The following is a 288,358-nucleotide window of genomic DNA, read 5'->3' on the forward strand; positions in this document are numbered from 1 at the left end:
CTTGTTGATTTGACATGGTCTTCATCATCCTGATCCTGGGTCTCAGCTGTCCCATGTGGCAGTGCCGAGAGCTCACTACTACTCTTTGTGGCCTAGAAATCCACTTTTGCTGCCCTATTATGAGACGTTTGTTCTGCTGGTTGCTGACGGACAAATCCCTACAGTGAACTCTTCCTAAGTCTCTACTCTTTCCGGCTACTGGGAACACTCAGAACTCATTAGTTCATTCAGTCTTCAAGCCACCCTTAAGGGATTGTTATCCTTCTTTTCTGGGTGAGGAAAATGAGCTATGAGCAATTAAGTGACTTGTCAAAGTTCATGCAGGGAGTCAAACCCAGAGCCCCCAAACACCAAAGTCAGCGCAACCCCTGTGTTATTTGTAACCAAACAGAAGAAGAGTCGAGGCCTGGTATATTGTGGATTTGTCTGTATTTGCTGAGGTAGAAGTGGTGAAATATTACCTTAATCTAACTCTAAAAACTTTCCATTTCAAGAAGTATGATGTATGTTACATATATTTCTGGATGCTTAGACATTTGAGTAGAGCTGTTTGTGGAATGTCCTCTCTTGATGGGATGACATACAGGACACACATTAAAGTGAAATGCTATGAAATGATTCCTCTGTTATTGAAAAATAAATTGCCCTGACTAAACGAACTGTGGAATATTTATGTGGTGGAACACTATTCGGCAATGAACAGGAAGAAAGCACTGATTTGTGTGCAACCCAGATGAATACAAAAACCCTTATGCTGGACAAAATAAACCAGAACATTCAACAAAACATACAGCATATGATTTTCACTATATTGCCCCACAACAAGATACCACAGCTTAGGTTTCTTAAAGAATAGGAATTTATTTCCTCACCATTCTGGAAAGTCCGATTTTCAGGTGTTGGCAGGGTGTGACTGTTCATTTCTCTCTCCTTAGCTCGCAGATGGCAAACTTCTTATTGTGTCCTCACACAGTCTTCCCTCTGTGTGAATGTGTCCTAACCTCTTCCTCCTATAAGAACATGGTCATAATGACTTCGTTTTAACTTAATGACCTCGTGAGAGAACTTATTTCTAAATACAATCACATTCTGAAGTACTGCAGGTTAGAACCTTGACATATGAAGTTTAGGAGAACACAATTCATTCCATAACAGCAAATCTATGATGAAAATTACCAGTACAGTAGCAGTCCATAGAAGGAGGGGGGGTTGGAAGGGACAAGGAAGGGACACGGCGAATATTCTGGGATTGATGGCAAATTGCAACGTGATAGGATTCCCTAGGCTGTCTGTATTTGTTAGATTTACTGGAATAGTACACTTAAAACTTTTGCATTCCTCAAAGAATACTGACCTCTGATTAATGACATGCAAACCCAGTGTTTAGGGGTGAAGTGTTATGATATCTGCAAATTGCATTGAATTAATTGATGAATGAATTGATAGACCGATACAGCAGTATATCAACAACTGTAGAATCTAGGTGGTAGGTTTATGTGGGTGCTCATTGAATAATCCTTTCAACTTTTCTGTATGTTTGAAATTACTCAACATAATATGTTGAGGGGGAAATATTACTTAAAATAAAATATTCATTTGAAAATGTTAGCCAGACAGTTCTTGAAAAGCCTCTTCAGTGCTAGATTACATTTCCCTGGTAAAACCACCATGACCCCATGCAAAGTCGCTGTGGTCAATGTTTCCCCCAGTGTTTTAGCCCCAGTTCACCAGTGTCCGGCTCAAAGAGCTGATTAGGGAGAGGCCTAAGGAAGTCGGGGAATTCCGGGGGCTAGCTAAGCTATGCAGGCTAGGTGTCCAAGGAAACTGGTGTGCAGAGTTGTTCAAACATCCCTGTATCAAATCCAGAACAGTCTGCAATGCCTTTTGTAAGCCAGGATAGTGTAATTAGGCTCAGGAGGGGGGTGTTGGGGTGGGCATGTGAATGATATGGAGTTGGCAGCACATAGTAGGTGCTCAAGTGCTGAATAAATATTTGAATGAAACTGGAGAGGAGCCTTCAAGGACGTCATCCTCAGGAGAGAGTAAAGTTGTTTGTGTGGTGGGTGGGAAGTGGGGGGAGGGCCGGGGGGGTTGTCCCTGCCTCTGCCCAAGCTTACCCCTAGCCTGGCCAGAGATACCTCCAGAAATGGGCCCAGGAGAGGCTGCCTGGTCTCTGGGTTCCTGGACAGCCAGGGTGAGGGCACCTTGCCACATTCTTAGGCGAGAGCACATCCAAAACAATTTCTTTTTCTAAAAACTCAGTGCTAACGGATTCCAGATGGCCGTTTGTTATATAATGGGGTTTGTTTTAATAGCGTCCGTCAACTTCCAGATGTGCAGCCTGGAATCAAGAAGCCCATTGGCCCCCTGAGAACACCGAGAGCCAAGCTGAGCGCTGCCCGGGGGAGAGAGGCAGATGTACGTGCAGAACCAGGCACGGGAGCGGAGCTGGCAGTGCCTTCCCGCTGCCCACCGGGCCACTCACCTGCCAGCAGCTGGCTCTGCATGTGTGTGTGGCAGGGAGGGTTTTCCAGCCTCCTGTGGGTGAGTCCTGACTCTGAGCAGAGGGTCCCAGGGGGCAGTGACAGAAAGGTGGCTTGAAGGCACACGCTGGTGAATCCTACTTGCACAGGTGCCGTAGGCGACCTTGGTGAGGTCTCTCAGCCTGGTGGAGCCTTACTGCCCTCAGCTGCCGTGCGGATCAGCCCCACATGTGGATCTAAGGAGCCTGGTGACGAGTGAATCGAGGTGACAGCAGAAGTGGCATTGGGAAGCCGTGGCTTTGTCCTTGGCCAGAGTGGAAGGAGGAGGCCCTGGGAACCTGGGGCCCCCCACTCCCCCACCAAGGTGGGACGGTCCTGGGCAGCCAGGGCGACATTTCCCGCGGGACACTGGAAATGCGTGGGTGGTGGAACCTGAGCCCTACCTCTCCCAGCGGCTGTTCCACAGCCCTGTGCACCAACAGATAGCACCTCCTGTCTGCCCGGTCAAAGGGGGCAACTGGGTGACCCTTGGCTGGTCTGAGTTCCACTGTTTGGAGCCCTGCTGAGCAGGCCCACTCCCTCTTCTGCCTGATAACCCGGCGGGACAGGAAGACGGAGATCTGACTCCTCCCCCTCCCCCCCCCACCCCCTGCAGGTGGCTGCAGATATAACACCTGAGGGGATAAGGTTGAGGTGCCCTGAGGAGGGATGTTCAAGATCCCAAAGGAGAAAAGTCCCAGAACCTAAATGTAGTCATAGGAGACAGGCACACCCTTATCTACAGTGGGAACCTCACGACCACAGGAGATAGCTACCCCCATGTTAATCATAAATGTAGTGCAATTCCAACAAAATTCCAGTCTAACTGAGAAGGTAGCCATATAATGTTGACATGGAAAATAAGTGGAGAATAGTTTATCGTTATGGACGGAGAATGAGCCCATCATTCTATGGAAAGGCTAAGCCCCTACAAAGTGGTAATAGGAGGTGATAGGAAGTAATAGGCGGCTTTTGGGAGGTAATTAGGTCAGAGATGAGGTACTCAAGGATTGAATTGGGGTCCTCATGGGAGACACCCCAGAAAGATCCCTTACCTCCTTTTGGCCACATGAGGACACAGTGAGAAATTGGCAGGATGCAATCCAGAAGAGGACTCTCAGCAACCTGACCACGCTGCCATCTTGGTCTCAGACTTCCAGTCTCCGAGACTGTGAGATACTTGTTTTCTGTTTAAGTGGCTCAGTCGATGGCAGTTTGTGACAGCAGCCCAGACAGGTTAAGTCTGGCATGTTTTCTGCAAACGAAGAACATGAAGGCAGGACTTACCCTCCTGGATGGTAGGACACATGGTAAAACTCTAATACTTTAAACAGCATGGTACTGTGCCACCATTAGCAGAGAGGTAAAGGGCACAGAAAATGGAAAGTCCAGAAATAGAACCCACCTACAGAGTCAAACTGAGAATATGGTAAAGAAATGCCTTTCAAACTAAAACAAACTAAGGTTAGCTGGTTACCTTTCGGGAGAGAGACTTGGTGTGGAAGAGTAGTATAGGAGAGAGAAGTGTTTTCATTTTGTGTCTTCAAGATTGTTGGATTTTTCCAAGTTTATATATGTATTACTTTTAAAAAATATCAATGTATTTTTTGGTCAATGTATGTTATCTAGAGACTTTTATCCCTTTTGGGCTTTCTCCTCTGTACAGCTCTGTATTTAAGAGAAACCTCAAAGGTATTATATCAATAACAATACAAGAATATATTACAAACTGTTAATGGCTGTTATGTTGTGGAGGTGGCTCAGGGGACGGCTTTCTCCCCCTAAGCCATGTATTTCCATCACTCTTGGATGACTATATGGTCTCCCCCTGAGTTTTTTAAGAGTTTGCAAGTATAACTTTAAGAATCGAGAAGAGGGGGTAATGAATCTTGAACAAAATAAACAAACCAGTGCAGAAATGATAAATTACTCAGTAAATGAACACTGGCTAACAATTTGGAAAAAGTAAAGTTAGATTTCTACCTTATACCAAAATAAACTTCAGATTTAAATGTTAGCAGTTAAACCACAAAATAACCCCAATACTGATACAATTTTAGGATAAACAATTTTCTAAGACATCAAATAAATAGGTTGATGGATTTGACAGCATGTATATAAACTTTTGTTCCCCTTCAGAACAAAATAAAGGGAAAACTGCAAAAAAATACAAGACAGATAGATATGTAACAAAGAATCAAGAATTGCAAGATAATAGTTCATACAAAGGGCCTCCCCTGGTGGCGCAACGGTTGAGCGCTGGGCTGCGAAGCTGCCCGCAGCCTCTGCAGCGCTGGCTCGATCCCCGGCTGCTGCCGGCGAGGGTCCCACATGGCGCGCAGACCTCTCCTGTCACGCCCGCTGCTCCCCTCAGCAGTGTATTTCGGTCCTTCTGCCTGTTCTGTTCCCAGCTCTGGCTCTGGTGAATTCTCTCACCCTCCTGAGCTTCTGACTGTACCCAGTGCTTGTATAAATAAATAAATAATCTTAAAAAAAAAAAGTTCATACAAAAATTCCTGCATACCATTTTTTTCTAAGCCAACAATGGAGAGGAATTTGATTACAATGAAATGTGAGTTTCCAAAAACAGGCTGAAGGTGGGAGGGTGGGGCTGCGCCCGGGGGTTCTCAATGGGAGTGGAAAGCTCACCAGGGCAGCTCCAGTGTTGGGCACCTGCCATGTGGCAGGGGTTCCCCAGTCTTCCTGGCATCCACGGTCCTACTGGTGCCAGTTTCTCCAGTGGTGCCTGACACACCCCACCTGGGCACGCCTCCCACCTCCCCGTTCCTTCCCACACAGTGGGCACTTGCCAATTCCAAGTCTTTTGCAAAAGCTGGTCCCTTCACCTGGTTTACCTTCTCTATCTCTACCAGAAAAAGGTCCAACTGTTTCTTCAAGGCTTGGGTCAAATGTCCCTGTTCTGCAAAACTGTCTTCCGTCGAACCAGCCCCATCAGGAGCTCCCCGCCGGCTCCCACAGCGCCTGCCCATCATTCTAGCCACCCATAGCATTTTTGGGCTTACCTGTCCTGGTCCCCCTGCTAGCCCGTGGTCCTCTCTAGTTAGGGGTCTCCATGGGCTCCTCCCTCCCCCATCTCCAGGTGCGCCAGCGGCAGGTGTAGCTAATACCACAGGAACCAACAAGTTGTAACATGGGGGACAGAGCAGTGTTTGAACGGAGACTCCCCATTCTTGGCTACTTGGACTTCAGAATGAATCAAGTTATTTCCTAAAACAGTCCAATTTTATCAACAATAAGGATGGTTATCTAACTTACATGATTGAGAAAGACACTAAAAGGAAGGCATTAAGTTACGATAAGAGCAAAAGAAAAAACACACTGGGCTCAGTGGCAGCTTAATGCTCTTGCACTACCCAGAGTTGACTGGCATGGACACATGCCAGGCTCTGTTGCCAGGATGGCCCTGGCCTTGAGATGGCCATAGTCTTCGGGTGGGGCATTCCCAGGTTTCGTGGTGACACAAAGCAGGAAGAAGTGCTATGTCTGTAGCAAGGTGAGAGCTCCCCTGTGGCTGTTGTGCCAGCAAGGCGTGGGGCAGGCTCACAATCCTTCCGGGCAGACGGAGAGCGAATCTGGAGCCCTCAGTGGATTTTACAGGCTTTAATGCTCTCAGGGAACCAGGAGGCAACCAGGCAGGGAGGTGGGCACGGGCCAGGCAGGGGGCGCTGGGAGGCAGGCAGGCAACCGAGCCTCCCAGTCCCCCATGAATTTTTACACTATCCCTCTGGGCTCTCTCTGGCACGCTCTCGTGGTCTCACTCTTCTGTAGTCGCGTGTCCTCCCGTAGCCACCTGTATAGCCCTGGCCTCTGAGCGCAGGTGTGCACACTTGCGCATGCCCACACCCATGCTCCAGGTGTCCACAATCAGGCACACGTGCCCCACGCTCCCACGCGCCTCCTGCATCGTCACAGTCAAGTGATGTGATTGTGTTATCACCTATGGCCACAGGTGATAGCCGCGGCCGAGGCTAGTGGCATTAAAAAGCCTGATAGAGTCACTTACCCTACAGATGCTGAAGGCCCCCAAACAGCACGTGGCGTGGCACTGGGACGTGGAACTGTCCGGCAGAGGCTTTTGTCCATCTGATCACTGCTGAATGTCCAGTCTCCAGTACTATGTCAAGCGCATAGTAGGCCTTCAGGAAGTATTTGTTGGCTGAATGGCTAGAAAGAGTCCTGGAACACGTCTGGAAATGGCACTTCAGTTACCCCTGGATTCTGTTCTCACTGAAGATTGGACCTGCTGGGGCCCCCAAAATGAGGGAGCAGAGGTCAGGCTGGGGCAGGGAGGGAGGGGGGCACCTGTGGGCAGAGGCAAGGACTACAAGGGGGATGGAGAGCCCCAGAGATGGCAACCCAGCCCTGGGCCAGAGAGCGGGAGGCAGTGGGTCTCTCCACCAGCTAGGCAAGGGCTGAGCTTAGGTGTGCACAGAGGTCATGGCCCAGCAGGCTGTGATCGCTGGAACGGGGCTCAGCACTTTGATTCAGGGTTCAGAGGGGGTGAAGTCTGATCTCAAGGTCGCCCAGCTTGCGAGTGACACAGCCAGGACTCAATTTCACATCTTTTGAATTCCAGAGTCTGATCTTTCTTCACTCTGCTAAAAAAACAATCCAGCCACAGACACAGGCAGGAGTGGGACCTGGGGCCAGAGCCTCAGTCTGGGTCAGTGTAGTGTCAGCGTGGGGGATCAGAACCACGGGTGTTCTGCAGCAGAGCCAGACAAGCGCCAGGGGTCAGGGTGGCCAGGACGGGAGAACTGTCTTTCCAGGCTCTGTGCAGCCAGCCAGAGACAGTGTCCTGGGGCTGGTGGCAGGGCATGCTGGAGACCCTGCTCCCTCACCTCCATCCCTGACCCTGACTGACCTTCCTCCGGGGGCTGAGAAACTGGCTTGGCCCTTGTCCAGGAGGAGGCTGCAGCTGCTCTGCAGCCCTGGGCCCAGCATACAATGGCGCTTTCTGTCCCAGCGCGAGGTCTTGATTGCGTGTTGCCCTGGATCCAAGCGCTCCTGTGGAGGAAGCGTCTCTCTCCCGGCGGGCGTGTGTTCCAGGAGCTGGATGTTTCATGTGATCAAGCCCTCTCCCTGCCTCGTGCATTTGGCCTGGCATTTATTTCCTTTGTATAGGTGTCTAGGTGTGTATGCATGTGCACACTTGTTTGTGTGCATCTGCATGTGTGAGCGTGTTTGAGCATGTATAGGTCTGCAGCTTTCTGGATACCTGTGCATATTTCCGTAGAAACCAGCTTGCACCTATACATGTTTGCATGCTTGTGTCTCCAGAACTGCGTCTGGACTCTGCTTGGGGGCGTGAGGTGGGGGGATTGAAGCTACATGAGACACCTAGCACCAGGCCCCCACCTCTGTTGCCTCTGGCGGTGCCTCCCCAGCCGACCCCCCCAGGCGGCCCCTACTGCTGCTTAGCCGCTCTGCCGTGTGCCCAGCCTCCTAAAGTCACCCCCTTCCTCCTTCCACACCCCGCACCCCCCCCCAACTCCCGCCTCTGCATTTGTCTGGGAACAACCTGGCCCTGTTCAGCTCTGGGAGGAAGACAGGTTTGTACAGCTTGGTTTGGCCCATACACTTTCCAAAAGTTCCCTGGTTTCTAGCCAAACTCTTTGTAAAAGGCTCTTGGGGACTCGCCTAACAGGAAGGTGGGAACTCTGCCTAGGGGGTTCAGGACCCCCGCTCCAAGCCCCAAGATGAAGTGGGAGGCTCAGTTCATGGAGCTTCAGCCAGAGAGGAAGCCCTGTGTCCTGAGGCTAAGCTTAGTGGGAACACCCTTCACCCTCAGAGAAGGGGGCACAGCATCTCGGGGGTCTCAAGTCCAGGGTGGCAGAGCTAGGATGGATCCCCAAGATAGGCAGCTTGGGGTCACCCCTGGCCCCCTCTGTCCCACTGAGCACAGGGGACAGTGAAGCCCGGAGAGGCCTGGCCACACGTTCTGCTGCTCCTGGCGGCCTGTCCACGGAGAGCAGGTCCTGCCCCGCTGCTTCAGGGAGGAGCCAGCCTCAGCCTCACCGGGAGGTCCTTGCTCTTGGCCTGCAGAGTCCAAGGGACACGCCGTGAAGCACAGCGTGGGGCTTTCTGCACAGCCTCCCACTGATAGTGGGGCCCCACCCTGTCATGGACACCTCTGGCGGTGTCCTGGGGTGTCGCAAAGAGGATCTCTGATGGGCTGGACCCCGATGGGCTGAGATCTGATCCCAGGGGCGCGCTGGCATGTGGGTCTGTCTGGGGGCGTGGAGGCTGCTGCTGAGGGACGACCGGGGGCACCCAGTGAAGAGGCGCCCAGACAGTGGCTCCTTCATCCAGTCCCTCTGCCCTGCCCCACCCTCCTAGGCGAGTCCTTTCTAGACAGGTGCCAGGAAGCTTCCTCTCACCTATTCCCAGCTGCTCTGAGACTCTTCCCCTCTTGCCCCTGAGGACGGAGCACAGGCCAGGGGTGGCTCAGCGCTAGGGGCACAGGCCTGGCCAGCCCTACAATACAGGCTCAGGAGCTCAAGGACCTGGGGCCTTTTACATACGATGCTGTTTCATCTCTTTGAGCTCTGCTCCTGGCGGCGGTGGGGCGCAGGAATGGCAGGGTCCCCAGGAGCGGTTGTGCGCTGATGACGCTGTCGGAGGGGCTCCAAATTCTCCACCCTCCTAGGGGAGCTTCCGTGGGATGCTAATGGTCTCCAAATCATCTGGGGAATGAAGGTGTTTGTAAGGGGATAGCCGGCAGGCCTCCGTGCTCCCCTCCGGCTGTCCTCCGGCTGTCTCAGAGCCACATGCACACCCACACTGAGCACCCGCCCGGCCCCGGGTCCTTGTACCCATATGGCCTGTTCTTGATGGGGAATTTGACAAGGGACTGGGGTGGAGGAGGGCCCAACCCATGGGTCCCAGGAGCTGGGTTGGGGGCTTTCCTCAGGCCCCTGCGGCCCACCAGGCAGCCTGCTCCTCCCCCCACCCTCGCAGAAGGTATTCACACGGGCCTTGGCAGCCCCTCTGGCTCTCTGCCGGCCTGGAAAGCTTGGAGCCTGTGAATGGAAAAGCCCGGATCAGAGCTGGAGTAGGGTGGGGGTGGTGGGCGGGGGGGAGCTGTGTCTAGAGTTTTCCTGGTGAGGCCTCCCCTTCCTCAGAGCCAGACATGAGGCTTTAACACCTCGGCAGTCCTGAGTCATTGCCGGGACCCCTCCCTCCCCGGCCCCGCTCTCCTGGCCCCACTCACACCTGGAGGTGGCCGTAGGTGCTATTGCTAACGCTTTGGGAAGGTCTGAGGATTCTCAGGGACCCTAATGTGCTGGGGACGGAGAAGAGTGTCATGCTGGACGGTGGCACATTCGCCCAGCAAGGCCCAGAGAGGCAAGGGGCCTGACGACTGGACTATGCAGACTGCAAAGCAGCGTCACGTCAGTCAATCCCGCCTCCTATTTGATGCTGGCAAGAGCCCAGCCTCTCCTCCGTGAGGCCCCGCAGCCCCAACTGGCGGGGCCCGGGGGCTCATCCCTCCAGGGGCCTGCCAGCTGCCAGCACTTCACTGAACAAACACCTGAGTCCTTCCTGGCGTGCAGCTTCTGGGTCAGCTGAACACCCCCATGGGGGCCAGATCGTCTCTTCTTTTCACGTGCACCCCGACTCTGTTCTCACGTCACCGCCGATATGCCCGTGGCTCTGCCAGGTTTCGAGAGCAGACCTGTGCTCTGTGCACCGGCTCTGCCTGGTGCACTAAAAGCAGTGAATTTACTGCACACATGTGGCCCTCAGGAGACTACGTATATATCCTATGTGAATATCCTGAAAAGTATCAAGGCCTCCCCACATGTGGCCACACTCCTGTGTGACATCTATTTAGCTGGTGACAGCTGCCCCTTCAGTCAGGGCAAGAGGTCTCCAGTTTCCACGGCCCCCACCACTTATTGCCTGAGATCTGGCCCAAAGCACTCAGGCACGTCACCTGCCACCAGGTAGGCCTGTGAGTTCACAGACACTGCTGGAGATGACGATGGTTCCGTGAGCCGCTGTGCTCACTCCAGATGGACAGAGGCCTGTTTCTTAGCTCCCTCGGGGCACGGCTGGCCATTCAGGTGGGTCAGATTCCCACAGCTCCCCATTTCATCCATTTCTATGAAGAGCGCCCAGAGGGGCTGTCCCCATCCCGCAGCCATTCCAAAAGGGAAGGGAGTAGGAGAGTCTTAACACGGTCTTGGTTTAACGCACACATTTTAAAAGGTCCACGGTTTGGCCCATGAGGGGTGATGTGATGTCAAGATGTCAAGAGGCTGTGATGAGCTGAATCGCTCCCCATGTCCTTTGTAGCGCCGCCTCCCTCCTGGCCATCACACCTCTGCGCACATCAGATGGCACACCTCTGCCATCACTCAGATGCTTGGAGGGGACTCCGAGCCCCTCTCCGCAGGGTGGTGTCCAGTGCCCTCCGGGAGCAGTCTAGCTTGGCGCATCTTGGAAGAGACAGGAGTCCCCAGGCAGTGTGAGGGCCGGAGATTTGGGGAGGCAAGCCCACCAGTTCTCTGTCCGAGGAGGGCCCTGCTGCCACTGAGGTGTGCCTGCTGCCCTGGGCCACAGGTGTGAGGGTGAGATGGGCGCTCACCTTTCCCCATAGACTAGGTCCCAGCGGCGCTTTTCTGTCTTCCTCCCAACTCTGCTTCCGGGTCAGTGGCTGCTGGTCTGTCTGGCTCAGGGCACCCTCCACGGGCTCCCAGCTTCCTCTCCTCTGACCTTCCTGTTGCCCGAGCTCCAGGAGGGAACAGGGCCATCCCCTGTGTCGGCTCATCTTCCTGTAGGCTGTCTCTGCACTCGCAGGCAGCCCACTCAGCTGCCACAGGACGATCCCAGTAGCCACGGGCGAGGGTGCCTCTCCCTCTGCCGGCGTCATCCAACTCTCTTCTTTCTGCCCTTTTGGGTTGGCTCTAAAATGCCTTTTCTTCTCATCTGCATCTTCACATCAGTCCTCCTGGCCCTGGTCTTCTGCCTGGAACAGGGTGCTGTGTCAGGAAGACAGGCCTGGCCGGCAGGGCAGCTCCCCCCACCAAGATGAGTGTGTGTGCTCTGGGGGTTTGGCAGCAGGCCCTCAAGAACACCCCAAATCCAGTGCTTCTCTGCAGTCTGCTTTATCCTGGAAGTAGAGTCCCGCTCACATACGCGCGCATGATTGCTACTTATATAAAACCATGTTTGAGGTAATATAAAAAATACTGTAAATGATCGTTTTTGCACTGAAACAGTGACTAAAATTCATGCTCTAGGATAGGGCTCAACAAGTTTTCCTGGAAGGGTCAGAGAGTAGATATATTCGGCTGTGGGGCCAGTGGCTCTGGGACAAACACTGGCTTGGCCTGAGAGCAGCCAGACAGACGGTGCAGGAGGGGACCAGTGTGGCTGGGTGCCAGCCACACTTCTTGGTCTCAGTTCCGAATCTGGTGTGATTTTCATGTCATGCAGACATTTCCATCATCTAAAAACATAATGGCCACTCTTAGCCTATGGGCTGCGTGTAAACAGGTGACAGATGGTGGCCCCATCACCCTGGAAGACAGATGTGTCAGGCCTGTGGTTTTGGAGCCAGACCCACCTCTATGCTCGTTCGTCTCTCACTAGCTGTGCTACAAAAGACAGGTGTCACCTGTGCCTCATTCTCCTCTGGAGAACATACTTTGGGTTGAATTCATGCATGTCAAGGCCTGCACCAGTGACCAGCCAAAGAGGCCCCTGCAGGCACTGCCAGGGCCAGCTTTCGAGGTGCAGGTGGGTGGCGGAAGGTCATGGCCAGGTCCTGGTGGGTGAGATGTGGCACCTCTCCCTTCCCGATAGCTCCTGCAACACCAATGCAACAGTGGTGGGCAATCCATTGAATACCCCAGGGTGAGAGGTGAGCATACATGGGTACAGGGGGGCGTGGTGGCCCAGCCCCATTCTCTGTGACAGCTTCATGGTCTTGTCAGCTTCCACTAGGCATACTGAACACCCGCAGCTCTCCACCCAGTAACCAAGATGCCCCGAGGACAAAATGTTTTATGGCAAACTCACAAAACATCAGCTCAACATGCTGGACGAACTCTGCTTTTCTGCCCTCTTAGAATCTACTGGGCAGGGTTATGATGCCAAAGCGTAAAATCAAGATTCTAGCACTTTGCGTAAATTGTTCCCATACCTAGAAGGGCTCCCCAAGTCTTGACTAGAGGCCTAAGAAGCTGCTATACAACCTTGAGAATTGGAGCAGAAAGACTCCAAGACTTAGTAGAGCAATGCTCTTTCCATGCCCCAGGCTGTCACTCCACTCATCTATGGTGAGGCTGGGTTTCCTGTCAGTCTCACCGAGTCATGAGTACTTTCCTGCCAGCCTCCTCAGTAACTCCTGGCACAGCCCTTCTGGGGCTTGCGAGGTGATGTTTTCCAAAGCTCAGGATCATCATGTTTGCAATAAGCCTCTAAAACTTCAGCTTCTGAGGCATTCCTGTTTTTTTAGGGGCTGTCTCACCCCGCAGAGGTCTAGTATCCCCTGCTCTGTCTGTACGTGCCACTGCTGTTGTATTCAGCCTTTGAGCCTGTGGGGTGCACTGAGCCCTCTTTTACAGTTCTGTTTCAATTCAGATGTTCTGGCAGGTCGAAACAGGTCAAGCCAAGCCTTGTTTAACAAGTCCCCGACAGGGTGCCCAGCACCAATTGGGCACCTAGAAGGAGTGAATTCCTGTGTGCACAGGATATAATCATAAAATGCCCAGGCAGCAAAAGACATTCAAGTGCCACTGAATTTCTGAAATACAAATTTGACTTTTAAACTTTTCTTTTTTTAAATCCAGGATCAAGAACACAGACAATTTATTATGTTAGACATGGGGTGAAGAATGGCTGAGGACAGTTATGGCTGTGAGTGACATTGAATTAGATGAAAAGGCTCAAGTTTGTTGAAGAGAGTTTAGATTTGGCTTTTGCTCTTGGAAACGCCAAAATAATCATAAGAAGCACTTATGCCTTACAGAGCAAATAATCCAGAGTGTCATTTTCATTTTGCAAACAGGGACACAATAGCAGTCAAATATAAGCCTAAACACCCAGAAAGCTAACATATAGGTTCAATAAGATATAACAAGGGATTTAGCATGCTGGTGGGTTTTTAAATCAAATCCATATTGAACCCTGTAACCTACTGGAGATTCTAAGTGGAACCTGGGGAAAGCAGCCTTTCCATACAAAACAACGACGACACAACAAAGGAAACCCAGGCTCTGCTGGATGTCTATAATACTCATTTGCAGTAAGGCTTTCAAGATACATGAATTTTTATAGCATTTGTATTTTAAGGATTTAGGGCAAATACATTTTTTTTCTACTTGATAAAAAGAAAATTAGTACTTAAAAGGTTCAAAAATATATTGATTGAGTGATTTTTTTACATAAATAAATTATATTGATTTTTAGGATTTAACAGCTGAAAAAACCCTTTCTGCTTCCACTGGAGGCAAAACTGAACAAAATGTTAGTTAAATAGAGAAAGCAGCATTTCTAAGAAATCTGTTGTCAGCATTACAGAACATCTATGCTACAAAGATGTCATTATATAGGATCTGTTCAATTACTGGACTCTTTCTCCTTATATGATCAGCAATACAGTTTCTGATTTATAGCTCTGATTCATAAAACTGGGGCTCCACTTTTTTAAAATACACCTGAATGATTTCTCAGTCACGATTTAACAGACTTCTTTGAGATGCTTGTTTTAACATTTACATAATTTATAATCCCAAATGTATAAAAGACAATGACAAAAAGCATCATAAATAAATAATGCAAACTGAAATAGTTATGTCAAACTTTTGGACCTTCTGATAAATTAGCAAAACTGTAACAGAAAAAGTAAAAAATACAGTAAATTGTGACAACAAAAGTGAAACTGGTACTAGTAACACTTCCAACATTTCCCACGGCCCTGCAGCCCTGTGCCCCCGGAGGACTGAACCACAAGCTTATTTCAAGTCTCAGAGTGTGAACTGTCAATAAAGAGTAAGACTCTCAAAAAGGAGGGAAAGAGGGTGGGGGGAAGCACTGCTCAGGCAGTTCTCCTCAGCAGGGAAGCCGGGAAGGAGGGAAAATAATGTGGATCTGCAACACAGTCTCGACTAACTTGATCATCTGGAAATCGGGTCCAACTGTATATAACAGAAAAGAAGAAATATGGAGAAGGAAAGACATTTCACAGTCGTATTAAAAGAGGTGGTACACACGTTGGACAACCTCGAGTAACTGACAAAAGGACCTAGCAAGTGTAAAAGTGTTGAGTGACAATTTTCTTGCAGGCTCTGGGAAGAGCCTTATTCTTGGTGAAGTAAAGCACAAAATAAAAACCCATCAGGCCCTGGTAGTGGCGAGAGCAATTCCCAAGAGAATGCAGTGGGCCGGGCGCCAGCCGTGTGCTCGCGAGCAGCGCAGCTCCGCGGAGGGCTCACCCTCCTCTGCCATCAGCAAGAACTCCAGGTACGTAAAGCTTCCTCATACTGAGAACATTCTTTTAACTGGGGGGATTGGGGGGGCATAACACACGCGTATAAAATAATGCCTAGTCAGTATTTCTTCTTGCTGCAGGTGTCTGGAAAACCATAAAGGGGAAATTATGCTACTACCAGTAAGGTTTCTGCTTTATAAAGAAATGAATATATGCATTTTCAACCATTAGTTATATACTTCTGTCTATGCTACGCATTTAGTAATCATGATAAAATAGGGAGATATTTTAACTAAAAAATATGCACCAGCACTTCCTTTTTCTGTGCTTTTTGGTTTCCCTATTACATTCTTCCCATGTAACACAGCTCACGGAAAAAAAGCTGCTCCTCGTGTCTGCTCTTCGGCCCTGCAAATGGTAAATCCCTCGACAGCTTTCTTTTGCCATTTTTCCTCCTCAAATAAGTGGGAAACTTGGACAAGAAGGGGGTAGGGCGTGTCACCAAGTACTGTATTAACTACAATTGCTGGAATGAACAACTGGATAACAGAATGAGAATTCTGTGCCTCCTAGACTAGGTCGACGACACTTATCTAATGAAGTGGCAAGACCCTGCGACTATTAACATCTGTTACCATAGTTCTCAGACAGGAAATTAGGTAGGTAATAATTACTGATGGAAACACAGGTTCTTATGAAGGTGAAGTGAGGGAAGTAACAAACTGTTATGGGATAAGAAACTTACAAGTCACAATAATTTCTTAAATGAAAAAGTTCTAATTGGTGTCACTGTTAGAGTCCTTGAAGGCCCCGTCCCCAGCTGGGGATGCATGTTCTCTATCTGGGGGCACAGGGGCCCTGGATTCCGGGCAGTTCTGATCACTGCTTGGCTCCTGTTCGGACCCAGGAGCAGGCTCTGGGGTGGGGTTGTCCCCTTTTGTTTTCTTCTTCTTCCTCTTCTGGCTCTCCAGACCCACTATTTCAGAGTGTCTGGCCTGCTGCATGGCTGGGAGAGTCATGCCCATGCCAGGGGAGAGGAACATGGACGGGTAAATGAGTCCAGGAGATACTCCTGGGATGAGAAACGGGTTAAAAGCCACAGGACTACTTGTAGTTATTGCAGGTTCAGACTGATCAGAAAATGCACTAGGACCAGGCTTGTCTTCAGCTAAAGTGTCCGTTTTCCCGTCATGGCTACCTGGCTTGTCTTCTGCAGTCTTTTCAGTCGCCGACGTACCACTTTTTGTTGTGCTTGACAGAGGAGCTGGAGGGGTGGAAGGGCAGGTAGTAGCCATGGGTGCACTGAGGAGCCCCCCCACACCAAACATCTGGGGCACCGCGGCCATTCCCGGCAGCATCATGGGCAGCATGCTCAAGGTGCTTTTGACCTCTTCACCTGTGGGCATCGTGGCAAAGCTGGTCGGGAATCCCACCAGCCCCGTGAGGGGGATGCCTGGCATGTTCCTCATGTTCTGTAGTCCTACCAGGTCCATCCCAGCAATCAGCCCATTCATGAACAATGGCCCCATTCCCGAGGGAGAGTCCGCCACAATGGCAGGCGCTTTCAGCAGCTCACTCCGAGGCCGCCTCCCCCTCCTGCGGGGGCCTGCATCTCGAAGAACAGGCTCAGCCAGAGTGTGATTGAACTTGTTTTCTGGAAGAAATCCCTGAAAAAGGACAAAGAAACACAAGATGCTCCAAGTTACTGGATGGTGGGCGACTGACTGGGGCGCTGACCAGGGTTCTGCCCTAGCCTAGCCCAGCCCAGCCCAGCCCAGCCCAGCTCCGTGAAGACTCAGAGAGAGAGCTCTCCCGCCTGTCCGGCCAAGGTCGGACCACTCTCTCGCCTCATTGCAACTCAACAGTTTCTCCCTCAGGCCAACAGCCTGTCGCCACCAAGCAGTGCTTCCAACAGGCTCACCATACAGAAGCAGCATCCACCTGATGGAGCAGCGCTAGGAGCTAGAGACCAGCTAACAAGGCTCAGTCACAGCAATGTTCGTGGATGGCTGTGACCCCTGGACCAGATCCCAACCTTTGCTTCCTCATATGGCAGGAAGGTTTTTAACTGAAGCAACAAACTGAGTAGGTAAGATAGGGTTTTGCGGCGGACAGACCTGAGTTCCAATTCAAACTCTTAACCCCCGAGCTGTAGGACTCCACCAACTCCATTAACCTCTCAGAGCTTGGGAAGAAAGGACAATGATACCTGTTCTGTGGGGTCACCACAGAAGTACTGACGAAAGGGACATGATCATCGGAGGCAGAGACAGGGTCCTGTTCCCGCTAGGTCAGGAGCACCTGGAGGGGACTGACTCTGATACGAAACAGGATGCCCATGATTGTTGAGGAAGTGAAGGCATCTTTGAGCATCTTGGGGAACTGCATCAAAACAAGCAATGCTCTAGTTTCCCTTAAGGGCTATTTTCTGATGGGAAAGAGGTGATTTCTTTCAGAGCAGAGAGCTCAGAGTTAAGCATTCCTGCTCTGTGAGGACTGGGCTGTGCCTGCGCACGTCCCCCAGCACACCCACGGGGCGCCAAGGCTCCTGAGCAGCACAGGGCGCTCCTGCTCGAGCAGCAGCAGGGCACCAGGGACAGTGCGGTAGGAAGCACCAGCCAGGGGCAGCTGTGGCGGCTGCAAACGCTCCTTCCTCTGTGACTTGGCCCAGGGGACAGAACACAGCCAGGACCACAAGGTCTGGCTGCAGACAGAATCAAACAAACTAGTGCTATTATGATGCTAATAACCCTGAATTTGTTTCAAAACCTGTGAACAGAGGCGGTTTCCCACAGAAAGGGAGAAATTTCCTTCAGGACCCCTCTGAACACACCCCCTGGGAGCCGATACCCCTTTCCTCCACCAACCCCTCCTCCTCTCATTTAGTTTCTCAAGCTGCTGCATGGCGACAGCACTTACAGTGGATTGTGTTTTGCTGCTGAGCAGTCTCACTCTCCTTTGCATGATGAGGCACAGAGAAAAGGCCCTTTCCTGTGGGCCCCTGGGCTGTCATCTCCCCCCGAGCCACACGGAAGCGGCCCTAACTACCCTATTAGGGCCAGGAATTCCAGAGAACATGGAGAAAAAATTGGGGAGATGAAGGTTTATAAGGGCTGACACTGCGACCAGGACTGAGAGCCGTCAAGTTGTTCCAGCCTTCCCAAGGACACTGCAGGTCAGTAGCTCTGGTGTTTCCATTTGGTTCACTGCCTCGCACCTCCCTTAACTGCTAAAGAAGCAGAACTCTGAGGAGACGCAATGGACCCCTGCATGAGGGGCTGCAGCAGACACAGCGATTAGCTGGTGGCACAGTTTAGGTTCTCAGTGAGCAGAAGTGCACAGGTATGTGGTGGGCTCCAAAATGAGGAACTGCCAGGACCACTGATTCCATGGCAGTGAGCGGCATCAGCAGCTCGGGAAACTAGCGCCCAGCAGCAGTGATAAAGGGGGCATGGTGACAGGAAGCCGTGTGAGTGACAACAATGCCGCAACAAGCACTCACTGTGTTGGCAGGTACTATGTTGAAGGTGCGGTGGGCATTACTCAATGAACCTTCACACCCACCCTGTGGAGTGAGGACTATCATAGCCACCTTACAGGAGATCACACTGGAGCCAGATTGAAAGCATAATTTCTTACCAGTCTATCTTGAGCCTATTTAACGCAAATTGCCTCATCCTGGAGTCTCTGCAAAGTCTTGGGGCCTGACTGGTCACACCTCCTCAGCCCAGGGCCCTGGCCAGGCTAACTACTCAACCACCCACAGCCAAGAGCCAGGGAAAAGTGCTGGGGCGTGTCTACAACCTCATTACTCTCCCCATAACTCCCTAGTGGAAGGACATGTTCACTTTTATAAGACTTTCTGGTTGGGGGGAAAAAACCCAAATGAAAAAGGCCTTGATTTTATTTTTTAAAAATTTGCTATAGGGCCTCCCCTGGTGGCACAGCGGTTGAGCACTGAGCTGTGAGGCTGCCCGCAGTCTCTGCAGCACCGGTTCGTTCCCCGGCCACCAATGAGGGTCCCACAAAAAAAAAAAAAAAAAAAAAAAAAAAAACGCTATAAATCAGACATTCTTGAACGTATTTTTCTTTGAGCTCCTCAGGGTATTTAAGACCAGCCTGCATCCTACAGGATCTTTTATCTCCCTTGATCCTAATCATTAAGTGCAAGTTGCATTCTCAGGCATGAAGATGCCCCAAAACTTCAGTGTACAGAACCACTGATGCTGGGTCCTTTCAGAACTGGGAACTTGCCAAGGAGGCACAAGCTGGCTGCCTTCTCCCCTTAAGAATGGGAGAGCAGGGGTAGAAAGGCCCCAGGGGCAAAGCAAACAACAGCTCTTCATATATGGCAAAGGAAGAGGCGTGCTGGCAAAGGAGGTGGGCTCTCGCCACTTCCTGTGGGAGGGAGAGTCATGCTAGCCAGCCAGAGGCTGCCCACCCTAATCAGGTGCCCCTCCCAGCAGCTCCACGACCACACACAGCGGCCAAGTCGGGTTTTGGCAGCTCTCCCTCCTAGTAATTATACCCTGAGAGCAAACCCACTTCCTCTTCCAGGGAGCCTGGGGAGAGGGCAAGGAGAGATAGGAAAAGACAGTCAGATACTCCAGCAAACCTGGAGGCAAATGTGCATTTCCAAAGGAATGCATGGGTACCAAGAACACTGTCACCTATCCAGGAGACATTTATTCCAAAGCCTGAGTATCCCAATGCAAGCTTAACTCCTGGGTATGAATAGAGAAGGTGGTGACTAACACTTACTCCTCCCAGGAAAGTTAGTAGGTTTGGCCAACATACACCGAGGGAAAAGAGACCTTACTACCACGCACACATTATGTGGATTTTAATTTGAAAATTCTAAAAACAAAACAAAACACTAGCTCTAAAAGACATTTTTTGTGACCAATGGGGAAATGTGAATATGGACTAGATATTATTCATATTTACATGTGATAATGGTAACAATTACATAGGAAAGTGTTCTTGGGAGACACACATTGAAATATTTAAGGGTGACGTGTCATGCCTGCAATTTACTCTCGAATGCCTAAGCAAGAAACACAAAACTATACACACATACATGAAACAAATGTAATTTGCATATACAAAATATATGATGTGCGCGTGCACCTATGTGCACACTTGCATTTGACGAGCAACCACTGAGCACCCATATTCTGAAAGCTGAACCCCATGGCAGTCTGCCGATGCTAATTCTGTGAAGCCAGGCCACCTCTCTGTGGGGTTTACATTTGTCTCTAAGAGGAGGGGGTAGGGTCTCTATGGAAAATCCAGCAGGCAGTGATCCCAGGAGTAGTCGTGGAAGACAAGGTTGGGGGGGGGGGAAGGGCCCTCATGGGCCCAGCAGAGTGTCACTTCCTATTGGGAAGGCTGAGCATTCCTGCAGACTAGGTGGACAAGTGCTTCCTGTTCTTGCCTTACTGCAGGAAAAGGGCCTCCGAGGCAGGGACTGTGTTTATTTAACAAAGGAGAGAAAGTGTGTGTTTGGTAAGAGGCGGGCTTGCAAGAACAGCGAAGAAATGGGTTTTCTGGCAAGGGGCTGGTGTCTGTAGGGGAGTGATGAACACTAATTTCCAGAGAACATGAGGAAAACTGTTACACATTACAGAAAGAAATGAAAAAGCCAAGAGGGTAACCACATGGTTTTTCTGATGTGTCTCTAAGGGACTACAGCAAAACAAGAACTAGCAGAAGAAATAGCGATCTCTCCTGGACAATGTGAGTGAGACTCAATCTGAGTCGAAAGGGGGGAGGCAGCATGAAGGGGATGAGAAAGACAGATGGGCTAGATAGAAACTACAGCTGAATCAGCCTGTACAGGACAAGGAGGTCTAAGAAGAGGGGTGTTAGGAAAATTCCCTGAGAATAAAAGCACTAGAGGAGAAAAGAGGATAGCTTTTCCAATGCAAAAAACTTTGATAAATGCCTCCCCCATCCCCGCCCGGAATGGGCCAAGCTCCCTGCCCCCAGTGACTCTGCTAAAGGATGGTGACACTCGGGAGCATTACTCTCTGGAGCTGCAGGAGAAGTAATCACCCTGGTGACAAAATCAGTAACAAGCTCCCTGAGAACACTGAGTAACGATTCTTTTCTGCACAAGGAGGAGGAAATGACTATGGTGGGTGGTCTTTTGGAGCTAAAATAAGAAATCACATCCAGGCAATTCCACTGAGAAGGGAACTTGTACCCAAGGAAAGCCGTAGCTAGCAGAGCAGTGAAGAGAAGGCCTTCAGAAGAGCCTGTGAGTTTAGGGGACAACCTGCGAAGAGCAGTATCTTCAGAAGTCCCCTGTCTGGGCAGAATGCACTTTTATGAGGTTAAATTTGCCCACATTGAACACATTTTCCAATTGAAATGTTATTACTGCCCCCTAGAGGTTATGAATTTTCTAGCCCAAATTGATACTCCTCTGTAAACTATAATTAACTCAGACTTGTTACACTACAAGCATCTTGCAGATGTCTTTGAAGTCTCTTCCAGGCTCATGATTCTGTAACAGGAAAAGGGCCGTACTTGGACTCAGCTGTTTTTCTTTGTCACTGAGGATGGAATAGGAGGAAGTGTCTTAAATGGTAGCCACAAAAACTGAGATTAGAAAATGAAGCTTTCCAATGCTGAAGTTTGTTAAAACACTGGAAACTCCTGACAAGAACTAAGGTGTCTTTTCCCTTGGGGGTGAGGGAGGAACAAGCTTTGGGAAGGATTTAAATACAGTTTTGGAGGTAAAGGTCGAAAACAAATGACCACGGGAAGTCCTACTGCGGAGGTCGGCAGCACTGACCCCTTATCAGTTTCCCGTGCTGGCCTCTGGTCTTCTTGGAAAATGTCACCCAGTTACCCAATTCCCAGAGGAGCTTGCTCTTTGTGTTTTCAAGATCTGGCACCGCAGAGTGCTCCTTTCTCTTACCCTTAGTCCTGGCTCCTTGGGGACAGCAGGGACTCTCTCTTCCCCACTCAGGGAGTTGACATCTAATTTTCCAGGTTCCTTACAGCGTGGCCGCCTCTGCTTTGGTTTGTCTGAAAAATTCTAGGAGGCAAATGGAAACCAACGTCATAAAAACAGTGTCACAAATTTTTCTGACGAGGGTGTATTTTAGCTAGTTTTGCTATTTCTAGTTGATGGCACTCTACACAGGACCCCTCAGGTTAGCCTGAAGGAAACTGCCACCAGGCCCTCATTTAGGATCTCTCATTGAAGGAAAACTTCCTCTAACAAGATGAGAAAAAGGCTGTGTGGGCCTCGTGGCCCTCCAGACTAAATACCTGGGCTGAAACCCCGGTTTACTCCCTAGCCTTTCCCTTATTTTCTTGGATTCTCTTTCCATCCTGCCTACCTGGCTTTGTCTTTGGAGAGAACGCATCCGCAGATGCACTCTACCTTTGTATCTCATTAATGATACGTGCCAGGACCAAGACAGTGACAGAGCACATGGAAAAGTGAGAAAAGAAAAATCTAGAAAAGCCATCAGCCCCAGAGGGCTCTCCCACAGATTTCTAATCTGAAGGATTTAGGACAAAGGCAGTAAAAGTCTATGTAGAGGAAAAGTCCCAAGCAAAAACAGTAAAATGAAGAGAAACTTCAAAGCTTAAAGTACTAACATGAAAAGAACACACAGTAATGCTTCACTAAGTGGCAACATTTATCTACACTAACAATTACTCTATGAGTTTATGACACTGTGTGGTAATTTTCTAAGAGAAAGGAGGGCTGAGCTTAGGCAAGTTCTGTCCTCATTAAAATTTTGCATGTCTACTCTACTTCTTGGTACGGCAATCTGACATTAGCTGTAATTTCTGTTATGGGAAACTTCACCAAAACGTAAAACTTTTTTTTTTTTTTTTTTTTACTTTAAAATGACATTATCAGTTGATACAGACTTTTCTCAAACTTCTTGGTCTTCTTCATTTTCCTCAGCACATCCCTTATCAAAAATGGCAGCAAGCCAGCAGGGAAAAAATAGCAGTTGTAGGCAACACCAACTTACTGTTCCGAAGCCAGGAACTTCTAAGGAGTAGTCAGCCTGCTGCCTCAGCCAGTCAAGCAGGCTCTTGCTGGGAATGGCTTTCTCGGCCTGGCTGCTGGCTGCAGGGGCTGGCTCAGGGGTTGAGGTGGCAGGCACTGGCCCTTCAGGGTGTGAGGTGTTCAGTGGAGCTTGCCCTGGGTCTTCATGGACTTCCTAGATGAAGGAAAAACAAGTATATGCAATTAATCATGACAGAATGAAATCTAGTTTCTATGAAGAAAACACATAGGTTACTCTTGAATCTTGCCATCTACTTCTGCCCTGATTATTGCCCTGTTGGGGTAAAAATCCTACACATAGCACTGAGCCGCCCATAAGCTCTTGCTCGTGCTGGTTGTCCCCCCCCCCCCACCTAAAAGCTCCTCTTACCACACAAAGTCTACCTGGTAAACACTGACTCCACCCTATCCTGTCCTCGCAGGTTCAGTGTTCCCTCCTTTACCACGAGACTTGACAGGCCCTGGCAATGTTGTTCTCCACTTCCTGTCCCCCTCAGCACTCTGGTCCCCACAGCACTCTTACATGTAACAGAAAATGCCACCCTGCAATTTACTTACTTTCTCTCTTTAGAGTCTGATTGTGTTTTACTCTATCCCCAGTGCCTAGGATGGGCCCACTGATAAAGTGTGTCAGTGCTACCTAAGTGTTTACATAATATAATTTAAATAATATTCTAAGGTCAAGGGAAAAAATGTATCAGTCATGTCACTGAAATTCTACAATCATTACAAAGAAACTAATTTATGCTTCTAAAAACTGAGACCTTTTTAGAAGCTTGCAGGGTTGGCAGGGAAAGAACCTGCTACTTTAACTTTCCAAATTATACATACAGCCTAGGAGGAAAACCTATACCAAACACTATGGCTCAGCAATAAAGATCTTAGGCTCCAGAGAACAAAGTCCTTGGTTTGGTTCCCTGCCCCGCCACTTACTAGCTGGATAATCTTCAGCAAATTATTTGAAGTTTTTAAGCCTCACTTTTCTGTATCGATAAAATGGGGGTAATAATACCAGCTATCTTCACAGGGTTGTGAGGATCAAGTAGGACAATCATGTCAAACCCTCAACACATAGTAAGTGTGCCTGACTCACAGTAAGCACTCAAAGAATACTGTTTATTATTTCTTTTAAAATTAGAAAATGTGTGGCCTCCCCGGTGGCGCAGCGGGTTGAGCGCTGCACTTGTGAAGCTGTCCACAGCCTCTGCAGCGCGGGTTCGATCCCGGCAGGCCAGCGAGAATACCACATGGTGTGACAGACCTCTCCTGTCGTGCCTGCTGCTCCCCTCAGCAGTGTTATTTCTGTCGTCTGTCTGTTCTGCTCCCTGCTCTGCCTCTGGTGAATCCTCTCACCCTCCTGTGCCTCTGGCCTGTACCCCAGCTCTTGTATAAAAATAAATCAATCTTTTAAAAAATGAAATAAAATAAAATTAGAAAATGTGGAACGTGATTCCTGTTTTGGAGTTCAAAATGCAGAACATAGGAAGAACCAAAATGCAAAGAGAAGTCAGTGGTCTCTGATGTGTGAAGCCAAGTCCAAGGGGCGCTCTCCTGGCCAGGTGTGCAATCTGACCTCTCCTGTGGTTTACAGTGTGATCTCCATGCATCCTCACAGCAACCTATGACAAATGCTGCTCCCCCACTTGACAGGGGAGCTGAGTGAGGCTTGGTGGAGTGCCCAGTGTCGCCTAGTAAGTCAAACAGGAGAGCCAGGATCAACATTCGACAAGTCCTGACTCCTGTTTGTTTCCTCAAATCCCAGCTCCTGGAAAGCCTGCTAACTGGGAGCAATGCTGCCACAAATTCTACCTGCTGTCTTGCATTAACTTTGCTCACACACTAGTGGCTCTTTTGGAGCCTTGAAGGATTTGGATTGTTTCCATCTGAAATGTAAGAAGCCCCGCTGGTTCATTTCTCCAGGTTGCATGCAGATTATGGGCCTTTCATAGGATTAACACTTATTTACTCTAGAAAGACTGAAGGCAAGTTTTAACAGGAGAAAGTAAGTAAGACAACTAAAATAGGGACAAAAATCTCACAGACCAAACACCACGTGTCTGAAGAAGGGTTCACTGCTGCATGTAGAATGGTCAAAGTTATCACCTAGTGGCCACATATACCCACCAAGATTCCTGCCTGAAGTGTTTGCTCCTTCAAAAATATGAGGTCCATCCCTCCATCAACATGTTTCCGCCTCCCTCTCCGTCTCCTGGTGGCAGCATCATCTCTTCTGAGGCTTCCGTTGACAATCTGTCCAGTCACTGGATGGATCAGACCAGCTTGTAGAATCCCAGACAAGTCCATGCCAAGGGCTCCTTGAAGTGAACCAATAGCTCCAATCTTAGGGGTGCTGGCACTCACTGGGAAAGGTGATGTGGCTCCTGGGGATCCCTCTGATGTGCAGGAGAGGTCTATTGCTGACTCTCCATGCCAGCCGTTGAGGACGATGGGGGGGTGCCCGTGGGTGGCAGAGAACTGTTCCAGGCTCCGGGCCTTTGCATCCCTCTCCACCTCAAACTCATAAGGACGTCTGTGCTTTTGTTCATCCTTTGCGAATACTGGAGTTAAGAAGCTCTCCTGCAAACACACACACAGCAAGAGGTTTGACACTACTGACTTCCTTATAAGTTCTTCTAAATCAAGTCTTCTCAAATCACCTGGATAGATTGTTAAAATGCATATTGTATGTCAATGGGCCTGATATTCTGCATTTCTCACAGGTTTTTGATGTTGCTGAAACTGCTAGTGCTTGAAATACACTTGGAATTGCAAAACTGTGATTTAGCGAATCTCAACTTTACCTGTACATAGCAATCAATAGAGAAGTTAAAAAATGCAGTACTCAGTCCACAACCAAGACCTATTAAATCAGAATGAGTAGTTTTTTAAGGTATCCAGCAGATTCCAATGTGTAGTTGGGAGTGAGAACCAATGTGTTAACACTGTATCTCAAACTTGAGTTTTGAGTGTGTAAAACTCAAAACTCTTTCCTCTTTGATTTCCCTAATTTCTATCAGCTGCCATTGCTCTCGCAGCCCTTGAAGTGCTGAACACACGGATCCATTCATGCCTTCCTTGCTTTCCTTACATATATATTAGCCATCAATTCATGCTTACTAATTGCCTCTTTATTTATTTATTTATTTATTTATTTATTTTTTTAAAGAAAGCAATCTTTTTTTTTTTTTAAGATTTATTTATTTATACAAGCACTGGGTACAGTCAGAAGCGCGGGAGGGTGAGAGAATTCACCAGAGCCAGAGCAGGGAGCAGAGCAGGCAGAAGGACCGAAGTACACTGCTGCGGGGAGCAGCGGGCGGCAGGAGAGGTCTGCGCACCATGTGGGACTCTCCTCTGGTGGCCGGGGAGCAGCCGGGGATCGAACCGGTGCTTCAGAGGCTGCGGGCAGCTTCGCAACCCAGCGCTCAACTGCTGCGCCACCGGGGAGGCCCCTGCCTCTCTTTTTTTAATCCAACAGTGACACTAACTTAGTCTAGGGCTGTATCTCTTCCTCAGGTTCCCACGTGGCTCCCAAATGAAGGCACCCCTCTTTCTTGACCCTTGTCGCTCATACACTTAATACCACTCCAGATGAGCTGCAAAAGCCTGCTTCCATCATGCATTTCCCTGCTCCAGAACTCTTAACAGCTCCCCACTCTCAATAGGATAAAATCTAGATTCCTCAATTAATGCTAATGGCTTAAAAGAGAAACCTATCCATCCAGTAAATATTTGTTGAATGAATAGAGAAATGCAAAGTGTCCCTCATTCTTTGTTTCTGGCTGTCTCACCTTCTGGATCTGGGCCAATGCTGTACCGCTGCCGAAGTTGTGTTCCGTCGCCTCTGGCTCTGAGATGCTGCTTCGAGAACCAGCACTGCTGGTTAGCACGGGGGTGGGCAGGGTGCTCGAAGGCTCATACTGCTGGCCAGAGGGCCACTTCCCCTTTAACACCACATGGCAGATGTTATCTAGGCGGTTGATTATCACGCGATCCTAAGAAAAGCATGAAAGCATTAAGGAATAATAAGCACAAAGTGACCAAATTCACAAAGTCTCTTATATCAAGGGTCAAACAGAAGGAGCTGGTTAGCAAAGTGTACGGCCAAATGCACTCACTTTATAAGGCTTAAAGTAAATGTCACAGTCTGGACAACAGAAATGAAAGCCACAGTGCTGTAAACACAAGGACTACTCGACACTGTTCTTTTTTGGTTTAATTAGTCAAGTGCACACATGTATTGTTAATGTTCAAGTGCTATATATAATGGATATACTTTATAGATATGAACTATTTCTGAGCCCACAACTCAGAAACTCTCAAAGGTCTAAATTAAAGGATTCCATTTTCAAAGCTGAGCATGCTTTGTGGAGAAGGCAAGTTCTGGGAGGCACCTTGGGCCACTCGGAGAAGGAATAGAGGGTTTTCTCCTGGAGCAGCTGAGCGATGGTGGGCGCCCGGGCCTCCTGCAGGTCATCCCCAACGTCTCCTGCAATGCCTGATGCTGAGCTCTTGCTCTCCTCTTCGGAGAATTTCCCTGGGTAATCTGGTGAGAAAAGTCAAAAAAAACTTATCAGGTATTTGGGAGACAGAGTGATGTGAGAAAGCATGGAACTATTTCTGTGTCTCCACGAGTGAGAGCAAAGGAACGACCATCAAGAACTTCCCTGTTTGGTACAGTGGACAAGAAGAAATTGAGCACTGCAATATTCCTGATACATTTGAAGGGACAGTCTATGAAATATAACACAGCCAGAGGCTGATGTTAATGAGGAAGGAGGAAAACACATGAAACCACCAACAAAAGTAAAACAGACACAAATAAAATAAGACCATGAACATTAAGTTACTAATGGTGGCGCGAGGTGCTCGCTAAAGCGCATCAGGCTCCTACCGTGTCCACCAGCTCTGCAAGGCGGCAGGGCCACGAAGGACACTGGTGTAGGGGCATGCCTTTTCTGAACCACACTCTTCTTACTCTGTGCTCATGTGGTTGGATTTCTAAGGACTGATTATCTGGTGATTTTTCCCCACAAAAATGGACTTAAAAATCAGTATGTTTTTGTTTTTTGAAGGGGCTCCCTTTCTGGGGGCCTCAGTTCTATAGTTCCACATGAGCTTTGCAATTCAATCTATGGCAGCAACCCTTGGTGGCCTGGGGCGAGGAAGACAGGTATTATCACAGACTGGCTCCTTCTGGGTCAGTAGGTGCTACAAGTTGACCTACTTGCAATTCAGCTTCTCTGTGCTTACTTTAGTCAGGGTGCAAATTTTAATATGGGTTCCCAGGCCTTCCCAAGATAGTCACTAATCACTATGATTAAACCCAAAAGGTGGGGGCTCCCCGGTGGTGCAGCGGTTGAGCGCTGGGTTGTGAAGCTGCCCGCAGCCTCTGAAGCACCGGTTCGATTCCCGGCCACCAGAGAGGGTCCCACATAATGCGCAGACCTCTCCTGCCGCCCACTGCTCCCCTCAGCAGTGTACTTCATTGGTCTGCCTGTTCTGTTCCCTGCTCTGGCTCTGCTGAATTCTCTTACCCTGCCACGCTTCTGATTGTACCCAGTGCTTGCATAAATAAATAAATCAATCTTAAAAAAAAAAAACAAAAACCAAAAGGTGGAGGAGTTTAAAAACAAGAAGAAGGCAAGTAACGCCAGGGAGCTTATTTTAGCTCCTCTCTCTTCCCCTCTCTTTCCCACTGTCTCAGAAGGGAGAGGTATGCCGGTTTAAATCCCCGAATCCTATGCCCACCAAGCACTGGGTCAAGCGCCAACAGGGGTTTATGGCTTTTTGGGTATTTTTTTGATGAAGGATAAATGAACTATTTCTTGTTCACCCTAATATGATTCTGTTGTGTCTGAAGAAGAGGACAGTTAAAAAGGTTAAATTTCACCTGTTATAGCTCAGGATCTGTAAATCATTATATTTAAATCTCTACAAAGCACACACACAGAAATCTCAGGGTTACTTAGATTCTCAACATTTAAAAATTCCTTCTAACTTGAAGCTTTATCTAACATTCTCCTATTTAAAAAGATCCAATCTGTATTTTTGTTGAGTTTGCTGTAACTTTGCTTTTACTTCTGTAGTGGTACTAAGAAGAATCTGAAGTACAGGCACCAATACTGTCAAAGGATTTTGACAAAGACATGTATAAATGGTGCTTCCCTTGCTCGCCTCACTAAGACCAAATTCATCTGTATTTGTGTGGGGTTTCTGGAATTAACTGCACCTGTATTCAATTACAGGTTCATGGTGTTCCCAGCCTGTTCTACTTGACCAATTTGAAGCACCTTATCTAGCAGAACCAGAACTTATGTCCCCTGATGCCACAGCCAGCATCTATCGGGCGAAGCACACAGGCCCGGGCCAAATCACCTGGCTGGTGCTGCAAAGGTGCTGTGATTATCTGTAATCAGACACCTGACTCATTTTCAGACTGAGGCCTGCAACCTCACAAATGGTGAGGTGTTTCAGAAGCCATGGAACTCTTAACATCTCCACTCCCCTCCCTGTCATGTGAGAACTGGCTTATGCAAAATGCCACAAGATCCTATGTACAGTACCTTGGTTATGGCAGCTTCCCTCTCTATCATAGTCATCTTTACTCTCAAAATCCATGTCTTCTGATTTGAGCTCACTTCCTTCAGGAGGATATGGAAGGAAACCTTTCTTCCCTTCTGCACTGTCTTTCCAAGGTTCTTTTAAAAGTTCGTGCTTTACTTTAAATAGCTCTGATGGAATAGCAGTGGGTTCAGCCTCCACTGTGATATTATTGACTTTGTTTTTGTAGATATCTGGGCTATAGCCCTTGGGTTTATCTAATTCAAACCCATTGTTCTCGAGGCCCCGTGTCCACCTTTCCATGTGCTTGCAGTGACACTGACAAGACGCTTGAGGAAAAGCCCTCTGCACTGCAGGACCTGGGCTTGCAACCTCCAGGCTTCCTTTTGTGGCTTCATCTACATGGAAGCCTCGGCTCTTCTCCCTGTGCATATTAGTGCTGGGTTCCATAGGAGGCAGGATCTCTGGCCTTTCCCTCAGGCCTCCTGCATTGCCTGAGTTTTCCTCCTCGTTTTCTTCCTCTTCCTCCTCCTCATCGCTGTGGTTCTGACTCAACATCAATTTACTTTCTAAACTTTTGTTTTCCAATAAATCAATTAACTGCTGATCTGATGACAGGTTTCTTTTGGAGTCACAGACACTAAGATTGCACATATCTACAAACCCACTCTCACTGCCTTGATCCAAGGAAGGGGTGGCTAAGCATTTGGCCTCCAGCTGTCCAAGGCTTTCAGGTCTCTGCCTCGACTCACTGCAGCACAGTTCCCCTTCCTTTGAAAGAGACATCAACAAATGTTTTCCATTCTTAAGGTTCATCTGAGCTACTCCTGCTTCTAAACTACTCATAAGAGAGGGTCCTGAAACCATTTCTGTCTCATGGCCACCAGGATGGCATTTCCCATCTTTGCTTGCTGAGATGGCAGCAGCATCTTTTCTGGGTTCTATAAGGGTACTTGGGCTCTCAGGAAAAGAACCTGGCTCTCGGCCTATGGCCTTCTTACTGTACATCACGCTCTCCAGGGACTCAGGCAGCAGGCTTTCATCATGGGTGATGGAAATGACATCCTGGACTTTAGAAATAAAGTTTTCACAAGTCATGTCAGATAAGCTGCCCCCAGGTGGACCGAGATCATCTCTACCTTCTATTTTCACTAGGTTCTCAGGTTCATTTTCAAGGGACTCCGAAGTCCTGCTCAACTGAGTATATGTAAGAGATTCATACAGTTTGGAATTGGTCTGGTAAAGGCAACAGACACTTTCTGGTGCCTGGATGTCAGTTCTTTTATGCTGGGCATAGTTTCTGTAGGCGTCTAGGAAGGACAGCTGGGGGTCAGTCATGATGTAGTAGTCAGTGCGGTTCAGCCCATGTTTGGCAGTGCCGATGAGCAGGTCCCGGTCATGCTTCCCACACTCCCACCAGACTGGGAGGTAGAGGCTGGGCCTACAAAGCTGAAGGCGTTCATGCAGTTGAGGACACTTCAACACTTGCTCGCGAACCTTCCGTAACAGTTCAATGCGATATAGAGTCCTTGCAGCCCGTTCCTCGGTGATGGGTTCAACGTAGATGGTGGGGTCTGGGGGAACTGGAAAGATAAATACAGAGCTTATCATTTAAGGCATCTTTTATCTGCTTAATTCCCTGGTTCCTTAGCATGGCAACCTTAAGGCAGATGTTTCCCCTGATAAAAATGGAAAGCCAGACAATGGAAGGTTTTTATGAAACAAGGGCAGCTATAATGTAACTATTCCTTGAAAACAAGCATGTTCTTTCCTTATCTCATCTGGGACATACTGACAGGAGAGCTTTCTCACCACCATCTTTCCATGCGGGTAGGCGACAGACATTGCGGCACATGGCCACAAAGCTGTAAAAATAGTGTTCCAGGCTCTCATCTGACTTCTTATCCAAACGGGAAATGATGCGAAACTGTGTCCAGTCAAAGGTTTTCTTTTCTTGATCATAAACAACACCAAAGGATGACACTGCTCTGTAGAAGTCTGCTTGCTCTCTTCTGGTCCACCTGAGATTCAATCAGAAAGGCAAAGTGAGCTGTCTTCCTGCTTTAAAAAATAAGCCAACAACTACTTGTTGAGCACCTACTGGAGAGCCCATGAAGTCAAGAATGCAAGTAGAGCTGGTCTGCCTATTTATCATTTATTGTTTTTATTTACATTAAAATGGGCTGAGAGGCTTATAACAAAAATACCCCATCAGTCTACCATTTTCAAATCTTTCAGTTCTTTCTTCTGGTATTTACCTCTCTATTTCAAATGTGTACACACTTGCTAACTCATGATTTTTCAATTTTAGAAATTACCTAATTTCCTCTTGTGGGAGATAAAGATTTAAAAAATACTATATAATTAAATATTATGCCTTATTTTTCCCAGTATAAGAACATAAAATCATAGTGCCCTGGAGGGGCCTTTCAAATCATTAAATTCACCGCCTTCATTTTACAGAAGAGGAGAGAAGTGGCTCCCTCAGCTGCACATTCTCCCTGAACCACTCTCTCAACTTTGCTTTCCTCCTGGTTTCATGTAGGTTGGTCAGGGTACAAAAGCTCTAGTCTTTACATCATGTAGGGTTAAGACAGTGACTTAAGGGAAACATAATATAAAGCACCAGTCTTCCTGAGGGGCTCTTGGGCATGCTTCTTTCCACCCGAGGAAGTCAGGCCAGGGATGTGCAAGGGGTCAACGGAAAAATGAAAAGCAGGGAAGAGGGGGTTCTGGTTCTTCCCTCTGGAGCTGTAACAGATGGGAAGTATTTTCCTGAACGGTCAAATCTCACAAAGCCAAAACAAGTACGTAGAGATAATTAAATTCATTATATGAAGTTTTTTTTTTTTTAATTCACTGGATATTACATCAAAGGGATGGGGAGATACAAAGACTGAAGGAACTGCAGATTTGTTATATTTTCTGGTGGCCATCATGCCTCGTCTGCCCTGACATTCTGTAGCTACTTTTAGCTTAATTCTCAGATGGGCAAGTAGCTCCTTTATTCCTTTCCTCTCAGCATGTTATGGTACTTATTGCTCTCAGAGGCTTGACAAGGGTTGGTAGTTACATTAAGATAGTTTCAAACCATACTATTCACTCTGCTGCTAAAAAAGCAAATATATGCCAGTGTGGTGTCTTTAAACTTCATTCCCAGAGTCCAGGATCCAAAGTAGGAAAGAGGGTCAAGTTAGAAAATCCTAAAAGTGGGCCTCCCCTGGTGGCACAGCAGTTGAGCGCTGGGCTGCAAAGCTGCCCAAAGCCTCTGCAGCGCCGGTTCGATCCCTGGCCACCGGCGAGGGTCCCACATGGTGCGCAGACCTCTCCTGCCACTCGCTGCTCCCCTCAGCAGTGTACCTCAGTCCTTCTGCCTGTTCTGCTCCCCGCTCTGACTCTGGTGAATTCTCTCACCCTCCCACGCTTCTGACTGTACCCAGTGCTTGTATAAACAAATAAATAAATCTTAAAAAAAAAAAAAAAGGAAAATCCTAAAAGTCTGGGAAGTGTAACCAGAAGGTGTCCTAGAACTCATTAACTGCCCCAGTCAGCATCACTCGGATGTTGGATTTAATTACACTGCATATGAGAACACTTCCTTCCAGCTATCAGCTTGACTTTTTATTTGAGGGCAGTTCGACATGCCCTTTTAGACACTGGCTTTTACCTCTTTTGGGCTTCCTTGTTGATGAGATCCATTTCTGAGGTTCTCCTGAACATCTCGTCCTGGACCCAGTATCCTTGGTTACTTGGTCCCAGAATTTCAGGTCGGCAGAGCTCCTTGCGGTTGCAGCGCTGGTATACAGTGACCAGACGTCTGAGACGAGCTGTGAGAGCAGATGAAACTGGCCAGGGCGATTTGTCTGGGTCGGAGCCATCCTGGGCTTCAAACATCAGAGAGGATATTAGTATTTACAAACAGAACCAAAACAAAGGTGATGTTGCTATTGTTGCTGTTTTGTTTTTAATAAAAACAAAGCTGATTCAATAACCTAGTAGCTGCTGTCTCATAACTAGCACAGGAGTTAGGCAGAGCTGCCAGGGCTGCAATCTTGCTTTAGAGAATGTTTCAGGCTGTGGCCGGCTCTGTCAGCTCACACAAACAAATGTGCCTAGTTCTGTGGAGGCAGAACTGATTGGAGGACGTTGTGGTAAGGAATCTGAACAAGTAGACTGGTGGCCTTCTCTGTATACAACTATAAGCTTTTGTGTAGCTGGGGCTTCCAAATGCCAAAGCATTCATTAAATTTGAATTCAGAAAGATAAACAAAATAAAGCAAAGCAAACCAAACCAACCCCCCTAACTTTTTCCAAAAAGGAAAAAAGAAAAACAAACAAACCAAAAAAACCCCCAAAAATCAAATCAAGGAAACCACGATTCCTTTTTTATCTCTCAGACTTCAGTCTGATCTCAGGTATCATCATTTTCTTCACTTCTGACTTTCAATGGCAGGTGGAGGGAGGTTGTCAGAGCCACTTTAAAGTTTGTGTGACTCCCACAGTGTGAGATGGTCAACTTACTTGGCTTTTTATAAAAGAGCCTCTTTAAAAAACATTAATTTTATTACATTTGAACTCCAGGATAACTACAAACTGGGACCTTACTTTTCTTTGCCTTCAGAAGGACACAGTCTCACCTGCCCGGCTGTCATCCTTCTTATCACCAAAAATGCCATCACCTCCATCACTGGAACTCTCCTAGGGGTAAATGAAGCCATCCCATCAGTAAAACTGCAGCACAGAAGAGACTACCTCAGAAGCCCCTACCACAGAAGGAGCCATCTTTTGCCCATGAACAAAGGCCAAGACAGTCCTTGATAAAGCTTACAGTTTTAAAAGTCATAAAGCAGTTAATGTAAAATAAGCATTACTTCCTGGAATTATGAAATGATTCCACCTGTAAAGAATTAGTTTAAGAAATGATGAACTGGGACCCTCTCCTAGACAATTACATTTTACCAGCACTATTTTAGCTGTGAATTTAAATATTTGTTTTACCATCATCACTTGCAATTTAATACTGCCATTTCACAAAGGCTGTGCCTACATTTTTTTTTTTTTTTGCTTTGAAGAAGTACCATGTTCATGCTCATTATAGTTAGCTTACTTCACAGCAACAGACGCTATTTTCCTAAAACATGACTGCTCCAGACATGAGACCTGATGGCGCAAAGCCCTAGAAATTCAAATTTAAAATCATGATTTGAGGCTTCAAGCAAATCTGGAGTAATATCACAGGCACAGAGCTTATCCAAGTTGGACCATTTGACAAACTGGCTCTAATGTAATCCTTGACCCACCCTTTCCTTGTCTCAGGAATGGAACTTTAAAAGTTCCTTCTGGAACCTATAGAGCAGCTATGTAAACAAATGTTACCTCAATAAAGAACACACCATTAGGATATCTACTATCAAAACAAACAAAAACCTGAAAGATAACAAGGTGGGCGAGGATATGGAGAAAGTACAACTCTGTGTACTGTTGGTTGAACTGTTAAATGGAACAAGTAGCTATGGAAAACAGCATGGGGACTCCACAAAAATTAAAAATTGTATTACCTTTGGAGTTTAACAATCCACTTTGAGTATATACCCAGAAGAACCAAAAGCAAGGTCTCAAAGAGATGTGTGCACCCATTTAGGAGCTCGTGGGCGGGAGTAGAGACAGTACTATTTCTCAAAGGGACACCAATTTTTAGAAGAAAACATCACTTTTTGACTCTTATTTTTTGTTTGACCTAATGAAGGGAGGAAACTACCTAGCATCCAAGCCATGGCAGAGCAGAGGAGAGGCAGAGGCAGAGAGCAAGGGCCAGCTAATCATGGTCTGCAGAACATTTTTGTGTGGGCCTCAAGCTAGAAATGGTTTTTTACATTTTTAATGGTTTGGGGGGAAAAGGAGGAAACTATGCACCAAGACTAGCTGTGGTCCCCAAGTCTAAGATATTTTCTATCTGGTCATTTGTAGAATAAAACTGCTGCCTTCAGGATTCGTACTCACTACAGTGAGTAGGAAGCTAAAACAGGAGGAACTGATGGGCACCACAGCCTCAATAAAGTTCACAGAAACACTCTCTTGAGCCTAATACCATGGAAGAACCTGAAAGTAAAAACTATGAAAAGGTACACGGGGCCAGCGGTGCATTTTCTGAATGCATCTCTCTCCCCAGGAGTGCTAGAACAGCTAACTCACTGAGAACCAAGTTACTCGGGCACTGTGGAGGACCCTCTCCATGGCTTAGTTCAGTGACCAGAGCTGCCTCCCCAGGGAGAAGTGACTACTATCCTCATTTTACAGACACAGAAAACAAGCCCTAGAGAGGCTCTGTAGCTGCCCAAGGTCAGATGGCTGGCTGGCTGCAGAGCTGGCTTTCAAACTCAGGCAGTCTGATCCGAAAAGCCTGTACTTTCAACCATTAACTGATGGGGGAAGAGGCAAGTAAAAAGAGCTGCTGAAGAGCTGTCTTGGGGAATGAAACGTAAATTGAGAATTGGAGAATACCAGCTTAATCTCCCTTCCTCGGCCCAAACCGCTTCCCGCCCTCTAATGACAGAGAAGATGCAGAACCCCAGGTAGATCTCTTATGCTATTTTGAAGCAGATGCCATGTTTTTCTACTATTTAGGTTAATTAAAAAAAAAAAAACAAAAAACTGGCATGCTTTATAGCCTTTCCTGCCACAGCTAACATTTTTTACTATTGTCACAGTATCCATGAAGATCCTTTGAAAGCTGAAATTTGTAAACACAGCCACCTTTAGACTGAGAAATGTCCTAAAGCCTATCAAATGTGGGAGTTGGGTCCTGAAGCTACAATTCTCCTTCTTGTGAGTATGAGGAGCTGATGTTGGCATCACTATGCCCCACATCTGCAGGGGTAGCTGCAAACTGGTGTGAGGTGGACACACACGTACTCAGGGGTCCCTTCCAGTCCATCTAACAATTTCTGCTGGTGTATAGCTAGTAAACCTGAGTGACACTAGGTAAACCCAAGTAAGGAAAGATTCCATACCAACAAATGCCTTGTTCCGGATCCTGCCCTCTCTTGGAGGTGCTTCCTCTCTTTAGAGATAACAGAATGGAGAAACCCTGGTTTACTAGTAGCCTGAGGGAGAGATGCCTTAACCTGAGAAAGCAGCCCGCTTACTGTGAGTGCGTGATGCGCTAAGGCCGTGACAGACTCGGATCAAAAGGAGACCAGAGAGCCCAGCCCCTGAAGTAGCAGTCTAATATTTAGTATCTTATCTTCTGCCTATATGCATGAACTGGAAGAAAGGTTCACCTTAGAAGAGATATGAATCAATCTTTGCAGAGTGAAGAGTCCCAGAGAGTGCTGACAACAACATCAAAACAAAGGCAAGTGGCTATAAAACCCAATTTCTCCATCTTGAGGACACACAGGGTGAGTCCAACAGTCCACCGCACTCTCTAGTAAGCCCATTTGCAAAATAGAGATTATAATACCCTATAGGGTGATAGTGGGGCACAAGTAAATCAACTATGTAAATGTGTAACCAAACCCTAGCACAAAGCAAATGCTCAACAAATGGCAGCTGGGATGAGGAAATACTAATAAACTATGCCAACCACTAAATAATCACTCAACATTTCCACCTTTCAACTATAATATGTACTCTAAGGAAGTCTTTATAATTAAACAGCAAAGACAACAAAGGTCTGTTGAAACCCAGGTAAGTAAACTACCAGATACTGTGCCAGATACTGTACTGAGTACTTTATAAGCATTTACACAGGAGGAAATTGCCAAAGGGGAGGCTGATAATATCTAGGACCACACAGTTATTAAGTGGTGAAGATGGAACTAAAACCCAGGTCTGACTCCAGAGGGTGAGCTCTAATCAGGGCACAGTATTGCCACTGGTGGGGGGAATTCACACTGGGGAAAATCAAAACCACTGTCAGTAACCAATAGCAATGCAAGTCGACTCTGGTTACTTTTCCATGGAGTTACAGAGCTGTTTCCTTATCTGAATACAGACAGTCCAGTCTGCCTTGCATGTGGCTGGCTGCTCCTTTAGTCCTGACTGCCTCTCCCTTCTGGAAGTGATGGCAGAGGTAACACAGACCTGCTGGACCTTCAGATTTAAGGAATCTCCTCTGCTCTGACAAAATCCTAGGGCCAATGCAACAGGTGATGAGCTGTCTTCTTACACTTAGGAAACACTGTCCCGTTTGTCAGGAATTCGCTAGGCTCAGTAGTTTCAACAGTGGAAGAGACACAACCACCAACCTGGTGGTTATGAGAGACATAAATAAATACTGGCCACACAGAGTGATTGATAAGTGTTCCTCAACATAGTGGGAAAACAAAAAATTTCCCAACTCTGGCAGGCCTAAACTGAGTAGAGGAAGGACAACTAACAGGTGACTTTTGAGCTTCATATTGAAGCCTCATATTGCTGTTTTCCTCTTCTCTGGGTTGTGGCTCCTCCCGACACTCGCAAAGATGCAGCTCAGACCCATGGAGATTGACCCCAAGATACTGAGCAAAGTGCTGGCCCGGGGCCCTTCACTGACAAGAGGTCAATCCTAAAGTGTATGTCATGAAGCAGACCACTGGGCACACCTGTAGTACCACAGGACTTAAACACACAGTGGCCAATAACAAAGACAAAGTAGAATGTGAGGATGGGTCAGTTCTGAAACAGTTTCTCTCTGAAACAGGGCTGTTCTCTGAAGACAGAGCAAAATGCTTTGAAAAGAATGAGGCCATTCAGGCAGCTCATGATGCCGTGGCACAAGAAGGCCAGTGTCGGGTAGATGACAATGTGAACTTTCATTTTATTCTGTTTAACAATGTGGATGGCCACCTCTATGGACTTGATGGAGAATGCCTTTTCCCGTGAACCACGGCACAAGTTCGGAGGACACACTGTTAGAGGATGCTGCCAAGGTCTGCAGGGAATTCACTGAGCTGTGTAGCACACAGCTGTCCTCCTTCGGTTCTACAGCTATACCATGCCACTAGCAGTGCTCACCTGCCAATAGAGCAGAGTTTGGTGTAAGCTTCAAATGGTGAAGCCTCCCACCACAGCACATATGTCCTATACCTCAATATCCAATGCTTTAAATGGCTATTTAGGTTTAAGTTAAGACCATGAATGTGGTTGGTTTGTCCTTACAAGGAGTAAAACTTTTCTGCTGATAAGAAAAAAAAAAAAAAAACATACTGAAAGAGTTCTCTATAACACATCTCTGTGTAGAGGCAACAGGATGGACAAAAGCAGAATTTAAAAGATCCCTTGACAGTTTTCATTTCACAGGAAAATCAAGTATTCCTGCATAAGCTTCATGCAGAAAATAGAGGCACATCAAATGTCATTCACATAAAATTCAAGGACTTTATTATGGAAAGGGCACAAGATTTAGATTAAGATAGGAGCACGGGAGACACTGCCCTTGCGTGCTCTAGCTGTGGGACTGTTTCTGGAGCTGACTAAAACTAGATTTCCTCCTCGTTACAATGGGGATAAGGATATTTCCTAACTGAAGGCAAAATGTGTTTTGTCAGCTTGGAAGTACTCAAGTTTAAATATTACTACTATTTGGGATCAGAGACCCCTTAAACACTTAACTCACGAGAAATGTGCACCTGTTCAGTTCCTAACTGAATTTTTCTTACAGCTGGATTTGACCATTTAAGGCTTTAAATTTCCCTGCAAGAGTTTTTTGTGAGCTTGCCCTGGAAATGATGACATCACCCTTCATTTGAAGACCTCCTGTTTTGGAGATTGCCTATTGTTGGAACTACTGCAGAACAGGGGCGGGATGTGCTAATTACATGTTAATGGAAGCTGTGCCACTACTTATTATTACCATTTCTGTTACAAGAGACGTAATCTCCCTCCATACTAGGTCTGATAGATAAAGATTTATCATTCTAGGTTCCGGATCATTCCAAATACAAATAAACTTTTAAACTACCTGCTTTAGAAGGTCTCTGTAGATTCACTGACTGCAATACATCTGAAATCTGTAACTCTTTACCAATCAAAAGTTCTGTTGGTATTATAACAGAGAGGGTGGGGAAGAGGGAATAGATGCTCCCAAATGTCCCTTCTAGCTTACATTTTATGATTCTCTGAATGCCACATTTTGACATGAGATAAAGAACAGCAGAGGAACTTAGGATATGTCACCTGAAGAGAATTAAAGAGATTAAGGTAGCTAGCTTGCTTAAAGAATTAAAAATCCTATTAGAGAGGAAAGAACAATTTTGTTCACTGCAGTACCAGAAAGAAGAGTAGATAGAGACTAACAGGAAGCTGGATTTCTGAGTCAGATAAGTATCACCCAACAATTAAAGAGGCTTCCCTGGGAGTGAGCACTTTTCTCTTTATCCCATGGATCCTGGAGGTACCTACACCTACTGGAATGACCCTGACAGTAATGCTGTTATGGAAACGGCATTGTGAGAGACTACTAGGAGACGTGTTAGGGCTCCTTGCAATGCTGAGTCTGCTGACCTGCTAACTATTCCCCTTTCTATGCCCAAGTCTGACAAATTCTGTAACTACCTGGTCTCCCTGTGAGCAGGAGGTTACTGGTGTGTGTGTGCGCATATGCGCACACACACGCAACAGGTCTCATTGAGATGTTGGTAGTTCTCTATCTTTGTTATTTTAGCATGTGCATTGGAAGTCAAGCTTAATCAATTTATATGTCTACTTTGAAACTGGGAGCAGCCACTCCCCATCCCATCTGCTTTTCATTATTTTCTATAGCCCGTATTTCAGGGTTTTGAAGAGCAAAATAAATAATACAGCATTAATTCTGTAATGAATAATAAAGTAGTTCCAGAGGCTACTTTTAAAGCAGTTCCAGAGGCTGTTTAACCCTATAAAGAAAAATAATTCCTATATGATAACTTAAAGTTATTTTTATTGATTCCGTCACAATCCTCTCAGTGCCCAAATCGCTCCCAAATCGAAGACTGACTGACTAACAAGCCTATAAAGTTTAATGTGAACAGCTTCACAAGCCTGCCCTGTTGATGGTCTGGTGGCTGCCTTCTCACAGAAGCTGCTGCTGGGAAGAAGGATCATCTATGTGTTGTTGAAACACTTTCTACTATCTTGACTATGGAAAGAATACTTGATTAGGAAAAACAATACCAAATATCTAGGGAATATTTAACTCAATTCTGTCAGTGGTGAAATTTTTGCAAAATCTTTTAATTTCCTAGACCTAAGTTTCCTCAGCTCACAGTGAGGGCAATGACAACCGAAGTGCTTACTTCACATAGTTGAGTGCAAGATCAAATTAAACAAGTGGAAAGTGCTGGAAAGAGTAAAGTTCCTTATAAGGTTATCACTGTCATTTCTTTGCTACTTGAGTTGTCTCTATCAGAAAACACAGCCCAAATTCCAAACAATAAGCTAGGGTCTGGAATGGTGAGACCTGAATTTTAGTTGTTCAGACCAGGATCTGAAGCTTCATGCTGATTTGGTTCATTCCGCTGCTTCTTAAGCCTTAGGGAGATATGAAAACATATCTTTGAAAATAATTATTTCCTACTTTGGGAAACTGATGTCACTGCTACAGGAAATCAAAGATAATGGAAGCTGAAGTAACTGGAAGGAAAAAAAAAAAGAATCATCACTCCTGGGTGGTGATAAGGAGAGGAGAGATTATCCTGGGATGGAGTCAGTTGCCACAATAACCTCTGGGGCTCAAAACCCATGAAATTCGAACAGGCTCATTGACTCCACTACTCAAAGCCAGAGAATATGTGGTAAATGGTTCTGGGACTGTAATAAGGTTTGCCTTATACGCAAAGTTCCAGAAGCTATTTTATAAAGTGCAATGCAGACTTCTGAGGAACAAGGAAAATACACATTTCCTTATTCCTCAAAGTGCAACTAAAACCCCTAGACATATATAAAACAATTATAAGCATACTCTGGAAGGGGAAGAAAAGACAGCAAACTTGGGACCTTGGGACCCAAGGAATGATATGGTGGTAAGTTCCATATTTTGTTTTGGCCTTACAACTCTAGATTTGAAGCCAAAGAAGTTGGCTACCTGGAAATGTCAAAGGGTACAGACAAAACAAAAAGCACCAACACAAGCGTGTTATCTCTAGCAAGGATCAGGAAAGGGATAGGTTAATAACACATAAAATGTTAATACAATACCCATCATACTTCAGTCCAATGACACAGATAACTGTGGCTCACCACTTGCATTCCAGTGAACCAAGTGGGGAGCCTTTGTCAGGCTGTAACAAAACACCCATTCCCCTGCTAGGGTGGTGAGAAAAAGTCAAGTGGGGAACCAGGATTGTCATCCCTGACAGGTAATAAAAATAAGGCTCCCCACCTGTGGTGTCAGCTAAGGCAGTATGGGAGCAGAACTTCTGTTTCTGCCAACAATAATGAGAAACAACTGCTTGGTATCAATGAAGGCAGAGTGTGAACATGAACTTCTACTCCCATCTGGTAGTACCAAGTTTCAACTATAAGTGGGGTGTCAGAGGTAGTCAGATGAACAGAAAGTTTAAGTGAGCTCTAGATTTTCACAATACCCTAAATGTCCAGGTTTCAATAAAAAGAAATCACTTATAATACCAACAACCAGGAATATCTCAAACTAAGTGAAAAAGACAATTAACAGATGTCAACACTGAGATGACAAGAGATTTTAGAATTATCTGACACAAGAATTTAAAGCAGTGATCAGTGAGCAAGTCTAGACATGTTTACATAAAAGAAAAAGAAAGTTTCAGCAAAGGAATTATGATCCAAAGAAGAACCAAAAGGAAATTTTAGATTTTAAAAAAATGTAATAACCAAAAAACGAAACAAAAGAACAGCAAAAAAACTTTCATGGACAAACTCAAGAGCAGAATGGAGGACAAAGAGAAAATAATCAATGAACCTGAAAATAGAAAAGAAGGAATGAGCCAATGTGAACAACAGAGAGAAACAGCACACAGCAGGTGGTGTCTTGACATCATGTGCTCCGGACCTGCACCTCTCCTGGCCCTTTGTTGGAGACAACACGCCTCAGCGGACTACACCAAAAGAACAAACCTAGAGATTCAAGACACTGAGCAAACTACAAAAAGGCTGACTTCAAAGAAATCCACAGAAAAGATATCATAGTTAAAATTCTGAAAACTGAAGACAATGAAAAAAAATCTTGAAAGCACCAAGAAAGAAAAGATACCTTAAGACGAAGAACAATAGTAAACAAGACTACGTGCTGTTGGCAGAGGGATAGACAACAGACAATGGAACAGAAGAGAGATACAGAAATAGAGTCACACAAATATGCTCAACTAATTTTCAACAAAGATGCAAAAGCAATTCAGAAGAGGAAAGATAACATCAAAGAAACAAATGGTTCTAGAGTAACTAGGTTAAAAAAATGATACACGATCTAATTCTTCCCAAGTGTATGAAAATTAACTTAAAATAAACCTTAAGACTTAAATGTAAAACTATAAAACTTTAAAAACAAAACAAAATCTTTCAAAATACATCTAGACAGAGATAATCAATAAATTTATCAAATATCCATAAAAGGAACAATTGATTCATCAAAATGAAAAACTTGTTCTATAAAAGACAATGTGAATAGGATAAAAAATACAAACTAGAGGGTGGTAGAGAATGTGCAAACCACTTATCTGACAAAAGACTAGTATCGGGACAAGTAAAGAACTCAAAAATCAATAGTAAAAAAAGAAAACAATACAATTATAAAATGGGCAAAAGACATGAAGAAACATTTCACTGAAGAAGACAGACAGGCAACTAAGCACACAGTAAGACGCTCAACAGTTTTAGGCGTCAGGACAAGGCAAAGATATCACTACCTACCCATCAGATTGGCTCAATAATAAAAAATAGTGCCAACACCAAAAGAAGTGAGGATGATGAGAGTGTGAAATCACTCATATACTGCTGGCAAGAATATAAAGTAGTAGAGCCACTCTGGAAAACAGCTTTCAGTTTCTGAAAAAAGCTAGCCATGTAGCTACCATATGAATCAGCAGCTACATGCCAGGACATTTATCCCAGAGAAGTGAAATCGTATATTCACACAAAATCTTTATGCAAATGTTAACAGAGGTATTTGTAAAAAACAAAAAGTGGAAACAACCCAGATGTTCCTCAACAGATAAATGGTGAGACACACTCTGGCTCCATACCATGGCCCACTACTCAGGGATAAAAAGGGTTGGATTATTGTTACAGTAACTCCCTGGATCAAGCCCCAGCAAAACCAATTCCCAAAGGTTACGCATCGCAGGATTCTATTTATATAAGTCTTAAAATAATAACATTATAGAAATGAATGGGTTAGTGTTTGCTAAGTATTAAATAGTAGGTGAAGGCAGGAAGGAGGAGAGAACGTGGCTGTAAAACTCTGAGGGCTCTTTGTGGTCAAGGAAGAAAATGGGGCCTCCCTGGTGGCACAAGGGGTTAAGCACCTCACTATGGGGCAATCCGCAGCCTCTGCAGCACCAGTCCGATCCCTGGCAGGCCAGGGAGCAAATGTGGCGCAGCAGATCTCTCCTGACTCGCTTGCTGCTCCCTTCAGCAGTGTATTTCAGTCAGTCTACCTGTTATGTTACTCTGGTGAATCCTCTCACCACCCGCATCTCTGGCCTGTACCCCAGCTCTTGTATGCAAAAATAAACAAATTTTTTTTTTAAAAAAAGGAAGAAAATGTATCTTGTATCTTGACTCTATCAATGTCAGTATCATAATATTGTAGATTATTTTTCAAAATGTTCATAGGGTGGGAAATTGGGTAAAAGGTACATGGGAACATTCTGTATTATATCTTATAATTGCCTTCAAAATTTACGGTTATTTTATTTATTTATTTTTAAAGATTTATTTATTTTTATACAAGAGCTGGGGTACATGCCAGAAGTGTGGGACGGTGAGAGGATTCACCAGAGACAGAGCGGGGAGCAGAGCAGGCACACTGACCAAAGACACTGCTGAGGGCAGCAGTGGGCGCGTCAGCAGAGGTCTGCCACACCATGTGGGATTCTCGTCAGTCGGCAGGGATTGAACCTGTACTGCAGAGGCTGCGGAGAGCTTCACAGCATGGTGCTCAACTTGCTGTGCCACCGGGGAGGCCCTATGGCTATTTTAAAATCAAAAGTTTCATTAGAATAAAAGTGCAATGCAGTCTGTTATGCTGACAACATAATAAACTGTTAGGGAAAATGTAATCGCAGTAATGCAATCAAGTTCCCCAAGATGAGGATTTCTTTCTTGATATCAAAGACCTTGTGGATTACCAATACAGTAAATCTGGCTCACCATTTGTTTCTGGAGGCCATCTAATTTGTCTTCAGCATTGTCTTCTTTATCGATGTTGACTCTAGAAGTAAAAAAAAAAAAAAAAAAGCAAAAGCATTACACCACCTAAGAGCTACTTTGGAAACAGGATGGAAATCCCCAAACTCAAAGGTAACATTAAAAGATCCTTTTCTCCAAGTTCTCAACATCTTGGTTTTGCCAAGGTTATCACCTGTGTGGGCAGGTACCTCCTTCCACTGAGATGTAAGCATGAAACTCATGATCTATTCAGACAAGTTTAGAGGCTCATCACCAATGACACTGCCAGAAAAAAGTTAACTACTAGCCATCAAGAGTTACCTGAATATGTAGTTTTGATGGAAGAATAGACTTGAGAGACTGAAGGTTGTGCAAACCAAGCCAGTCCTCAGAATCACTTACATTTGGTAACAGTCACTTCTTGGAAGGGAACTCTAGAGTGACTGCTCAGAAGGAAGGGGGGTCTCCCTTTACCACCAGATACTACCCTAGCGTTAGTTGCCTTATGCCTTATAGTGAGCTTGCCTGTTGCTGATGCCAATCTAATTTTCATGATTCTATTTAAGACTGACTGAAATATTCCTATTTCAAAGTCAATTTCATCCTTGCTGCTCAGATCCTGGACACAGGAGAACCTACCTTCACTGCTTAACCACACGGAGGAACCCATCCCACAAAAATACAAGCTCTATACACAATACATTCTGCTACCTCAGCCAGGTAGGGTTTTACCTGACCCAGTGAATATATTAGTATCACCAGTCACATGGGCATTTGTTAACATCTCCTTGAAGACATCTTTACTATGTACATACACAAAACACCTCTGAGGCAGAGAACATTATGGTAACTCAAGTGTTCACTAGGGGTTAAGAATAGGTGGAAGAGGCATTTTACCCTTTTCTCGGTTTTGGCAAATAGTTGGGAGCTTCTGGCAGTGCCATGCCCTCATGTCCAACCCTGGCCACAGTCCCAGACAATGGAAAGCAGTATCTGCTACTTTTGGGGAGAAGACTGAGCCAAAAGCTTACCAAACATAAGCTAAGGGATGCAGGTTGTATTTTCCAAATATATATATTTTGGGGAATCACAGCTTTTGACTCTTTGCTTAGCTTTCCACATTTGGGTTGATGAGAACAGTAAATAAAACTCAAAGGATATTCTTCTATTCTTTTTTGTAAACTGCCCATGGATAAAGTCTAATTGCCATAAAGCAATGGCTCCTAAATCCACCTTACTCATGGGTCATGCAATCCTTAAATAATGTTGGAATTTCATCTGAGGAATTTCAAGGTCAGGAATTCTGTACTTGCTATGTGTTGTTCTAACTTTTTGTCAAGTGGGAGAGGTCTGATTTTTCCTTGAGAATCCTCTGACCAGACAAGAGAGAATCCTGGCTGAGGAGTAGGGCAGGATGGTGGGCACTGTGGGGAACCCATGAAGGACAGAAACCGGTATTTGGTACAAAGTGCTCTGAAGTTAAAGAAAAGGTTTGAGGCACATCAGGATGTAACGAAAGCAGCAATCTGGGAAGGTAATTCCAGCAGGACATGGCTTAAAAGGGATGTCAGACTGTGAGGAAGAGATCATCGAGAGCTGCATCTTGTGGAAGGGGACAACAGCTTCATGGCACAGAATGTCCACCTCATGGGGTGGGCCCATGCAGCTCCTCACCTTTCAGGAACTTCTGAGGCCCCATCCGTAGTGCCCTGTTCTGCAGAAAGGGACTTCTCATCTGGCATCCCGACTTTCTCCAGGAAGCAAAGTGCTGGGTCTGCTCGCATGGCATTGTACCTCTCATACCCTGATCGGGGTAATGAGAAGTGTCAGAAGTCATGTCAGAAGTCACAAAATCTGCCTTGGGCCCAATAGTCATTTTGCTTCCCTTATTGAGTAAGAAACAAAAGAAACCAAACAAAAATACTTAAGATTAATCAGATCCTGTAAGATTTCCTATCAGGGGAAGATCCTTGAGCTAAAGTGGACACCGCTAGGCAGTTCTTAATGCAAAATGAAAGCTTGTGCCAATACTCTGTGTCCTCAGAGAGACACAGATATAGCAACAATCCTCACTCTTTCATTTCTTTTGGACAGTAAAGACAACCAGAAATGTTGAATTCAACACTTCTTTACCCTACATCCCAGCTCTGGACACCTTGTTACTTCCTGAATGGGTCTTGCTTTTTTAATGTTTTCTTTCATCCCAGGTATTAGAAATGTGTACAAATGTGTATTTTTTCATTGTTATTGTTGAATCAAATGTAATCTTACAAGACAGGATCATAGAAAACATCCAAATCTATTGTTATGGCATACTACCTTGGGGCAAACTCCTTCATAATCGTGAAAACCCTTTCCATGTTGCTACCATTAAATAAAGTCAATTTCCTGCCCTGTAGTATGTACAGAGACACCCCATCACCAGTGATGGAGGATGCAGCAGGAGAAGCAGTCTGGTTGCTAGTAACCAACTTGACTTGACTTTGTTGGGTATTTTATTGCTATATTGGTTTTTATTCTAATATCATGTTGATGCAGTTCAATCCCTTCACTCTGTTGGCAGCATGCGGTATTTCTGTCTGGGGAGCTACAGGTATGTCATCTTTTAATTCAAAGTGATTTTCTTATCATCTCCGTGACCGGTGCTGCATGCATGGGGCACATGGCAAGAGAAACTGTAGTGCCTTATGTTTTTCTTTATTCACTTATTCCTTAGGGCGATTATTTGATAACTGCAATGAGGCTATGGGCTCCCTAGGAATAGAATCTGTGTCTGCTTTTACTAATAATTTCATGGTCGGTACCTGGCACAGGCTGGACACCATACAGATTTGACAGCTGACTGGATGTCAGTTCTGCCCACTTCTTCCAATAATCACCGTAGGAAGAAGTACTCTCGTTCTCTCCCCATGCTCTGCCTCAGCTCACATCAAATCAGAAATTTTCTCAATGTTCCTGCTGTCTTGAGAACATTTTTGCTGTTGTTTCCACCTGTCCCTCCTCATAAAAAGAGGGCTGCTTTGCCTGAAAGCTGAAGTTTCTTCGATGGACCCATTACTACTAGGGAGGTTACCTACCCATGAGTGACCTGCCCTCGTTTGCTCTGTGTCTGACAGGGCATGGATCAAGTTGGGTTGCTCCACGTGCCTACTACCTCGGTACATTTCTACTCTTCAGCTTACTCCTGCCATGTGTGGGTCTGAAGTCTAGACAGATTTGTCTTTCTCACTCAGCTGTGGATCTGGAGGTGAGGAAGAGTGATTGATTTGGTTCCCTAGAAAGCCCTAACAACTGTCCTGAAAAGAGGGCAGTAGGAACTGTGATAGCACTGTGAAGAAATAAGCAGTAAAATGACAGGCCTTCGCGGGGGTGTAGGCTGCTTGCCTCTTCATTTAGTGCAAATGTTCCTCTCTGAGAATAAGAATAGAAATACTGAAATTCATATCTTCATGAAAATTTCATAACTCCAAGTTGCCCTATAGGGGTGACAGTCATTTAGTGCAATTGAGAGCTGTCAAGAGCATTATTCAGAACAGGTTTGCTACAGGCCGTTCTTGCTACAAGTTGAAGCCCCCAAGATGAAGCTAATTCTTCCAAGTCAGCCCAGAGGTGGAAGCACTGCTGTATTTTTTTGATCTAAGCAGCTTTGTGACAGACTATGTTTGAGGTGGACAAGAAGATTCACAAAACCTCAATGAAAAGTTGTGCATCTCATAACCAAGAAAATGGTTGCAGCACTACAGCGCTTAATAATGTCTCTAAGCATGGAAAAGAGAGAGGGGGCTTCCTGATAGATTCAGGCAGGATCTAATTTGGACTCTGGAAGACTCCAAGGAAGACAGATTCAAGAGGTCAACTACAGGCATCTGTCCAATCTAGTCCTAAGTTGACAACGTTACTACCCAACTAGGCTAATACGACATTATCCAAGAGTGAGCCAGTCTGCAGGTGTAGCTTCATTCGTAACAGCAGAATCCAAGATTTGAGGGGATTCTGTAAAATATGTATAGCATGGTTGTTCAAGAATTGCTATTTGCAGAGCATGTGTTAAAGTTAACCTTCCAAAAGCAGAGCAATAAGTCAAAGTAGAACAGACGGTGAATAGCATCAAACATCTATTCAGCACCAAGCACAATTCTAAGCAGTTTACATATGGTATCTCGATTAATTTTCAAACAACCTTCCAGGCAGGTTGTTTTTATACTATTCTCCCCCATGGAGCCGGTGAGGAAAACTGTAAGTTCATGATGTGAGTAAGTTCATGATGTAAGTTCATGATGTGAGCTGACAGCAAAAGACAGATATTCCTAATTTTTCTTTAAACCTTGATCTCCAATTGAGAACTGGAGGAAAGATGTGCATCAGCCACACTACAATGACTGTCATCTGGCCCTTTGCTATTAATTGTAATAGGTGGCTGAAAGCAAGGGCAGGGGTTTAGAACAGAAATAGATGTGAAGAAAATGGGCACTTATTTCCCGCTACTCAAGAAGCTCTAAGTTCCCTTTAGTTCTTGACTCCCATAATTTAAAAAAAAAAAAAAAAAAAAAAAAAAAGGTGAGAAAATTGTTGTTCTTTTATCCTTAAATTTTTATAACAATTGGACAAAAGATGCACACTAAAATAACCTTAGAGTCAAATATACATGAAATGTTAAAACCCTTATTTACTTATTTCTTTACTCAAGAAACACTGGTGCCTACTATGCGTAGGCACTACGACAACACAGGGCCTATAGAGTGCAGCAGACCCAGGTCCCACTCCCAGACAGGCCAGCGAGGAAGATACACAATGAACAAGTTCTTTGCAGCCACAGTCACCCTCCCTTTTGAAGTTCTTCAATGACATTAGCTTTTATCACATTCATGGCTACCATATTCATCTGGTCAAAATTCTAAGAGGGCAGAGGTAAGGCTCTACTTTTTAACAGAGACATGCAACAGAATTATGGAGATTTTCAGGAAAGGAAAAAGCACAAGGAATTACACACCATGTTTGAACACACCAATCAGAAGGGATTTATCGGCCTCAGCATCCCACCAATCCACTGGGATCTCCACATAGTCGATGTCGGGCAGAGGCACTTCCAGGTCCCTGTGGGAAAAAGGGCATTAACTCAATTTCTTCAACACAGCAGACACACAGAGCTACTGCTCAAACCCTGGCACTAAGCTACATCCCTCACTGCATACTTAGATGCTGAAATAACGGAAGGATTCAGAAGACTGGGGCCACAGGTCCTTAACCAGAGCTTTGCAGCACCCAGAAAGCTATTTCCTCATATGTACTTGACTCCAGGCTGCCCCCCAGATTGACTGGCACAGACTTTCGAAGCACCTCTTGGAGAACTCACTGACAGTCAGTCTGAAGGGGTCTTGGGATCTACTGTATAAAGTAGCTCTGATATGCATCTTCAGTTAAGAATTCAGAAAAAAAAAAAAAATCATCATTTGAAGTTGAAATACCTCCCAAATGGTTGAATTAATACTTAATCAAATGTTGAACAGTGCCCAAATTACCTTGGATCAACATGTAGAGATCTCAGGCACTGAGAACAAGACTGCCCGCCATGGCACATGTGGGGCTCTGAAGAGAGCCTTGTGGAGGACAGGAGGCACCTCCCGCCAGTGGTCTGCTAATGGTGTGCTGGGTCAAAACTGACACAACTTGTGTTACTCCTGGCCAAAGAGTGAGTATCATTTGCCATGGGGAGTGAGCATGCAGGGATTGGCAGGCTTGTGCCAGCAGCCCCAGTATGAGTTTCTGGTCAAGTTCTGAGAGCTGACATCGATCCTTAACAAGTGTGTGAAGTCTGACCACAATCCTTACTCTTTGAAGGCTTTGGGGGAAAACATCGACCTGGAAGGCCCTTCTCTCCCACCACCCAGCTGCCTGGGGTGATTTCTCTGCAGCATTTGAACTTTCTTCTTTGATTAGGCTCTTCTTCTTGTGACACAGAGCTAACGGCCGTTTGCCAGGCCCAGCTACCTCTGTGAAGATGGAGTTGCCGGGCAGCACTCCCTATCTCGCTTCACTGCGGGGCTCACTGCAGTGACTTTTCTTGGATGAATTGTTATTCATTCCTCACGGCAGCTTCTCCACAATTAAGCGTTAAACCCGAACAGGACTGGTGAGAGCCAGGACTGAGGAAAAGAAGGAAGAAGGCGGGCAATGGACTAACCCTCTCCAAGTTCTACCTAGCTTTCATCCATCTACAGATCTAAGAAAACACATGACAGGGGAATGATTAAGTTCAGGTAGATTACTTCTACCAGGTAACAGGTTGAATTCAAAACAGTATTTCAGATTTTAAGTAGTGCAGCATTTGGACTTGCAGTTATACAACTTGAACCAAAACACCCAACCTCTCGATCCCTTGTAGAAATGACCACATTAACCACAGAAAGTACATCAATAGTAGTCACTGGGATGACTGATCATTACAAACTGCTGTCAGTGCCCTTCACCTCTCTTCTCTTTCAGGGCTCCTATGCCTCTAAAGCCATTAGCATCTTCCAACAGAAAGAGAAGAAACCATGTTTCCGGGAAATCTCAAACCAAAGTTCAAATGCTAACACTTTTGGTGTCCTCTGCAAATGACAGACACTGTACAGGGACAGAGCAAACTATAGATCTGGGGAAGATGAAAGAGGCTGTCCGGCAATCCCATCTATAAACAGTTACTACCCAACAGCCTGATCAGTGGTTGCTCATTTCTATAGCATTGGAAACATTAACTTACAAAACTTTGATGAAACCAGTCAAACAGGTCACGTGTATTACATATTAATAAACAGGTTAATAAATAAGGGAGGACCATTCAAATGTAAAAGAGCACCAGGACCAAGAACAGGATTCTGAGTAATACTTTCAGTCTATGCCTGTCAGCTCAAGTGCATCAAAGTAATTAACACTCATCTCACAATGACTAGTGGAGTAGAGAAAAAAACTAATCAAAAAAACCTTATCAAAAGCTGTGTTTCTACAACCGTTTTCTTCTTTGTTGCACTAGTGGGAGAAATAGCCTCACTGAAATAGGCTAAAATAGCCTCACTCTATCATCTACGATCCTGGGTGGGATCATGGGCCTCTTGAAGTGCCCGCAGGTTTTCCATTTCTATACACAGTACTTTATGGCAAGGCTCGATGACTGAGAGCTGAGGTTTTACCTTGCAGGAGTTCCCTCAAATGCTTTATCAGCTGCTTCTCCCAGTATTTCAGCTTTTAAGTAGTACAGCATTCGGACTCGCAAAAGCACCCTATGAAAAGTAGACGCATTAATGAAAACACATTAGAACCCATGAGCTGGTCTATGAACTGCCACCCCCAAGCTGATATGGGGAAATTCTGGGCATTACCATGTCCTTAGTTATATGAAGCAATATATGAGAAAACACTAGACAAACAAGGAATTAGGTATCAATGGCAGACGCTATAGTGGTCATCCCAGTTTTATACTAGGAGTGCATCTCATCAGTCATTTGCTGGCTACCTGTGAGTTCCAGGGGCCAGCAGAAACAGACAGCACTCCTCCTGATCCTTGAAAAAGTACTCACCCCTTTCATTTGGCCACAGTGACCTCCTAGGCTTCCAAGAGGCCGGGTAGCAACTCACTAGTTTATTGACAGTGAGCTGAAATTGTGCTGCTTTCACACAGTTTCACTTGTACATAGTAAATGATTATTATAAAAAAAAATACTTTTTCTGGCATTACTGTCAGAGTAATCTTATTTTCTCTCCTGAGGTGCTAAAGTTACTGTCGTTCTGCATGGAACACACTCAGGTTAGCTTGGGAAGCACCAGACATGCCCACAGCACCCGTCACTGTGCATAAGAGTTTTTAATCACAATATTGGGCATGAGACTTATCTTCAAATATTTGAAGGGATCAAGGGTAAGGGTTAGACTTCATCTGTAAAGGAAAAAAACAACCCAACAACCATAGAACCAGTAGGCTGATAGGCGGGGAAAACCTTTAAAGTATTGTAAGTTAGAAGGATAAACTCTCATCAGAGGTGTGCAGAGGACTTCCTTCTGCCTGTCAGGAATGCTGGGGAGGGAAGTCTGCACAGCCTAGGAAGCTGGATTAGATGGTTTCCAAGAGTCTTTTAAATTATGATCAATTCAAAGCACAATGATACAAATATCCACGTGCAAATATGGCACTTTTGTGGCTAAGTGCTCTAACTCCCTGAAACTAAACTTTTACTTTCTAGCACTTTTTTCCTTTGTCTCCACCTGGTTCCTCAATTGCTAACTGACAGATAGAAAGAATATTACTTCAAAGGCATGCCTATCAAATATCCAGAGGCCAGAATGAGAAGAGAAAGCTAAAAAAGGAAGCAACATGGGCAGTGGTGGGAAGGCCAGTCTTCTCTCTTTGCTAATGTAATGTGACCTCACGGGCAAAGAAAGGGAAAGAAAAGGAGTGAACAGTGAAATCACCAGTGTCCTCACTGGATTCTGAGAGTCGGCTCAGAAGAAAGCTCTGGGTACAGACTGCCTTGGTAGAGAGAGCAGATTCTGGGGGAGGAAGAGATGTTATTAAAGAAGTCAGAGAGATGGTGCCTCCTGGTGGCACAAGGGGTTAAAAAGTCTCAGCACTAGCAAGCTATCTCCAGCCACTGGTGGCATGAGTTTGATCCCCAGCCAGGGAGCTGACCCACATGGTGCAGCAGACCTCTCCTGTCTCGCCCGCTGCTCCCCTCAGTAGTGTACTTCTGTCAATTCACCTGTTCTGCTCCCCATTCTGTCTCTGGTGAATCCTCTCACCCCCCATCTCTGGCCTACACCCCAGTTCTTATATGCATAAATAAACAAACATGAATCTTAAAAAAAAAAATAAGAGAAGTCACAGAGGTTTCAATGTGAATGAATGCTGACCCAGTTTAGGCCACGTATCCTTTCTTTCCAGGTCTTGCATGGTAGTACAGCAGTATCAAGTGATCTCCCACAGCTATGGGGGGTCACAGGGTCTGGACAGACTGAGAGGAGCTGCCACCAGGGATGGGGAAGGGAAACACTTACTTGTTGCAGTGCTGTTTGAGGTGTTTCTTGTAGCCGTCATCATGCAAGACTACCTCAGGGTTGCAGGTGGCCAGCCAGTCAGCATTCTTTAACTCAGGGAGCAGCAGCTGGTTCTTTGTCTTCTTCCCCTTCCTCCCTCTGGGGACTGGAGCAGACAATCCTGACACAGAAAGGCATTTTGGGACAGGTGGATAAGCCCACTGGTAAGCCCACTCTGCTGAGACAGAGCTGGCTCGGGGCTGCAAAGACACAGCTAGGCTTTGGTGATGGTGAGATGTGCCTAGTACCCTGCGCAGGACCATTCAGGACCATTCAGTCAGGGAGTAGCAATTTACACTGTGAGGGGCAAGAAAGGTATACCTGTATCTTTCAGGAACTTAGATCTCACCCAGGGAAAAAGGAAAACTTGGTCTGAAATCTGAAGGTGGACCACTGCCAAGCACAAGGAAGGAGAGGCACAGTACACACACATACGAAAAGGCCCAGAGAGGTAGAACTGGGACAGAATGGAGAAAAGCAAAATATGAACCACAGAGCCCATGGTTTGAGCCTCCAATTCAGAGTAGGACCCTCTGTGATGCTGAGGTTAGTAGGGAGGATAGGAATGTGGGAAACCTCAAAAGGGCCCAACTGTACTTAAAATACTACACATAACACTGGATGATTCTGAGGGAGAACTACAAGTATCGCCATCCTTTCCCACAGGGAACACTATGAAATATATCTGAGAAATGGAAGTTCTCCAAAGCATAGCAACATGGACCAACACAGGAAAAGGGATGCAAATGCACAGAACTTTGTGCTTCTCAGACATGGGCTCACCTGAGTGGTTCTGGAGGGTCTGGGCCTGCCCATCCTTGGTAGGTGTGATCAATTCCCAAATGAAACTCTTGATCTTCTCATCCCCCTTGTAATGTTTGACACAGTACACCAGCAGGGCACGGCAAATCATCTCCATGTCCTTCTCATTCAGATGCCACTTGAATCGTCCATGAGTCAGGATGTCCTTCCAGCGGCCCCAGCTGACAGTGGAAACAGAGAAAGGCTTTAAAAGTGGAAGGACTATGCATGCCCTCAACACTGCTGGACAAGAAGCCACAAGTCCTTTTCATTCCCTGTTGGGTCTATTAATCTCTCTCAGGACTTTGTTCTGAAGGACCTTTGAAGACAGCATGCTAGAGCATGCTGAATGTCACTAAGGTGACACGGACAGTAAAATGTTAAGAAGGGAGGGCTGAAAATATCTGGAGCAGGGAATACATTTGGAAGTAAAACAAAGTCCAGCCGCAGTATTCAAAAGCAATGGTGAACTCCCAGAAGCTAAGCCTTCTATTTCTACCACAGCCAGAGCCCTACACAAATCATGCCTTAACTTTAACATCTGTTGCATATCCTTGGGGGACAAATGCAGGAAATCAGTACCAGGCAGCAAATTAGTAACAGAGATTTGCTATGACAAGCATATGAGAAAACCACAGCGCATCTATAACATGGCAGCAGAGTGCACACTGACTGTGGGGGAGGGGTTGTGGGTAGACAGCACAGTTCTCTCCTGCTCTAACAGATCCTCCATCACTCCGGGGGGATCAGAGAGACAGACTGAACCAATCTCAGGGCTGAAAAGAAGAGGGGAAAAACAACAAATAGGCAAAGCCAATACCCACCCAAAGATGAGTAGGTTCTTTTCTACCCGGAAACATTCAGCTCGGAGGTAGCGCCTGGTTTTGTCATTGAGGCGCCTGGACCTCGTGGGCCTTTCATCAGAGTCGCTGTCTAACTCTGAAAACTCCATGAGCTCATCTTCCTCAAAGGAGTTGTAATGTTTGGTCTGCTTTCGCACGCGAGGCCGGTCGATCACTAAGCTTTCCTAGAAATAAAGAGAACTGTTGGGGAGAAAGCCAGTCTTCTCTCCACCCCCATCCAATGCACAAGACTATCCTCCTGGTATTTCTCAGGGTAGATTTGGGAAATAACTGCACCCTGGTCTCATTCTCCAGCAGGAAAGGTTCTCCTAGCACACCTGCTGTGTCCACACAACCAGAGGGAATTCTCTGGGACTTGCTGTAGCTGGCATGCTCCCCAGCCCCCAGTGCTGTCGGCTACCATATGCTGTTTCTGCAGTCATTCGAACGCGTATGGGCAGGCAAGGCCCCCCAGTGCTGAGTGGCAGTCTGCTCTTGCCAAGAAAGACTGGTGTGGTCGTCCCAGCTGCTCTGCCAGCATGCAGAGGCAGTCTGCGTGCTGGAGACAGGATGAGCTACACAATTCCATCTGCTCAGCAACTTTCTGAAGGCAAACACACATTCCTGCTGCTTCATTTTTTGCTTTCCACTGGCACTAGCTACTAATCTTTTGTCTTTCACTGAAAACATCATCCCCAGCTTAGGAACCTATTGGTGACTCCCCTGGCTACACACATCACTGCTTTTCTAGTCTCCATCATTTCATGCTCCCTTCCCCTTATACCTCTTCCCAAAGCTCAGCTAAGCTTCTGAATTCTCTCTGAAACCCAGATAAATTTCTAGAGTCATCCCTGCCTCAACTACCTTGCTACCCCATTTCTTCTTACTGTCTACAAGGCAAGAGCTCTCCCTTCTCTTCATCACTGACCCTCTCCTCCCCCATAACGCCTTGATTGTGACACTAAAACACTTAAGGCAGGTTATTAGAGGGGCTGCAGGAGCTTCCTATTTGGAGAAAAGAGGCTGGATTAAGCAATCTGAGGGTCCTACAGAAGAATAATCATGACTGGGTGCTGGTTACTGAATCTGCTAGATGTAAGCCTGAATTATCGCCTAGGTTTTTGCATACAGGAGAGTTCAACACTCACCCAAGAAGACAGGAAGAGTGATGTGTACTCATTGTGTAGTGAGGTGATAGGATCAGAGATAGAAGGGAGGGAAACCAACATTTCAGAGGCACCTCACAATGGGTGAAGCACTTAAATTCACAAATGTTATCTCCAACTCTGTGACGTGGGCACCACCATCTCTGTTTCTCACATGTCTGTGAGGTTTAAGTACCTTGCCCAAAGGCAGAGGGCCAGGCAGTGGCAGGCCCAGTATCAAACTCTGGTTTCACTCTGAGGCTCTAACTCATGTTCAGAAATAGCAAAATTAAAGATACGGCAAGAATGGAGGTAAAACCAACAAACGATTCTTCCTCATGCTGTTTTCCTCTTCCTGGTACTCAATAGAAATGAAGTTTCTTTCATAGGAAGTATTGAAACAGAGGTAAAATAGTCACATACCAACGATGGATGGTGGCCTGGAACAGAAGGCTGAATTTGACCTGTTGTCTTAATTGCCTCTGTCTAATTTTCTGAATGCCCAGCACACTGGTCATTTTAAAATCATTAGTTAACACTGTCATGTTCGATGTGCCGGGCATGGTTTAAGCCTGTTTTATATGGAGCATCTCATTTAAGAAATAAGGCTCAGAAGCAAATAATGACTTGAGCTGTGTGGGGATTTATCGCCCTATTAAGATGTCTGAAATGTTCAGTGGAATAAATTATTAACTTCGTACCTTTTCATTCTTTGCTTCAGTGTCCAATTCAGCTATTTTAGCCCATTTCTGCCAAAAGTTTGGATCATCTAAGGAAATATCTGTTCTGTTTCCTGAAGCCACAAAGCTAGCCTGTGAAGACAAGAGTCAATACACTGCTTAAACATAGTACATACTAGTAAAACACTTGTGTTATTTCAAATGCATAAGAAACGCAAGGATATTCTCCATTGAAATTAAAACCAAAACTCCAAATAGACTACAAAATGAATGTGAAAATTGCAAAGCTAATTTTTTAAAAATTCTATTCAAAGACCGGGTGAGGAAATTACAATTTCAACCTATAGAATCATTTTTTTGGAACTTAGAAGCAGGAAGACAACCCGTGGAAGACAATAATGATGTTATTTGATGTCTAGTTTCCTAGGAAAGGTTCCTTCTTAAAACTTATCTAGATTTAATTTTTCTTTCAGTTCAGGAGATACCAAATGCTGGCTCTGGGAAGGGGCTGGTTTGGGTAGTATGAGGTGTACAGAGAAGAGTGATGCCTATAAAACACGAAATGCCCTGTGCCACAGTCCTACAGAATCAAGTAGCTTCTGGAGCTCCCTGAGCCTGTGGCCAGGGAAACCCAAGAGGGATCTGATAAGTGCTCTGAGCCACTGAATTCTAAATAGTGACACAGAGAGCAAAGGAAAAAGCCTCTACTAGAAGCTAAGAATCTTGAGACTCATTATCTTTTCTTACAAAGTGGACAGAATACCTGCTTGCATTTGAGTAATGGAGTATTCATTGGAATTTCAACTCTCTGACGTACATCATGGGCATCAAGATGACCATTCAGGGGTTTCAGAGCAGTCCTTGTAAACAGTGAACAGTGCAAACTGTAAATTAAAGTCTACTGCCTGCTGAAGCTCAGCAACTAATGGTTAGAATGATATGTTCTTTCTACAGCTCTGACTCATTACTCAGACTTACTGTAGCTTCAGGGTATCGTGCAGAATAGATGTATAGCAGATAATCTCAATGACATGTATTTAGAGACATGTATTACACACACAATGGTGTGTATCAGAGAAAAGAAGCCTGGCTAATGAGGGACAAAAAATAAACCATTTTCTCCTCACTCCCACTCCGACAAGTACACAGGAGAGAAGGTTCTATACCTTGGCAAAGGTGGACCCTTTCCCTTCAGACTGGATGGTGATGGTGTGGGTTCTCCTCTGCAGAATCTGATCTATGTCTTCTTCACAGAACTTGGAGCCTTCATCTTCCTCATCCATTAAGGCTCCATAAGCACCTTTCCGGAGCAAGTCCTCTACCTCCATTTTTGAGAGCTGCTGTACCTGGACAGGTCACCAAAGGCTAATCACAAAGTAGAAAATGCACAGGAGAAAAACAGCCTCAAGTCTGACCTTTATAACTCACTAACTGCACATGTCAGAAAAACAGACATGGACAAAAAGCTTTAGATAATGAAAACCCAGGTAAAGATGAAGTCAAAGAGAACTATGGGGAGGGCAGGCAGACAATTGCTATTTGAGCTCCGAAATAAAACCCAGCACATGACCCAATGGCCCCAACATTCTTCAGGACATTGGTTATTATCAAAAGTCACAAGTCATTAAAACTATGTACCACTGAAGAGGATATGCTTAATGTTTATTCTATGTTTTAGTTTGAGTTTGCATCTTTAAAAGCCTGCATATGTACCAAATGAGTTAAAGAGTAATGATTTATTCATTATTAAATAAGTACATTAGTATTGGAAATGATGTCATTGCTTAACTTAAAAAAAAAAAAAAGATCCCATGCCAAGTGTGATCTTCTCAATTGCTTGCTGAAAACAGGAAATGGAAGTTCAAAACACCCTTTCCTGGTTCTAATTTCTCTTTACAACAATCACAAGAGGGAATTTCATGAGTCCCAGCACTGCTCATTTGAAATATTATTCTCAGCAACATATGCACAGTGAAGGGGATACAGAACATCTGGACTAAAGACAACTCCTTTGGAAGTCTGTAATTTCCAATCTTTGATGCCCTGAGCCCAGAGATTATGGAGATACTCCATTTTATCTGCCTATACTTTAAAACAATTTAAGGATTTTAGCTGCAACTTTTCTCCCCCTGGGAGAGTATTTTAGCTACTCATTTATTCATTCATTTACTCACTAACCATCAGTTGGATATCTTTAATACACCAAACATGGTTAGAGACCTTGGAGGATACATCTGACAAACTAGGTTCCATTACGCCTTCAGGAACTGCCAAGTCTGATGATAGCAGGTATCTAGAGGTAAGAGTGGTAAGATCTACTAACTTCTTTTTTTTTTTTTTTTATACAGGCATGTTTTATTTATTTATTTATTTATTTTGTTTGTTTGTTTGTTTATACAAGCACTGGGTACAGTCAGAAGCGCGGGAGGGTGAGAGAATTCACCAGAGCCAGAGCGGGGAGCAGAGCAGGCAGAGGGACCGAAGTACACTGCTGAGGAGAGCAGCGGGCGGCAGGAGAGGGCTGCGCGCCATGTGGGACCCTCCTCCAGTGGCCGGGGAGCAGCCGGGGATCGAACCGGCGCCGCGGAGGCCGCGGGCAGCTTCGCAACCCAGCGCTCAACCGCTGCGCCACCAGGGAGGCCCAAGATCTACTAACTTCTAATGGGCACTGTTAAGAACTGCTGACTGAAATGTTACTGCATCTGGGGCATTCCTATATAACTGCTTCTACAGATTCCTTTATCCACCTATAAAATGCAGAGACCTAGCCCTGAATTATCCTCCTACTCAATTACCCAACAAAGCTGTGTAGGCTGACTCAGTGTAGTGAAAGTGAATCTTAAAATAGCTGAAGAGTGGGCCTCCCTGGTGGCGCAGCGGTTGAGCGCTGGGTTGCGAAGCTGCCCGCAGCCTCTGCAGCGCAGGTTCAATCCCCGGCTGCTCCCCGGCCACCGGAGGAGGGTCCCACATGGTGTGCAGACCTCTCCTGCCGCCCACTGCTCCCCTCAGCAGTGTACTTCGGTCCTTCTGCCTGCTCTGCTCCCCGCTCTAGCTCTGGTGAATTCTCTCACCATCCCACGCTTCTGACTGTACCCAGTGCTTGTATAAATAAATAAATCTTGAAAAATAAAATAAAATAAAATAGCTGAAGACTCCAGACCACCCAGGCTGTGTGACAAATGCTTCTTAAGGCTCCAGAGCAGGTACTGTCATACTCACCCCGTTAGTGCCGCCTTTTCGGTTGATGTCCTGAAGAACAGCTTTGTCCAGACCCAGCTTCAGGCTGGCCTTGTCAAACATTTCCCGCTCATAGGAGTTCCGAGTAATGAGCCGGTACACCTTGACAGCTTTGCTCTGGCCTATTCGGTGGCATCGCGCCTGAGCCTGGGAAGGAAGGAGGGTCATACACGTAATGTCACCAGATATAGTGGCAGCAGCCAAAGGAATAGGAAGATGCTGAAATTCCATGTGGGGTGAGCGAATAGCTCTCAGTTGAGTCATGGGACTGATTTTATAGAATTGACCCAAATGAAGGCTGCTCCTTCAAGGTCACTGATTTCCTCACTCATTATTTATTGAGTGACTACTGTGTGATGGGATACAGTGATGAGAAGCACCTGGCTTCCTGCCCTCCCCTCCCCAGCTTGTGGTCTGAGCACACACACATTCCCACAATGCTGTCCTGCTCTCTGGGGCAATGTCTCAGAGCTGGAAGCTCCAGATTTTGTAATTTTTTCATTTTACTATAGAAATTTTCACCTACAGACAAAAGTATAAGTATATGACCTGGTATGAACAATTTCATTTCATCTGTACTACACCCCTACTCTCTAATGCTATGAGGCAAATCCTAGACACCATGTTTGATCTGTACAAATTTCAATATGTATTTTTAAAGAGAAGGACTCCTGTAAAACATTATTGCCACAACTCAAAAAGCTAATTCTTAGTACCAACTCATCAGTCAATGCTCCAGTTTCCCCGCTTATCTTATTCATAAATCTACAACTATATGTGTGTGTGAGTGTATTTATATTAGGATTCAAATAAGTCCCATACACTGTAATTGTCTGATAAGTCTCAAGTCTCTCTTATAACACTGCCAGACTCTGATCTCTCCTTTTATCAAATGTAATTTATTTGCTGACATGACCAGGTTTATCTGTCCCATAGTTTCTCACGGTCAGATTTTGCCACCTGTATTCTGGCTGTCTTACTGAATAGGTTCCTGTTTCCTGTATTTCCTCTAAAGTAGGATTTAATCAAGTAAAGATAGCACAAAAGGTTTGTTTGTCTTAGTTTTAAATGGATGACCATTGCCTAGACCAAGTTATTTTTGTTAGCTGATGTACAATTCATACAGGAGAAACAAGGTCTGTGTTTTAGTTCTTTCTCTTTACTTAGTTTCCAAAATAACATCCTCCAAAAGTGACCAACAAAGATTTTTATGATCAGATTTTAAGGAATAGAATTACATTATGCATTTAAATAAATGAACCTATGGTTTACTGCACTGTCAACATTACTTTTATTGCTGTTCAAATATGGCTTATGGGAGTCCTTCTGAAAATTCAGTCAAATATAGAAAGGAGGAGGATAAAATAAACTCTGGTGGCAGAATAGATGTGGAGGCATCAGCAAGAACTCACAGCTGGGGGAGGGGGTTGTGTGTACCTGCACATACACTTATACATACACGTGCAGATAAGAATTAGATGTAACGTGTCTGTATGTTTTATCAACGACCAGGACTCTTGGATAGCTCCCTTGCTTTCTGATATGAAGTTCTTAAGATATATTTCTTGCCCAGGCCTGGACTCAGACATTTTTCTTTCAAGGAGGCCTAGTTTCTTTTAGTGGGAAATGGTAGTCAGAGTCAATAATTTGGATACTCTAGTGGTATTCACTGCTACTAACTTGGTCTTTGTTTCTAGGTTTATTTAGTAGGCAAAAATAGAAGTATTTGTGGGCGTATAGTACATACAACTATGTATAAATATAAGACAAAATGCACCATGAGGTCATGCTGACATACATTTATTTTTAAAAGAAGTACCATTGTTTTACATCCTTGTTAATATTTTTACAGTATAGGATTTCTCCATAGTGATATTTTAAATTCAAATTTAGGACTACGGGATTTTTACTTTATTATTACAACATCTGTACCTATTTTTAACTATGCTGAAAAGCTCTGTTGTCAACCACCAGTATCATTGCTCATTTGATTTATCCCACGATACATACATCAGTCTCAGAAAAACAATACCATTACAGTCTCCCGCTAACATAATTACTGAAAACAATGCAATAAGATTTTGTTTTCCCCTCTCAGGGTTATACCCCTCTATGTACAGTCAAATTACAGAGCTTTAAATACAAACTTGTAGGTAGGTTTCTTTTTTGCAGCCGTAGGGTTAGTAACCACAGAACGCTTCTGTGTAATATGGGGTTGAGTGAATGAGTAAATGTACCAGGGTCAGGGTTTTTACTTTTGAAGACGGAAGGTACAAATATGGAAAGAAGGAAACCTAGAATAATTCTGTGGCATTAGAAAGGATTTGGAGATATCAGTATTAACGGATGGTTAGGTGTGTGCATGTGTGTATACAAACATATATACAGATATAGAACTTGACTTAAACATGGTTATTTCTGTGTATATGTTTATGTATATACATATGTACATACACATACACGTATAAAACATGTTTTATGCACACACACTGTGTGTGTATTCTTGTCATGTCCACTGAGAGGGCCTAGAAGCAAACGGCATCCCTGTAGCAAGGACTGTTAACTCTCAACTCTTGGTTTCAAAATACCATTCTCCCTAAGACAGAACCAAGGTTAGAGAAATTAGGTTAATTCTAGGACCAGGGAGACAAAGCAGAGGATGAACCTGAAACACATTGTGCCAGAATATAAGGAAATACGCAAAGGATGATGGAAACATACTAAAAAGAACACTTGAAGCTTGAAGAGGCATCTATTGGCTAAGTGTAGGACTGCCTGAACATGAAAATATAGTAATGGAATATGACCCACTGAATAAAAAAAAATAACCCACAAGTCCATACTAACATAAATAAATGGGAGAGAGGAAAAACTTTCCTTATTGCATAATATAACTATAAATACAGAGTGACAGAGAATCATCACTTTGTAGCCATCACAGTGATGAATGATTCAGGCAAAAATAAAATCAGTGGCTGAGGCTCTGATGAGAAACAGAATATTTTACGGCCTCAAAGTATTTCTCTAAAATTACTTATTAATTCCAAAGGGAAAAAGAGCAACTTTTCAGTTGATAAGTCTGGCAGACATCACTGATGAAGATCAAGGTCCACATTATCAGATAAGGACATATGCTTCTCCTGATGTGATATATCAAGAAGGGACATAACACTAAAGGGGTATTGCTAAGTCTGAGTCCAATACATATAAGCACAAATTGAGTGACAGTCTATAAATAATTGGCCTGTATTCTTCAAAAACATCTAACTATGAGAGAAAAAGAAACACTGAAGAACTGATCGGGATTAAGAAGACTAAAGAGATATGAGAAACACAGGTAATGAATGATCCTGGAATGACTCTTAGACTAGGGATCATATCTATAAAGGACATTGAAAGAAATTAAAAAATTTGAATATGGACGATGGGTGGAGACTGTGTTCTAATTTCCTGCTTCTGACAACTGAATTAGTTCTATAAAAGAATGTCCTGGCACTTGGGAAATACACAGTACTCTGAGGACAACTTACCCTCAAATGGTTCAGACCCAAAAATGGTACTTATATTCTCAGAGAGACAGAAGATACAGTTAGGGCAAAAAAAGGCACACTGGGCAAAATGTAAACAGTTCATAAATATGGGTAAAGGGGAATATGGAACTACAAAGTGAAATTATATCAGAATGAAAAAGTAAAAACTATTATATACAGACATGTAAAATAATTTCTCTCTTGGAGTTATGCCATCCATTTGATATATAGCTAGATTTTATAATATCATCCTGTGTTTGAATTTTAGGGATTAATTCTCCCTGCCATTCTCTTCCTGCTCCCCTCCCCACCAATTTAACCATAATGGAGGGGGTGGGAAGAAAGAAAACTAAACCAAGTAACTTTGGAAAATAGTATTTTGATTATATTGTAACACTAATGATAAAAAAAACCCACTATAATCCTGCATATATGCTGATAAATTTATTTTTCACAGAATATGAGTTGGCAGTTCTGAAATTACTGTGTATCAAGGATTAAACAAATGAATAAATACACTATTATGATAATGAGAATCAAGTCCTCTCACAGCCAGAAAAAGGAGTTACAGATAAGGAAAAGGAGAAGACTTTGTGATGTTGGGCTGGCATCAGAAATCTCACTATGGGTGGATACACATGGAATAAATACAGATGTGTGGTATGAGTGTTTACTAGTGTACATACATGTATACTCTGGTTTTGTCTGCTCAGAGACTCTAGAAGCAATAATAAATAACTGGCAGCAATGGACACATAGTCAGACCTTGCTTTCTAAACACCATTCTGAAAATAAAAGAACCAGAGATCTTTGGGGAAATTTGTCAATTCCATGGCTATTGCAGGAAAAATGTAAAATTAACCTGACAATCTGTTGGTACTTTTAAAAAGCAAGCAACTGTTCAAAAGTTGATATGAGATACCAAAAGGATAGAGGAGTAGGCCTGAAGGAACTCCCAATAAGCACATCTGAACAACAAATATGGAGAGCAGTTGATTACAACTCATAAAAATAAAATAAAAATTCATGACCCCATCCCCATACTGACATAAACAAATGGGGGACAAAGGACAGCTGCTCTTTATAACAGAATTTCAATTAATAAATGCAGAAGGAGTGAATGTAATAGAAAGTTACCATAGCCAAATACTGTGGTAATAATTACTGAAGGCAAGAAGCACTGATGGATGTTAAAATTAATGAGCAAAAGTATGATGAGAAACAGTGTATTTACAGAGTCTCAAAACATCTTCTTCCAAAATAGTGATTAATTTTAAGGTAAAAATAGTTGTTTTACAGTGGAGAAGCCCAGCAGACACCATCTCAGCCAAATATTCAAGGTTAATATCCCAACTAAGAAGATGTATCAACACCATGAACCCCCGATATGAGAGGCTAGAACATCACTGTTATATCTTTGCCAAAAATGCATGACCTCACATTTGATCATGACAAAACACGCAAACTGAGGAGTATTCTATAAAACTGCTGGTCAGCACCTTTCAAAGTGTCAAGGTCATAAAGGATAAGACAGGAGCTGTCACAGCTGGAGGAAGCTAAGGAGTCATGACATCTAAAAGAAATGTGAGATCCTGCATGGGCTCCCAGACCAGAAAAAGAACATTTATAGGAAACAAATATAGTTTCTATAACTACACTATGGTTATATAAAATGCTAACATTAAGGAAAGCTGGGTGAAAAGGCCTAGCACTACACTGTTCCATAATTTTTTTTTTAAGTTTAAAATGATTTTAAAATAAATTTTTGAAAATGAATTTTGTTTTATAAATCTATAAAACACTTAGGATAGTTCCAAAGCAAAATATGCAAAAAGGCGTATTTGGAAAAACTAGTTTCTATCCCTGTCCTGTTCCCTTACTCCTCCTGCCCCAGGCAATGGTTTAAAAATAAAGTTTTTAAGTTTTTACCCCCCTTTGTCCCACCCCCTAATCTTTTCATGGAGTTGGAAAAGGAAAAGAGAAAAACAGACACACACCTTTTTATAGCATACTATACATACTTTCCCACTTTTTTTTAACTCAATAATACATTCCCGAGATGATTCCAAATGGAGATATTTCTCATTTTAAAAGCAAAGCTGAATAGACTGTGGCTTAATTAATCATTCTTCTACTGCTGGACAACTGAATTGTTTAATCCTTGGCTATTACAAGGATTACAGCTGTCCCTCTTTCTTAGCATCTGTAGTGGCAATAAATCTTTATTACGAGAAGAGTTGATAGATAACTGGTAAAGGAAGTGATGGAGGTAAGTAATTATGTTTTATGAAACCTATAATCTAGGAATATTTGCTTCTAAGTACTGACACCGATTTTTTTGTTCTGATTCATACAATTAGAGGGATTTTAAGAAATGTTCTGAGCCAAATTCCAACAATGTGTCCACATTTCCTTTCTTTACTACCAGAACCCTGATGCTTGTAGAGGGCAGCAATGTGTTCAATTGAAACCATGTCCAGCTTCTGTGGGATGGCGAGGTACTGGACAATGAGATGTAGAAGTTGTCTGCTGGGGGCATCTGGAGGAGTTCCTCTTTCCTGAAAAGCATCTTCCTTCCTTCTTTTTCCTGTCAGGGTCTAAAGTATCCATTTTGGATTCAAGAGGATATAAACCACACTCACTGAGGATGGTGGGACACAGACAGAAGGAGCCTTCAAGGCTATCACACATTCCCAGATTACCCATCTCCAGATTTCTTACTATCACAAGCAACTACGTGGTGCCAGGAGACAAACACACCGCATCATCACTTACCTGGAAGATAACAGAATGAATGCTGTCACATTTAAGAGATTCATCACTTTACAGTCAACTCGCAAACAGATCTTACACACACATTAAGATAAAGAAAAAAACATTCAGAATGAATGTTCTATGAGGCTGTCCGCAGCCTCTGCAGTGCAGGTTTGATTCCCCACCGGCCAGGGAGATTCCCACATGGTGCAGCAAGCGAGATGCAGCCCAAACAAGCTGCATCAGCAAAGGTACAAATACAGAACCCTCCTGAGCAGACCACAAGCAGGGGGCAGTGGTGCTACTACCCCCAACCAGTACACAGCACAAGAGCGCTAATGCTCTTCCTAGCACAAAGTAGTAAGCAGTACTGACTCCTCATGTGGCTCTTATACTACTTTTCTAAATCACTACTTTATTACATTTTAAAAATATATTTTAATTCTTTAAAATACGCATAATCAGAGAAGTTAAAAAAAAAAAAACAACCTATAGTCCCACCAGAACTCAATAACGTTTAGCACACTGATAGGTTCCCCAGTCCATTTTGTATGCACAAGTGTTTTATTTCAACTCAGCAATTTAACATTTCTCCTGGCACTCTAAAAGTCTGTATCTTAGCTGTCTACTCATGCAGAAGAGGAATCAGACACTATCTATGGAGCTGCTCTCCCTCAATGATGTCCTCCACAGGCTTATGTTTGGAATCCGAAATTTCCGGCCAGGTTTATTCCTTGGGGTAAGGTTTCGTTCCCTCTTAAAATGTAAATATCACTGGGCCTCCCCTGCAGCGCAGCGGGTTGAGCGCTGCCCTATGAGGCTGTCCGTTGCTGCAGCGCAGGTTTGATTCCCCGCCGGTCAGGGAGATTCCCACATGGTGCAGCAGACCTTTCCTGTCTCGCCCGCTGCTCCACTCAGCAGTGTGTTTCAGTCAGTCTGCCTGTTCTGCTCCCCGCTCTGTCTCTGGTGGATCCTCTCACCCTCCCGTGCCTCTGACCTGTACCCCAGTTCTTGTATAAATATATCTTTAAAAAAAAAGTAAATGTCACTTAAGAATTGGCACAGGTATCTGCCCCCCTTACAACTCTATTTCTGCTATTATTCACATGATCATCCCAAATCAAAGCCTTAAGTACATCTGTTTTCCCATAGTGTGGCCTAGTGTCTGGGGCTCAATATATCTGCCAGTCAGTCAAGACCAGGCTGACAACAGGCAGGAGAGAGGAGCTGATAGGAGGGAAAAGGGTGTTTTGTGGTAGCAGAAAAAAGGAACAGAGAGTGAAAAAGAGAGGCTGTTGAAGAGAGACAAGAGAGTACTCAAAAGAAATTCACTCACTTTATGTGGTTGTAAGTACCTGTCCCATCTATTTCAGTTGTGCTGCCTATGCTCATCTGGAACACTCTTCCTTTTGATCTCATAATTTAAGATTCTTCCTCTCATGCACATCTCCGTCCAAATGTGGTCGTCTTAAAGAAGCTTTCCTACACCACTCTCTAAATCAGGGCACCCACCCCTCAGCATTCTTAGCCTCTTTTATTTCTTTGTAGTAAGTACTGCTATCTATATCTTATTTTTTTTACTTTTTGTTTACTGTCTGCCCACCCACAAAAACAAAAGCTTTCTGACAGCATAAGCTTATCAGTCTCAGTAGTAAATAAAAGTGCCTTCAAAAGAGTCTAGTCCTCCAAGCTCCAGGCACATATTGTCAACAAACAGGTGATACCTGCAATCTGGTGGCAGTAAAGGAAGTAATAAAGGGGCAGTCTCCTTTCTCAGAGCAATGTGTCAGGCCCCTATGAGCTTGCTTCCAGGGATCCTGGAAGGGGCTCTGGCTGGATTCCTTCCTCCATTACAAAATTCTCTGGACAGGCAGCAGCTGCATAACCCCGGGGCTTTGCCCTCTGCCACTACACCTGTTCCCACACTCTCTGAATTCTCCCTTCAGGAATCTTACTGGCAGAAAGGATACAGTACTATAAGGCCCCACCACTGCTACCCTGAGCCCTGTTCAACCCCAAGGAGCTCTTGCCTTAAAGAACAAAGTCTCCCTCGAGAAGAATGGAGGTGTCATGGAGACATGCAAAAGTGCAGTGTGTGCAGTCTCTGTGAGGTGAGGTGTGGTGCCTGGCTACCCCCAACAGGCCTGTCTCTGCCCTCAGAGCTTGTAGCTGGTTTCCTCAAATGAAAAGAAACCAGTTTTTCACTGTTCTTCTTCCCTCTCAGGCTATTGTGCCATTTCTTAACCTTGAGTATTGCTGGGAATCTAAGGCAAAAGCTGCTGCAGCTGACAAACCAAGACTGGATCACAGCTGTGTCTCCTGGATGAAGGTGCATAAAGGTGAATTTACACTCTCGCTTTTTTACACACACTGATGCTGACACATATAGTCAAGATTTGAGAGCAGATGTACATTTACCTGATACTGCTAGATGAGATTTGTTAAAGGGACATAAAAACTGATTTACCCAGAAAACCCAGGAAAAACGCTAATATTGAGGTATTTCGTACTACTATATTCTCTTTCCCCTAAGTAGGGCCCAGTTTCTATCCCGGATCCTAATGTATTTGTGCCTTCACTTTCATGGAAAGGGGGAGAAGGATTTGGGAAGGGAATGGTGCTGCTAGGTCTACCTACATCAGTCAGAAACAGTGTCCTGGCGCTGCTACAACCGCATGCTGTCCTGACTGGGGATAATGACAGACTGCAGCTGTTTGAGACTAGTGAACAGCACCATTTTCTGTAACCTGAACTTGGACATCTGGAGCTAAGCTAAAATCCCATTAGCAGAGAGGATGAGACTCTGATCATATTGGGATTTTCTTTTCCATGGCCCTGATATTTCGATCAGAAGTATGTACCTCAATTTACCCTCAGGATAAATGTTCTATGTCTAAGCCCATCTTCCAAAGGAAATACAATCATCTTTTCGGAGATAGGGATTGCAGTTCTTCAGTGAGCTTAAATAATATAGATGACTGAAAGCTTTTACACATCCATGAAAAATATTAGAGTTTGTGTGTGTGAATGGAGTGTGTCTAAGTTACATAACCACCTAGCAGGAACAGTCCAGGGAATGGTCTGGTTAAGGTTTCTGCTTGGTTGGGGTTATGAATGCATTTCACTGATTTTCACAGCTGATTCAGCTGTAGCCCTGTGAACCACATGATAATCTCAGGGTTGCAGTCTCCAGATCCTTTCCTCCACATCACATTTATAGCACATGGGCTCAAGAGCAAAGACAGGGTGTGCTGAGTGTGCATATCCTGTGGGTAGTCTCCAGTCCTCCTGATCTACACTCCCATGCCAACCAAGCACAGAACCTTGCTCCATCTCTGTGTACACTGCAGAACTTGGACTTTCCTTACTCTTGTCATACCTGTCTTCACAGTACATCCCAATGATATCCCTCCCCAATCACCACTGATCTTCTTCCCTGCCCTAAGATTATTCTTCTCTTCCAATTCCCTCATTTCTACCCAATCTGGTCTGATATTTCAAAAGTAAAGGATAGCTTAACATATGAAACGTTAAAAATAACCCAAGAAGCAGAGACCAATGGATCCAGAACAGTGAAGCAGTCACCAGTCTAAAAGATGGCAAGGGTCTTCCCGGCGGCACAGTGGGTTGAGCGCAGCACTGTGAAGCTACCCGCAGCCTCTGCTGCGTGGATTCAATTCCTGGCCGGCCAGGGAGATACCCACATGGTGGGGCAGACCTTTCCTGCCTCGCCCGCTGCTCCCCTCAGCAGTGCTTTTGGGCCGTCTGCCCGTTCTGCTCCCCAATCTGTCTCTGGTGAATCCTCTCACCCTCCCATGCCTCTGGCTGTACCCCAGCTCTTGTAAAAAAAACATAAATCTTTAAAAAAAAAAATAAAAGATGGCAAACTAGGGAATTCCAACTTTAACTTGGATTAGGGGCTGTCATCATAAGATGGATGGTCTCATACATTTACCTTCCGCTACATTCTGGGTACAAGAAGAGCACCCGTAGTGCTGGTAGTTGTTTCTTCAATAAGGTTGAACATTAGAGGAAGTCCACAAATGGTATCGGCACACTAAAATACTTTACACTATACTATTTCAGTTTTCTTTATTCATTTCTTGCTGGTTCTTCAGCAGTAGATATTAAAAAGCAGCTATTCTTAAACTCCCTTTTCCCCAAACCCTAATCCAGAACGGCCCACCCATTCCTTCTGGTTGCTACACATATAAATCAAATATAAATGATATCACCCTCTCCACCAGGTCTCAATATTCACATTCTTGCTCTTTCCATTCTTGGCACTGTGCCTATTCAATCAGTAATGTCCAGATTTCACCTAAGTGAAGCCAATATTCCAAAAGCTTTGTCTCTGGCCATACCCTGCCTCCAAATGCCAGCCTTATGCTTCCAATTTCCCTCCTGGAAATTCCTTCAGGCTTGTTCAGCTAACCTAGCCTCAACTCAGCCACCCAGTTTTGGTTTCTTATATCATCATTCTCCCAGGTACCAAGCCTCACAGTTGGGTGAGTACTGAAAAGGAGTACAGAATTTTACAGCTGCCAAAAATTTAAGAAATCATCTGTCTTGCAGTGGGCAAACTTCTATAACAGGAAATATCTTAGATGTGGCCTATGAAGTCTCTGGTGTGGTATTCACTCTATCACCATAAAGTGACAGCAAGCAGAGAGAACTGGAATACAAATTTGATTGTACTCAAAAAAACAAACAAACTTAGAATACAGGTGGCTAATCTACGGGTAGTACTTTCCCATTCCTTCGTCTCTATCTCTATCCTAATTAGGTTCTTGCTAGCAACCTGATCAATTGCAGTTTTGATTATTTTAATGTTGAGGATGTTACGCCTTTAAAAATTGGCTATTCATTGTATCTAGCAACTCTTCTTTGGCCCAAATATCCTTTCACGAGTAGAAAGACCCGACAGGTGAGCTAATCATATCCACAGGTTTTTCTCTGAAAGAATTATAGATGATTGAAAGCTTTCACTCATTTACAAAATATTTGAATATTGTGCCCCATTATTTGTCATGATATTTTTTACTCTGGGTTTTAGCCATGGTTACCAATATAATAATCTAAAGCACTGGTTTTTCAACTAACACACTAATAGGAAGAGTTAAATAAAACTTCACTTAGAAACTTATGAAAAAGACAAAGCAGAATGGCTTTGTGAGAAGTGGCAAGTGCAGAGGAAACCCCAATGGCCGTCAGTGTAGCTTGTTTTCCCAGGAGTATTCCCTAGGTTACCTCTTCAGTTTGTGAAATAGCTGGCCCAAATTTCTTTTATCAATTATCTGTATCATGAAAAAAGACTTTGAGCCACCCACTACCCTCCCGCCATACTCTCCAAGTATTAGCAAATATCCCACGATAGATGTTCATTATTATTAATGATGGATGTAAAACCTATATTCACAATTGCTGTCTTGCAACTTACAATCTTTTTGACCGACTTACTGTCCAATCTGGCTATACTGTCATTATTTTTACTTTGAAACAAGGCTGATGAAGACCTCTGAAGTAGGAGAAGTATTAGCTCTGCTATTTTTCTTGTTTTATGATTGCTTTTTTAGATGTATTAACTCCCACTCTGGCAATGATTTTTAAAGCCACCTGTTAGTTTGTTTAAAACTAGTAAATATCATCTGAGAATTCACAGAATTAGACACAAATAAACTCTAATATGCACTAAATGAACTAATATGGGTGACTTCCAGGCATGCAACTTTCCCACCCCTTTGGGACACATCATTTATGGCACTTGACATATGGTATCTAACATACACCCCAAGTGAAAATGACAGAATCAATCTATGCATCAAGAATTAGAAAATTAGTCAAGCTTAGTATCTTTCTTTATATCTGATAAGAATAATGGTAGTTTTATTTTCTATTTGGATGTTACCACTATAAAATACCATTTGATTTAAAATAAAAGTAAAGACCCACTCTCCAACTAGTGGGAAGGGGTAATACCCACTTTTCATTCAGTTGTGTTCCCTCACTGAGGCCCTAAGTCGGTAACGTGGCCGACACCGTAGCAAGCAGCACGGTAGACACTCTAAAGCCAAGGCAGACCCTGTCATGATGCTCTTGATTCAGGGGCAGCTAAAGCAAACAGCAATCATCCTAATGGTTACCTGCAAGTCATTTTGTGGGTTCCAGTCTGAATCAAATATGATGCAGGTATCAGCAGCTGTGAGATTGATCCCCAGGCCTCCCGCTCTGGTGCACAGAAGAAAGACAAAGCGGTCTGAGTCTGGCTTACAGAACCGGTCGATGGCTGCCTGGCGCAGGTTTCCCCGTACTCGCCCATCAATTCGCTCATAGGTGTATCTGAGGGGACCCAAACGAACGAAAGCCCAGGCGTTAATCATGACTTCAAAGGAGAACAGCACACAACAAAGGAAGCTGTTGACCGACAGCCTTAAATTCCTTACTTCTAAATTTGGACCAAATGTCAGCAGTCTAGCATGAGTCCACCCCTCCACATATGTAGCAGGGCAGACACCTAAAACTGCATTGTGAAATGTCCCCCTTTCAGAACAAGCAAAAACCAAGCTAAACCAATACACCAGCCACAAACTAACTAGAAGAAATGTAAATGTGAAGTATCAATCCCCACGGCCCAAGCAAGTTATTCTCAGGTATTTCCCAGTTTTCACTTGCACTGAGTCTAATGATAAGACCAGGAGACAAACAGAAGCCTCAACCATTTCCTTTCAGTAATGCTCATAACAAGAAATCAGAGTTCAAAGCAGTCTTCAGTTGCTTCTGGGTAAGCTGAATGTGAGAAGATTATACTGACAGGCAGCTCTTTTATCTGGGCTAGTCATTTCTATCCTAACAGTTCCTCAAAGCTTTAGAAGCACAGCAAACCTCCAAGTTTATGGCTGAAATCAAGATCTTCTGGGTAGTATACTGCCAAGCAAGTAGGGATAAATCACAGGAAAGGTTTTTGAGCCATGTTAGGGAAATTGAAGAATTTTGAGAGGAAAACAAAATCAGGAAGTAAAGCTGAATATCATGAAAAGGCACATATCATTGTGGAAAGTTAAGAAACAAGCTAATGAAAGTTAAGGTAAAAGGAAAGAGAGTAAGAAATAAAATTGCTATAGGAACACAATATATGTTCCTCCAAATAGAAAAAAACAGGTACCTTCTGTTTTTCACAGATAGAGAACATGGAATTAACACAAAATTAAAATGTAGTAGCAATCGATGACAGCTAAGAGCCTTATTTTTTTCTTATTCACCCCTTGACAACAAACAAATTAATAAGAGAACTATTAGCCAGGGCCCAATTTTGACCAATAAGCAAGAACAGGTAGGTATAGTATAAGTTATTGAAAAGGATCTAACCCAATAATAACCAAGAACACAAATCCTGGCAAAAATCATACTGGTAGCCCCAAATTTGAGGAATCAGATCTTTAAAATTTCAGATAACACACTGGAAAGAGAGTAAAGACAGATACTCTAATGGCAGGTGACTGTGTGAAGCTCTAGAAAACGAAATTTGGTCATATATTCCCAACTACCTTAAGGAAAAGGAAAAGCCACGTAAAGAAACCAGACTACCCAGGAGACATAAGGGACACACGTGAAGCAATACTGGCATGGATGATTTATTTCTCTTTTAAAAACTGTAATAAACTTAAGAATAGTGGGACTACATTAGTAAGTAAAATAGGTGGAAGTAAGAGGACTGTCATGATGGCAGACTAAAAAGATCTTGTGCTATTAAAATAAAAGATAGACTGTATGTTAGAATTCTATCAAAACACACACAATTAGATATATTTATTATTACTAATAACAACCACAGCAATAATATCAGAGCAAGCTCTTAAGTGTTAAGCTCATAGTGCCAGGGTACTGTGTTTATAAGCTTGTATGAATCTTCACACTTACTTCTCTATCATCCCCATTTTATATTTGAGGAAACTTCAAAAACATACCAAAAAAACCCCACACAAGCAAATTAACTTGCTTTGCAACCCAGCAGTTAAGCGACCTGAACTCAGACCCATTTGACTCAGAGGCCACACTCTTAACCAGTTTGTTGTATGGTCTTCATATTGTACTTTCCATTAAAATGCAAGAGGACATAAAGATTTCCCTAAAAACTTAAAAAGAGAAAATTTAAGATAAATAAGAGACACTGGGAAACTTTGGAAACTTGTAACTCAATAGAAGGTGATGGCAGAAACTACAAGGATCGGTGATTTTGCTAAACCAATGAACCGGGGATCTGCACTGGGTTGCTCCCAGAAGTCTGACCATGCATGTGATACAGTGGAGGAAGCATATGATTTGGAGTAAGGAGGCAGAACTGAGATTCCATTAAACAAATGCTGCCACCTCCTCTACCACCACACATGTGAATTATTAATGCTGCAGGCACAGAGGACTCAGTGTTCTTTGGTAAGAGACCCCTAACCATCAGCAAGGAGCTGTATGCCACGGATCTGAGTGAGGCTGATCTTGCCCTGGCCTCGAGGAAGAGAAACCAGTGAACAATGGTGATATAGGTTAGCTATCCCCTAGGGGAAAAATTCCCATAAAATTAGATCGTATTTTGCCAGCTATGGTTTAACATGTTTTAGAAACTCTGCAGGATGACTGGAACATTAATTCTCATTTCTATCATTTAGTTCAGCCAAGGGAGGACTCTTGAAGAACACAAAGCTAAAATAAAACTCTAACTATTTGAGTTATTTTAAATTGTTCCTTGCACAGGGGAGGGAGGAGCAAAAGGAACTACGGTGATGGTTCACAAGTGATGTGTTGGTGGGAGATTTATGGGGACTACACTTGAGGAGAGAATTCAAATATTATACAAAAATGAACAACAAAGTAAGGAAGTTAAAAAGTTCAATAAAAAAATAAATAGTTCCTTGCCACCCTCCATTTCCCAACTTCTGAGCCAGATCTCTTGGCTGTGCCATGACCTCTGTGTGAAAGGATACCATGAAATTCAATGGGAACAAAATCAAACTGATACCAGGAGAGGCAACAAGCCTCAAGTACAGAAAACACCTTATGGGCTAGTAAATTTGAAGAAATCAGACGTCATAAATTTTAACATACCGGCCATCGGTTCGTCAATTAACCCTGTGCATCAACTATATTTTGAACAAAATTCATAGGAGTTGATGAAGTTCATCAAACTGTAATCCTGATCACTGTCAAATATCAACAAGAAGCTGGTGGCACTCTGGAAAGCCTCATTGCTCTTGGGGTGGTTAGGCAGGGAGAGGTGGAGTGAAACACTTTGGTCATGAGAGAAAATTTTGACCTCAAAAGGCCTGAAGGGAAATAAAATAACTTTTTCATCTCCCAGCAATATACAGCTGGAAAACATAAAAAATGGGGGGAAAATCCCATTTACAATGGCCATAAAAATCAGTGAAAGAAGAAAAACATGTAAAACACTAAAGAGCAAACCAATAAGAAATATATAGGACTTAGCAACATGATACTAGGGGCCATGTTGTTTTGTTCACTGTGTCCCTAACACATATAGAAGTTCTAGCACAAAGTACATACTTTATAAATATTTATCAAATCAACGGTTTATATATAAAAGACATGAATAAGTGCAGGGAATACCAAATATTTTAAATTTGCAAATATTATCAATCCTGCCCTACTTAATGAGTAAAAGTCAATCAAAATTCAAACAGATGGATATATATACACATAAGTAAATACAGACATGTAAACGTATACATATACATACAAATTTTTTAGGTAGTGAGGGACTCAAATAGTCAGGGGTAGTTCATCAACAACAACATATGAGCAAGAACAGAAGTACTGATCAAAAGAAAGGGTAGAACACACCCAACATATATAGCATATCTATACTTAATAGACAGTTTTCTATGAATGGGGAAAATCAACTATTTAATAAATAGAAAATTAGACGTATGTGAAAATAATTTAAAATAGAATCCAATTAAGCCATTTATCGAAATTATATGACTGAAGACTGAAATGTTAAAAAAAAAAAAAGAAATCCAGTTAAAGACTATGAATTAATATACATGTTTAGTTCTTTAATCTCCACAACCTCTAGTAAAATAGTAAAATAATTTTTTAAAAGGCATGGTTAATTCCTTCCCCCCAAATAAACAGAAGAAATAATTGAATTCAATTCTGCAGAATATTTAAAGGAAGCAGGCACCGGTGGCACCAGTACTCTAGAAAGGAAGACTGTACAGTCTAAATAAAGGAACTGGTGGAATATCTGTTCAAATATCAGGGAGCTTATAGATCACCCATGCCAGGTAGAGTTTCTATACTAACAAAAGGGAAGAGGGACAGAGACATTGAGCCCTCCCTACCACTCCTTACATCTTCCTCACAATCAACTCTTATTACAATCAAGTTCCCATCTTGGCAGGAGAAAGGAAAAGAGACACTCCCAAAATACTGACACTTGAGGTTCCCCAATGAAATGGCCCAGTTAGATGGATGGGGCCCATATAGGTGTCAAGAAACCAGGGCCACATATGCAGAGCTTCTAATTAGCTCAGAAGAGCCCACCATCTGAAGGCCTTAAACCAGCTATGGGAGGAAAGCCTCTGTTCTGAAACACAGATATCTACTTCTAGAATGGAGGGAGAGATTGAAAATATCAAACCTCTAACAAACAAAACCACAAAATCCAGACAAAATACAAAAACAACAACAACCCACCAAAATACACACACATCCCCCAAAACGAATGAGCAGGCAAACCTAGGAGGGCAAGTGAAGACTTAAGAAAAACTGGCAGACTTTAGAAAGGAATAGAAACTGTGGTTTTGGTCAGAGGGAGGCTGTGATCTAAGTGGCAAAAGTGTAGGGCAGCTCCAAATATGATAAAAAGCCACTGTCTTTCCTATCAGAGGCACCAAGGGAAGGAGTCACAGGAAACCAGGACTGACAGAGGGTGAGGGGAGTTCATGAGGAACCCCAAACTCTACCTAAGTCTATCACTGAGAGACCTTCTTGTACCTTCTTCTTGTACCTTCTTGGAGCAGATTGAAAGAAATTAGAGCTGGGACTGGAGCGATTACCTATATCAACAGAATTTGCATTTTCACTCTCACTGTAATATTAAGAAACAGAAAGCAATGTGGCACATTCTCAAGGGGAAAAAGTCATCAAACGATGCCAAGCTGAAGCTGTTATAATCACCAGACAAGAACTTTAAAACAGCTTTTATAATTATGCTCAATGAGATAATGTACATAATGAATGAAGAGAAAGGAAATAACAATAGAAAAACAAAACCTCAAAGGAAAAATCAAAAGCATATCTTAAAACTAAAATGTAATCTCTAAAATAAAACACTAGGTGGACTTTGTGAGCATAATGGAAATGACTGAAGACGGCACTTGAAGACAGATCTAAACAGAACAGAGGAAAAAAAGGATTGGGGGGCGGTGAAGAACAGAGCCTATGGATCTATGGGACGCTATTAAAAAGGAAAACACACAGGTAATTGGATTCCCACAAAGAGAAAGGAGAATTGAGTTAAAAAGAAAAGAATTTGTCCAAAAGAGCCCCAGATTTGATGAAAGACATACATTTACAAATTCAAGATGGTCAATTAACTCCATGCAGGAGTAATTAATCAAACTGCTAAAAATCAAAAATTGAAAGAGAATCTTAGTGGTAGAGTAAAATAACACATCACATATAGGGAACAATGATGCATAAATGAAGAACTTCTCATCAAAAACCCTGGGGCCAGAACACAGTGAAACAACCCTTCAAAGTGCTGGAAGAAAAAAAACAAAGCCAACCAACAATTCTAATATGAAAGACAAGAAATAGGAACAGACAAAAATCTGTGGCAAATGATTTTTAACCCTGAATCTCAAACCCAGCCAAATGATTACTCAAGAGTGAGAGTAAATTAAAAACATTTCAGACATGTCTCAAAATTTACTTATAATGTACCTCTTCTCAGTAGATCCCAGGAGAGGTACAAGGGATCCACTAACAAAGAGACTTAATCCAGAAGACTGGAAAGAAAACTTGTCAGAGTGATGGAAGAAGGGAGATGCCGTATGACAACTGTGAACTAGGCAGGAAGAGCAAAGGGGTAGAAAGGAAGAGATGAGAAGAACTAAGAGAAATGGCTCTGAGAAGATGAAACTTACGTGTTTGACATAACAAAAGCAGAGTTAGACAATAAGGGTAAATTGTGGAGCTGAATTATAACAAGTATGCAGAAAAAGAAGCAATCCAATCAAAAGATCATTTTTACTACAGGGGGAAAAAATCATGCAAGAAAGAAGCTGTAAACTACATACTACATGGCTGACTTGTAATTCAGAATTTACATAAGTTATAATAAACACTGAATATTAATCTAACCAAATTTACATGGCATATTGGATGATGGGAGGATAGGAAGTTGCTTATGAGGGGCAGTGAGAGAAGAGACTCAGCTTCCTTATGAGAACATATAACAATCTCCAAAAAATCAAGAAATTATGACCGTTAACATTATTTAGAGATAGAGCCATAAATACCAAGAGAAACTGCACTAAAAGTTTAAATTAACTGTTTTGGGGCATAGGAGAATTGCACTGGGGGGAGGGATGGATTAAGGAATGCAAATTTTCATAAAGCTAATAGAATAATTTCACTCTTTAAATTATGAGCATGTCTAACTGATGAAATAAAAACTAAAGTAAAAAAGAGAAAAGTAATAATGATAAGGGCAGAAGAACCTTGCCAGAGGTAGATGAGATGAAGAAATCATAAAAGAATGACAAGAAATTACTTAAGTTCATAAGAATCCATAGTTAAGAATAGGGGAAGTCTTCCTAAGCATATTAATTTAAACTTAAATTCAAACAAAATTAACCATTTAAGTTTATTTAAAATTGTTTTAAGACCAAGTATCTGATTGCTAAAAATTTAGAATTTCTAAAAATAAAATTAACGAACAAAAACCCATACTCACAAACAACATTAAAAGTCAAAAACAATGGGGAAGTAATTGCACTATGTTCTTATGTAAATGAGTCTTAAAAATTAATAATCAAAGGGCAAAAGAGCAACAGAAAATGGAGAAAGAATATGAATGAACACTCCACAAAAACCAAAATACAGTTAATATATATGACAAAATACTCATTTATAATCAGAAATACAATTAAAAGAAGGGCCCATAATTTTGGCTTATTGACTTAGCAAAGATTAAGGAGCAAAAACAGTATTGATCAGATTATGTGAGTAAAAGCATTACCATAGACTGTTATAAAGGCATGTTAAGTAAAACCACCTTTCTAGACTGTTTCTGAAAATATGTATAGGGTACTTTTAAAAAATGTATATCAGAATTTAACCTAAGGAAATAACTGGAAGCATTCTCAATCAAAATAAAAGGATATCCATAGCATTCCTTGAAATGCTGAAAAAGACAGATTATCATGCAGATGACCAAAAATGTTATAGAAAATAACAAAAGAAAAAAGTTTCACAATGTAGTGAACAAAAATGCTGAGTTACAAAGTAGAATGTACAATATGACCCCAATTTAAACAAATGAACAACAAAACTAAACATATGTGCACACAAAGAAAGAAGACTACTAAGATAAACTCCAAAGTAGAATAAGGATTCTAAGCAGGTGGTGGTGTGATGCAAGTCCATATTCTCCAGAGAAACTACAGTGCATTAAGTAACTTGAAAGCAAAATGAGCAGTAAATGATAAGAAAAAATAGCATAGAAGGTCTAAATAAAGACATCTGTAAAGTCTGTTAATTAGTTTCTCATTCTGGAGGTGTTCATTAAAAAAACTGCAAATTAGTAATGTATGTATTTTGAAGAGTAAGGTAATTTATTCATAAGCAGCAAGTGCTCTGGCAATGGGGCTCCTAATATATAGTGATTTTATAAAACATAAAGCTGCTTTATTAGTTTTGCTTTATTCAGATCTATCTATCTATCTATCTATGTCTTGAGAATTATTTACATAAAAATCTCCACTAGCAGGCTGAGAATTCTTTATTGCCTAATATGATTTAGAAGATTTATGTGACATTAAATGTCAACATATCCCATAGTTAAATTTGCTATTTCTGTTAATATTTTCAGAGTCTTCAAGGAAAAGAATATAAGACAATTGAGATGTGCTGCAATTTTACTATATGAAAATACAGATCTTGAACTTATCAATGGGTAAGGCTAATGGTTTTTATGACCTGGAAGAGTCTTTCATCATTAAAAGTTAATTTTTAAAAATCCATTTATCATCTTCCCATCACTGATTTATCCCAATGACTAGAAATGTAAGGTACAATGTAGTATTACGTAAAGTAAAATGTATTAACAAATGTAACTCATATAGAATCCAAACAAGTATTAACCACATTAACACCTGCATGAGTAATGGAATTTAGGTGCAAGGAATTAAAGGAATATGAAGAAAATAAGGGATGCCACAGCTAGTGTACCTTAAAACCAAAAAGGTTTGCTGAGAAATAAAATATCCCCAAACTCTTTTGAATTTGACAATTTTGCTGAGTTGTCAACTTACAGTTTTTTAGAAACCTTATACAACGGTACTGTATTTCTGCTATCATTATTTAATTACACCCTGCCCTGCCCAAGAAAGTAAACACATTATTTTCTTTCCTTAACCTTCTCTAATGATATCTGAATTGTTTCTTCAAGCTAAAGAAAACATAAACAAACATTTAGCATTTCTTTTTTAAGCAAAACAAAGACTCCACATTCACTAGATAGGTAAACATGGACGTACTTGGTCCACAAGACTTAATTCTGAATTTTAGTCAATTGTTAAAAGCTTCCTTTTCTCCATCTTTGAATGCTGTTATTAAAGCACAATTTTTGAATGGATCAAAAAGGTCTCAGAGAAAGGGAACTGCCCACATGCAGTTCTGAAACAGCTCTCACCTTCTCTGGATGAGATAATCTTCCAGGATATCGAGACAGCGCACCATCTGGGAGAAAATGAGGACTTTATGGCCACCGGCAATCAGCTTAGGGAGCAGTTTATCAATCAGTACCAACTTCCCTGCTGCCTGAATCATGGCCTGTAGCTGAAAGTCGGAGGCATCAGGGCTGTGGGTTTTTCGGAAATCTTCCAGAATTTTCTCCTCTGCCCCTGAAAAGGAATGGGACAAAACTATTCCTTGGACAAACTGTAAGGATAAAAGCCACTCTCTATAGATCCTAGAAAAAAGAAGTAAATTCTTAGGTCTTGGACTGACATTCCAGTAAGATGGTGCTGCTTGTATATCCTGGGTCTATGTCCCCAGCTGAAGGCTCTGCAAGCAGCAAACTCAGCAAGCAGAGAATACAGGTGATTTGATTTGTAAGTCCCACCAAGTAGAGAAAGGACTGAGACACCAGGTCCTAAGCTGATTCATACAATAAAGAAACCTTCACAGAAAGTTGACAAAGAAGCCCCTCTTGACATACCTCCTGAGGTCAGAGACAAGTGATATGCAAATCCAAGCCACATTTTTAATTTAAAAATTCATCAAAAACTTTCACTGTACAAAAAGTTCCTGACATCTTCTCTAATTAGGACAATTAACTGCTAACTTGTCTGTAGTTTTTCTTTCATTTCGTTATGATTATTCAACTAAATAACAGCTCCCTGTGCCAAAGTGGAAAGTGTGGGCTAGACTGCCATTAAGAAAAGGACAACAAACTAATGGGTGATAGCCAACTTTTGTAGGGCAGAGTGTTGGCAGAAGTAGGGTCAAAATTTAGCTGTGTACTCACTAACTAGATTACTGTAGGGTAAGGTAAAAAGTATCAGGCTTTTCTGCCTTCCTGCCATTAGGATAGATGACGGAACCCTGTGGTCCCGAAAGCATGCCTGATGGCGCGGGCACCTGGAGTAGGGCGTGGGCATATGTAAACGGGATTCACCTGGGCTAAGCCTGGGCTTTTAAGGGCGGCATCACAGGGACGCCAGCAGAAGAGAAGCAGAGAAGCATGAAGAACCACGAGAGCAGCGGAGATCACCGGGGAGCCTAGGCAGAGTGAAGACTTGCTGGGGACTGGGAGGCCTGCCAGCCTCATGGCCCTCTGGCACCCCTGCCTGCTGTGTACCTGGTAAATCCCAATAAAAACCTGAAAAGCCGCTGAGGGATCCAGGACTCCTCCTTTACCCTGTCTGCATAGAATCATAGAAAACCTGCTCAGTGCCCTTCCTGTCCTTACAATTACTTAGGCAAATTCATCAACTTCTTTAAAAATAAAACTGTTTAGTGGCCCATTAAAAAAAGTGAGCATGCATACACCCAGGATTTAATGGGAACTCACTATATAAGATTACTGACAATCATCAGTTTTTGTTAGAGGACCATGCCAGGCCTGAGTGGCTCCCTGCTTCCCCCACTCACCATTGATCAGATAGGGATGGTTACAGCACTTTCTCAGCTCCATCATGGTATTGATGAGATTGGGCATGTTGTGCTGATTTGCCCCCTTGGTCAGGAAGGAAAAGTTCTTCTCCAGGATGGCACGGTAGTACTTTTTTTGGATATTGGTCAGCTCTACTTCAATGATCGTCTCTTGTTTGGGAGCAAGGTTCTTTTCCACATCATCTTTCAGCCGCCGAAGCATCATTGGTTTTAGGATAGACTGCAGTTTCTTCACCTGTTCAGGGAAATGAGACCTGTTCACCTGGACCTACCCTGATGTAATGATTACTGGGGTACTTGAACCTTCACTAGGATCTCTTGAGCATCTAGTGATAGTACTGTGGTAGTAGATTAAATGATGATCATGACTGATCCCTGATCGTGGGAAGTTTATGATAGAACAGAAAGGAAAAAAGGGATCTGGTTTTAATTCACACATAATTATGCAGAACCTATGTAGTAAAATGACAAGATATAAAAGAAAGACATGAAAGACAGTACCTATTCTTCAGGGTGAAGAAAACAAACCTCTCTTTCTAACACATACACATGCAACAATTACCTGAGGATTATTTTAAACCATGTAAGGAGGTACAAGATATATTACACAAAGGAAAAACTGAGATGTTGAAAGAACAAAATAAAAAGAAGAGGCATTCTGGGGGTGAGTGAAATGGGTGAAGGTAACCAAAAGGTACAAACTTCTAATTATTAAAAAAAAAAAACAAAAACAAGCCCTGTATAGTATTGTGACTACAGTTAGTAATACTGTATTTGTATATTTCAAAGTTGCTAAGAGAATAAATCTTAGAAATTATCATCACTGGGGGGGAAAGTATGTGTAGTGATGGATATTAACTAGATTGTGAATACCACATATCTATCGCAAATCATTATCTTGTATATCTGAGACTTACACAAGGTTTTGTGTCAATTCGAACTCAACAACAAAAAGAATTCAAAGCAGTCTAGATATGGTTTTTTTGCACATCTTCTAAGTGACAATAGCGGCAGACATGTCTGAGGATAGCAGCAAGTAGAGAGTTAACGTCAGGTGACACCTCCCATCCCATCATGCAGATCGTCACCTCAGGGGCCCTTAAAGTGTAATCACACTCTTTGCTGTGATGTGCCTGTTCTTCATTTAACAGTCCAGGCCTGGACAGCAGATTTCTATTCACTTAATGGCACCAGCAAGGTGACTTACTCCCTTTTTCAAGAAGATGGTGGCAGAGAAGGGAGTCAAAGTCAAGGTACCCAAGATAACTCTGAGCTAAATATGCTATCAATAAGATTAATCCCACAGGGAAAATAAAGTAAGGGGAAATGCAAGTGCAAAGGATCAAGGTTCAAGTCAAAAAAACTTTAAGTGGACAGGGTCTGCATAAATAAGCTGTGTGCTGTGCCAATGTTTTCCGAAGAAATATAAAGTGACTTACAGAGTGATTTTGAGGAGTTATGGAGCAGGTTTTAAACCATGATCAATATACTTTACTTTGGAAACAGATGCTTCCTAAAAGTTTTATGTACTGTGATTTAAAATACAGACATTTGATATATTTTTGTGGTTTTCTCTTAACCCCAATCTTTAATCTACTTATGACACCCTGATTTTACCAACCATGGAATAAGGCATCTAATTCCCCAGATGGAATAAGGAATTACAAGATAAGAACCCAAAGAGAAAAGACACAGCTTGATAACTATTAAAGACAGGGACAAATGCCAATCTGCCACATGCCGGGCTCAGCTTTTGCCCTTCACTTGGTTCATACCTTGAATCATTTAGAGTATACTATATGCCAGACACTGTGCTGGTCAATACAACAAACACAACTTTGAAGAAGATGTGGGCCTTGTCCTCAAGGAGGTCCTTGTCTAGGAAGAAGAAAAAATGCATACCACAAAATAAGTGCAACGGGAGAAGAGGATGCATTTCTAATGGTCCAAAAATGGAGAGAGGGCTGGAGCTGGTTTTTGAAGGATTGGTAAGATACTGCAAATGTAGAGAAGTGGGATTAAGTTTGATTATTCACTGCTCTAAAAGTCTGAGTTGCCACAGAAGTAGAAACAGATTGGAACCACAGAGTGTACTTTTGAAATCTGTTAGCAAAATTTCCAAGTCTTCTCAGCCCCAAATTCTCTGTCCCAACCCACTCACACTATTGCTAGATTAATTTGGCAGAACTAATCATGTCATTCTTGCAATCAAAACCTTGCATTCCTTTTCGAATACCCACCAAGTTCTTCTACCTGTCTTTCAAGATCTTCCCAAAATATAACCCTAAACCCTTCTGGTTTCATGCACAAGTCATCTTCCTGTGTCAAGCTCAGCCAGATGATTCCCTACTACCCAATAAACTGCATTTTCTCCTCTATATAAAGTAGTCTCCATCTTTCTTCTCTCTTCACCTGTTGAAAACTTATGCATCTTCCAAAGTGTATCTTCAAATTGTATTTTCTCCATGAAGTCTTTCCCGATTACTGAACAGATGTCACCTTTCTCTCCTTTAAAGCCTCCAATCCTATGATTTGTTTTTGTGCATTTTAACTTGTCTGGCTTATTTCTATAATCCCTATTATAGATAGATATTATAGATATTTCTTAATATTAGTTGTTTTGAATCAGACTTGAGTAGAAAAGCTGACTTAGATATTTGAAAACTGAAGAAATTTAGTTGATTTGGACAAATCTGGCTACTACTTTAGGTGTATGACTCCCTTCTTTTCCTCACGACCTATGTTTTGCTGTACTCAAGAACATGTGTCAAATTGTGTAGGAGAAAGGATGAAGGATGTGGGAGGCAGAAGAAAGTACTATGTTTCCTGAGGCCAGAGCTGTGAGCATAATCCTTGAACTCACAGACTATGCATATGTGAGATCAGTGAAGCCAAAAGGACTGATATGCTAATGTATGATATTTTGGAATTTGATTCATTTATCCTTCGGAATAGTAAGAACTGCCAATAATCAGCTTACCCTCCTCCTCCTCAATATAACCAACAAAGAAGATAACACTCATTTTACCAGGGATGTGAGAACTTACTAATTTCTTTTCCTACAGAGACTTGTTCTTTCCTAGATGGTGAAGTTAACTATCATGTTGCTTCCTCAATCCTTCAGGCCCCCATTTACCTGTTCTTCTGTTTTCAGATCTCCAAACTCTTCCAAGAAAGCAGTCTCAGAAGGAAACTGTGATGGCTCCAGAAAATTTAACAAACTGAAGAGCTCCTCCACAGAGTTCTGCAAGGGTGTCCCAGTGAGCAGCACTTTGTGTTCCTGCACAAATTAATAGTACAAGATGAACACTGTCTGAACCACTAAAACATACTTGCTTTAGTGGGCAAATGAAGCAAGGGCATTCTGTGCTCAATTTGGGACAACCGTGTTTTGCTTTTATGAAAGGACAGAATGCCAGCATTTCATGGGTGCACAGTCAATACAGATCACCCTTTCTTTCACATCGCTGATCCCAGTCCCAATTTCATGTTAATTAAAGCAACCATTCATTTATTCATTCAATATTATTGAGTGCCTACCCACCACATACTGGGCACTGTGCCAAGACAGTAATGTTAAAAAGACCATCATTTTTGGTACCAGATCATTCAGGGACCTGAAAACAAGCCAAACACCTGACATTTCCAGGTCACAAATTTCACTGTATTTAAGAAACCCTACCTAGGTCCCTCTGGGAATCAGTATGTGGCAAAGGTCAAATTGTTGACCCAGTTCAAAATAAAAAAACCCATTCAGTTCCTATACTATCATAGCTATATGGAGCAGAAAGACAATCTAGAGCAGAGAGACTATGCACAAGTAAGCTATATGCAGAATAGTTACACAATGTTTTCCCCATAATGACTAGAAGGAATCTGTGTTTACATAAAGAGTTTGCTAATTCTCACCAAGGCCATGAGCTTTAGACCCTCCAGAAGTTTGCAGTTCCTATTCTTCAATCTGTGGGCTTCATCGATTATCACACAGCTCCAGTGAATCTTCTTCAGCTCTGGGCAGTCTGCCAGGATCATCTCAAATGTTGTTATGACTACATGGAACTTGAAGACTCCTGAAAGAGGGTTTCCCTGAGGAGGAGACAACAGAAGGCAAAGTTTTATGCCATACCTATTAAATTCTGCTAGTGGGGTACCACCAGCTGATCAAAGGAGGAGCAATGTAAATGCTATGGCCTTAGGTGAGAAGACAATAAGCACTACTCTTCCTTATTTCAGAAAGGGGAGAATATAAGAATGAAGTAGCTCCTCAGCGGAGAGAGACCTCATTACATTAACAAAACAGAAACAAGACAGTATGTGCCCTCACAACAGTAAGATGAACAGCATGGAAGGTACTACAAGAAAGCTTTTTAATTATTAACTGTCATGGTAAGGAAAGCAGATGGGTATTGATTCACACATTGCCAGCCAGAAATTGGTCTAAACCATGAACAACTTTCAAGCCCAAGGAAACTTCCTCTTCTGCTACATTTTAGATGTGATTTCACCTTGTAACTTGGATTCTAGAAAAGGTTCAAAGTGATGATCCTGAGCCACCATGGTGAGTGCTGCTAGGAAGGACAGATAGCTGTCATCTAGCCCTTTTTAGTATGGCCAACACATTTCAAGAGCAGAGCTGCATCATGTTAGAGCGCATCTTAAATTTCTTCCAAGTATCTCCTTCTGCTGTCTAGGAAAAACCTGGGAGAACACAGGCTTTCCTCTGAATGGATTCATTCAATTTTCCCCTTGCTTAATTTTAAACACCAGTGCCCAGGTCAACCACACAAGCATACTCAGCGAAGAGATTATATATATATTTTTTAATTTAAATTTTATTTTTATATGCCCCATACAATTACAACCCCCTTATTTTGACCCCAAGCCCTCCTTTCCCCGCCCCCCAAGCCCCCATAGAGTGTCTCTGGTTCATAGTTGTTTGTTGATTTTGATATTTTCTTTCTTATAGTTATTCTTTTTCCTGGTCCCTTATTTAAGTTTTCTAGATTCCTGCTTATGAGTGAGACCATCCAGTATTTTTCTTTTTCTTTCTGGCTTATTTCGCTGATCATGATCCCATCCAGCGCCATCCATGTTGCTGCAAATTGCATGTGTTTATCTTTTTTGAATGCTGAGTAATTCCATGGTGTATATGTACCATATCTTCTTGATCCAGTCATCTATTTTTGGGCATTTGGGTTGTTTCCAAAGCTTAGCTATTGTGAACAGTGCTGCTATAAACATAGGGGTGCAGGTGCTCTTTGGAATTACTGTTTCTGTGTCCTTTGGGTAAATACCTAGGAGTGGAATTGCTGGAGCATATGGAAGCTCTATGTTTTAGTAGGGCAAGAAATCTCCACACAGCTCTCCATAGTGGTTGGACCAGTTTGTACTCCCACCAACAGTGCAGGAGAGTTCCTTTTTCTCCACAACCTCGCCAGCATTTGTTGTTGCTAGTTTTTTTAATATGTGCCATTCTCACTGGTGTGAGATGGTATCTCATTGTAGTTTTGATTTGCATTTCCACGAAGAGATTATATTTAAATACTTTTTAAAAAATTCTGTTGTGCTTTTAACACAACAAAAGCCTGTTTTCTTTTTATCCTTCCCTGTCAAATCTGTTCATCTCCTCTCCAAACTTCCTGGCTGGGAACCATCCTTTGTAAACTAATTCTTCTATTTACTTTCTTCACTGAGCATTGACAAGTCAGATAAAATCTCCTACATATAAAAAACAGTTTATAAGGCAACCAAAAAGCAAGTTTTTGGTGTCCCCAAAGAGCCTCTGGTATACCTGATAGTGGAAAGTATGTATTAATTACACTTCTGTTTTTTCCTCATAAATTAAAATAATCTGAGGAACAAGAAGTGTGCCTCAATAAACAACTAAGTTACAGCCCCAGGGTATAGGACATTAAAATTCCTGAAGACAAGAGACATCAGGGTGCCCCTGGGTTAGACTCACCTGTGCATCTCTGTACACCATTTCATACTGCTGGATCATCTGCCTGCTGATCTGGCTGCCGTGGTACACAATGGCATTCATCTCTGTCCAGGTCCGGAACTCCCGCTCCCAGTTAGTGATGGTGGAGAGAGGGGCAATGATGAGGAAAGGGCCATGGATTCCCCTGAGGAATATTTCTGAAAGGAATGTGATGGACTGGATGGTTTTCCCTAGGCCCATTTCATCAGCCAAAATACAGTTTTTTCTGCAAAAGTAAGAGATGTGATAATTCAATGTAAGAAAGAGTTTGAGATTGGCTTTAACTAAAAAAATACTTCAGAAGCACCCTTTACTTATAAGGTCATCAGTGAAAGGGAGACCTTATTGGCGTTTTCCAGAGATGTGACTGAGATGAATTTTATTGTTATTTACACCATGCCTACTTCCAAAAAGAACTATGGCAATTTTCGAGAAAATACATTAAATAGATCTATTTAAATATAAACTGAAAAACAATAAAAATTAAATAGAGACAATGAAAAAAGAAAATGTCTCAAACCTATGCTACTTTCTGTATTTGACAAGTTTCACAGAAGCCAAGGCCAAAGTAAAAAGATGATAGGTTACATGATCTTCATTGCCTATTATTTATGTTACTAAAGAACAAACTTTTAACCCACATGATAAATTCCTTATCAGAGTAAAAAGGCTGGTTGCTTTTGGTGATCCAGAATTATAGATTTCAGAGTAAAGAGGGCTGAAGGGGTGTGGTCCGTCAGGTCTTGTTCTCACCACAGATGGGCAACCAGACCTGACAGGTTGAGTGAGTGTTGCTCTGGGTCCCACTGTGAATAAATGGCAGAGACTACACTTGAGTCCAATCCCCAAGTGTTTTCATTACAACATGCTGTCTTCAAAATTAATACTTGGAGGAGAGGGCGTACATTCTAGAATGTGAGGAATATCCATCTTTCTCAAATTCATCTAGATTCTGACAGGAAATGAAGCATGAAGAGCACAAAACTGAGCATTCAAGTACAAGTCCAGAGATTCCATGGCTCAAAAACAAGTAACAGAACAGGGCTAGAATTCAGATCCATTTCCTTTTAGAACCACTGTTAGCGAAAGACTTAGAAAAAACAGTTCTAAAGCATCTTCTGGGTTTTGGTACATCTAGATATCTAGACTGAGCCTAAGGTTTTGGTTAGACTGGCCAAAAAAAAAAAAGAACAAGTTCAAAGGTGTCTAAACACCATTCCTTTTGTTTGTGAAACATGATGTAAAAATAAAGTCTTGTCATGACTACTGGGCCAAGATTACCACCTTCAGTAAACAACTATGCCATACTCTCCCACCAGCTACTACTCTAAGCAGAGTATGGCAACAATTAAGCTCCAGCTATAAACATTTGGGAGAAAAAACATTCAAGAAGACCAGAGTGGTACTGGTCCCTACCTGTTATACCAGTTAAAAAGAAGCCAGTTCATCCCCTCCAGCTGGTACTCCCGGAGCTGATTACTGTTTTTATACTCGCGAGACTTCTCAAGTTTCTGCCAGGAGTCAGAAGCAGGCCGCTCCTAGTGAAGGAAAGCAGAGAGCACAGCATACAGAGAAGGATGTTTCAGCAGTGTAACATGGACAGAGACAGGATAATAAAGAAGGTGATAAACCTCAAAATACTTCCTTAAAGCTTACTTCGATCTGTGTATGATTTTCTAACTAACATGCAGACGCTGTATTTTTTAAGATTTCACCAGATTAAATTAAAAACACCTTTATATAATTTTCAAGTAATTAATGAAGAAGAGAAAAAGGTCCACCTAAAATTTGGCATCAGATTGTTTTATTTAGATTCTTACATTTGACCCCCATTTACACTTTAATTTCTATGCAAGCCAGTATTAGGTCTTTTTTTTTTTTTTTGGTGGGACCCTCGCCGGTGGCTGGGGAACGAACTGGCGCTCAACCGCTGTGCCACCAGGGGAGGCCCTAGGTCTTTTGGTTTCTATAGACAACTTTCCTTTTGCTATTTTTTGTGCCTGTGGTATTAGCTTAGGAAAGTGAAGTAGGTCAGATGTTTTGTTGATTAGCTTCGAGAGTCAGTACATAACACAAATCCCTGTAATAATCAAAATTGCAAATTCCTTAAATTCCCTATAAATATAATAAAATTAGTTTTATTAATTTGTTGTTCCATATGAAACATCAATTTCTAAATACAACTGATCTTTTTTTCTACTGATGTGAAATGACATATTTGTCATACACCAAATTCTAAAATATTCATGGAACTATAGCCACATTCTTCTTTCTTTTCTTTTTTTTTTTTTTTTTTAATAGAGGCATGTTTTATTTATTTGTTTCTTTGTTTGTTTTGGTTGGTTATACAAGCACTGGGTACAGTCAGAAGCGCGGGAGGGCGAGAGAACTCACCAGAGCCAGAGCGGGGAGCAGAGCAGGCAGAAAGACGGAAGTACACTGCTGAGGGGAGCAGCGGGCGGCAGGAGAGGTCTGCGCGCCATGTGGGACCCTCCTCCGGTGGCCGGGGAGCAGCCGGGGATCGAACCTGCGTCGCAGAGGCCGTGGGCAGCTTCGCAACCCAGCGCTCAACCGCTGTGCCACCGTGGAGGCCCTCTTCTTTCTTTTCTACTGAACTATCTTTAACTCTAATAAAACCACACTTTTAAATTATTAGCGCTGTCTATATAATGGAAAATTACTTTTCAAATCTGTTTGGCTATTCTATCCCATTTACTGATCTGTATTAACCTTTTTTTTAAAGATTTATTTTATTTATGCATATAAGAACTGGGGTTAGGCCAGAGGTGCGAGGGGTGAGAGGATTCACTAGAGACAGAGTGGGGAGCAGAACAGGCAGATTTACTGAAATACACTGCTGAGGGGAGCAGCGGGAGAGACAGGAGAGGTCTGCTGCGCCATGTGGGTTAGCTCCCTTGCCAGGGATTGACTCATGCTGCAGTAGCTGGTGATAGCTTGATAGTGCTGACACTAATTCCTGCACCACCAGGGAGGCCCCGGTTCTGGACAGCTTTTGAATCAATTTGTCAAGTTCTCTTAAAATCCCACTGCAATTTTAATTAATCTGGGGTAAATTTAAATATTTACATATTGAGAGACTTCCCATCCAAAAATTTGTTTTAGATTTACATTACTTGCACGTAAACTTGGTTATTTTGTTTATAGATAAAACTGACCCCCTGAACTGATACTTTTTCTTTAAAAATAAAAATTTTTTAGCTGTTCCTGCAGTTACATATAAGAATTTTGAGAGGGCCTCCCTGGTGGCGCAAGGGGTTAAACACTGCACTATGAAGCAATCCACAGCCTCTGCAGCACAAATTCCATCCCCAGCTGGCCAGGGAGAAACCCGCATGGTGAAGCAGACCTCTGCTGGCTCGCCCACTGCTCCCTCAGCAGTGTGTTTCGGTCAGTCTGCCTGTTCTGCTCCCCACTCTGTCTCTGGTGAGTCCTCTCACTCCCTGCATCTCTGGCCTGTACCCCAGCTCTTGTATGCATAAATAAATAAATCTTTAAAAAAAAAAAGAATTTTGTGATTGCAACTTTTCTAAACGGTACTTTTAGCTTTACATAGTTCTATTTTGGGGGTACTGTCAATAGAATAAAGTACACCTGAAATGTGTTACTAAATAAACTAAGCCATGCAAAGTTTGCATGCAAAGTTTAATTTAATACTCCAACTGTATCACTGAAATTTGGAGAAAAATGTAATCTGTCCACTGTTTTTCAGGAAAATATCACAACTTACCTTCAAAATTACTACAGCTGTAGTCAGGCTAAGCCCTTTGAAATAGAGGACTCTGCTGAATATTATTAAGTATAGGTGTTTTCAGAAATAAACAAGAAAGTAATTTATGTCCAAAAAGATTTATTTTACAGAAAAAGTTTTTAAGCAAAGATATTCCTATTAAACTCTCCCACTCAGTTCCCTTTAGGAAATTATACTCCTCTTAACCTACACAAGCCATTTATTTTATTTTTTTTAAAGATTTATTTATTTATGCATACAAGAGCTGGGGTACAGGCCAGAGATGCGGGGGGGTAAGAGGATTCACCAGAGACAGAGTGGGAAACAGAATAAGCAGATTGACCGAAGTACACTGCTGAGGGGAGCAGGCGAGCCAGGAGAGGTCTGCTGTGCCATGTGGGTTTCTCCCTGGCTGGCCGGGTATTGAACTCGTGCTGCAGTGGCTGTGGATTGCTTCATAGTGTGGTGCTTAACCCCTTGAGCCACCAGGGAGGCCTTACATGAGCCCTGTAACCTGGCTCCCTCAAGTCTATGCCACCTATTTAACTAGGCTTTCATTCCTATTCAACTAGATATTATGGGGGAGACTTTCTGAAATGTTTCTGCTGTCTAGTGATTTAAGTGGCTAATCTCAGCATCACAGATATTGTAAGACAGAATTTCACTGCAGAGTTCTACTTTACTGCCTTGACGGTACTCGAACTGTAGAGGCATCCCTCTAATCCAGTCACTCCAGAGTTTGCCCTCTTCCCCAGGGATGAGGACTTTAGTTTAACACCACCTGCTAGTCAGAAATTTCAGTCAAGAGAACATAAGACCTGAAATCAACTAGAAGTTTCTGCTACCTAGACTGATTAGCCTTTTTTTTTTAGCCTGGTCAGCTCTTAATTGGTACAGACTACAGGAAACAATTTACCCCACAACCTCCAGTGATTACTTAAATTCAAAAGAGAAATGATTCTTGGAGTCTCCAGAGTGGGTCTGCCTATTAAAAGACTGCTCCTCTCTTTGCATAATCATTAATGACATTCTTATTTCTTGCTTTCTCAAATTGTTTTTTACCTATAAGTAACCAAATTTTACCAAAATGCTTTCAAGAATAGAATGTTGTTCATGAAGACTGGTGCCCTCCCCGGTGGCGCAGCGGTTGAGCGCTGGGTTGCGAAGCTGCCCGCGGCCTCTGCAGCGCCGGTTCGATCCCCGGCTGCTCCCCGGCCACCAGAGGAGGGTCCCGCGTGGCGCTCAGACCTCTCCTGCCGCCCGCTGCTCCCCTCAGCAGTGTACTTCGGTCCTTCTGCCTGCTCTGCTCCCTGCTCTGGCTCTGGTGAATTCTCTCACCCTCCCGCGCTTCTGACTGTACCCAGTGCTTGTATAAATAAATAAATAAAAATAAAATAAAATAAGTCTTGGAAAAAAAAGAGTTTTCAAAAAAAAAAAAAAAAAAAAAAAAAGACTGGTGGGGGGCCATATGTAAACTTCAAAGCCCAGAATAAGATCCCTTAAAAAAATATTCAGGTAACATACTAGTTAGAACCAGTTCTTAAGATTAGAGAGCTTTAATTATATTTTCAGTTACCATTCCAATTTAGAATTTTTTTTTAAAGATTTATTTATTTATGCATACAAGAGCTGGGGTACAGGCCAGAGATGAGGGGGGTGAGAGGATCCATCAGAGACAGAGCGGGGAACAGAACAGACAGACAGTGAAATACACTGCTGAGGGGAGCAGCGGGTGAGACAGGAGAGGTCTGCTGAGCCATGTCGGTTTCTCCCTGGCCAGGCGGGGATTGAACTTGTGCTGCAGAGGCTGCGGATTGCTTCATAGTGCGGTGCTTAACCCCTTGCACCACCAGGGAGGCCCCCAATTTAGAATTTTTGCAATAAAATTTCAAAATGTGCATTTTAAAGGAGAACAAATAAGTTATAAACAAAAAGAGAAATGCGAAAGGATACCATGGATCACTGAGAGATGAGGACAGCAGCATCACAACAGCCCAACCATAAAGGAAAAGTGATACTGTCTGAAAACACTTGAGAACCCACATGCTGCCAAGTGCATGTAGTCAGTTTGAGAAAATAAGGCTGAGTGAGTAAGACTCCTGATTACTTCTAGATTACAACTTACTATTAGCTTCACAGTGAAATTCTCTCTATTCTGCTTCCACACTGGTTTGTCTCGCACTGTCACCCATCCCAAATAGACTGGTGCCATATTTGTCCATGTACACAAGTGTCTCTTCCATTAGACTGAGAGCTCCTGGGGGCAGGACCTGTACCATCTTTCCTATAGCTCATACAAAACTCAACCTACAGCAGATGCGTGATAAATGACTAACAAATTGAGTTTAAAAAAAAAAAAAGACAACAGTTAAAGGAGAGGGTTAAAAGGAAAATCAATCATATAGACAAAGTACTATTAATGATGTAAATATCCAGTTACAGTCTACATGTCAAGACATACTTTATATGCCAAACAAAAAACCAAAATAGTCCTTTTAAATGGACTTTTACAGGGATCTAAGGTCAATGTTGAGCTCTGTCTTCTGATTCCTAACATTCCAGTGATGTAAAAAGTAACAAGTAATACTAATAAGAGTTTTTACATAAAAATGGTGATTTTTTTTAAAAACAGAAACTGATCATTCCAGCAGATAGCCATGCTTTTTTTTTTTTTTAGAGGCATGTTTGTTTATTTATTTATTTGTTTGTTTGTTTTTGTTTATACATGCTCTGGGTACAGTCAGAAGCGCGGGAGGGTGAGAGAATTCACCAGAGCCAGAGCGGGGAGCAGAGCAGGCAGAAGGACCGAAGTACACTGCTGAGGGGAGCAGCGGGCGGCAGGAGCCATGTGGGACCCTCCTCCGGTGGCCGGGGAGCAGCCGGGGATCGAACCGGCGCCGCAGAGGCTGCGGGCAGCTTCGCAACCCAGCGCTCAACCGCTGCGCCACCAGGGAGGCCCAGCCATGCTCTTTTAACAACCGACTCTTTTCCCACATAAGTTACATCTTACTCATTCTTTATTCCAAATATACCTTCTTTTCATTGATACTCTATGTACAACTACATGACAGATACCATGGGAAATTTTTGTAGGCTGGTGGTAATAATCCTACGTTCTTTCTGAGAAGCCTATAAATATAAAGCACAGCTTTTTGCTTAAACAACATTCCAGTTGAGTAAAGGCGAGAGATCAGTGACAGAGCAAGAAATATAAATAAGAAACAAGAAAAGATACTAAGAATTTATTGAGCTTCTATGCCATGGCAGGCATTCTCACACCTTCTATCTTACTGACCTGAGCACTAGCAAAGTTTGATTTTGGTAGAAAAACACCCTGAACTACAGGTTCAATGGGGAGCAGCCAGAGGTAAGATACCAAAGAAACCACTCAGGTGCAACACCCAGGATTGCCAAGTTCCTAAAAATGCTCAAAAGAATATGACACATTACCACATTTTTAATTTCAGGGAGAACTTGAAGAGATTCGAATTCTTTAACTTTTGCAGGATCCACATCTTCTTCCAGCTCCCACGTGCTTTCCTCATAAGGCAGCGAGCACCACTTCACCAGGTAATGAGTCACCTCCTGGGGGAAAACAGGAGATACATGTATATTTTTTCTTTAGATTAAATGAACCATATTCTGGTTACTGTCTGAAAACCCACCCTACAATACAACATGTGAATGCCATTAAAATAAAAACCAAATGATAACAAAACAAGGAAAATATGAGGTAAGAAGGGAAAGTATGAGTTAAGAATCAAATGCCCACCTCTCCTGTTTCTGCATCCTTGGTGTGGGCCACTTCCAAGATGCGATCAACTTCTACGTAGTCTGGGTTGAACAAGTCTTCATCAGGCTAATGTAAACAGAGAAGAGTTAAGAAGTGTCCCCCGTTCATCTCTCAAATCCAAAATCCAATGATGAAACTTTCAGCGATCCCTCCACTCTGAGCCCCATCAGGTAACAAGGAATGAAAGGGTTCACTTGAGAAATAAAAGTCGCACACAGACATTTCTTCACTGTCCCCGAATCCTGCTCTCCATGACTAAATTTAAAGGCATCAACCACACCACCATGTGTTTCAAAGAACACCCTCGGAAACTTGGAATTCTGATTTTTCTTAATACCAGCTATAATAGCTACCATGGAGGAGGCATGAGGAGCTTCCAGTGTACTAATTGTGATCTAGTTCCTCATCTAGGTAGTGCTTACACAGGTGTGTTCATCGAGCTGTACACTTATGGTTTATTTATCTTTATGTACATTATACTTCAAAAAATGTACTTATAAAACTGTGGTAAGTAACATTTAGAAATATTTAATGCATGTCTGGAGATATGCTAAGTACTTTCATTTAAGTCTCAAAACTGCTTTATAGAGTAGGTGCTATAATTACTTTACAAATCAGGAAACTGACAAGGAGAGGATAAATAAGTAATGTGACCAAGGCCACAGAGCTGTGTGAACTGGAACATTCATCCAGGTCATAAGCTCTCCTCCTAGACTGCTAGAATGGTCTTGCTGGTCCCTAGGCTAGAAGGAACTTTAGGGGCATTTAGTCAACACAGGAATACTTTTTATAGCACCCCCGGCCAATCCACCTCAGATTCCATTATCCTCATATTCAGGAGTTTACTGTCCTCTAAGACCTGACCCACTGCCAAGATGGCTTCACTTCTGCCTGCTCAGTAGAAGCACCATGTTCTTAGTCATTACTGTTAAATTAGCTTACTTTCCTTCTGTAACTGTGACTCATTGCTGTGAACTGCTTCCTCTGCAGCAATAACTAAGCTGATTTTCTTTTCTCTGTGTTAGTTCTTCAACATCTCCCTATCTGGGTTACAAACCCCAGGTGTTCAACAGTTTTTCAGGTGCTATGTTCCCAGATCCCTCAATGATGGAGAGAGCTAACATTTATGGAATAGTGACTGTCAGCCAGGGTGCATGCTAAATACTTCCATAAACACTGAGCCAATGAATCCTCACAGGTATTCTTTAAGGTTAACAGCACCAGGAGTTCCCCTTTACACAGATGAGGATACTGAATCTAAGGCCTTGCAAGTGACCCAAGGCCACCTAACAGTATAAGGAGGTATGGTTAGAGCCTGCACCCTGGTAGTTAGGGCTGGAGCTGGGGCTCCTAGTACTATATAATGAAAAGAGTCAGGCACAGGACTATTCTATTGCTACAGATTAGTGTTACATTTTAAGCAACCACACAGTACTCTTGGCTCACAATAAACTTGTAATTAAACTGAAAATATCTTTTTTCCCCTGCAACTGCTAACTAGTCATTTTCTGCACTCGTAAGTTGTAAAGATTTTAAAAATATAAATGGCATTACATTCATTTATTGCCATTATATTCCATTCATCTTAGCCCTGTTCAGGTAAACCTGAACTGTCTGGTTTTCAGAAGGGGTCAGGATTTAGTCAGAAGGCCGCATGCCTGTGGCATGTGGAATACGCAGCCTCTCAAAGCTAAGTTTCCCTAACATGTGCCCTGGCTACCTCCAAAAGCAGTTAGGAATAATGGCTATGAAGAAAGTCTACTCAAAATGAAGCTATTGTTTATTTTACAAGAATATTATTTAGCCAGCTTGTCAACAGAAACGTTGAACAGATCAAGACCGAAAACACTATTACAGAACCTGCTCACTATTATGCCAACTCACCTGATGGTGTCCTCCAATCTTTGTTCCAGAAGCCTTTCCTTCCCACAAGAGTATGAACTCCTGTTACGTTATTTTTATATACCCTAACAGTTTCCTCTCTCTAGTCCCAACCAAAGAAATCCACTTCCTTGGGAATAAATTAGAAAACAGATACTCGGGGCTATATGAAGGGGTTTGGAATTTATTCCAAGAAAATGGGGAGTGCTGAAGGGTCTGAAGTAGGGGAACAGTATCAGGCAAAGCCTCCTCCCTTACCTGAGGACAGCCAAATAATTACTGAGCACTGACCCTTTGCTTCGTACTAGGGATAGAAATATGAGGAAGACATGGGCCCTCTCTGTCTCGCAGGGCTTAAAATGGAAGAAACAGACATGTAAACAAGTTACTACACTGCAAATACTTGCTAAAATAGAGGTGCGAACAAAATGTTCCAAGAATAGAGGGAGAATATCCAACAGGCCTTCAAGATGGTTTTTCTAATTCTAGTTGTCACCTTTCTTTCCTTAGTTCTCTATTAGAGGAATAATGCCATGATGAACAATTCTCACAGGCATTAAAACAATCACAGAACGTGCTAGGATCAAACATTAAGGCTAAAAAGTCCATACTGGAACACAAGTAGAATGCTTATTGACATTATCCTAAAATAATTTTTTTGTCACTTGAGGAAAAGGAGTACAACATGAATAATGAATTGCTAAGCATGTGTCCCAATTTACTATAATTTAATGGTATCTGAGTGCACTCTTAAGGTCTAGTACTTGTGACTACATTTTAAGAATAATTTTTATTGCTCCTTTTTCTTACAACTTATTCAGATAAAATGGAAAAATTACATATTTAAAAAAATAAGATAAAAATCACCATATTCACATCAACTGGAGAAAATGTCAACATTTTCCTATATATTCAAGATATTTTCTATTCATTTCTATGGTGGCTTCTTTTTTTTTTTTATTTTTAAATTTTTTTTTTTAATAGAGGCATGCTTTATTTATTTGTTTGTTTGTTTGTTTGTTTTGTTTATACATGCACTGGGTACAGTCAGAAGCGTGGGAGGGTGAGAGAATTCACCAGAGCCAGAGCGGGGAGCACAGCAGGCAGAAGGACCGAAGCACACTGCTGAGGGGAGCAGCGGGCGGCAGGAGAGGTCTGCGTGCCATGTGGGACCCTCCTCCGGTGGCCGGGGAGCAGCTGGGGATCGAACCGGCGCCGCAGAGGCTGCGGGCAGCATCGCAACCCAGCGCTCAACCACTACGCCATATGGTGGCTTCTTTTCTCCTGCATGCATCTCCCTCACCCCACAAATGGAACTGTCCCATATACTGCAAGAGCCCCACATTTTCAACTAATAATAGTTTACAACATTAAACTTCTATATCATTAGTAATTATTTTCCAATATCATTTTTACTAGTTGCACAGCATTCTTTTCTATGAGATGTACTGTATTTAACAAATGCCTATGATCTAACATTTTGTCTGTCTTCAATTCTTCACCAATATAAATGACTGCATCGTAGCTAAGTCTTTGCAGAAAGACTTGATAGTTTCCTTAAAATAAATGACAGAATTGCTGGGACAAAAGAGGAAAATTTCTGGACTTTTAATGTCTATTTCCATACTGCGCTTCTGACTGGTCCTACTAAGTCATGCTCCCATATAGGGATATATGAGAGGGTATCTTTCCTACACTCTGATCAGCAATAGACAGCAGACATTTTAAAGTCTTCAAATAATAAGCTTTGATAAGTAATAACTAGACAACTTCCATTTCAACTTGCATTTCTGTGACTACCAGTATAACTGATGACATTTCTGTAGTTAATGACCACATTTTCCCCCCTTTCTGAATTTCCTATTCATTTATTTAATTTTTTTTTTTTTTTGTATTTGGAATTTTGTGTTCTTCTTACTGAGTTATAAGAGCATCTCTTATGAGTTATTAGAGCTATCTGTCATATGTATCTGTGTATATGTAACATTGTGTGTATGTAAATATATAGGAAGGTCCCATAATGGATAAGAAAATGTATGCTGTGTGTGTGTGAAAGTATATAATCAGAAAAAATTCCATGTACATAATGTATACATACTTTTCCTAATAATTTACTTTCAAATTGACCTGAAGTATTTTTTCAAGTATAAGACACAACAGATTGGTTCAGTATCTAAATCTATGCATCCTTCCTCGTGCTGTAAATACCATACCTAGAAATCCCCAAGTTTATATAAACTAATTTATTTTCAACAACTGTGAGCTTTGCTTTTACTTTTACATTCAAACTTCTAAGTCTTTCTGGATTTGCTCTTTTAAGGAGAGGAGAAGAGAAAAAAAATTCTGATGGGTTGTTAATCTAGGTTGACTCACCCCCAGTGAGTAACCTGCTTTCCTTGGCTGAAATGTGACCCATTTGATTAGAAATCAGCGACCACTTGGCAATCTGACTTGAGCAACAGATCGATACTAGACTTCAAGAAACTTAAACCCCATGTTAACAAGGAAAGCAGCGGCCAAAGCAGCGAACGCGCCTTACCTCGGTGAAGAGGTGCTTGGTCTGGGCCTGCTTGTTGCGGAAGCGCTTGATCTTCTGTGCAATCCGGGGGTCCTTCTCCAGTTCCTCCATGGTTGCCCACTTGCAGTGCAGGTAGGAGCTGCCCAGAGACACACGAGCCATGAGAATACACACCACCAGCAGCGATCAGCGCTTTCAGGTGTTTCAAATAACACGGTGACCGTCTAATGAAGACGCAAATGAGCAGTTTTTTGTGAAGCTGCTTAAGACTGGGCTTTAAAAGGCCTTCTCTCCCATAAGAGCAAAAACAGAAAACAAAATGATGCAGCAGTTCCAAGCAACCTATCACTGCAGCTTCTACGGAGAGAGGCTCAGAACAGAGGGAAGACAGACATAAGTAGCCATCAGTCATCAACACACATTAGCAAAGTAGGCTGGGAGCAGAGGAAGGGAGTTTTTAAGAAATATCTACCCTTGGACCCTAATCCCAAAGTCTGAGTCAACTGGAGCAAAGGCTCCAGGAGGGCTCCTGCTGACTGTGCAGCCAATATTGAGTACTACCACCTACAATGAGCTTGACTCAGCCAAGATCTATGGTTTTGCATTAAGGGCCACTCTTAAAAGATATAGGAGATAACATGACACGGGAAAAGAAGTTTCAGTAATATATAAAATAAAAATACAAATAATGCACAAAATAGACGTACAAATTTCTATACTTAACGTAGAACAGCTCCAAGTCAAATGGGGGTTCTCCTGGGTGAACCTGTAACCAACGACAGTTAACAACTCAGATCCCCACAGGTCACCATGACATACCAAAGTAAACAGGTAAATCAACACCACTGACTAGTTTTAGTTGGATTTCTTGAGGCTTTTTATTTTCCAAAGTCTTTTCTGATAGCTATTGACCAGGTATTTCAATGGCTATCAGGTAAAAAGATTGCTCCACATGGTATCATTCCAAGGTCCAGGCAGGGAGAGCATTCAGCTGATAAAACCTAGTGGAACCAGGGCTCTGAGAGGTGTCAGGTTGAGCGCCTGGTGTGGCAGCCAAGAAATGTATCTCTGGCATCTCCCCCCACTGTCACCCTGAAACATTAGCAGTGTTCACTCTCAAAAGAAGAAAGTTTACTCTCATGGATACATGAAGTAAAGGTAAAACTATTCTTTCAGCAGCAACAACATACCCTTTCACTCCAGAAATTTTCTCGAGGGGATCCCCACAATGGTTCTGATGTCTAAATAACCACACCCCCCTCTACTCATCTCTCTCTCACACACACACACATACATACATACACCAAGTTTTCATTAGAACTCTCTGTCCACTGCCTTTCCTGGTCCTCTGGTGATTACGAATGGTCTACAGCAATAAAGGGTTAAGCACCTTACATGGGGATCACAATGAAGAAAAAATTCAGTTTGGGCCAGACCCAAACATTTAAAAATTTTATGCCTCAAATTTTCCATGGAAGTAAAAATAACTGTTGACTAGCCAGGAGATATTCCTGTCTAGCTAGCACTCCAGCAAAGAGAACAATTCCAGGTCTCTAGTCCAACAACTCTTCAAAGAGACTGTAATCTGTGCTAGTGATATACAAGCAAGAAACACAAGCCACCAACCTCCTGGACAGTCTTAGATGCCAGGATCTTCTCAATGATGTTTGCATCATCTTCTGGAGGCTCCTGAAGATAGAGGTTAGAAAGAAAGAAAATTAGTAACGCCACAGAACCCAAGAAATAATTCTCTTAGAACAGGCACTACTTCATCCACTTGTCCACAAGTGAGTACCAAGTTCTTCCTCAAATCAGCCCAGAGTGATCAAAGATCACAAACACCCCACTCTGTGGGTACAACCACCTTTCCTACTCACATGAGTAGTGAATTAATTCTGCTTTTCAGACTCTTGATTTCAGACCTGCCTTTAGTACCACTAAAATTGGTCTAAAGACAACCCTTCTCTGCCAAAACTGACTACATGTTGCTACATAAAATCTTCATAGAGGCAGAACATAAAAGCCTGGGAGCCTTCGAATCACAAGGCCCCAACCCTAATGCCTACTAATGTGGGTAATGTCAACACCTCTTAGATTCCAAATCTATTAAAACAAGAGTTAAAAATACATAGATCACTAGGTCACTGTGAAGATAAAAAGGTATAGAAAAACAATTTTTTAACAGTAAGCACTATACAAATGCAAGGTATAATTATTCTCTATAGAATTGTCCCATCTTTCCCCTTTGTACCAGGAAATGAATTGTTTTTACTCATCATCCTTCCAATACAAATTCCAAATGAAAAAAATTAACTTACTCCCTCCTAACCCCAATACACACTGACATTTTTAGGTTCCTAATCTCTACAAAATCTCTTTCTACAGAGTATATGCTTTTTTTAAAAAAAATCTGCATCAAAACAACAAACTTTAAAAGAGATGCTTAAGTCAGAGTACTCTGTGCACTCTTTCTAGGACAACATTTGAACAATTTTATTTCAATGGTTTCATTTGCACTATTTCGCTTTTCCAGATCTAGGATTTATCACACTATGAGACTTTTGAAAAGACATTCATCACCACAACCCTAAGTCAAATTCACTATTCTGGGTTTCTTCTCCCTTTGGAAAGGATGATTTATGTTGCAAATCACTGTCTTCAGTCTACCCATTCTGGGCTTCAATTGTCCCAAGTTATACCACAACAGAACACATTACATTTTCTAAGATCTTAAACCAAGCTTTCCCTAGAAAATGATCGCTTAGGAAACAAACAAAAAAACACAAAACATGATGACAAATGGTAGAAAAGATGTATGGAAATCAGCAGGCACTGACTGACGCTCCCAGAGGTTACAAATATGTATTACGCTCCTCCAGACACAAAGTGCTCCACTAGGTGCCATGCTGAAGTTAATCCAAAATGACAGGTTTTTTCCATGGCTCAAGAAGGCAAGTGAACTGTCTCTACTGTACAACAGAGAGAAGGGGTGGGTAAGCAAACTGAGCCTTTGTTTTTCTGTTTAAGTGTTTGTTCTGACTGATTCTTAGGCACAAGTAGGAAAAGGAAAAGAGGAAGTTTACAGCTGACTGACAGTCTTCTCCAATGACAGTGTAAACCTTTTGAGGGCAGGGGTCCCTATTTGTTTTAGTTGCTGATGTAGCCACTTACCTACTAGCTATGTAACTATTTGTTGAATGCTAAATATCATGGAAGAGGAAAAACTAGATAGAAGGAAATGCATGAGGAAATAAAGCCATCAAGGCCCTAAATCTGGAGACAGCTATTACTATCAATCTCTATCATTTAATAAAGTCTCCCTCTCTGTCATACACTCAAACCATCACATACTAGACCACCATATACTGTCAGGATAGTTAACAGAAAAGGGCTAAAGTTAGATGTGCTCTGTTGAGTTCAAAGATCACTACCCCTAACCTTGAGATCAAAAGAATTATGACTACAGCAAATGGGCAGACAATAGAAATGGGGCTGGATTAAGAAATATTAGATTAATCAAACAACTAATCAAAACTAACTTCCTAATCTATTGTTTTCCGAAATTTCTTTTCTATGTATTGATGACCTTTTATGTTTATGTACCTGGTCTTACAAAAACAAATGAACTATAATCATCACCATCAAGGAACAACCAGACATGTTAACATGATGCTTTACAAGTGTGCAAGGTATGGCACACATACAGTATGCAGAGATCTCCCATATAGCTCCATGGGCACACTTGTACTCATCACATGAGTACATAGACGAGTACCATCCTGACCAAGTAATAAAACATTTCCAGCATTCTGGAATACCCTCGTGTCCTTTAAGAAGCAGCTACTATTCAGATATCTACCAGAGTAGATTACTTTTGCTATTAAACTTCATGTAAATGGAATCATACAGTATGTGGTTCACTCTTCTGTATTACTGTGTAGTATTTTATTGTATAAACACACCACCATTTATTTAACCTTTCTACTATTATTTGGGTTGCTTCCAATATTCACATAAACTGTATGTCTTTCGGGGGACAAACACATTCATTTATCTTGGCTATAAACCTAGGAGTGAAATTACTTATTAGATTATGAGGTATATTACTCATTTAGTTTTAATAAATATTGTCAATTTTCTTCCGAAAGTGATTGTAATAATTTTCACACCCAGCAGTAATGCGTAGGAGTTGTTCCAGGTGATTTGATATTGTCAGTCTTTGAAACCTTAGTCATTCTAGCATATCTGCAGTATTATTTCTTTAATTCACATATCCTTGTAACTAAGGATACTGAGCACTTTTTCATATACTATCCCCTTTGTGAAGTTCCTATTCAAGTCACTCACACTCTCTCTCTTTTTTTTTTTTTTAACAGGTTTAATATATAAAAAAGGAGACATCTGCATGGGCACAGGTGGGCAGGAGAGCTGCCATCATTTGCTTACTCTCAAAACTGTCCTTTTACCGACCTATGATTTGCCTTTTCAATCTGTAAAAGTGTCTTTTGATGAATAGAGCACTATATACTCCACTTTACAAACCTTTTATGTATTTTTGTGTCCTGTTTTAGGAATCTTTGCTTCCACCAGGGTTATTCATTAAGCCATATATGTAGTTCTAAAATTTCTAGAAGTCTTGTTAAAGCAGTCAAAACAAACATAAAATTGACTTTAATATTTCATTTAAACCTATATTAAAATATTACCTTTTCGGTACATAAACAATGTAAAATTATTAATGAAATATTATACACATATTTTTCATACTAAATCTTTTTAAAATCCAGTGTCTATACTTACAACACATCTCAATTTGGATTAGCCACATACCGAGTGCTTAATAGCCACATGTGGCTAGTAGCAGCTATACTGGGCAGTGTAGCTCTATTTTGTTCCATTGGTCTATCTGATCTCATGGCTACACTACCCTGTCACTTTATTACTGAAGCCTGATTATAAAGTCTGGATTGCAGCAAGGCTTCCAACTTCATTATTCTTTTACAAGATTGCATTTGCAAGTTTTTATGTGTATCTGTATAAATTTCCATTAAAAAAAAGCTGCTTAGATTTTGAGTAGGACTGAATTATAAAAATGTTTAACAATATTGAATGCATGTATGTCATAAATATTTCCATTTATTTAGCTTTTACTTAAATTTTTCCAGAAATGTTTTCCATATAGAAAACTTAAGATATCTTTTGAGAGGTATTCCAGTATTCTGATACTTTGATGCTATTATAAATGACATTTAAAAATTTTACAATTTTCCTTTCTGATTTCATGTTAAGTTTAAAGAAACAAAACAGATATTTTTGGTATAGTGTCTTCATACAAAAAATTTAAATCTAATCATTCAATATTAATTTATTATTAATAATTCTGTTAATTCTAATGATATTTAGAATCTGTTGAATTTTCTATATCCACAGTAATAGTAATGTCTGCCAATAATGAGTCTTATCTCTTCTTTTCTAAACTTTAAACTTTTTTTTTTTCCTTATTGGAGTAGCTAGGACCTCCAATATATTTCTGAATATAAGTAATAGTGAAATATTTTTCTTACTCCCAAGTTTAGAGGAAAAACATTAAATATTGCACCATTCAATATAATATTAGCTGTTAGTTTTTATCTAGTGGCTTTTAAGATATTCTTTCAATCTGGTTTTCTACAGCTTAAGATATGGCTACATATGGTTTTCTTTTTCATATTTTATTTGCTTATGAGTTACCTGACTTTGAACCTAATTCCTGATATCTTCCATCAGTTTATGGGGATTTATTGTCATTAATTATAACTTCAAATGTTCCTCTGCTCCAATTCTTCTAGGACTCCAATCAGATAAAGGTTAGATCTTCTAACTACACCCCAAATGTCTCTATGCTTTGCTCTGTTCTCTCCATCCTTTTTTCTCTCTACGCTCTAGCATTGAAAATTTTCTTTTACTCTTTTTTCAAGTCACTGATCTCATCTTTGCTGTATCCAATCTGTTTTTTAAAATTTATCCACTGTGTTGTGAATTTTAGAAAGTGAACAGTTCTAAACTGTGGATGTCATTCTCTTTATAGATCCCATTCTCTCTTGGAATCCTTCACTTTAAAATGTCTTTAACTCATATTTTCCTCAGCATCAATTTTCTAGAACTTCTCTTTGCTAACTTCCCATATCTGGACCATCTGGAGTCTGCTTCTATTATATGTTTAGTCTTTTTATCTTTAGTCACATTTTCAAATCTCTCCAAATGTCTAGTAATTTTCTTACTATATATTGTATATTATAGATGAAAGAACATTAGCAGCTTCACTCAGCAGCTTCAACATTAGTATCTTCTACCACATATATTTCCTACCAAAGTCCAAGAGTATTTCCTCTTGGGCAAAGAATCAGAGTGGGTGATTGATCCCTTTGTTCCAACAGGGATTGAGTTGGATCAGGACTGCTGGGTTATTGTTCTAGAAAGAGTCAGTCCAACTCATACTTTGAAGTGTACCTTAAGCTTGAGTGTCCAAGGTCAATGACTGAGAATCTGGAGTTCAGCAGTTTCCTCTCCCAAGCAGGTTAAAATATTCACTAAAATGACTCATCCCTTTAGTGATATTTTTGTCTCCTAAGTACTGTGAGACATATCTTCTAGCCTGTCTTTTGGTTGAGCCACTAACTTCTTAAGCTACCCCAGAATTCAGCAAGTCTCTGGAGACAAGCTCCTTGCTTTGGGATTCCTTTAGTTTCCAAACATTTCACCATCTTGGCATAACCAATCACCAGCAGGGTCAGACGATTTCTATTAAACCTGTCTGGGCTGAGCCTGATCCTCAGTCCACACCCAGAACTGCAGAATGGCACCAGAGAATAAAACAGTCAACAACTGTCAGCTCATTTAGGACTAGCTCTTCACTGTCTGGAATTTTAGTTCATCTAATTCTTGTTGCTTCCACAGCCATCTAATGTCTTTAAAAATACATTCTATGAAATTTGTACTATCCATCATTCTTTTTTTCTTTGCAATGGGTATTGGACAGCCATGATCTATTACAACTTACTTTGAAGTAGAAATACTACATAAGAAATCCTCTAATATCGGGAGTTTCCCAGGGCCTATGTTTAGGGTTTTCTTCTCTATCTACACTTAATTCTCTTAATGATCTTGTCCAGTCTCGTGGTTTTAAATAATAGCTATGCTGTAATGATTAAAATTTACATATTGAGCTCAGAGCCTCTCCATTCATTAAGTACTCATATATCTGTTACTTGCTATCTTTACTTGACTATCTCAGATTTTTCATACCGAAAATGTTCAAAATCTACACTTCTAGTCTTCCAGCCAATCCTCTACATTTACCCCCTGTAGCTACTGTCTTCCCATATCTGAGTTAAAAGGAACTCAAACTTTCTAGGTTTTGGTGTAATTCTTAGTTCTTTCTTTCTATACACCTTAACTATTTACTTAAGAAATATGCTTGGCTTTACCTTCAAAATATGTCCAGAATCCAGTGATTTCTCACCACCTCGACTGCTTCTACCAAAGTTCAAACCACCTTCATTTCTCACCCAGATTACTCCCAACAGCCTCCCTCCCCAGTCTCCCTGCTTCCACTCTTGTCCCACTCCCTATTCTCAATACACTCAGAATGGTCCTTTGTATTATGTCACTTTTTTTGCTTAAACTGTTAAAAGGCTTCTCTTCTTTTTTATTTTTTTTAAATAGAGCCATGTTTTATTTATTTGTTTGTTTGTTTATACATGCACTGGGTACAGTCAGAAGCGCGGGAGGGTGAGTGAATTCACCAGAGCCAGAGCGGGGAGCACAGCAGGCAGAAGGACCGAAGTACACTGCTGAGGGGAGCAGCGGGCGGCAGGAGAGGTCTGCGCACCATGTGGGACCCTCCTCCGGTGGCCGGGGAGCAGCCGGGGATCAAACCGGCACCGCAGAGGTGGGCAGCTTCGCAACTCAGCGCTCAACCGCTGCGTCACCGGGGAGGCCCAAAAGGCTTCTCTTCTAACAGAGTACAGCCAAAGATCTTTTGGAAGTCTACGAAGACCCCTCTAGGATCTATACCAGGTCTCCCATCTCATCTGCCACCTTCCAGTTATCCTTGTCTGCTCCACATACATAGCAGGCATGCGTCTACCTCATGTTTTACCTAGTATAGGCCTATTCCCTCTGCCTGAAATGTACTCCCTGTACGATTGCCTCCCTCCTCTACGTCCTGTAATACTTGACTCAAACTGTACTTTTATAGTGAGGTTAACTCTAACTGCCCAATTATCTTTCTTACGTCTGATATTTTTCCCCCTGCTCTTATCACCATGACATAATACATAATTTTCTTATTTTCAGGTTTGTTGCCAGACTCTCTCAGTGACTTATTGCCAGTCTCTCCCTACCCTTTGCAGTTTTGAGCTTAGCATGTTGGCCTGTCATCCAGAGATTGTGCATTTGTTACAGGCCTCCTTCCCACTGGTTGTAGTTTCTCTCCACGAGGACAGAGTTTTTACTGCCTGTTTCTTGATGTTATCTCTAGTATTCCGAACAGTCCCTGGCGTGTAGTAGGTGCTCATAAATATATATATTTTTTAAAGATTTGTTTATTTATGCATACGAGAGCTGGGGTACAGGCCAGAGATGTGGGGGGTGAGAGGATTCACCAGAGACAGAATGGGGAACAGAACAGGCAGACTGACGAAAGTACATTGCTGAGGGGAGCAGCGGGTGAGTCAGGAGAGGTCTGCTACGCCATGTGGGTTGCTCCCTGGCTGGCTGGGGATTAAACTTGTGCACAGAGGCTGCGGACTGCTTCATAGTGCAGTGCTTAACCCTCTGAGCCTCCAGGGAGGCCCCGCTCATAAATATTTTTGAATAAATAATATTAAGAGATTTTGCAATACAGCACATTAAAAGTAGTATAAACCAAGTGCTATAGGAACACAGAAGCCAGAGCACTTGGGCAAATTAGAGGCGGCTTTAAAAATGAAGTGACATTTGAGCTAAATCTGTTAGCCAGCATTAATCTTTCATAATTGCTAACTATCTTTTTTACCTACTCCCAGAGTAGTAAGCAAGCATTCATACATGTGTGTGCACCCACACACATAGCAAATGTCCTCTCTCACTACCAGACTGCTTCAAATAGTTTCTCATTCTTACCTACCAAAAAAAAAATAATAATAATAGAAAAAGATGATTTCTGACTATAGAATTTTGATTGCTATTCAGAGAATTTAACTAGGACTGAATCTAAGGAAATGCTAATACCCGGATGAGAAATGCATAGGGCTTTAAAGGGACGATAGACTTAAAACAGTCTTTACTGTAGACAATTTTGAAATAAAAATGAAGAAATTTGAAATAAATTTTCATTTTGGCGAGGAGACTGGTTAAAGAAGAGGGATAAACATGTTAAAAAAATCAATGGTTATCAAAATACTAAAAGTAGGTTTTTATTCTATCCTAATAAAAGGAAAAGAATGGTATTTCCAAAACATACAACAAAGTAGGGAGGAAACTGGAAAATCAGGATCTTTTTTTCTAAACAGAGATTGTGCATAAGCAGGATCGTGTGTGTATAAACACTCAGTGTATACAGATATACACAGTATAAACTAAATCTGCTTGCCAAACACCCTTCTACAACAGCCATCTGTTCTTAACTACTTGGAATTTTCTCAAATTATCCTTCTAAGAAGACCATTTTAATTCAGTTACTTTCATGTCAGATTCATATAATTAAAAATAAATTTTAAGAAAAAATTTAAACCCAACTTACCCAAACCTTAACAAATCACTTGATGTACCTCTTTTTAATTAATCATAAGGTGAGGTTCTAGCAAGAAGCAAATCACTTTTCAAGTCACCAAGTAGTGACCAAGTGCCAGAGAGGGAACAGAAGTGGCATTAAACAAGATGCCCAGCCTCAGAGGGCTTACACTCATTTGGGGAAGAGACAATACACATATTTTTCTTAGAAACACCCCAGGGTAAAAGTTAGTTGGTGAGACAGAAACCCTATGTCCAATGAGAGTGCAGAAGACAAAGAGCTTGGGTTTCATAGAACAGGTAAAGTTTATAGGAAGGCCCTAAAGAATGGTAGTTCATAAAAAAGGATGGCAAAGAGAAAGGAAGGCTGAAATGAACACAAAGGATGAAGGAATGAAGCTATGGGAAGTAGGATGCCGGTCTGGGGAACTAAGTACAAGTCTATTAGATCTAAAACATTATACAGGATGAAGGGTCAAAAGAAATGAGGGTTAACAGAACTGGCCACATTTTTAAAAAAATGAGTTTTGATCTAATGTAAGAGTTAAGAAACAAGCACCTTAGAATCACCAGCAGGAGACTGAGAAATATCAGAAATTTCCCAAGATTATGAGAAAAATAGTCTGAGAATGGATTGTAGCAGGGAACAATGCAAGTACATATTGCAATAATTTGAAAATTGGCCTCAGATAATGGGTGGCAGCAGAAACCAAGAAGAAACAAATACGAGGGACAATATGAAGGAAAATGCAGCATGGGGAATGGCTTCTGCCAATGAAAACATGGGAAGAACCAATACCATCCACCAAGTGGACAGGACCTAAGTACTAAGTCATGCGAGCTTATACAAAGGTCCACCTGCAGGTTCAAGAGCCTTAGAGAGCGAGGTAAACGAATACCACAGTGGGTTTGAGGGGAGAGGGTGGGAATAGTAATATACTTTTTACTGGTATAAAGTAGAGAAAATAAGAGCCTAAAAAGAAAAAAAAAGTCTCAATCTTATCTTTCTAATCCTGGAGCGAAAATATCAAATGAAGATATGATAAGCACAACTAAGTGCAAGTGTTTATGTTAGCTACTACCTAGTATGAAGTACTTGGTATGTAAGGTGAAAATTATGATAATTAAAAAATGACACTTGTTTTACAAGTTACAGTCTGATGAAGGGAGTAATATTCAGAACAGGACGGCAGAAGCATTGACAAATTAGAATACGGGCATACCTCATTTTATTTCATTACACTTTGCAGACACTGCACTTTTTATAAATTGAAGGTTTACAACTGAAGATAATGAGCAAATCTATTGATTTGCACCAAATTTTTCAACAGCATGTTTTCACTCATGTCTCCGTGTCATATTTGGTGATCCCTGCAAAAGTTGACATTTTTCATCACTATTCTATCTGTTATAATGATCAGTGACCAGTGATCTTTGATACCACCAATGTAACTGTTTGGGGGCACCACAAACTATGCTCATGTAAGACTGAACTTAATAAATGTGTGTTCTGACAGCATTAGTCACCTGCCGTTCCCCCATCTCTCTCCCTTTCTTCAGATCTCCTTGTTTTTTGAGACACAACAATAATGAAACTATGACAGAAAGTCCTCACTTTAAATCAAAAGCTAAAGATGATTAGTGAGGAAGGCTTATCATAAGTTGAGAGAGGTCAAAGCCAGGGCTCTTGTGTCAAACAGTAAGCCAAATTGTGAATGTAAATGAAAAATTCTTGAAGGAAATTAAAAGTGCTACTCCAGTGAACACATGAATGATAAGAATGCAAAGCATACTATTGATAAGGAGAAAGTGTTAGTGATCTAAACAGAAGATCAAACCATTCACAATATTCCCAGAAGCCAAAGACTAATCAGAGCAAGGCTCCAATTCTCTTCAGTTCTATGAAGGCTGACAGAGGTAAGGAACTAGAAGTAAAATGTGAAGCTAGCAGAGACTGGTTTATGAGGTTTAAGGAAAGAAGCAGTCCCCAACACATAAAAAGTGCAAGGTGAAATGGAAGGTGCTGATTTGAAGCTACAGCAAGTTATGCTGAAGATCTAGCTGAGATCACTAATGAGGTAGCTACACTAAGTACATTTCCAATGTAGATAAAAGAGCCTTATAGAAGAAGATGCCATGGAGGGCTTTCATAGCTAGAAGAAATCAATGCCTGGCTTCAAAGCTTTAAAGGACAGGCTGACTCTCTTGGTAGGGGTTAATGCAACTGGTGACTTTAAGTTCAAGCAACCATGCTCATTTACCATTCCAAAAGTCCTTAGGTCCTTAAGAACGATGTTACCAAAGCTACTCTGTGCTCTACAAGCAGAACAACGAAGACTGAATGATAGTACATCTGTTTACAACATGGTTTACTAAATATTTTAAGCCCTCTGTTGAGACCTGTTACTCAGAAAAAAAAAAGATTCTTTTCTAAGTATTTACTGCTCATTGACATCGGACCTGGTCACCCAAGAGCTGTGATGGAGATGTACAAGGGGATTGTTATTTTCATGACTGATAACACAACATTCATTCTGCAGCCTATGCATCAAGAAATAACTTCAACTTTCCAATCTTATTATATAGACAGTGATTGATTCCCCTGGTGGATCTGGGCAAATTATACTGAAAACTTCCTGAAAAGAATCCACCATTCTAGATGCCATTAAGGACATTCTTGACTCATAGAAAGATGTGAAAAAAATAAACATTAACAAAAGTTTAGAAGTAGATTCCAACCCTGAAGAATGACTTTGAGAGGTTGAAGACCTCACGGAAAGAAGTAACTGCAGATGTGGTGCAAACAGCAAGAGAATTAGAATTTAAAATGTGACTGAATTCTTGGAATCTCAAGATAAAACTTTAATGGATGAAGAGTTGATTCTTTTTTTTTTTTTTTTTAAGATTTATTTATTTATTTATACAAGCACTGGGTACAGTCAGAAGCGCGGGAGGGTGAGAGGATTCACCAGAGCCAGAGCGAGGAGCAGCACAGGCAGAAGGACCGAAGTACACTGCTGAGGGGAGCAGCGGGCGGCAGGAGAGGTCTGCACGCCATGTGGGACCCTTGCCGGCAACCAGGGATGGAACCAGCGCTGCAGAGGCTGCGGGCAGCTACGCAGCCCAGCACTCAACCGCTGCGCCACCAGGGGAGGCCCGAAGAGATGATTCTTATGAATGAGCAAAGAATGAGGTTTTGTAAGATGGAGTCTAGTGGTGAAGATGCTGTATACATTATTGAGGTGACAACAAAGGATTTTGAATATTACACCTGGATAAAGTAGTGGCCGGGTTTGAAAGGATTGACTCCAATTTTGAAGAGGTCTACTGTTTGTAAATTGTTACCAAACAGTATTGCAGGGTACAAAGACATCTTCTGTGAAGGGAAGAGTGGACAGAGGTAGCAAACTTCAGAGCTGTCTTATTTGAAGAGGTAGCCATAGCTGCTCTTCAGCAACCACCACCCTACCCTGACCATCAACAATAGAGCCAAGACTCCCCACCAGCAACAAGACTGCCAACTCACTGAAGGCTCAGATCAGGGTTAACAATATTTGGAAATAAAGTATTTGTTAACTAAGGTATGCACATTGTTTGTACTAGATGAATGCTACAGCACACTTAACAGACTACCATATAGTGTAGACCTAACTTTTATATGCACTGGGAAACCAGAAAATTCATGTGACTCACTTTACTAAGACAGTCACTTTCTTGTGGTGGTCATGTACCAAACCTGGCAATATTTGTGAGGTTTGCCTGTAGTCACAAGTTATAAACAAATGGTGCAAGGGTTTCAGCTGACTCTAGACTTTGGGAATAATAAACACAACAGTTATAACACCAAATATAGAGGATGGAAAGTGCCACAAGTAATTCTCATCTGAATGCTTCCTGGGAATTAATGTAAATGCTACTTTATTGAAATTCTTTCATGCCTAAGATACAGAAGAAAAAAAAAAGGTAGAATTGAGTTCAGCTTCTCAGGCACAGAAGACAGATGAAGCAAAGAGTACTGTGTGCAAAGACACAGAGCAAGACACAGGCAAACACCATTCAAATTAAGTACTTTCATTCCAAAAGGCGAAATTACAAAATCATACAAACCACACAAATTATAAGAGACAAAATCTGTGCAAGTCCATTCACTGTAAATGTATTGCAACTTCAAAGTGTGTCTCATTTCCAGGACCAAAATTCACCAAGAAAGAATAAGAAATCAGAGTCACAGTTAGTATGGAAACTTACTTTCAGCTCCATATCTAAGTCAGGGGACTGTCCTCTAAACTCCAAACTAGTATGCCTTAATAATATGCCAGTCTTGAAGGATAATGATCATGTGTAAACATGTTTTCAACAACTCACCACTAGGTAACCACTGCTCAGGTTGCAGTCTGAGTTGGGAGAGGGGCCAGCAGCCACAGAACTGGACTAAGCATGCTGATAAGACACTGCACAGAAAGGCAGAGAGGTGGCAGCAGGGCCAGCACCACACCCCTCTGTTCCCAAACTAAAAGCAGACAAAGGCCTTCATAAAGGCCTCAGGAGAAGGATATAAGAAATCCTCATCTTCTTCAACTGATTATTCTGTGCGAATGGATGCCTTAAGGATTGTCTGGAAGCCCAGATGAAATCCATGGCTCTCCAACTTCACTTTAGCCTGGGAAAGAAATCTTTGTTCAAACCTCACCAGGAAAGCCCAACATATAAAACAGATGCAAATGGAGCTGTTTTGGTTCTGCAGCAGCCAGGGCTCTATAGAACAGTAATTCTGAAAGCTGCTCATCCCCCCACAGGCAGTGTAGTTTACCTGCATGCTGAGCCAGACCTGTGGTACAGAGGCCAGGTCCACACAGCTGCCTTTCTGAACATCAGCACCCAAACCACACACTATCAAGGCCTCTTTCTTGCTTAAATTTAGTAGCAATTTTTGTGGCATGGTAAGTGCAAATTCAGATTCTACCTTACATTACATTTCAACATATATGAACCCTCTCTGTTGTGCCCTTAAGAGAATAAAATGAGCATTGTTAAGTTACTTAAAATTTCCTGAATTATTTCTGTCAGATCAGCTAATGCTGCCCTTCAGGTACCAGGGGAGAAGTCATATAGCATCATGTGAAATATGGTTAATGACTTGGGCTAAATGACTAGTAAGAGAAAATAAAATCCCTTACAGTATTTTAACTACCAAACCAACCATAAAAGCTCCAAGAAAGGAAAACCGATTACAAAGCAATATAATCCCATCACCTCATGGCAGTCTTGCAAGAGCTATTCTTAACCATTTGCTTGAAAAGTACTATAATAGCAATAATCAAATTTTCATTCCTATTAAGTACTATATTCATCAGTTGGATAACCCTTAGCAAGTGACATGAAATCAACTCTTACAGGCTAATCACTGATCAACTGCTGCTAGACAACTCTGACATGGTCATTCTGTGCCTACTTCTTGTTAAAATAAGGACTATGACCTCTGTTCCTAGCTACTTCCCATGCAAACACAGAGAAAGAAATTGTGAAATTATGTGAAAATGCTTTACGCTGGTGGTAAGGTGGTTTAAATGGATAAAGTACTGTCAGCTTCAGTAAGCTAAAGCAGCGTCCTGGAGGAAGGGCAGGCATTTGTGCTGCTGTTGCACACGCAGAGCATGAATCTGCCAAGTCAGCGATGAAGGCTCCATAACAACAGACAGCCTGTGTTCCAGAATGTGCTGTTGGCAAAGATGCCCTCCTACAAGCTCAGCCTGCTTCTTCTTTTGCTTCTAATTTCTTCTCTGTAAGCTCCTTAGAATAGACCCCATTCCTTTCAACACTTACCCCTCCTCTTCCTCTCTAGCTGGGTATCAGATCCTAATGCTACCCTCTTCCTCCATGATACTGGTGCCGAAGGAAATTCCTAAAATGTAAATATAACCATCCTGCTTCTCTGCTTGAACCCATCAATAGTTCCTACGTCTCATTCCATTTACAGTGTGAAGGGTCTACCTCAGCTGACATCCAAGGCCCTGTGAATGAGGCTCCTTCTGATACTCAGGGCTCGTCTCCCACACTTTTCCAGTCAAGCGCATCTGTTATACAACAACCTGCAGCAACATTCAGATTCTGTGCTTTCCTTGATGGCAAAATGGCCCTCCTGAAATCCCCATTTCCTGCCCACGACTCCGGCAGTGCAGTCACTGTATCCAACACACATTTCCAAGGCCACACTTGCCACAGGATTAGTACAGCCCTGCGGCGCCCCGCCCCCCCCCCCCCAACCCCGATCCCTGACAGAGCTCCTTGGAGGTGGGAGTCATGTCTCAATACTCATCCTCGTATCCTAGGACCAGATCTCACAGGGAGGTCTCAATATGCATTTATCGAATCAAGTTTGAACTGTAATTACTAGCTCATATTTTTCATTCACTGAACACTTATTTACTATACATCAGATTTTTTTACATTCTAACGGGAGAGATAAAGAAATAAAATGAAACCAGAACACAATTACAAGTTGTGGTAAATGCTATGAAAAAAGCAAACAAGGAGTAAAATAGAGAGTCATTAGGATGAGAGGCAGGGAACTACTTTAAGAAAGAGTCAGAATCTCTGAAGAGATTCTATTTTAGGTAAAACTTAAAAGACAGTGAACCAGTCATGAAAAGCATGTAGTGAAGAGCATTCCTTCCAGAAGGAACAACATGGGGAAAGACCAGTATGTAGGAAAGACCTCTAAGTTCAAGGCCGTAAAGGATGGCAAGTCTTTTGGCTGGAGCAATGAGTAAGGAAAAGTCACTTATCTGAAAAAATAAGTTTGGTGAAATAGACTGTGAGCACAGAGCTGAGCACCGTAAGGATCTGAATCAATCTAATTTCAGTGGAAGCCATAAGCTGCAGGTTATAAGCTACAATTAGAATGATCTAACTTATGCTTTAGCAGAGTCACAGAACAAATCCATCAACTAAGCCAAATGACTGTTGAGCTAAAGCAAGCCACAAATACAAAGGCTATACCTCTGCCTGCCAAGCCAGTGTAGAAGCAGAGAGGGCAGATGTCCGGCCAGCTCCGAGAACAGCGATTGTTTCCCCATCATCATCCACCACCTTGAAGTCCAGGTCCTCGTTGTATTTTCTGCGTTTCACTTGCCGTCCTGAGCGTCGTTTCTACCACGCAAACACATGGAGTCAGAAAAAAACTCTGTGAGCCAAAGGCAAACATTTGTACACAAACACTCTCCTCTACACTAACAGGCAAAGGAGTACTTTCATACTAATAAAAGGGATCTTTTTTTTTTTAAATTTTTTTTTTAAAGATTTATTTATTTATACAAGCACTGGGTACAGTCAGAAGCACAGGAGGGTGAGAGAATTCACCAGAGCCAGAGTAGGAAACAGAACAGGCAGAAGGACCGAGGTACACTGCTAAGGGGAGCAGCAGTAGAGGTCTGCGCGCCATGTGGGACCCTCCTCCGGTGGCCAGGAGCAGACGGGGATTGAACTGGCGCTGCAGAGGCTGCGGGCAGCTTCGCAACCTAACGCTCAACCGCTGCGCCACCGGGGAGGCCCTAAAAGGGATCTTTCATAAAAAATGCAAAGGAAGAACTAAATTCACTCAAAATGGGATCTGGATGAGGGAGGTGATCTAAACTGTCGCGTCCACTGAGAAGAAGGTAGTCGCAGAACCCAGAGAGAAGTGTCTGATACATTAACGTCAGTGATTATTTCCTTCTTTCTGAAATCAGTTTCTATTCCAGTAAAAGAAGGAAAGAAGGTAGACTCTATCTTTGAAGTTCCTTCCATCCTAGCTAGAGCTTTGATTTTAAAATAATGAATTTTTTTTTCATTGAAAATAGGTTGTTTCTTGTTGTTGGTCAAATTCACCATACTTACCAAAGCCTCCTAAAAAGCTAAATAATAACAACTAGATTAAGACTTAACTTATAGAATTTCATTAACATCCCTTGAAATGCAGGGAGACATCTTACGTGTGACCAAACAAGACTCAACTAAGGACTCATCTATAATTAAGTAGCTTGTGACCTTTTATAGAGACAACATTCTGTAACAAAACAGCCTAATGGCTTTCCTCAAACAAAAACACAGTCATCTCTAAGTACACGTCACAGCCAAGCAGTAGAGACACTTCTGGGAACCATTCATCAGATAGCTTGCTCTCGGATACCAAAACCTTAAAGACCAAAACAAAAGCAAATCCAACTTACCACTTCTCCAACCCCATCTTCTAAAAGATACCTCCTGAGTCTCTCTCTGTTCCCATCGTTTCTTCACTATGTCATTTCAATGTCACTTACATTGTTTGTAGGAGCAATTCCACATATAAACCTTTCGTCAAATCCCACATACAAATAACCACCCTAGAAACACTAACATCTATTCTCTTCAGCCAATCAGGATACCCAACAGTCACAAACCCCAGTTTATTGGCTGTGTGTGTGTGTATATAGAGTGTGTGTGTGTGGGGGGGGGTGTCTCTACACCCCCCCAGAGCTTATAACTTATTATTATGATGACATTAGGCACTAACACGACCCTACAACAAAGATCACCTAGCAATCTCTTAGGGTCCAGATGACACTTGAAAGTACAGTAAGTCAGTCTCATTCCAAACAGTACCCTTACAACAGCCCAACCCACATAAATTGCTGTAACTATCAAAGGAAACAGCACTTTTAAACATCAGCTCATGTCCAAGAGAAGCTGCCTAAACTTACGGAAAAAAATTTTGACCAATGTCATGGCATACTTTGGCCTATTTTTAGGACTCTCACCTAGGTGGACAACTTCTTATTTCCATGTTTGGCCAAACTTTCTGCATTGTTTTGGCATGATGAAAACAACCCTGACTTTTCTAGCACCAAGGTTCATGAAAATGTGCTTATGCAGATTGGCCCAGCACTCTGAGTCCTGAACTCATTGCCTCATAGCAAAACAGCCTTCCTCAGCCTTACCTTGCTTGGCTGAACTCCGCTTCTACTTTCACTCTCTCTGCAGTCTACTATCATGCTACTTTGCAAGAAAGCAAACACCACTAACAAATGGGGATTATTAGTATAAGGCTCAAGATACTAAGAGGAAATCCTATGGTCTTTCAATGTTCACCCACCAAAACAGCGAAGGTCAGCCCAAGTCATGCACAGGGATGTGGGTTAGTGGCAGGGACAGAGGAGCAATAAGACCAGCATCAATCAACTCCCATCTGTAGCCGTAAGCTCCACCATGGCTCCCAGTCACAGCCGTACCTGGCTGTCTGTAGACTCAGTGGATTCCTCAGGACTCCGCAGGGATGAGTTCGGCAGGCCCTGATCCAGTTCTAAACTCTCCACTGTGGTTTCACTTTTCCTTTTTCCTTTCTTCTTTTTCTCCACTGGGGTTGGTCCTTGCTCCTTGCTACAAGGAAAAATTCAGAATTAAAATTTCTGGGCAGTTTTTGAAACTTCTCAGTGATCAAAGTTATACTATGGCATGATTATTGTGATAAGAAATAATATCTCCAAAAATCTCACTTTCAGTTCATATGTATCTATTTCTCTAGGAAGTTTGCTCTGGTAATTGAAAATCACCAACTTTCAATCTCCCTTTAAGTTACATGGGAAGACAGTCCCCTAATCTGTCATCATCCCCTACTGAGTACGGTCTATGTATAAGACTCAGACTGAGTACTAGGAACCCAAAAATAAAGACAATGCTGTCTCTGCCTTGAGACACTGAGGAGCTTACCAACTGTGACAAGCCTATAGACCACCTAAATCCATCCTCCAGATGAATGCTTCCTGAGAGAAGTGGAGATGAGCAATATTCATGCACCCTGCAGGACCTGCTAAAATAGCAGCACAGCCTCCAAAAAGTTTTTCCTTACCCTCCTAGCTGGTGAAATCTCTTTCTTACACTCCCAAAGCACTTATGTGTGCTTTGCTTAAATTAAGGTAATCAGAATCTGATCTTACACCAAAGTTAGTTATTAACTATGACACTGGGCGCAGAATCATACAGTTCCTGGATCCTCTGCAGTTGCTTGATAAACATTTTGCTGAATGGGCAGATATTTTACATTTCCCTGATCTTTCTTAGCAGATTCTAAGTTTCTAGGCAACAGTTTGTACTTAAGTTTTGTATTCATCAAAATAACTAGTTTTTTGCCTTATAGAAAATAAATATTTGATGAATGCTTATTGGATAGGTGAATGCAATATACACATACCAATGGGTAAGATTACATGTTGTTAGAGATTTTGGAAAATGCATCTGAGTGGGGATATACCTGGACTTTTGATGGAAGATAGAAATAATAACAATAGGAATAGTTATTATGGTGAACACTTACATGATAGAACACTAAGGGTACATTAGGCTAGAGAGGTCAGACTTCATTCTGTGTGAAAAGGGCCATGATGGCAGGCCTAAGCAAGAAGGAATAAAGACCCTGGCTAGATATAATCAACGAAAGCTCAAAGATAAAAATGATCTGAAAGACTCAGAAGAAGTAGAACCAGTAAGTCTTGGCAAGTAACAGAATATACAGGGTGAGGAAGAAGCCACAATTACTGGTATCATAGATATAAAGCACACAAAGAGGGGAAGGAGAGGGATCCAGGGGCAGCGCATGGATTATGGTGGAGGTGTATGGGTGCTTTGGTGGTGAGAGAGCTACAGTGAACATACCTGAGGGAGAATTCCTATACTATCAAAATTTTAACAAGGATGTCAAATAATGGTACCTCATTAATAAAAATAAATTTTAAAAAATTTACTGGTATCATCCATCGTAGGTTATCGAAAGGTGTAGGGAGAGAGAAGCGAACAGTTTTTGTTTAGAGACAGGAGATCCAGCATGATGAACATGTGGCAGGAATACCAACCAGTGCTTATTGCTGAATAAGCTTGCCTCTGTTTTGAAGACTCTTCACCCCTCACAGATCCCCAACCAATTTAGCACAGAATTAACCTTCTTTAATTCCCCAAGACCTACCTGTCGCCTACTGGGAAAAGCTCCTTATATTTTGCTCCAATATGAGTAAGTTCAGCTCAAGGGGTCTGCCATTTTAAAGGATTATACATTTTTTACAAGAGAGAAGCAGGGTGAAAAAAGCAAAAGCAACAATTCAGGATAGTAAGGTAAAACAGTTTTAAAAGATATCATATTTTCACTGGAGCACTTACGTCACACTAAGTGACTTATCACTAAGAAAACTGTCAGTAATTTATATCCCACAAAACACTATGCGTCTGTGTCTCAATTAGTTGCTAAAACCACAAGTCCATGATAAAGTCAAGATAGAACATCCTCATATTTCAGATGAAGAAACAGGTTTAAAAGCAGCAAAGGTCCCAAAATCAGTAGCAGAGCAGAAGTCCACACTCAGCTCATCTGAATCTCAAGGCCTGTTGCTTATTACATCATTCCTGACTTAAAACTCAGTCCCTCTTTGGACGAAATGTAAAAACATCAAATCTCCTTCGTATTATTTGAATCACAAAATAATGGTCAACAGGATCAGTAACAAAACATTCCAATTACCCAAATACAGAATAAAAATCACAAATCAATAGTTTTTTTTTTTTTTTTTTTTTTTAAACAGATCTCTTAAACAAAGAAGACCTGTGCTTAATTTTTTGGACACAAATTTAGAGACAGCTAATTAATATATCAAAAGTCACCACCATAATTACATGGTGAAAGCTCCATTTAATCATCTACAAATTTTAAAATCAATTTAAAATCAATTTGATCTATCTACTAAATAGAACTTCATTATATTTTTAAAAAGTATATATTTAATCTTCATGTATAATTCTACACTCATATAGGTGTGTATGTGCTTATATGAACACACATATACTTATACATCTAAAACCTGGAAATGTGCCTCATTGTGTCACATGCTCAAAAACAAGCTCAAACCACAATTCAAAAGTAGAACCTGCTCAAAGTATGAAACTTTACTATAAGCCTTGTATACAATTGCCTTTTTTGTTTTCAGAAACATATTAAATAAGGAAACTAAGGAGGAGCTATGGTGAGACTGTTCTAAGTTAAGCCTGGGGCAATATTAGATTTTCCTAGAGCGGAGTTGAGAGAATATTATCTCAAATATATGTCAGTAAAATAGGAAAACACCTGGTGAGACTTGCTGACTTATTTGGGGGTAAAGAAGAAGATACTCTACCTGGGAAATCTTCAAAGTGCTTTTCTGGAGGTTACCTTTGGCAACAGCATCAATTGTGAGTTCCAAAAAAGCTTCCTGGAGCTCTTCTAATAAAGACAAATATCAGGAAGATTCCTTGTAAGCTTGTAAACGGAACTTCCAAATAGAACATCAAAAATATATCACCTGAATTCCTTCTCCAGGAAGACTAGAAGAAATATTTTTTGCCTACTTTGGAGTAGGTTTTGAAAACCTTATGGTTGAGAGTTTGGTCAAATAGGGACAACTGAACTTCCAAGTTCTATGCCTGTAAGTGGATTTGGTCTGTGAATGTTTGCTCCTTGAAGTTCCAGTTTTCAAAAATAGGGGTCAAATAATATGTAACAAAATTATGTATGCATATACTTTTAACTCAGCAATTCCATTTAAAGGAATATAGTTTCAAGACACATCTCCACACAACATTAAACTACATATGCCTGTGGCTACTCACTGCAGCATTACTTGGCAATTATAAAACAATGAAAACTACAAACACAAGTGACTGAATAAAGTAGTATACAAATAATGGAATACTATGCAACTATAAAAAGGATTAAGAAAAAATTCTATGGACTGATAAGAAATGATTTCTGATATATATTAAGTGAAAAAAGCAAAGGGAAAACAAGTGTAACAGGCCATGTTTTGTGACAGAACCAAGGGAAAAGAAAATATGTACAACGCTGTATTATAAAAAGAGATAGGAAGGATAAACCAAAAAACAATGACAATCACAAGGGCTAGGTGGAGGGAATGGAATGAAGGGATACAGGACAGGAGTGATACTTCCCTGCATACTTATTTTTTATATAGACTTGACTCTTACAAGCATATTAAAAAATAGTAAGCTAAAGATGAAAACAAGTTCAAACAAATGAATCCACTGTTTCAAAGAATAACATAAACACACTGAATGGTGAAAAAAAAATTCTCATTAATTCATTAGCACATCATTTGACTCAGCTTTTGGAGAAGTGGGGAGAGAACCAGCAACCAAATCCTGAACTCTTTTTGGTAAGTATATGCGTGAAGCAATTCTGAAGACATTTTTGACATGGTATAGGATTCAGCAAATGATTGTGTTTTTGTGTTGGGAGCTGGGATTCTAACTAAGAAAAAGGGAAGATGTGGGGTTTCCCTGGTGGCGCAGGTGGTTGAGCGCAGTGCTGTGAAGCTGTCTGTAGCCTCTGGGGTGCGGGTACAATCCCAGCCAGCTGTGGAGATGCCCACATGGCACAGCAGACCTCACCTGTCTCAACCGCTGCTCCCCTCAGCAGTGTATTTCAGTCAGTCTGCCTGTTCTGCTCCCTGCTCTGTCTCTGGTGAATCCTCTCACCCTCCCGCACGTCTGACCTGTACCCCGGTTCTTATATGCATAAATAAGTAAATCTTAAAAAAAAAAAGAAAAGAAAATGGGAAGATGCAAATATGAAAAGTTGGAAAGAAAGGAAGATACTATGGGATGAATCTGAATTGGAGATATCATTGTAAATGTATATTTTCTAAAGTGTATTACAAATATGTGAACGCATTCAGGGGGAGGGTGTGTGTGTGCGTGCGTGTGTGTGTGTGTGTGTGTACACACTTCCTTCCCCCAGTTATGACAAGTGAAAGAAGCAAAGATGCCCCATTAGCCACGGGCACACCTAGCACTCAGATCTTGGTTTCTCATGCCAAAGCACTTCAGAGAAGAAATTCAGCAACATATCTCATCTTTGAAGAATTTCCTCCCCTCTATTCTTTCTGCCATGGCATTAAGATTTGGTGAAGGAAAAATAAAAATATGCTTCAGCTACCATTTATTTCAATGCCTTTTGGTCTTTTTGCTATAAGCCTTTTCTCATTAATTCCTTTAATAACCAGGCTCAACACTCCCCTCCTCCTTCAAGGGTCTCCTTAGACCAGAAATAAAACACTCCTAATCCTCGAAATCCTTTCAGTTACTCTATGGACAGTTATACTGTGTTCTTTCATTTGTTTATATTTTCCTGTGTTTGAGCATTTGCAAGGTTTCTCAACAATAGGGCTCATGGATGATTTCTGTGACACCTTCCTTTCTCACTTTCCCACTCCCAAACGGAAGTACTCATATGAGGCACGCGGAAGGCACTAAAAATAGAGCGGATAAGTCTATCAAGCATTATTATTAGTTAGCAAGTGTTTCCTTGTAAATTAGGTAAAGGTCCACTCTCTAAGGGCTAACTTAGGAAGTCCTGGGTGTTACAAAGTATTATTACAGTTGCTTTCAACAAAACAGAAAGGGAGACTCAGTTCAGTCTTCAGAGGTGGGTCTCTGCCGTTATCATTTAGATTTCTTCCCTCTTCAACATAAAGTCCAGTGGTTTCCAAGCACAATAGTCTTTATATTTGCCTTTTTTCTTCTAATAAATTATCAGAATGTAAAAACATGTCTCCCAGCAGAAAGAACCCTGTCACTGAACACTTTAAGTCCAGACTCAATAATCTGCACTCTAAACAAAAACAGGTGATTGACCTTCAAATGCTGAGGCAGAGGCGAGATGACCAAATCTTACTACCCTTCCCACATCACAGCTAACAGCTGACTCAAGGCTCAAATAGTTACATAATCATAAGCTCTAGGGTAACCATCAAAAAAGAAAACCAGAAAAGGCAAACCCTTTATTCCAGGATGTTACTAAACTTACTGAATTTGGGAGAAAAACCTGCCTTAGTTGACAAACCCAAAACAAATGGTGGTGAAGAGTTGAAGCACAGGTACTAGGGCTACTCCTATTATTCATTTCTTTCTCTCTCTCTCTCTCTCTCTCTCTCTCTCTCTCTCTCTCTCTCTCTCTCTTTTTTTGGTGGTTTTTGGAGCAGATATAATACAAAATGCTCAGCTCCTGACTTGAGAAAGAGTAATCTAAAGGGCCAAGTCACAAAGCATGGTGGTCCTGATCTCCAGCACTTACCTTCTGTTGAGGAGGTAAGTCACACATACATGAAAACAATAGTTTATAATGAGAGATACCTTATAGCAGAGGGAAATGCACAAGACTCAGAATCAGGAGGTCTGAGTCTATGACACACCCTTGCAAACAAGGCACTGCTCTGTGAGTCTCCATTACCTTTGCTGCAGTGCAACATGTTGGACCTGCTCTCTTTCAGCCTTTCTAGGTATAAAAGTCTCTGATTTATAATGCAAAGTGTGACTCCAACAGCTATGGAAGTCAGAGGAGACACACTTTGGGGACACTCTCTGGAGAAACTGGGACTTGTACTCAGAACTGAAGAATGGAATGAACTGGATTCTGGGAGGACAAGGGAGAGAATGATTGGGAGAAACGCTACAGCAATCCAGAGGGGAAGTAAGTCAAGTACCTTTAGGGGCTAATGAGTTAATCTAGTTAGCTAATCTCTTTTCAGAAGGAGTGGGGAGGGGGGAGGAAAAATCCCAAAGGATTTGAGTAACAAAAAAAAACAGTCTGGATTTTGTTCTAGAGGCAAGTAGGAACAATCAGAAACGTCTAAGCAGGTATACATTGTTAGCGGGAATTCCTTTTTCCTTTCCCCATGTTTTCATGAGAAAAATCCTGTTTTATTCCCAAGGAAAGAACAGTATTAGAAACATATTTCTGGCTCTTCTTCAAGCTACTTTCACTTCTCTGCCTGGGACCTTCCAGACAGGTGAGACTGGGAAAAGGATTGGAGCACACCTTAGTGTCCTCCCTCTGCTTCAAGGAATTGCTTGCAGTTCTGATGGATACCCTCAACTGAGGGAGTAACAAGGAGTATATTCTGGCCCCAAGACAGCGGACTTCTTCAATCCAGTCTATCACTAAAAAACGCTGATAACTGCATCTCCATCCCTGATAACTATTTCCCAACGGATCTGGATTGAGAGGGTAAGAAGTTTGATTTATCAACAACTATGAACAATAACAACAGTGCTTCAGGAAGATTATCAGTTGGCAATTGACAAGATGACATAAAGGAGGAAAGACCAGAAGCCCTTACTTCTACAAAGCACTCCTACAAAAATGCAAGCATTTGAGGAACTGTGATCATCATGTATTACTCAAGGTCTAATGAACTGCTTATATCAAAACACATACTTGAGCCATTCGGTAGCAGAGTAAATCAAAGAGCACAAAAAACTGAGATTTAATTTAATTACTGCCATACATTTTTAAAATCAATGAATGACCTTTTATAACTAAAAATTGCTTCTGACCATTGGGATCATTAATTAAAGGAACCAAAGCCATTTATAATATAAAGGATAAGAAATGGAAGACTCACCAGTCACGTACCCTATCTGGTCTACAGAGAATTCTAATGTTACAAGTCTCTCATATAGTCCCAAAATGGAAAGTCTCATGCAACCTGCCCACATTTCTAAAGAGATAATCAGCCCTCTTTGTCAGCAACCTCATAGGGTACCGCTAGATTTCTAAACCTCAAGAGGTTCTGCTGCCCTCCAACTCAGCAGTCCTTGAAAATACTACTAAGCACTACTCCATCTCCTTTGTGCTTTATACAGAATGAGTTACATTATGATCACTAATTAGATAAAATCGCTACATATACATTTGATACCCAACTTGTTTTGTGAATTTCCTCATTGGCCCACAGTGTAATATATGGCAACATCTGCATCAACAACTGGTTTCACACCCCACACAAAGTAATTGTGAATTTATTTAAGTAGAAGTAGATAAAACTGCTAACATCAATGGCTAAAGTTGAGTTCTAACACCTATGGCTTTCTGCCACCTTCTACAGACACCAAGCTCCTTACCTGAGCTATGCAACTCTCCTCTACTTACCCTAATTTTAAAACACTATCCTCAAGGATTCTTCTTTATTTTCTGTAATAACCAAAGTCACCACAGTAGCTCATTTCTGATTCCCCTATCACACATGCTATTACCCTGAAGAACCAATTAGTTTCTCCAAAGTAATTTGGAGATGAAAGTTACTGGCAGAGACATAAATCCACCCCATACACCACGAGAGAGCAGATCACATACACTGGGTTCACTGAGAAACAAGCCTGTAAGTCTCACATAAGTCAGAATGCTGATTTTCTCTCTCTTAACCTTCTATAAAGTAGTTTGGAATCATTCTCTGCAAATTACATTCCTAGGTTCCCACCCTACTCTCTCTGATAGAGAAAAGACAAAATCCCCTGCCAAGCAGAAGGGAGTGGATAATGGATGGTCATTTTAACTTAGATTAAGAAATTATCCTTCTGGTCCCAACAAACTGTACTTATAAAAATGAACTCAACCAGGACCTCCCTGGTGGCGCAAAGGGATAAGGCACAGCCTGCGAAGCTGTCCGCAGCCACTGGAGCATGAGTTCAATCCCCGGCCAGGGGGCAGCCCACATGGCACAGCAGACCTCTCCTGCCTCACCCGCTGCTCCCCTCAGCAGTGTACTTCAGTCAATCTGCCTGTTCTGTTCCCCCCTGTCTCTCTGGTGAATTCTCTTACCCACCGCCCTCCCCACACCTCTGGCCTGTACCCCAGTTCTTGTATGCATAAATAAAATGCATCTTTTAAAAAAAAAGAACTCAATCATAAAAAAAAAGAACTGAACCATACAGAAAATTTCAAGTTACAGAACACACCACCTAAAATATTCTCTCTCTTCAAAACTTCCTTCCTCTATGTCTGATCCCATACAGGTCTGGCAGCCTCACCACTTCGCTGTTAGAGGAGTCAGATCCTCTTCATTTCTGTAAGTGCTCCCGGTCTCTAACCTGCCCCTGCACTTAAGATTTTAGAAACTTAAATTTTCTTCATAAGTTTGTAGAGTTTATGTATCGTTTTCTTTTGTATTTCCTCAACAGCCTAAATAGTCTGATCAAAAAAATTAGAGATGAAACAAAAAACATGGCATTTGCTCATGGGTGATACACACCGTATTTCCTGGGTCACTGCCTTTGGAGACTGACAGCACCTAGTGCCAGGGTCCCCGGGGTCGCTGTATCTGTGCCCTCTGATCTCTAAGATCACTATGGTTTCTTTTGGCCCCAGTTATCAACATCTCCTGAGCACCTGCTGATGTTAGCTATCGGATGAGATGCGGAGCAGGAGCGGTCCTGCACCAGAGAGCTCGTAGCCTAGGGAAGCTCAGCCATCCTTTTCTGTGTGGAACCCCACTCACACCCACGGCTCTCCCAGGCTGCGGGTACCACTAATTCCCAGGACTGCACACCCTCCTGCCAGTAGTCCCTCTGCCACTCTACTCTGTTGTTCCAAGAACTGTTGCCTCCCTGTAGCACACCAGTGAGGTCCCTTCTCCTGCACCCTGTGCCTGACCACACATTTTAATTCTTCTTAATCCAAAAGGAATAGCAAGAAACTGCAGAGCCAGGATTAAGGTTATCTTTCCTTAGGGGGTGAGGAAAGTGGTCCACCTGGCTGAAAGCAGTGAATTTACATGTAGGGGCGGAAGTAAGGCCACAGCAGGCCAAGCACTCAGAGAAAAGGGACGCACCTGGCCTTCTTGGACTTTGTCCGGGCCACGGAGTCAGCACCGCTTCTCCTGTCTTTGGCCTCCTTGGCACCCGAGGCCTCCCGGGGTTTCCGCACTTTCTTGGCTCCATCCTTCTGCTTCGGCTCCTTGGGTTCCCTGGGCTCCTTGGGCTCCCTGGACTCCTTGGGCTCCTTGGCCTTCCTGGGCTCCTTGGCCTTCCTGGGCTCCTTTGGCTCTCTGGGTTCTCGCTTCCTCTTTGGCTTGGGCTCCCTGTCCTTGCTTCCCTTCGCTGTCCCCTCTTGCTCTCCTGGATCCTTTTTCTTCCGTTTCTTCTTCACTCCAGTCCCTCCTCCTCCACTGTCCTCCAGCCCATTATGGGCTGTCACTTTCCTAGGAAACAGGGTCTCAGCTTCCTCTTCAGCGGCATACAGGTCCTTCTGGGGCAGACAATGACTGGCAGCATCTTCAATTTTCTCCTCCTGATCAGTGCTGTGGTCAAATGGGGAGGGGGATTTGTAGTCAAAATTGACAGAGGCATCAGACATTGGGGAGTGACTCACAACTTTTAAATTTGACAACTGTGAAAGAGAAAGAAACAAGCGTATTACTCCTTCAATGCGTGCTTCACACTAAGCGCATTATTGAGCGTGCGGGCATGGATGTAATCACAGCTTAGTTCTTACTCTGTGTTCCTATTGTCCTCAGGCCTTGAGGATATAGTGGCAAAGAAGACACACATTGTTTGTTTTTACCTTTGCTTTTGTGGATTTTTACCAAGTTGTATTTGCATATTATCTAAGAAATGAATATGCAGAAACCTGAAGAATTATGCACAGAAATCTCAATCACCTTTTAAGCTCCATGTTCACAGACAAGCACAAAAGTCTGCTACAAAACACCTCTAGATGTCACTCGCAAATGCAAAAGTCTCAGTACACTGTTCTGACCCAGAATGGCATTTATTATGCTAGTTCACAAAAGTTACCGTTCAAATGTGTTCCTGAAGAAAGGACGTGACAGGGTCACTTTCAGTGTGTTGCTTTATTCCGCCAAATCTTTGCTCTCACATATTATCAAGCAGTATCAACACCAAGTTCATCTGACTTTCCACAAGAAAAATCTGGATTGTTCAAAACTAGATCTTGTATTCTTATTAAATATGGCGCTCTTCCATATGACCATCTAACCTAGACTCAACAGCAGCTAATCTTTGGCCTCTCACAAAAATCATCATACAGGAGGAAATTTTATTGTGATAAATGCCATTGGAAAGACTGTGTCACGGGTGCAACAGGCAACCTGAAAAGGAGGTTTCAAGGTTGTTTTGGAGCACCATCAAATAAAGGCACAGCCTTCCCAGGTGATCACTTTTAAGGAAACAAGCCTTTTGGAAACAGAAGTTATATCTCATATTTTCATGTCTGATATTGCAAAGTACATCTGTCATTTCATAAACTAGGGTTGTGATAATTAGATAATAATGTGGGTGGCTAGCTTTATAGAATAGCACACTCTGCTGGGTCTGGAACAAAGAAATAACTGGAGAGACTGGAAGGGATAAGCAGGTTTTCCAGAAAGATGGTTCAAATCATCTTTGGGTGATGGCTTAGGAAAAGCACCATTTGTGAGTAGACTGCTCCCCTAACAAGAGGCCTAGCATGTGCTAAAGGACACAGATAACTAGCCCAGGTGGTGTGGTTTCCCTCCAGTGTTCTGATTCCCAATCTGCACTCAGACTTTCTGGCCTACCGTGGTTATAATGGAGAGTGCAAAATTCAGCTACATATTTCCTCTTCTGTTTTCTCTAGTTCCCATTCCTACTCTAATATTACCAAACTTAACACTGAGAATCTGAGGGGGAAAAAAGATAAAAGAAGGATTTTGGGGGATTCTTATAAAGTCTAGACTCATAAATGAGCCTAAATTAAGAGGGAATTGGTCGTTTTGGCAAGACTCACTACTTTAAAAAAAAAAACAATTCATTTGACTATCTCATTGCTGACTCAGTAAACATAAAAGGAATATAAAGTCAAATATAAAATAATAAATTGTATGTTATTTTACAATAAAAAGAAAATTCAAGTCAAGAAGACACCAACATTGGAGTAACAGGTATCCAGTTAAAGCTCGGACCTTGTGAGGATTCCTGATTTATTACTTAATTCTACTAAGGACACCTGGCCTTAAGGAACAAGTTTTTGTTTAGCATACAAGGGTGGATACAATGAAAGAGCAAGAGATAGATACAGGCTTGCATATAAGATACTTTCAAAGACAATAGAGAAAAGACCTAATTTTACCAAGACAGCACTCTGTAGGTCAAAGAGGGACCCTCTTTTCGATTACTACTGCTTCTCGAGGTCTCTTCTGAAGGGGCTGGGGCGGGTGGAGGTAAGTGGTGGTAACTAGGTATTCAACAACGGCAGCAGTTAACTTTTACTGGACACATGTCATATGGATATACTCAGAAGTACGCGAGGTTAAGTTTCATATCTATACTCTTTACAACATTCCTAAAATGCTTGGATACGAACGCCTGTTTTGTGATTGAAGGAGAAGGTTACTGATATTGAGTGATGTGCCCAAGGCATAGAGTGAGTAGAGGTGCTTGGATCTGAACCCTCTAGCAAAAGCTAATGCTCACCTCATTGGTGCATTATAAGACAGCCCAGGGAACTGCAACGATAGCTAAGTTACCAGACCAGGATGAATAGACTTGGTTAGAACTGTTAGATGTGATGGCGTATACAACCACTTTAGGAAAAGGTCTGTTGGAGTTCTTTAAAACACTGTAAACAAAATATCTACCTGATGTCCCAGCAATTCTACTTCCAGGAATCATAAATGGTCACTTCATTTTACAGATAAGATAATCAGTTCAAAAAGACAAAGCAATTTGTCCTGGTTTTATGCCTAGGGAGTAGAGGAGCAGGGACATCCTCCAGGGAGAAGAGAGACCAAAACAAGCAATAAATTGGTTAATGTTGAAAAGGGGGAATTATCCCAAAAGACAGATATTAGTAATAAAAAATAAAATTTTTTAATTAGAAAGTCAATAATCCACCAGCAATGTTTTTACTTTTAAGGTGCCTTATCAGGTGTTTGAAAAACATAACCAGTGAGGATTAAAAAGTATAAGACAAAAAATAAATTCTTCACTGTGTGTTAAGGTCAGTAGTGGGAAAAGGCAAAGAGCCTAAATAAAAGTCTTTGCTTCAGCTTCTACCAAGAAGGACAATAAATCACCACTCTGAAAATGATCCTAAGAGGAATGGATAGGAGATGATAGACCACAACATACCAACAATATTTTACATTGGCAACTTAAGTAGAGACAAACACCGAGGAACACAAAGACGAAATAGAGAGGGATAACTGATAAAAACACGTGACAATGCAAGCTCATAAACTGAATTGTTGGTAATAAAATCCGTTTCTTTGGCTCAAAATTATCAATCTATACCATTCCTGGGAAAAACACTTATTCAAGTCAATTGTTACGGATTTAAGATGCTGACAGAGAAGAGTCAGGAGGAGAGAGGGAAAATAATACTTAACATGTGTCAGTGTTTTCAGAACTATCAGCTTTACTTTATTGTGTTTTCAGAAACTGAGCTTTACTTCCAAGCAACTATGGCTTTGGGCAAACCAATACCTCAGAGTGATTCAAACTTCCTAATCTGCAAAAGGTAAAATGTTTGTTCTGGCCAATCCAGGCCAGAAGAGACTTCTAGAATTTTTCTGCAGTATTTTCTAGACCACATAAAGAATTTTTTCAACAGATACATGCAGAGTGAATAACTATTTTTTATCTCTTCATTATTAGCCCATCTGTAATTTTACTGTAATGTTGTAATGCACAGAGCTCCTGAAGCTGGCACTTAGGCCAACTCTGGCCCCCACTGCAATATGCAAAGGTCCAGGTAACACCAAAAGTTGGAGTTAGAAATATTGTATACATGGATATGGAATGGTTCTTTTTATATATCTCAACCTTTTAGTCACAACTATTGAGTATTCAAAACTGTTTTGATATTTTAAAGATAAAATACTTGTTAGTAATGATCATGATAGTTGGTTTTATTAAGGACTGAGTATTAGGCAGTGTACTGTTTCTTAAATGGATTATGTCATCTAAACAACTCTAAGAAGAGGCATAATATTTGTTCCAATTATGACTCCATTATGACTCTCAGAAGGTTAAACAATTTGGCCATAGTCACACTACTAGTAAGTAGTAGAGATTTGAATCCAAGTTTGACTCCTGGTTTCAAAAGTCAGTGCTCTTGACCACTTCACCACACTGCCTTGTGTTTTAGATACATTAAATTGAGAAATAAGAATTTTTAAAAATTTCTAACCACCTCTACTTTATTTTCCATCATTGATTTTCCAAACCACTGCATCTTCTCAACCTTTGCCTAGAAGACATCCAGCTCATTACCTTTTCTTTCCCATCCTGGTCACTTTACTCTGGCCTCTTGAGTTTTCTTTCAGAACACAAAATGAATTAGGACAACAAAAACACCTGTTGTGGTATATCAAAAAATAGGGGGAAATTTTAATACTCAGATTTCTTTTTTTGAGAAGGGAGGAGTGGGCTATTTTGAGTTTTTTTGAAACATGATTCCAGGGTGGGTCTGTTTAGAATCCTGGTCCTCCTGGGCCATTTACTAATTATCCCTCTGTATCATTGTTGAAAAAGCCCTTCCAGTGACTACCAAGGACAAGGTCTCACTGGGATTAACCTTCACCACACCCTTTGTAGGGTGAGGTGGAAAAGTCTTAGAAATAAATTATTTACTCATCCATATTATCAACTTTGCTATTCTTTCTCTTACACTTCTCTGAATTGTGGGTCATTATCTCATGATCTATATTGGTGGTAAATATGTTGAGTCCTCATCTCCCCCGGTAGAGCAGCATGGACCAAATCTTTTGGGAACTTAGTGGCCAGCTAAATCCACAATGTTTTATTATCCTAGTTCATCTTCCATCAACACCCAAAATTTTGCACCCTACTCCAACCCTTCTTCCCTCCCTTACTAATACCATAAGGGTATTATATTATATACCTCCCATACTCTACTTACTCTCCTCCCTCCGGAGCTTTCATCCTGGGCTCTAAGATGCAACATGACCGAAACCTGGCTCACCAAGAAAACACCACCTCTTTCAAAACACTCTCAAATTCTTTGGTGGCACTGACATTCTCTGGACCCCCAAACTCTCCAATTCTAGGGCATCAATGCTTCACCCACAATATAAAAACCCTGGCTCTTTTGAGGTATATGGTATTCCTTGCTTTATTAACTGCCTGTCTGTAACTAAACTACACTACACACTTCTTAAGAAAAATAAGTAACTTTCAGTTACTGTTGCTGGTCCCAACTAGACACTCAAGCATTTCTTGAAGAGTAAAAGCTAAAAAACAACAAGTATTTGTTTTGTGAATAAATTATATCCACATTCACACTAGGAAAGGGAACAGGGAGGGTCTAGTTATCGGGAGGCCTTTGAGATTTCCACAGCATAGCTTAAAAAAAAAAATTCTTCCTATCCCACCTTTTTAGTTACTAGAGGACCAAGAATGAAGGGCTCTTCTGACCTGATTAATTACTGCAAGTCTGAGTTTACCTTCTGGTCATAGCTCTAAGTTTTAATTTTACTTGTAAAATGACCTATATCTATTGTATTGCATTTATATTGCTCACTACTTTTCTCAACATTGGACATATGCACACAAAACCTTCTTACTGCGTAATATTACATAATATTACATATCATATTATGTATCACATAATATTTATCAGATTTTATACTTCTCTCAATACCTATTTTTCTATTTTTGATACACCACAACAGGTGTTTTTGTTGTCCTAAAGAGCTAGGATGAATAAACATCAATATTTCCATATCATGAGTCTGTCTTTGCTAACATTAAGATATGTGGCAGTACAAAGAAGTATTTTCAATAGTGCTATAAGGGCTTTCAATGATTAGAGTCCCCATTTTTAAATTTTTTTTCTGTCTAATGCTGCTTAGATATCTTAGGAATTAAAATATATTAGAATTTTGGACCTCCCTGGTAGCACAGGGGTTAAGTCTCGGCGCTATCATCTCTAAGGACTGAGTTTGATCCCCAGCCAGGGAGCTAACCCACATGGTGCAGGAGACCTCTACTGTCTTGCTCACTGCTCCCCTTAGGAGTATATTTCAGTAGATCCACCTGTTCCTGGCCCCCACGTGTCGCTTGTGGATCCTTTCTCTGCCCCCCTACACCCTTGGCCTACACCCCAGTTCTTCGGGACATAAATAAATTAAAAATATATATACATATAAATGTTTTAAAAAATTCTTAGAAGCAGTTTATTTTCTAATAAAAGACTATTGCGCCCTGAGTGGTACATTTTTAAACGTTTTCTTAAAGTCAATTTTTCTTGCAACACTTCTTTAGGTTATACAAAGGCAATCTCTAAAACCCTTTGTTCTTGGCACATTATTCTTGTGATGCCTGGCCATCTGGTTAATAAAAAGCATGATTATTTATTACTGAGTTTTGATCAACTTGTAAAATGTTAATCACAGTTTAAATTTACCTCAATAAAATTTCTGACAAGAAAATGAGGCATTTTCAAGATCAGAATGTATTTATATGTTACTTTTCTCCAGAGAAAAGAAAAATAGGTTTTTTAAAAATGTTTTGTTTGCTGCTCATTCTAACACCTTAAAATTATATTAAGACAAAGAACAAAATCTGATGGCTAATGTTATTGTAATGATGAAAAGCTCCATGCCACTGACATGCTAAATGGCAAGTACTTAGTCAATCCTTTAAATATTTAAATTAAGCAATTAATGTTCATCAAGATCTGGCGAGGCATAAGTGAGTACTCCCATTTAAGTGATAGAAAAATGAGACTGAACTTGTCTAAAGTCACCCAGCTAAGTGGCAGACTTAAAGTTTCAATCCTTTTCTACTGAAATCAAAGCTCAAATTTATTCCAGAACATGTCTTCCTCTATGCCAGGCTTGCTTACACAAGCTTGTGCATTACTTTAGCATGAACTTAATTTTCTATTTTCATGCTTTGCAACTTCTTGCATTTCAATCATCACTACAGCAGCCTATCACCAGTAACTGTAAGAGGAATAGGATCCTACTAAAAAAGGCTTCACTTAAGTAACTTGCTCTTCTACCAAACATAACATTAACTTTTAAATAAAAACCATACCCACTCATCAATATTATTATTGTGAGATCCAAAATGAAAATCCATCTAACTGAGGCTACATAAAAGTTGGCTGACATACCAACGGTTTTGATATGAACCCATAAAAATCTCAAAAGAAAAAAATTCCTAATTCATTTGGAGTAACTATAATAAAGAATGTTTTTATTGAAATGAAAGTTTGCCTTAAAGAATGTTTAAGAAATATAAAATGGGCCTCCCCGGTGGCGCAGCGGTTGAGCGCTGGGTTGCGAAGCTGCCCGCGGCCTCTGTGGCACCAGTTCGATCCCCGGCTGCTCCCCTTCCACCAGAGGAGGGTCCCACATGGCGTGCAGACCTCTCCTGCTGCCCACTGCTCCCCTCAGCAGTATACTTCGGTCCTTCTGCCTGCTCTGCTCCCCGCTCTGGCTCTGGTGAATTCTCTCACCCTCCCGCGCTTCTGACTGTACCCAGTGCATGTATAAACAAAACAAACAAACAAACAAATAAATAAATAAATAAATAAACATGCCTCAATTAAAAAAAAATATATAAAATGCAGATTGTTTTAAGAAATATAAACCTGCCCATGTAGCATAAATGACAATAATTTTGAGGAACTGGAGTTCTCTTCAGTAATGTGCTCTTTTTAATGGTTGCATAATATTCCACTGGGTGAATGTGTATGATTTAAATAGTCACCTTCTGGAGGAACATGTAGGGTCTTTTGCATTTTTGCTATTACAAACAAAGCCGCTATGAAAGTTCTTTCACAGCCAGTTTTGCACACCTGTCTAAGTATATCCACGGGATAAATACCTGCCAGATGGAATTGCTGCATTCTCTATAGTGTTTGTCCACCAACTGATAACTCCATAAGGGCCAGAACAGGAAGAAAACGGTATGTAGGCTGTATATAGTCACTGCTCTTCCTGTTAAGAATTGGCAGCAGATGAGTCAATTATTTCCCAAAACAAATTTTGGTTTCACAGGGACCTACCCACTAGGAACAAATCAGAGGCAGTCCATGTAACCATATTCCTAAGTCACCCTTTCTCTATCCTCCGTGCACTCCAGATGTGAACTGGAGAGGAAAGTGGTTAGTTCCACTAAAACCTTTTGCATAGGGTCCCAGTAAAAGGCAGGGATTCATATCTCCCCAATTACCAGATTGCCATTCAATTCTGCAAAAGGAAAACCAGCAATGGAGATAGCTTCTTTCCAAGAGTCAAAGGCAGGTCCCCTATCCCACCTCCCAGAGTCACACTGGGTGGAGTCCTTGGGCTCCCTTGAATATGCATTACAGTACCAGCTAAGTAAATGATCCTGGCTGGATGGGACACATAGGTCGAATGTTTTTTCTCAATTCCCCATTCCATCAAGAAACCAAATGTCCAAGAGTTGCTATCCACATCCTTCCTATTTGTTCACAATTTTCTCTAGGAAGGAAACTTCTGCAAAATTTTCTTATAAATGAGAAATTGATAAATGAGAATGTTTTCAATTTAGCCAAACATCAAAAATGAAAAATAATCTCTTTTATAAGAATTTGAAGCTCTTCCAAGGAAGGAAAAGTTTCTCATCTACATACATAATTTTGAATAATATTCTGATACACAGTTTTTGTTACATTTTTTCCTATCTGGAAATGATATAAGTAAAAATGCACATTAAGTCATTCAAAACAGTTCTCAGTTACCATATGGAAATGGGAAACAGGTAGCAGGGCAACTACCAAAGACTAAGAGGTGAGTCAAAATTGCCAGGATCTCTCTTGTTAACGAGATGCTGGATGCATTCACTTAAAAGATGTGACCACTTACTTGCTTCTCTTTCTTCTGTATTTTCATTATCATATATTGAAGGAAGATAATTACTTCTGTAAGACATAAAAACAAAAGCAAAAGATTATGGTAAAATCCAAAATAAAAACATTTTAAATTGTCTCAGGATTAACTGTGACACATGAGAAAAACGTGGAACAGTTGATTACTTAAACAGAACATTTACAACCAATAGTCTTCTGGCCCTGCTACCCCAGAACCCTAAGCGGAACCATAAACCTATCCAACCTTATCCCAAGCCCTAATCTATAGTCCAGATGGGGGTGGAGTCAAGAAGATATTGTCTCTGTAGATAAACTAAGTCATAGAAGATGCTGGCATAATATATTATAAAGGAAAGGAACAGGAACCAAAAATAGTGACAAGACTATACTTAGTAGAAGAGAAGGGGTGGAAATATGCTAAGTTAAGAAAACCAATAAATAATGTCTACAAATGATAAATCAAGAAACAGAAATAGACACAATAAAAAAAAAAGAGACCTGAAAGAGTTAAATGTAGTTCTCTTAAAAAAGTCGGAAGTTGGGATTGTTGGGGGGAAAGGATGTCCTGAGCAAACTCCATGCAGGCTTGTGGACGCCACCCCCACGGCACTGGGAACTACAAATCCCATCATCACCAGAGGGGAGGCAGCAAGGACCTGAGGGCGGAGTTAAGCAACTGGGCTCTCAGTTTGGGTATGTAACTGGCCATGTGGCCGGGGTCACCCTCTTGGCCATGCCGCGTGCTGGTTTTTCGCCAGCTCAGCCGGTCTTTGGGGTTCCAGGTCAGCGGAACGGGTAGGACGCATTTACGAACTCATCTCCCTCTTGTCTCCCTGAGTTATTCATTTCCCCATTTCCCCCCGCCCTTGTAAATAAACCTTTTATCAAGCTTTGTGCATGTCTGCAGTTTAGCATCATTAAGTGTCCCCTTAAGCGGGTGGGTGAGGACCCACAGTCAGGCAACCCCATTTTATATCGGGGTTTGCCCTGTAACAGTATGAGATACAACATGTCTTAATTTCATCCTATGCTCTCCTAAGTTATATCTGATGTTTTAAACCCTGTTCATATAATTACTCAACAAAATAAATTCCAGTAATTCATGTGATTTTGAAAAAATGTTTGATCTTATTGGACCCAGGGCTTAAGCCCTCATTCCTGTCCCAACACCTTAAGCCCTGAATGACACTGAACTTTTTCTCACAAATGACTTTAGAACACCATAGCAATGAGAGCCCAGCAACTGGCTTTAAAGGCCCACCAGTACATGAGGGCACCCTGGAGTGCTGAAAGAATACTAGTCTAGGAAGCCCAGAATTTGGAGCTAATGGAATCACTAACCAGCCATACTGCCTCAGGTCTGAAGCGCTGGTTTTGCTCATACACAAACAATGGAGGGATCACAGAATCTCAACTTCTGGTTCTAGGTAGGATGTAGGCACTGCCTCATGGTCACTTTGTACTTTGATTCACCGGATAGCCTACAGAGTTCCAGAGTAGCACTCCCAGAGGCACTTGGGGTCCTTATTTTCAGGATTATTTCTCATATGCAGATGAATGCAGTATGTAAGGCATAAAGTGATGTAGTTTCTAAGTCAGTTCATGGTGGATATGATGCAAACTGATAAAGATGAAGGATTTGTCATTCCAATCATCCTTGGGGTCACCATTACAGACTACCATCAGTTTAAGGTCTTATCATTGTAGGTTTTTTTTCCCCTCCAAGAGTCAGAGGCAGTTCCTATAAAAAGGACCATAAAATGTTACTAGGATATTGTTACTAGCAAGGAGCACAGCAGCCATGGAAGCAACAGCTGCAAAGTGGGTCTAGTGAGCCTAGACCAGGGGGAGGGCAGAGCAGAACTGCTGAAAGCAGGAAAAGGGAAAGTCACCTCAGTAAATGATGCTTCTTAGAATGGCTGTGAGGATTAACATTTGTTGGGACAATTATTCACCTCTGGAAAACCAAAAATTCCAGAGAAATGTTAAGTGCTCTGAATCAGAGCAGTTAAAAAATTTTACCCTAATCTTTATTATAGTGGAGTCAGTGCTAAGTACATTATGTTAGTCCAAGTTTACCTCCTTTATCACTCAAATTCAAATTATTAGACCCCAGAAACCTGGCATTCTTGACCATTTACAAACTGCTGCAAATTCTGACTCATCTACTAAAAAAAAAAAATTCTGTCCAACAAAATAAAATCAAACATTGAATAAAATAAATTCCTACAAATGCCAATAAAAATTATTTCTATTATAATGTATAAAGAACAAGTATAATGCACGAGAGACATCAAAAACACAATTTTAAATTAAGTAACACAAACTAGCATGCAAATAAGCAGGACCCCACACTGCCAGAAATGTGTGGTAAATAGGTCCAACTGATCACTGCTAATGGCACTTCTAATTGGTTCAAGCTTTCTGAAGAGTATCCAGGCAATATGCCACTAAATCTATAAACTGTTCCAATCCTTTTATCTGCCAATTCTACTTTAAGGAATACAAAGCAGGAAATAAACATGAACCTTAGAGAAAGCAGAGAGAGATGAGGTGGGGTGAAATATGAAAATGCCTCACAGCAGAGTCTGGGCACGGGAGAGGACCACAGCAATCAGGGGCCCCATCAACCCCTGGGCCTGTGTCATCAAAGGCCTGAGAAGATCAGAGATGGCAGATGTGCCCAAGCTGGAAAGGCCAGGAGTGCGGTTGGTCCAAACAGGGCTTGAATTTGATTACTCAGCAAAGAGAAAAGGCTTAGAGGTAAAGAGGTAGGTTAAAGATTCTAAACCAAATCGCCCCACCTCAGTTTCTTTACATGCAAGATACTGCCGTCAGCAATATTCATAATCCTATCCCTGATTGGGGGGGGGGGAGAGAAAGAGAAATCCAAGTGGGAGTGATGTTACTAGAATTAACTGCTCTAGTTCACTGAAAACAATCTTAGGCAAACCCCATGTCATCATTGTGCAATCAATCAACAACACCCTGACGGACTATCACAAACCAGTGTGCGGCCACACCACAAGATAACATGTCATCAACATCAACAGGTTTTCAATAATCATTATTGACTCTGATTCATCCGTAGCATCCCAGTTTATAATGCACTCTCTTAAGTCAATTCAACATTTTTTTTTAACTTTTTTCATGGCTTAAATGTTAAAAAAACATTTAAGGCTAAATTTTATGTTATCAGGAATAGATGATACAACTATTGGTTATTAAATGGATATTAGATAACGATCTAATATTAGATATTAGATGGATATTAGATTAGATATTAAATATTAGATGGATACATTTAAACCATGTACAACTACTGTACATGGTTTTACGGCTTCTGTTGCTACATTGCCATCACTCAAAAGTTGTGATTAGATCTTTTTGACTCAATAAAGAATAAGGTAAACAGTAATCTGAGGGCCCCACAACTCAATTAGAAACCTAATTACAGACATATTCTGAAACTCCTAACTTTATGGACAAACCAGAATATTTGTCAACAAGAGAAAAAGTAATGGTGCAACATCCGAATTAGATGAACATTGGTAAGACTACTGCTCTCCTCCTGCATTTCAAAGCTTATGTATTAATATAACATTTCACTATCTTCACGAGAAGATAAACTAATAATGCAAAAAGCAAACAATATGAAAATTTCCATTCCTTCTTATACTCACTCATCTAACAGTGCTTCTACTAAGAAAAATGGAAGCCAGGTTTCAATAAAAACATTTTGAAAGCCTTTTTTTTTTTTTTTAATTAACTTCCAAATTGAAAATTCTGCAACAGAATTTTTGGTCTGGGCCATTCCAAGTTCCTAGTGCTATGTTATAGACACTTAAAAATAATAAAACATCAGGTACACACTATTCTGCTGTCCATTCACAGAAATTATTTACATTTACTACACCTGGGAATTCTGCCATCCTAACCATCCCTGCTCTATCGAGGAGGCTGCTGCACTAAGAGAGTGTTTCTGCAAGTACACACACAGCAGACCACTACCAGCGTCTTTCATAATCAGAGACAATAGAAGACATAACTGACAGAGGTAAGGACGGAGAACTTTGATGTTAACGGGCCCCCATCTGTCCACCTTATTGGGCACTTTGGGATACAGTACATGGGAAGGAACTTCAAAAATCAGATAAACCTCAAATTTTCCACAATAACATGTATTTTTATCTATTTACACAGAACCTCAAGCCTGTGGTTGGCTCCTAAGAACACTAATAATAGCGGCACAAATAAGGCAATCCCACATTGTTGGGGAGGAGGATGTTTTGCAAGGAACAGGAACAGCACATGATGAGTTCATCAAGGAGGCAGAATGGTCTTGGAGAATGTCCCTTCCTTAAATCCCTGTAAAACCACCTCTTACCAAAGCTCACTACCCTCAACAAACTGGACAATTTTACCTAAATCTTTTGCGAGGCTTGAAGCACTCCCTAGAAGGATAACAGCCAGGGTCTGAAATACTAAAAAGCTGAGTGTGAATCCACGCTCTAATGAGGATTAGACAGGTAAAATCTCTTCCACACTTTATTTCCTCACTCCTACCTCAAAGGACCTTAAGGAGAATTAAAAGAGATGATCAGGAGCCATAAGGCAGCCTTTGGTGTTGCCTGTTCTTGTAAGAGCTTCCTTCCCTCCAAGTGTCAGGGAAAGGTGGCCTTCTCTCCTGAGGACAATTCACCCTTCCATCTATACTTGGGAACCATCCTCTCCCATTTCTCAGTCACTTCTGATTCTTGATTACTTGGTAGTTAGTCTTTTCTTCATTTCATGCAGGTCTCTCCTCAAATGCCAACTTACTAGTGTTGTCTTCCCTACCTGTGGGTACCATCAACCACCAGTGCCTAAGCACCCTCCAGGAAAGAACTCTGTTCTGCAGTACAGAGTTCAGTGTCTGGCACTTGGAATCTTCAATGATCATCTGTGGAATGACACAGTGAACAGATGGGAAAGATATATTTACAGAAAAGGCTTTGGGCTCCCACTTTCTTCATCATAACCGGTGGGCTCTCTTTTTCCTGGTTATTCTGTTCTTTTAGTCTAATCACATGTGTTACCATTCTTCATTCATGCTTTTTTCATAGCACTAAGTGTACTTAGCTTAAGGATTCAATGATATAATGCTTAAAACAAAAACTAATAGCCCCCTGACTCTACTCCCCACTCCTGATTCACTCTTTAGGGCCTCCCCGGTGGCGCAGTCGGTTGAGCACCACACTGTGAAGCTATCCACAGCCTCTGCAGTGCGGGTTCGATTCCCGGCCGGCCAGGGCAAGTCCCACGTGGCCCAGCGGACCTCTCCTGACTTGCCGGCTTTTTCCGTCTGCCTGTTCTGCTCCCGGCTCTGTCTCTGGTGAATTCTCTCAGCCTCCTGGGCTATTAAACTTTAACAAAAAAAAAATAAAGGTAATCATTTGGTTGTTAGATGTTCTTCTACTTTCCCTATTTCTAAAAAACATGCTAACAAAATGCTCTTAATTTCTCCCCAATTTCAGATATTACTCTATTGGCTTCTTCCTATGGAACAGGAGTTGGCAAATATCTTTTTTTTTTTAAATCTTCAAACTAAATAATAATGTCTTTATTTCTCTCATAATTTTTACGACGTGAACACCTGCATTTCAGCCACAGCCTCTACTTCCAGGTGACTTCATCATTGGGTCTCAGTTCCCTTTTAAATAACATACTGTTATTCCAGAAGGCAGTTAGCTTTTCATCATTCCTTCTGTCTAGGTAACATCCAAGGACGAACCCCCTAGGTACAAGTACATGTACCCAGTGGTCCCGTACCATCTGAAGTCAATTCTTTGTGGATGCTGCAACCTCCGCGCCGGCAACGACCCTGCGACAGACAAGGGCAGCGCGAGCCGGCCCTGGCCGCGCCGCTCGGGAGGGGATTGGCAAATATCTTTATATAGACAGATAACAAATATTTTAGACTCTATGGACCATACCATCTCCACTGCAGCTCCTTTATTCTGCCACTGCAGCACAAAAGCAGCCATAGATAATATACACATGAATGGGGTCTGGCTGTGTTCCAATAAAACTTTACTTACAAAACAGTAATGCCTTGTTATGGAAGATAAAGTATTAGTTCCCCAATATAGTTATTATCGTCATTATTTACTGAATCAGTGCTTAATTTAGTTAAGCTATAAACTCTATTGTTAAAATTTTCTTTTGCAATCTTTTCTCCTAAAGATAGTATCTCTTTATAAAACCTGCTTTGTTTTCTGTGGCCCACTAAACTCAAATGCTCTCCTACAATCCCTTAAATCTCTTCACAATTTAAATTGGATCCCCTACCTTGGGTTATTATATATGGAGTCCTCTACATTTTTTCCCATCTGTTTCAATGCTTCATAAGAATTCTCATCACTACACATACACCTAGAGTCCTTGTGTCCCTCTCAAGGGCGGACTCCTGTTTACACTCTCATGAGTGAATCACAACTTTCATTAATGCTCTAAGGAATACATGAATGAGAGATAAGTTTCTGACACCTTCAAGTCTGAATACGCTTCTCTTCTACCTTGATGGTTTTGGTGGATAGCAAGTCAGGCTGAAGATCAATTTCTCCTTGGAATTTTGAGCACTGTGTATTGCCCCTTTGTCCTGTTCCTTCTACCACCTTTATGTACTCTGAATCATTCTGATCCCTAATTATTTCTATGCACTTTCTCTTCCTTCTTGGAAAGCTTTTAGGATCATCTTTTCATAATGAATACCCCATGAGGCTAGGCACTGTGTGGCAAATTCTTTCGCAATACCAAACTCAGATCACAGTTCTGAGAAATTCTCCTGTATTATTTCTTCATAATTCCTGCCATTATTTTCTCTTAATGGAACTCCTCTTACTGTATTTGAAGGATAATGGGCTGTATCTTTACTTTTCTCTCTTCATTATAAAGCTTTTTTTTTTAATCTTCTTCATGTTTTGATTTTTGGGAGATTTACTACTGACTTCAACCAGTATCTTGTATTGCTATAATTCTTTTTTTTTTTAAAGATTTATTTATTTATACAAGAACTGGGGTACAGGTCAGAAGCATGGGAGGGTGACAGAATTCACCACAGACAGAGCAGGGAGCAGAACAGGCAGACAGACCTAAGATACTGCTGAGGGGAGCAGTGGGCGAGGCAGGAGAGGTCTGTCCCGTCATGTGGGTTTCTCCCTAGCCGGCGGGGAATCAAACCGGCTCTGCAGAAGCTATGGACAGCTTCACAGCGCGGCACTCAACCACTGCGCCAACGGGGAGGCCCCTATTGCTGTAATTCTTTACTATAACCTGTCGCACCTGAAACAGTGTAAAGATGTAAACTAAGGAAGCTGTCTCTTTATGGACTAGATCACAGAATCAGAACTGAATAGGATTTTTGAGATCACAGAGCCAAACACTTTTATTTTTAAAGATGACTGAGACACATCTGCATAATACAGAAGAAGAAATATCAATTCCAAATCCCAGTACATCTCTTCAGTCAGAGAAAATCATTTAAACCCCTAATCTGGTGATAAAAATCAACTTGCTTGATAAGAATCTCTATAAAGGGTAGCAGTGAGGCAAGTGGCCAGAGCTATCCAATATTTCCCGGTAAAGTAAAATCTTTGTCATTAGATCCTATGCCCTAATGTCAATTGACCCTGGTCAGGAATGATCATTTCTGCAAACACAGACCTGAAGAAACAAAACTCCCATCAGCCAAGTCCACTCAAGGTCCAGAGTCCTGAAAATTCAAGTTATATCCCTATATGGGCAGACAAAGGGTCTTATAAATGATACTCACTATTATGTCAAATATTCTCACCAGAAACACAAAATCATTCAACTCTTTACCCTTTAATGCCTTTTGTGGGGGCAGAGTAATATCTGTAGACTTGGGAGTGGAGGTATCTAGTTCCCGACACAAAGGTGATGTGATTTTGTATGATTTTTTCAATCTCCCTGCATCTCCCCCAGTCTCTCTATTTGTAGAACAGAGACCAGAACACTGAGTTCTACTTGAAACAGGCGAAATCTGGAAGAACAGTGAGAATGAACCATAGTGAAGGGAAAGAACTTAAAACTCAGACAATGCTTTTATCTAAGATAATGGAATTAAGGGTCAGAGTTGTCAAGTGGTTGCTTACAATTATTTAGAGCCACAAGAATTAGATTTTCTTATTTCTGACTCAGCCCTTAGCACTACATCAAGTTGCCTTGTCAATAAGGAAAATAGCAAAAGTGGGAGGTGAGGATTTGGAGATGTTCTATTCAGGACATTCAGAGTGGGCAGAGGTTAGAGCGATATTCTATACATAAAATACAACCATCTAGAAAAAGAAGAGAAGAGAGCCCATATACAGGGGATGGGGGGTGAAGGGGAGGAGCAGGCTGTAGTAGAGAAAAGCTTTGATCCATCCATGGGGTGAATAAGAAGCAATTTAAAAAGCTTGATAAAATTATCACTCAAGAATAACTTTTAAGCACATTGTAGACAAGCTGGAGGAATCCTTCTGATATTACAAACAAGTGAACAAAATAATTCATACGATGATAATAAAATGTGGAGGGACATAACTGCGAGCAATCCTGTTTAAATTCTTTGTACATTATAAAGCCAGCCATTTGAATTCTCAATTGTTAAACGAAATTGTTTTGGAGTGATTTATAGTAAGGAACAAAGTCTACCTGGATAACAATCCAATACAAAGTAAACAAATTAAAAGAATCATAAAGCAGACAACACTCACTAGAGTTTTTAAGTTGGGATAAATAATAAAATAATAAAAGAAAAACCACATATTTATGGTCATCCAGACTCGATACTCATTCTGTAGGAAACAGAGCTAGCCCACAGTCAGTTCAGTCTCCTAAAGGCTGTTCGACTCTGACACCTCCTGCACTTTCCTTGGAATCTACGAATTTTTGTTGACTAGAAATTGAGAAGCGATTTTTTTAAGCTCTGGATTTCTGAAAGATGATAGTTTTTAATTCTCTCCCGCCCTCAGTTCCCCCTTAACCCAAAACCAAAAAGGTAGAATGTACTGTTGTAAACGCAGAACCAGTCTGTGAGGGAATATACAGAGTAAGTTGCTGCATGATGTGACTGAGATATATGTAAAAAGTTCCTTCAAAAGCAAGTACAGACAGCAGTGGGTGATGGTGAGTCAGGTGGTTGACCACAGGAACCTCCTGCCAATAAAATGCCCTGAGCACTACAAATTTAGATGCACTACACTAAGAGCAGAAAGGACAGGTCAAAAGCAGAATATTCAAAAGGCAACCTTAAGCAAATTTAAGCCAATTAACTCAAATCTGTCAACACCATCTTTATCAAGTATGGCCCATCTAATTTACCTAACAAATTAGAGTAGGTCACCAATTTTAAATTAGTATTATATCAACAAATAACGTATTGTTAAAACTATGCCATCTAACCCCTAAATTAACTAAGACATTTTCAGATTGGCCAGTAGCACTACCTTAGGCGGACTGCCTGAAGAGATGGCAGAATTCACTCCAGAATGAGCAAGGAAAAAAGTACCTAAGAGTCTGTTGTAGTATCAATTCAGAGATCACAAACAATTTTGAAAGATAAACGTAATTTCTTAATTCCCATCACTTCCCACTTATATTACTTTATATTTATATTACCCATTCCAATGTTCCTTTCTTTCAGCATAAACTCAGAGACAGGCAGATGTGATAAAGATTTTTCTACATACACAGACAGCCAGTATAGTGGATAACATATTAACAAACTGCCACTCTAGAATATAAGTGCAGAATGAGATCCATACCTTCAATCACAGGCACCCACCCTTTCCTTAAAGATGCTACCTGCACATGTTGAAGCTCTTTATTGGTAGCACAGTGTAAGCCCAGTTTAATAATGGAATGAAGTAAATTCTCTCATTAGGCTGGACATGAAATCCAAGCACTGGTTCTTAAAGATTCAACAGAATCAGAAGTTTGTGACAAAGCTGGATATGACAGAGAAGTATAATAAAAGCAGCCCTCAAGCAGAGGAATATACAGTAACAGCCCTCCAGCAGTAGCGGGCCTGTGTCAGATTCACGTTTGGATCCCTAATACCCCGGACAGGAACTACAACATATTAAGTACACAACTAGGGGTTAGCTGAGTAAATGGATTGAACTGACAAATGAAAGACCTCCCAGGGCCTCTCCTGGTGGCACAGGTGGTTGATCAAGCACAGCGCTGTGAAGCTGTCCACAGCCTCTGCAGCGCCGGTTCGATCCCAGCCGGCTAGTGAGGGTCCCACATGGCGTGGCAGACCTCTCCTGTCTCACTGGCTGCTCCCCTCAGCAGTTTATTTCATCAGTCTGCCTGTTCTGTTCCCAGCTCTGTCTCTGGTGAATCCTCTCACCCTCCCACACATCTGGCCTGTACCCCGGTTCTTGTATAAAAAATAAATAAATCTTTAAAAAAAAATTTAAAAAAAAGAAAGCCCTCCCAGACTAGTTTCATCACTCACACTATTTTCTTTCCTCTACCCTCAAATGACCTAAGTGTCAAAAAATATATGGAAACCATTTTTGCAAGGGAATCATTCTAGGTTCTCAGCCTTCTCTGTTAAATGCTTGTGGTAACTTGCCCTGGCTGAAGTCTCTCTATAAAAGGATCACCAGTCATTCAAAGCACAAAAACATTCCTATCCCATATACATGGAGATACCCAGCTCTGTACACAAAAGTAAGCAATTCCAAGTCTGTCACTTCTGTTCACTTTAATCTGACTTAATGAATGGGCTTTAAACACCTTTCAAATTTACTCAAAGTTCTATTCTTCGTGTAATGCCAGAGTTTCTTAGCTAACTTTGTTTTCTACACACAGAACTTCTCTCTAGATCCCATAATCTCTTAGACCCAGTTCAAAGTTCAATTTGGCAGATTACTTTGATTCTGCACCCAGAGTTACCCACTCCTGAACAAAAAAGTACTTCTCCTTGCAGCTGTTAAAAGCCACACAGTCTCCTATCACCATCAATTCCTGAACCAAATACCTATGGTTCCTATCATCACTAAAAGCATGGAGTTACCATGGGGAGTTACATGGGAGTTACCACTGCAGGTTCCCAAATCTCTTAGCCAGGAAAAAAAAAAGAATCTGGTCATTTATCAGCTGCCACAAGAAGGGTATATCAATGACAAAGAAAAAGGCGAAGATAATGCTTACAGAGAGCAGCGATATTTTATTTAGACTAAGAGCTATTTGAAAGGCCTTAAAAAAAACCCACAACAACATAGAAGCTGCTTTGAACAACATTCAAAGACTTGGTAAGAATGATGGCAACAAAAAGAAGTGTAAGCTGCTCTACAGTGGGCCCTAAGGCCTTTAACAAATTGATCCCAAATAAAAAGGTTATCTGACAATATTTTTTAATTAGATACCTGTTTTTTGATATTAAGTTATACAATCCTCAAGCAGGTCTCCTATTCTGGACCGGATCCTATTTTTAAGTACATACTTTTGAAAGCAAGCTGTACAACATTTAACTTTTCAGATGTATAATAAACATTTTTATTTTTATTTTTATTTTTTTTTATAGAGGCATGTTATTTATTTGTTTTATTTGTTTGTTTGTTTATACATGCACTGGGTACAGTCAGAAGCGTGGGAGGGTGAGAGAATTCACCAGAGCCAGAGCGGGGAGCAGAGCAGGCAGAAGGACCAAAGTACACTGCTGAGGGGAGCAGTGGGCGGCAGGAGAGGTCTGCCCATGCGGGACCCTCCTCCGATGGCCGAGGAGCAGCCGGGGATGGAACCGGCGCCGCAGAGGCCGCGGGCAGCTTCGCAACCCAGCTCTCAACCGCTGCGCCATCAGGGAGGCCCTAATAAGCATTTTTAAAAGTATAGTTTTTCACAAACTGAACACACGTATGTAAGCAGCATCCGTGTACAATACCACAAAAGCCCATTCCTGCTCCTTTTTGGTCACTACTATCTTTCTTCAAAGAGCCTACCTTCTAACAGTAAAAATTCATTTTTGCTTACTTGTTTACCTTATAAAAGAATAATTATATATTATGAACTGATGTCTGGCTTCTGTACTAGTTACCAACTGATTGCCTCTCAACTCCAAATTCACCCTTCAGTACCTGCTCTGTGATAATTCACAGAGCATGATGTTAAGCTTCGTCAGCAGAGGGTGCTGGAGGGACATCACAGAAGAAAAGCAGTTTGTCTTTCAGGTTCAAGAGTGCAGTGTTTTTGTTATGGTTTGTTTATACCTCTGCTGGTGGTCAGCAGTGAGAGCACATAGGGACATCTAGGGGTGCTCTGTCCCAGGAACATGACTAAAGATGAGCTGGAAACTTTAATTTGCTGGCACAGGTCCCACCTACACTTGAGGATAATGAAATTATTCCATGGTTATTTTCTTCTCTAAGATAAACATACCCCGATATTTAATATTACTATTTGATCCCACATATTTTCTGTTTTTTCCTAAACCTTCTATATTCTATATCCTCCTTAATTTTGCAAAGTCAGAGATTGAACTAAGATACTTTATTTCGTTGAAGTACAATCAATCCTTATAAATATCAATCTAAAACCAAAAGTTAAATCTTACAGTGAAATGTTGAAGGCATTCCTACTATTAATAAGGCAGGAAAAAACAAGGATGCCACCTATTAATGTTACTCTGCGCTTTCTAGAGAATAAAGAGGGAAATAATGAGACGCATAAACTGGAAAGCAAGATATAAATGTATTACTTTTATATGTGACTGTTTTTCTTATAAGCCCATGAGAAGAAACTAGGAAAACAAAGAAAAAGAGTCTATAGGAAGGTCAGTTAAAAAGTATGTCTACAAACATTAATAACTGTAGAAAGAAATAGCAAGCTTTCCTCACGTATGCAGTGACTGCTATCCACACGATGCTTACCAAGTGAAGGCAGCTCTGCTGTTCTGGCTATGACTGGTGCTGAGGCAAAGGCCCACTTACATAAGCAGACCTGAAAAGGCAAGCCCCTGCTGCAAAGTTCCGCACCATAAATCGACCCAAAGAACAGAAGCCCACAGGGCAACTAGTGTTTACCTTGTTTTCATGACCATAATCACCACGATTCTGGGGAGAGCTGTTAGAAAATGCCAATGTAACATTCACCCTGCATTTCTAATACACCCAATTCAACCCCCTCTAAAATTCCTCCCTCTCCTTTCATGGTTTATCACATCTCTGAGGAGCTGCCACCTCACTCAGCACACAACAGCAGACAGGCAGGACAGTCACCAAGGAAACCAAAGAACTGACTTTTTCTTCTATTATGAAATGAGGGTGTCTGACCCATGATTTTAACGATCCAAGGGATCTGATGCCCTGAAATCCTGTAATTCTATAGCATCCCCCCTACACACACACACACACACACACACACACACACACACACACACACACACACACACGTAACTATGTACCAGGAAAAAGAGAAATTCATGGGAAATGAATGCTGCGAAAACATTAATATGGGTCCTGTTTCACTAAGTTCTTCAATCTCTAAAAGCATAAGAAAGCTGGGTTATTTTTTTAACATACAAGGAAAATAAATTCATTTTTTCCTTCAAGAAAAACTTACTAAAAAAGAAAGACTGCACAGAAGTCAGGAAGATGATTCATGAAATCTGTTTCTGTTAGAAGGCACAAACATCTTTGCTAAAAACATGTTACTTTAAGAAAGTCTCTAAATTTGGTAAGAATGAGCCATGAAATAATGATTTCCAAAATTAAATATAGCATCAATATCTAAAGCTGTAAATAGAATAAAAATAAGAGATGTTGTCTTTAAATCCATCCTCATTCCTATATACCTAAGGTATAACCCTGGAGATCTTACCATCGGCACACAACTGCTTGATGCGCCACAGATCAAAAGACACTAGGATAACTCCATCTCAGTCAGTGCCTGGCCTGAGGAAGCCTCCTCATTAGTTTTGTGTAACTCTTATCCCTATCAATCATATTCAACTGTTCAAACCATTAGATTGTTATTATAGTGTTCAGATTCTTGAGGATCTAGTTATTTTCTTATCCATGCAGATTCACCTCTTATACCACTACAAAGCAAGTACAATTCAAATACAAAAGCATAGAGAAAGGTAGAGACTTTTAGTGAAAGAATATGGCGATTCAAATTATTCATTTTTCTCATCTGAATTGACATTTGATAGAAATAATAAATTCACTTACAAAAGCAAAACTAGAATGATGGGTAGCAAAGGAGGGGAAGAGAACAGTCTGTTAAAATATAAGACACATTACCTCGATTTCAAAAAATTACTCAGCAAAGAGACAATAGAGATAAACTTGGAATCAGTCTATGGTGCCTCCGAGTCAGAGACTGATGGCTGCTATTTATTACGATTTGGGGAATTTGAAAAATTGTTTTTATGGTATCAGATACTAGTGACATGGCTCCAAAATAGTCATCTGCTCCAAAAATAACCTGAAATTGTGTAGCTAAGGTCTGGGTAGCTGTTTAAGAGGACATGTGAATTGAACTTCACACAAAAGGGTCCAAAGGCCAGGTACCCTGTGTGAATATATCTGACTGCGACCTCAAGCTGTCTGCTAAGTTTCCCTTGTGACTTTTACATCTATTCTGACCTCATAAATACCTCTACCCCAATGATACCAGCATCTGTTTCTGAAAAAGGCTGTTTCTGCATTCATCTAAAGTTTTAAATTAGATTCAAAAAACATTCTAGAGTAAGAAGGACGTTCCTAAATGGGAAACACTACATATTTGCTCCTAAATGGACATATTGTATATATTGTATATAAAAACACACAAGCAAGCAAAATACATGCATAGAAAACTATGCCCACAGATGTAGATATCTAAAGTGAGACATACATATTATTTATATGCAAATATCAACAGTTAGCTTCCTGAGGCTAGGAGGATAGCACAACAGAGAGATACTCTGTCCTTCTGCTAAGAGCACAGGTTCTGCAAGCAAGCAATCTGGGTCTAAATGTAACCTGTCTACTTTATTAGTTTACTACTTTATTAGTTGCGTGACCAGAACAAATCAATTAATCTCTTCTGCCTCAATTTCATCTCATGTAAAGCAGGAATAATAATCATGTGAGGATTAATTGGTACATGCAAATTACAAAATAGCACATAGAATATAATGTAAAATATTACTATTGATATTTATACAATAGCCATCTATGTACTACCTATCAATAAAAAATGTGACTGATGGGCCTCCCTGATGGCACAGGGGTTCAAGTTTCAGCACTATCAAGCTATCCCCAGCCACTGTAGCATGAGTTCAATTCCCAGCCAGGGACCTAACCCACATGGCACAGCAGACCTCTCCTGTCTTGCCTGCTGCTCCCCTCAGCAGTGTATTTCAGTAGATTTGCCTGTTCGGCTCCCCACTCTGTCTCTAGTGAATCCTTTCAACCCCTGCAATGCCGGCCTACACTCCAGTTCTTGCATGCATATATAAATCTTTAAAAAATAAATAAAATAGGAGGGCGGAGCAACATGGCGGCGAGGAGACGCTGCGAGTAAGATCTCCCATTAAAAAAAAGTTAATAGGGAGGAAAAGCGGCAGGTCCCAGTGAGAACTGGGACACGGAAGATAAACAGACGACTCCAGCAAACTGCCCGAAGAAGAAAGTTGCCATAAAAGAGGACGAGAAGGGAGGGAAGCGCAGAACCCCGCTCCCCTCCCCCGCCCACAAAGTCGGCACTCTCCGACCGGCAGAGAGGAGGGAATCAACAAACCAAAACGGCCAACAAGAAAAACGGACACAGCAAGCGGGACTGTGAGTGGAAAGGAACTATTGCAGCCACCACACCCCGTGAACGGGAGCTGAGGCGAACCCTGCAGGATCCGCCGTGGAGGTGAGCTCCAGGCGCCATTAAAGAGAGCCCCGCCCCCCAGGAGGAGACCAGCACCAGCACACAGCCCCCGCCGCCCGGTAAGCCTGCCCGGAAAGTGGCGCGGATCCAGACCGGATTGCAGCTGCCCAGGTCCCCGCGCCTGCGACCTAGGCTTGCAGGGAGACGGCAGAGGCCCTCCCTGAGTGAGCAGGAACAAGGCGCCCAGGCAGGGGAGCGGGATTCAAAAGGCGCCATTCCCGCGCCACTGATCTGGGCTACAGCCCGCGTCCTGGAACTGAGGGCTTTGGAACTGAGACCCGGGGCACGAAATTAGGGGCGTGGGTTCCCCACGACGGTGGGGCACAAGGCAGACATAGCACCCCAAAGCCGTTGAGGTGTACCCTACCATCCCCGCTCTGCTCCCTGTCCCACGGGGTGGAAAATCAGCTCCCCAAGGGCTCTAGGAGAGATCTCTGGCGCCACCTAGCGACTTGACCCCAGCACAGGCTACTGAAGGAGCTAGTGGCCAGCTGGGGAGTTAGCCCACACCTGGCTCCTTCCGAACAAGTAGTCTGAGCCCACAGGGAGAGCGAGCACCCACAGCAGGGGCAGACCAGGCGCGCAGAAGAGTGTGCCTGACACCGGACGCGCAGGGAGTGTGTCCCACATCACCATTTTAGAACAGGGACATTTCTTCAGTAAAGACTACCTGCAGAAGGCTTCCTCAGGAGCCAGAAGTGAGCGGGGGAAGTTCGCCCACGCCAGACCCCCTCTGGCCTGCAGTCCAAGCCCAGAGGGGAGCAGGAACCCACCGCTGGGGCAGACCAGGCGCACAGGGGAGTGTGTCCCCACATCGGCATTTTAGAACAGGGACCTTTCTCCATTAAAGGCTGCTTGAAACTGACAGATGACTCCTGGAAGAACCAGAGGGGAACAGAGAAGCCCACCCAAGATGCCGGCCAGTCCCAACAACACAGTGTCCCAACGCATACGGCAAATTAGAAAACAGACAGTAGGGAGGAGAAGAACCACACGCAACCTAGCAACTCTCCAGAGAAAAAGCACACCACAAAAAGAAAGCCAGCCCCCAGATTGCAAAGACAATAACTTGGAAGAATTTCTGAGCCTTCCAGAAAGAGAATTTAAAATTGCCGTGATTAAAAAACTGACAGAAGTCATAAAGGAAAACAATGATAAGGGAAAAATAATCAACGATCAGAAGAATGCAATTGAGTCCCTAGAGAGGGAAAACAATGGTCAGAAGAAAGAAATTGAGTCCCTAAAGAGGGAAGTAAAAGAAATGCAGGAGATCAAAGAATTAATGGAAGAACTAAAGAATTCTGGGAAAAGCAATGAAAGCAGAATAGATGAAATGGAAGAACGAATAAGTAATCTTGAAGACACAGAAATAAAAAGAACCAAAACAGAAAAGGAAAGAGAAGTACGAAGGAAAAAGAACGAAGAAAGACTTCGGGAACTATCTGACTCCATGAGGAAAGGAAATATAAGAGTTATAGGAATACCAGAAGGAGAGGAGAGAGATGTAGGAACAGAGAAAATATTCAAAGAGATAATTGAAGAGAACTTCCCAAATGTGAAGAAGGAGCTGAAAATTGATATACAAGAAGCAAGAAGAACACCAAACTTCCACGACGAAAGGAAAAATACAGCAAGACACATAATAGTAAAGCTCCCAAGAATCCAGGACAAGGAAAAAATAATGAAGCTGGCAAGAGGGAAGAAACAGATAACATTCAAAGGAAAACCAATCAGGCTGACATCAGACTTCTCCGAAGAAACACTACGGGCAAGGAGAGAGTGGAGGGACATAGTCAACAGACTCCAAGAAAACAGATGCCAACCAAGAATACTCTATCCCGCAAAGCTCTCCTTCCTCTTTGAAGAAAGAATATGGACCTTCCCAGACAAACAGAAACTCCGGAATTTCATTGCAACTAAACCCCCACTCCAAAAAATACTACAAGGAGTCCTAAAGCCAGAACCTCAGAGGGACGAATAACAATGAAAGAAGGCCAAAAAAAAAAAAAAAAAAGTTATTAAAAGAATAAATAAATAAAATCAAAGGAAAGACAAACACAATGGCAAATACAGATGTTAACATATCAATATTAACTCTAAATGTAAATGGACTAAACTCTTCAATAAAAAGACACAGAGTGGCAGCCTGGATTAAGAAACAAAACCCAACCTTTTGGGGCCTCCCTGGTGGCGCAGCGGTTGAGCGCTGGGTTGCGAAGCTGCCCGTGGCCTCTGCGACGCCGGTTCGATCCCCGGCTGCTCCCCGGCCACCAGAGGAGGGTCCCACATGGCGCGCAGACCTCTCCTGCCGCCCGCTGCTCCCCTCAGCAGTGTACTTCAGTCCTTCTGCCTGCTCTGCTCCCCGCTCTGGCTCTGGTGAATTCTCTCACCCTCCCACGCTTCTGACTGTACCCAGTGCATGTATAAACAAAACAAACAAACAAACAAATAAATAAAAACATGCCTCTATAAAAAAAAAAAAAAAAAAAAAAAACCCAACATTTTGCTGTCTCCAGGAAACACATTTAGCTACAAAAGATAAAAATAGGCTCAAAGTTAAAGGATGGAAAACAATCCTACAAGCAAATGGACCAAAAAAGAAAGCAGGAACAGCTATACTTATATCAGATAAAACAGATTTCAAACTCAAAAAGATAAAAAGAGACCCCAATGGTCACTACATTATGATCAAGGGGACAATACTTCAAGAAGAAATAACACTCATTAACATATACTCACCAAACGAAGGAGCACCAAAATATATCAGACAACTGTTGTCCTCTCTGAAAACAGACATCAGAGAAAACACATACGTAGTGGGAGACTTCAACACACCACTATCAACAATGGATAGATCAACAAGACAAAAAATAAGTAAAGAAACCAAAGCTCTAAATAAGGACCTAGAGCAATTGGGCTTAACAGACATCTATAGAACACTAAACCCCAAAAAAACGGAGTACACATTTTTCTCAAGCGCACACGGATCATTCTCCAGGATCGATCACATACTGGGGCACAAGACAAACATCAACAGATACACCAAGATTGAAATCATATCAACCATCTTTTCTGACCATGAAGGCGTCAAACTAGAAATAAACCATAAAAAGAAGGCAAGGAACTTTCCTACCTCATGGAGATTAAAAAACACACTACTGGAAGACCATTGGACTAATGAGGAGATCAAAGAAGAAATTAAAAAATTTTTTGAATTGAACGACAAGGAGGACACCAATATCCTAAATGTATGGGATGCAGCAAAAGCAGTAATAAGAGGAAAATATATAGCAATAGAAGCTCACATCAAGAAACAAGAAAGAACGCAAAGAAACAACCTCATCTCGAAGCTCAAAGATCTAGAAAAAGAACAACAAAAAAACCCCAAAACCAGTAGAAGAAAAGAAATAATAAAAACCAAAGCAGAAATAAATGAAATTGAAACTAAAAAAACAATCCAAAAGATCAATGAAACCAAGAGCTGGTTTTTTGAAAAAATCAATAAAATAGACAAACCCCTAGCCAGGCTCACAAAGGAAAAAAGGGAGAAAGCACAAATAAACAGGATCATCAATGAAAGAGGAGAAATCACAACGGACACAGCAGAAATCAAAAGAATAATCAGTAACTACTATGAACAGTTATATGGAAACAAGTTTAACAATCTAGAGGAGATGGACAAATTCCTACAACTCTACAATCACCCAAAGCTAGATAAAGAAGAAATAGAACACCTAAACAGACCAATTACAATTAGCGAAATTGAAATGGTAATCAAAAACCTCCCCAAAAACAAAAGCCCAGGACCTGATGGATTTACAAATGAATTCTACCAAACATTCAGAGACGAATTAGTGCCTATCCTTCACAAACTCTTCCAAAAAATTGAGAAGGAAGGGACAATACCAAACACATTCTATGAAGCCAACATTACACTAATACCAAAACCGAACAAGGACAACACAAAAAAGGAAAACTACAGGCCAATCTCCCTAATGAACACTGATGCAAAAATCCTCAATAAAATTTTAGCTATCAGAATCCAACAATGTATCCATAAGATAATTCACCACGACCAAGTTGGATTCATTCCAGGGGCACAAGGATGGTTTAACATCCGAAAATCAATCAACGTTATCCAACACATCAACAAAAAGAAATATAAAAACCATATGATAATATCAATAGATGCTGAGAAAGCTTTCGACAAAGTGCAACACCCATTCATGATAAAAGCCCTTGAAATTCTGGGGATACAAGGAACATACCTCAACATCATAAAGGCCATCTATGACAAGCCAACAGCCAGTATCATTCTCAATGGTGAAAAGCTGAAAGCAATTCCATTAAGATCTGGAACAAGACAAGGATGTCCACTCTCACCATTGCTTTTCAATATAATACTGGAAGTCCTAGCCAGGGCAATAAGACAAGAGAAAGACATCCAAGGAATCCAAATAGGAAAAGAAGAAGTCAAACTATCACTATTTGCAGACGATATGATATTATACATAGAGAACCCCAAAAACTCCACAGAAAAGCTAATTCAACTCATCAATCAGTTCAGTAAAGTGGCAGGATACAAAATCAACACGCAAAAGTCAGTAGCCTTCCTATACACAAACAATAAATCTGAAGAAGAAGAAATCAAAAAGACCATCCTTTTGTTATTGAAACAAAAAAAATCAAATATTTGGGAATAAATCTAACAAAAGAGGTAAAGGACCTATACAAAGAAAACTATAAAACACTGTTAAAAGAAATAGAAGAAGACACAAAGAAATGGAGAGACGTCCCCTGCTCATGGATTGGAAGAATAAACATTATTAAAATGGCCATCCTACCAAAAGCAATATACAGATTCAATGCTATTCCAATCAAAATTTCAATGTCATTCTTCAAAGAAATAGAACAATTATTGATGAAATTCATATGGAATCACCAAAAACCCCGAATAGCCAAAGCTCTCCTGAAAAAAAAAAGAAGGGAATGGAGGCATCAGACTCCCAGACTTCAACTATACTACAAAGCCATAATCATCAAAACTGCATGGTATTGGAACAAGAACAGACATACAGACCAATGGAATCGAATAGAAAATCCAGAAATAAACCCACAGATTTATGGTCAACTAATCTTTGACAAAGGAGCAAAGAATATGCATTGGAGCAAAGAAAGTTTGTTCAATAAATGGTGCTGGGAAAACTGGGCCGCTACATGCAAAAGAATGAAGCTTGACCACCACCTCACACCATACACAAAAATCAACTCAAAATGGATTAAAGAACTAGACATAAGACCTGAAACCATGAAATATATAGAAGGAAATATAGGCGAAACACTACGTGATTTGCACATCAAAGACATCTTTACAGACACATCACCAAAGCAGTGATAGTGAAGGCAAAGATAAACAGCTGGGACTACATCAAATTAAAGAGCTTTTGCACAGCAAAAGAGACAATAACAAAAACAAAGAGAAACCCCACCAACTGGGAGAACATTTTTGCACCCAACACTAATGATAAAGGACTGATCACAAAAATCTGCAAAGAGCTGATGAGACTCAACAACAACAAAGAAAATAATCCAGTCAAAAAATGGGCAGAAGAGCTTAAAAGAAACTTCTCTGAAGAGGAAATGCAAATGGCCAACAGGCATATGAAAAAATGTTCAACATCACTTGTCATCAGGGAAATGCAAATCAAAACTACCATGAGATACCATCTTACACCAGTGAGAATGGCACATATTAAAAAAACTAGCAACAACAAATGTTGGCGAGGATGTGGAGAAAAAGGAACTCTTCTGCACTGTTGGTGGGAGTGCAAACTGGTCCAACCACTGTGGAAAGCTGTATGGAGATTTCTGGACCTACTAAACATAGAGCTTCCATATGATCCAGCAATTCCACTCCTAGGTATTTACCCAAAGGACACAGAAACATCAATTCCAAAGAACACCTGCACCCCTATGTTTATAGCAGCACTGTTTACAATAGCTAAGCTTTGGAAACAACCCAAATGCCCAAAAATAGATGACTGGATCAAGAAGATGTGGTACATATATACCATGGAATATTACTCAGCATTCAAAAAAGATAAACACATGCAATTTGCAGCAACATGGATGGCGCTGGAAGGGATCATGCTCAGCGAAATAAGCCAAAAAGAAAAAGAAAATACCGGATGGTCTCACTCATAGCAGGAATCTAGAAAACTTAAATAAGGGACCAGGAAAATGAATAACTATAAGAAAGTGAAAATCAAAATCAACAAAAAACTATGAACCAGAGACACTTTTAGGGGGGCGGGGGTGGGAGGGGAGGGATTGGGGTCAGAATGGGGGGGCTGCAATTGTATGGGAATATAACAATAAAATTTATTAAAAAAAAAAAATAAAAAATAAAAAAAAGAACTGAAAGGGAAAAAAAAGCTAAAATACCCAAAAAAAAAATAAAATAAATAAATATAATTAAAAGCATGAAAAAAAAATAAATAAATAAAATAAAAAATGTGACTGACTATAAAAATCATCAAGCCTCCAAATCTAACTACCTGTTTTGCAAATATGAAAAAGAGTAACATGTTATACAACAAAGAATAAAATCAGCAAAATTCATTATGTGGGGGAGGGGAAAGATCCTGTTTCTTCAATAAGTAATGGCATAACCAAAAAAATAAAAAGTTTGGGCCTCCCCGGTGGCACAGCGGTTGAGTGCTGGGTTGCGAAGCTGCCCGCGGTCTCTGCAGCGCCAGTTCAATCCCCGGCTGCTCCGCGGCCACAGGAGGAGGGTCCCACATGGTGCGCAGACCTCTCCTGCCACCCGCTGCTCCCCTCAGCAGTGTACTTCGGTCCTTCTGTCTGCTCTGCTCCCCGCTCTGGCTCTGGTGAATTCGTTCACCTTCCAGTGCTTCTGACTGTACCCAGTGCTGGCATGAATAATAAATAATTAAAATTTAAAAAAAAAAAAAAAGAAATTATTAAAAAAAAAAAAAAAATTAAAAAGTTTTAAAAAGATTAAAAATTTTAATCTTTTAAAGATTAAGAGATTAATGAGATGTACTGATCAAATGCATTAAATGGAATTTATGTAAACCTGACTGAATTAACTATATAGAGACATTTCTGAGAAAAATCAAGGGAAAACATTCAGTGTATGGTACTAGGTCATATGCTTTTCTATAAAATCCATATCCAAAAAATATGTACACTAAAGCATTTTAGGTGAAACGATAGGTTGGGATTTTCTTTAAAATATTCTACGTTAAAAAGAAAAAGAAAGGGGAAAGGTAAAACAAGAATGGCATGAAGATTCACTGTATTTATGTCCTCACTTTTGTGTATGTTTGAAATTTTACACAAAAAAAAAAAAAAATGTTTTTAAGGTTAAGGGAAAGAAGACAAAGTAATTCATAACCATTTCTAAATTTGGCTAGTATCCATGACACATGAAAAATTGCAGAAACACTATGTATTTAAAACAAACACAAAAAAGCTGACACTTGTGGCATCTAAAGACTCTCTTGTTAGCAGCCACCACATTCCTACAGAGGTATGCTTTACATTGGGCAACATCCTCATACCAAGATGTAAACAAGATGTCTTGTTTACATGCACTTGTGACTCTGTATGAACTCTGAACACTAAACTCTTCCAGTCTCTTTATCATGAGAAAAGTTATTCAAGAAAATTAATGACCAAAACATATTTGTATTTTCAATGGGACGTATGGATTCCTATGTCTTTAGCAGTTTGCCTCTTTATGCTTTTCAGTTTCCTCAACATTCATATAAATAGTTTTATACAAGTTGAAGAAATAATGCTTATTACAATAAAATCACTGATTAAAAAACTTATTTAGATTTCCCTTCTTCCAATTCCTTATTCATTTATACGGCTCCTAATAAAAAGTTCATGCTAGGCTATTATCAGTTCAAATTTTATATCAGAGAAATTAAAGCCTTCACTGATTATATCACAAATCTGTGCATCAAATATAATCACCTATTTCCTTCCAAAGCTTAAAAATATAATTATTATCCTTTGTCCCACACAAAATTATTTGTCCCACACAAAACAGTTTACTACATTTGTAGAAGGGGGTACATACAGTTCACTAGAATAATTCTCTTTGATCAGTAACTGTGTTTTATACCCACGCTTATTAGATAAGGAAAACAGTGAATTCAAAATATTGGTACCTTGTGAACCTTAACAATATTCCCAACAGCTGTCTGCCAAATATTTCTAATAATTCTCACCAGGCTACTGTCACCTTTCTGTGATTCACTCTGGGCATTAAATATCTACTGAACATGATTTGCTCAATAACTGTGGTAAAGCTATAAAAACAAACTATAACTATAAAAACAAACTCCAAAAACGAACAATAAATGTAATGTTAAGGATGAATACAGTTTTAACAAATAATTGAAAATAAGTTATAAGATAAGTACCTCTGGTCCTAAGGAAAGTTAATCTGAGAAATCTATTCCTGTATTGATCTTATTCCTCTGGGAATAGGACACATTAGTACTAGGGGATGAGAGATGGTACATTACATTATTATTAGCAAGATAGGTATTAATTAGCTCTGCTCCCTTTCTGCTGTTAATATTCTGAGCAAAGGTTATTTCTTTAATTAAAACAGAAGTAGTTATATTCATCCACAGTGAGATCAGTGGATTTGGATATTAGAAATCCTCCTACTAAAAGAACTTAACTTCTAAGAACTAAAAATTGGATTTGCCTTTCTAGCATTCACTGCCAGTAAGAAACTGGAATGCAGCAACTAACATTTAATACATTATGTTTCTTAATCATTTTGTTACTCATGAGATAGGTGCTATTATTAGTTCCACTGTCTAGATAAAGAAACCAAAGCACAGGGATGTCAAGTAATTTGCCTATAAATGTAGAACTAGTAATGGAGTAGTATCACCCTTATCACTACTCAAAGTTTTTAAGAGGTAAACAGAAAAAGTAAAGTCATTAGCAAGTTACTCCAAAATCTAGTAGTAGCATCATTAAAAATCTTGCAAAATGTTTGTTGAACATCTACTGTGTGCTCAATATTGTTTGAGTTACTAAAGGACAGTGAAGAATCAGAGGACAGGTATTCCCTCCCAAAACCTTACTGTCAAGATAGGAAACAAAATGTACATATAAAACTAGTGGAGAAAATGTGTGCCTTCCCTGTATACGCGCTATCTCTTCATAAATCATTGATGACCAGCCCTTACTTCTTCCCCCAGTATATTTTTTAGATACATCACAGTTCACTGTAGAAATATAATCTTTCCACGAACTGGTGGCAGGGGATGGTAACAGAGTGGAGTCTAGCTAAGGAATGAAAACCATTCATTATTCTAAATTCAATACTAATTAAATAAATATATAATATGTATTATATATAAAGTAGTTAAGAGACCCTAGAGATCCAAATATGAATGATACTCTATCTGCTTAGTTTTGAGCACAGTCTAGTAAGAAAACATAATCCTACTGAAAATGTCACTTGGTGTGAGAGAGAACAGAATTAAAGAAGAATTTCAGAGACAATGGGAGCAGATATAAAGAAGGAAGCAAATACAAGCTGAAATCTCTGATAAGGTAACGCCTACGGATGTCATAAAAAGAAAAAGAAATGTGACATTTTAGAACTGAAAATAGCTAAATTATGCTCCTACTTCTGTAACAGGTCCTGAATCTCCTACATGCACAAATGCATTAACTTCCCTTCCACAAAAATCTATCCCAATGCAATAGTTGTCAACATAAATACTTAATGTCCATCTCAGTCACTACTGTCCTATAATAATGTCCAGCAGTCAATCAAACATTGTAAGATATACCCAAAAAGTAAGGAAGGCAAGGATGAAGGGAAGACAAAACAATCAAGAACCAAAGAGATACATAACCCAGATGCTGGCACTTCAGGTTAGTAATTTTTTAAAGATTTTTATTTATTTATGCATACAAGAGCTGGGATACAGGCCAGAGATGTGGGGGGTGAGAGGATCCACCAGAGACAGAGTGGGGAACAGAACAGGCAGACAGACTGAAATACACTGCTGAGGGGAGCAGTGGGAGAGACAGGAGAAGTCTACTCCGCCATGTGGGTTTCTCTCTGGCTGGCTGGGGATCGAACTCGTGCTGCAGAGGCTGCGGATTGCTTCATAGTGCGGTGCTTAACCCCTGGCACCACCAGGGAGGCCCCAGGCAAGGAATTTAAAAATAAAAATAATTAACATGTAAAATATAATTTAGTAGATTACGTGCAAAACAAATGGTAAATTTCAACAAAAAAAGATAAAATATGTAAGAAAGAGCCTTTGAGAAGCTCACCAGAACACTCAACGTAATCAAGATAGGACTTAATAAAGTTGAAGATAGATCATCAAAAATCACCCAAACTGAAACCCAAAGAGAAACTGTTGGAGGAGGAGGGAGAGGGGATGACAGAAAGAAAATAGAAGAACTGTGGGATCAAATGATCAAATGATAACTTGTAAATGTAACTGAAGTCCCAGACTGGGAAAGAAGGGAACAAGATAGAAACAATATTTGCAGGAAAAATGGCTGAGATTTTTCCAAAAATAAAGTCATCAAACCACAGATTCAAGAAGCTCAGAGAACCCTATATAAAAATATATACAACCAAGTAAACAAATACATTAATACAATAAAGAACACACAGCTGGAAACTTTACAGCTAAACTGCTAACAAAGTTAAGGACAAAATCTAAAATACAACCAAAGAAAGATACTACCTTGTAAGGGGAATAAATTGAAATTTCAGCAAACTTATCAGAATTCATACACTTCAGAAGATAACTTAACATATTTTAGGTACCAAAGGGAAAAAAAGACTTCACAACCCAGAATTGTAGAGTCAGCAAAAATATCTCTCAAAAATGAAGAGAAAATAATGGCTTTTCAAACAAAAAGCTGAGGTAATTCAGTGTCAACATACCCGCACTACAAGAAATGGTAAGGCAAGTATAATGTATGATACAGACAAAAGTAAGAATCTATACCAAAAAAGTGAATGGCTCCAGAAATGATAAAAATTGAAGTAAATACAAAAGACTTTCCCCCATATTTTTATTTATTTTTTTTTAATAGAGGCATGCTTTTATTTTATTTATTTGTTTGTTTGTTTGTTTTGTTTATACATGCACTGGGTACAGTCAGAAGCACGGGAGGGTGAGAGAATTCACCAGAGCCAGAGCGGGGAGCAGAGCAGGCAGAAGGACCGAAGTACACTGCTGAGGGGAGCAGCGGGCGGCAGGAGAGGTCTGCGCACCATGTGGGACCCTCCTTTGGTGGCCGGGGAGCAGCCGGGGATCGAACCGGCGCCGCAGAGGCCGCGGGCAGCTTCGCAACCCAGCGCTCAACCGCTGCGCCACCGGGGAGGCCCCTCCCCCATATTTTTAATCACCCTAAAAGATAACTGTCTAAAGTAAACAGCAACACTGAATTGTGGAGTTTATAATATATGTAAAAGTAAAATATATGACAATATCAAACAAGATGGAAGGAAAAAAACTAAGTATACTGTGTTGTTTGGACCTGTATGTGAAATGTAAAGTAATATGGTATGTGAAGGTAGCCTGCGATGTATATTTTAAGTGCTAAGGCTAAAATACTGAATGATTTTAAAGAGGTATAACTAACATACCAATAGAGGAGATAAAATTAAAACCCTCAACCTAAAAGGAGAAATAAAAAGAGGAGGAAACATCAGATAGGACAGACAGAAAACAACCAGCAAAATGTTAGCTTTAAATATAATCATCAGGGCCTCCCTGGTGGCGCAAGGGGTTGAGCGCCGCACTATGAAGCAATCCGCAGTCTCTGCATCATGAGTTCGATCTCCGGCTGGCCAGGGAGAAACCTACATGGCGAGGCAGACCTCTCCTGTCTCTCCTGCTGCTCCCCTCAGCAGTGTATTTTGGTCGGTCTGTCTGTTCTGTTCCCCGCTCTGTCTCTGGTGGATCCTCTCACCAAATCTCTGGCCTGTGCCCTAGCTCTTATATGCATAAATAAATAAATCTTAAAAAAAAAAATAAATCTAATAATCAATAATTACACGAAATGTAAATGGTCAACAATCCCGATTAAAAGGCAGATTATCACAAGTCCCAGTTAACATAATTTTTATATGAAATCCACTTTATAAACAGGTTAAAAGTAAAATGAAAAAGCTATACCATATAACTATTAAAAAAGACTACACCAATATCAGATAAAATATACTACATTAGAAGGACTATTAAAACACATAAAGCCATTCACATAATGAAAAAGGTTAATTCATCAATAAGATGTAATATTTAATATGTATGCACCTGACAACAGTGCTTCAAAGCACAAGAAGCAAATACTGGCAGAACTGATTGAAGATATAGATTTATAATTACAATTGGAGACAACACTCCTCTTTCAGTAATCCATTAAACAAGACCAAAATCCTGTAGGCTATAGAAGATATGAATAACACCATAAACCAACTTGACCTAATTAATATTTACAGAACATACCACCCAACAGACCTTTTCTACCGCATCCGCTGCTCCCCTCAGCAGTGCATTTCGTCGGTCTGCCTGTTCTGTTCCCCACTCTGGCTCTGGTGAATTCTCTCACCCTCCCGCGCTTCTGACTGTACCCAGTGCTTGTATAAAAAAATCTTTGAGAAAAAAAAAAAAAAAACTGAAATTATACCAAAGTCTATTCTCTGACTATAAAGGAATTAAATTTAAAATCATTAACAGAAAAAAACCTGGTAACTCCACAAAATTTGGAAATAAAACACACTTCTAAATAACCCATGGATTAAAAAATAAATAAAAGGGGATATTAGTAAATACTTTGAATTGAATGAACATCAAAATGTAACATGAAATATATAGTATGCAGCTTTAGCAGTGCGCAAAACTTACAGCATTAAAAGCTTACATTAGAAATAAAGATAGACCTCAGATCAATTAAGTATCCACTTAAACTAAAAAGGGAGACCAAATCATACTCAAAGTAAGTAGAAGGAAGGAAAATCATAAAGAACAAAAATCAATGAAATTGAGACAAAAATAATAGAGAAAAATTAATGAAACCAAAAGCCTATTCTTTGGGAAGACAGGTAAAATTGATAAGCCTCTAGAAAGAGTGATCAAGAAAAAACAGAAATGACCCATATCAGCACTCAACAAAGAGACATCACTAGCATACCACATTAAAATAAGAGGATAATTTAATCTTGCCTGTAAACTTGGAAAACCTGGGCAAACTGAATAAATTTCTCCAAAGACACATATATCTAAGATCACAAAAGAAGAAACAGAGAACTTGAACAGTCCTTCACCATTAATCATGGTGAAAAATACAGTTAAAAACTTTCCAACAAAGCAAACTACAAATTCAGACAGCTTTAATGGCAAATTTTACCAAACAGACTTTTACATATACTTATGCAGAAAACATTTCACAAGACCAGCATTACCCTGACACAAAGTCTAGTAACAGCAATATAAGAAACCACAAGTCACATTGCCGTCAGTGACAACCTCCCCAGCTGCTTCTTGCAAAGGATCGCCTGCATCCCTCTCCAGAAGAGAAGAGGAAGCACAAAAAGTGCCTGGTGCAGAGCCCCAATTCCTATTTCATGGATGTGAATGCTCAGGATGTTATAAAATCACCACAGTCGTTAGCTGTGCACAAACTGTAGTACTATGTGTTAGGGGCTCGCTCCACTGTCCTCTGCCAGGCTATAGGAGGAAAAAGCAAGACTTCCAGAAGGATGCTCCTTCAGACAGAAGCAGCACTTAAAAATACCCTGAATCAAGAAACTATCCCAATAAACACATCTGGATTAAAAAGATCAAAACCAAACAGCAAGGGGCCTCCCTGGTGGTTTCCCACAGCCTCTACAGCACTAGTTGGATTCCCCAGCTGACCAGGGAGCTACCCACATGGTGCACGCTGCTCCCCTCACCCCCACTGCTCCCCTCAGCAGTGTATTTCAGTCAGTCTGCCTGTTCTGTTTCCCACTCTGTCTCTGGTGAATGCTCTCACACCCCCTCCACAACTTTGGCCTGTACCCCAGCTCTTGTATGCATAAATAAATAAATCTATTTTAAAAAAAAATCAGGGGCCTCCCCGGTGGCGCAGCGGTTGGGCGCTGGGTTGCGAGGCTGCCCGCAGCCTCTGCAGCACCGGTTCGATCCCCGGCTGCTCCCCGGCCACCGGAGAAGGGTCCCACGTGGCGCGCAGACCTCTCCTGCCACCTGCTGCTCCCCTCAGCAGTGTACTTCGGTCCTTCTGCCTGCTCTGCTCCCCGCTCTGGCTCTGGTGAATTCTCTCGCTCTCCCGCGCTTCTGACTGTACCCAGTGCATGTATAAACAAAAAACAAAACAAAACAAACAAATAAATAAATAAATAACATGCCTTAAAAAAAAAAAAAATCAAGAACAAAATCTATAACAAAATACTAGTAAACTGAATCCAGCAACATATAAAAAGGATAATATACTACAACCAAGTGGGATTTTTTCTGGGTATATAAAAGGAATTCAACATGCAAAAACTACTTAATGGGGCCTCCCTGGTGGCACAAGGGGTTAAGATGCAACCTATGAAGATATCGTAGCACGAGTTCAATTCCCGCCAGGGAGCAACCCACATGGCACAGCAGACCTCTCCTGTCTTACCTGCTGGTCTCCTCAGCAGTGTATTTCGGTCAGTCTGCCTGTGCTGTTCCCCACTCCGTCTCTGGTGAATCCTCTCACCCCCCCAACACCTCTGGCCTGTACCCCAGTTCTTGTATGAATAAATAAATCTTTTTTAAAAATCAGTTTATGTATCAATACTACAGAAAAAAACCACAATCTCTACAGATTACAAAATGTATCTGACAAAATCCAACATCTATCTAAGCAAAACATAAACACTCTCAGCAAACTAGGAATAAAAAGAAACTTCCTCCACCTGATAAAAAGCATTGACAAAAACACTACAGATAATGAGACTATATTATGTTCCCTTAAACTAATGAACAAAGATACCTAATCTTATCATATCTACTAAACATGATACTGGGATCCTAGCCAGTTCAATAAGACAAGAAAAATAAACAGCAGGCATACAGATTAAGCCAGAAGAAATAAAATTATCTTTATTTGCTCTTGATATAGTATCAATGTAGAAAATCCCAAAGAATCTACAAAAAATTAAATTGTTATCATAGGATATAGTATCCATATTCAAAAGTCAATTATAGTTCTATAAACAAGAAACTTTAAAAAAAAATGAACCATTTATAATAGCACCCAGAACATGAAATATTTGAGAAGTCTAAATTAAGTACAAACTTAGTCTACGTCCAGTATTAATGGGGATGTTCTGAGTAATGAGTTGTTGTGCAATTACATAATTTTGTGCCAACAGCATAGTGTATACTTTTACAAACCTACACTGACACAAGTTACTATACACCTAGGCTACACAGAGGGATTGCCATGCATACATGGTGCCTCTCTGACAGAAATGTTACATGGCTGTAGGGTAAATGGTTTTCAGGCTTTTCTGCCCTCCCACCATTAGGATTGTGTGCCTGATGGTGAGCACCTGCATTTGTTAAATTGTTATAAGTCGTGTTGTTTACTTCTGTGGGCAATGACTGCAGTATTGAGATATTCCCCAAGAGGAGCAAAGGCAGGAGAGAGAAGAGGAGAACGAAAGCCAGAGAACCCAGAGTGAAGACTTGCCAGGGGCTGGGAGGCCTGCTGGCCTCCTGGCGCCCACCCCCAGTACCCCTGGCTGCTCTGTACCCAGTTGTTGCACTACATATAAAAGCTCAATAAAAGCCTGAGAAAGCCACGGAGGGCTGCAGGACTCTCCTTTACCTGGTCTGCTCGGATCATAAAGAACCAGCCTTGTGACCATCCTGTCCCTACAGCAGCACATGACTAGCCTTTCTTTAAATAAAGATTTATTTATTTATACAAGAACTGGGGTACAGGTCAGAGGCGCGGGAGGGTGAGAGGATTCACCAGAGACAACGGGGAGCAGAACTGGCAGGCGGACCAAAGACACTGCTGAGGGGAGCAGAGGCAAGACAGGAGAGGTCCCCTGCACCATATGGATTTCTCTCTAGCCGGCCAGGAATTGAACCTGCTCTGCAGAGGCTGCGGACAGCTTCACAGTGGGGCGCTCAACCCGCTGCGCCACTGGAAAGGCCCTAGAAACCAGATTTAACTTGACTGGTCTCTTACCCTACACAGGAAAGCTATGGCTCAAACAAAAAGCCTAAAATGTCAAACTTCTCTTGAGTTCCTGGACAGTGCCGGGCAAGTCAGTTTTCCTTGTAAAGTCTTTTTTCTCACATTTTACAATGAAAGAGGTTCATCCTGAGAGATCGTGCTATAACACTGGTATCATGGAACTGGGGAAGAAACACAGAATGCATCCCCAGAAAATTAAAAGCTTACAAAAGTCAAATTAAAAGCTTCCCCTCTAAGCTGCCCGCGGCCTCTGTGGCGCCGGTTCGATCCCCGGCTGCTCCCCGGCCACCGGAGGAGGGTCCCACATGGCGTGCAGACCTCTCCTGCCGCCCGCTGCTCCCCTCAGCAGTGTACTTCGGTCCTTCTGCCTGCTCTGCTCCCCGCTCTGGCTCTGGTGAATTCTCTCACCCTCCCGCGCTTCTGACTGTACCCAGTGCATGTATAAACAAAACAAAACAAACAAACCAGCAAACAAATAAATAAAGCATGCCTCTATAAAAAAAAAAAAAAAAAAAAAAAGCTTCCCCTCTAGTGAACTCATGAATGTGGAGGCCGACAAGCTTTAACACTCACTAAAATCCCCAAATGACATGCAACACCGTATAAAAGACCTGTCTTATCACTTAGCCTTCCACACAGTCACAGACTCTATTAATAAGGCAGTATTAGGTGCCCAGGTACTCAAGATGTCTCTCCTCCCATTACACCTCCAGAAACTTTTCATTTGACCACAGTGAGGTCCTAACCTAAGGACAGTCACTACCTAAACAGGTCAAGAACTGAGGACATATTTCTAGTGGGGAAAAAAAGAAATCTGCTGGACAAATCAATTTCCTTTCTAAATGGAACACAAATGCAAGTAGAAAGAAGAATGTATCAAGCAACAACAGAAGTAAAAGCTGAGAAGTCATGAAGTTGTGAGAGCCCTATGGGGCCTTGGACGTGGAAAAATTAAAAGGGAACATAATATATAGATAAGCAAAAGGTATTAAGTAGAGGAGAGAGCAACAGAGTAAGATGAGAAAGCCAATGGGTAGCAAGAGTAGGGTGAGGCAGACACACAGGGAGTCATGTAAAAGGCAGAGCCCGTTACTAAAATCCTAGAGCTGTCTTGGATCCAGCAGGATAGCTTTATTAGTCATCTATTACCACAATAAGGTTGTACAACAGACCACAAAAATATCAGTAGTGTACAGTAATAAGCATTTCATCCTCCCTCAGGCATCTGAGTTGGGTTGGCTCTGCTTTAAACTGCAGTTCTGCTCAGGTGGCTTATAGTCTCACATCCATAATGAAGAGGCTGCAGTTACTCAGGGTTTCTTATCAAGGTGATGACTAAGGCACAAGAGGACAAGCCCATCAGCACAAGCACACGGCTGACCTGTGCATGCATGTCCACTAATGTTCCACTGAGCCAAGGCAGGTTGTATGGCCAAGTCCAAAATCAAGGGGTAGGGGCATCATTCCCTTTTTAGCACAAGGTTATGACAAGACTATCAATATAAAATTCTACTCTAGGAAAGTGAAGAACTGGGGTCAATGAGTTATTTACACTACCCCATCCCACTTTATTGAACTAAGCTGGCTTAAATCTCTGCTTCTTACAACTAAAAGAGCCTATCAAAACCATGGAGATTAAGAAAATTCTCCAGAAACAGACACCTGTTATGCTGGGAGCTCCCACTCCCGAATGCAGTTACCTATGGGCTCCATCTCTCTCTTCTCCCCTTTAGATCACATACCACCTGAATTATGTGGTTGAAATATTTCTAAATAAAAGGGAGTAGGTGGGGGGGGGAAACGGGAACAGGCAACTCTTAAGACTTGAAACCTAAATAATGTTATGAAAGAATGTTACTTCAGTAAAAAAATTTTAAAACCACACACACAAAAACTCCCTCCCAAACGCAAAGCCAGGAAACATTATGCAGAAAATATGGCAGCAAGCATTCCAAGATTTTCACTTATGAAAGGTGCCAATAAAACACATAGACCAATCCTACCTAGGGAAATAAATTTCCAATCAGTTGGTTGTGGGGCCAATGTTCATATGTTCTTTATTTCCAAAGGTTCTGACATCATTTTCATCAAAAAACACTTTTCTGGAAAGTATTATGTACCTAGTTTGTGGAAAAAAGAAGAAAGTGATGAACCACACACACAAAAAGTTAACAGGATCAAATCTAAAGGTAGAATAGAACAAAATGGTAGAGACAGAATTAAAACAAAATAGGAAAATTTGTAAAGTTGAAATATTTAATTAGCTGGGGGTACAAGAGTACTGTCTATTGCCCTGAACAGAGTTTCTTTCAAAAAGTACAATTAAGACCATCCTGGCATGATGGAACTCATGGTCAACCATTCCACAACTAAGGAAACCAGCAACAAGACAAGGGAACTGCACCAGCATTAGAAGGGTTGCAACATGAAAAAACTTGGGCATGCTGTGACTTCCCAAGATCCCCTGTTTCACATTAAGTCAGGTCTAATATGGGTGGGTGTGAGCTAATACATCTCTTTCAACTCTGCATGGGTTCTCAATAAACAGCCTAGAAGCTTTCAAGTTCTAACTCCGGAAAAGAGTCCTGTAATAGGGAGTCTAGAGCACACAGGATTATTAAAAAAACATCATTACACTGAAAAACAAAAATGTCCAGTTCCCAGATAACTATCTATGCCAAGTTGCATCCGTACCACAAGATTCCAATGGAGATTAAAACCAAACTAATCTCTTCAAAATTCATAACAAGATTTCTCTTGGACGCCACTGAAACACTACCTTAATAAACGGCTATCCAAAAGGGCTTCTTCAGCGATCTCTTCTGCAGCGCATACACTGGACCCATATAGAGATTAGCATGGCCCATGCACAAGGACAATACAAACCTGCAAATTCCCGAAGCTGTTCTTTATTTTTGGTTGAGCACAAGGCACAGTGCATGACGTCACAGAGCCTCGCTGGGCCCGCCTCCCCCCTCCTCCGAGGTAGGAGACTGGACAGACCGCGCTCTGTCCTGCTTCCATGCGAGGTGCACCGCCCCGTGGCTGCCAGCAGCGTTGGTCTGGGCATTTGTGGAGGGACTGCTGCACGCAGTAGGGGGAAGGTTTCAAGAGCCAAGCTACATTTCATTCTTTTCTTTTCTTTTTTTTTTTTTTTTAAGATTTATTTATTTATTTACTTATACAAGCACTGGGTATAGTCAGAAGCGCGGGAGAGTGAAGAATTCACCAAAAACAGAGCGGGTTGCAGAACAGGCAGACTGACGAAGAAGTACACTGCTGAGGGGAGCAGCGGGCGGCAGGAGAGGTCTGTGTGCCATGTGGGACCCTGGCCGGCAGCCGGGGATTCAACCCACGCTGCAGAGGCTGCGGGCAGCTTTGCAACCCAGCGCTCAACCGCTGAGCCACCGGGGAGGCCCCATTTCATTCTTATTTCAGTTCACCCACCTGTAAGCCGTGGCCTCTCCAGCAGCAGGCAGCTTTTACTTCATTAAAAAAAAAAAATGAATGAATGAATGAATGAATGAGTGAGTGAATGAATGAATGAAAGCACTTCTTTCAAAGAGATTTCCTTAAAATAAAAAAAAAATAAATTCACAATAAAATCCTTCTACAGAAAACAATTTCCTCCCCCACCAAGAAAGAGGAGGGTTGAGGAGATGAGGAGAATGCCAGGTTGTCTATAAACGCCAGTTCAATAAAGAAAAGAGTTAAAAGAAAAGAGGGATAAAGTTTGTTCAGCACTGGAACAGATGAAGAATTGTGAAATTATCTTCCTTGTGATGTTTACCTGGCCTTTATAGTTTAGATTTCTTTCCTTTTTCAATCTTTACTAATTGATGAAATATTAGTCTTGACATGCAGTACTGACATGCTACCCAAGGCTCACAGGTTTATGTGTACACAGACGAGTCTCTGTGAACACAGATCCAGAGCTTTATGATCAAGTCCTGCACTCACAGACACACCAAACTTTGTGACACTGCTGCCCCCCTTGTCTTGGCCCTGTTCTGGCCCCTGCTTTTTCTAGGATGACAATCTTCACACACCCCAACTCTATCATGGCAGGTTCTAAAACATGGGTGTTATGAACTGATTTGTGTCTCCCCGAACCCTGAATATTTTCATGTTTAAGCCCTATTCCCCCCCCACCCCCCACCCCCAGCCAGTACTTCAGAATCTGAGTGTATTTGGAGGAAAAGCCTTTAAAGTGGTAGTTAGGTTAAAACGGGGTTACTGGAGTGGGCCCTCATCCATATGGTTTATGTCCTTTTAAAAAGCCATTGGGGGCCTCCCCTGGTGGCGCAGGCAGTTGAATGTGGCACTGTGAAGCTGTCCGTAGCCTCTGCAGCGCCGGTTCAATCCTGGCCGGCCAGCGAGGGTCCCACATGGCACGCAGACCTCTCCTGTCTCGCCTGCTGCTCCCCTCAGCAGTGTATTACATCAGTCTGCCTGTTCTGTTCCCCACTCTGTCTCTGGTGAATCCTCTCGCCCTCCTGCGCATCTGGCCTGTACCCCAGCTCTTGTATAAATAAATAAATCTTTAAAAAAATAAATAAAAAGCCATTAGGACACTGACACCAGTGAAAAGACTAGATGAGGACACAGTGAAACGAGCACTCAAGGACAGAAGCTGCAGAAGAACCCAAACCTGCCACCTTGATCTTGGATTTCTGACTTCCAGGATTATGAGAAATTTCCGATTAAGTCACCAAGTCTGTATTAGCACCGAAACTAACACAATGGGGAACACATTTTGCTAAAAATCCCAAAACTGAGGAGAGACAGAAATCTAAATCCACCCACAGGGAAATTGTTTTATGACTTAATGGGATATCTTTCAATTAATGAAAAAAACACATTTGTAAAAAGCATCTCTATAGTTTGAGCTAACCTCATAAAAGTCATCCACAATACCAACAGTAAAGCACTACTGGAAGCTTTTTCCTTAACTAATGCAAGCACCAAACTTCACGTCACTCCTTGATTTTTCTATAATAACACTTAACCACAGTCATCAACCAGGGCTCCAGGGTAGGATGAAAGTCAAATATATATACAATGTTTTCCTCAAAATGTCTTTCCAAAATATTCCGCATTCTTATACTTCTTAATCAACCTAAAATCAAAGTATCACCACTGTAGGTCTCCGAAGACACCATACTGCATGACACTTCCACATCTGCGCACTCTCACTTTTTGATGATCTTACTTCAAATAATCCTTTGACAAGCAGAAGAAATTTCACCTCCTCTATCAAGTCTTTCAAAATCCACTTTCATACCTAAAAGCTGACCAACTGCCCCACTGTCAAAATCATGTGCGTGTCTGTCTCCATTACACCAAAAGCTCCTTAATGTCAAGAATTTACTCATCTTTGCTCTTCAGGTCCTTACAAAAGCACCTGGTACCTAATACTTGTGCATGTATACTGAATAAATGAATGCCACCAATAAACTCATACCTGACTCTCAAAGGTGTAAATGATACGTGATTATTCTGTGTTTCTTCCTAATAGTGTGACTAGTAGTCAGTGCTCCCAAACAATACGATGAATCTCACAATTATGTTGAAAAGAAGTCAGGTACAAAACAGTACATTTTGTACAATTTCATTTTTAAAAAGTTCAAGAACAGGGCCTCCCAGGTGGCGCAGCGGTAGAGCGCTGGGTTGCGAAGCTGCCCGCGGCCTCTGCAGCGCCGGTTCAATCCCCGGCTGCTCCCCGGCCACCGGAGGAGGGTCCCACATGGTGCGCAGACCTCTCCTGCCGCCCGCTGCTCCCCTCAGCAGTGTACTTCGGTCCTTCTGCCTGCTCTGCTCCCCACTCTGGCTCTGGTGAATTCTCTCACCCTCCCGCGCTTCTGACTGTACCCAGTGCATGTATAAACAAAACAAACAAGCAAACAAATAAATAAAGAAAAACATGCCTCTATTAAAAAAAAAAAAAAAAAAAGTTCAAGAACAGGCAAAACTAATCTTTTAACAGGTGACAGAGTTGAAAAGTGTTAAGGGGCAGCGCTGGGGTATTATCAGAAAAGAGGAATAGGAGACCCTTTTCAGGTGCTGGAAATGTTCTCTATCTTGACGTGAAGTCACACAGGTACAAACACATGTAAAAATTAATTAAGCAGTGCACTTAAGATTTGTATCCTACTAAATGCATGGAAGTTATATTTTAAAAACCCAATTCCTATTTAGTCCTCAGCTACCCTCCCTGACACACATACAAAAAAAAAAAAAAAAATCAGTGCTCAACACAGGTTTATGGCCGAATGATTAAATATCTTCTGAATAAAAACAATCTATCAACTGTTTTCATTTAAGAGGAGGAAAATCTTGCCAAGCAATTACAATTAAAGTCTTGGGTTGGAGCTAGGCTACAGGCAACACTGACAATTCCTTATACAAGCCCAGAGCTGCAGCATGCTTTTCCTTCCTACAACTGGCTCAAAGCATAATCCCTAGGTGCCATAGGAACCCATTAGCATTTCATGACACTAGGGGTAAAAAGGAAATCCTACAACTGAAAAGTTCTTTCTATTACATTAAGAATCTAGACACATTGGCAATATCATATTGAAACAGTCTATCGCTTTAGCAATTTTCGCTTAATTATTCTGCAATTGTCTACCTACTTGACAAACTCCAAATCATTCATCAAAATCCAACTAAGATGTCAATTCTTCTGGGATGTTCTCCCTAACCTCTTACCCTCTTCAATGTTCCTTTCATAAGCTACTTACTTTGTTTCACTGCAACTTACATAGTGGTCATGTCTATATCGCACTAGACTGGTCACATTTGTCACTTGTTTGAAGTGCATGGCAAGGTACTTCAAAAGCAAGCAAATATCTGTGTAACTGACTACCACTGAACAAATCCCACCACTTAACTGTCCAACCTGAGAGTCCTAAAATAGGTGGTATATTCTAGATAAGGCACAATCTGTACTGAAGGAGTGAAAAAACTATATTCTCCAGGACAATGTTATTTTTAGGATTGCGGTAACCAGTTCCTGCAAAGTAAGAATGAACTCCAGGGTGGCAACCTGGAGACCAGATGACTTAAAAGGCAGATCGTGGGATCTGTCAGGTAGGTTATGCTCCTGAAGACATATGGTGCAGCAGATGTGGTCCCAGAAGAAGTGGGTTCACTGACATCAAGGCAAAGTCTCTAATGGCCTGCCTACATTTATATGACAAAAAAGAACAAGTAACGAAGGAGTTTCCCTCCCTCCCTCCCTTCTTACCCTTCCTGTGCCTCAGTTTCTTCATTGGTAAAATATGGATAATAACAAACTATAACCTAATAGTTTTTGAAGATTAAGTGAGAGAATACACAATGTCTGGCATCTGATATACATATATTAATAAATATATGTTCTAATTATTCTGCTGTTCTGGGATGGGATGTCTCAGCTTTATTTGGTCCTTTCATATTCCTGCCCTGCCTGGCATTGGGACCAAAACCAAGCAGGGGCAAAAATCCACTCTTTGGATCTTTCCAACACCAACTTCCATGATTGTATAGCTGGTTCTCTCTTTACATGCAGGGCCTTCCTCTGACCACAAATACACTTCGACAAAGCAAAGCTACCCCTCATTCTTCAGACTCTCTCCTCTTTTGTTCTTCTAATGAAACTTAGTACTTTCCCATTTTATATCCTCAGTCCTCTATCCCCTTTAAACAGATGACTGACAGCCAATTAATCAAATGCACAGATCCCTATAGTCAGTCTCTCAATTATTCATATGGATAAACCAAGTTAAATAATGGAATTTCAAGAATTTCAGATTCTACTATTAAATGTTAAATCAATTTTCCCTCATCTCTCTCTCTCTCTCTTTGAGGTGTGTTTGGGGTTCCTGGAACACAAAACACAGAATGAAGATGCCTATTTCACCTTCTTGGGAGGCAAACCCATTGGTGGCCACCAGAGCAGCTTTACAGTGGAGTTGAAAAGCTTACTATAGCTCTCACCCCATACCAAGAAGTAAAACTGCCAAGTTTGCTCAAGACTGAGGACATTTATTCAAATAATCACTGCAGGGAGACAGAGGCTCAAGGCTGGCACTCTGCTCTGCCCCTCTTCTTCCCTCTGGAAGACAGTGGGCAGTCTCTTTAGACTAACTATGCTCCTCTTGCTGGCCAGCATGCTTTTATGAGTGAGTGAAGAGCAGCATTTTTGAATTAAAAATGTAGAGTAGAATAAAACCAGGTTAGTTTTATGGTATGTAAATTATCTCAATAAAACTTCTTAAAGGAACAAAAGTATCATAAGTAGTAAGAATTCTGAGTATCAAAACCTTTCAATTACATATATGTATAATGTGCACAATACAGTGTTTTTACTATGGTGAGTATGGTTCAAAACAAGACTATGAAACTTTGAGTTTCTCCAGTGGAATGCAGACAGATGAGAGTAGGTTATTTCTAGGCTTTAGACTGCCTCCAGCTTAGGTTAAAATGTATATTATTGATGGGGCATTATCTCCCCAAGAGGACAAAAAACTGGCTCTTAAGGGTTAAAACCTTACTTGTTTCTGTACTAAATACACAGTACATAAAAAGATACACTGGAGGGCCTCCCTGGTGGCGCAGGGGTTAAGTCTCACCTATCAAGCTATCCCCAGCCACAGCAGCCACAGCAGCATGAGTTCCAATCCCTGCCAGGGAGCTGACCCACAGCAGTATATTTCAGTAGATTTGCCTGCTCTGCTCCCCACTCTGTCTCTGGTGAATCCTCTCACCCATCCCCACCTCTGGTCTGTACCCCAGTTCTTATATGAGTAACTAAATCTTTAAAAACAAACAAAAAAAAAGATACACCGTACGTTTGTGGTAAAAGTAATTGCCTGAAAAACACCTTAGGGGAGCAGTAATAGGAAAAAAAGTTGAAACGCACTGGTTAAAAGATTTCATGAAGTCTCACTTCCAAGACTACCTTCACTTGGAAATGGTGCTGTTCGCAGAACTGGGGGAGCAACCATTAGGAGGCTAAGGTTCCTAGCTCTGGGATCAAGAACCATTAAATTCTCCCCTAAAGCTCAATATTCAAACCAGTGCTCATGTTAAACATAAAAGATGCTGAGCTCAGTTTTGCATATGCAACACAAGGGTGAACAGGCTAAGTGTGTGGTTTGAAATAAGGGGATGACAGACACAAGAGGCTGGGGATGCCCATTTTAGAGATTTTTTTTTTTAATAGAGGCATGTTTATTTATTTATTTGTTTGTTTTGTTTATACAAGCACTGGATACAGTCAGAAGCGCAGGAGGGTGAGAGAATTCACCAGAGCCAGAGCGGGAGGCAGAGCAGGCAGAAGGACCGAAGTACACTGCTGAGGGGAGCAGAGGGCGGCAGGAGAGGTCTGCGCGCCATGTGGGACCCTCCTCCAGTGGCTGGGGAGCAGCCGGGGATCGAACAGGCACCGCAGAGGCCGCGGGCAGCTTCGCAACCCAGCGCTCAACCGCTGCGCCACCGGGGAGGCCCTCCTATTTTAGAGATTTTTAGAGTCCTTAAGAGTTTAAAACAGGGCCTCCCCGTTGGCGCAGCGGTAGAGCACTGGGTTGCGAAGCTGCCTGCGGCCTCGGAGGCGCCGGTTCAATCCCTGGCTGCTCCCCGGCCACCGGAGGAGGGTCCCACATGGCGCGCAGACCTCTCCTGCTGCTCCCCTCAGCAGTGTACTTCGGTCCTTCTGCCTGCTCTGCTCCCCACTCTGGCTCTGGTGAATTCTCTCACCCTCCCGCGCTTCTGACTGTACCCAGTGCATGTATAAACAAAACAAACAAACAAACAAATAAATAAATACATGCCTCTATTAAAAAAAAAAATCTTTAAAAAAAAAAAAAAGAGTTTAAAACAACAGGAAAGGAGTATAAAGCAAGAAAGGCAAAGGACCAAGAGGCCATGACACTGAGGAGTATTTAAAGGTAGATAGAAAAATTACAACTTTACGAACTATATAAAAAACTCCCAGTAAGCAGTGGTCCTCAGAAAATAGCAGCAGACACCTAACTCTTAAAGTTTCAGGTGCTTTGGGGTGAACTATGAAAATCTTTCCTCAGCCTCATTAATAGTATCTTGTTTTATTAATTAAGCACCTGGGCAACCTAAATAGTTTTAATCCCAACATGGAAAATAACTCCTTGTTCAGGACAAATACTCTCCCAGCCTCAGGAAGACGTGTGCAGGGTGATCTGCAACAGGGTGTGAGGTTCCACATTAGTACTTTCCATCAGTCTGAGGTCAATTCCCAGGCTGTGGGGAGGATAGGTAAGGAGACCAGCAGGAGGAAGGATGGGAAGCTGGGGTTTTCACTTCCACATGAATGGATAATGACAGGTAAGAACACATTAATACAAGAATGATCTTTAACTGGTTTCCAGATTGGGGGCGGGGGGTGAGGGGGAGAACACTAAGAACATGTGAATGGGAAGATTTAAATGTGGACTACGGGGCTTCCCTAGTGGTGGAAGGGGTTAAGTCTCAGCACTATGAAGCTATTGGCAGCCACTGCAGCACAAGTTCAACCCCAGCCAGAGAGCTAACCCACATGGCACAGCAGACCTCTCTTGTCTCACCCGCTGCTCCCCTCAGCAGTGTATTTCAGTAGATCTGCCTGTTCTGCACCACTAGATCTCTGGTAAATTCTCTCCCCCCACCCCACCCCACATCTCTGGCCTACACCCCAGTTCTTGCATGCATATACAAATAAAAAATAAATCTTTAAAAAAAAAAAAAAAGAAAGCTTCACAGCATTTTTATTTTTTTTTTTTTTTTTTTTTTTTAAAGATTTATTTTTATTTATTTATACAAGCACTGGGTACAGTCAGAAGCGCGGGAGGGCGAGAGAATTCACCAGAGCCAGAGCGGGGAGCAGAGCAGGCAGAAGGACCGAAGTACACTGCTGAGGGGAGCAGCGGGCGGCAGGAGAGGTCTGCGTGCCATGCGGGACCCTCCTCCGGTGGCCGGGGAGCAGCCGGGGATCGAACCGGCGCTGCAGAGGCCGCAGGCAGCTTCGCAACCCAGCGCTCAACCACTGCGCCACCGGGGAGGCCCTTCACAGCATTTTTAAACACTATCCCAATAAACACACTTAATTTGGCAGAGAGAAATTATTTCAAGTGTACAAACAATATCAGTCCCTGTACCACATTGATATATTTCTGAATTACTACAAAGATTAACAGAATTTAGTCATTTTTAAGCTTTACTTTTCACACTTTGTGGTTCTACATATTATTTTAGAGGGTCTATTAGTGCTAATGAGTTCAATAATTAAAACAAAACTGACTTTAATCAAGGCAAATATTTACTGAGAACCTACAATGTACAAAATCTCTGAAGAATTCTAAGTACAAAGACTGAACCTTGCACACATGGGGGGGGGTCACAGTTTTGTTGGAGAAGACAAGTATACAGGTAATTATGGAAAAATAATAATGGTTGGCTCTCTTCCCTTGTACCTGGCTCCAAAACCTCAATCCAGGGACTTATCTCCTAGCCTGGTCACAGCAATTGCCTCCTAATTCATTAGCCTGTTGTCAGGCCTCTAACCTATAGATTCTCAATCTTGGTTGCACAATGGGTCACACGAGAAGTTATCAAAAACCCAATGCTCAGGTCCATCTTCCAAAGAATCTGATTTTATTGTGTCCAGGATGGTATTTTTTAAAGTTCTCCAACTGATTTCAATATCTACAAAATCTGAGCACCACTTTACTAAATCAGCGTCTGCTACCCAAGTGTAGAATTCAATCAACTCTCGTCCTATGAAACCTCTGATGATTCCTCACTGCCAACACTAAACTCCTTACCATGACCTTCAAAGTCTTGCCTTTTAACATCTCCAACCTACTCCTCCAGCCCCATGACCCACCACAACGCTAAGACTCTCCACTCTAACTATATCCAGTCATAGAACTTATAATTTGCTTTCATTCCCTTGCAGGATGCCTCCCAGACTTAAAACATTCTCCAAACTCACAGTCCTCAGTTTCCATAATTATTAAACTCCAAATCAACTTTCAAGAATCAACTTAAAAGTTCTCCATTTCAAAAGGCCTTAAGAAGCTCATTCCCTCTTATGTTCTAACAAAACTTTGGATATAGCTTTAATTTAACATTTATTCGGATGTCTGTAGTGGTTTACATTTCTGTCTCTTCTAACACACATTTCATTCCTCAAGGACAGAAACCATGTGCATTTATCTTTAAGCTCCCAAGAAATGGATGAAACAAAATGGAAGTTCAATAATTGTTTATTAACTAAATGGGCACCACATATTTGTGGAATAAAGGAGTAACATGATGAGAAAAGACAAAGGCAACTCAGTATGAAATGCCAAATCAGTTACACAGGCAAAATCTGACTCCAGAAGTACAGTGGAAAGAGATTGCTTCTGGCAGACATAGCGAAGGAGGCCCCATGAAGACACTGGAATTTGTTTCTCAAGTCTCAAAGGAATCAAAAAATATCTAAATAAGCAAAAAGTGAGGGGCAGAGAAGCATGAGCATGGAAAACAGCACAGATATGACCTACTGAACAGGAAAAAGCCATTTAACTCTGCCTTGAGGTTCTACAAAAGATACCAGAAGGGGAAAAAAAAATAGCTTCAGAAATTAGTCATGCTTCTCTTAGTTATATAATATAAACATTCTCTGTCTAGTTACTCTACTTCATTTTTCTTCTTAGTCCTTATCACACTTGATATATTATGCTTTTGCATATTTAAATGTTCAATAGAATATAAATTCCATGAGCAAGAAACTTCATTTATTGCTGCATCACCATGGATTATGTCAGTGCACAGTACATAGTAGATGTTCCTTATATTGTTGTTGAATGGATGAATGAACATATTTTTTATGGGCTTCTGATCTAACACTTCTTTTCACCTATAGATTTCCTCCATACCTCACTCAGTCTCTGCATATCCAAATCTTGCCTATCCTAAATCCTGTCTAACACAAGCCTTTTCTGATTGCCCACCTCTCCTTTTGCTGAACTTCCAAGTCCTTTATCTTTCTCGTCTTATTACTTTTTACAAGCTACTTTGTAATAGCACAAAGATCTTATTTCCTCTTTATACTGTAAATTCTTGGAGGGCAAGTTCTAGTTCATTTTATCTCCCAAATCACAGTGCCAGGTAAAATTGCTCAGTATCCTTGTTGAATAAAAGGAAAATTAAAGTTAGTATTGAACCTTTACAATTTTAATATTAACATTAGAAAACTTGGTAATGACTAGTTTCTATTCATCTTGGCCTTATAATATCTAATTTTTTAAAATTATAACAACACGTATCATTCTTACATTGCCAGGTATTGTTTCAAGGCTTTACATAAATAATTTAATCCTCAAAAGAACCATGTGAGATATGAATTGCCTCCATTTCACAGATGAGGAAAATGAAGCTTAGAGAAGCTTACAGTCAGTAAGTAGCAGAGTTGTGATTCAATCGTGGGCATAGTCAAGCTGTAGAATCTATGCACTTGGCCACTACACTCTGCTTTTACAATTGCTGGGTGGTAGTCTATTCATGAATCTAAATGTGGCCTTCTGAGAAGTTTCTTCAAATATATTACACATTTTAAAAAATATATATATTACACATTTAGGGCCTCCGCTGGTGGCACAGCGGTTGAGTGCTGGGCTGTGAGGCTGCCCGCAGCCTCTGCGCCGGTTCGTTCCCCAGCCGCGGATGAGGGTCCCACAAAAAAAAAAAAATATATATATATATATATATAAAAAAAACACATTTGGGCCTCCCAGGTGGGTACAGTGGTTGAGTGCTGGGCTGCGAAGCTGCCCGCAGCCTCTGTAGCGCGGGTTCAATCCCCAGCCACCGGAGAGGGTCCTACATGGTATGCAGACCTCTCCTGCCACGCCCACTGCTCCTCTCAGCAATGTACTTCATCAGTCTGCCTGCTCTGCTCCCCGCTCTGGTGAATTCTCTCACCCTCCCATGCTTCTGACTGTACCATGCTTCTGACTGTGCTTGTATAAATAAATAAATAAATAAATCTTTAAAAAAAATTACACATTTGAAGATATTTACTTAAGGGAAGGAACTATCCTCATCGTAGACAACAGGTGACAGAAAAGGAATAGAGATTTTTGCAATACAGCATTGGGAAGAATAAGTGCTAGTAAGAGACATTCACCCTTAGACCTAGAAGTTCAGGAGCATCTATAAGAAGGGATGAAACCGGGCCTCCCTGGTGGCATAGGTGGTTGAGCACAGCGCTGCAAAGCAGTCTGCAGCTTCTACAGTGCGGGTTCAATCCCAGCCGGCTGGGGAGCTACCCACATGGTGCAGCAGACCTCTCCTGTCTTCCCTGCTGCTCCCCTCACCAGTGTATTTCATTCAGTCTACCTGTTCTGCTACCTACTCTGTCTCTGGTGAATCCTCTCACCCTCCCGCATATGTGGCCTGTACCCCAGTTCTTGTATAAATAAATCTTTTATTAAAAATAAAAGGATGAAACAAAAGGTAAACACAAGCTTTGGCATGAAGTTATCAAGGGCAGAGCTCATACTCTATACATAAGAGTGGGTATTAGGGTAGTGCCTCGTAAAAGACTGCAGCAAACTAGTGCGTAAGAATGTAGGACTTGGGGCCTCCCCGGTGGCGCAGCGGTTGAGCGCTGGGTTGCGAAGCTGCCCGCAGCCTCTGCAGCGCCTGTTCGATCCCCGACTGCTCCCCGGCCACCGGAGGAGGGTCCCACATGGCGCGCAGACCTCTCCTGCCACCCGCTGCTCCCCTCAGCAGTGTACCTTGGTCCTTCTGCCTGCTCTGCTCCCCGCTCTGGCTCTGGTGAATTCTCTCACCCTCCTGCGCTTCTGACTATACCCAGTGCTTGTATAAATAAATAAATAAATCTTTAAAAAAAAAAAAAAGAATGTAGGACTTAAACTACCTAAGTTACTAGTTCTGCAACTGTAGACAAACTTTAGCCCTTCATTTCAATTTCCTCAACTGCAAAATGGGATAATATCAGCACTTAGCCAGAAGAATCAATGATAATAATCCTTGTGTATTCACCAAGATGGGCTAGGAAATGCTACTTTTAAAATTTTGTTTTAAAAAAGCTTGCTGGGGGCCTCCCCGGTGGCGCAGCGGTTGAGCGCTGGGTTGCGAAGCTGCCCGCGGCCTCTGTGGCGCCGGTTCGATCCCCGGCTGCTTCCTGGCCACCAGAGGAGGGTCCCACATGGCGCGCAGACCTCTCCTGCCGCCCGCTGCTCCCCTCAGCAGTGTACTTTGGTCCTTCTGCCTGCTCTGCTCCCCACTCTGGCTCTGGTGAATTCTCTCACCCTCCCGCGCTTCTGACTGTACCCAGTGCATGTATAAACAAAACAAACAAATAAAATAAATAAATAAAGCATGCCTCTATTAAAAAAAAAAAATAAATAAAAAAGCTTGCTGGTTTAAAACATAGGCTTGCTTGCTTACACTATGTAACCATTGCAGATTTCTTTCAGGAAAAAAAAAAAACAACCCTAATTGCCTAGAAGTGTCACCCATTACTTTCAATATCCAAAGTAAATCACACCGCAATGTTCAAACTGATGGAGAAGTGCAATCCTACTGCGTATTCAGAAGAAACAGAATCAGATTATCAGTGAACAGCCCTAAAAACTGCCAACTACACCATGAAAAACTAGCACCACACCTGGCCCATAGAAAGCCACTAACTGGGAGCTGCATTATCATGACTATTGTGGGGTCCGGGAAAAACCTATTCTAATAACCATAAATCATAAAGCTGAATAAGCAGATATGAAAAAAAAAATCTAACATGCACATTATTTGCAATAAAGGAAAGGTGAATTTATAAGTGTTTCACCACGATAAAACAGAGGGACATGCCAAAAAGTTTCTAGTAAGCAAAAAATAGTAAACAAGAGTTACCAAAATAGTACCACAAGCCTTTTACCATGATATAAGGGAAGCACATGCCAAATTGTTTCTAGTAAACAAAACATAGTAAACAGGAGTTACCAAAATAGTAGCACTCACTCTTACTTAGTTAAGATGTGTAAAATTTCATTGATAGTATCTTTATTATTATTATTATTTTAGAGAACATAAAAAGTTATGCAGCCTTTCACATATTCACTACTAATCTAAGAACAATCTTTCCTTGTAATTTCCCCTTAAGTTCTTTTTAAAGGAAATTCTCTGATGTGAGAATTTCCCTAACCATAAATTATGGAAAGGGGGGCCTCCCCGGTGGCGCAGCGGTTGAGCGCTGGGTTGCGAAGCTGCCCGCGGACTCTGCGGCCGGTTCGATCCCCGGCTGCTCCCCGGCCACTGGAGGAGGGTCCCACATGGCGTGCAGACCTCTCCTGCCGCCCGCTGCTCCCCTCAGCAGTGTACTTCGGTCCTTCTGCCTGCTCTGCTCCCCGCTCTGGCTCTGGTGAATTCTCTCACCCTCCCGTGCTTCTGACTGTACCCAGTGCATGTATAAACAAAACAAACAAACAAACCAGCAAACAAATAAATAAAGCATGCCTCTGTAAAAAAAAAAAAAAAAAAAAAAAAAAAATTATGGAAAGGGTCCTATTTAGTAAAATGAGAATGGAATTTGAAGGCCTTAAGGGCCCTACAAAATATTTACATGACTAGGACTCCATTCCATCCAATCCTTCAAAAATGATGGACTTAAACTAGATGGCCTCCGAAGTCCCTACCAAATCTACTCTCTTGCAACCCTGGGAAATCAGAAAGAGGTTTCGCTTAGAAAAATCTAGTTAAACTGCTGAATTATAGGACCTGGTAACACTTTCATCTTAAACTAGCTAAAACTGACATGACCACAGCTATAATGTTAGCAACAAAGCTTAGTGTTAAGAGTGAACATGGAAAATGTCAGGAGTACCAGTTAGAAGGAAAAGCTGCAATTACAGCACAGAAGAGTGCACAGAGTATGACTGTTATGTATATATAAGGAGATTCGCACTTGGGCTTGTGAAATCAGTTTCAGTAACATCACGTACAACATTCCAGCTGCAACTCAGGAAATCGGTGATAATAATGGGTACACACTTAAAGCAAGGAACCTCTAACCCTTTTAAGCTTAGAATCTGTCCAAACTATTAACCCTTTGCACTCCGCTGTCCCCTCTCAGGGGACATTGGTTGCCTATGCCCAGAATGGTTCGGAGTGCAAAGGGTTAAATCCCGGTTCCAACAGACTGGACTTTCAAATTCCTTAAGACTCCAAAGTTGGGCCTCTCCAGTAGGGCAGGGGTTAAAGACACAGCATAGTCAGGCTGTCGCCAGCTGCTGCAGCCAGCCACTGAAGCAGGAGTTCAATCCCAGCCCGCAGGCAGCAGCCCATATGGCGCTGCAGACCTTTCCTGTCTAGCCCGCTGCTCAACAGTGTATTTCAGTAGATCTGCCTGTTCTGCTCCCTGCTCTCTCTGGTGAATCCTCTCACCCCCACCCCAACTGTGGTCTACATGCTAGTTCTTGTATGCATAGATGTGTAAGTCTTGGGGGGGGGGGGGAAGATTCCAAAGCAGTAATCCAAATATATGAATAGAGATCAAGAACTTGAAACCCTTTGGAGAAAGTCAAAGAGGCCACAGCAGCATGCTACAAAATGTTAAGCCTCCAACAGTGATAAGAGTGTCATCCTCCCTTAAACAGAAGATTCTAACCAGGCAAATCTATCACCACAACTTCTTTCACTTTCTGAGAACATAAAACTGTCCCTACAGGGCCTCCCTGGTGCGCAGCGGTTGAGCGCTGGGTTGCGAGCCTGCCTGCAGCCTCTGCAGCGCTGGTTCGATCCCCGGCCAACGGCGAGGGTCCCACGTGGCACACAGACCTCCTGTCACCCGCTGCTCCCCTCAGCAATGTAGTTAGACAGTCTGCCTGTTCTGCTTCCCCCTCTGGCTCTGGTGAATTCTCTCACCCTCCCGCGCTTCTGACGAACACAGTGCTTGTGTAAATAAATAAATAAATCTTAAAAAAAAAAGCTGTCCCTACAGCAGAATTAAAGGAAAAAAAGTGTTTCTTTTAAATGAACACTAGGGCCTCCCCGGTGGCGCAGCGGTTGAGCGCTGGGTTGCGGAGCTGCCCGCAGCCTCTGCAGCGCCGGTTCGATCCCCGGCTGCTCCCCGGCCACGGGAGGAGGGTCCCACATGGCGCGCAGACCTCTCCTGCCGCCCGCTGCTCCCCTCGGCAGTGTGCTTCGGTCCTTCTGCCTGCTCTGCTCCCCGCTCTGGCTCTGGTGAATTCTCTCACGCTCCTGCTCTTCTGACTGTACCCAGTGCTTGTATAAATAAATAAATAAATAAATAAATAAAACTAAATAAATCTTTAAATGAACACTAACTGGAAAACTTAAGCATTCATTAAGCTATCATAAGAAAAGCAACAGATAATTTGCTATTTTTGAAGTCCTATCTGTGATCTCTAAGGAGTCTTTCAACTCCAACGCTCTATGAATGCATAAAGCACATGGTCACCCCTTTCTGTCTTCTCATGCATCAACAGTCACTGTCTAAATGACTAAGTCTCCTGCTTGAAAACCTAAAACCTGATGAATGTGTTTAATGAAATTACAATTTTATCAGTCATTTTATTATAACTAGACAGCATTTTAAAAATCTGTGATTCCACATGTAGATCTTCATTTACTTCTATAGTCATGTTTCCTTTGATTTGTCAATCACAAAATAATTTCCAATTCTGCAATGGGAATAGATCAATATATTAGACTCTACACGATTCTTGTTCAGGGGTTTAAAATTTGAGGTATCGTATAAGTAGATGAGGTTGAGGGCTAGGAAGCATTTACAAGCCAAATGAGCAAAAGAAATCCTTTTAACAAATCAATTTCCAAATATATTGGAAAGGCGACTGACGATAAGACTTAATAATCTTTTAAGGGATTCTTCATGAATATTATTAAAAAAATAAAGATTATCCTTATAAACTAAGAAAAATCCTCTACGTAAGCTGACAAACTGGAAATACTTTCCAAAGGAAAAATCTCCATGTGCTCGCTTCGGCAGCACATATACAAAGGAAAAATCTCCATTAATTAGTCTAAAGTAAGGAGAACCCTCATAACCAGTGTATTAGACTGAGAGTGGAGAACTACAGTATTGCACTGAAAAGCTGCCTGCCTAAAATCTTTACATGAATGAAAAACAGCTTCAGAAATCATGTTGAAAGACATCATGCATGTTAGTCGCAGCCATGAAGAGTCATAAGATCCTACTGGAACTCTACCGTGTTGTTTGCAAAACCTTATGAGACACAGATCTAAATTTATTTTCTGATCCTACTATTAACATCAAATCAAATTTTAGATAAAAATAAATAGGTAAATATAAATGGGCAAAAAGTGCCAAAATGTATTACATGATTTGCTTAGATTAATTTTAGGCTAAAAGGCAGTCTTGTCCCATTTATATTTTCCTTTTCAAATAAAGACAAAAGTCCACTTTTGGGCCTCCCCGGTGGCGCAGCGGTTGAGCGCTGGGTTGCGAAGCTGCCCGAAGCCTCTGCAGCGCCGGTTCGATCCCCGGCTGCTCCCTGGCCACCGGAGGAGGGTCCCACATGGCGCGCAGACCTCTCCTGCCGCCCGCTGCTCCCCTCAGCAGTGTACTTTGGTCCTTCTGCCTGCTCTGCTCCCCGCTCTGGCTCTGGTGAATTCTCTCACCCTCCCGTGCTTCTGACTGTACCCAGTACTTGTATAAATCAATCAATCAATCTTGAATAAATAAATAAATCTTTAAAAAAAAAAAGTCCACTTTTGCCCCAAAAGGGGCACCCTAAAAGGTCTAGAGAGGTGCTGTCAAATACCAGTGTCACTAGCCATATGTGGTTATTTATATTAAATAAAATTTAAAATTCTGTTCCTCAGCCATACAAGAGCTCAAAATCACATGTAACTACTAGGTCATGCACTGATATAGGACATTTCCATCATAACACAAACTTCTTTTTTTTTTTTAAAGATTTATTCATTTGCTTATTTATTTATTTATTTATTTATACAAGCACTGGGTACAGTCAGAAGCGCGGAGGGTGAGAGAATTCACCAGAGCCAGACGGGGAGCAGAGCAGGCAGAAGGACCGAAGTACACTGCTGAGGGGAGCAGCGGGCGGCAGGAGAGGTCTGCGCGCCATGCGGGACCCTCCTCCGGTGGCCGGGGAGCAGCCAGGGATCGAACCGGAGCTGCAGAGGCTGCGGGCAGCCTCACAACCCAGAGCTCAACCGCTGCGCCACCAGGGAGGCCCAATAACACAAACTTCTACTGGACAGTGCTGAGCTAGTACATTTCTCAAATTTTATTGTGCACAATAAAATGATGATAGCTTAGTACAAAAGAATATACGTTTCCTCTGATATATGTAAGTAGAGCATTCCTATGAAAGCTTTCATAAGCAATTATCTTTAATTTATATGGCAAATTTGGGGAGATTTCCCAGGAACAAACAATAACTTACCAAATAACACATAAAACCTAAAATAGCACTAACATGTAATAAAAGCAGGAATGATATAATAAACACACAGCCTATACAAAGTACTTCCCAGGGAAGGAGCTGGCACTGCCACTCCCAAAGCTTGGAGTACACAATGTTTTGGCTAGCTGCAAAAAAGATGCTTAATGATATTTTTACTTTCTACCTTTTGTCATAAAAGTAAAAATGCCCTTCCAGTATCATTCAGATAGCAAAAACAGGTACTAATGCAGGTCTTTCATAAAAGCAAAGTGGCCTGGCATAAACTTTCAAACAGCAAGGTATTACCCATATTGGGTCTCCACCCATGGTAGTTTATTCAGATATCTATGATGGGGCTCAAAAATCTGCATTTCTAACAATATTCAAGATAATGTTGATGTGCCAATCTATTATTTTGAGTGGTACTCTATGATAAAGGACTAATTTCCATTTTTCCCAATCCATCAGGGAATAATACTTATAAAACACTGCAAAAATGAATTACCAGAACAAAAAAAAAATTTAAACAAGGACTACACTGTAAGCTCACATTTTTTACTACTAGTCTCAACAGACAAATCATTTTCCAAAAAAATGTTGTAAAAGCACCTAACCATTTCCTTTCAATTCTCTCAAGTTCTGTGGTGACCTCATAGCAGACAGGTAACTAACAGGGCACAAACCAACACAGATTTGCAAAGTACCCCTTATCTAGAAGAGCATATTTTTATAGTAATCTTTTAGAGCTGGCCATTAATAATCTCTTTCATACATTCTATCATTTCTTTAATGTACAGTTTAATTCCATTAAGCAGAATACTCCCGAGGCCCTTAAAATGATATTATATAGGATTTGCCTAAAGAAACAAGTTAAGGGCCTCCCTGGTGGCACAGGCAGTTGAGAGCAGCGCTGTGAAGCTGTCCGCAGCCTCTGCAGCGTGGGTTTGATCCCAGCCGGCCTGTGAGAATCCCAAATGGCGAAGCTAACCGCTCCTATTTCGCCTGCTGCTCCCCAAAGCAGTGTATTTCGTCAGTCTGCCTGTTCTGTTCCCCGCTCTGTCTCTGGTGAATCCTCTCACCCTCCCGCACATCTGGCCTGTACCTCAGTTCTTGCATAAATAAATAAAACAAGTTAATGGTTTTATCATTTATGTCATCCAATTCTGTCACATGGTAAACCAGAATGATGGCTTGACTTTTTCATGCTAACCCATGGTTGAGCTTAGCCTGCTACTCTGCAAGAGTAAAGCCAAAGTACACAATGAATGAACTTTATAATAAAGTCTCTGTATTAAATTCTATAAAAATTTCTTTCACTAAATAAAATGTATGATCTGGACCTAGTTTACTGGACATAATCCTTCAAAGGATTTCTTAGAATACTGAGTTTCCTTGAACCCAAAGTAAACAGTCCATTTATACTTATTTGCTCATGTATATTTAGGGAAGCAACAAATCAAACAGGATCCCCTTATTAATGCCCTAGATCAAACTGCCTAAAGCTTAGGTGTGTTCCCCAATCTCCCTATCAAATGAAACAAGTGAATTTTTCTTCTATTCAACTTCTAGTCTAGCCCATCAAGACCTTTATTGAAAAAAAAAAAAAAAAAACTCCAGTAAAACTTTCCTATCAGCCATTTCTCAGAGAATACCCTTAGAATTTTCGTGTAGCTCTAGAATTCTGTTTTACCAATTTGCTTGACTTTTACTTAAATTATAAAGGCTCTAAGAACTTACATATGTGATCTTTTTTTCCTATAACAGCATCTACTTTAACAGAACTTGAATATATACGTGTTTCCTGTAAAATACGCTGTGTGCTCAGTTAGGTATTAATTTTTTTAATTCCATTTAAAAGCAGTAGCATTAGGGCCTCCCCGGTGGCGCAGCGGTTGAACGCTGGGTTGCGAAGCTGCCCGCGGCCTCTGCAGCGCCGGTTCGATCCCCGGCTGCTCCCCGACCACCGGAGGAGGGTCCCACATGGCGCGCAGACCTCCCCTGCCGCCCGCTGCTCCCCTCAGCAGTGTACTTCAGTCCTTCTGCCTGCTCTGCTCCCTGCTCTGGCTCTGGTGAATTCTCTCACCCTCCCACGCTTCTGACTGTACCCAGTGCGTGTATAAACAAACAAACAAATAAATAAAAACATGCCTCTATTAAAAAAAAAAATTAAAAAAAAAGAAATAAAAAATAGGGCCACCCCGGTGGCGCAGCAGTAGAGCGCTGGGTTGCGAAGCTGCCCGCGGCCTCTGCGGCGCCGGTTCAATCCCCGGCTGCTCCCTGGCCACCGGAGGAGGGTCCCACATGGTGCGCAGACCTCTCCTGCCGCCCGCTGCTCCCCTCAGCAGTGTACTTCGGTCCTTCTGCCTGCTCTGCTCCCTGCTCTGGCTCTGGTGAATTCTCTCACCCTCCCGCGCGCTTCTGACTGTGCCCAGTGCATGTATAAACAAAACAAACAAATAAATAAATAAATGAGGAGAAACATGCCTCTAAAAAAAAAAAAAAAAAGAAATAAAAAATAAAAGCAGTAGCATTAACAGAAAGGTTGCAAGGTATATAGTACAAAGTCTGGGGAATATAAAAATGGAGGGATTCATTTTAATTGTTCTTCTTAGAATGTAAAAAAGAAAGCCCTTTTCCTCCTAACATATTGAATAAAGGAAGCAATAACAGAACGAATAAGAAAGTAACTATTCAAAGGAAGAAAATGTCCAGAGCTTTTACCATGGCCACACCTCCATAACCATCTGCAGAGGCAGATGGCTGAGGCCTAGAGGTCCAAGACACTCTAAAACAGTCTTGCAATTGCCCCATGCCTGCCACCCCAACCTTTACTTGTATCTGGCTACATGGACAAGGAAACAGAACAGTTTCCTGAGTGTAACAAAAAGGTAGGGAAGAATTCTGGGGATGATCATCCAGGATGCTGCCCAAAGGGAGTTCCCAAAGTACTTCCCCAAGCCCACACCAACTGACCCATACTGAGACTTCAGGACCTGCAAAAAGGGGAGGGAAAAAAACCCAAAGTCGTCTACCTCCAGACAAAAGATTTTACTCATACAAAATAACTGTTTTGGAATGGCCTAAATCAATAATCCTTAATATTTCTGCATGGTGCTGGGAAGAGATGGGGTGGGGGAGGTAAAGATCCCTTTGAGAGTCACAAAGAGCAAAGAATGTGTTTCCCATATAAAATACACCAACAATCAACATTTTGTATACTATTTGGAGAGTTCACAGACTATCCAAAGACTCCCCAGGAGCCCAGGAACCAGGGCAAAAGGCATCAACCTAAATAGGTAGAACTAAAAGTCAGTGATACACAGTAGTTAGACCTTTTATATAAAGGCAATCTTAGAATTAAAAAACAGAGATTCCAAAAGTAAGATACCTTGGATACATAGTGTTGAAGAAAATCCAATATTTTAAAATTTACTGATAAAATATATTTGATCTATAAAATTAGATCAATTAACACTCCCTAGAAAATCTTTAAGGGGTAGAAAAACAGAAATCTCTCTTCACTTATTTAGAAAGTTCAAATATATATCCATCACTGTGTATTTGTATTTGGACTAATGTCCTGAAGTGATTACTCCCTAGCTTTCCAGAAATTTTCAGGAATTGTTTCAGCATGTTAAGTTCTTCTGAAATAGCTAACAGATAAAAAGCACCATGGTAGTGTATTAAAATATCTATTTTTTTCCTCGCTAAAATAATTAAGTCCTTCATTTTGATTATAAAAGAGTCATCAACTTAAAATAATCCCTCAAAATAGAAGCTATTTATGTCATGTACATTATAAAAGATTTTAAAGGTCTCACTGATGGCAAACAATATAAAGAATAAATGTAGAAGATGTGAAGAATCATAAACTATAAAAAACCAGCCTACAGGTACTACAAGCAAAAATCAATCAACACTTTCCCCAAGATTTTACGCAAATAATTTAGTTCAGAAATGGGTACAGGGATGGATGTTTTTAAATAACTTCATTTTACTACCTCCTGGACTTTTATGGAAGTAACAGAATTTCTCATGAGGGTATCAACGCCTCCACAAAAAGAACTAAAGAAAAGAACGTTTTGGCAAGGAGAAAGTGTACACTCCCTCTGCACTTTCATGGTCATTACCATACCAGGCTACCCCTGAACTCCTAGGAGCCCAAGAAGGCCTCTCCTGTGCTATGGAGACAAGGGTGGGGGGGAGGGTGCCCTCACTGTATTCCCATTTGCCTCTTCAGTGACAAATTCCTGAAATGGATTAGTAAAAATGAATGCATGTGCAGAACTTAGGCAAAGTGTGTTAATCTAGCACCATACCACTAAAACATGACAGCACACCCTAGCTTTTTAAGAAATCTTTATAAAGGCTTGGTGGTGAAAATGTTTTTCCCCCAAAATTATGTGTATTGAGTAAAGTAGGTTTCTATCTTTGTAGCTGCTCTGAGGGTTATAGGTTCAAACCTCGATCTACAAATGTGTACTTTCATACCCTGCCCACCACCAGTGCCCCAACAATCCTCCACCATGTTCCATTGGGCAAAAATTTCTTCAGTATATGACAACAGTGGTATCTAAGACAATGACAGTGTCTGAATCAATTGAGGAGACTGTGTTTTCCCTTCTTTTTTCCTTTTTCCCTCAGTAACACAAGCTTTGAGAGCTTTATTTTAAATAAATACTTACTAGTTTTCTTTTTACTTCCATCCCTCATACAAAGCTTTAGTTTAATTCAGGTGAAAATTTCTCCTCCTCTGGTTGCAAGTTTGTTATTGGTTTGGTTTTGACTGACCCTTCCACAAGAATATATGTTTTGAATACAAATGATCTGGGTTCAAATTCTGGCTGTAACATTTACTAGCTTTGTGGTCTTGGATAAGTTACTTAATTTCCCTGAGCTGCAGTCCAAACAGGGTTGTTTTTATTTCCCCATCTCCATAGCCCCAGTGCTTAGCTGAGTGATGGACCCACAACAGGTATTCATTCGATGCTAGTTCTTTCTGCTTGCCTCACAAGTATGTCACATTCTACTGCAAACAAATGTTCTGTAGAGAGCAGATATCTAAGCCCTAGCTATTATTTTATGTATTTCAAAGAGTTTTCAATAAAATGACCTAGTATAGGACAATGCAGGCAGTCCCACGGAAGTCACCGCAGATTTTCACCTAAATTAAACTAAAGCTTTGTATGAGGGATGGAAGTTATAAAGAGAACCACTAAGTATTTATTAAAAATAAAACTGTCAAAGCTTACATGACTGAGGTGAAGGGAGAGGGAGAACACAGTCTGAAGGAAAAGGGAGAACACAATCTCCCCAATGGATTTAAATATTGTCATTGTCCTAGATACCATCATTGTCCTATACCAAAGAAATTTTTGCAGAAACTGAATCCTTAAATCCTAAAACCTGTTCAAAAAGATTTAAAACATGTGCGGTCCATGTGTGATTCCATTTGGTCATTACCAACACAAAGTCTTTCCATGGAAGTTAAAAACCTACAGTGAGAATCAAATCAAGCCTGGGGTTGTGGAACCCTTTTTCCTATGGTATAACACATGAAGACATAACCACAAACTGCTTGGGGCAAAGCCATATTTCCAAGAAAAGTTCTTTGAAACGTCTATAAATCAAAAAGATTCCCAAGACACAGTTGCCCAAGGGCCTGTTGTTGATAGATTTTCTGTAATATAATGGGGAAAATCACAAATAAGATCTGGTTCCCAAACAGAGAGATTCTGCTTACGATTTTCTTTGGCATTTGAAACAGTTACAAGAAAGTAAATCAACAAATACCTAAAAACTAACTGCCAAAAGATCTTCCAGAAATGCAGCAGCATTAGTTGTGGCTCTCCCACTTTACTTCCAACTAGTCTTTCAACTTTTTGTGTAGTTTGCCTGAATATACTGATGAGTTCTGAGAACCTCCAAGTATACTACTAAAAACTCAAAAGTGTAAAAAGTGTTCAATAGCAGTATTTTATAAATTTCAATTTATAATTACTAAAAAACTGTGATAAAAGTTATCACAATGAAAGAGTCTGCAGTGCTTTAACAACAGACTTGTAAAAAGCAAAGAAGTAACTGCAGTATAAAAGATATGACTCCAGGGAGACTGTGATAACCACATGAGATACAACTCTTATTTCACAATAGATCTGGATTTACTTTGCCCACGGCTAGACTATAACAAGGACAGTACCCCAATCTGGTTACTATAAGGGAGATTCCAAATTAGCAAAAAAGAAAAAATCTTAAGGTTTGCTTTTAATAGTTCATTAATCAAAGAAAAACATTTAAATAATTCGTCTAGGAAATCTCCCCTGAAACAGAAAGAACTCCAAAATTAATAATTTTACCACTCCCTGTCTTCCCAGGCCTTTAGTAACAGTCATGCACTGCTTCTATGAAACCACCTGCTGTGGTTGGCATAAACCATGTTACTTGACTATTCATGCCTAATCATTTTATTATGCATGGATCTCAAATCTTTCTATTGCCAAAGAGCCACAAAGTTCACAAAAACTGTCTCCCTCTTGTTGCCAACCTGATCTTACAATTTGGTTTACCATCAAACTATCCTGTGCCCACGGCGCAGTCTCCCCAGTAAGAGAGACAGCTCACAATTAACCTTGGAGCAAAGCAGACTGGTCCCTCATTGGACTTTTCTAGGGACCAGAAGCAAATCACCATAAAGTATGTCAAAATATGGGGCCTATCGGCAGTATATTCCTGTAGGCCATTTAGGAATAGAATCTCGGCAATAGTGAAGACTGGAAATTGTTAAAAAAAAAAAAAAAAAAAGAAAAGAAAAAAATTTAGATGTACGTTTCCTCTGTTCATGGATCTGCTACACCAGAAATGAACAGTTTTGAGGAGGTGGTGAATAAAGCGCACACAGCCCCACAGATGCCTGGAGATGCCAAATATTCACTAGAAACCTTGGCCATATTACGAATGTTCCATAAACCCTAATTTAGAGAACACGGGCCTACAAGTTCAAAATTGAACTGCACTGCCTTATTAGACCCGCGCTGCCGAAACCACAGTCACATCAGTCATAACAGAAACGCGGAATACTTTATGTACACAAATATAAGTGCCTGCTTATGTATTTTTAATCGGATCAAATAAAACGAGCTACCAGCAAACTCAAATTTCAATTATCTCCCTGATGAGGGGATTTCCTAATAGCGTCTTCTTCAAAACCAAGTAGCTGCCAGCCCTCTGCACACCTGCCAGACATGCCCCTGGAAACTGAAGAGGCAAATTGAAGACTCCGTTACTTCTCCACAGCGCAGGAAATAAAAACCCTCCGGCGGCCGGATTCCTGTTTTGTTTTCCTAAAGCTCAAATATGCAATCGAATAACGCACAAAACTTGGCTGGGGGCTTGCTGGGCACCTCCAGGGCTCCAATTTTCGGGGCGAGTGCGCGCTAGTGCGTAAGAGGGGGGCGGAGGGGGGTGCGCGCCCGGGCCCCCGCCCCCCCCCCCCGAGCAGCAGCCTGGCACCAGCCCACCCTCCTCCACCCCTGCAAACAGACGCAGGAAGCCAATGGAACAACTTCTCCGCGGGGGCGGCGGCGAGGACAGCGGTCACCCCTCCCGGCGCGGCGCGGCGCAGTCGGCCCGGGGGTCCCCCTCTGCCGGGCCGAGGGGGCGCGGGGGGCCTCCGGCGGGCCCGGGGCTGGGGGGACCCCCGCCCCTCGGCGCGGCCCGCGGCGGCGCGCGCCCAAGGACGGCCGCCCGGCCCGAGCGCGGCCTGAGAGGGGCGAGGCGCGGCGGAGGCCGGCCCCGGTGCCCAGGCCGCAGGCCGCCGCTTGCCCTGCGCCAGGCCGCCCGCCGCCCGCCCCGCTCGGACCCCGGCCCGGCCGGGCCGGGCGCCGCCGCAGCCCCCCATCCCGGCTCCATTCATAGGGGCGCCCAGCCCGGCCGGCGGGGCGGGGCCGGGGAGCCGCGGACGAGGCCGGCCCGCCGAGGCCGGGGAGGAAAATAAAAAGTTAAGAGAAGAACTTACCTAAAATGGCTCCTGCAGCAGCCAAAATACAAACAGCTATTATTTGGTGAAGTTTAGCTCAGACACCCTGCAAGGACACCCTAACCCGACTCGGGCCCGCCTTCCCTGCCACGCCATTGGGCTGCGCCGGCCCAAAACACAGCCTTATTGGCCGGTCCGGCTGCCGCTCAGGCAGAAGCCAATTTCAAGCTTGCTTGCAGGGGCGAGTGATGGGCTCGCTCCATTGTGCTCGTATTTGCATGGATGTGATCGCGGCGCTGATTGGCCCGCTGCACGGACGCCCCGCCCCCTGCCTCGCGCCCCCCGCCTAGGAGACGCCGCGGCGCGGGGCCCCGCCCCCCGGGACCGAGCGGTGGGGCCACGGGGGCGGGGCGAGCCCGGGGTCCTGCGGGCCGAGGGGCGGGGCGGGGGCCGCACGCCGCAGACCGCAGGCAGGGGGCGGGGACCCGGAGAGGGCAGACCCGGCGGGGGTTCGGCCCGCAGGTGGAGGTGTCGCAGGTAGCGGGCTTGCAACCTAGGCGATCCGGGACTAACGTCTCCCGGGGTGCAGGAGGATGCGACTGGGGTCCCGCTGCGGAGAGGTACCCCTGGGGCTGAGGTTTCGAGGACAGGAGCGAGGAGAGGAGAGAGGGTCCCGCAGAACCTGGGGAGAAGATGCCAGGAAGCAAAGGGAAGCGCCAAGGAGCCCCCTGGGCTGTCTCCAGCCGCATCTGCTGCTGCTCCGCCGGGCTCCCTGGCATCCCTGGCACACGACGGGCTGCTTCTTTCTCAAGGTCCCCGCACACCCCGGGAGTTTTCAGCCCCCGGGAGTCCTGCAGCGCCTTGGATGCATCTCCGTAAAAGCAGGTGTCGAGCTTGGTGTATTTCTATTCAGGCCTCTCTCCCTCACATCCTTGTAGCATCCTCAAGGACAGGGCCCAGCATGGCAGAAATTCAACTAATTGTTTAATAGTCTTTCATTCGTTCGCTTGTAGCTAATTTTCGAGTGCCCGCTAAATGCCAGGCATTGATTTAAGGTAGGGGATACAGCTGTCGATGGACAAAGACCTTCCTCTCATAGGATGGATGTGCTGAGAGGAAGAAAGACAATAAATAAATACAAGGGGTAGGTAGTGATAAATGTTGTAAAGAAAATAGCTGGAGACAGGGAGGGATGGGGAGTTTGCCCTGCCTGACTGTGTACCCTATATGGCATCCCATTACTGCCCCCACACCCCAGGATCTTGGCAATCACCTGCTCCCTTCACCCCTTGCTCTTACCATGGTATTTCCTTAGCACCCACTAAAAAGCTGGTTGAATTCTGACTGTAGAGGCTCATTTTGCCTCAGTTACAGTAGGCATGATGTGAGTCCTGCTTCCAAGAGCTGTTTGATGATACATTTAAGATGAACATGGTTTGACTTTGTCAGGGGTAGCGGAATGATTTAACAGAGTCTTTCTGACCCCCAGAGAGAGAGTATTTTTAGTTTCTTTGAAATCTAGTGTTCCTAGGGTTTTCAGCCTGTGGCCCTCACTTTCTTCTGAGGACCACTTCTGAGCAGACACCAGAATTTTCTCCAGTTTGAAAATGCAGAGCTAGCAAACCCCCTACCTCACCTGTGCACATCTGTCTCATTTAAATTAAGGCTGGCCAAGATGCCTCAGGGTCCTTCCTTCCTTAAACAATTATTTATTAAGCACCATTTATGTTCCAGGTATTATTGGAGACACAAGGGAGACTGCATCCCTGTCCTCAGGGAGCTTAGAGTTGAGATTTACTTATGGATCCCAGGGATCTCCAGTCTCGCCAAGCTGCTGAGGTGTGAGTATGCAGAGAGCTGCTTGTTGCCACTGCTTCATAGGAACAGCATACTTTCCCTCCTGAACCACTTACTGCAGGCACTGTGGCAGGACCAGGCAGCTGGTAGCCTCAGGCTCTCCAGGCTGATACCCAGAATCTTGCAATCTGAAACTCGGTCAGCCTGAGTTCACATTTCTGGGAAGGGGCTTGGAGCAGAGCTGTATCAGAGACAGACATGATGAGCCCTACATGAAAGTCAGTTGCCCCTCCCTTTGCACATTCAAGTCACTTGCCCACAAATAATTAAATTACATGAATGAGGTAGAGGAACTGGGAACTCCAGACAGAGAGATCAGAATGTATACACAAAGACATTAAAGCAAGAGAGACCATCTGGGAGGTATGGGAGCAGGAGGGAGTGGAGAGGCAGACTTGTCAATAATTCCTGTTCATAAAGTTGAATAAAAACAGGAGCATGTAAAAAGTTAAACACAGAGAGACATAAATGTATGTCACTAAACAAGACATCAAAAGAAGTATGACTGATTTACGAATGAGTGGTACAGACAGGTATAAGCAAAGGACAGATCTGGAAGCTGCAGCAGCCTTGACCTTCAAAGAGTCAGATCTGCAGAACTGACTGGGGCTAATGGAATTTAACCTTTCAGACACTTCCATAGCTCCAGGGCCATGTGGATAAGGATTAGAGAGGTAACAGAGAGGGCTAAGTGGCTTTTAGCTGTACCCATTCATGGGAATGTCTTAGCCTAGGTTCTCCAGAATGTAGAGCCTTAATCTATAGGGCAGGTATGAGAGGCAAGAGAGGTAAGGCAGGGAAGAAGAAAGGGTCAATGCCAGGATGGCAATTTATTTGGCCTCCACTAAGCATGCCAGATTTCTCCTGCTCAAGGGATCATCCTCTGAGAAACCATATAAAACGAGTCTCAGTATAGCCTGTATGAAGGGGAAGAAAAGGGAATTTACCAGCTTATCTTCTATTGGCTAAAGATTCATTGCAGTTGTTAATGCATAGGTGCCAAGTGGCATTCTGTGATGGCATCAAGAGGCACACAACAAGGTATCAGAGACAGATGTGGTTTCTTCCCATGCACTTTCGGGGTACAGGTGCATGAAGTCACATGTAGCCTCATCGGCAACTGGAACAAGAGATGGTTGACACTAACAGGTTCTTAAGGTGTGCTCCAGGGATGACACCAGGATGTGTGACTTTCTGTACCATATCTATGTCCATGTTGACGAAGGGCACCAGAAGAACTTTTCTTTTTTACAAAGATTTATTTTATTTATTTATGCATACAAGAGCTGGGGTGTAGGCCAGAGGTGGGGGGGGTGAGGTTCACCAGAGACAGTGGGGAGTATAGCAGGCAGATTGAAATACGCTGCTGAGGGGAGCAGTGGACAAAACAGGAGAGGTCTGCTGCGCCATGTGGGTCAGCTCCCTGCCTGGGGATCAAATTCGTGCTACAGTGGCTGCCAATAGCTTCATAGTGCTGACACTTCCTAGCACCACCTGGGAGGCCCTAGAAGAACTATTCTTAAGAGCTCTGAAGGGCAGTCATAGGCTTCCAACAGCTTTAGAATTTTTTTTTTTTTTTAATAGAGGCATGCTTTTTTTTTCTTTCTTTCTTTATTTGTTTGTTTGTTTGTTTGTTTTGTTTATACATGCACTGGGTACAGTCAGAAGCACGGGAGGGTGAGAGAATTCACCAGAGCCAGAGCGGGGAGCAGAACAGGCAGAAGGACCGAAGTACACTGCTGAGGGGAGCAGCGGGCGGCAGGAGAGGTCTGCGCGCCATGTGGGACCCTCCTCCGGTGGCCAGGGAGCAGCCGGGGATCGAACCGGCGCCGCAGAGGCCGCGGGCAGCTTCGCAACCCAGCGCTCAACCGCTGCGCCACTGGGGAGGCCCAGCTTTAGAATTTTCTGACAGTAACTCATTAAAAAGAAGTTGCAACTTATGTTCCTGTTTCTGTTCATTTGTCAGTTTTCTCCATTAGGGCATGAACTTCTTTTTCATTCTTCTGTATATATCTGTGAACAAGAAAAACCCATTTCATTTTCCTCCCAGGTTCATAGCAAAACTACTTTTCTCAGTAATCAAGGAGGCCCACCATGTGACTGAGCTCTAGACAGATGTGATAGATATGCTCCATTGCTAGGCATCTCCTCAAACCTCTGTATGATCCTCCAAACTCTTCTCCTTTCCTCTTCCACTATGACCAGATGCAAAAATACCCAGCGGAGGACTTAGAGGCCCCAGAAAATATCAGTGGGATAAGCATAGGTCTCTATCTGACTGCATGGACCTGAACTCCTGTTTTTGGCTGTTCTGGACTGTACTATAAGGGAGAAATAAACTGTCATTACATCAAGTCACTGAAATGTGAAAGTTGATTATTACAGCCATTCCCATACTCTGACTAATACATTGCTTCTCTCACTTCTTTGAATTATATATCCCTCCAGGGCAGGGATTGTGTTTATTTGGATTTGTAACTCCAATACTTGTGCATGTCTGACATATAGTAGGAATTGCTCAGAGTATGAACAGATGTGAATTAGCTGATAACTGAGCCTGGTCTTAGAGGATCAGAGGTAGACTTCCTGGGTAACAGAAAATGTTGCATTCACGGGGCATAGCATGTACAGAGCAAAGAGACCAGGAGAAATTTGTGCAGATTTCAGCAATAAAAATGATTCATGATGTGAGAGAAAGATGGTTAGGGTGAGGCTAGAGAGCAGGTACAGGTCAGATCACAAAAGGTCTTACTCATTGCAGGAAGGAGTTCGAACTTTATCCTGCAGGAATACTTTTTAAACAGGGAGGTGATATCATCAAGTTTGTTTTGGAAAACTCTCTGTAGCAGCCTGGAGGAAGGATGGATTAGAAGGAAGAGGCAAAAACAAAAGCAACATTTCTTTTTGCCCCCAATTATTCATCCAATGAGATACTCCAAGAAAAAAATAGGTTTTTGGGGCCAAGTTGGTTTGGAAATTTGCATATATGCTAGCTCCTTCCCATTACTCCTTAATATATTATTATATTGAAAATTCTGAGAGTTACTACATTAATAAAATGTGTTAAACTTTAATGTAATAGTTCTCAAAATTGTTTGATCACAAAACCCTCTTTTCATTTAACAGCTACCAAAATTGATATTGTCACATCTCAGAGATGTTGGCAGGTTTGGTTTTAGACCACTACAATAAAACAAATACCTCAATAAATCACATAAATTCTTTGGTTTCCCAATGCACGTAGAAGTTATGCTTATGCTATACTATAATCATTAAGTGTATAAAGCATTATATCTAAGAAAACAATGTACATGTCTTAATTAAATGTGACACAAAGACACTGCTGACCAGCTTACTGGACAAAGCTACCACAAACTTTCAGTTTGTAAAAAGCTCAATATCTGCAAATCTTGATAAAACGAGGTATAATAAAATGAGGTATGCCTGGATTAGGATTAGATTAGCCTATGTATAACAGAAAAAAAGGGAAGGGCTTACTTAAAAGGATTGAGTTTATTTTAATGTTGCATAAAAGAAAGCTGGGGAGCAGGCTGTTTCAAAGTGGCATGGCAGCTTTATGCTCTATCAGGAATCCAGGATTTAGTATTTCTGTTCTACCAGCGGCTGCTGGAGCCCCAACAGGTCTTTGGAAAGCAAAAAGAAAGGCAAAAGAGAAAAAGCAAAGCTGTGTCACGTACTTTTTTTTTTTAATTTTTTAAAAAAGATTTATTTATTTATTTATACAAGCACTGGGTACAGTCAGAAGCACTGGGTACAGAGAGGAATCACCAGAGCCAGAGTGGAAACAGAGCAGACAGACTGAGAAAACACACTGTTGAGGGGAGCAGTGGGCACAGCAGGAGAGGTCTGTCGCTCCATGTGGGACCCTCGCCGGTGGCCGGGGATCGAACCGGTGCTACAGAGGCAGCCCCACAGCCCAGTGCTCAACCGCTGTGCCACCAGGGGAGGCCCTGTGTCACTCACTTTAAATAGCTTTCCTAGAAATATAATACACCACTTCTGCTTACATCTCATTGGTCAGAATGTGGTCACAGGATCACACTAAGCTGCAAGGGAGGCTGGAAAATATGGTATTTAATTTGCTGGGCTGTGTGCCAAATTTAAGTCTGCCACTACAGTTGAGAGACTCAACTAGCAGATATGCTACCATGTCCCACAGCAATCATGTTTCAGAAAACACAAGTTGGGATAAAATGACAAAGTCAGGATTTTTAAACATTTTTAACAACTTTATTGAGGCATAATTCACATGCCATTCAATTTGCCTACTACAAGTGTCCCATTTGATGATTTTTAGTAAATGTGTGCTACCATCACTACAGTCCAGTTTTAAAACCTCTCCATTCCTCCCCTTGACCCCCAAAATCCCCTTATTTGCAATCAATCCCTGCTCTACCTCCAGGCCAAACAACCTTTGACCTGCTCTCTTCTCTATAGTTTTGCCTTTTTTAGAAATCTCATACATGCCTAATAGTACAATATATGGCCTTTTGTGCCTGGCTTATTTCACATAAACTTAATATCTTTGTGGTTTCTTCCCATGGTAGAATGCATTGTTCATTCCTTTTTTTTGTTGCTGAATGGCATTCCATTATATGCCACATTTTGATTATCCACTCATTAAATGATGGACACCGGAATTATTTCCACCTTGGGGCTATTATGAATACTACTACTATGAGCATTCACATACAAGGCTTTGTGTGGACATATGTTTTCATTTCTCTTGGGTAAATACCCAAGGAAACTGATGTTTAAAATTGAATGCATTCATTGAAAGGATGTTAGTTGAATGTCTGTGACCGACAAGCCCTATACCAGGTGTGAGGGATACAATGGTGAGTAAAATTCAACACAACTCGGTTCTCATGGAGGACTGGCAATCTATGGAAGAGATGGATGTTAGTAAAATAATGGTGTGACCAATGTAACATCCAGCAGTGGTGAGTGCCACTAAGAGTATCACATAGTGGTGGCAGAACATGTGCTAAAAGGCAGGAAAGCTATCCATGAGCTGAGATCTAAAGTATGCCAGGACTTACCACTCCAGTGAAGTTTGTCCTTCAAAATATGAGCCCATACATTTATTTCCAAAAATGCTGCCCTTGCAAAACAACTCTGAGCTAGTGTGTAGGTATGCTGGCTCCTGGTCTATTTGTCTTCAGATAAAGGCTTTGTGTTTTAACCTTCAGAGTTTTTTGTTTTCTGGTTAAACCTGGACTAATATAACAAGCCACATAAGAAAATCAACTATATGTCTTTAGAATCACATCTCACTTATTGCCTAAAATGGTATTCATGGACTTCATTTTCCACCGCTGGCAGGGAAGGATTCATGGCAGTGATATATATATTCCGTAAAAGAAAGAATGGAGGGCCTCCCCGGTGGCGCAGCGGTTGAGCGCTGGGTTGCGAAGCTGCCTGCAGCCTCTGCAGCCGGTTCGATCCCCGGCTGCTCCCCGGCCACCGGAGGAGGGTCCCACATGGCGCGCAGACCTCTCCTGCCGCCCGCTGCTCCCCTCAGCAGTGTACTTCGGTCCTTCTGCCTGCTCTGCTCCCCGCTCTGGCTCTGGTGAATTATCTCACCCTCCTGCGCTTCTGACTGTACCCAGTGCATGTATAAACCAAACAAACAAACAAATAATAAATAAAATAAATAAGACATGCCTCTAGAAAATTAAAAAAAAAAAAAAAAAAAGAAAGAATGGACAATATCAGCTCTATTCTCTCACAGCTCAAACATCATGTGTCTCTGACTGGCCACTGAGAAGTTTCCAGTGACCGAGGTCACTCCCAAGAAGGAAATGAAAGAATGTGTGTAGCCAGTGGCAGTGGCCTGGCATGCCCAAAGCTCCCTTCCCCAGGGCAAAACTGGAGAAGCACACAGGCTTTGGATGCTGACAGATCTGGTTCAAAGCCTAACATTGGCACTAGTGACTTTAGGGAAGTCACTTAACTTACTTTTTTCTGTTATATAGATTAAATGATTCATACAAATGACTTAGCATATGGTAATTGCTCAACAAATTATTAATTACTACATCTTCATTACATCCTTTCCATTCCATTTTCCGTGTTCTGTGGAAACTTTTTTCTTTTGACTTGCTCTTTTTGAAGCACATTAATTTCATTGATTAAATTGAAGTCAATCTCTGTTCTTGTAGCCTTAGCCTAAAGGGCCTTCTGTCTTTTAGGGTAACTTCTGATGATATATGACCTCCATCCCTTAAGTATTAATCTAACTGATTTAAATCTTAAAAGTGCAACAGTGCTCTCTCACCCATGTATAGCACTGCTACTACTTTGATTTTTTTAAAATCTGAGTTTGTGCATATAAATGACTATGCTCACTTCCAGTAACTATGATTTCTTAGGCAGGATTTTTTTTTTTAATTGGTCATCCTACCCTGAAACAACTTAATAAATCCTTCATTCTCACTCGCAATATACTTTCCTATAGTGGCAGACAATTTTAGCCTTCAAAACTTGTTTAAGTCCAGGCTTTTGACCACGCCTCAAGTTGCTCTGGAATACTTTCCCTTATGTTTGCAATTCAACCATCAGCATTACTGATCAATTTAGGGAGACTACCATCTGCAAATTGACAATAAAAGAAGCAACACTGCTTTACACCCTAGGAATAAATCTCTGCAGTTTCTTTAATTAATTAATGAGTTTTCAGTGTTTTGCTGCAGTAAAGCATAGTAGCTATCCTCCACTATGGCCCTCAATGGTCTTCATATGCTGGGATTCAGAACCTTATGTTGGCCGCTCCTATATGGAATAGCACTGATTTTTGTAACCAATACAATATTGCCAAAAAGACAGTGTGACTAGCAAGACTAGGTAATAAGTGACATTGCAGCATCTGCCTTGGTCTTTTGGCTCATTTTGCCAGTAGCCATCTCATGAGGATACTCAAGCAGCCCTAAGTTTATGTACCAAGGACTTCTTGTCAGGTCCTGGTGTGGGGGCCATCTTGGAAGTGGATCCTCCAGGCTTATCCTATTGTTTACTGGCTACAGAGATGAAAAGAGTTCTGAAAATGGATGGTGCGGATGGCTGCACAACATTATGAATGTATGTATTAACATCATTCATCAATACCTTAAAATTGGTTAAGGTGGTGAATTTTTGTATTATATGTATTTTGTTATAGTAAAAATTGGGGGTGGAGCGATAAATAGCTAAATGAATAAATAAATAATCTGGCTTTTTGAGGGCAATTGTTCTCGAAGTGTGGCTCCTGAAACAACATCATCATCTTGAACTTGATAAAAATACAAATTCTTGGGTGACAACCCAAACCAGTTGAATTAGACCAGTCTGGAGTAGGGTGAGCAGTCTCTGTGTATAATCATGCAAAAGTTTGAGATCTACTGATTTAAGGGTCCCAGCTGTGGTTAAATCAAGGTTGTATTTCCATAGAACCCATGCCACTCTGGGAAGTTGTTACAGTGCCAATCTGATAATTATAATAAATGACATCATTCTTGCCCAAAAAAAAGCATGACGACCATTTCTGCATAGGCATGAAATAAAGGATGGTTCTTCAACATGTGACTAGTCCCTGACCTGAAGCTATTCAGGAGGCCACCAAAAGTAGCTTATTGGAACAAAATATGCTCTTATAACCCAGCAAATCCCAAAGGATTTAGGAACTCCTAGTAAGACACTCCTATCACCCTTACCAGGAAATTGCAAGGCTTTTAGGAGCTCTGGATCAGGAAACCAAACATATATTTCTTGTTGTGCCACATAGGAGTAAAAATTAAAGAGTTACATGAATGAATAGATGGGTGTGTGGGTAAATGAATGAATGGATGAGTGCATGAGAAGGTAAGTGAATACATAAACACATGGAGAGATAGAATAGGTAGATGTATAGATACATGGATTGATGATTGGCATGGTGGATGGTTAAGCGGATAAATGAATGGGTAATGGATCAATGGATACTTGGTCAGAGACCTGGTTGGCTAGACCTATACTTGCATGTATATATGTATATGTGCATGAATAAATGAAAAAGATCTTATGCCCAAATACACAAGACTATCTTTGACCTGAAATGTGGACTTGTTGGCCACTAGGGAAGTTGCCAGTTAGGAAAGGAGACATTCGCATAGACTGTAAAATGTGTCTAAAGCCGTGATTCCACAATAAGCCCCCAGGATGAGTCATTTAAACAAGGAAATTTAGCATTTGATAGTTTCTCCATCTTGCATGTAAAACTCTTCCTTCAAGAACTTAAACAATTTCCTTGGGTACTTTTCCTTTGAATTGCAATTTTTCATTTATTTGTATGATCATGTGATTAGTATGTGACTCTTCCACTAGCCTATAAACTCCAAGAGAGGAGGGATCCAAGTATTTTTACAAACCATTTATCTCCATCACTTTGGTCATGCCTGGATCATAGAAAGTGTGCTTTTTTGTAAGGACTTTTTTAAATAAATTGAAACTTTCCTGTGGCATGCCTACAATTCATCAGGAAAGATGTTAATAGATTACTGGGGGCATTATTGATACCATGGTGGCTAAATCTGGCTTTACTGATGGAAGCCTCCTTTGGCAAGGGGAGTGTACCTTCAAAAGGGAGGATCCATCTGCCGACAGAGCCCCTATCTCTGGGCCAGACCAACCATCTCTTTGCCTGAATTCAAATTCTTCTCACTCAATGCCTTGAAACAAGCAGCCTTGACCTCGATATAATGAAACCACCTTGACTGCCATCAGCATCAGCCTCACCTGACCCTGCCCTACTCCAAAGTGGCAGATTCAGAAGCCATACTTCTTAGTAAGGGCTACTACATCCTTTTTCTGTCACATCCTTTTTGTGGGTCTGCTAATCCTAAGTGGCATGTTTAGCCACCATTTTTGTTACCCATGGTTCTGCATTCCTGTACAAGGTCAAAACTGCCCAGTCAATCAGTTATAGGAGCCCAACCCTACAAGGTGCCTTTCAAATCAATCAAGAGCAGAATGCTTGATCACCCTTGGAAGGATATGCATCAAAAGGTATGACAGGGAACACCTGGGGGGCCATTGACCAATGTATAACAGGGTCCCCAGAAGCTGATCAGTGGAATGCCTTGTTGATAAGATTGGAACCATAACTGGGGGTTGGGGTATGGTTTTGATTACAACACTTGGTCATCAAGCAGATAAGAATTATCTAGTCAGCCAATTCATGTTCCCCTGAAGCCCTACATGACATAAATACATTTTCAGTTTCAACCATTTTTTCTCTTTCTCTTCCTACCCCATGTAACTGATGCTGTGTGATTATTCTATCAATAAAAAGGCCAGGATCTTGCTCATTCAGCAGCATACTTGCAATGTGTATCCTGTTCCACGACTCCCGTTTATCAGTGTGGTGTTACCGACGCAACACTTCTTTTCTCTCATCTCCAATTTCTTTTTGATCTTTGCAGTTACCTGCTAGACTTCAGTTTGAGTTCTATGATCCAGTCTTCCATTCTGTATCCACTACACTGAGCATCTGAGAGAACTTCACTCAAATCCCAGCTCTGCATGAAGTAGCTGTTTGCCCTTGAGCAAGTCACTTAACCTCTCTGACCCTGTTTGGTTATTCTAATGCAATAAATCTATGTCCCAAAGTGGTTATGGAGATTAAACAAGATGATATAAATGAGTCATTTAGCATGGTGACTGGCAATAGTAAGGAATAATCAATTATTAATTTGCCTCCTTGCCTCCCAGGTTTCTCTCTTGTTTCTTCCAGTGCCACCAAGCAATCTCCCTTTCTATGTTCCACTTTTCTGTCTACAGAACATTTTCTAGCTCTCACAAAAATAGCATCACATAAAACTGCACAATATTTTTATATCCTCAAAACAACTCAATTATAGACTAGTCAATTCTAGTTATTTGAGTATTGCTAAACCATTTAAAGCTGGTAAATAAAATTCTATATTCACATTCAAAACTAAATCAATACTTTGGAAAATGGTAAGGAAGTGCGTTTCCTTGAAACCTAAGACCTTGTATAGAAATGTGTCAACCTGTTGCTGCTGCTTCTGGCTAGAAGACTATGCACAAAACCCTTTATATTTTAAATTTGACACAGCAGCCATGAAGCTAGTGGAAGAATGGAGGCCCACATTTTCTGGGCAAAAGGATGTGGTCAGAATGTGTTACCCACAGGTTGTTCAAGTGCATGGTTTTGGGAATGGACATTTAAAAATTCAGAAAAGAAATAAGAAATTGGTGGGAAATAAGACATCAACTCATTTTTGGAACAGTTAGTGGAATAATTTGATTCCAGTGAAGATCTGTAAGCTAACGGGAGGTTTCATGATTTGGTGTTAATCAACTGTTACAAACACAAGCACAGAGGAAACCACATGGTTCAGGCTTCAGATGGTTCAGAGGTCAACTACTGGGAGCACTGCTTTCCCACTTCCTAGCTCCATCTTTCTGGGTCCCTCTTTCTTGATCTGTAAATTAGAAACTAATATTGTTTACATTATAGAATTGTGGTGACTGGGCCTCCCTGGTGGCACAAGGGGTTAAGCACTGTACTATGAAGCAGTCCGCAACCTCTATAGCACGAATTTACTCCCTAACTGGCCAGGGAGCTACTCACTTGGTGCAGCAGACCTCTCCTGTCTTGCTCGCTGCTCCCCTCAGCAGTGTGTTTTCTTCAGTCTGCCTGTTCTGCTCCCCACTCTGTCTCTGGTGAATCCTCTCACCCCCCACATCTCTGGCCTTTACCCCAGCTCTTGTATGCATAAATAAATAAATCCTTAAAAAAAATGTGGTGACTGTTAAATAGTCCATTAAGTGTGCCAAGAACAGTGCCAGTAACCTAAAAAGTGCTTAATTAGGGGGCAATTATGATTGCTACTTATGATTAGCTATGGGAGTTCTGGCACTTTCACCTTTACTGTTTATTATTGAGAAAGGTACTCGAATAGCCATGGGGTGTTGGGGTTTATTTCCAAGAAAAGGCAATAAGACTGACATTTCTTTAAACAATCTGGGTGAATTAATACAACGCAGATTCTGATTCTTGGACTTACAACTCAGAAACCTGATTTTGTCAGCACAGATTCATCTCTAGGGCAGACTCACACTAACTAAACTCATTAGACTAATGTATAAACCAGATCATATTCAATTAATATTCAATGAGAAATATAGCTTTGAAAGCACTAGAATGCTCAAGTGTGTATGTTGTGTCAGCAACGTTGCACTGATAAAGCAAAGTAACAGGAGTCGTGGAGCAGGTTGTAGGATGCAGGATGCAGGATGTAGGATGCTGCTTAAGAGCAAGATCCTGGCCATTTTATTGACAGAACAAAGGGTAGGGCAAACCAAAAACTGGATTCAGGGATTTAGGTAGGGTGAATCTGCTGGTATACTCCTGATCCCCATCCAGGAGTACTGAACTCTGACCCTAGAGCTATACTCTCAGAAGGCTCCTATCTCCTCTGACCATCCCCTAATCTCTTCTCTGCTGCAACATCTGGAAACTGAGCTGTGGGACTGGCCCCAGCAAATTCTGAACTAGCATCAACTGATTAGAAACAATGGGTCGGTTAATATTAGTCACACTGTCCTTGTTCCAGGGCCTTGTGTGTTTAGAGTGAAACCCTAGGTGCCTGAGGACCTACTAAATTGAAATTGCCTCCTCCCTTCTTACCTCAGTTTCCCTTTCCCCCCAGGCCAGAACAGGCCAGTCTCCTACACTTAAATGAAGAAAGGAACTTGTACTAAACAGGAACAAGCTGTCACTCATCTCTCCTTAAGTGAAAGTCATGTAATTTGACTAGGTCAGATGCTAGGGCTAGAGTGATAGAATCTACATTTACATAAGGTCACCAAAATCATAACCAGGAGTATAGACCTTTTTCCTGCATCCCATCAACAGCTACAACATTTGCTGCCACCTTCTCCTAAATACCCAGTGCCATCTAACCTCCTGCAATGCTGTAGTGTACATTCATGTCAGCACACAGGGCTTCCGTCATCTGCTTAGTCAATGCTTTTATGCCCTTCAAGTACCAAGTTACTTAGACTGTGAAGGACTTCCAGACCCTTTTACTAAACAAGCAGAGTTAGGTCTTCATTTTCTGTGTTCCACAATGCCCATGCTATCCTCTGCCATATTTTATGTGTCTTGACTCCCCAACAAACTCAAACAGGGACCCCCTCCAGGCCAGAAATCATGTTCAATCATCTCCGCATCTCCAATGCCCAGCACAGGGTGGTGAATGGATAACAGAGCTCAGACTCACAGAGCTGATTTCTGCTTTAGCTCTTACTATGATTTGTTTCTCTAAGTAATTTTCTCTCTTCCCCAAACTTTCTATGACTATTGGTCCCATCTCAGTCTTGCACAAGGGTCTGATATACCTCTTGCTTTGTTCACTAGCCAGGTGGACTCCCACCACTAATTCTGATTGCTTGGTGGAAGCATGGGCTTTAGTGAGACTCCTGCAACCTTTTAAATCCTCCCTGAACTGGCAGTTTTCCCCATCCCCTGCTGTACTCCTGGGGTAAGTTCAAGACTAGGCCCTAACCTTTCTGACCCCTCATTGGTCTTATGGACACGAGGCCAGGCCTCTTCATAACCATATGACTCAAACTTTAGTTCCAACTTGAACCCCTGCCATTCTTTCCCCCTCCTGCACCACTGCAAGCATGTCAGAAGGCAAATCAGCTGAGTCACTCTTGGGCCAGGAGTCCTGCAGCATCATGAGAAAAATCAACAGAGCAAAAGGAAAAGAACTCATCCCACAGAAAAGCACTTGGAACCGCCAGGCAGCCTGAGCTCCAGGCCAGCCAGGCAGAACCCCACACAGATCACAACTGTGTCCTCTCAGCAGTGGCCACTGAGAAAAGTGCTCTCAGGACAGAGTCTGCAGCCCCATTCACTCTCAAGCAGCCTCTGGCATGAAGGACAGACCAGGGTCGTTTCTATTACCCTCATTTTTGCACACATCTTTAAGACGAGCTGTTGGACCAGGGGATGGAGGCTAATGAGAGATTGTGTGTCTGGAGTTCTTGGGGAAGGAGCTTTGAGTGTCATTGCTAAGTTAGTCTTTAGTTATTTACTGACACCTACTTGGGGTCTGAAGTTCCTTTTTTTTTTTTTTTTAAGATTTATTTGTTGGGGGCCTCCCTGGTGGCGCAGCGGTTGAGCGCTGGGTTGCGAAGCTGCCCGCGGCCTCTGCAGCGCCGGTTCGATCTCCGGCTGCTCCCCGGCCACCGGAGGAGGGTCCCGCGTGGCCCGCAGACCTCTCCTGCCGCCCGCTGCTCCCCTCAGCGGTGTACTTCGGTCCTTCTGCCTGCTCTGCTCCCCGCTCTGGTGAATTCTCTCACCCTCCCGCGCTTCTGACTGTACCCAGTGCTTGTATAAATAAATAAATAAATCTTTAAAAAAAAAAAAAAAAGATTTATTTGTTTGTTTATTTGTTTATTTATGCGTACAAGAACGAGGGTGTAGGGGCCTCCCTGGTGGTGCAAGGTTAAGCACTGCACTATGAAGCAATCTGCAGCCTCTGCAGCACGAGTTCGATCCCCAGCTGGCCAGGGAGCAACCCACATGGCGCAGCAAACCTCTCTTGGCTCGCCCGCTGCTCCCCTCAGTAGTATATTTCAGTCAGTCTGCCTGTTCTGTTCCCCACTCTGTCTCTGGTGAATCCTCTTATCCCCCGCATCTCTGGCCTATACCCCAGCTGTTGTATGCATAAATAAATAAATCTTAAAAAAAAAAAAACAAAAAACGAGGGTGTAGGCCAGAGGTGCAAGGGGTAAGAAGATTCACAGAGACAGAGTGGGGAACAGAACAGGCAGATTGACTGAAACACACTGCTGAGGGGAGCAGCAGGGGAGACAGGAGAAGTCTGCTGCACCATGTGTGTCAGCTCCCTGGTCGGGGATCGAACTCGTGCTGCAGTGGCTGTGGATGGCTTCATAGTGCTGCGACTTAACCCCTTGTGCCACGAGGGATGTCCCTAAGAGGTAATTTTAAACAGCAGAGTGTCCTGTTAAATTGAGAGAAACATTGTGAAAAAGCAGTGAGAAGAAGCAGGCAATGAAGTGTCCAGACCTATAGAAAGAGCCTGGCGAGAAGCTATGACCCAGTATGAGTAAATGGTTGTTGGTGGGAAGAGAAATCGCATAACTCACCAAAGGAAAAAGTCATGAGATAGAAGTGGAGATAGAGAAGCATTAAACCAGGAACACGGTGAAGTGAGAAAGGTAGGAGGCAATCGTACCCATTTATCAGGGAACGATGGGATGCCTGCAAAAATAACAAACATTTTCTGTGCATCTGTACATATTGGATTCCAGAGAAAAATGCAGCTCCTCTCTCTCGGGATCTATCTCCAATCAGGAGGCATTCAAATGTGCTTGGGCCGAGGGCCAGGATACTAACTGGGCCATAAGACCAAGGGTGAATCTTCGTCCTTTACAATAGCCCCCTTTTAAAAATTCTCCCTTTTTGCCTCCCATGTGGTTAAGAAGGGAGATGGCCTGGATCTGTGTTTTCCATCCATCAAAGAAATCCTGGAGTAAATAAGTCAGGATCTGCTATAGATCTTAGAATCTCTATTCTGATCAGTGTATTCTTCCTTGGGCTTGCCATTTTGCATGAGTAGAGTGGGGATGGGCTCTATTGAGGGGGGTGAGGGAAGGAGAAATTATATTTTATTATTCAGAGTTTCTGGATTCCAGCAATAGAGACCATATCCAGTGATCCTAAAGAGTAAGAGACTTACTGGAAGAATATTAGGAAGCTCATAGACTGATAGGAAGGCTGGAAAATTGACCTCAGAAAAGCCAGCTAAGATCCTACTGTGGGGAGAATTCTGTTAGGTCATTCCTGCCAGTGCTGCTGTCACTGGATAAATACTTGCAATGTGCTGAGCTCTGCTTTCCTCCAAATAGAATGGGTGCTCAGAGTCCTAGTAGCCAAAAATGGTAAATGTCCTTTTCTGAGGTCATTTCTGTCTCTTTCCAACCCAACTCAAAGAAATCCTCCACATTGTTCAGTTCAGCACAATGAGAGGCCAGGAACTTAGTGAAATTTGACATCTGTCAGGCCTTGTTCTCTGGCACATCTTTCTTTCAAAGTCATGCAGAGAAGGAATGGACAGTAGTGGTTGCAGCAGGATGGGTTTCAGGTCCCAGCGAAAACTGGGCATCCTCCAAATGTCATTTTCTCCCACTTGATATAACATTAAGGTTGGAAATCCAAGCCAGGAGAGCTCTAAGCTGAGACCTAAAGACTCAGTAGCTGTTAGCTGGGTAATGAGGGAAGGGACATCCCAGCATATGCAAAGCCTTGGAGCATTTAAGTCACACATTGATTCCATGTGATTGGGAAGATAAGCAAAGGGAATGGGATAAGCCAGAGGCAACAGTTGAAAAATATGGATTTTATATTGAGAACAATAGGATACCTGGACATATTTTATTTTATTTTATTTTTAAAGATTTATTTATTTATGCACACAAGAGCTGGGGTATAGGCCAAGATGCGGGGGGTGAGAGGATTCACCAGAGACAGAGCAGGGAACAGAACAGGCAGACTGACTGAAGTACACTGCTAAGGGGAGCAGTGGGCGAGCCAGGAGAGGTCTGCTGCTCCCTGGGGTGCTGCGTGGCCGGCTGGGGATCAAACTCGTGCTACTAGAGGCTGCAGATTGCTTCATAGCGCGCTGCTTAACCCCTTGTGCCACCAGGGAGGTCCCACCTGGACATATTTTAAGTAGGGGACAAGCATGACGATATTTGTGCTTTAGGAAAGACTGGCTTCTCTAATAAGAATATTAGTTCTATGGGGAGAGGACTTTGTTTTACTTATCACTATACCATCAGTACCTAACACATAGTAGGTGCTCAGTAAACAATTGTGAAATAAATGAACAATTGCTCTGTGAATAATGTGACCAGAATCATCAGTTAGAAGGATCACAAGTATTAAATAAAAGGTGACCTAAATTGTAGTGATGGCTGTGGGGATGGAGAGAAAGGGCCAGATTTGTGGATATTTGGGAGTTTGAATAAAGGAGTTGCTGGTAGAGGTGTCATAATGCTGGGATAATATCCTGATTTCTAACTTAGGCAAGTGAATGGCTGGGGGTAACATTACTTGAGATAGGAAGGACTAGAGGACAAGGTCTGCAGTGGGTTGAGGTGGTTAAGTTCATATGTGGACACATGAAGCTGTCGGTGTCTGTTGGAGATCAGCTGGGACATTTGCTGAGAAATCCATTTCAAGAGAGATCCTTGGGAAGCACAGCTACACCCAGGTGGAGTGGGATGGAGATTTAGTGACTCTCTGGAAAGCAGTACTGAGGTCTGTGCCAGCTAGGACACCCTAGCTCAGGATGCTGGGACCTGGGGTGTCCCACCACACACACTGTGCCATTAGACTTGAGGTAATAAGCATCATGCACTACAAGATGCTGCTATTTTCCTTCCTCTCTCCCATTTGTTCCGCCAGCAGAGAGGAGAGCCAGCACTGCTTTTATGGAAACTGAGCCTAAACGCTGCATCAGAACTTCCTTCTCAGAGTTATGTAAGCTAGGACAGAATGTTGGAGGCTTGGATATGTGCAGCACAGACAGACCAAATTGAATGCTCAATCACATCCTATCGCTTTTATGGTTAAAATCAAAGCTAGATTAAGAAAAATCGTCTAGCAAAATGTTTATCTATCCACATGTTTATTTATACTCCTTATGTAAGAGAGTCCTGTTTTGTCACTGTGCTGTTGTCACGTCAGTGAGCCACTCCCATTTTTCCAGGCTCTGAAGTGAGGCCAGCCTGTCTTACAATCAGCAGCAGCCCAGCCGGGAAGTAAGCTCAGAGAAGGGAGGGGGGTTGGGAGGAACTGAATGATTTGTGTTACTAAGTCACCACATGATAACTGCTCTGTTTTCTGGCTTCCTCAGGGCCTGGAGGTGTGGGGAGTAGCAATACTGCTTCTGCCAATGAAACTGGGGGGAAGAAAAGGGTAGGTTGCTGCAAGCTTCTCCCTGAGCACTTATGAGTCAAAGAAAGCATCAAAACAAGCAGTAAAGAAAGGAACAGGTCTGTTGATTATGGATTATGCTGGGAACATGGTTAAAAGAAAGAGCTTTTCTAGTAGACAGGACTTTTCCTGTTTTGTTTGTGTAATATCTGTATTCTACACAGAATTAAAATAGAGCATATATTAAGTATATATTGATATATACTTAGTAAGTGCTATTTAAATGCTAAAGTTGTTTCATTAGAAAAATGAAAGAAATGCAGGAAGCATGTAGCACATATTGTTTGCCAGATGATTCCAAGAAGAGTCCATAGTGTAAAAGTGGGAACAGTGGACACCCTGGCTGTGAGTGATAGGATGTGTATCAGATGAGGCCTTCTGAGTGCTCATATGTGTGTGTACATTTGGTTAAAAATCAAACAATATTAGTGTATATTTTCCTTTTACATATTCTAATGTCCTACTAAAATAAATATCTATTTAGCAAAAATTAATAATAAATAAATAATGAAGCATGTGCTGTCTAAGGTCTGTTTGCCTTGGCCTTCCCTTGCTTCACTCTGTCTCAGATGAGCTGACCACACAGCCTCCTCTTGAAGGCTTCTCTGTCAGTTGGGTTGAGCATGGGAGGCACTGGAAGAACAGGAGGAAAGGAAAGTCCAGGTGTCCTCCCCATTCCCCGAACAGCATCCTCAGCAGTGGCTGTGTCTTCTCTGTCACCCCAGCTCTCATCAGATGTAGCTGCCACTGTCCCAGCTTCCTCCAGCTCCAGTATCACCACCGCCCTCCTTGTCCCTGCAGCCGAGGGGTGATAGTGACTGCTGTTGCTGTTAAGCTCGGACTTACTTCACCACTCCTTCTTTGGTTTGTCAATTCTTCCATCAGTTGTGTAAACCAATTCTCTGTGTAAAATTCCCTCTCATTCCGAAACTTAGAATGGCTCTGTTTTCCTGCATGAACCCTGCTTGGTGTACTTAATATTAATGGAGCAGGGTCATGGATGAGACATTTTTGGTTTTTAAACTGACATGGCCAATTTCTGAAGGACAGTAACAAAAAATCAGAAGCTGAAGTTTGCCCAAAAGTTGTGGCAGGGGTGAGCCTATGCTTTCCTGGGGTCCTGAAATGAATCAGCTAGAGTTCTCGGGTGGCAAGCAAGCAACAGATATAGACGTGAACTAAGGTAAGCAAGAAAGTGACTTGTGGAATAGTATAGGATTGTAGAGAAGTTGAATAGTCAGCCTTTAGAAAGATCAGGAACAAGGGCAGCTCTGGGATCTAAAGACTAGGAAGTAACAGTTTCTTTAGGAATCATGGTTGGGGTAACTCTGCTATACAGTTATCACTTTTGTCCTTGGATCATTTGGTTCAAGATTCAAAATCTAGAAAGGGAAGGACAATGTCCAGTTGGCTCATCCTTGCCTGAGGAGACCAGGACTGCGTCCCAGGTGAAAGGCATTGCAGAGAGAGATGTCCACCCCACCCTCAGAGGGTGAGAAGGTGGAGAGCCGATGTCTGTGACCTGGATCCACAGTAAAAATAAAGAGCAGAGCAGGAAGAAGTGGCCCCCAAAAGAAGCAGGAGACTCTCCTTTTCCACCCAAGAAGCTAAGACTTGAAATGGAGGCCAATCTGAGAACGAAGGGGCTGTAAGGGGGACACTGAAGACCAGAAGATCCATATGGATTTGCTTCTCCCTTGGAGTCAGAGATAGCTACCTGTTCCCATATAGCTTGGGGCCTGACAGGATAAATCTTCAAACCAGTTAGTTCTAGGGCTGGATGAAATGTGCTGGGGGCAGATTCCCAGACAGGAGGCCAAAGCTTAGGGCAGGTATAGGGTTTGTTTATTTTGTTCCTAAGGTATGTTAGAACAGCTATTGTCTGTACTCTGAGCTCTTTAGTACACAGTTATTTAGTATGTAGTATCACTGGCCCTGGAATCCAAGCCCTGAAGAAGCTTCCAAGGACCTTGGTTAATAGAAGAATCAAGATTCTTTTTTTTTAAGATTTTTTTAAAGATTTATTTATTTATATGAGAACCAGGGTACAGGCCAGATGCGTGGGAGGGTGAGAGGATTCACCAGAGACAGAGCAGGGAACAGAACAGGCAGACTGACTGAAATACACTGCTGAGGGGAGCAGCGGGCACGACAGGAGAGGTCTGCAGCACCATTTAGGTATCTCCCTGGCTAGCCTGGAATCGAACCCACGCTGCAGAGGCTATGGACAGCTTCACAGTGCAGTGCTCAACCGCCTGTGCCACCAGGGAGACTCTTAAGATTTATTTTTTTATTTATTTGTGCATGCAAGAACTGGTCAGAGGTGGGGGGCAGTAAGAAGATTCACCAGAGACAGAGTAGGGAGCAGAACAGGCAGATCCACTGAGAAACACTGCTGAGGGGAGCAGCAGGCAAGACAGGAGCAGTCTGCTGCATTGTGTGGGTCACCTCCCTGGGTGGGGATCGAACTCAGGCCACAGTGGCTGGCCATAGCTTGACAGCATTGCGACTTCAACCCTTGTGCCACCAGGGAGGCCCACAATCATCGTTCTTTAAAGTGGAATGAGCAGGTGAAGGCAGAGATTCAGGACATGAACTATAAAAGGCTTACTGACATGACCCCAGGGCAATTCTGACTTCAGAAAGGTGGCTTCTTAGATTTTTGTCCCCTAGGCACACATCTGAATCTTAGGGTGGCGTGGGGAGGGAGAGAGGGAGGTGCTGTGCTAGGGTGGGGGGTCGGGAGAGAGAACTCTGAAAACACCAGGGAATGGGAAAGTTGGAAGAACTGCTACACTAGAGACTTTGTAAAGCCCTGAGTTCAAGCTCAGTGTGGCTATTGGGGCTTGACACCCAGCTCCCGCAGGGTACCTCAGGGTCTATGCTTTTCCGGAGGAAGAGAGCACTGCCCGGTGGCACAGCTGTACACACTGAAGGTCAGTGACTGGGGTAGAAGAATATAACCGCCAGTGTCTCAACATAACCTCATGGGCTTATAAATACTTATGAGACACCCCCAACCCCCTAAATAATCCGGTATGAAATTCTTGCCTGGAAGTGGGAGTTCTGAGTTTGAAACTGGGGGCAAGAGCAAGAGCCAGCAAAACAGGTTATTGGATAAAGAATATTCCTATCAGAGGAAGTGTTGGGGCCCTGTGGTGTCACTTTATAAAATGTCTAGTTAAAAAAAAAGGGGGGGGGCCTCCCTGGTGGCGCAAGGGCTTAAGACACAACCCATGAAGCTGTCTGCAGCCACTGCAGCACTAGTTTGAGTCCCTGCCAGGAAGCTACCCACTTGGTGCAGCAGACCTCTCCTGTCTCGCCCGCTGCTCCCCTCAGCAGTGTATTTCAGCCAATCCACCTGTTCTGTTCCCCACTCTGTCTCTGGTGGATCCTCTCACCCCCTGCACCTCTGGCCTGTACCCCAGTTCTTTGATGCATAAATAAATAAATAAATAAATAAATCTTTTTTTTTTTTTTTTTAAAAAAAAGTCAAGTCATCTTCTTTTGGTAGTGAGTGTGCAGAGGAAATACTTGGCTGCTGCGGGCTATAGAAGCTGCTTCTTAAAGGCTGAGTCCCGGGATTAGCCTGGGGCTGGCTGTTGGCTTCCCGCTGTCACTGCCTCCCTCCCAGACTCGCTCTCTTCCTTCTCATTCAGTTTCTTCAATCCTTTTTTTTTTTTTTTTTTTTTTTATTTTTAAGATTTATTTATCCTGTCTCCCTTCCTTTCTTAAGCCCTCCCTCCTTCTTTCCTACCTTCTTTCTCTCCCTTTCCTTCCTTCCATCCTTCCTTCCTCCCTGTCTCTGTCTTTTTCTCTTCATTCTTCTCACAATTTCACCAGACCCCTTGCAGCAGCTATTGTACTTTCACAAAAGCTGAGGCTCTGCCTTCCTGGAGGGAAAGTTCACAAATCGCAACAGTTGTTTCCCCCCCCCCCACTTCTTGGTTTTGTTTTTTGTTTTAAAACTGAGCAGCAGGATCACAGAACCTGCAGGTTTGCTGCCTGCTCAGCAGGACAAAGAGAGAAGAGGGAGGAGATGAAAGCTAAGCCTACCAGAAGAAAGGGAAACATGAAGGCTTGTTGCAAGGGGGAGGAGATCTTGCTTAAGCCATTGAGGTGGGAGGAGAATGCTTCCTGAAGCGTGTGCTGTTTCCAGTGTCCAGATGGTGTCGTTGGCCCTGCAAAACAAGTAACAGACAATATGATTTGGATGCTCAGAAATAAATGTGCGAGTAAGTCATTGGGATGTGATGTCCGAGGCCATTAAACACAAGAGTATAGTGTGTCTGGAAACCACTGCCCTCCCTGGCTGCTGGCCTTCACTTCAATTGAATACTGTATTTACACTGTTACCAGCTATATTTACACAGCTAGAACTTCCACCTGCTTGTACTTTACTTAAGGCACATAGTGTATTTACATGGTATAGATCAAGGTGGACAAACTGGTCAAACTAGCCTAGGGCTGGAAAGAGTGGAAGCACATATGGAATTTTCCTCTTGATTTCCCTAGGCCCACCACCCTTGTCACAGGTCCTGCTGTCACAGGGGGGTCCCCAGGAAAGGGGGAGGTTCCAGATTTCCTGCCCTACCCAAGGGACGGTGGAGCTGAGCAGGGAGAAGAAGCTGCAGAGGAGACTGAGGTAGGAAGAGGCAGGATGGAGCCAGGAGACCTGGAGGAGGCACATGGAGCAGAGAGACACGTGAAGAAACTGCTTTGCCTTTTGGTTGTGGACTGGTTGAAAGAGATGTGAGTGAGAGACCCGTGGGGAGGTGACAATGGCAGTTTCTAATCTTGATTTTGATTTTGCTCGTTTCCTCCCAAACTTGTCTGGTTGTTTCTGATCCTTTTCTGTGGGTCCCCCCTGGAAGATGCTTTAGACTTGTGGCAGCTTTCGGGCCTTGCTCTGGGCCAATTCCATTTCGGTGGACTTTTACCCACTATGTGCCAGGCACTAGTCTAAGAGTTCACACAGTCAAGTGGAGTATATGGCATTGTGATCTTCATTTTATGGATGGGGCAACGAAGACATGGAATTTCTGTAGGTTCTCTAGACTTCAGCAGCTAATATGTGCTAGAGCCTGGATGCTAAAACAGCATTCAAACCCAGTCAATCTGGATGCAAATGTTTCAGTACAGGTTGTTATTCAACATAAAGACCTCTGGTTCAAGATGGCATTTTGATTTTTTTTTTTTTAATAGAGGCATGTTTTTTAATTTATTTATTTGTTTGTTTTGTCTGTTTGTTTGTTTATACATGCACTGGTACAGTCAGAAGCGCGGGAGGGTGAGAGAATTCACCAGAGCCAGAGCAGGGAACAGAGCAGGCAGAAGGACCGAAGTTCACTGCTGAGAGGAGCAGCGGGCGGCAGGAGAGGTCTGCGCGCCATATGGGACCCTCCTCTGGTGGCCGGGGAGCAGCCGGGGATCGAACCGGCGCGGCAGAGGCCGCGGGCAGCTTCGCAACCCCGCGCTCAACCGCTGCGCCACCAGGGAGGCCCCAAGATGGCATTTTGAACAAGTGCAATCAATTACCAACTTTCTTTCTCAAAACTCTACTAAAACAATAGTATAGGAACAGAAATTAAAAAGGTTTAAGTTTATAAAGATAAAGAGTGTGTAAGAGGATACAATATCCCCAACCAGAGATACAATTTTAGAAGCTGCAAAGTCCATGCACTAATAGGGATTGTTTTCACAGCAGAACCTCTCAACCCCCAAAGCTCAGGGGCTGGAATCACTACCAGGAGAGGCTAAGGACTGGAAGGTTGGTTTAAAATCTAAGAGCCAGACCCTCCTAGTTCTCCTCAACCCAGGGGGATGATTGCAGGTTTATTTTCAGGAGATTAAAATAAAAGGGTGGGGGAAGGAGAGGTTTCTGGATCCAGGGATGCCAGATACAGTTTCAGGCAGGGGTAGTCCCTGCTGAGAACAGGGGAATGAGTGGTAAGTTTGTATACTGAATGTTGAAACTCTCAACCTTTTCTTTTCTCTCCCCTTATAGCTGCTAGAATGCTAGATAGAAAAGTGGGTGACCCTCCTCTTTGGAGAATCTGAGCAGCCTAAAAGAAAGACAAAGCTAATGGATCTGGAGAGGGGGACAAGTCACTTTATGGTAAATTCACAACCATATTCCCAAACCAAGTGCAAAGAGCTTGTGATCAGCTTTTTTTGTTGTTGTTGTTGCTGTCGTTAGTGCTTTCCTCTTAAGTATAATCAGGCAATCCAGATTTCTAAACCAAAGCATAATCTAATCATCTAAATACCACCTAACATCCCCAAGCATTTGAGAAAAGCTTCCAGGGTGGAAGATAGAGACCCAAACTACCGCACAGGTGCACCCTGGAGTAATTCAAAATGATTTAGAAAGAAGATAAAATTAGACACTGCATCCATGAAAAAAGGACAGGGAAATCAATCAGATTTTTTTTTTAAAAAAAAGGTCTTGAAAACAGCAATATTAGAAAGGAAGAAACCGTTTTCTTGGGTATTTAGAGCATATTGTTGTATGCTCACCTGTCTTTTACATGAGAAGTCTGATACCATTATGGTGTTTTATATTTTCTATGAAATTTTACTCTCTGGAAGCTCCTAGGATAGTCTCTTTGTCACTAGTGAGCTGCTATTTCCCAGATCTTTTCCATTGTGCCTCTACAGTGAAATCTATGGAGAGTGGAAAATTGGGAATGGAAGATTGTCTTCTAAATCTTAGCCTATTAATACACACTACTGACCCTCCCCAAGAATTGGATTCCATGAGTACCCTGGGAGTGATCAAGACTCCACTTTAATCGCTCTCTTATAAGATCAGCCTGACAGTGTCATACAGCAATTTAGGAGCTCACAACTCATCAGGAACAGGGGACAGTAAGATTTTTGCTAGGCCTCAGGTAATACACCACAGCTTAGGCCTTGCTTGTGTCCTGGGATGCCAGAGGACTTGTTTCCTTAGCAACGGTAATCATGTGACTGGAACACACAGAGACCCAGAGATGTTGCTAAGCAACTATGCTGCACCTGCTGAGGCTCTGGGCCAGCAGCTTGGGCCAGGGAGCCTGGCTTTGAACTTGGAAACTCCCACCAAGGCTGGCAAAAAGGAGGAAGATCTAATTTGGGCAGGGCTAGCTTTGGCCCTGGGCTTTTGTAGAGTGGCAGAGATCCAGATGGGGAAGATGAGGCAGGGGGGACTGGTTTCCCTATAGTAATGGGATGTGGGAAATGATGGCTGATACAGGAAGAGCAGGGCTGGAGAGGATAAATGCCTGTTGGGTGGATGTGGTTAGTAGGTCTCTGCATGGCCCGCCCTGGAAAAAATCTCACATCTCAGACCATGGGTCTCTAGAACCCTGAGGAAGGCTGTACCTGGCTCAGGGCCCTTCACAGTGCTTCTCAGGGACTCAAATCAAGCCAGAACATCTGGTCCGTAAGAGGCCGTCAGCCTTTCTAAGAAAGCAGAACCCAGGCTCATAAATGATGGACTTGGGGGTGGTCAGGAGAGATGGTGAAACAGCCTCTGGAACCAGGCTTTTCAACTACTGGGTCATGGGGAGCTGTCCATGGTTTGGGGTGGCTGCCCCACCACCTTTCTCACTGATCCTCTGCCAGGGCCCAGTTAACGGGCAGCTGGGCAGTGGAGTCAGACTGCTCAGATTTGAATTCAGCTTCCTCACCCCCAGGGAAAGGACTAAAACTTGTGTTTCAGTTTCTCTGTCTGTACAATGGGAAGGATACAAATGACCTCCTTGTGTAGCATTGTAAGGATTAAATGAGTTAACCCATGTAAAAGCAATCATCATACTTCTTGACATATAGTAATTGCTCAGTAAAACTGTCATCATCATTACTACCCCCCTCCCCAATCTTTGCCTCCTATTCCAGGAGGCAGATTCTATGGCAAAGTCTTCTCTAATCTCTCTTGATACCCCTGGAGCACATGAGAGTAGATAGTGGAAGAATTCTAGACCTTCTGCTTTCATAGAAGGAAGGAGCATCCCTACCTCCCCCACTCCCTCCAAGGAACTTGTTGAGGATTTGAATACCTTTGAATATCCTGTGATTTTGTTTAGTCAATCAAGTGTTCCTCCCATCTTTGCTGCCCCAAATATCCTGCTATCTTCACCTTTGTGTGGCTCATAAAATTAAAAGTGTAGCGTGTCACTTCAAGAGGCAGTGAGTGTGGATTCTGGAGTTGAGGTCAAATATATGATCTTGAACAAGTTCCATCACCTCTCTAAGCCTCAGTTTCCTCATTTGTAGTGCAGGAAAGTGATAGTAGCTAACCTCCTGGGAGGGAGACATGCCAGACTTTTTTTTTTTTTTTTTTTTTTTGGTGGGACCCTCACCGGCTGGGGAACGAACCGGCTGCTGCAGAGGCTGTGGGCAGCCACGCAGCCCAGCACTCAACCGCTGCACCACCAGGAGAGGGCCCATGCCAGACTCTTGACAGATCTTAGCAATGTTAACATGTGCTGATAGGCAGGACAGGACCTAAGATTTTTTTTTCTTTCTGTGATACTTAATGCCTTTATGAGCTGCTCCAAGTGAGAATGTAAGGGCCAGGGCATGCGAGATTCCCACTGGTCCTGCAAAGGAGAGAGGAAGTAGTTAAAATACTTGGTGGTTGAAGTTTCCCTGGCTCTACTCTGAGGTGGTGCTGGCAGTTACTGCAATTGCTTCTTTGCCCTGCTGGGCCCAGGACCCCAACTTTGTGGCTATCTGCTTCTGAGGGACTCCCAGCCTGCCTGCTTGAGGTGCATTTCTCCCTGCCCCCACTCCAGGCTCTGCCCGCTGTGGCTCTCCCTGCTCCCTCTCTCCCTCCAAGCCCTGGCCAGAGACTGGTGCCTGCACTTCCTCCTTTCTCAGCTGAGCTCATTCCCCAGATGACCCTACAGCTGCATCTTTCTAAAATTAGCTGGATACTGCATTTGACTCTGATAATTAATTACTCAAATGGAGAAAATTGAATAGTTAACTGGTTCACAGGAAGATAATTAGCTTTTCTGGGCCCCTGTTACAGGCAAATAAAGAGGAGGATTGTTTCTCAATTGCCTTCATTAAAGGGAGTCCCTCTCGCCCAGGGGCCCTGCCTCCAGAGGCCTAGTCCCTTTGTAGGGTTCCTTAGTGCACCTGGTGCTTCATCCCCAAATAGAGAGGCAGCTATGACTGTGTACCCAGTGCAGGCCTCTAATGCTAACAGATGGAGTTCAAGCCCCAGCTCCACCACTTATTACCTGAGTGACACTGGACATATGATACCACCCCTTTGGGCCTCACTTTCTGCATCTGAAGATGGGGTACCTCATAGGGGTATTATAAGTATTGACTGATATAATGTGAGTATGTTTGATTCTTCAATTTTGTTGGATTTTTCATAGATAAAGTTTTTCCTGAAGTTCAGTGTCAACTGATTGGAAACTGTCTTTCTGTGTATATCACCATCATCACTGCTACTGATAGGGGGAAAGGATGTCCTGAACAAACTCCATACAGGCTTTGTGTATGCCACTCCCTCTCCATCAAGACAGTGGGAACTACAAATCCCATGATCCCCAAAAGGAGGTCTCAAGGACCTAAGGCATGTGAGATTAAGCAGCCATTTTTGGGCATTTGTGAATATAACCAGCCCTGTTAGTGGGGTCACTCACTCTCTTTGGCTCGTGCTCTTGGCCAGGCTGGCCTGGTCTCCGTGGTCATTTGGGATTCCAGGCCAGCAGAACAGGTAGGACGCATTTAAGAATTTATCTCCCTCTTTTTCTCTCTGAGTTGTTCATTTCCTCATTTCCCTTTCTCTTGTAAATAAACCTTTTGTTAACCTTTTGTGTGTGCCCGCAGTTTAAGTCCCCTTTAAGTATGCGGGTGAGGACCCAAAGTCAGGCAACCTGTTTTATATCGGGGTTACCCTGTGACACCACCATCACAGTACCATGTCCCTCCCTCCATTATGGAAACAGAACAGATTCTGTTAGTTGGTGAAACACAGAGGAACTAAGGGGTTTCAGTTCAATCCAGTTAGTGAATTTTATATATATATATTTTTAACATCCCTGTTAATATTTTGACAGTGTAGGATTTCTCCCCTCAGGTGTGGTCACCACAGCTCTCCCACCACCAAAGCACTCATAGTCCTCCACCATAGTCTGTTGTGCTCTCCCCCACCCCCTTATTGTCCTTTCTCTTCTCTGGATGCCTCAGATCTATGGCCATCTTTCTTTTTTTTTTTTTTTGAGGCATGTTTTATTTATTTATTTATTTTATTTGTTTGTTTGTTTTGTTTATACATGCACTGGGTACAGTCAGAAGCGAGGGACGGTGAGAGAATTCACCAGAGCCAGAGCGGGGAGCAGAGCAGGCAGAAGGACCGAAGTACACTGCTGAGGGGAGCAGCGGGCGGCAGGAGAGGTCTGCGCGCCATGTGGGACCTTCCTCCGGTGGCCGGGGAGCAGCCGGGGATCGAACCGGCGCCGCAGAGGCTGTGGGCAGCTTCGCAACCCAGCGCTCAACCGCTGCGCCACCGGGGAGGCCCCCATGGCCATCTTTCAAGGGTTGATTTTAATGTTTGTCTTTGACCCTTTGTTTGGTTTCTCTATATTCCACATATAAGCTGCACCATCTGGCTTATTTCTGCTTAGCGTGATCCCGTCCAGCTCCATCCATGTTGCAGCAAATGGTTTGAGTTTATCTGTTTTGATTGCTGAGTAATATTCTATTAGGTGTATATCCACATCTTCTTGATTCACTCAACTGTTTTTGGTACTTAGGTTGTTTCCATAGCTTGGCTAGTGTGAACAGTGCTGCAATATACATAGGAGTGCAGGGTTACTTTTGAATTAGTGCTTATATGTTCTTTGGGTAGATACCTAGGAGAGGAATTGCCAAGGGGATTTTTAATCTAGATTAAGTCAAACATTATATGTCTATTAATATAGACTCTATAAGGATGGGGGGAGACTTGAGGGTCTCCTCTAGCCTATTTAATGTGTCCCTGTACTCCTAATGTTGGCCCTGCCTTTTGATCACAGACACTCTGAATCACCGTGTGGCCACCCCTGTCTCAGCAGCAAGTCCCCATCAACCCTTTCCTAAGTGCAGCATCTCATCTCATCTCTAAGGCAGCCTCTTGACCTTTTAAAATATCATTTGCTCCTCCCAAGTTCAGTCTTCTCCATTCATCATTCTCTGACACTTGTAGTATTAGAGTATATACATAGAGGTCAAGGGCATGGGTTCTGGGCCAGACAGCCCGAGTTTGAATTCAACTTGAGCGTCTACTGTATTGCTTACCTTGTGCTTCAGTTTCCTTGTTCATAGAGTTCTTCTTCATACAGTTATTGTGATTAAATACATAGGATGTTTTTAGATATTGCCTGGACCTTATAAATGCTGAGTCTAAAACTTGACTAGAAGCTTGACGACCTTTGTAAACTGATAAAGTTTATTTGGTTCTGATGTTGCATTAAGGCAAAAACACGGAATGGAGATGTGCAGTGCCAGAGGCTTTTCCCTGGGGGTGAACTCTGTGTGGAAAATCTCAGCGACAATGAGAGCCTCTCCACTGGGATGATCAGCTTGTGGGTATTTTCACATTCTCTAGGTAACTATGTTGAACTGTTCATTTCTGCTCAAACTTCCAACAATTTTTCCTCTAGACTCACTCTCAGCTAATAACTTTAAGAAAACACAACTGATTGGAAAAGTATTTCAAGAAGCTCCACTCATTACTCTACTTAATACCAGGATTGTAGAAAGTAGATGAGCTGCCTGTATTCTTTTCCAAGGCCAAACTTTTACTTATCCCTGGGTACCATCTTTTCTTGCTTATTAAGGACACCTTGCCAGCAATTTCCCCTCTCTTTCCTGAATCATCAGTCTTTCTCTCTACTGGATCATTTCCATCAGCATAAATACATGCTTTTTATTTCTTCATAATAATAAACAAACCAAACCCTCTTGATCTGCCAACCCTCCCAGCTACTGCCTTATTGCTTTGCTTCCTTTTTCAGCAAAATTTATTGAAAGAAGTTGTTGTTGGTAACAGCTGCTGTCTCCAGTTCATTTCCTATTCTTTAAATCCTCTTCACACGTACCATTCTGCTGAGACTGGATTATCATGATCACCAGTTGCCTCCATACTGTTAAATCCAATGGTCAATCCTAAATTTTCATCTTGCTTGACCACGAGGTACATGGTTAGCTGCTCACCGGATCTATTTTCTTCCCGGCAACTACCTGGACAATATTTCCTAAGCATATTTGTCACTAGACGTGACCATATGACTGGTTTCTGGCCAATGGCATGCTGGTGGGTGGAAGGAATGTGTGCAGCCTCCAAGTCTGACTCAGGAATGTCCTGTGCTCCTGCAGACCTCCTCTCATCTCCACTTTGCACAGCCTCTAGATTCTAACAACTAGCGACTTTATCAGTGAGTCTCCTAGTTTTCTGGCTGGGTTGAGTCAATGGAGTCACCTGCAGGAGCCTGGAGGCAGGGAGGTCAGTGAAGCTGGATATTTGTTTCCCTTATTCCCTCCTCTTGGGTTTCTTTGGGTGTTTTCCTTTACCAAAGTTTCAGTCTAATTTTTCTCCCCACAGAGTTCTTTCTCTCTTTGGATTCCACTAACCATCGCTTCCTTTTGTCTCCTCACACTGGGGTTAGAAACCAATTATCAGTCATCTCAAGGTTATGGCAACCGCCACTGGTAGTTTTCATGTTCCTGCTGACACCTTTACAGTAGTGTTTTATTAAACATTTCTCAAACCACCTAATTTCCTTGACTCATCTCCTTTTCTCTCATCCTGTATTCAATTTGTCAGCAAATTCCATGAGCTCTAGCTTTAGAATATTTTAAGAATCTGAAAAGGTCTTACTGCCTCTTATCTTGGCCTCAGGAAATACCAGATTTTGAGGGGGAAAGACATGGAAGTTAAACCATCCTGCCATATCACTGTCACTAGTATTACCACTGGACCCTAGTGTTGAGCTGGTCTGAATGTTGAGATTTTTCAAGAATTCGTCCCCAAAACCCATCCAAATTGCCTTGATTCCCTCCTCAGACAATGATCTATAGACCAGACTCTTACCAAAGAACTCATCCTCCCAGCCTGAGGACATAAAGTCATCAGGACCTCTTACAGGGGACACTCAGCAGAATAGGATAAATGCTGTTATCATTTATAGCACTGCAGGGTGGAAGAATAAGCAGTTTTTGAGAAGATATGCACCCCCAAACTTCAAGGGATGTAAACACTATGAGTTTTGTCTCCCTAGAGTGGACATAGACTTTCTCCCGAAGAGCCCCAGAAATAAGCCATTTCTTAAATAAAGATTCTACCAACCAGGGCCTCCCTGGTGGTGCAAGGGGTTGAGTCTTAGCACTGTAAAGCAGTCTGCAGCCACTGTGGCACGAGTTTGATCCCTGGCCAGGGCACAGCAGACCTCTCCTGTCTCTCCCGCTGCTCCCCTCAGCAGAGCATTTCAGTAGATCTACTGTTCTGCTCCCCACTCTGTCTCTGGTAAATCCTTTCACCACCCCGTACCTCTGGCCTGTACCCCAGCTCTTGTATGTATAAATAAATAAATCTTAAAAAAAAAAGATTCTACCAACCAACGGGTGGCTATTGACACCCCAGGAGCTCACCTGTGAAGGTTGGCTCTGGGCAGAACCAGGGTGGGGCTCCCAGGAATGTATTTTAAGGAGATGAATGACAGGATTTGTTTTGTAATGTAGGAAAGATCACTCTGCAAAACAAAACAAATGGGGGAGTTTACTCAGGAAGCTGGCTCAAGAATGGATTAAAGGAACAAGCACTGATGCAAAGCCCTGCCAATCGCTGCTGCTGGGAGGGTATGGGTGGGGCAGTCCAAGGAAAGGCAATGCAAATGAAAGAAAGTGTGGAGAAAAATGGGCCCCTGCTGTCCTCTATACACTGGGAGCAGCTCTCCTGCTGCAGGCCCTAATCCCCTGCAAATGCGCCAAGTTCATCTCCACCCCCTCCTCGGTCAGTCAGGAGGCTGAGTAAATCGCTGTCTGCTGTAGTGCTGAAACCACCAGAGACAGTGACAGATGAGAGCCTTGGAGACTTGGCAGCCCCGCATCCGCTTATCCCCAACCACAGCTTCCAAAGCAGCGCCATTTCAGGGGACATCGACCCGGCAGCCAAGTTCACCAGGGCTGGAGCTGCCACATTACTGGCAGGCGGTCAGCACTCTGGGGCTGGAATTGGAACTATTTGGGAACCTCAGCATTGGTTACTCCAGGAACCCAGCTTGTAGCAACTGCTCTTCTCCTAACCATTCTGGCCTTGGTCCTCTCAGAGGCCAGGGGGCTCTTTTGCTTGCAATGGCTTTTCTTCTCTTCGTGGCAGGAAGGAGCCATCTCGGCCTCCCTTAGTTCTTTCTCTCCTGTCTCCTCTGCCCTATACCTCCCCAGGCAGCCTGGGAAAAGTGATTGACTTGGAGTTTGACACGGAAGAGAAATAAGTACTGTATTAGGAAGGAAAAAAAGAATGGAGAAAAATGGGTTCAAGAAATGAATTCAAGAATTAGCACTCTAGGGACCTCCCTGGTGGTGCAAGGGGTGAAGTCTCAGCACTATGAAGTGATTGGCAACCACTGCAGCATGATTTCCATCTCCAGGGAGCTGACCCACATGGCACAGCAGACCTCTCCTGTCTAGCTTGCTGCTCCCCTCAGCAGTGTATTTCAGTAGCTCCGCCTGTTTTGCTCCCCACTCTGTCTCTGGTGAATGGTCTCACCCCCTGCACCTCTGGCCTATACCCTAGTTCTTGTATGCATAAATAAAAATAAATCTTTTTAAAAAAGAGATTCCAGTCCTGAGAGATTGTAAGAATAAGATAATTTGATAAGGTATTGTGGTATACGTATACTAATTATCTATAGTATTGTTACGGCAAAATTCTGTCAGGTAACCAGGCAGCACTCAGAGAAGAGGAGGGAAGCTCTTTATTGATGCCTGTGTAGAACTTTCTCCAAAGCCTGAGCCCCCAGCAATTAGTCAAGGACTGTATTTATTTTCTCAGCAGGGGTACACTTGTACTGTATAAAAAAGCAGGGCGCACAGAAGCAGGAGATTCCTAAGTGGTTATCTGGGGTGTGTAAGTCAGGCATGTGGCCTTGAGAACGTGTATCAGTTTCCCTGAAACTTTCAGTCTACAGTGAGACTTTGTCTTAACATAACTTTAGCTAATTAATAGGTCAGCCAGACTTTTTCCACATTAGTATTACTCTATTTTACCAATAAGTTCTTTGAAATGGAAATAAAAATATACTCTATTTATACAGCTTTGCAAACTATGGAATACTTAATCAATTCAACAAGGAAAGCATAGGACAAACCATGTAAAAATTATAATGTTTATTGAAATACATAAGAGAACTAAGCCAATAAAAAGTTTACCATGTTCATAGATGGAAAAGCTTAATACAACAATTAAAATTTTCTCAAAGTCTTTATATCATTTTAGAGTAATTCTGTTTAGAATTCCACAAGGGTTTGTTTGAATTGAAAAAAGTGATGTTGTATGAAAGAATATATGCCTGAAAACTTGGAAAGGAAGAGACAGGAGCCTTATGTTACCAAGTATTGAATAATAGACTGGGAAAAGCAAATTGAGGTAAAATATTTTACCTCCAAAAAGAAGCTATTGCTGGTGGGGATGTGGAGAAGTGGTGCTCTCATACATTGCTGCTGGAAATGTAAGTGTGCAGGCTTTTTGGAAAGCAATCTAGTAACAGCTATTAAAATGTAAAGTACATTCACCCTTCATCCAGTAGCTTACAAAAGCATCAGTATATAAGAATGTGTATTTATTGTCTCATTGCTAATAGAGAGAGGGAAATTGGAAACAAAGCAAATGCCCAATAATAGAAGAATTTTTGATACTTTTTAAAAGCCATCAAAAACCATGAATTACAATATGCTAATGGACATGTACAAAATTTCATGAGGTTGTATCAGCTGAGGAAAACAGGGTGACAGGGCTTTGCCCTCCTCCCCCTCAAACCAATGACAAAAATCTATATAAACTTGGATATGTGTTATGTTAGTCTGGCTATAATTGTATAAGCATGGAGAAAATATAAAAGGTGATTATGATTGAATTAGAGTCACTTGTGAGGGAGAAAACCAAAAATAAGAGTGGCATAAATAAAATAACTTGTTTTGCTTATGTGTTAAGGACCAGATGTAGGCAATCTGGAACTGATGTGGTTTCTCTCAAGAAAACTCCTGGAATTCAAGCCCCTTCCAGATCCTTCTGTTCTGTTGCTGGAATGTGACCTTCATCCAGCCTACACACCCACATCTTCAGACTTCAAGTTCCAAGCAGCAGGATATAGTAAGAAACCTCTGCAAAAGAGGAAGGATGCCTATAAATTGACTCTCAAGAAAGGTTTTTTTAAATTTGTTTTTTAAAGATTTATTTTATTTATTCATACAAGAGCTGGGATGTAGGCCAGAGGTGTGTGTGTGGGGTGTGTGTGTGAGAGAGGATTCACCAGAGACAGAGTGGGGAGCAGAACAGGCAGAATGACTGAAATACACTGCTGAGGGGAGCAGCTGGCGAGACAGGAGAGGTATGGGCGAGACATGCTGCACCATGTGGGTAGCTCCCTGGTCAGGAATTGAACTCAGGCTGTAGTGGCTGGTGATAACTTGATAGCACTGAGATTTTAACCCCTGAGCCACCAGCAAGGTGCTGCCTGTGTATTTCTTTTTTAAGATTTTTATTTATTTATACAAGAGCTGGGGGCCTCCCCGGTGGCGCAGCGGTTGAGCGCTGGGTTGCGAAGCTGCCCGCGGCCTCTGCAGCGCCAGTTCGATCCCCGGCTGCTCCCCGTCCACCGCAGGAGGGTCCCACATGGTGCGCAGACCTCTCCTGCCGCCGGCTGCTCCCTTCAGCAGTGTACTTCGGTCCTCTGCCTGCTCTGCTCCCTGCTCTGGCTCTGGTGAATTCTCTCACCCTCCTGTGCTTCTGACTGTACCCAGTGCATGTATAAACAAACCATCAAACAAACAAACAAATAAATAAATAAACATGCCTCTATAAAAAAAAAAATAAATAAAAATAATATACAAGAGCTGGGGTACAAGCCAGAGGTGCGGGAGGGTGAGAGAATTCACCAGAGCCAGAGTGGGGAGCAGAACAGGCACACGGACTGAAAACACTACTGAGGGGAGCAGCGGGTGAGACAGGAGAGGTCTGCCACACATGTGGTTACCTCCCTAGCCGGCCGGGAATCGAACACGTGCTGCAGAGGCTGCTGACAGCTTCACAGTGCTGTGCTCAACCTGCTGTGCTACCGGGGAGGCCCTGGCTATGTATTTCTTATACTGAATTTTATTAATCTCTCTTACTAGTTTCAATAATATGATCAGTTGGTTTTCAAAGAAGAAAATAATATCTGGAGATACAGATAATTTTCCATTTCTTTTAATATGCCTTTTTTTTTTTTAAATTTTTATAGAGGCATGTTTTATTTATTTATTTGTTTGTTTGTTTGTTTATACATGCACTGGGTACAGTCAGAAGCGCGGGAGGGTGAGAGAATTCACCAGAGCCAGAGCGGGGAGCAGAGCAGGCAGAAGGACCGAAGTACACTGCTGAGGGGAGCAGTGGGCGGCAGGAGAGGTCTGCGCGCCATGTGGGACCCTCCTCCGGTGGCCAGGGAGCAGCCGGGGATCGAACCAGTGCCGCAGAGGCTGCGGGCAGCTTCACAACCCAGCGCTCAACCGCTGCACCACCGGGGAGGCCCTTATTTTTTTTCTTAACCACATGGCATTGTGCTCAGACTTCAGAAATATTTTGATTAATGATGATAATAGTGAGCATCCCATTTAATGGAAACACCTCTAATTTTTCATGTTTTGCCATTAAGTTTGCTGCTTGCAACTTCTGATTAAAAAAGAAAATCATGCTTGATCCTTCTGTTCTTTGCTTACTATGGTATTTATCATCATTGTCATCATGGCTGTCATCATTATCTAAAATGGATGTTATATTTTAATTAATGCATTTTGGCATATATTGAGATGATCATATGCTTTCTTCCTTTCACCATCTGATGTATTACAGAATGCTTGATTCAACATAGATTTCTAAATGTTGAACCAGTCGTTCTTTCTGGAATAAACACTACTTGCTCATAGTGTACAATTATTTTAATACTCTGCTGGGTATAACTTACTAATATTTTATTGAAGACTTTCATATCTCTAAGTGCCTAGTTAGAACATTTGTATTATAAGATGTGTCATAGTGTCATATTTTTGTATTATAAATTACATCTTTTCCTATACTAATTTAAATTACACAAAAATGGTATTTTAAAGTAAGATTTCCTAGAACACATTCATAAAACCATCTGGGACACTATCACTTGGAGGCATAGATTATTTACAATCTTCCTTATTTTTCAACATGTTTTTGCATATTCTGGAATACAGGGTCTTTAGAATTGATTTTAAGAACTTATACTTTCAAGGAAAACCATTAATTTAGGTAAGTTGTTAGGTATATTAACATAAACATTACATTTTTTACTAATAATTTTTAGTTCTTCATATGTGGAGGTAAAGCCCATATTCCCTATACTTGGCATTTATTTTTTTCATGTTTTATCTTCTTTCTTTTTTTTTTTTTTAAGTATTTACCCACAAGGTTGTTTGTTTTTTTTTTTTTAAGATTTTATTTTTTATTTTTGTGTAGAAGACCTGGAGTATAGGCCAGAGGTGCGGGGGATGAGAGGATTCACTAGAGACAGAGTGGGGAGTGGAACAGGTGAATCTACTGAAATATACTGCTAAGGGGAACAGCCAGAGAAATAGGGGAGGTCTACTGCGCCATGAGGGTCAGCTCCTTGGACGGGGATTGAACTCAGGCTGCCAAGGAGGGCCTTCATGGTGGTAGAGCTGAGACTTAACCCCTAGGCCACCAAGGAGGCCCCTATTTTATCTTGTTTCTTTGCTCATTGTTGATACTAATTTTTCTTGCCTTTTTCCCTCCCTCCTTCTTGAAGAGTCAACTCTTGGTTTTATTAATCAATTCTACTTTTTTTCTACTTTCTCATTTATTAATTTCTCTCTTTTTAATGTGAAAGAACTTTAATAGGATAGTGTACAGAGAGAGAGAGAAGAGAATCTAATGATTTCTCAGTAAAACACCCAAGGTTACCCATCCCCTCGTAGGTAAATGCCCAGCCAAACAGTTTGGTCCAAAGTGGGGCCACTGAAGCCCAAAAGCTTGCCACAAGCTGATTTGTGATATGGTAACATGCCAGTTACTGTGGACACTGTTAAATTTGCTGCATCATCTGTCTTTGGCGACCTGGGCCAATCGAATTCAAAGAGCTCAGGACTGGGGGTAAAGGATAGAGGGAGGGGAAAGTAGGGTATGGTGGAGGTTGGGGAGAAAGGAGGAGGAAAGAGGTAAGAGTGGAGCCAGGGAGAGAGAAATAAACAGAAACGGATGGAGACAGGAGCAAAGAAAACAATTCCTGGTGAGTAGCATGAGGTGAATGAATGCTTGAGGACTAAAGACTAAAAGGGGAAAGAGTCAGAGATAGGAGTGATTCGTTCTGACCTTATTGACTCTGGAGCACCCACTGTTAGACCCTGTCACACTGGATGAGGAGGCTGGCAGCAGGGGTGAGCAGAGGGAGGGAAGGCAGTCAACTCCTGTTGCTGAACACTGGGTGAGCTGCCCGGGCTCTGTCATGGGGTGGATCAGTGAAAGTGCCCAGGTTACAGGAGGGGGCCATGCCACCTTTTAAACCCCCATTGTGGCTCTGGAACATATAATCTTAGCTTGTTCTAATTGTATCCTCCTTCCCCCTCTTCCAAGAAGTCCTGTGTTTGCCTGGGAGTCAATATATAGACTTATTTGCAAAATGCCATAACTGATGTTGTAGATGCCTTTGGATATTTTGGGGGATGATTTTAGAACATACCCTTCAATTATTTCACATTTTTCATTTCATGCATAAATTAGATCTCAGAAGAATTTATTTATTTATTTTTTGACTTCTTATTGGATTGCTCTGTGTGTGTTCTATGCATGTTGTTTTCCTTGGTTTTCTCTGGCTCAGAGTTCCTGCTTCCACAAAATAAGTTCATTTTAAGGATGTCTTGTTTCCCTGTCTACACTGCAGCATCACATCCCAAGCAGCTTTTTCAGTTACTCCCCCTGCCCCGAAGATTGCACTCACACAGTATGTATATGAGTAGCAGCCTTTGTGGAAGGCTTGGCTCAATAGCAAGTTCCCTTCAGGTGTTGTTCACATTCTAACATCTCTGCATTGTGGGGCAGAGACACTGGAAACATAAGCCTGTATTCCCACCTCCTCCCCAAAGTCTCGAAATGATAGTAGAGAAATTACAGCCACCAGCACCACCAACAAAAAGCATATACGAATAAGGACAAAGTAAATTGGAGAAGATATAGGAGCAGATGACAGATGTCAAGAAAAAATCAGGAGCTGGAAAGTCAGTGGAAGTTGATTTAGAAGAGCAGAGAAAGCAGAAATTTAAACCTGCAAAAGGAGGTGGTATGTAATAAGCAAATGGATTCCTTGCTACAGGATTCCAATTGGGATACCCCTGAAGGTGGGTGGGCATGAGGTGTGGCTGAAACCAGGTGGTATGTCTTGGCTCTCTCTTTGAGGAGCAGAGAGACCCCAGCTGTCCTTTCCTATCCACACAACCAAATTAATAGAAGATGGGGAGGAAGTTAAAACATAGAGACTCTGGATTTGGAGACACCAGGCAGAGTTGAAACCAGAAACTGTACTGAATGGGCATTAAGTGTAAAGCTTCTTGTGGATGGCAAACCCCTCATTCACTTTCCCTGCTCAGCAGCCAGAATATTTGACAAACTTACATTCTCCAGGAGTAAGAGTGGAAAATTCTTCTCTGGGGGAAACTAACTAGACCAGAAGAAAAGATCTACTGGCATTTGGTGCTTCTCCAGTAAAACAGCTGGGGCCCTGGCTGATCCTCCTCCTCCTCCTCTTGTGAAGTCCAACCATGCACCCATGACTCCAAGTCAGCATTTTGATGCCTTAACTTTTACATCTGAGCAGAAAGCTAAGATCACTTGAAATCACAGGGGACCTTCTAATATGAAAGACAGTCATGAATCTACCAGCCATACTAGGGGAAAATGGGGACTGCAGAAAGCCAATGAAAATTGTAAGAAAATCCTAAACCTTATACAATCCTAAGCTTTATAAGTTTCATATCTATTTAACCAGAAGGGTAAGCTATAAAAAGGCACAGCCAGGGAAAAAGAACTCTTAAAAATTCAAAATGTGGGGCCTCCCTGGTGGTGCAAGGGGTTGGGCACAGCACTGTGAAGCTGTCCACAGCCTCTGCAGCATGAGTTTGATCCCTGGCCTGCCAGAGAGCTACCCACATGGCACAGCAGACCTCACCTGTCTTGCCCACCTGCTGCTCCCCTCAGCAGTGTATTTCGGTCAGTCTGCCTGTTCTGTTCCCCACTCTGTCTCTGGTGAATATTCTCACCCCCTGCACATCTGGCCTGTACCCCAGATCTTGTATGCATGAATAACTAAATCTTTAAAAAAAATTCAAAATGTGATAGTGAAAATAAAGAGTTCATTAGATGAGTGAACAACATAACTTGAGGAATTCTCTGAGACAGAAGAGAGATACAAGAAATAGAAAATAGGACAAGAGTTGAGAAAATTCAAGGTTCAGTACAGAAATTTATAAATTTCATAGAGAAGAGTGAAAATGAGGTAAAGAGTCATACTAGTAGACATGATAGAAAACAAGACAGGGCCTCTCTGGTGGTGCAAGAGATTAAGCACAGCGCTGTGAAGCTATCTGCAGCCTCTGCAGCTTGAGTTCGATCTCTGGCCAGGGAGCTAACCCACATGTCACAGCAGATGTCTCCTGTCTCGCCACTGCTCCCCTTAGTTGTGTATTTCAGTAGATCTGCCTGTTCTGCTCCCCACTCTGTCTCTGGTGAATCTTCTCACCCCCAAAATGTCTGGCCCTCACCCCAGCTCTTGTATGCATAAATAATTTTTTTAAAAAAATGAGTAAGACAAACAAAAGGAAATAACCTAAAGACCACTGCTGAGAATAATTAATCATATCATCACACAATGGAATGCTATACAGCAGTGAAAAGTTGATAAACTATAACTATATGCATAGATGATTCTTAGGAACCATAAGGCAGGAAAAAATCTGTCATTGTAAAGTATGACATGGCAAAAAGTGATTTTATGGGAGGGGCCCTGAAGGCTGAGCAGAGGTTGCCTTTGAAAAAGACATCTACATGTAAACTTCTCTCTAAGTCTGTTTCCCTCGCTGGGAAGACCTAATCTCCTTGTCTTCAGTGAAGAAGGTGAAACTTAAATCTGCATACATTTGTTAACTGTGCCTTCCTTGTTGAACTCCCTGACTCCCTAACTGTTTATTCTCCTCACCTTGTCTTAGCTGAGTCATTTAAGATTGTGTCTGTAGCCATCTTAAATGGTTAGCAACGCAGTCATGCTGGATCTTTCCCTTGTATATAGGAGCTATATGTGTTTTTATTAAACTTCTTTTGGGGGCCTCCCCGGTGGCGCAGCGGTTGAGCGCTGGGTTGCGAAGCTGCCTGCAGCCTCTGTGGCGCCGGTTCGATCCCCGGCTGCTCCCCGGCCACTGGAGGAGGGTCCCACATGACGCGCAGACCTCCCCTGCCGCCCTCCGCTCCCCCTCCCGCGCTCTGACTGTACCCAGTGCATGTGTAAACAAAAAAAAAAAAAAAAAAAAACAAGCAAATAAATTAAAAAAAAAACATGCCTCTATAAAAAAAAAATAAACTTCTTTTGGGACTCTTTTATCCATCTGTCCGATGTTGCTGGCTTAGAAGAACCCAGAGAAGCATGATGTCCTTTGCACCCAGATAGAAAAATGTTGAAACAAACACAAGATATCATACAATAGAGGAAACCAATGAACCACATAAGAAAAGTTTGAAACAGTAAGATGTTATGTGCTTCTGGAAGATCTCCATTTTTAGAGCACTGCTTTATCTCAGTGCTATTCTAAATGTGGCCCTTAACCCTAAGTAGGGATAGATGAGCTAGTCTGTCATGAACAAAATTGAGCCTTTGGGAATTTGTATAATAGTTTTAGAGTGATTTCAGATATGTTGAATCTAATAATTAATAGGACTTTTATTTTGTATTCATTTTTTTCCCAAAGTAAATGATTATTTTACAAAAGTATTGGTGTGCAATGAATGAAAACCAACCAATCCTGCAGAAATAGGTTGAGATGCATTACTCTACCTTGGTAAAAATTGATAGCTATAGCTTTTTCTATAATGTGAGGGTTTTCTTGTTCATTTCCGATCTTGTGCACTACTCCTAAAATGTTAATGTCCGGTGTGGGATTCCAGAATTGTTTTGTTTGGTTCTAGATATTTGCCTTGCATATAAAGATGTGGCTATTCTCTACATGTATTTCCCCCAGAGACACATAGAAATGTAGTAATTTCCGGTTGGTAAAAGCAAGTCTTTAAATTTAGAATCGGGGGTAAGGTTGATAGGTAGAAGTGTAATAAACTGGATTGCTTCTGAAACAATATCTTTTCTAGGTAACTGTTAACTCACTGGTTTACTGCTTTCCTTAATTATGTTAAATATCATGTGGTAGGTAAAAACACTGTAGATGTGGTTCAAGGTATTTTGTGGATCTCAGGTCAGCTCCAAACTCAGCAGGTTGGGACAGTTTTGGGGAGACAGATTGAGTTCCCTAAATAGAACTCAAGCTATAGAGGAAGAAAAGATACAAATTAATAACATTACTGTAAGACAACTACACCAAAGCAAATCTCCAGGGCTTGGCAGCAATTTCTGAGAAGTGTCAGGTGGCATTCAGTCTCCACCCTGTGCTCCAGAGCCTGCTTATTGGCCTGTGTGACAACAGGAGCCCAGTACACATGGAATTTTGCCTCTAAGATGCAGCACAAAATATTCAAACCTATCTTTTTTGATAGGTTTTCCCTTCAAGAAAAGACACCTTTTAAAAATACTGACACTTGACGCTCAATGACGGACTGATTTCTAGGGTCCACTTATACCTGCTATTTCTCAAGGGATATATATATATGTATATACACACACACACACACACACACACACACACACACATACATATATATGGTATAATCTTAATTTTTCTGGAAAGCTAAGGTAACATTTCATTCTCCTGCTCCTATACAAGGGCACTTGTCAAGATGAGGTGGAAGACAGCCTATCAAAATCTTACACTTTCACCGGAGGTCTCAGCAGCAGACTCCCTGTCTTTATTATTTTTTATCTCCCCGCCCCCACCCCCCCAAATTCTCCCAATCCCATGAGTTTGGATCTGATCTGAGGTATGAGAACTTCATTATAGTGGCAACGACCTGAAAGGTTAGGAGATGTATTTTTCCCTTTCCAGGCGCACTTAGCAAACCCCAAGCAGGGAGTTACATTAATCTAAGGTTTGGGATTGTTACAGAGAGAAGTGAGGAAGGGGAGAACTCATAGGATCTAGACTGGATGGGGGAAGTGACTGATAGCGAGAAGAGAGAGGGGTCCCGTACTTGAGTTTCTGAGTCGACAGTCATGGCTGAGGACAAGGTGGCCAAATGAGAACAGGTAGTGGTAAGGGTTCTTTCCAAGCAAGGGATGCAATAACTGATGAATGGTTAATTAAGTAAAGCTCTGAAGTGTCCTTCTGCTGCAGAGGCCAAAGTAGAAGAGCAAGGCCAGGGGCCTCCCTTGGCACAAGGAGTTAAGCACGGCACTATGAAGCAATCTGCAGACTCTGCAGCACGAGTTCCATCCCTGGCTGGCCAGGGAGCTACCCACATGGCACGGCAGACCTCTCCTGTCTCACCCGCTGCTCCCCTCAACAGTGTATTTCAGTCTGCCTGTTCTGTTCCCCACTCTGTCTCTGGTGAATCCTCACACCTCTGGCCTGTACCTCAGCTCTTGTATGCATAAATCAATCAATCTTTAAAACAAAACAAAAAAAAGCAAAGCCAGATCCTAGAGAGTCTGGACGTTAACGACAGGTCATGGCGGGTCATAACATGCACACGTAAGTGCATATGCAACAGGGACTGAGAAGGCTAGTCCAGAAGTGGAGTCCAGGCAGAGGCGAGTGTCCACGGGCGCCAGGCCCTCCTCGCCGCAGTTCCGGCAAAGGCACAGCTTCAGACCAGCTGACCGCGCGGGTCACGTGACAAGCCCCGAGCGCTGTTTTCCAGAAGTCTTGGAAACTACATTTCCCAGGCGGCTTGGCGGCGCTCACTTCTTCCTGGTTGATCAGCTGGGGGCGATACCGGGTTTGCTGGGTGCCCCCCAACAAACTCGGGGACCGTAACAGAAGAAGGCGTCGGGGGCGCCAAACCCTCTGGATTAAAGCGCCCCTGAGGCGGGCCGCGGCTTGGCGCCTCTCTCTGCGCACAGACCTTTGGGAAATGTAGTAACATGGCGTCTCCAGCCCCGCGACGCGCGTGGGGCGGGAATTCGACGGGAAGCGGCGGCCTGGGCGGGGCCTCACCCCAGCTGTTGACCCGGGTCTGGGACGCCGCGCCGGAGCCTCAGGCCCTCTGCCTTCTGCTTTCCCGGTACTGGCGTTTCTCTTCTACCCTGTTGTTGAATATTCCCCCGCTTAGGTTTCCACGAAGCGATTTTTGGAGCTCGGCTGGAAAACGGGGAAGCTGCTCTAACAGAAACCAGTGATAAGGACTCCTGCGTTACCCCATCTCCCGCTCTTGGGATGCTTTATGAGGTGCAGAGCGTCATGGCGCTGTGCATATGGGGGACCCATTTTATATCAGGACTTCCATGGGCAGTGACTTACGCTGTTTTGGCTGAATTTTCAACCTATGGCTGACCTCACTGTTCCACTTGTAGGCTTTCTGTCCCCTACAAGGAAAACTCTTTGAGCCAGTGCTCAGGGACCTTCTAATTGCATTTACGTTGCTTTGCGGGCTTCCTTTTTGCAAGTGCTGTACCTCTGCTTGGTGTGCCCTGTCCCATGTGCTTACTGACCTGGCACACTTCTATTCACCCTTCTTGTCTTGGCCACATTACCTCCTCTGTGCACTGGCAATTACCTTCTGCCTACTCTTCCCCCTCCCATATATATTTAGGTTGCCTGCTTATCTCCCCCCTACGACAGTCAACCTTTCTTCTCAGGAACGTGTTCTGTATCTCTATATGATGCAAAGCATGAGGCTAGACTGTTGGTATTTTCTTTTCCTTTTTTTTTTTTTTTTAAAGATTTATTTATACAAGAAACGGGGTACAGGCCAGATGCGCGGGAAGGTGAGAGGATTCACCAGAGACAGAGCGGGGAACAGAACAGGCAGACTGACAAATACACTGCTGAGGGCGGCAGTGGGTGAGACAGAAGTCTGCGGCGCCATGTGGGAGTCTCGCTGGCCGGCAGGAATCAAACTCACGCTGCAGAGGCTGTGGACAGCTTCACAGTGCGGTGCTCAATCACCTGCGCCACCAAAGGAGGCCCTAGACTGTTGGTATTTTCATAAAAAAAAAAAAAAAAATCCACTGAGAGAATGAATGGACTAACCACTAGCCTCCACTTGGTAGCTCATGAGAAAGTGACCCATGCTCCATGGTAAATTAGCATCCCAAAGGGCAGGAAGAGATGAGTAAGAAATCTCAACTTACGGTGGCATTACTGTTTTGTAATAATAATAATAGTTTTAGCTTCTCTTTGCCAGTAAGAATATTGGTCCCCCAGAGCTTGCCTAACTAGTAATGGAGAACCTGGGATAGGAACCTAGGTCTTTGTGACCACAAAAGTTGAGACCCCCCTCCCAATACTCCCTTTGCTCTTCTTACTCCTACCCTTGTACCCTTTCACCAGAACAGAAGTTGAAAAGTCTTAAAGACTGAACACCAGGTGCTTCTATCCTAGGTGGGTCACTTGAAGATACTAGATCTGGACCAACCATTATCACACTGGGGCTCTGCCCATTCCAGGCTCTCATTGCTTTCTGCTTAGATGAGCATTTCAAGGGCCTGAGAGACCTGGTAAGACTTAGAGAGGGGGAAATTCCAGAAAAGGGCACTCTTAGGGCTGTCTATTAGACCCCTCAGAGATGGATAAATGTTCTCTATCTGCACTGTCCAATGTGGCAATGTCTCAAGGTCCTGTTTAGAGAGTATCTCCAACCACTTAGTGGTCCCTTACTCCATGCTGTTTCCAAGAGAGCTCATCCTAAAACTACAGACCCTTGGGTTAGGTCTTCAAAGGCCCTCCACTGTCTATCTAAGCTGTACCTTAGTTATAGCTCAAACAGAGGCCAAGGTCACACACCAGGGTACAGCCAGATGGAATATGACTTCAGAGATGACCAGTGCATAGCTGTTTTTGTACTCTAGCCGCCTGCCTGGAGTCAGGCCCAGGGGAGCAGCCAGATTAACGCTGTGGATGAATGAACTGACCTCTTCCTTTGACTGGGGTTCCCTCAGCTACTGTGATTGATTTCTAGCATTCTTCCTTGTTATTGTGGACTAGTGGCTTTTGCTATCCAGTGGAGGCTGGTGAAACCAGTGCTTCACAACCTCTTCTTCCATCTTTTTTTTTTGGAGGGTTGTACCAAGGGGTGGCATACAATGGGTGAGTAATAATTCCTTGGAAACATGCTCGGTGCAGCATTTTTATGTGATGGTGTGATTTTTATTTTGAAGCCCACTACGTAAAATGAAAGCCCAAATGAGCGTGTGCTACATATATGGGGTAGTGTGGTTCTGGGGAAAGAGGAAGGATCGCAGAGCCAGCCTGGTGCTGTGACTAGCTGACTGTATGGCTTTGGACAGGGTGTTCAGTGCTTCTGTGCCCAGTTAGCTCATGAGTAAAAGAAAACATGAGGCTCTAAGCCGCTTCTTATGATTAATGTAAATGCTTTTTAAAAGTGGCTGGTCACATCTGCAATCAATCCACGTTAAGTAACTTTAAACTGATCGCTTGCTTGAGTGTGGCCTATTTTCGTTGCTTAGTTTTTCTAACACCTTTCATTTAACCTGCTCATTAGCATTGCCTTCCTTATTTGCAAGGTCTTCACTATGTTTTGACTTCTTAGGATTCCAATAAATCATGTTGGATTCCAGCCATCAAATCACCTACTCCTTTGCCCCGCCTGGAGTCTCTTTAATCCTCAGCAGTGTCAATCCCCTGACAAAACACACAGAGAGGTCCTGGTCTTCTTCTTTACCCTCCCTGTCTAATTCCCAATTCCTGGCAAAAACAAATCTGAAAAACTAAGATTTCTTCTCTGGTACTTATCACTCTCACCACAAGATGGCACATGTGTGCAAGGCTTTCCTCTTTGGACGAAAACTAATTTTATTGTGTACATAAACTTCAATTCACAAAAGCTCTGAGAGGAATTATAAAAGTACAAAGTATACAAAAGTATAAAATGAAAAGTTGAGGTAATTGTAGAAAATAGAGAACAAGTGGAAGAAATAACTTTAAGATGACATCGATTCAAGGAGATGGATATGGGTAGAAACTAATATGGCCGACTGAGCGTCTGAAAAGTCAAAAAAGGAAACATGAGAAAGGCAAAGTTTACTCAGGAGACACTCTTTCCTGACCCTGACACCCCAGAGAGGCATTGACTGAACAGTAAGACAAATGCTAGTGCCTTAGCTGCAGCTGTTCTGTGATGTCCTCTGCAAACCAGTGACATGAAGCCAAAGACAATTGAATAAAAGTCATTCAGTGAGGCACAAACACTGGGTGTCCAGGATGGAGTAAGTTCTCTGCTGTGTGCCTTTGCAGTTTTGAACAGAGACACTTGCATGTTCTCCCTCTCCCACTCCTTGGAAGCTGTGGTAACCAGTCTGCAAGATGGCGCTGGGGAGCCCTACCTTCTGGTTTTCACATCTTTGTGGACTTTCCTCCCACACTGTAGCAGAGGGAGGCCTGTGTGGCCAAAAGAATACAGGAGAAGTGATGACATGACATTTCTGAGATGAGTTTTAAAAGACATTTTAGCTTCTCTCTTGGTTTCTTTGTCTTTGTCTCAGATCATTGCTGTGAGGAAACTAGCTGCCCTGTTATGAGGAGGCCTATGGAGAGATCATGGCGCCAACAACTGAGGCCTCCTGGCCCAAGCCAGCATTAACTTGCTGTTATGAGTATGAGCTGCCTTAGAGGCTGATCCTCCAGCCCCAGTCAAGCCTTTGGATGATGGCAGCCCCAACTGACACATTGACCTTATGAGAGAGGTAATAAATGCTTTCTATTTCAAACTCCCAAGTTTTGGGGGGTGGTTTCTTACACAACAATAGATAACTAATACGGGAGAGTGGAGACCATCAGGGTTAATTTTATGTGAGCAAGTCAAATTGGTTTCAGAGACCAGGAATATACTTCAGAAGCACTGCATGGGCATTAAGACATGGGAGCCAATCCAGGCTGTATCTGTGGAAAGTCAGAGACAGAGGGGCCCACCTACATATCTGCAGAGAATTCTCTGCAGATGGATAGCAAGGGCAATTTCTCAGCTACCTTGGTCTCTGTGGCAGCCTTGGTGCCTAACACTGGTCTACCACGTAGTAGGCTTTCTACAAATCTTTATTTGATGATTGAACAAGCATTGATCTATACTCTTGAGAGAGCAATGCAATTATCTGCACAATTATCAATGAAGCTCCTACCATGTGCCAAGTACATGATGTTGGTTAAGGTCTTCTGTGTCATATACAGATGACACCCACCTTCCCCATTCTATTGTTTTCTCCGTGGAATTTTTACTTCTGTAGAGACTTGCATGTCTCTTTATACTGAAAACCTTCTCGTGGGAATAGTGTTCATAGGTCATCATGACAGGTAATTTCTGGTCACCATTTTTCCAATATGAGAATCAGAATTGTTCAGGACATTGGGTTTATTTTGTGCAATTTTGTCTTGGGATCTGTCCTGATGCTTTCCCCCCCTTTCTTTTGGTTGAAAAATGACTTGAAATGGCCGATGCTAAGTAATAACAGTTCAATTACCCTGTGATGACAACTATCTAGAGTCTATTTTTCCCCTTTTGTATTGACTTCAGTGCAGACTTTAACCCGATTTTACTGTAATAGAAATATTCTGGGGTAAAAAAGAATCAAACAGAATGAACTGCCTCAGGCCCTGTGTCCTCCCATCTGTAAGCACTACTTTCTTCTGACTGACACTGCATTACCTCCTCCTATTCCTGCTCCTCCTCCTCCATCACTATTATCACCACACAGTTATTTATTGAGTGCCTACTACATGCCCATTCCTGAGCTACACAAGTGTTAAACGAGTTATTGAATCTGTGCTAAAGACTGTGAATTGTCTTCCCAATTTTGTTAGTCTAGGTCCTTCGAGAAGTAAACACCAAGATGGGATTAGACGTGCAAGGATTTTACTAGAAAAAAATACCTGTGTGAAAAGAAATAGGGAGAGGCCTCCCCGGTGGCGCAGCGGTTGAGCGCTGGGTTGCGAAGCTGCGCGCGGCCTCTGCGGCGCCGGTTCGATCCCCGGCTGCTCCCCGGCCACCGGAGGAGGGTCCCACATGGCGCGCAGACCTCTCCTGCCGCCCGCTGCTCCCCTCAGCAGTGTGCTTCGGTCCTTCTGCCTGCTCTGCTCCCCGCTCTGGTGAATTCTCTCGCCCTCCCGCGCTTCTGACTGTGCCCAGTGCATGTATAAACAAAACAAACAAAGAAACCAGCAAACAAATAAATAAAGCATGCCTCTATAAAAAAAAAAAAAAAAAAAAAAAAAAAAAGAAATAGGGAGAGAGCTTGTGAAAGAAAGGACAGCCCTGAGACTCCAAGGGAGAGAAAGTCAGGGCAAGTATCCTAGATGGAGCTGCAGTTTACGGAAGGTTCAAGCTAACAAAGGTTTTTAGGGAGTGTGTGGGCCAAAGTTAGCCACCAAGAGAGTCCTTGTCTCTCAGGACTGGGTCTGACTTTGTACTATACTGCACCCAATCATTGGTAGGATGCTGCCCATGGGAGTCAGGGTCAATGGATTCAAAGCACAGCAGCGGGGGTCCTCAGCCCCAGGCAGGAGGAAGTCTGTGGAATCATATGTTCCTGGTTGCAACACCAATATTCCCCCACCCCCTTCTTTCTAAGTAACAGAAACCTGATTTACTTGGAGTGGCAAAGGACTCATGCTAACTGAAGTATTTTGTTTCTATCTTTCCTTGCAACTAGGAGTGCCTCTGTAACTAAGTTCAAGCCATGCAATGTATTTTTGTTTTGTTTTGGTTTTTTTTTTTTTTAATAGAGGCATGTTTTATTTATTTATTTGTTTTTTGTTTGTTTTGTTTATACATGCACTGGGTACAGTCAGAAGCGCGGGAGGGCGAGAGAATTCACCAGAGCCAGAGCCGGGAGCAGAGCAGGCAGAAGGACCGAAGTACACTGCTGAGGGGAGCAGCGGGCGGCAGGAGAGGTCTGCGGGCCATGTGGGACCCTCCTCTGGTGGCCGGGAGCAGCTGGGGATCGAACCGGCACAGCAGAGGCTGCGGGCAGCTTCGCAACCCAGCGCTCAACCGCTGCGCCACCGGGGAGGCCCATACCCATGCTATGTAAACAAAAGTATTATCAGGACCTACTAGAAATGCTTCTTAAGGATCTCTGACTCTGCTGGGAGGTGAATCTAGTTTTCTTTTTCCTCTGCCTGGACTGTAGACTAATTGGGTGGAGCCTCAGCAGCCACTTTGTGCCAAGAGGCACTATGATAATAACAAAGGGCAGATTGCAAGAGTCCATGTTCCTGATTATGGAGTTCTCATACATGCTCTGGATTGCCTAGTTCTAGATTTTAACCTGAGAGAAAAATAAGCCCTCCTCATATAAACCACTCTTATGTGGCAATTGTTATATTGTTTTAATCAGGCAAAGTTACCTGATTGACACAGTATCTAATTTTCACAAAGACTCTACCAGGCAGGCATATTATTGCTATTTTACAGATGAGGAAAATAAAGTTTAGAGTGACCAAGTATTAGAGCCCTGGTAGTGCTTAGCATACTTTCAGCTGGGAGTCACACAGTATTCCTCAATTTTCTCTGAAGATAAGAAAGGCCTGGGGAATTTGCTAAATATACAGATTGCCAGACCCCTTCCTTGGAAATCCTAATTTGATAGGTCCAGGTTAAGACCTGCAAAGCTAATTTATATCAAGCAAGCAGTCCAGCCTAGCTTTCTTCTCAGGGGAGATGTGGTGCAGACAAGGACAAGCATCTTTAACAGTGAGGAGGTTAGCCCTTCACTTAAGAAGACTTCTGTGAATGTAGGAATCATCTGTGGATGTAAGTGCAGATTCTGGGCTCCACTTTTTGTAGATTAAGAGTCAGTAGATCTTTTGTGGAACCTGGGGATTTGCACTTTCCAAATGCTCTCTGGTGACCCCAGAGCCTGGGCTCCATGGAGTCGAGCATGAGGGATCCTGATTAATGGGTTAGGTGGTAAGATGCGTAGGTATTGGAGTTGGATGGATCTGCCATTTATTGGTTGGATGACCTGTAGCAGGTTAATTAAGCTCTATATACCTCAAGTTTCATCATTTTCAAATTGAAGAAAATAATAGGACCTGCCTCACCAAGTTGTTGTGAGGATTAAATGAGATAATTTATGTAAAGCTCTTAGCTTTGCATGTATAAACTCTCAGTAAGTGGGAACTATTATTATTATCACACCCATGCATACATCTTGCAAACAGTATGGGCACAGAGTTCTGTTACTATGTATAATTTATACAAATCCCCAGGGAACTATGGTTCAGCTGAGGCTGGTACATGAAGCTGGGACTCCTGTTTTCTCTCTCCAGCTTCCTGTGGCCTGCATGGCTTGCCTATGCATGCAGAATTTGAGTAGAGGTCTTCCAGGTGTAGGGTAAAGAAAATGTCAGGCTTTTCTGCCCTCCCGCTATCAGGATAGATGATGGATCCTGGAGGTCCTGAATGCATGCCTGATGGCGGGCATCTGGAATAGGGTGTGGGCATAGGTAGATGGGATTCACCTGGGCTAAGACTGTGCTTTTTAAGGGCAGCGTCATGGGGACGCCAGCAGAAGCCGAAGAGAAGCTGAGAGAGAAGCAAAGAAGCAGAAGCAGAGAATGCCAGAGAGCCCAGAGAGAGTGCGGATTTGCTGGGGGCTGGGAGGCACCCCTGCCTGCTGTGTGCTGGCTAAACCCCAATAAAAGCCTGCAAAAAGCCACTGAGGACTCTGACTCCTCCTTTACCTGGTCTGCTGGATCAGAAAACCTGTACCGTGTCCATTCCTGCCCTTACACAGAACATGCCCCGATGTCCCCTGAGCTGCCACCTCCTTCTCCTCTCCTCCCCAACCAGTCTGCCCAAGAATCATACACATTTGGTGCCTCCATCTTCTCAGTTTTCATGCCCTTCTCAACCCACTGCAATCTGGATTCTGCTTTCTTCTGAGCTCAGTCACTCTCACTGAGCTCACCATGGCTTCCATGTGCCAAATCCAATCCTAATTCAAGGACACTTTTATTTTAAAGATTTATTTTTATTTATGCACAAGAACTGGGGTGTAGGCCAGAGGGGTGTGTGTATGTGTGGGGGGTGAGGATTCACCAGAGACAGAGTGGGGAGCAGAACAGGCGGATCTACTGAAATACACTGCTGAGGGGAGCAGCAGGCGAGATAGGAGAGGTCTGCTGCGCCGTGTGGGTCATCTCCCAGGCTGGGGGTTGAACTCATGCCACAGTGGCTGGCTATAGCTTGATAGTGCTGAGACTTTAACCCCTGCGCCACCAGGGAGGCCCCAAATTCAAGGACATTTTAAAGTCCCCATCTCATTTGCACCTTCCGTGCTTTTGGCTCTGTTGTCTATTCCTTCTTGGAACTTTGGTCTCTTGACTTCTGTGAGGCTACTGCTCTGGTTCTCCTAGATCTGTGATCACATCCTCTAGCCTTTGCTGAAACTTTCCCTGTGGGACACTCTTGAAAACAGGACCTGGATTTCCTGCAGAGTATCCCAGGGCGACCCTGAGATACTCCCAAATGTTCCATGTTATGCTGATAGCAGAGATAGTCACTCTGCAGGGTGGACACACTGTCTGTTCCCTTAGCTGGGACACTGATGGCTTGCTGTCCTGTCCAGGTTGCCGCTCCACTGACATCCAGCCCCTTTCAGAGTTGGGACCCTTCCTGCTTCCACCATGGACTTGTCTGGCTAAGGATCTTGCTTTTATCTTTCTGGTTTCAGTTTTCTCATCAATGAAATGCAAGAGTTGGGCTAGGTATTACGATATCACTTCTAACTGCTGATGCCACCATAATTTGCTTCTCCAGCAAAGCCACAATCCTTGATCCTGCTCCCAGGAATCTGAGAATTGTGCTCTCAAGTGCATTAAACTGTGTGCATACAAGAATGTCGCTTGAGGGAACAAAGTGCCCATCATGACTACGTCACTTACAGTGGACATGCTCTCTGGCGTTTCTGCCCCAAGCAGACAATCTGCTGTTTGTTCGTGGTCTGCTGGGAGATACAGAACTTGAGCCAGAATGTAAATTAATGGCTTTATCAAGAAAAAGTCTTACTGAGAAAACACATATATCTAGGTATATAGATATACCTATATATCTCAATATCTGTCTATCAGCTGAAATGAACAGTGTGTTTAGAGACAAAGCTTTTCTGGTGCAAGCTCTCCCTTATCTTTCCCCAGAACAAAACCTCCAGTTCCTGGACCAGCAGTGGTGCAAAACCACACTTTGAATAGCTTTGCTACATCTTCACAAAAAAGGGAGGTACCTCTGCTCTGTGCAGATGTAGGAAGATATCAAGGATACATTGTTAAAAGACGAAAGTATGCTGCTGAACAGTGTGTATTTTCAAAAACAGTGATGTGTACAAAAAAGGATACACACACACACACACACACACACACACACACACACACACACATACACACTCACTGGTAGATACATAAAAACATTTCTGGTACAAGTCCGAAGAAATGAACAGTGGTTACTTCTGGGGAGTGTGACTAGGAGACTGGGGTGAGAAAGCTCTTTTTTGTTTTTAAAAAAATTATGTTTATTGTAGTAACATTGATTTGCAACACTATAGATTTTAGGGGTACAGGTTCACACCTCTACAAATGTACCTTGTCACATCACACATACCACAAGAGCATCAACACCGACCACCACAGTCCACTGGGCCCTCAACCCCAGTTCTGGTAGCCTCAGTTCTACAGTCAGATTTCAAGGATTTGTTTTTATCTGTTCCTTTGTTTTTTCTATTCCACATGTGAGTGAATTCATCAGGTATATGTCTTTTTTCCTTCTGACTTAGAGAAAGCTCTTTTTTGTTGTATATCCTGGCTGCTGTTTAGTGGCTGGAACCTGTTCTGATTGGTCTGTGTGATAGCCTTTATCGTTTGAACATTAAAACATTAAAAAACAAAAACTATGGGCATGTATTTATTAATGCAAGTATTAAATATTTTGTATTTAAAATCAAACTAATTACAGAGGGAATACTGATGTTTCTAGAACCTCTGTTGGCAGATAATGAGCCTCCTCTTTTCATTTTTCATGACACTTTCTTCTCTCTATTCTCCCAGCTGATCTGTGAACAAGGCAGTTCTCACCACCCTGTGCTTGGAGTTTTTCTCCTGCAGACACATCCACAGTAAGTCATTTTGGTTCACAGCCTAGTGATGAAGAAGGCCCAGGGGCCAGAGGGCTGATTATGGTTCTAATTTACAATTATACAGTGATTTTTCACACTGCTCTGAGGAATCCTGACTTCCTCCCGGCTTGAGTTAGAGCTAGGAGGATCTGATTTGATTGAAATAGTAGAGGCTGTGATTATCATAAGAATTTAGCATAGTAAATTGAATTGGAACATATTGGGCAACAAATATAAATTATTTCCTTCCATTTCTCACTCCTACACAGTTGCATATTTACTGTTTGCGACTGACCTTGTGCAGAAAAGTGGAATGACTTATCCTAATGTCTTTGAAATGGGAACTGTTGAGACACTTAAGTGGCCTCTTTAAGCTCAAGATGCATGGAGTGTGCTGTTGGGGGCTGCGTGGAGCTGAGACAAGGTCCCTGGAGTCTGGTAGTTTTTGATTCAAACACTCAAAACCCTCCTACTGTGACTCTGGATGAAAGTCTGTTTTTTTTTTTTTTAATAAAATATATTTTGTCTTATCTCTGTGTAATAAAGAAGTTGACTGGCCTTTGTCCCTGCTTCCTGGGAGATAACCTGTCTTTGTTATTGAAGGTGAGCTCTGAGAGTTTACATCAGTGAAATGACTCAGAGTGGGGGCTGGCCACTCTTGAAAGACCAGTGGTGTGATTAGAAGGTCTGGGCTTTGAGCCACAAAATTCAGCTTAACCTCTGGGGAGGAGAGGAGCAGCATGGCTAATGATTCCATCAGTTGTGTTATAGAATTGTTACAGCTACATCTGGGAGAAAAGGGGAGGTGCATTCTCTCTGCCAGAGAGTGCCATTCTCTCTACCTCCACTTACATGCAGACGCCCTGGATTACAAGTCCCAGCATGCCATGACCCAGACTTCCTGAGTGGGGGGCAGCTGGGAAGGGGTGAGTTAGATATATTAATTGGAGTGGAGTGAAGGAGGGGCATGGAGACACATGAGTGAGAGACACATGTGGAGGCTGCCCCTGGTTCTTGGCAGAGACAGTGGTAGTTGTGATCTTGACTTCATGTTGGATTCTATGGTATATTTTGTTTTTGTTTTTGTTTTATTTTAAATAGAGGCATGTTTATTTATTTGTTTATACAAGCACTGGGTACAGTCAGAAGTGCGGGAGGGTGAGAGAATTCACCAGAGCCAGAGTGGGGAGCAGAGCAGGCAGAAGGACCGAAGTACACTGCTGAGGGGAGCAGCGGGCAGCAGGAGAGGTCTGCGCGCCATGTGGGACCCTCCTCTGGTGGCCGGGGAGCAGCCGGGGATCGAACAGGCGCCGCAGAGGCCGCGGGCAGCTTCGCAACCCAGTGCTCAACCGCTGCGCCACCGGGGAGGCCCGCTATGGTATATTTTGAATTGACTATCTTCTTCTGTCCCATCTTTCTGGGACCTGCCTAACCCTTTTCTTGTGGTTCCCTACCAGAAGGTTCCTTGGACTTGTGGCAGGCTTTTGGACCTCGGGGGCCTTGCTTCAGGCTGAGCCTATTTTGTTGGGCATTTGCTCACAAGGGGATTGGTAATTTTGGGATTTTTATTGGGAATCTTATTTGAAATCTTTTCTTCTCTCTCTGCACACAAATTCAATTAAAAATCTTTTTTAAAAATTTATTTATTTATGCATACAAGTGCTGGGGTGTAGGTCAGAGGTGGGAGGGGAGCAGTGAGAGGATTCACCAGAGACAAGTAGGGAGCAAAACAGGTGAATTTACTGAAATACACTGCTTAGGGGAGCAGTGGGCAAGACAGGAGCGGTCTGCTGCACCATGTGTGTTAGTTGCCTGGCTGGGACTTGAACTTGTGCTTCAGTGCCTGCTGATAGCTTCATAGTGCTGAGACTTACCCCCTTGTGCCACCAGGGAGGCCCCCTCAATTAACAATCTTTTTTTTATATTTATACAATAGCTGGGGTACAGTCAGAGGCACAGGAGGGTGAGAGGAGTTACCAGAGACAGAGCAGGGAGCAAAACAGGCAGACGGGCCAAAAGCACTGCTGAGGGGAGCAGCCGGCAAGACAGGAGAGGTCTGCTGTGCCATGTGGGAATCTCCCTGGCCAGCTGGGAATTGAACCTGCGCTGCAGAGACTGCGGACACCTCGCAGCACTGTGCTCAACCCGCTGTGCTACGGGGGAGGCCCCCTCAATTAAAAATCTTTTCCACTAAGAGTCTACTTCCTTTATCTTTGTGTATGTAGATGGCTGGATCCCTTTTAGAGCTTGCACCCCTTAACAGTTTGGGGCCCCTGGATACCCCTCAGTTGCATGCTAGCATAATGAGACCCCAGTAAAAATCTGGAAGTCAAAGCTTGGGTAAGCTTCGTTGATTGGCAATGCTCTGTGTACTGTCACATAATACTGTGCTGAGAAGGTAGCACAATTGACTCCACAGGGAAAGAACAATGGAAGGTTTGCATCTGAGAACCTCCCAGGCCTCACCTTATATGTTTCTGGTCCTGATTGGTATCCTTTCATTCTATAAAACTGTCACTGTACGTATAGTGTTTTCCTGAGTTCTGTGAATCTTTCTAGTGAATTGCTGAATCTGAAGGCATCGTGGGAACTCCTGAATTTTTTTTTAAAGATTTATTTATGCATACAAGAACTGGGGTACAGGCCAGAGGTGTAGGGGGTGAGAGGATTCACCAGAGACAGAGTGGGGAACAGAACAGGCGGATTGACTGAAACACTGCTGAGGGGAGCAGCGGGCAAGACAGGAAAGGTCTGTGCCATGTGGGTAGCTCCCTGGCCAGGTATTCAACTAGTGCTGCAGAGATTGCGGATAACTTCATAGGTTACGTCTTAACCCCTTGCGCCACCAGGGAGGCCCGGAATCCCTGAATTTGTAGCTGACTGGTCATGTGAAGATGGCTTGAGAGCCCCTGAACTTGAGGTTGGTATCTGAAGTGAAAGCCATTTTCTAAAGGACTATATCTACCCTTACCTCCTGAAGTATGGCTTAATTCTGGGAAGTTGGCCTCAGAAGTCATTGCAATTTCCATAACTATTTCTTTTGAAAAATTGAAAGCTTAAAATTGGCAAAAGTAGCACAAAGAATACTCATGTGCCTCTTACTTAGAGTCTCCAGTTTGTTAATATAGTCCCATGTTTTCTTTATTTCTCTCCTTCTAGGTATATATTTCCTCTATGTATAGATTAATTTTTTTTTTCCTGAACCGGTTGAAATTTGCAGACCTGTCACCTAAACACTATAGATATTCTGCCTCAGAATTAGGGCATTGTCCCACATCACCTCAATGTCATGGTCACATCTGAGACATTTAGCATCGATACAGTCAATGTTATCTAATATACCCTATTCAAGTCTGCCCTGTTGTCCCTAAAATATCTTTTATATGGTTTTCCTTTAGACTTATGATCTAATCAGAGATCACATACTACATTTGATTGTCATGTTTTCCTCATCTCCTTTAATCTAGATTCTAGAACTGTCCCCTTGATTTCTTTTATTATATTTTTTGTCTTTTATCCACTGACACTTTTGAAGGGGTCAGGCTACTTGCCTTGTATACTGTCCCGTGATCTGGATTTGTCTGATTTTTTCTTCATGATTAGATCCAGATTACACATCTTTGACAAGAATACAAACTTTATAGATAGTGGGTTGACAACAGGTTTGGGTTGGAAAAAGGAAAAGTGTATCAGCAGTGAGGAATAAACATATCCCACATGGCAGGCAGAAGAACTGCTTGAGTCAAGGGCCAAAACCTGTGGTGGAGACAAACATAGAGTGGAAATGTTGGAGTTGCCCAAAGTTGCTCCTGTCTTCTCACTCCTCTGATGTCATCTTTTTGGGGCTTGGCGTGTGGGATCCTTGGAGGCCTCTGTGAAAGAATTTGACAAAGTCTGTTCACTGGCACATGTTTCATGCACACAAGGGGGCAGTAATCTTTTTTTTTTTTTAAAGATTTATTTATTTATTTATACAAGTACTGGGTACAGTCAGAAGTGCGGGAGGGTGAGAGAATTCGCCAGAGCGGGGAGCAGAACAGGCAGACTGATGAAGTACATTGCTGAGGGGAGCAGCGGGCGTGTCAGGAGAGGTCTGTGTGCCATGTGGGACCCTCACCGGCGGCTGGGGATCAAACCAGTGCTGCAGAGGCTGCAGGCAGCTTCCCAGCCCAGCACTTAACCGCTGCACCACAGGGAGGCCCAAGGGCGCAGCAATCTTAAAGGACAAAGATTGCATTTTGCCAGAGCAAGGGAAGTCATTAAATATTGTTCTTTGATGAAATTTATTACTTCATGGAATTTTATCTCTTTGGGGTCTGGATGGACTGGTTTTGATAATGACTGGTAATCTTCTCTGTCCCCACCTCCACTTCTTGACCTTTTGAAATTTCCATAACCAGTTTAATGACTCATTAATCTCATTAATCCTCCTATCCCTACCTTGGTTACCTTCTTCCATCAATCTCATCCAAGCTGAACCTAAGAGGTTTTGAGGACACTCACATGTCCCTCTCCAGCCCAGGCAGCTTCCTGAACTCAATCCTTATTTTCACCACAAAGTTGTTTCAAAGTTTGGTCACACTCAACATGTTCAAGGCTAAACTCCTGAATTTCCATACCAGCCCCCCTCCCTAACATGGTGCTTCTCAGGGCTCCCCATTCTCATGAATGGCACCACGACCCATTCAGTTACATGAACAAGAAACCTGGCAGAACCTTTGAGGCTTGTTTTTCTTTCCCCTCCTCCTATAGCCAGTCCATTGTCAAGTCTTATTGTGACCACCTAAATAGCTTTCAAATTCATCCACTCTCTCCATCTTCCCTGGCCCCAGCTAAGTTCAAGTCACTATTCTCCTACTGCCTCCGAACTGGTCAGCAGGCTTCCACACTGGCTCCCTTCTGAAACTGCTGTATTAAATCTGTATTAAATCTGTGTTAAATCTGCCAAAGTAGGGTCCTCCCTGGTGGTGCAAGGGGTTAAGATGTAGCACTATGAAGCTATCTGCTGCCACTGCAGCGTGAGTTCGATCCCCAGTCAGGGAGGTGACCCACATGGCGCAGCAGACCTCTCCTATTTCGACCGCTGCTCCCCTCAGCAGTGTATTTCAGTGGATCCACCTGTTCTGCTCCCCACTCTGTCTCTGGTGAATCCTCTCACCCTCCACACCCCTGGCCTACACCCCGGCTCGTGTATGCATAAATAAATCTTAAAAAAAAAAGGTACCAAAGTAGTTTTATAAATCTGATCATATTGCCCCATACTTATGAATCCTTCAGTAGATACTCACTGGGGTCTCCCCGGTGGCACAGCGGTTGAGCGCTGGGTTGCAAAACTGCCTGAAGCCTCTGCAGTGTCGGTTCAATCCCCGGCTGCTCCTTGAGCAGAGCCGGTTGATCCCCGGTTGCTCCCCGGCCACCAGAGGAGGGTCTCGCATGCCCGCTGCTCCCCTCAGCAGTGTGCTTCGGTCCTTCTGCCTGCTCTGCTCCCTGCTCTGGCTCTGGTGAATTCTCTCACCCTCCTGTGCTTTTGACTGTACCCAGTGCTTGTATAAACAAACAAACAAACAAACAAATAAATCTTTAAAAAAAATACTCACTGTTCTTTCAAAAAGGACCAATGTCTTGGGCCTCCCCTGTGGCGCAGCGATTGAGCGCTGGGTTGCGAAGCTGCCCGCGGCCTCTGCAGCACCTGTTCAATCCCCGGCTGCTCCCCGGCCTCCAGAGGAGGGTCCCACATGGCGCGCAGACCTCTCCTGCCGCCCGCTGCTCCCCTCAGCAGTGTATTTCATCAGTCTGCCTGCTCTGCTCCCTGCTCTGGCTCTGGTGAATTCTCTCACCCTCCCGTGCTTCTGACTGTACCCAGTGCTTGTATAAACAAACAACAAACAAACAAACAAACAAACAAACAAATAAATAATAAATAAAAAACATGCCTCTAAAAAAAAAGACCAATGTCTTTACATGAGTCCTGCCATTTATCCGCATCATCCTTGTGCCCCATCCTTCCTTTATTTCTCAGCTCTGCAGCCTCACTGTCCCCCTTTCAGTCTGCCCCCCAAGACCACCTACCTGTGTTCTTCACATCTTTGGTTATTTGTCCCTCCCCTCAGGGGGGCGCCCCTGTTACACATTATTAAGGTACTCTATATTTTTCCTCTCAGCCTTTATTACAGATTCAATTTCTCCAGTTGGTCCATGTGTTCGTAAGATCTATCTTTCTTAATGCCAAGCTTTGAAAGACAATGACCACATCTGTCTTCTCCCTGGGAGCCCCAGCATGAGGTACAGTGCCTGGCACTAAGTAAGCCCTCAGTAAATGTCTGTGGATGCATGACTGGCCTCTAGGAGGCCTAATGAGAATTCCAAAGGGCAGATGTGCCCATGCAAATGTAAAAGAATTCATTCTACATTCTCTTACAGTCTTGGTAAATTTGATGAAATATTATCCATTTTATCTGCTCAGTTTGGCTTCAAAAGTCCTTGGGGAAATTTTTATTTCAAAGCAGTTCCTATATTTAAACTTTATGAAAAGGAAGAACAACCAGCATTTCCTCCATCTTCCCATTATGTCCTGAATGGTCCACATCTAAGACCGGAGGGTAGCCAAGGCGGCAAATGAAGGGAGATGCCATTGATATGCAAATGTGGTTGTTAGGATATTGAAGGCCCCACCCCAGAACTCCAGCTCAGTTCTTTCCGAGACCAAGTCAATTTGCATTAAAAAAAGTCCCAAACTTGAAATTATTCTCCAATGCTAAAATGCATAGAAATCAAACTGCTAAAAAAATTGTTTCAATATACTGTTTCAATACTACTTTTTTAGGGGGGGAGAGAGCTGTCTGTCCTTCAAAAATTAGGTTCACTTTGGCTTGTAAAAGAGCTATGGGGTTCTTAATCATGGATACTCTTCACCTTGGACTACTGTTGTAATAGTTTCCCTGGAGCATTGATACAGCAGGCATTAAGATAGGTGCTGCAGGAGACATTGGTACCATTTTGGAGTTAAAGAAACTAAGACCGGGCCTCCCCGGTGGTGCAGCGGCTGAGCGCTGGGTTGTGAAGCTGCCCGCAGCCTCTGCAGCGCTGGTTCGATCCCCGGCTGCTCCCCGGCCACCGGAGGAGGGTCCCACATGGCGCGCAGACCTCTCCTGCCACCCGCTGCTCCCCTCAGCAGTGTACTTCGGTCCTTCTGCCTGCTCTGCTCCCTGCTCTGGCTCTGGTGAATTCTCTCACCCTCCCGCGCTTCTGACTGTAACCAGTGCTTGTATAAATAAATAAATCTAAAAAAAAAAAAAAAAGAAACTAAGACCCAGAGGCATCACATCATATATTCAGGACTCAAACCTGAGTCTTCGGATGCCAAGGATGAGGCTCCTTTTTCAACACTGTTTTTAAATGGCCAAATCCTTCAAAGGGCTGTGATTCATTTTAAGATGGAGACCAGACCTGCTAGTGCTGCTCACACCCACCCTTAACCTTCCAGATTTCATAGGCACATTGGAATATCTTACTAATCTCACAAAAAAGAGGCAAAGCAAATTCCTCCCAGGTAATAGCAAGAGGATGGGGAGCTCTTCATCTGTCTTGCTGCCTAAACCTGATTTCACACAAAAGCCCCAAGGTACCGTAAAATCACTTTGGTGGCTAGATGCCAGAGTCAGAATTGATGACTTGAGCGGCAGAGGAGCAGAACTTCTGTGATGATCTCAGGAAAATAGGATGTGGTTGCCAAAGCCCACAGCCCAGCTCCCTGCAAGCCTCAGCCCTGGTTGTCAACATCGGATGGGGTGTCACTGCAAGAGGGTGGGCACACTGCATGAGGATGCTGTGTGGGGACCACTGCTTTGGGAGGCTTTGTGACAAACAGCTTCATGGGAGGTAGCAGTTCAAGAAGATGAGCTCGACCTGTGCTTTTGTAACCTTGGAAACAACCTTCAAAGGAAAATCTGAAAACGACCAAGTTCCCAGGACAGCTGTTGCAATTTTATTGACATCAGGCTGAGCTAACTCTCAGATACAGGCCTGGTGGACTCCAGGGCTGGGGAGCAATCATTGTCTTGTCTAAGGATGTATCAGGAAGAACACACCATGGTCTAGTGTGTCACCTGATGATGGTGAAAGTGCTGGGCTGGTCAGAAACATCATTCCTGGTGTAGCAGAGGAGAGCAATATAGGAGTGTAGGCCATGACCTGAAGCCAGACTTCCTTTCACAGGAAGGAAGTCCTTTGCCCAGACACCTTGTGTTAGAGGAACAGTCCACCTCCTGATATTTTATTTTATTTTATTTTTTTCAAAGCTTTATTTATTCATACAAGAACTGGGGTACAGGCCAGATGCGTGGGAAAGTGAGAGGATTCACCAGAGACAGAGCGGGGAACAGAACAGGCAGACTGATGAAATACACTGCTGAGGGGAGCAGCGGGCCACAACAGGAGAGGTCTGCTGCGCCATGTGGGACCCTCGCTGGCCGGCCAGGATTGAAGTGGTGCTGCAGAGGCTGCGGACAGCTTCATAGCGCAGCGCTCAACCGCCTGCGCCACCAGGGGAAGCCCCTGATATTTTATAGACTGGAGCATGGATGTACCAAGTGTTAAGACAGGTGCTGCTGGAGACATAGCTACCATTTGGGAGTTAAAGGAATGAAGACCCAGAGGGATCTTGTCAGATATTCAGGACTCAAACCTGTGTCTTTGGATTCCAAGGATGAGGCTCTTTCATCAACACTGTTTTTTTTTTTTTTTAATTTTTTTTTTAAGATTTATTTATTTATTTATATAAGCACTGGGCACAGTCAGAAGAATGGGAGGGTGAGAGAATTCACCAGAGACAGAGCGGAGAGCAGAACAGGCAGACTGATAAAGTACGCTGCTGAGGGGAGCAGCGGGTGGCAGGAGAGGTCTGCGCGCCTTGTGGGACCCTCCTCCCGTGGCCAGGAAGCAGCCCCTGTAGTGCAGCGGTTGAGCACTGGGCTGTGAAGCTGTCCGCAGCCTCTGCAGCACCGGTTCATCAACACTGTTTTTAAATGGTCAAATCCTTTAAAGTGCTGTGATGCCTCCCTCCATCTCCACTCTGAACACATTTCAGGCTCTGAGAATTACAATTCCTAGCATACCACAAACTTGACTTCCTGGATGGGAGATCACTGGGAACTAGGAGTGGAGTTAAGCAGCCCTGCTTGGCTTATAACTGAACATTGCTCATGAATCCTTTAATACCCATCTTACATAGCTGCTCCTCTCCAGAGTTTTCCAGGGTTATTGGGGCAGTGAGCCAGCCCTTCCTTTATGCTGTCCCAGCCCTTTGTAAATACACAAATGCTGTGTTCTCATGCTGTATTTTATTTTTATTTTATTTATTTTTAAGATTTATTTATGCATACAAGAACTGGGGTGTAAGCCAGAGGTGTGGGGGTTGGGGGGTGTTGAGAGTATTCAGAGAGAGAGTGGGGAGCAGAACAGGCAGATCTACTGAAATAAACTGCTGAGGGGAGCAGCAGGGGAGGCAGGAGAGGTCTGCTGCACCATGTGGGCCAGCTCCCTGGCTGGCCTGGGTTTGAACTCATGCTGCAGTGGCTGGTGATAGCTTCATAGTGCTGAGACTTAACCCCTTGTGCCACCAAGTGCTATAATTTTTTAAACTACTTTTCTTTTGAGCAATATTTACATTGTTCCTGGTCCTTTGCTCTTGTGGCAAACAAGGCAGTGAAAATCCTTCTGGTTATTTCTTTGTATGCAGGTGTGAGTTTATCTATAGAATAAATTCCTAAAAGGAAAATTGTTTGGTCTTATCTCTTTAGTCCTCATAGTTACCCTATGAAACAGGCGGTGTTATTATTTCCATTAATTATACGGGGAAACAGAGATACACGCTAAGTAACTTGTCCAATGAATTACTGGTGGGGATTGGGTTAAAACTAACTGCCGCACGCTACAGAGACTGCAAAGGATATGGAGAACTTGAGTCTTCTGGGGACTCTAGACTTCTTGGTAATAGAATGGATTCTAGTTTCTTTGCTTAGGATCATCTAAGATTCTGTACCTAAGGCTATATTCATAAGGATGGGTTAGATTATGCTGCTGTAACAAATCAATTCAGATCTGAGAGTTTTAACAATACAAATGTTTATTTTTGATCTTGGAAAATCTTGCAAAGCTTGAGAGTAGTCTTCTCCATCTGGTGATTCAGGGATTTAGGTTCTCTGAGATACTTTCATCTCAACAAATGACTTTCAAGGTGCCTACAGCAGGGAAAGAAACTAAGAGGTGTATAGGAAACACATTCGATTTTAATAGCAAGAACTTAGAAGGTACACAAATCACTTTGCTCACATTCCATTATCTGAAACCAATCACATGACCCTAACCTAAATGCAAAGGAGACTGAGAATTTGGCTTTTTTTGTGTCTAGGAAGAGGACATGGTGTGGGGAGCATAAATTCTGTTATCAGTAAATATCCCATCCATCTTGAAATAGGAAATAGGGCATTTTAGGAAGCTTTGCAGTGCAATGTGGGTAAAACTTCCACTGATAGTTCTCTAAGGAAACTTCAGGAAAGGTTCATTTGTCTTTCAATGCCTTGGGAATCAGAACTATATACCATTTGATGTGGTACTGGCCAGAGGCTGGAAAAGTAGCCCAGCAATATTTGAGTTTGACTAATAAAATAAAAAATGTCAATGTGCTAAATGATTTACTTAAATTAAATTAGAGTAGACTCTCCAGTAATGTTGCTCTCTCTCACTTGATCCTATTATAATTTTATCAGAGGGAATGAAAATAGGTGGAGTCTCTACAGGAATTCTGGCTTACTTTGTGCATAATTCACTTTCATCTTATTTTTGCTGCAAGCATAGTTAATGAGTTACTCTCAGACTCTTAATGAATAGCTATGGAAATTACAAATTAATTAATTTGTATTGATGCAACATTGCATTTAACATTCTATGTTTCAGGTGTGCATCATTAAAAATCAACATGTGTATATACCACACTAAGTTCACCACTTAAAGACCAGTTCTGTCCTTCACCTACCTTTGTCCTCTTTGACCCAATTTACCCACCTCCATACACACTTCTCTTCTGGTAACCACTAATTGCTTTTATAATCTGAAGGCTTGTTTTTGCTTTATTTAGCTCATTTGCTTATATGTTTTCTCTATGTATCACATATGAATAAAATCATATTGTGCTTGTCTTTCTCCATCTAACTTATTTCAGGAAGCATAACACCCTGTAGGGCCATCCATGTGGTTGCACATGGCAGAATTTTGTCTTTTTCTTTCCATAGGTGAGGAGTACCTACAAGTTATTTTAGTCTTCCAAAGAGCCTTTGTTGCTATTTAAGTCAAGGTCAGGAGTGTTTTGGGGATGTGCAAGTCTCCACTTGTAGGATGGGAACAAGAGCGATGCCGGTGGCCCCAGGGATGTTAAGAATCTGGTTCTTGGGGGGTACCTCGTGGAGGAATGTATCCTTTCCTTCATTGGCCTTTAGTTATCTTGGTAGATGAATGGAGTAAGATGGTAGTTGTATGGATCAAAGTTTGGGGCTCTTTTGGGTAGATGAACAAAGGGGTTGATGTTGAAGCATTTACAAGAGTGGAGAACAGATGTTCCAAGGGATCCAGGTTGAAGAGGGAAGAAGATGAAGTAGTGATTTGGAGAAAGGCAGGAGGTACTCAGGGACCAAGAAGTCTCAATGAGGTTAAAGAAGAGGAATCATGGGAACAAAAAACTGGGTAAAAGAGAGTAATCTGGACAGATGTTGATATAAGGCCCTGCAGGGTCTGATGGGCTGTCTACAAGAATGTTGGACTCTCCCACGATTCTGATAGGATTTCTGAAGATTATCCTACAATGGAGGCATGAGCCTCCATGTGGAGAGGATATTTTCATGTAAGTGAAAACAACAATCTGCTAAGCTGTTCATACTGGTTATTTTGATGGGGAGAGGGATATAGTTGCTTATTTATTTATACACCTTTGCATCAATTGGCTGTTGCAATTCTTGCTGCAAGAGCAAGAATATACAATTATGAAAGGAAACCTACTTAAAAGTCTGGATAGAAAATTGAAGACAGCAAGCAAGACTAAAAAAAGTTGATGATCTGGAAGAAGTGCTTGCCAATAGTAGGTGCTTTATAAATTGTCAACATCATTATTACTATCTTTGGTAACTGCCACACTCTTCATGTAAGAACATGCTCACTGTCTCCTGATTGAGACCCTGCAGCTTCCTCTTCTCTTCTGTACTCCCATGCTCCATTGTTGAGCTGAGGGCTAGATAATGGAACCCAGTCCTACAGCTTTCCTGCCTCGTGCATGCTTTACTCTGCTTCCACCTGGATTTTGTTCCTTTATCATATTGTGAGATAAGATCCTGGTATTTGGATTTGGGCTTAGGGAGACCCCCCGTAGGTCCCCTAAGTAGCCACTTCATTTCTTCATTAATAGACATTTATTGTCAGTGATGCATGTTGGTTTTCTACTTTAACAGTCTTTGTCTGATTCCTCCCTGATAACAGAATTTTGCTTTTGTACAGGAAGCAATGTGCCCAGCAAGCTAATCCTTTTACCCCCCCCCTTTTTTTTAAAAGCTGTATTTCTTTTTTTTTTTTTTTAAAGGTTTGTTTATTTATGTATACAAGAACTGGGGTCAGGCCAGAGGCATGGAGGGTTGAGAGGATTCACCAGAGACAGAGTAGGGAACAGAACAGGCAGACTGACTGAAGTACACTGCTGAGGGGAGCAGTGGGTCACTCAGGAGAGGTCTGCTGTGCCATGTGGGTGGCTCCCTGGTTGGGGATCGGACTTGTGCTGCAATGGCTGCGGATAGGTTCTTAGGTTGTATCTTAACCGCCTTGTGCAAGCAGGGAGGCCCTCCTCTTACCTTTTTAATAGTGATTGGTCAGGCCTCCCTGGTGGCACAAGGGGTTAAGCACCGCACTATGAAGCAATCCATAGCCTCTGTAGCACAAGTTTGATCCCCGGCCAGCCAGGGAGAAACCACATGGTGAAGCAGACCTCTCCTGTCTTGCCCTCTGCTCCCCTCAGCAGTGTATTTCGGTTAGTCTGTCTGTTCTGTTCCCCACTCTGTCTCTAGTGAATCCTCTCAACCCCCCACATCTCTGACCTGTACCCCAGCTCTTGTATGCATAAATAAATAAATCTTTAAAAATACTATAAAAATAGTGATTGGTCAGAAGTGGACATGTGACTCAGCTCCAGCGAATGAGATAAAAGGGATGTCTGCTGGGGCTTCTAGGAGGTTTACTTTGCTGATTAGACAGCAGCCATTTTACTATCAGCCCTCTTCTTCACGTTTTGTGCACTGTCCTGTGAGGATGATGAGAATGTGGCCGCTTGTTGATGAGACTGTCACTTACCTGCCTTTGAGCAGAATGAGGGTGGCAGAGTGGAAGGACCCCAGGAGCCTGGGTTCTTGATGATATTATTGAGTTTCCAGATCTACTTTGGAACTTCTTGTTAAATATACAGTAAATGTTCTTTTGGCCTAAGCCATTCCATTACCCGCTGCCCAAAACATTCCCTACTGGTATGGTGCTGGACTCTGCACCAGGTTGGGGTGTGGAGCTGAGAGGAATACAGCTCCTGCTGCAGGGAGCTCAGAGGCTATTGGAGAAGCACCTGTCAGCTGCAGCACCTGAGCATGAACACAGTGCATTAACAGCACTAAACTGGGAGGCTGTAGTGGTGCCCAGCCTGGGGGACACCCTTGGTCTACTTGTCCTCATGTCCTGTCATTCTTAGTCCCATTAGACTTTCAGGACAGAAGTCCTGATGGACAGGAGCTGGGTGGCTCTCTTTGAAGGTAGATGCTCACTTTTCAGAGCAGCATTCAGATTACATGGGGGCTACAAATGAACACACTATTTTAGGCCATTTCTGGGTCATAATTTTATCCTCCCCTTAGCTATTTACTGCATACAAATTTTCCACTCCATGCAAATCACTCACTTTATGCAACACATTGTTCCCAAGCCCCAGCACCTGCGCTGACAGAATCGGATGATTCAGGTCTTGGAGCATTAAAGTGCAAGCACTTAACTCAAGAACCTGGGGGTAGGGGGTGAGGAGGAGTTGTGGAGCTTTGGATGAGGGGAACAGCAGCCACTGCACACAACCCATTTCTGTTCCAGGGCTGCTGAACTCTGCAGCCCCCCTCTCCCCCACATGGTTCCCTAGCTACCTGCAAGCCCCTTCCAGGTGGTAATGACTATTTGGAGTAAATATTTTGATGTGAGTGGAATGATGAAGTCCCCGCTGGCTCTGCACAGAACCTTCAAGCAATTAGATTTCCCAATCAGTGCAGGCGAGCGCATCCTTGTGTCTGGCTGGGCTCACCAGGGGTTGTAAGGAGCCTGCTTTGCTGAGGTCGACCTCCTGGGGAGGATGCAAGGCAGCTGCTTAACCCTGGATGCACATTGCAATTACCCAGAGAGCTTTAAAAAATACTAGTGCCTGGGGCCTCCCCTGGTGGTGCAGCGATTGAGCGCTGGGCTGTGAAGCTGTCCGCAGCCTCTGCAGCACCAGTTCGATCCCCGGCCACCAGGCGAGGGTCCCACATGGCGTGGCAGACCTCTCCTGCCACCCGCTGCTCCCCTCAGCAGTGTACTTCATCATTCTGCCTGCTCTGTTCCCCGCTCTGGCTCTGGTGAATTCTCTCACCCTCCTTTGCTTCTCACTCTGCCCAGTGCTTGTATAAGTAAATAAATTAAAAAAAAAAAATACTGATGCCTGGGTCTCACCCTGGGATTTAATTGATCTAAGTTGTTATTTTTTGTAAAGATTTATTTTTCAGGGCCTCCCCAGTGGCGCAGCGGTTGAGCACTGGGTTGCGAAGCTGCCCTCAGCCTCTGCGGCGCCGGTTCAATCCCCGGCTGCTCCCCAGCCGCCAGAGGAGGGTCCCGCATGGCACGCAGACCTCTCCTGCCACCCGCTGCTCCCCTCGGCAGTGTACTTCGGTCCTTCTGCCTGCTCTGCTCCTCGCTCTGGCTCTGGTGAATTCTCTCACCCTCCCGCGCTTCTGACTGTATCCAGTGCTTGTATAAATAAAATATAAATAAATCTTAAAAAAAATTTATTTTTCATACAAGAGCTGGGGTATGGGCCAGAGGTGCAGGGCGTGGGGGTGCAGGTTGAGAGGATTTACCAGAGACAGAGTGGGGAGCAGGGCAGATTGACTGAAATGCACTGCTGAGGGGAGCAGCAGGTGAGTCAGGAGAGGTCTGCTGTGCCATGTGGGTCAGCTTTCTGGCCAGGAATTGACTCGTGCTGTGGTGGCTGCAGATAGCTTCATAATGCTGACACTTAACTCTTTGCACCACCAGGGAGGGCCCTGATCTAAGTTGTTATTATACATTAGGTTTAGGTGTCTGCGGCCACACAAATGAGTTATGGTTCAAGGACACACCTTCATATGAGAACCCTCCCCTAGGATACAACGGTTATGTTCCAACTCTGCACCTGGAATCAGCTGGTGTCCCTGCACAGAGCATTGCAGCATTGGCCCCTCCTGTGGACACCATGCAGGGGACATTCCAGATATGCTTCTGCACTACTGTCATTGACTCACGCTGGTGTCCACAGAAAATAGCATTTGTCTCATTTTATCGATGAGGACACCCAGCTTAGAGAAGGAAAGTGGCTCGCTGTTGTGCAAGCATCCCAGGCCAGGAAGATTCCGGCAGAAGAAGAGAAATTTGGATACTTTGGTATCTCTATTGTGTCTTTAGTGCTGAATCAGGGGACTGGACACAGGCAGACCAACAGGCAGGTGGGGAAGCAGGGAGACTGGAAGGCAGGCAGCAGCTGAGCCTCCCAGCCGTTGCGGTCTCCATGTTCTCTCTCTGGCTTCTCTGGATTTTCCAATCCCATCATGACCTTTCCCAGGTGTCTATACTTACAGGTTACACGTGCCCTGTGCTCACACTTCTCGGCCCCCGGTGTCTGTGCGTGCCCCTTGTATGTGCTCCCAAGTGCTTTTTGCACCAACACGAAATCCCATCAGCTCCACCTGCTGAGCTTGAAAGCAGGAGCTGCCCCAAGTGGAGGCAGATAAGAGGCCATGGAGAAAGGTGGGTTTGGGGGCCCACAAACTGGAGAGTTGTACAGGAGCCTCTGCTCTTTCCTGCACAGAGCAGGAAACCTGGGAGATCTCTGCCTCTCTGAGTTTCAGTTTCCTGATTTATAAAGTGAGGGCTATAGCCACATGGTGGTGAAGATGAGATGAAGGATGAAGTGTCCCTACAGCAGTGCCCCGGTGCAGAGTAGCTGAGTTCCTTCTCTTCCTCTTTCCCTCTATTTCCTTTAGTACAGGTGATATATATGTAGATGGTGACTTTTAGAAAACTTGTTCCTAAATAACAAACAGAACACAAAGGACACAATCACACAGAAGCCGTAATGGGGACATTATCGATTTAATTCTTTAATGTTAAAAAAATTAAGCTTCTAAAAGAGTCTTTCTATCAAGCATATTGTGTGGTTCCAAAAACCCCAGCAGGGAGAGTACAGCGCCTGCTGTTCATCCCACTTTACAAATCTGTGCCTGCTGGGTTGCTCCCAGGACAACAGTGAGTGAGGGGCTCAGGAAATCCCCAGCTGGGCACCGCCATACCCCAAGGGTCCATCAGCAGTCTCCTCCTTGCCTGAGCTCTCTGTGACTCTCCTGGTGCCCTGTGCCCAACAAGTAGGACCTTGCTCTTTTTTTTTTTTTTTTAAAGATTTATTTATTTTTATGCAAGAACTGGGATATAGCTCAGAGGCCCAGAAGGGTGAGAGGATTCACCAGAGAGAGAGCAGGGAGCAGAACAGGCAGATGGACCAAAGGCACTGCTAAGGAGAGCAGAGGGCGAGGCAGGAGAGGTCTGCCACGCCATGTGGGAATCTCCTTGGCAGGCCGGGAATCAAACCCATGCTGCAGAGTCTGCGGACAGCTTCACAGTGCTGCGCTCAACCCGCTGTGCCACCAGGGAGGCCCAACAAGCAAGACCTTGCGTGGCTGATCTAAATAATGCTGGATCCGGCAATGAGCGAGGATGGCATGAGTGCTCCCCATCTTTGGTGCTCCCTTCTCTTCCTGGTGGGGAGAGTCTTTGTGTCCACCGAGAGAACCTTAGCCAGGAGCCTAAGGGGATAGAGAGACTGTTGGGATTAATGGCGCTGGACATAGTTGTTCAGATTGGGAGAAAAACATGGACAGAGACCACGTCACCTTCCAGAAAGAGTGTCCTGCAGGCACAAGGAGCTTAACTGGGGGCAAAGCAAAGGTTCCCACCTGGGCTATGTCTGGCAGCTGGGCTGAAGAATAATCTTAAGTAAGACTCACAGTGGTGTCTATTTAAAACATTGTTTCTCCTCCCCTGGAAATCCACCCAAGTTCTTTGGCATGGAGGACACACAGGGAGAATCTGGTCAGTCCTTAGGGAGGGGAGACGTGGCTGATAACCGAAATGGAGGAGACATCCCCTCCCAGGAAAGTAGCTATTACCAGTTATGGCCACCAGATGGCAGAGTAGAGTGTCAGTTACAGGCTGGGTGAATTTGACCTGCCGGAGGGAAGCAGCAACCCTGCTTGGGCTTCCAGGGGTGCTCCAGGGAGACCCCGAGCTGCCCTGGCCTGACCTGACAGACTGTAGGCTGCTAAGGGGAGAGGAGCAGGCAGTCGTTGCTATGTTTCTAGCTCAGGGACTGGCCTTACTTAGAATTCACTGGGCTAAATGCTGGGATATAAGCCTCCTGGGGATTTCATATTCCGGATTTCCCTTCCCCACAGCTGGGCTGAGTCCACCCACCTGGTACCCCTATGAGATCAGAGAGGAGGAACACTTATAACATTTTGTATATGTGCATCCCCATTGCTTGGAAACAAAGTGTATGTACTGGCATCTGTGCTAAGGGGCAGCCCTTCACACCAGCTCCTCGCTGTCTGGGTCCCGGCAGCCACTCCCTAATCACTCAGAGGGACTTTTGGCAGCTCTCCCAAGACCAGAGCAACTGGACTGTTTGCTTCTGTAATTTCATCAAACAAAAGGGCAGGAAACACATCATTGTAAAAAGTTCACTCCTTGCTTCATTCTCAGAATGTGTCTGGAAATGAATTAGGAGCTGATTTGACACAGATTTTAAATGAGAAGGTCAAAGCCATCACAACTCAAAACATTCCTCTCTGTTTAGTCAGGTCTGACAGCCTGTCACCAGGGCCTCCCAAGGGGAGCGAGGAACAGACACCCACATCCACGGGCCAGGCAGGTGGACGTGCCTCCTTCATGTGAATTAGTATCACTGTCATTTCTAGCTTAAATAGTAGAGGAAAGTGAGACTCAGAGAGTGTACCAGTTATCTACTGGTGCATAACAAATCACCCCAACATTTAGGGGACTAAAATAACAAGCATTTTATTCTCCCAGGCATGAATGTCAGGAATCTGGGGGTGCCTTAGTTGGGTGTTTCTGATTTAGGGTCTTCACTGAGGTTGCAGTTAAGAGGTTGGCTTGACTGGGGCTGGATATCGGCTCTCAGAGTGGTTCACCCTCACGGGTGTGGGTAGGAGGCCTCAGAACCTCTCCATGCAATACTGGTGAGGTCTTCACAAGGCATCTGAGTATCACATTCACATGGTGGTTGGCTTCCACCAGGGCTAATGGTGCAAGAGAGAAAAAGAGGAAGCTACATCCTCTTTATGAACTAGCCTCAGAAACCACATACCATCACTTCTTTATGTTATCCTATGCATGTTCATGATTGGATAAGATCAGCCATGATATTGTGTGGGAGGAGACTCTACACTGACATGAATAGCAGTAGACAGGAATCACTGGGGACCATCCTGGAGACTGGCTGCCACAGACAGCTTATGGAACTTGGCCATTAAGCAGAGAGACTGGATTTCACTCAAGGCACCCATGGTTCCTTTGTAGTGTGGACAGAGACCTTGGGGTGACATCCAGATAGACTGAAGATTTACTAATTCTTATTTTGTCCATTACTGAGAAAATTGAAAAATGCTGGTAATTATTATTTGTTAGGATATGCGGCATTGGTTACTTTCACTCACTCTTTGTAGAACTGTGATAGAAATTTAAATTCTTTTTCCACTTTGACTAAGTCACTCTTCTAAGACTCTCTCTCTCTAGAAACTTTATTGTATATAGTAATCTTATTTATATGGTAATTCTTTTTATTTTAAAGATTTGTTTATTTATTTATCTATTTATTTATTCAAGCACTGGGTACAGTCAGAAGTGCAGGAGGGCGAGAGAATTCACCAGAGCTAGAGCAGGGAGCAGAACAGGCAGAAGGACCGAAGTACACTGCTGAGGGGAGCAGCGGGCGGCAGGAGAAGTCTGCGTGCCATGTGGGACCCTCGCCAGTGGCCAGGGATCTAACCGGTGCTGCAGAGGCTGCTGGCAGCTTCGCAGCCCAGTGCTCAACTGCTGCGCCACCAGGGTTTATATATTCACATACACAACACACAGGTATTTATAGCAGTATCATTTGTTTTGTTTTGTTTTGTTTTGTTTTTTAAAGATTGATTTATTTATACATACAAGAACTGGGATACAGGCCAGAGTTTTGGGGGGTGACAGGATTCACAAGAGACAGAGTGGGGAACAGAACAGGCACATTGATGGAAATACACTGCTGAGGGGAGCAGCAGGTGATTCAGGAGAAGTCTCCTGCGCCATGTGGGTAGCTCCCTGGCCGGGGATTGAACTTGTGCTGTAGTGGCTGTGGTGAGCTTTGTAGGTTGCATCTTAACCCCTTGCATTACTAGGGAGGCCCCATATACCAGTATCACTTGTGATAGGGAAAAATGGGAGACAAATCTGGGATTGGTCACATAAATATTAATTTATTGTTATAGTGGAATATGATATAGCCATGAAGAAAATCTCAATACAGATTTGTAGTCCTTGGTATATAGTTGAGTGAATATAACATACCATAAAACCATAAATATTCACATATACATATTTGGATTCCATTGATGTATTTGTTTTTGAAAATATAAAAAACACCAATCTGTTAACAATGGTTACCTGCAGGAAGTTGGACTTTGGGAGAGACATTTCTGTCTTAAACTCTCCTAAATTATTTTAATTGTTTCCATGAGTTCCTTTTATAACTAAATAAACTTTTTAACACTGATGCAATATTACTAACTACTCTACAGACCTTATTTGACTTGCACCTGTTTTTGCATTAATGTCTTTTTATAGGTCTAGGATCCAATTAGGACTCCACATTATATTTAATAGTTGTGTTTTCTTCATTTTCTCTAATCCCTGAGAATTTCTCAGTATTTTCTGGGGGCAGTTGTCTAAACCTTGATTAATTTTGAAGAATATTGGCCAGTTATTATGTAGAATAACCTTCAGCTTGGGTTTGCCTGGTGTTTTCTCATGATTCAATTGAGGTGAGGCCTTTCTGGCAAGAATACAGGGGAAGTGCTGAGCTGCCCTCCTCAGGGCATCATATCTGAGTTGATGTGTCTTATTACTGGTGATATTAACTTGTGTCTGCCAGGTTTCTCACTGTAATTTGCAATTTTCCTGTTTGTATTAATATGTATCAGGTGGGGAGATACTTGGAGGTTATGCAAGTTTCCTATTTCTTTTTGTACTTCCAATGGCACAAGCTTGTGACAGTTATCACCATGGAGTTGGCCTACTGTGATTTTGTATTTTCATCATTTCTTCTAATTTATTTTATTTTTTAAAAAGATTTATTTATTTATGCATACAAGAACTGGAGTACAGGCCAGAGATGCGGGGGGTGAGAAGATTCATCAGAGACGGAGTGGGGAACAGAACAGGCAGACTGACTGAAATACACTGCTGAGGAGAGCAGTGGGAGAGATAGGAGAGGTCTGCTGCGCCATATGGATCACCTCCCTGCCAGGCCGGGGATCGAACTTGTGCTGCAGAGGTTGTGGAGAGCTTCACAGTGCTGTGCTTAACCCCTTGTGCCACCGGGGAGGCCCATTTGTTCTAATTTATTAACTTAAATTCTTTTGTTAAGGGAGAGCTGTCCCTTCCCCCAGTTTATTAATGTTTTATTTATATCAGTATGACAAGTATCTTTTAAAAATAAATTCCTTGCAAGCTTAACACAAAAATTCGTGATTTATGGATTTTTTTTTTCCAGAAAGAAAGAACCAGTAACATTTGGTGAAATAATTCCAGGAAAGAAAAAGCAGGGACTTTGGGGATAGGAGCCCAGCCTTGGGGACCAGAAGGAGCCTCCTTGTAGCATAGAGAGTCTTAATTTCCTTGTACAATTGACAAAATAACTCAGAGAAGTTAATTTTCTGGAGCCAGGTTAGAGCCCATGCTCGTCTGATTCCAAGACTCATGTGTATTCCAGCATCCTCCTTGAAGCATAAGAAGGTGAGCATGAAGGTCCCTTTCTAGTGAATTTCTGCACCTATGAAGTCTACTATGTTCAGCTATAACCCCATCTTCCCTTCCACAGGGAATTAATGCGGGAGACTTACTTCCCTGGGGGAAGCTCCCCTTCTACAGACTCACCTTGTCTGAACCTCAGAGATAAGCTTTTCTTTTAAAGAGCCTTCCAGCTCTTCCTTACCTAAGCATGACTCCATCTGACTGCAGTTCTCATCTGCACATAATTTAATTCCTCTCCAGCACAGAGATGAGAAATCAATTGTGCATATGGATGTGTGATCATGTGGGTATATGTGCATGCGTGTGTGTCGTGTGGGGCAGTGAAACACTGAACTAGATAAAGCACCCTAATACTGGGAGTCAGTGCAAATCCCCTTGTTCCCCTAGGCATATCCCATCACACTTGTGCATGGTACATGCTGAAAGCCCATGTCCTCTCTGAGTGCCAGGGGTTTAGTTCTCCGTTTAAGCATCCCAGGGGAGTCTGACTGGACCCCTGGACCATCCACACTCCCTGGCCCATCACATCGCTCACAGTACTCTTGTCCCAGCTGTTCACTGCACGGCCCCAAGGGCACTACCCTTTCAGTAATTATTTGACTTATGCCTGACACCCCACTAGGCTATAAATACCACACAGACAACTACTATATTTCGGTTTTTTTTTGAGCAAGAAAGGCGTGCCTCTGCAGGGAGAGAATGGCAGACTCAAGCATAGTCCTCTAACTTGCACCTGGGCATTGCGTACCCAGCAAATGCAGAATTACCTTGGAAGCTCTGAGTTTTCAGAAGACATGAAGATTACGTGTCAATGAATCCACACTGAATTTGGGGATTGATTTTATGTATTTTGATGTCTCCAGGGGGTGAGAAGTGGATCCGATTGTTAAGCAGCAGGGCAAATGGCCTTCTTTAGACATCCAGAAACCCTGCTGTCCACATACCCAGACAGGAGAAGCGGCTGAAACAACACCGTGGTGTTCTGAAAAGAGCCACAAGATGGCGCTGCTGCTGCTCCGCAGGCCTGACCACAAACCCAGCAAAAGGCGGCCGGACCCTGACGGTGAAAAGCGCTTTACAAGTTGCAAATGATCGCCTAATAGAAACCCTGATTGGCTGTGGATTTTGGCTAATGATGGAGACTTATCCACAGCAAAGACTTTTGGAGCAGGCCTCGGTGAAAGGCCTGCCTTGGCTATGTCTGCCAAAGCTGATCTCCCCGGATTGGAGAAAGGGCCAGGTCCTGAGCTGGGGGCCTGCCCCCCAGAACCGTCGGTGTAGCACTAAGCCTCCCATGGCTGGTTTTCTGCCGCCTAAACCCGCCTCTGAGGGCCCCAGCATCTCAGCCCACGGAGAAGTTGTACCATGGGGCAGGGTCCGCTGGTGGAAGATGGTATTTGTGATGGCCCTGGGCATCCTGCATCCTGTGTGCCTGGGGCTCTTGCCCTGCGCCAGGCATTGTGCTGGGGGCGTGGGGAGTGGGGGGGGTTACAGCAAGCCCCAGTCTCCTGCTGGCCAGGCCGGCCCACCCGCCCCTGCGGGGACCCCACGCTGTGCTGCAGCCAGCGCCCGCTGCGCCTGAGCACTGATTTCCATTGAACCACAGCGCTGCTCTTGCAGACCCAGAATGTAATGCATCCTTGGCAAAGGACAGCGAAGTCAGCGTGGGCCCTCGGATCCCCACGGAGGAGGCTAATTAACCTCTGAAAGTCTCGAATTTTCTCATCCTGTAAAGTCATTAAAAACAAAACAAAACAATTTCCTTGCAAGTTTGCTTGGGGGATTAAAGGGTACTTACTATCAGATGCAGAGGGCCTAGCTGTGTCTGGCTCATAGTGAGTGACCGATTCCAGAGCCACTACTCACAGCACCCAGATTTGTTTCATTCAAGCCGTTCTCCTTCTAGGTCTCAAGGTTACACTTGTCCGGACAGAGTGACCCCGAGGCTGCGTGTGTCGCCCTATGCAGCGCTCAAAACACCGTGCAAGCTCACAGGTGTTCCTGAAGGTGTCAGTGCTAGCAATACATGGTAATATTTCACATCTCTGGGGGCTTTTATAGTGTTTCCACATCTGATCATTTAATTTAAGCAGCGTTAAATCTTTTCTGGAGCAAAGATGGGGTAAAAGTCAAAGAAAGCAAACCCACTTATAAATTGGTTCACTAGTCTGGTTTGAAACTATCTTCATTTTACATATCAGAAAATGTTTATGTAATCACAAAACTGAGCATGATCTTAAATTCCCCCTCCTAAGTTTCTCTTTCTGAGAACAAGTTTCCCCTGGCCCATTGCTTCTTTGTAAGTCAGTCTTCTCTTCGCTGTACAAAGCTCTAGTCCTACCATGCATTTGCAACTTTAAGATGGCTGAAAGCGATACCCATTCATTGGAAACTGTGCTTTGAATTTTGAATGTCGATGGTTTCTGGGGCAGGCAGTGTGGTCCTCTGTCCTTCTGCTGGGCGGTCCCTGCGCGCCATGGTGGTTAACATCTAAGTGCTATCAAGCTATCGCCAGCCACTGCAACATGAGTTCCATCCCTGGCCAGGGAGCTGACCCACATGGCACAGCAGACCTCTCCTGTCTTGCTTGCTGCTCCCCTCAGCAATGTATTTCCATCAACCCACCTGTTCTGCTCTGCACTCTGTCTCTGGTGAATCCTCTCACCTTCCACTACCTCTGGTATGCACCCCAACTCTTGTATGCATAAATAAATAAATCTTTAAAAAAAGATGCATGGGTAAAAGCATTCATTGCAGTAGTGTTTGCAATACTCCAAAAACTGGAAACAACTGAAACATCAAGGAATAGTGAGCTTGTTAAATACATATTATCACACATTATGTCACCATTAAGAGAGCCCATGTGCACTCATGTGGCATTGCCATTTATACTATTAAGTGAAAAGAACTAATTTTGTGAAAAGTATGATTCTATTTTAGTTAAAATTATCATGTTGAATATATATATATATACTTGCTAATAACTTAGAAAAAGTTTGAAGAATTCAAACTATAACAGTTAAGGGGCTGAGGGATGGAAGAGGGGGTGAAATTAGACAAAACAGAAGGCTTTCTCATCTAAGTCATATGTTAATGAATATTTACTTTTTATCATAAAATAGTGTGTGACCTTTATAAGCAGGAAAAAAGTTTTTAATATTTGTCTTCTCAGATGCAACCAAAAATACTATCAGTGGAAAATTCATTATCTTTAATATTCAAATCACTGAACAGAAAGAATTAAAATAGACAGATAAATAAAATATAAAACTAGGTTCCACAGTGGTTTAGAAATAAATGTCCATAAGTAAAAAGCAATAAAAGGCACAATTAAGTATATAAAACAAGTCAAAGGACACAGGTTTAACACCTTATATGGAGCCAGTAATATATCATGCAAGTAAATCTGGCATCTATACAGTTATGCTCTCTGAAAAATATAATTTGCAAAAACACTTGGAAGGAACAACCAGGTCTTAGAATCTGTGGAGCATATAGTCTAGTAAAATTTAAGTTTTGATTTTTGTTTAAAAGAAATGTTGAAGACAGTTTTTTCTTAGTGATTCGGCTTAATATTTTTATTTCTGTTACGTTTGTCTTAACTTTTTATTATTAGGTTTTATTTTTATTTATTTATTTTTTAGTTAGTCTATCTTCACTCCCCCCTTTTTATTGAACTACTGTTATTGTACATCTTTGTTTATTGTTTTTTTCACAATAAAGATTTTCTTTCAGATGTAGTCACCATTAGGTTTTATAGTATTATGCTTGAAAAATGTGTTTTGTGCTGTTACTACTTTGGTGAATTTACTAAGGTTCTCTTTAGAGTCAGCCTTTCATCAATTCTACATGGATGCTTAGAAAAAATATTGTTTTTTTTTGAGGGTATAGAGTTTGAAACTTATCTCTTGGTCTATCACATCGTTTATTAATTAGGTCCTCTATAGTCCTGCTTATTTCAAGAGGACGACATTTTCATTGTGGAATAAAACTTTCATTATAATTGACCCCAATTCTTCCAGTTTAATCTTTTTCCTTTGAATTAAAATTTGATCTGATCAAGAACATTGATTTTTTTCATATAACATCTTTATTGAGATGTAATTCACATACCTTATAAAGCATTTAATTTGATGGGTTTTAATATACCCAGAAGGTGGTGTAACCATTACCACAATCAATTTTAGAGTATTTTCATCACCCCTGTAAGAAACCCTGTACCCTAATCAACCATCCCACTCCACTCTCCCCAATCCTCTGAGCCTTACACAGTCACTAATCTACTTTCTATCTCCATGGACAAGCTATTCTGAACACTTCCTATAAAAGGAATGAGACAAGATGTGGTCTTTTGTGACTGGCTTCTTTTATTTAGGATGTTTTCAAGATTCGTCCGTGTTATATCCATGAAATAACAGCACTTCATTTCATTTTATGGCTGAATGATATCCCTCTGAGTTGCATATACCATATTTCATTTATAGACATGTGGGTTTCTACTTTTTGGCCATTATGAATAATCCTGCTTAGAGCCCTCATATATATGGCTTTATATGAACTTCATGTTTTTATTTTTCTTGGATTTATACCTTAGAATGAAACTGCTAGGTCACATGGTATCTCTTTTTTTCTTTTAGTGGTGTTCATTTTTCCCCTTTACTTTTTGGTAAGAGTTTTCTGTCTCTGAGTAATGGCAACCTTTTGTCTGTAACATATGTCGAAAATATTTTTCCAAGTTTATTTATTGGTCAAACAGAAGGTTTACATTTTTATGTAGTACAATCTGTCAGTCTTTCCGGTTTGGTTTCTATTCTTGACTTGATATTTAAAAATATGCCCTCACCATCCTGGAATTATAAGACTATTTACCAAAATGTCCTTATGGTCTCTTTCTGCATACCCTCTTAATGTTTACATCTTTGATTCGTCTGTATTCTATTTTGGTGTAAGGAGTTAGATAGGCATATGGCTTAATACCCCCTCCCCCAAACCCCCAATGAATCAGTTGGGAGAGGTCTAGAAAGGCTACTTCCCACCATCTTTTCCTGCATCTTGGTTCTCCAAAAGCAGCAACTTTGGCTCATTTCTGGGTTCTCCTTTTCCCATCCTGGTACATAAAGATCTACCCCAGATGCATACTGGTGTGCATCGTAAGTCCACATCCCCAGTTCTCTGCTTGGGTAACCTGCATGGTTTCTCAAGGAAGGTGCCCCAAGGGTTGGTGAACCCTCTAGGGCATTTGGGTTTCAATGGGCAAGTGGCAGTAGGCAATCAGCACCCTACTTCCCTTCGCTGAGCCCCTTTCATTTCTCTGTTTGCATCAAGATGAAACGAGGCTGGTGGGTACTTGTAATTCATTGGTTAAGTCAGAGAGGTTTGTTAGCATCCTGCTTTTTAAAAGTTTCATTTTATATTGGTATTTTTTTAACCTCCCGCAAATGCTGCAGATCTCAGTATCCACTCCTTGCCCCCCACCTCCTTCCTGACCCTAGAAAGAATTGCACAGCCTGCTAACACCCACTCCCTCCATCAAACTATTGGAGGAGGGTTATACTTATCAATGCAATGAAGCTGGGTGACACCCAGACAGGGCAAGTGATTTACCTGTGATCACACAGGTAATATAGTTTGGATACAGCCAGGGATACAGCTTGGATGCTTTTGCTTCTGGCAGAGCTAAGACTAAAGCATTGGTGCTTTAGCTCCTAAATCAAGGGCTTCTTCTACCATGCTAAAACAAGAGTGCCTGAGTTCATATCCCAGCTCCACTGCTTATAGCTGTGAAAATTTAAATAAATTTCTGGCCCTGAGCCTCATTTCCTGATCTGTCAAGTGAGGATAAAATGGAACTTATTTAACAATGTTGGTGTGAAGATTATAGGAGAAACTACATGTAAGGCCCTTAAAACATTATCATTATACTATGTGTTAGTTATTTTTTTTATTATGTGGCTCTGGATACCATGCACATAGCATTGTGAAATCTTGTCTTCCTCTTGCCTGTAGCTGTGAAGTTGTGATGGTTTGAAGAGTTCTCTAATTAAAAACTGACAGTTGTTTGTATAATTTCGAATGCCCTCTAAATAAGCAGACAATAATAGATACTAGATATTTTGCATGTCCTGCTGGAAACACTGGGTCAAGAGATGTGGATCTCCATGGCTTCTTTTTTTTTTTTTTAAAGAATCCATACAGTTTCTTGATTATGCTGTTATGTGCGTGCTTTAAGAGTGAAAGGTTTTGCTTAATTCATGTTCTAAGTAACTCATGCTCTAAGTAACTTTAGCTTACAAACATGCTCACATTTTCCCGATGTTTTTATTATTTATTTATTTATTTATTTATTTATTTAATTGTTTTTTAAATTTATAATAAATTTTATTTTTATATTCCCCATACAATTGCAACACTCTTATTTTGACCCCAATCCCTCCCCTCCCGCCCCCTACCCCCCATAGAGTGTCTCTGGTTCATAGTTTTTTTGTTGATTTTGATATTCACTTTCTTATAGTTATTCATTTTCCTGGTCCCTTATTTAAGTTTTCTAGATTCCTGCTATGAGTGAGACCATCCGGTATTTTTCTTTTTCTTTCTGGCTTATTTTGCTGAGCATGATCCCTTCCAGCGCCATCCATGTTGCTGCAAATTGCATGTGTTTACCTTTTTTGAGTGCTGAGTAATATTCCATGGTGTATATGTACCACATCTTCTTGATCCAGTCATCTATTTTTGGGCATTTGGGTTGTTTCCAAAGCTTAGCTATTGTAAACAGTGCTGCTATAAACATAGGGGTGCAGGTGCTCTTTGGAATTACTGTTTCTGTGTCCTTTGGGTAAATACCTAGGAGTGGAATTGCTGGATCATATGGAAGCTCTATGTTTAGTAGGTCCAGAAATCTCCACACAGCTCTCCATAGTGGTTGGACCAGTTTGCACTCCCACCAACAGTGCAGAAGAGTTCCTTTTTCTCCACACCCTCGCCAACATTTGTTGTTGCTAGTTTTTTTAATATGTGCCATTCTCACTGGTGTAAGATGGTATCTCATGGTAGTTTTGATTTGCATTTCCCTGATTACAAGTGATGTTGAACATTTTTTCATATGCCTGTTGGCCATTTGCATTTCCTCTTCAGAGAAGTTTCTTTTTAGCTCTTCTGCCCATTTTTGACAGGATTATTTTCTTTGTTGTTGTTGAGTCTCATCAGCTCTTTGCAGATTTTTGTGATCAGTCCTTTATCATTAGTGTTGTGTGCAAAAATGTTCTCCCAGTTGGTGGGGTTTCTCTTTGTTTTTGTTATTGTCTCTTTTGCTGTGCAGAAGCTCTTTAATTTGATGTAGTCCCAGCTGTTTATCTTTGCCTTCACTATCACTGCTTTGGGTGATGTGTCTGTAAAGATGTCTTTGATGTGAATATCACGTAGTGTTTTGCCTATATTTCCTTCTATGTATTTTATGGTTTCAGGTCTTATGTCTAGTTCTTTAATCCATTTTGAGTTGATTTTTGTGTATGGTGTGAGGTAGTGGTCAAGCTTCATTCTTTTGCATGTAGCGACCCAGTTTTCCCAGCACCATTTATTGAACAAACTTTCTTTGCTCCAATGCATAGTCTTTTTTTTTTTTTTTTTTAAAGATTTATTTATTTATTTATACAAGCACTGGGTACAGTCAGCTCAGGAGGAGGTACTGGTCTTTGTGAGAGAATTCACCAGAGCCAGTGCGGAGAGAACAGGCAGACTGACGAAGTACACTGCTGAGGGGAGCAGCGGAGGTGGCAGGAGAGGTCTGCGCGCCATGTGGGACCCTCGGCAGCGGCCGGGGATCGAACCAGTGCTGCAGAGGCTGCGGGCAGCTTCACAATCCAGTGCTTAACCGCTGTGCCACCGGGGAGTCCAATGCATAGTCTTTGCTCCTTTGTCAAAGATTAGTTGACCATAAATCTGTGGGTTTATTTCTGGATTTTCTATTTGATTCCATTGGTCTGTATGTCTGTTCTTGTTCCAATACCATGCAGTTTTGATGATTTCCATGGCTTCTTTGACTACAAATGGCAAGAGCCAAGAGAACTCATGAGCATATCCAATCAACACCACTCCTTGTTCAATCCTAAAAGCAAACTGCAAAAAAAGAAGTGTGTTGGAAAACCCTCAAGCATATGCTCAGATAATTCCCCAAATTTGCGTTCAGTCTACATTCCCAAGGACAGAGCTTTGGCAGGAGAGCAAGTGCCTTTCTGTAGGGGTTGGGGGAAGGAAGGTGTGTCTTCGGAGACTAGAGAGGTCCCCTTTCCCTCTTTTGCACATACTTGGCTTATTGATTGTTTCACAATCAATCCCTAGCACACTTCCTATTGGCTTCCTTTCATTTTGCATTGCCCACAAGTCAGCCCATGAACACATACTTCCTACCTAATAGTTGAATCTGTTACGTCAATGTTAAGACAGAGTCGAAGCTTCTTTTTTTTTTTTTTTAAGATTTATTTATTTATGCATACAAGAACTGTATATAGGCCAGAGGTGTGGGGGTTGAGAGGATTCACCAGAGACATAGTGGGGAGCAGAACAGGCAGATCCAATGAAATACACTGCTGAGGGGAGCAGCAGGTGTGACAGGAGAGGTCTGCTTCGCCATGTGGGTTGCTCCCTGGCCAGCTGGTGATCGAACTGGTGCTGCAGAGGCTGTAGATTGCTTCTTAGTGTGGTGCGTAATCCCTTGCGCCACCAGGGAGGCCCACAGAGTCCATACTTCTTACTATGGTGTAAGGTCAGCTCAGGAGGAGGTACTGGTCTTTGTAATATATTGCAGGGTAATTCCAAGACCGTTACTGGTTCTCCCTCAGTTGGGACAGGGAGGGATTTCCTACAGTAGAGGTTGCCCTGGCCTGGGACTGGAGGTGCCTATTGTATGAGTGGGGCCTGATCGTCTCTTGCCAGTGTGCATTGTGATTGTATCAGTATAAAATGCATTGTGAGGGCCTCCCTGGTGGTGCAGGGGGTTAAGACACAACCTATGAAGCTCTCTGCAGCCACTACAGCATGAGTTCGATCCCCAGCCAGGGAACTACCCACATGGCACAGCAGACCTCTCCTGACTGGCCCATTGCTCCCCTCAGCAGTGTACTTCAGTCAGTTCGCCTGTTCTGTTCCCCACTCTGTCTCTGATGGATCCTCTCACCCCCCACACCTCTGGCCTGTACCCCAGTTCTTGTATACATAAATAAATAAATCTTTAAAAAAATGCATTGTGAATTCCTAAATGAAGATGCTGTAAAGAGGTGTGATATGAGCTGGAGGCTGGAAAAAAATTAGGGTGTGTTTTATGCACAACTAAAGAGAAAAGTTGGGAAAAAGGGAGATGATAAAAGAAAGAATAAAATTGATGATAGGCAGAAACCCAAGCTTCTAGAAAATAGAAAGTGGTGGAAAGGTACTGGGGTGATGGGCTTGATGGCCCGAATGGGTGTGAGCCACAGGGACAGCTGGATCAAGAGTGTTGACTTAGAAAGCTCTTCCTTTTTGCCTTCTCCAAGAACAGAGGGTATTGGTTCAATCTGGGAATAGAGTAGGGGTTCTTAACTTGGGGTTCACTTAAGGGCTTTAGGGTATAAATTATGTAAGTCTGTGAACTTAGATGGGAAAGTGTTATATCTTTATTTTCACTAACATCCTGTGGAAATTTAACAGTTTCTTAAATTATTGAGGGTAGGTAACAGGCTGTGGTTATAGTAACAGTGTCTGTGGCTGTTACCTATCCAAAGCACAGATATTTACATTTTATTACACGTTTTAGTTTTGCTGATATCTCAAAATCATTCATGTTCATCATGACTTTGAAATTATACAGGTGTTAGACCCTCTGATAGATCTTTGTTTAATGCACTAATAAAAGCACATACATTCCTATGTCATATTAAAAAATGCTTCAATAACTATTTCAAGATCTTTGATTTTCTTTGCTATTCCCTCTGCTTTATTTTATGCATTGAAATATGCTATTCTGAGAAGCAACACAGATGTACAACAGGGAGCCAAAGTAGTCCTGGTATATAAATGGTCAAGAAAATTGGGGATGACTCACTCTCTGAGCCCAGAGGGAGAGTTTTGGTCAAAGACACACCTGACAGGATGTTCTAGGAGGTGCTAGACCCCATGTGTCTGCACTTTTGACCACAGGTGCTGTTGCAGTTCGTTTCTGGGTGTCCTCAGGTCTTCCCTGGCTTTGAGGACAGGAGCTGGAGGTGGGAGGACCAGGGTTCCAGGAGGTGTTCAGGCCAGGGAGGATGAGCAAAGAGCCTAGCTGCCTCATTGGGCCATGGTTCTCCATCCAATAATCAAATTGGTACATCAAGAGCCAGGCTTTACCCAGACTGACTGGGCCAGCATGGACCAAATGTTGACTGTCTCAGCCTCAACTTCTTCATCTATATGAATCACCATTTATTCAGTATTTTTTTAAAAAAAAGATTTATTTATTTGTACGTACAAGAATTGGGGTCTAGGCCAGAGGTGAGGGGGTGAGAGGATTGACCAGAGACAGAGTGGGGAGCAGAACAGGCAGACTGACTGAAATACACTGCTGAGGGGAGCAGCGGGCGAGACAGGAGAGGTCTGCTGTGTCATGTGGGTCAGCTCCCTGGTTGGGAATGGAACTCATGTTGCAGTGACTGGTGATAGCTTGATAGCACTTAGACTATAACCCCTGTGTCACCAGGGAGGCCCCCCATTCATTCAACTTTTAATACTGATTAAGTTCCAAGCACTGTGTAGGAGAATGACACCTAGACAACCTCTATCTTTGAGTGGATTAAAGCACTTTGAAAATAAATGAAGAAAATTTATTTTATTGAAGAAAATTGGAGAAAATTTATTTTAAAATTCTGTATCTCTTTATGCCTCGTAGTCAAGATGTCCTTGAGAAAAGATTGGTCTTCACTTTTCCTATTTTTCAATAAAACTTTAATACAAAAACAGAGAGTGACCAAACTGACCCATATACCTGAGTGTGCTGACCCTTTCATCTCGGTGGCCACATACTTGGTCACAGAGTGGTATTTTTCTTTTGTCCAGAAAGACTGAGATCACCTCATCTTGGCCACCTGCACTATCATGCACATCAGTACCTCTTCCAAGGTCTTTAATTTTTGCTTCTTCTCTTCTATTCCCACTATTGTTTACTTCTCATATCTTCAGAGCTTGTATCTCTGCATTTCCTCCTGAGTTTTAAATTGTAGTCAGTGGGAGAGATAGATTATAATGGACTTATTCAATCTTGACTGAAGCTGGAATCTTGATTGATTTTTAAAAAAGTTTTGTTTCTTAAGGTAATGTTGATCTACAATGCTGTATATGTTTCGGTCTATAGGTTCACACCACACTCACCACCAAAGCACCATGATTCTCTACCTCAGTCCTTTGGGCCCCTGCCCCCCTTTGAGATTTGAGTCTAAAAAGGGTTGGGCTTTGGGGTTTGCAGCTCCCAGAGCTGACCCTTCTGCTCATCCTGACAATGCAGGGTAGCATGCCAGGCCCAAATTCCAGTGGTTTCTACCAGATGAGACCAATGCTGGAATCAGTTAGAGCTGTCAGCCTGGGAACAGGGTGTGCACAGTTATTTATGTGCTGAAGTACCCTGATAATTAAACTCATTCAAAGTCACGATGATTGGTTACTTAAGAGGCTTGAATAATCACAAGTGAGGGCTGTAATTTGAATGTACATCTTTCCATGTGGCTTAGAAGTACAGCACAGTTAGTTGTAAGAAGGGCAAAGAAAAAAGTGCTCATGTGTCCGGGGACAAGCAGGAATGTCAGGGTAAGGGAGGCCAACCCTGCTGCAATCCGGAGGCATGTAGGGCCTTCTCTTGGTAGAACAAAGAGGCACACTGACTTCCAAAGGCCAACAGAGGCCCTCCTCTCTGGGTAAAGGCCTTCTAGAGGTGATTCAAGGCCATCATCAAATATGGCAATCTTTGCTGGGTCGTGTCTCTTATATCATCTACCTTCCTGCCTTGGCACCCAGCCCCATTAATTGCAGACACCTCTGAATGTGGGGCTGACAGGTTAGCTCTGACACTGAACTCCTCAAATTCCACCTCTTTCATTGACAGACTGGGTCACTCCTGGCTAGTTACTTAGTCCCTCTGAGCTTCAGTTTCCTTATCTGCAAATATGGGGAAAACAGTAGCTATGGTATCAGGTTTTCCGAAGGTTCAGTTGAGAGAATGGTGATAAAGCACTTGGCACAACATTTGGCTCATGGTAACCACTAGATCAAGGCAAGCTGCCATTATTATTATTATTATTATTATTATTGTTATTATTATTATTAGAGCACTGGTGTGGATGGAAATAAGCTCTAAGTCTCTGGTTGTATGACTGTCCCTATACCCCTTCTTAAATCCTGCCTTCTGCTTTTTGGCTCCCTCTCTCTATTCATGGCAAAACCTAGCACTTTTTTCTCTAAGTCTCTCGGTTCAAAAGGTTGACTTGCATTTTCCCCATGAACAGAACCAGTGACTCTGTTTACAGAGTCCTCAGGATTCTGAGAAGAAAGTTTTTCAGAAGCTTGGGGCAAGGTAAGGAGAAGTCACCTGAACTCAGAGCTTAGAAACAGCATAAGTACAATCTGGGAAGGGAAAGGCTTGGCAATTTCTTTCTTTCTTTTTTTTTTAAAGATTTATTTTATTTATACAAGAACTGGGGTACAGGCCAGAGGCATGGGGTGGGGGGGTGAGAGAATTTTCCAGAGACAGCACTGGTAGCAGAACAGGCAGATGGACCAAAAACACTGCTGAGGGGAGCAGTGGGCGAGACAGGAGAGGTCTGCCACACCATGTGGGTATCTCCCTGGCTGGCCAGGAATCGAACCAGTGTGCAGAGGCTGCGGACAGCTTCACAGTGCTGCACTCAACCTGCTGCACAACCAGGAGGCCC

General features: G+C 42.7%; 1 protein-coding gene and 1 long non-coding RNA gene across 5 annotated transcripts; both read right to left on the reverse strand.

Moving 5' to 3' along the window:
- Nucleotides 1–762: 762 nt before the first annotated feature.
- Nucleotides 763–6,832, reverse strand: LOC129146165 (uncharacterized). Its single transcript, XR_008552684.1, has 3 exons — nt 6,547–6,832; nt 3,578–3,777; nt 763–1,010 (listed from the first exon to the last, which is right to left on the reverse strand). It is a non-coding gene; the product is annotated as an uncharacterized LOC129146165 (long non-coding RNA).
- Nucleotides 6,833–10,077: 3,245 nt separating this feature from the next.
- CHD6 (chromodomain helicase DNA binding protein 6) lies at nt 10,078–199,524 on the reverse strand. 4 transcript variants are annotated; one of them, XM_054697662.1, is made up of 39 exons: nt 199,434–199,524; nt 172,946–173,062; nt 168,935–169,040; nt 138,736–138,791; nt 129,724–130,280; nt 120,310–120,457; nt 118,064–118,213; nt 102,938–103,000; nt 102,019–102,077; nt 101,333–101,450; nt 96,892–96,978; nt 96,570–96,704; nt 90,788–90,909; nt 89,354–89,597; nt 87,301–87,477; nt 86,528–86,671; nt 83,371–83,626; nt 81,908–82,118; nt 73,116–73,311; nt 60,671–60,835; nt 58,618–58,797; nt 57,473–57,583; nt 55,609–55,811; nt 54,767–54,966; nt 53,945–54,104; nt 52,087–52,176; nt 49,908–50,011; nt 46,592–46,721; nt 44,900–44,960; nt 34,231–34,291; nt 33,261–33,477; nt 31,406–31,614; nt 29,596–31,176; nt 27,424–27,575; nt 26,821–27,024; nt 25,154–25,606; nt 22,992–23,183; nt 21,914–22,033; nt 10,078–16,652 (listed from the first exon to the last, which is right to left on the reverse strand). In XM_054697662.1, exons 4-39 carry the CDS (start codon nt 138,766–138,768, stop codon nt 15,762–15,764), a joined length of 8,184 nt encoding a protein of 2,727 aa, XP_054553637.1. In that variant the 5' UTR covers nt 138,769–138,791; nt 168,935–169,040; nt 172,946–173,062; nt 199,434–199,524; the 3' UTR covers nt 10,078–15,761. The 4 variants fall into 4 exon arrangements, with proteins under 4 accessions (XP_054553637.1, XP_054553644.1, XP_037354805.1 ...); XM_054697669.1 differs by lacking the exon at nt 172,946–173,062; XM_037498908.2 differs by lacking the exon at nt 168,935–169,040.
- Nucleotides 199,525–288,358: the final 88,834 nt, after the last annotated feature.

The sequence above is a fragment of the Talpa occidentalis genome, unplaced genomic scaffold, assembly GCF_014898055.3.
Source record: "Talpa occidentalis isolate TD23 unplaced genomic scaffold, MPIMG_talOcc4v2.1 talOcc4.10, whole genome shotgun sequence".
Lineage (NCBI taxonomy): Eukaryota > Metazoa > Chordata > Mammalia > Eulipotyphla > Talpidae > Talpa > Talpa occidentalis.

Bases quoted from the DNA above. Each gene is read 5' to 3' on its own strand.
- CHD6 (XM_054697659.1), bottom strand. From the start codon at position 138,768: ATGATAATGAAAATACAGAAGAAAGAGAAGCAA. The intron at 102,078-102,937 runs GTTGGTGGCTTG...CGTTGGTTACAG, and splicing joins CATCTAAGACTGTCCAGGAG to GTTCACCCAGGAGAACCCCC. The intron at 89,598-90,787 runs GTAGGGACCAGT...TTACTTTTGCAG, and splicing joins CTTTTTAACTGGTATAACAG to AAAAAACTGTATTTTGGCTG.